The 288,358-nt window shown below is 37.0% G+C and overlaps 19 protein-coding genes, 3 long non-coding RNA genes and 1 other non-coding gene across 39 annotated transcripts; 8 read left to right on the top strand and 15 right to left on the bottom strand.

Annotated features, from left to right (window-relative positions):
- The first annotated feature begins 1,391 nt into the window (after positions 1-1,391).
- On the top strand, positions 1,392-89,244 carry LOC106165350 (testis-expressed protein 10 homolog). Of its 4 annotated transcripts, none has more exons than XM_087012843.1 (16): positions 1,392-1,462; positions 2,366-2,557; positions 2,903-3,555; positions 3,979-4,100; positions 4,327-4,436; positions 4,769-4,888; positions 5,080-5,311; positions 5,619-5,748; positions 6,085-6,260; positions 6,975-7,143; positions 7,853-7,932; positions 9,016-9,131; positions 9,672-9,752; positions 10,058-10,331; positions 10,560-10,690; positions 89,182-89,244. In XM_087012843.1, the coding sequence occupies exons 2-16, from the start codon at positions 2,381-2,383 to the stop codon at positions 89,227-89,229; spliced, it is 2,619 nt and encodes an 872-aa protein (XP_086868969.1). In that variant the 5' UTR covers positions 1,392-1,462; positions 2,366-2,380; the 3' UTR covers positions 89,230-89,244. The 4 variants fall into 4 exon arrangements, 3 of the variants coding, with proteins under 3 accessions (XP_086868969.1, XP_013398985.2, XP_013398988.2); XM_013543531.3 differs by lacking the exon at positions 89,182-89,244 and adding an exon at positions 11,656-12,555; XM_013543534.3 differs by lacking the exon at positions 89,182-89,244 and adding an exon at positions 11,656-12,555 and having other exon boundaries at positions 5,622-5,748.
- LOC106165381 (carbohydrate sulfotransferase 10) lies at positions 42,257-47,830 on the bottom strand. 3 transcript variants are annotated; one of them, XM_087013239.1, is made up of 4 exons: positions 47,612-47,829; positions 43,939-44,099; positions 42,910-43,239; positions 42,257-42,761 (listed from the first exon to the last, which is right to left on the bottom strand). In XM_087013239.1, the coding sequence occupies exons 1-4, from the start codon at positions 47,706-47,708 to the stop codon at positions 42,744-42,746; spliced, it is 606 nt and encodes a 201-aa protein (XP_086869365.1). In that variant the 5' UTR covers positions 47,709-47,829; the 3' UTR covers positions 42,257-42,743. The 3 variants fall into 3 exon arrangements, with proteins under 3 accessions (XP_086869365.1, XP_013399040.3, XP_086869364.1); XM_013543586.3 differs by having other exon boundaries at positions 42,257-43,239; positions 47,612-47,830; XM_087013238.1 differs by lacking the exon at positions 47,612-47,829 and adding an exon at positions 44,466-44,883 and having other exon boundaries at positions 42,257-43,239.
- LOC106165372 (corticotropin-releasing hormone receptor 1) lies at positions 59,676-131,273 on the bottom strand. Of its 9 annotated transcripts, none has more exons than XM_087012845.1 (11): positions 131,255-131,273; positions 100,026-100,161; positions 69,400-69,525; positions 68,632-68,726; positions 64,550-64,650; positions 64,019-64,145; positions 63,652-63,805; positions 62,739-62,799; positions 62,262-62,340; positions 61,517-61,780; positions 59,676-61,171 (listed from the first exon to the last, which is right to left on the bottom strand). In XM_087012845.1, exons 1-11 carry the CDS (start codon positions 131,255-131,257, stop codon positions 60,869-60,871), a joined length of 1,449 nt encoding a protein of 482 aa, XP_086868971.1. In that variant the 5' UTR covers positions 131,258-131,273; the 3' UTR covers positions 59,676-60,868. The 9 variants fall into 9 exon arrangements, with proteins under 9 accessions (XP_086868971.1, XP_086868976.1, XP_086868974.1 ...); XM_087012850.1 differs by lacking the exon at positions 131,255-131,273 and adding an exon at positions 121,566-121,703; XM_087012848.1 differs by lacking the exon at positions 131,255-131,273 and adding an exon at positions 111,574-111,632.
- A 2,416-nt stretch (positions 131,274-133,689) lies between these two features.
- Positions 133,690-138,530, bottom strand: LOC106165354 (uncharacterized). The gene is made up of 5 exons (XM_013543538.2): positions 138,464-138,530; positions 137,710-138,255; positions 136,211-136,372; positions 135,652-135,918; positions 133,690-135,305 (listed from the first exon to the last, which is right to left on the bottom strand). Exons 1-5 carry the CDS (start codon positions 138,528-138,530, stop codon positions 134,713-134,715), a joined length of 1,635 nt encoding a protein of 544 aa, XP_013398992.2. The 3' UTR covers positions 133,690-134,712.
- Positions 138,531-140,972: 2,442 nt separating this feature from the next.
- On the top strand, positions 140,973-152,232 carry LOC106165353 (chitin synthase chs-2). Its single transcript, XM_087013671.1, has 14 exons — positions 140,973-141,123; positions 141,458-141,659; positions 142,921-143,058; positions 143,243-144,558; positions 144,768-145,043; positions 145,262-145,341; positions 145,961-146,063; positions 146,384-146,537; positions 146,990-147,163; positions 147,435-147,570; positions 148,120-148,320; positions 148,780-149,703; positions 150,034-150,250; positions 150,526-152,232. The coding sequence occupies exons 1-14, from the start codon at positions 141,005-141,007 to the stop codon at positions 151,352-151,354; spliced, it is 4,869 nt and encodes a 1,622-aa protein (XP_086869797.1). The 5' UTR covers positions 140,973-141,004; the 3' UTR covers positions 151,355-152,232.
- Trnak-cuu (transfer RNA lysine (anticodon CUU)) lies at positions 145,434-145,506 on the bottom strand. Its single transcript has one exon. It is a non-coding gene; the product is annotated as a tRNA-Lys (tRNA).
- LOC106165352 (contactin-associated protein-like 2) lies at positions 152,103-158,861 on the bottom strand. The gene is made up of 5 exons (XM_087013672.1): positions 158,394-158,861; positions 154,690-154,885; positions 154,141-154,367; positions 153,379-153,552; positions 152,103-153,209 (listed from the first exon to the last, which is right to left on the bottom strand). Exons 1-5 carry the CDS (start codon positions 158,731-158,733, stop codon positions 153,094-153,096), a joined length of 1,053 nt encoding a protein of 350 aa, XP_086869798.1. The 5' UTR covers positions 158,734-158,861; the 3' UTR covers positions 152,103-153,093.
- A 1,891-nt stretch (positions 158,862-160,752) lies between these two features.
- On the top strand, positions 160,753-169,910 carry LOC106165370 (male-specific lethal 1 homolog). Of its 2 annotated transcripts, none has more exons than XM_013543566.3 (7): positions 160,753-161,366; positions 164,130-164,311; positions 165,801-166,314; positions 166,432-166,499; positions 166,701-166,849; positions 167,320-167,392; positions 167,883-169,910. In XM_013543566.3, exons 1-7 carry the CDS (start codon positions 160,821-160,823, stop codon positions 167,956-167,958), a joined length of 1,608 nt encoding a protein of 535 aa, XP_013399020.2. In that variant the 5' UTR covers positions 160,753-160,820; the 3' UTR covers positions 167,959-169,910. The 2 variants fall into 2 exon arrangements, with proteins under 2 accessions (XP_013399020.2, XP_013399021.1); XM_013543567.3 differs by lacking the exon at positions 160,753-161,366 and adding an exon at positions 162,095-162,571.
- On the bottom strand, positions 168,539-176,283 carry LOC106165371 (ribosome biogenesis protein WDR12). 2 transcript variants are annotated; one of them, XM_013543569.3, is made up of 11 exons: positions 176,130-176,283; positions 175,520-175,608; positions 175,071-175,171; positions 174,627-174,733; positions 174,170-174,285; positions 173,601-173,758; positions 172,977-173,111; positions 172,519-172,659; positions 172,124-172,229; positions 171,242-171,374; positions 168,539-170,824 (listed from the first exon to the last, which is right to left on the bottom strand). In XM_013543569.3, exons 1-11 carry the CDS (start codon positions 176,216-176,218, stop codon positions 170,686-170,688), a joined length of 1,314 nt encoding a protein of 437 aa, XP_013399023.2. In that variant the 5' UTR covers positions 176,219-176,283; the 3' UTR covers positions 168,539-170,685. The 2 variants fall into 2 exon arrangements, with proteins under 2 accessions (XP_013399023.2, XP_086869366.1); XM_087013240.1 differs by having other exon boundaries at positions 175,514-175,608.
- Positions 176,284-179,844: 3,561 nt separating this feature from the next.
- LOC147761660 (uncharacterized) lies at positions 179,845-181,465 on the bottom strand. The gene is made up of 3 exons (XR_015334846.1): positions 181,297-181,465; positions 180,384-180,462; positions 179,845-180,000 (listed from the first exon to the last, which is right to left on the bottom strand). It is a non-coding gene; the product is annotated as an uncharacterized LOC147761660 (long non-coding RNA).
- A 274-nt stretch (positions 181,466-181,739) lies between these two features.
- LOC106165351 (uncharacterized) lies at positions 181,740-187,954 on the top strand. 2 transcript variants are annotated; one of them, XM_013543535.2, is made up of 3 exons: positions 181,740-181,948; positions 186,445-186,547; positions 187,093-187,954. In XM_013543535.2, exons 2-3 carry the CDS (start codon positions 186,473-186,475, stop codon positions 187,627-187,629), a joined length of 612 nt encoding a protein of 203 aa, XP_013398989.1. In that variant the 5' UTR covers positions 181,740-181,948; positions 186,445-186,472; the 3' UTR covers positions 187,630-187,954. The 2 variants fall into 2 exon arrangements, with proteins under 2 accessions (XP_013398989.1, XP_086870365.1); XM_087014239.1 differs by lacking the exon at positions 181,740-181,948 and adding an exon at positions 185,660-186,114.
- Positions 187,955-195,864: 7,910 nt separating this feature from the next.
- Positions 195,865-198,697, bottom strand: LOC106175641 (uncharacterized). The gene is made up of 2 exons (XM_087013459.1): positions 196,084-198,697; positions 195,865-195,917 (listed from the first exon to the last, which is right to left on the bottom strand). Exon 1 carries the CDS (start codon positions 198,409-198,411, stop codon positions 196,429-196,431), a length of 1,983 nt encoding a protein of 660 aa, XP_086869585.1. The 5' UTR covers positions 198,412-198,697; the 3' UTR covers positions 195,865-195,917; positions 196,084-196,428.
- A 64-nt stretch (positions 198,698-198,761) lies between these two features.
- LOC106172792 (uncharacterized) lies at positions 198,762-202,691 on the bottom strand. The gene is made up of 3 exons (XM_087014022.1): positions 202,485-202,691; positions 200,409-202,318; positions 198,762-200,256 (listed from the first exon to the last, which is right to left on the bottom strand). Exons 2-3 carry the CDS (start codon positions 202,169-202,171, stop codon positions 198,762-198,764), a joined length of 3,258 nt encoding a protein of 1,085 aa, XP_086870148.1. The 5' UTR covers positions 202,172-202,318; positions 202,485-202,691.
- A 693-nt stretch (positions 202,692-203,384) lies between these two features.
- On the bottom strand, positions 203,385-204,932 carry LOC106172807 (uncharacterized). Its single transcript, XR_001239448.2, has 3 exons — positions 204,714-204,932; positions 204,242-204,491; positions 203,385-204,099 (listed from the first exon to the last, which is right to left on the bottom strand). It is a non-coding gene; the product is annotated as an uncharacterized LOC106172807 (long non-coding RNA).
- Positions 204,933-206,764: 1,832 nt separating this feature from the next.
- LOC106172793 (uncharacterized) lies at positions 206,765-208,203 on the top strand. Its single transcript, XM_013553694.2, has 2 exons — positions 206,765-206,888; positions 207,427-208,203. The coding sequence occupies exons 1-2, from the start codon at positions 206,814-206,816 to the stop codon at positions 207,961-207,963; spliced, it is 612 nt and encodes a 203-aa protein (XP_013409148.1). The 5' UTR covers positions 206,765-206,813; the 3' UTR covers positions 207,964-208,203.
- Positions 208,204-225,189: 16,986 nt separating this feature from the next.
- LOC106172794 (uncharacterized) lies at positions 225,190-226,167 on the bottom strand. Its single transcript, XM_013553695.1, has one exon. The coding sequence runs from the start codon at positions 226,165-226,167 to the stop codon at positions 225,190-225,192; it is 978 nt and encodes a 325-aa protein (XP_013409149.1).
- A 568-nt stretch (positions 226,168-226,735) lies between these two features.
- Positions 226,736-227,257, bottom strand: LOC106172795 (uncharacterized). Its single transcript, XM_013553697.1, has one exon. It carries the CDS (start codon positions 227,255-227,257, stop codon positions 226,736-226,738), a length of 522 nt encoding a protein of 173 aa, XP_013409151.1.
- A 9-nt stretch (positions 227,258-227,266) lies between these two features.
- Positions 227,267-227,749, bottom strand: LOC147761661 (uncharacterized). Its single transcript, XM_087014023.1, has one exon. It carries the CDS (start codon positions 227,747-227,749, stop codon positions 227,267-227,269), a length of 483 nt encoding a protein of 160 aa, XP_086870149.1.
- A 2,944-nt stretch (positions 227,750-230,693) lies between these two features.
- LOC106156284 (uncharacterized) lies at positions 230,694-232,616 on the top strand. The gene is made up of 3 exons (XR_001237689.2): positions 230,694-230,953; positions 231,268-231,326; positions 231,597-232,616. It is a non-coding gene; the product is annotated as an uncharacterized LOC106156284 (long non-coding RNA).
- A 12,793-nt stretch (positions 232,617-245,409) lies between these two features.
- LOC106156279 (uncharacterized) lies at positions 245,410-246,894 on the top strand. The gene is made up of 3 exons (XM_013531473.2): positions 245,410-245,465; positions 245,757-245,859; positions 246,409-246,894. Exons 1-3 carry the CDS (start codon positions 245,410-245,412, stop codon positions 246,892-246,894), a joined length of 645 nt encoding a protein of 214 aa, XP_013386927.2.
- Positions 246,895-250,866: 3,972 nt separating this feature from the next.
- On the top strand, positions 250,867-252,328 carry LOC147761662 (uncharacterized). Its single transcript, XM_087012386.1, has 2 exons — positions 250,867-250,964; positions 251,518-252,328. The coding sequence occupies exons 1-2, from the start codon at positions 250,887-250,889 to the stop codon at positions 252,052-252,054; spliced, it is 615 nt and encodes a 204-aa protein (XP_086868512.1). The 5' UTR covers positions 250,867-250,886; the 3' UTR covers positions 252,055-252,328.
- Positions 252,329-266,639: 14,311 nt separating this feature from the next.
- LOC106156276 (galactosylceramide sulfotransferase) lies at positions 266,640-270,568 on the bottom strand. Its single transcript, XM_013531468.2, has 2 exons — positions 270,274-270,568; positions 266,640-268,761 (listed from the first exon to the last, which is right to left on the bottom strand). The coding sequence occupies exons 1-2, from the start codon at positions 270,410-270,412 to the stop codon at positions 267,764-267,766; spliced, it is 1,137 nt and encodes a 378-aa protein (XP_013386922.1). The 5' UTR covers positions 270,413-270,568; the 3' UTR covers positions 266,640-267,763.
- Positions 270,569-280,785: 10,217 nt separating this feature from the next.
- LOC106156277 (galactosylceramide sulfotransferase) lies at positions 280,786-283,995 on the bottom strand. Its single transcript, XM_013531471.2, has 2 exons — positions 283,641-283,995; positions 280,786-282,136 (listed from the first exon to the last, which is right to left on the bottom strand). The coding sequence occupies exons 1-2, from the start codon at positions 283,777-283,779 to the stop codon at positions 281,136-281,138; spliced, it is 1,140 nt and encodes a 379-aa protein (XP_013386925.1). The 5' UTR covers positions 283,780-283,995; the 3' UTR covers positions 280,786-281,135.
- Between the last annotated feature and the right edge of the window lie 4,363 nt (positions 283,996-288,358).

Here is a 288,358-nt window from a genome sequence, read left to right on the forward strand (position 1 = left end):
GTCCAGATAATAAAAGATAACAAACATGCCTAGATCTATACACAAATGAAAATGAAAAGGCAGAAATCTGCTTTCATGCATGGTTATTAAAAAAAAATAATGTGACAATTTTTGTGAAAAAAAGTATGCATCCACCTGCCAAGGAGAGCACCACCCCAAGGATCATAGTGTCAGTCCTAGTGTTGTTGTTCCTTTTATTATAGATAAAATGTAAAGTAATATTTATAAAAATTCACTTACCTATAATATACTTCATATAAAATAATAATCAAAACAAAAGCAATTCTCCGTGCAACAATGGCCAGGGACCACAACTCCAAGGATACACAGGATGGATCTTGACTATTGATTACAAATATAAAACAAAAAATCTTCCTTGATGCGAGTCTAAACATATTGACGCCAAAAATTGGAATCATCAACTCGCAGGACCAGCCCACCTCCCAGTCACAGTAAAATTCCAAAGCAGGACACGTACATGCACATGTCCCTGTTGATGTGCCTGGTACTAACATTCAGATATTCAGTTTCAATTTCCTCAATCTAATGGTCTACAAGGGCAAACGCACCCCATGATGAACGAGCAGGATATCATGATCCCAGACTTTGTCACATACAATATTAAGTACATTACTTTAATAAACATTATTTTAAGTATAATAAATATACACCGTTAAGAACAAACTGCAAATTCAAACATAATCTTTAGAAATATTCATATCTTATAGTTGTTCATGTAAGATGTATAGCAAGTATTTATTGTTTACAATGTACTTCTACTGCAATTTCCTTCAGGTGGCTATATATCACACTATCCTAGTAAAAATCAACACATTAAAACATGTAGTAGGCCAACAACTGAATAACGACGGCCTGTCCACGGTAGGTTCATCCATGCAATGCGACGAATTAATTTTCTATCAAAATTATCAATTACAAACTCTGTATCAACACATGAATTTTACCTAGAAATACCCCCATTATAGTAAATATATAAATGAGGTAGGAAACGAACAGGCCAAATCAATGCACTAGCCAAGTATAACAGTGTAGGTGAATAACAACGGATCATTCACGGAACGGTTCATACACGCGACTGCTGCGTGTACAATCGGTCAGGACGGATGGTTCACGCAGAACGGACTGTACACGTGACACCGGACATACTCACTGGAAGCCGACATAGTGAAATTTACTAAAACCAAGATCGTCTTAAACAGTAAAAACATCAATTGCTTTTATTGTGTTTAAAAGAGTTTAATATAATTTGGATATGTTGACATTAATTAAATTTTCAAAATAAGTAAGTCTTATTAAAATATAAATAAAAGAGCTTGCCTTAAATAATGCGAACATATCCATATCATTCCGAATGCATCTTTCTTTGTGACAGTCCCCCATGTGCAACTTCCGGTTTTTGGTGGAACGTAAAACGCGTTGAGCTTTAAAATTGTTATTTGAGGTTTGTATAAAGTATTAAATGCGTTCTACAACCGTAAAAATATATCTTTTATCATTTTATGTGATCCTGGGTTTTTATGTAAACGAAGATAAAGAATGATGCACTACAAAGAAATATTGCAGTTTACAAAGCTGGGAGACGGTTAACCCGAGTACGGGGCTACCTGCTAATGTTACACCCCAGTACACACACATTTTGACTGATTTGTCTTCTAGAATAATAATTGAATTGGTTATGGGATTACTAGTTTATACGACATACCCCTTAAAACTTTTGTCCATGAAGCATTTTGCTGTGTACATTTGACTCTGTAGCGATTTGGGGTGAGTGCAGAAAAACCACCGACCAGACCAGGAATCGAACCCGGGACCCCTCGCTTACAGGGCGAGTGCTCTTACCTACTAAGCTACCCGACCGGTTCTACCTGCCCCTGGCACTACACTCCTCCCCCCCAAATGCCGAAAGACGCAAGCCCTATCTCGCAACACCATTGTAGCGATTTGGGGTGAGTGCAGAAAAATCACCAGCCAGACCAGGAATCGAACCCGGGACCCCTCGCTTACAGGGCGAGTGCTCTTACCTACTAAGCTACCCGACCGGTTCTACCTGCCCCTGGCACTACACTCCTCCCCCCCAAATGCCGAAAGACGCAAGCCCTATCTCGCAACACCATTGTAGCGATTTGGGGTGAGTGCAGAAAAATCACCAGCCAGACCAGGAATCGAACCCGGGACCCCTCGCTTACAGGGCGAGTGCTCTTACCTACTAAGCTACCCGGCCGGTTCTACCTGCCCCTGGCACTACAACTCTGTACAGTATGTCCATGTGTGCATTTAATGTGTGGATCACATTCCATTATTAATTTTGATGGATATTTATAGTTTTATACTATTAATTCCTAAGATTCGATCTGCAAACATGGCAAAGAAGAAGAAGAACCAAGATTTCCAGAAAGTGAAACTGAAAGTGGGCCGTAAGTTACCCCGGGAGAGTTCAACCAACACCAGCTTCAAGACCCACTCCATTCAGATCAAGGAGCAGTTGACTCAGGCCAGCTCTACTGAGCCTACAACTAAGAGGAAGCTGAAGATTGAGGTAGGTTGTATGCGTTGTCACAGATTAACATATATAGGCACTTTTTCACAACAATGTATACAGACACATATTGTCACAGATAAACACAGTTATGTACAAATTACATGTAGGCATGGTGCCAAAAGTAAAAGTATTTAGACATATTGCCAAAGCTTAACATATTCAGACATGTATTCACGACAAAACACATGATTATAGACACAGCTAAACATTTAGACACATTTTACTTCTGAGATAGCCCTACCTTACACCAGTAACACATGAATCACTCCTAATAATGCAATCAGTACATATTACAAAATATTTTCGGTAAGTTGCTGTAGGAGCTTGAATGATGCATTTCAGGACCTGTTGAGTCAGTTGCAGCACTACAATGCAGGTTCCAGACACGGTGCCGTTGCAGGCCTTCGGGAACTTGTCGCTACACACCCTGCTCTCATTTCACAGCACCTGGCAGCCATGTTGGAAAAAGTGACTCCGCTCTTTATGGATAAGGATTCTGTGGTGAGGCAAGCCGTGATTAAGTTACTGAAGGTGGTGCTCTCAAATACTGACACGGGAGAATTGGTGCCTTTCTTTGGCATTCTCAGCAGCCATCTTAGCTGTGCCATGACACACATAGTAGAGGACATCCGATTGGATGCCTTGTCTGTCCTTGACGTTTGTCTTGAATTCCACCCCAAGTTGATCATCACAGGGACATCTCAGTTACTGCCCAATTTCATTGATCAGATATCGCAGTGCCAGTCCCAAGGGAGTAAATCGGGAGCTTTCTCTTTGACTATAAACCCCAGTGGAAAGATGGGGGCGCTGAAATGGAGGGGGAAAGTCTTGGAGAGACTAAACAGGTTCCTGTCTGTTTATCTGGAAAGTTTCCCCAAGAGGACTGGAATGTTTGAAACAAGTGAGGTCTGTCATGTCGGGTGGAAGGATGATGGGATAACATGTTACCAGCCCTGCTCTTCTGTGGGATTGATAAACAGTGATTTTACATTCAGGTAACATATAAGGATGTGTTGAAGCAAAAGTATTTGCTAGTACTGTTAAAGAAAACCACTCAAAAACAGATGAATGAAGCAGTCTTAATTCTTACAAACTTACCCTAGCAACTTCAGTCTAACTTATACATTGTTGTCCATTTATTCGATAAATTTTCTTATAATGATACTGATATAATTTTTATATTTCGGCAAGAAGTTCCCGTTAGTTCTGACAGTTCAATTTTACTATGAGAACCAATCTCTTGCACAAGTTCCTTTTTTTAGTAAACAATTTTTAAATTCCTATTTGTGTACTGGTTGTCTGTTCATTTTTTTCTTGATTATGTTTTGAATATTATATGGTTATTCTGTCTAGTTGCAGTTCTTCTCCTGATTGTTCTTATTTTTTTAACTTTTAAATTTTTTATTTTTGAACCGCAGGTCGTCATTGTTGCCACAGCAGTCTCTTTCAACAGGTGCTGATTATTTGAAGAACTTCATTGGCACTGTTGTCCCCCTATTGTTTCAGTGTTGGGTAGAAGTCTTACCAGAGAATTCTGCAGGTAAATTTGCGAGACATGTTTCTTTGTTTAATATTCTGTCAGTCTTTTTCATTAGAAAATCTATTTTCAATATTACAGCACCTTAAATGTTAGATGTAAACGAAATGACACCATAATTATATTGTTCTCTTACATCATTTTTCATGGAATTTCCCCCCTCCCCCCCCCCCCCCCCCCCCAAGAACTCACCACTGTAACAGTCTTTCTACTTGTGTGGTTTTATAAGGTCACCCACTTCCAGTGGACAGTCATCCCACCATGTTTTGTGTGTTGCAAATCCTACAACATTTAGGGCTTTGTGTGGAAGCTCTTGGGGCAGAAGATCAAGCACTGTCTGTAAGTAGATAGTGTAGTTAGATTTTTTTAGGTGAACTCAAAATACATAGCAGTGCTTGGGCTTCTTAAATGGAAGATATTTTGGATAAATACATGGTTGTCATTTTTAACAATTTCATTTATTAGTGATAAAGATCCTGCTAAGTGTTAGAATTGGTTTAAATTGATGATATTTTTAGGAAAAACTGGACAATATGGAATTGCAGACTATAAAAATGATTGTGTGAATTTACTGAAAAAAGAAGAGCTTTTAACAGTTTACAAATCTTTCAGATGAATGCAATAATTGTAATTTTATATCATTATTTATATGATATTATTTTATTTTCTAGTTGGATTGGCTGTATGGGTTCTACCATAAAGACCTGAGACAACACATTCAGCCTCACTTTCCTTTTTCTTTCTGTGATACTGCCAAAAGAAACAGAAAAGCAAACAGGGTGAATGTTAAAGTAAGGGAAATTTACTCAGTACTCCCCTTTCTCTTGTTACTGTAAAGTAATGATTTACTTAATGCCAGTAATAATTACTATGTCACTTGCTGATGTTTATCGTTATTATTCTTTGCCCAGTTAGTACATTCAATTTATTTTCTTTCATTCAAAAAAGGAGGAATGATTTAGAACTTATTTTTTTCTTTTAGTCCCTCGCTCTGGATCTGAACCTGTGTTTCTGTGGGACTGTCTGCACATTTTATAAAACACATGACAAACCAGACAGCAGACCTTTACAGGGAATATCCACAGCAGAAGACAGTTTATTGAAGATGGCAGTTAGCTACATGACACAGGCATTTCCAACACCACATAACCCAGACCAGAGGAAAAAATCTGTTGCTATCATGAAGATGTTGGTGGAATGCTGTAGAACATCAAGTAAATATGCTTTATTTGAATTTTTTTTAGTGGTACAACAGTGTCAGTATGGTTTTGATGGGTTCTGTCGTGTAATTGGGCAACTTTACTCACCTTAACAAGTTTGCCAGAAGTTCACTTCCTGCTGTTTAGAGGATGTTAATTGGTTGTGTCATTCTTTAAATAACTATTTCCAAATGTTTAATCTATACGGACTTATATAAAGAAAATTAAGAAATTTCTATATGTTCATCTGAAAGTTCTTTACAGAATGTTTGGACCAGATATAATTGTAAGAATATATTAATAATATTTTTTTCTTGTACAGTAGATGCACAATATGGTCTCCTTACTGCTATCCAGGTGGCTTACAAGACAAGCCACCCACTTTCCAGTGAGCGGCGACAACTGATGGATTTTTTCAGTCATGTGATTTTTAAGTCAGATGTTAGCAACCAGTGAGTAACTTCTAACTTGTAAGAATCTGAATGTACATGTACATCGAAGAAATATGCTGAAGCAGAAATATATATAGTGTTTTTTATTTGAAATTACAGGGCTAAAATCATTTAATAGTTAAAAATTCAGAAAAGTCAAAAATCAGTAAGTGATCTGCCTTACTCAAAGTAATTTAAAATAAAGCTACAGACCACTAGATGTCAGCATGTGCCACAGGCACCCTCTTTTTTTAGCTACAAACATGTCATTCAAGAAATAACAGTCAAATAAAGTTTTCAATAAAATTAAATCCAAGTGGTCGTAACATATTAACTCAACATTTAGATCACTTTCAGTCAAGTGGTCAGTCAGTGGCTGCAAGGACTTCCTGAAGAGCTGAGGTCACTGTGGTCGCAGGGAGAAGTGGACAGTGCGATACCAGTGTTACATGTGCTGTCCAGTGCGGTCAAGACACAGCAGCATAACCAACAGTTTATGAGTTCTGTCCAGGTTGCTCTATTAGAACTACTGAGTAGGTAGCTTTAAGATTAACACAGACTTTAGCAGTGACTGTAAAGTCACACTCAGACCTGTGATTAGGTAATAATACTAATAATAAAGTTAATTGCCAATGTAAATACTATAAAATGCACATAAAATTGTTTTACTATCTCAGGTTTAAGTTGGATCAAATAAGTACATAAAAATAAAATAGTAATGCCAGAAATAAAAACAGATTATTATTTTTTACTATTAAAAAGAGATGTAATAGTTGGATAAAAGCTTTTTAAAGTCCATTTGCTTCCTCTAATAGTCGACACAGGTGACTTTGAAAATACAAGTTTGAGAGTAGGTGTAAAGTTACACCCATACCAGTCTTAAATTTGACTTTCTTAAATCCTGTTAAACAAGAGAGACACCTCTGAGCATTGCTTACTCTTCTGTTTTGTTTGTTTGTTTGTTTGTTTTTTCAAGTACATTGCATTTTGACACTTGGTAAATTAAATTAAAAAGCTGCACAAAATTTGAAATTTGTACATCAAGCCCTTAAATTGAGTTTTATCTTTTAAAGTCTTGTTCTGCATCTCTGTAATTTGGTCTTCTGTATTTTAGACGTAACTGTTACAGTATCAATTTTATCTTTAAGCTCAGAACAGGGCATCTTAATGCCAGTTCATTAGCGCAATCCACAATTTTGTCATATTTCACCGTAAAATATTTTGCTGACTTCAACCTTTATTTTCAGGCCATGACACTTTCTTGACACTTTCTTCCCAGCAGAAGGAGGTTGCAGAGATGTGTTACTACTTTCCTGACATATCACGGGAGCTGTATATAGGGCTGGCTGGCTGGTGCAGAAGTGTAGGTGGCAGCACTGAGGATAAAGACTACCTGGTCCAAGTCCTAATGTGCAGGTGCCTGCTTTTAATAGGATGATTCAGGGGTTGCCAGTTTTAAAGCTCTCCCTGAAAATATTTTAAATTCTTACTCTATATGATATGATATTTAAAAAAAATGGGTAACTAAAAGTAAAAAAGTGCCTAGAAAATTAATTGTTTGTATGCATAGATGCCAGCCTTGTCACCCACGTCTTGATCCCATAGCAAATTTTAATTTTTGTGATTGGATAAAAAAAGTCATTTACAGTGTTATATGGTGAGAGAGATGTTGATAAAAAATATGATTTGTTGACAATTTAACTAATCTCACGTTTAAGGCAGCAGATAATTGTGTTGAGACTTATTCTTTAATTTATTTTGAATAAAGTAATATTGTTTGTCATTTCCTTTTCTCTGTAATTGAATATTACCACATGGTTTTGTTGGCTAAATTACACCTCTTCTTTCACATCTGTTTTAAGAATTTCATATGAGATTATGTTATATCAGAGTATGCTGTCTGACTTTTTAATGCCTTTTTGTATGCTTTTTTATATAGATTGTAGGTTTTGATTCTTTTGTCCTATTTACTCCATGTAAGATTTTGCTTATAATTTAGATGGTTTTGTTTACTCACAACTAGCCCCCATTCACTGTCATTCAACCTAATAGAATACAGAATACGTCTGAGTGTAGGGGTCACAAAATGCTCTTCTTAGACCATATGTTTTTCTTTTCATGTTAGGTATTTGAAAGTCCGCCATGAAAATTGCAGCGTGATGGAGACATCCAACTTTATCAGTTTTTTATTGTCTGTTTTAATGGGTAAGATCACAGTCAGCTGTCTTGTTGATCAGTTGGTGAATCTAACAACCACACAAATATTAAAAATAATCCTTGTCAAGAAATAGTAGTAATGCACAGAGAACATGTTCAGAAAGATAAACGTATTTGTTAATGTTTTTTTTTTTTAGATTTACCACGTTAATTCTAGGGCAAACTATGTAAGATAACAGATTGGAAAAGAATATGCCAATCTCTATTCTCGTCACCCCTGCACAGTTCACAGTAAAATAGACACAACCTTCAAATGACCTTCAAACAAATTACGGTAATGTCTCAATCTTTTCAATGGGCAAAAATAATATTTCTTTATGGCATTTGTGGTACTTTTACTGCATAGAACAGAACTATAGAGTAGCTTGCTTTTTGATTTTGTTGCTACCACTCAATAAGAATGTTCTAATTTTAAGAAATTATTAAAAATACAATATCTGCAAAATTCACAATTTTACCCTATGGAAAAGATCGAGTAATTACCATACTCAAACTGTGCAGGTCCCATATCATTCTGTTCAATTATTGTTTATTATTTATTTGTTTTTAAACTGAGGCAGTTTTCACAAAATCAGCTTTCACATTCAGAGTTCAACTTACAAAAGCTTCTCATGTACATTAACTGGGGAATCTATGACAACCAATTTGGCAAAGCTAACTGGGCTTATCAGAAGATTAGACACACCCAAGAAAGAAAGAAGATTCAAGAAAGCCTTGTAGGCCATCACAAAATATCAGTCCTGTAAAAACACCGCTCCTTTTTTTTTCTTTTAAAAAGCTTAACATGCAATGTCAGGTTTTCTGCTGGTTATTATAGATTCATCAGCTGATCTTGGTGACAGGTGCGTTATGTAATGTTATTTTCATGAAAATCATTGCTACTTAAGCTATAAAGTTATAGTTTTTTGAATTATTGATAATATTATATTATATTGAGTAAGTAAAGTTGATATCATTCAGTGTTTTCAACAAGGAAACTTTGATGATTACCCTATAATGATACATTCTTAACTGAAACTGTTTGTAACACAAAATGATTATCAGAAAGTTTTTTTTTCTTTCCAATGCCAGGGACAAGTGTATCCAGTTTGGCTGAAGCTGGTTCTGGTCAGAAAATGCCCATTGATCAGTTATTTAAAAAGTATAGTTTTACAGACAGATCACCTGTTGGGCTTGCCATCGCACAGGTATGCATTTTCACTGGTATATGCATAATTTGAAGAGAGTGACTGGGTGAATGGGTGAATTTTATAACTGTGATAATACAATAATAACAATTCATGTAAAATTATAACTAAAAAGTAAAAACTGTGCATGTAAGTGGAAGTACAACTGTAACAGCATATTGAAATACATACCGACGTGAGAATTGATTTAATGTGGTATATGTAATAAAACTGAATATTTCCTAATTAAATGTAAATTAAATTAAATATGCATTTTGAAAATCAACTATTGGATAGTTGATAACATAAAAATAATTATGGGAAAAGGTTGAGCTGAAGTCTTTTTTTTTTTTTTGGGGGGGGGGAGGGATTGACTTCATATTGCCACAATTGTTTTTCTTATATATTATATACATAGATATTTTAAAAGTCCCAATCATGTGACATTAAATAGGAAAAATAAATGGAATGCAATCAAAACCATAATTCATGTTCTGATCAGAAAAGAAAGATAACTCTTGGCCTTATTTCTAAATGACAAATAAATCATTTCAATTTTAGAACGTTTGCAGAGTTTTCAGACAGTTTCCAGAGGAAGACCAAGTGGGAAAATTGATGTCAACTTCTTTGTTTACCATTTTGGTAAGTGCCTTTTACAGGCATGATTTAGATTAATTCTATTAATTTATTTTCTGGAAATTTGATTAGAGTTGTGTAAGTCAAGATATAAGAACTGTTACCCCTGAGGCTCTGCAGAACTGCATGTATGTTATGAAAACTTAATAATCTAAAGTTTATCAGGTTCAGCAGTTTTCAAATTTGGGAACAAAAAATTAATTAATTAACCAGTAATAATATGATAGTAAGAATGGTTGTTTTATTATATTATCTTTGCTCCATGTTAGGGGAAACTTTCATGAGTTTGGAGTATTTTTAATTGATTCCAGAACAAATACCATCGATTCCCTATTAACACGGCAGTTGGTCTTCTTCATTGCTTTTCCACTGTCTCAACATTACCACACACTATTAAGTCCAGTTGGTCAGTACCTAAACCTTTGTTGTCCAGTATTGTCCAGCTGATGGGCAGTTTGCTAGAGTGGGCAGTGGGCGATAAAGAAAAGGATACTACTGACGCCTTGAAAGTGGTCAAGGAAACTTTGACCTCATCAAAAGATATAAGGAAGCTTTTCCTAGGGGAAATTCTGAGTATTTTAACAGGTATGACTTTTCTGATGTATTGTTAGTATTATAGAAAAATAATTTTTCATGTGAATGAACATTTGATGAATTATTTAGAATGGTTACCATAATTTTATTAACACTTTGACAGCAGCTGAAAAGAAGCTACCACACAACTCTCTCTCTCTCTCTCTCTCTTACACACAAATGCACACACTTTACTGATAGTTTGACAATTATGATGATAATTATATATTCTTCGACCAGATGATGATGTTGAAGACCATTATCCTGCTTCTGCATCACTATTGTTAGTCATATTGCTTCGCGATGATGAAATGGTCAAACATTTTGGAGACTGCAGGGATGTCATGAGTCAAGTGAAAAAGGCAGTGGAGGTGAGTCAACCAGTCTAGAAAGATCTAGTTTTGGACTTCATGATTTTTTTAATATGTACACATATGTGTCTTTGCATATAGCAATCAACTGCACATGTCATAGTCGCCATGGATGTGTACTTTCAGTGTTATAATGATAAGTGGAAAACCATTTGACCTTTTGTTTTCAAACTTACAGAACTGATGAACATTCATAAAATATGGGTCAAGTTTGAAAATCAGCTTTATCGGACCAATTTTTTTCGAAAGTTCTGCTATTTTTTTGTTGGCTTTTTTGCATCACATTTTATCCATTGCTATACAAATGAAATGAAATTATCTTACTTTTTGTCCCAAAACTTTCTGAACTGATGTATATTCAGGACCTGATTGGAACTTTTAAATAACAGTGATGCTTTTTTTTTCTTTTTTAACATATTTTTCTCCACAGTTATACAAATAAACTGAAAACTGTTTTACCTTTTGTCTTTAAACTTATAGAACTGATGAATATTTATGAAATACAGATTGAGTTTGAAAATAACCTGACCATTTTTCCATAAATTACGCTGTTTTTATATTCTTACTTTTTTTAATGCATACATTCGCCCTTCAAAAAATTGGACTAATAAGATTTGTAAAAGTGATTTTTTAACATTATCTGCATCTTAGCAATTATGTTAGTTGATTTCATATAATAAAATGTTAAATCTGTTAAAATTTTCTAATTAAGTGTAAATAAAAGATATAAAATGGAAGTAAATAAAAAGTGCAGTATGTCAAATTCAATCCATCAGCATGTTTAGAATCTCAGGATGAGCAAATTGGACTTTTTTCTTTCCTGTTGGAAGCCTTGCTGCCTTAATTTAACATTCTCACTCTTATTCTATTACCCTTCCAATCTTAAATTATATTTTAATTTGCCTAGGGCACTTCATTACAAAAACGAAGTGTTTGTTTTTATCATTTTTTTTCCACCCATTCAGAGTGCTGAATCCAGAGGTAGCCACAGAAGCCAGCACGTGTTGGACTGTTTATATGTTGTCTCTACTTTGTGAAACCACCAGAGTTGAGTGTGCGCAATTGTCTTGGGGACCACATTCCAAAGTAAAAAAAAAAAAAAAACTGATGGAACAATTACTGTGCCTACACAGAGAAAAAAAAACAAACCTTTTACTTCACTAACTGATCTGTCTTCACAATTTGTATGGCTAATCTTCAAAAGCGAAATGGGTGTTAGCGACAATAACTGGTCATGTATCAGGTCACTGTCTCAGCTATGAATACAATACATGGTCAGATGTGGAAGCCAGTTGGGCATGGTCATCCCGCTCTTCCAAATCAAAACAGTGAACTCTGCTTTTGTCCAGTCCCATAAAAGGAAACAAAAACTGGGTTCGGGTACCTAGATTGATCTAAAAGGAACAGTCCATCTCCGAAGGGTTTCTCACAAAGTTGCTTTAAGCTGAAGTGGCTTAGATGTCTGGCACAGCTACTGAAGCTGCTTAAGGATATGTAAGTACCCCCTAGCAGCTTTAGTAGGCATGGCAGACTTCTAAGCCACTTAAGTTGATTGCAATTTAGCGAGAATCCCCTCGAAGATAGATCAATCCACAGTTAGTACGATAGGGTCTGGGTGTGGTCCCAAAGTCTTCTTGGGTTCACAAGTCCTATGGAGTATAAAAGTGTCCGAAATTGCTTTTTAAAAAGTGCTACAGTAGGTTGGGGTGTGTATGATGGGAAGCACTTTAATACTTCCATTGTATAGCTACATTCATTGTGTTTGAGAATTCTTTTCTAAGATCAACTTTTGCATATTAAGATGTTTTGCATGTTGTTTAATGATCACCTAAGGCATGGAATAATAATGTGCAGTACTAGAAGAATTTATTGTGTTTGTATTTGGTTGAATTTTTCTGAAAAAATATCAGATTCAAGAAGGAGCACCCTTGTGGGCTTTTATGTAAAGATAAATGGAATTTGTTTTCGAGTATCACCCAAGTGTGTGGGATTGGTAGCTGAAGCCAGCTGCACCTATTCCATTTCTAGTTTCCCGTGCAGCAGTGACTGGGAAGCAATGTTGCAGTTTTCCTTAAAACTCTTTGTGATTGATCATCACCTTTAAATGCAGGTAAAATTAAAAAATGTTCCTCTTTTTGATTATCACATTTTTTGATACTAACATAAATATGGTGGAAACAGTTATTCTGCCATAAGAACAATGTGAAAGTTCTCATATGGCTCTAGTATATATTGATTATTTTGTTGAGAAAGTGCGGGCAGAAGCCACAAAAAGACAGTGGAGTACTGGTCTTATATGTTTGTAAAATTCAGAGAGGAAAATTAACTTTAAAGTAACAACAAAATTTCCAGAGATTTTGTAGTGTCGGTGTTTATAGAAGAGAAGTACAAAATGCAAAATGAAGCAAGTGACAAATAAAAAAGTATCAACAGAACGCATTTTGAATGAAAAGTGTTCATCCCTCCTAAACTAACCCAATCCCCCCCCCCCCCAAAAAAAAAAATAAATAAAATAAATAAATAAAAAATAACAAATATGAAAAAGCCAAATTAATTAAGTTAGAACATTTCACAATGAACTGTGTTGTAAAGTATATCTGGATTATTTAAGGCTTAACTGGACATGACAACTGTCTGTGCAGTATGGCACTGGATATTTAAAGATCTAGTTTATAGCCATGATAGATTGCCTCTTGTAAATAGCCCGTTTTCCTTACCAATCTTTGGTCAATCCCACTGTTGTACTTGGTCTATTAGAAATGAGATAAGTTAGGACAATAACCTAGGCTGTTTTTAGGTTTATATCAAACTGGCAGCTGTGCACTATGCACTATATGCACTATGCACTATATTTAAAGATCTAGTTTATATCCAAAATAACTTGCATCTTCCTTGTAAATATCCCAGACTTGCCTGGCCAATCTTTGGTCAATCCTGCTGTAGTACTTGTGTATTAGCTTCTGTCTAAAAGGAATATCCGCCCGATGGGATTGCGGGAATTGGCTTATCAAGTTTTCAGCATCAATCAGATGAAACAGGTTTGCTGCATCAGTTTGCAGAGTTTCGTGATGAACAATGATGTCATACTCAATATAACAGGGTCTACAAAAGTCATAAACTAAATTCCAGTGAATATTGTCTGGTCCATTATCCACTATATACCAAAGTAAATCCTGAAATGTTATGTCTTTGTTTTTTGAAATGTTCCTGTTGTACTGCTGGTTGATATAAGCTTTCACTAGAGGACCTAGCTGGCGTGGCACTTGCTCCTTGAAAACTGACACAATTCGTTCTATTGGGTGACGCACAACTAAAACCTTAAGATAGTTTTTAATGCGCATTCTTCTTTCGCTATTGTTGAATGTGACTAACGGGGTAAAGGTTTGCTTCTTGTTCTTGTTGGATGTTAGATTTGATGAAGAAAAATGCCCAGTTAGCATGTTATATACTATTTTCCAGTTACGACTTGCGGCTTTATACATGAAACACAAAATGAGTTTGTGTTTGTCATCGACAAGAATCCATTTTGCACTAAACTTATGGGAGTATGAAACATTTCTCCTGTTGTGGCATCTGTCTTGTAACAAACTTTTTCTTCTTTTGATGACTGACACCCAATCTTCTGGCACTTTGTTCCAACTGAATGACTGAAAGAATATTTTAAAAAGTCACATCAACTGAGAAATGTGGTGAATGTATAAGAGGTGGCCAACAAAGATCACACACAAGCGTGGAAGCAGAGTATCTAATGGCACAGCTCAAATCTGTGTAGTTTGATGGGGTTTAAATAGATATGGGATAATGAAATTTGGTATGGAATTGTAGTTTTGAGATAATATTTACTTTTGCTTTAAATCTGTAGCTATCTGTGTGTAATTTCTGTAGCACTGAGATGCAAGTCGAATAGTTTGCCTTTAAAACTATTTATCATCAAATCACATGCAAAGCAAAAAAATAAAATGGAAGCAACTCTGATATTTTTTATATACTGATACACAGTGAATAGGAATGTTTGATCAAACTGGTGTTGATAAAAATATTGAGAGATGTACAGAGAAATACCTGCCAGATTGTATCATCTATGACATCATTCTCTTGATTGTATTTATCTCCGAGAATGCAGTATGAAAAAAAAAAACACTAACCTTTACATTTACTTCATATTGATTCTTTTTGAAGTGTATACATTTACACATGGAGAAACTGGTGAAATTTTTGATAAAATATTGAGAGATGTACAGAGAAATACCTGCCAGATTGTATTATCTATGACATCATTCTCTTGATTGTATTTCTGTGTTCCATTAGAGATGTTGATATATTTGTCTTTAAATTCATCTTGATTTGCTTCTTTGCTTAGGTGAATTTCAGCAGGTTGAAAAGGGTGAATCTGGGCTAGGCGTTGGCTGCCTAAAAACATTGCACAATTATGTGATGAAAGCTGAGTCAATTTGATTTTATATGAATGTCAATTGAATACATAAATCCTTATGATTACCATCCACTTATTTGGAATAAGTTGGCAAGATAGTAACCCAAAACACACCTATGTAATTCAGTTTAAATGAAGCTTTCAGTTGGATTTTGTTTCATACATATTCCAATTTTCTTAAAATAATATTTTTTACCAAAAATTCCCTGCACTTTCTATTTACCTTAGATCGTTTAAAACAGGTCTTATAATACTTCTTCCAATTCCAATAATACTTGTTTTAAACTAGATATAATCAATATTTGTGTTATTGTAAGCAACAAGTTACAAAAATTTCAAACAATATACTTACCCATCCAATACAAAAAGAACAATATTGCAGAGCACTGAGTTATTACCAGTAAAACAACAAGGACCTTTGTCCATGCCATCATAATTAGTATCTAATATCACCAGGGATGATCTGTCACAGTGCTTATTCTTAAGTGGCTGCTTCTCAAGTTAAGGGTTACATTTTATCTCCGAGAATGCAGTATGAAAAAAAAAAAAACACTAACCTTTACATTTACTTCATATTGATTCTTTTTGAAGTGTATACATTTACAAATGGAGGTGAAATACCAGTACATCATGTATACTTCATTCTTATATTACATCAGGCAAGCTGTACCATTAGATCAAATCTATCAGATTCAGCAGTTTTCAGTTTTTGGCCCAAAAGATAAGTTAATAATTAACCAGTTACTGTAATGATATCCCTGTTAACATGGGGGTGCTATTATATTATCTGTGTAGCATCTTAAAGGGATAATAACTCTTCGTACGATATCTATATTTCACAATAAAAACATTGTGAACAACTCATAGAAATATAATATATTCTGTTTTACCACAAAAACGGCAGTTATAGCTATTATTCTGATATCTGAGCTTTTCTTCAGATCACGTGACCTCCATTGATGGCTGTACTCTGTTATAATCTCTTAAGATATTTTAACAAAAAACCAAACTCTTTAGAAAAAAAACCAGGGACTAACTTCGAATGTAAAAATGAATTCATTAACCACTGGTAAGTATGGGAAATTTGTTGTTTTCTCCGGGAAAATTCATTTTTTGGCCAAAACGAAGAGTTATTATCCCTTTAAGGGAAACTAGTATGAGTTTGTAATCGATTCCAGAACAAAAACCCTTGATTCCCTATTTACATGGGGTCGGTCAACTCCATTGCTTCTCCACTGACTCAACATTTCCACATACTAAATAAATCCAGTTGGTCAGTGCCCCAACCTTTGTTGTCCAGTATTGTCCAGCAGTTTCCTAGAGATTGCAGTGGGCGATAATGAAAAGAATACTACTGATGCCTTGGAAGTAGTCAAAGAAATTTTGACCTCATCAAAATATATAAGGCAGCTTTTCTTAAGTACTTTATCAGGTATGACTGCTCAGGTGTATTGTTATTAGACTTAAAAAATACTTTCCATGTGAATGAACATTTTTCATTATTTGAAATGGACAAGGGAGATGTATAATATAATGCACAATTATAGAAATGAATGATTATCAAATTATTGTAAAAAGGCCAGAGGCACTATATACAGTGAAATAAACTTTACCATTCTCACTTTAATATTATACTGTTTCCCTTCCAATCACATTCCTATATTATATTTTAATTTGCCTAGGGAACTTCATAACAAAAACCTAAAATGTTTATTTTTCTCAGTTTTTTTCCCACCCACCCAGAGTGCAGAATCCAGATGTGGCAACAGAAGTCAGCATGTGTTGGACTTTTTATACGTTGTCTCTACTTAGTGAAACCACCAGAGTTGAGTCAGGACAATCATCTTGGGGACCCCCCCGCCCCCCCCCCCCAAAAAAAAAAAAATAATAATAATAATAATAAAAGATGGAACAATTACTGTGCCTTCACAGAGGAAAAGCAGGTCTTTTAATTCACTAACTGAATAATAATGCAATAATCCGGCTTTGCAATTGGTATGGCCAATCTTCAACAGTGAAACAATGGACTGGTCACGTGACAGGTCACATGAATGCAAGCATTCACTATGTCAACTTTGAATACAATACGTGGTCAGATGTGGAAGCCAGTCGGGCATGGTCATCCCACTCTTCAAAACCAAAATAGCCAACTTTGCTTTTGTCTAGTCCCCAAAAAAGGGAACAAAAAGTCTGGGGTTCGCAATGCACTATGGAATATACAGTGTTTAAAATATTTTTAAAAAGTACAACGGTAGGAGAAGGTGTATGATGGGAAGGACTTTAATACCTTCATTATGTAACTACACTTATTGTATTTGAGAATTCTTTTTTAAAATCGGTATTTGCATAAGATAATTTATATGCTGATAAATGGGCCACTAGTAGTAAAACGACCAAAGGCATAGAAATAATGCCCTGGGCTTATAACTTTTCACAAAAAATTAAAACATACTTCCCAAAAGGCCAATTAAAGACAGAGATTAAGTGCAGTGTCCAACGGATGACGCTATAGTGCCAATTTGAGAAGAAAATGCCGTTATTGGCATTGGGATTTTCTCTATAACCAAGACAGCTATTCAAGTGATTCAAACGACCTCATAAAGCTGGTTGAAAGCACTTCAGTGGGGTACCAGGGAATCGTCTTAAACTATTTACTTTTGATTTTATCATCTTTTACGTTAAATTACCCCATATTTTGATGGGTTATTCACTTCAAAAGACAATAACTTTCAAACAAACAATTTCCACCAACACCCCTGGTATCAGACAGTAATCCACATTTTCAACAACAATTACTGGGATTTTCGTAACGATCTGTTGCTTAGATAGGGAGATATACCTGAAACCGATTCACTTATCTCGTCAATCTGGTAAGCTGTTAAAACAGCCAAAAACGTTCACAGGTTGGTTAACAGAGCTTATTAGTCAAATGCTTTGCTGAGAAATTAACCTGTTATTGGTTATACGATCAGATGGAACTATTGCTCCTTGTTACTAAAAAATATTTTGTTTGGGTGCTTTGAAATGCCAGAAAATCGTGCTTTTGATACATTTTCCAATCAAGCGTTAGACTTGTAAGCGTGCCGCCATCTTCATTGACAGCTCTGGAGAGGGCCCTATCCTAGTGATGCCCAGTAGGGTGTCAAGGATATGTAAAAAGAAGCGCTTACAAAGGCGATTACGTTTAACCGCAGTTAAGAGGGGTGAAGATGCATTTGAACGTTTAAGTGGGTCTTCCTTGGCAATTGAGTAATTTTACCTCGGAGATTCCTTCTTTGTTATCGGCCAAGTGATCAGATGAAACTGTCTGTTGAGAGCAAGTGGCCGTCACTTGTGTTAATACGAGTTTTTTACAGGTAACGCTGCAGGATTACTGTGGATTGCCTCTAATACCAGATCATTCACCGTACTTTAGGCCAATATGAAGTTATTAATTATTTTATGAATAGGTTTGATTTTCTTTCTTTCCTCTGGAAATGCATTTTTAACACGAATTTTTCTCTTCCCCATAACGTACTTGACTTCTTCACTGCTTAGCTGATGTAAGACTTATGACCTATTACCGCCCACGTAATCAGCTTATAACTTATTAACTATGCTCCGACCCTTCATGGCAACGGCCCTTAGCAACAGAGGCGTGGCTTAGTCGTCAGCCTGACTGGGGCGTGTTGTCGGTTGAAAAACTCATCAAAAGACACATTTTGCGGTGCAAATTCAAAAAGAAAAAAAAAAATATATATATATATATATTAAATCCAACGTCAGATAATTTTTATAATTAATATAAACACACAAAAAACTCAAAAACATGATTTTAAGCGTAGTTTACCCTACTACTGGCCTTAAGGCATGGAATGATAATGTGCAGTACTAGAAGAATATATTTGCATTTGGTTGAATTTTTCTGAAAAATGAAATCCAAGCAGAGGCATCCGTATGGGCTTTTTTGTTAAGATATATATATATATAGCCAGATACGCTTATGCCATTTCTCATTTCCTGTACAGAAATAACTGGTAAGCAATGTTGGTGTTTTCCTCAAAACTCTTGAAGAGTAATCATTACTTTTAGATGCAGGTAAAATTCAAAAATGGCCAAGGTCCCCTTTTTGTTATCATGCGTTTTTGATAGTAACAAAGGAATCTGCCATAAGAACAATGTGAAAGTTTTGATATGGCTGAAGTATATATTGATGATTCTACTGAGTGTACTGACAAATTACTCCAGTATACTTACAAAATTCAAAGAGGAAAATAAACTTTTAAGTAAAAATAAAATTTCCATAGATTTTGCAGAGTGCGGGTCTTTATAGAGGAACTAACTCAATGGCTAAAAAAGAAAACAAATATGAAAAAGGCAAATTAATTAAGTTCCAACATTTGACAATGATCTGTGTTGTAAAGTATATCTGGATTATTTTTGGCTTAAATGGACATGACAACTGTCTGTGTAGTATAGCACTTGATATTTAAAGATCTAGTTTATATCCAAAATAACTTGCGTCTTCCTTGTAAATATCCCAGACTTGCCTTGCCAATCTTCGGTCAATCCCTCTGAAGTATTTTTGTATTAGCGTCTGGTTGCTAGGAATTTCAACCTTGCGATGGGATTGCGGGAATTGACTTATCAAGTTTTCAGCATCAAGAAGTTGAAACAGGTTTTCTGCATCAGTTAGTAGAGTTTCGTGATGAACAATGATGTCGTATTCAACATAGCAGGGTTTACAGGTGTCTGTTAAACTCCAGTGGTTGTTGATTGGCCCTTTATCGACTATATACTGAAGAAAATCTGAAAATAAAATATTTCTGCTTTTTGTAATGTTCCCATTGTAATTGCGGTTTATATAAGCTTTCACTCTAGGACCTATTTGACGTTCCCGCACTTGTTCTTTGTAAGCTGATACAATTCGCTCTAATGGATGACGTACAACCATTACCTTAAGGTAATTTCTTAAGCGTGCCCTTATGCCATTGTTGTTGAAAGAGAGTAACTGCGTGTAATTGCCAGATTTTTTCTTGGTTATTGAATCTGATGAGGGATCAACCTGTCCAGAGAGAATCCAATACACCATTCCCCAGCTACGACTTGCAGCTTTATGCAGGGTGCAGAGAATGAGTTTGTGTTGGTCTTCCACAAGAATACGCTGTCCTATACCCACATGGGAGGTTGAAACATTTTTACTGTTGTGGCATCTGTCTTGTAACATACGCTTTCTTCTATTGATGACTGACACCCATTCTTCTGGCACCTTGTTCCAACTGAATGACTGAAAGAAAATCTTAAAAAATTACCTCAACAAAGAAACATGTTTATGGGTAAAAAAGAGGTCAACAAAGATCACCGCACGCCAGTGTGGTGGCAGAGGTTCCAGTGGTGCAGTACAAATCTGTGCAATTTGATAGGGTTTTACATGTTATAGTTAAAATGCATATAGGATAATGTAATTGGATATGGCATTTTAGTTTTGAGATAATATTTACTTTTGCTTCAAAATCTTTAGTTGTCTGTGTGCATAATTACTGTGGCACGTGCAAAGCAAAATAATAGAATGGCGGCAACCCTCATATTTTTTATGTACTGATACACAGTGAATAGGAATGTTTGATCTAACTAGTGAAAATATTGAGAAATAAGTAGAGAAATGTACGGAGAAATACCTGCCAGATTGTATCATCTATGGCACCATTCTCTCGATTGTATTTCTGTGTTCCATTAGCAATGTTGATATTTTTGCCTTTGAATTCATCTTGATTTGCTTCTTCTCTGTGGTGAACTTGAACAGGTTGAAAAGGGAGAACCTGGGCTAGGTGTTGGCTGCCTAAAAAATTGCACAATTATGTGATAAAAGTTGAGTCAATTTGATTTTATATGAATGTCTATTTAATACATAAATCCTTTTGATTACCATCCGCTTAAATAAGTCAGCTGTCTTTTGGATTGCTATCTCGCCAACATATTCTATTCAAAGTAGAACATGTTGGCGAGATAGTAGTCCAAAACACATCTACGTAATTCAGTATTCTTGAAGATTTAAGTTTGAATTTTTCAGACATATTCTAACTTTCTTAAGATAATATTTTTTTCATCTCAAATTCCATGCACTTTCCATTAACCATCGATTGTTTGAAACATATCTTATAATACTTCTCCCAATTTCATCAATAGTTGTTTTAAACTAGACATAATCAATGCTTGTATTATTTTAACCAAAGAGTTACAAAGGGTTAAAGAAATATACTTACCCCTCCAATACAACAAGAACAATATTGCAGAGCACGGAGTTATTACCAGTAAAATGACAAGGACCTTTTTCCATGCCATCATAATAAGTATCTTATCACCAGGGATGATCTGTCACAGTGCTTATTCTTAAGTGACTGCTTCTCTAACCGATGGATGCTCTCACTGAACAATCGCTCACTTATGCTCAAGTAAACCTTTCACTCACACGATCAATCCCACATCAATTGATCTAAAACTTCACGTAAGTGTTTGCGACAGAAACCAAGTCGACCACAAGACTAAGTTAACGTAACGCTGCTTTGTTCAACAATATGAAAAAATACTAGCCTTTGCTTTTACTATATATTTATGCCTTTTTGTAACGTATGCATAAACACATGGAGGTGATATACCAGTACATTATGCATACTTCATTCTCATATGCGGCAAGACTGATTCATTTTCATATATTCATTCTCTTCAATGCGGCACAACTGATGAGTCTACACAAAGGATATATATATATATATATATATATATATATATATATATATATATATATATATACAATTAAAAATAAATAAATAAACAAAAGACATGCAATAACCCCGACTCCGATTTTCACGGGCATACCCAGAAGGTATGCCCGATCGTCAGGAGGTTTATTAATTATAATAAAGTACAAATGCTCCGTACTGTTGAGCACTTTGTTCCACACTTACGCTTGTTATATATATATATGTTATATATTCTATTCGGTATATAATTCAAAATTAATAGTGTTTAAAACTGCAATTAAGATAATTAATTGTATTTATGTAGCAAATGGTTTGTTTTAGTGGTGGTATTAACTTTTTGGTAATACATCAACGTTTTGTTTGGGTCTTGTGTCTGCACATTTTGACCTTAAGAAGTTGACCAAGGCAAGGTGATAACAGGGTTAAGGAATGTCTTAGCTGCTGTGTATCTAGGCATACACATTTATATTTTATGAAAGATGTTTTGGGGACTAATTCTAGCGAGCTGCATTCAGTGAGAAGTCATTCAGCTTTGTAGCTGCGGAGATATTTACCCGCAGTTTTATCAGCTACACTGTATTATCACTTACGTTTCTTTATTGTTATTTGTACACTGGTTATATTACCAGTCATCACTTTTTGTGGTTTCAAGCTTTGGGGATGGCTATTTGTTACTTTGTTACTTTGTTACGATCAATCCCACATCAATTGATCTAAAACTTCACGTAAGTGTTTGCGACAGAAACCAAGTCAACCACAAGACTAAGTTAACGTAACGCTGCTTTGTTCAACAATATGAAAAAATACTAGCCTTTGCTTTTACTATATATTTATGCCTTTTTGTAGCGTATGCATAAACACATGGAGGTGATATACCAGTACATTATGCATACTTCATTCTCATATGCGGCAAGACTGATTCATTTTCATATATTCATTCTCTTCAATGCGGCACAACTGATGAGTCTACACAAAGGATATATATATATATATATATATATATATATATATATATATATATATATATATATATATATATATACAATTAAAAATAAATAAATAAACAAAAGACATGCAATAACCCCGACTCCGATTTTCACGGGCATACCCAGAAGGTATGCCCGATCGTCAGGAGGTTTATTAATTATAATAAAGTACAAATGCTCCGTACTGTTGAGCACTTTGTTCCACACTTACGCTTGTTATATATATATATGTTATATATTCTATTCGGTATATAATTCAAAATTAATAGTGTTTAAAACTGCAATTAAGATAATTAATTGTATTTATGTAGCAAATGGTTTGTTTTAGTGGTGGTATTAACTTTTTGGTAATACATCAACGTTTTGTTTGGGTCTTGTGTCTGCACATTTTGACCTTAAGAAGTTGACCAAGGCAAGGTGATAACAGGGTAAAGGAATGTCTTAGCTGCTGTGTATCTAGGCACACACATTTATATTTTATGAAAGATGTTTTGGGGACTAATTCTAGCGAGCTGCATTCAGTGAGAAGTCATTCAGCTTTGTAGCTGCGGAGATATTTACCCGCAGTTTTATCAGCTACACTGTATTATCACTTACGTTTCTTTATTGTTATTTGTACACTGGTTATATTACCAGTCATCACTTTTTGTGGTTTCAAGATTTGGGGATGGCTATTTGTTACTTGGTGACATTATTTTCTTTGGATAATATTCAGTTTTCCCCCAGCCACCAGTTTTTGTTATTCAAGTTTCGGCGCTGGCTGTTTCCCTTTATTGGGTGACTTCAAGTCTTGGATCACACACAGGCCAGTATTTATTTATTGTCTTCATTTTCCCCCCTTATTCATGTGTTCTTATCAATAGATTTATAATTTGTTGTGTGATGCAACAACAGTTGTTAGCTATTTTGTTTAGGTGTCACTTCATCATGTTATTCTTGATTTTTTTCTTTTGTGTGCATCTATTTTATTTATGTTTATATTCCTATCGGGCCAGGAGTTTTGCAGTTTTCATATTTCCTATTTCCTGGCTGTCACTGACATGCCATAATCTATTCATATCCCCATTTTCCGATTGTCTCCGTGTCCGCATTACCAGGTGAAGTATTATTAGGGGTTTCTGGTCGACTAGGTAATATGTATTTTTGGAGTTGTTATGATCTTTGTTCTGGGTGTACTTCCCAGGTTTTTAACTGTTTGCCTAGTAGTGAGACCCCTGTGGTGGTATCTGGTATACTAGGTTCTGGGTGTATTTCCCAGGTTTTTAACTGTTTGCCTAGTAGTGAGAACCCTGTGGTGGTATCTGGTATACTAGGTTCTGGGTGTATTTCCCAGGTGTTTAACTGTTTGCCTAGTAGTGAGAACCCTGAGGTGGTATCTGGTATACTAGGTTCTGGGTGTATTTCCCAGGTGTTTAACTGTTTGTCTAGTAGTGAGAACCCTGAGGTGGTATCTGGTATACTAGGTTTATATTTTGTGGGAGCTGTTATGCCCCTATTCACCTAGCTGTATGTTCGTTTGCCTAGTCGGTTTTACCAGATATCCCTGTTTTTACGTGCACGGCTAAGCTGAGGCTGTTGCCTGCATGGATTTTCTCTGGCGGCAGACTAGGAGATGTTTTCTGCACTTTTAATATCAATATGGCTCGTGCCATATCTACCCAAGCTATTCGTTGGGTTTATGCCGGGTATATATGTTCTCTGTACAAGTGTATATTTTATTCATATTACTTATTCCGTTTACTTGAATTACCTGGCCTGGGAAATTTTATTACTGAATTGTCTTATATATAAATGCAACTGCCTTTGCGCGGACTTCTTAGTTTCCTTTGTCTTTATGTTACCATGCCTTCCAAGACCCCTCCCGGGAGGAGTACCGTAGGCGATCCAGGATGTCGGTTGTCTCCAATGCGCGCTCATTATCCAGCAAATGACGATTGGCTCTTACATCCACTGCTCCTGGTGGAAAGAAGCCGAGTCACACCGCCACACACTTCTTCTGAGACGGAATCAACCTCTACTTCACTTGTTATCGACTGCGATTTGTTGGCACAGCGTATTATTGCTCATCAAAACTGCTCAGAGGCACAGAAATGCCGAGCGCTTCTCCTTCTCCCGACTCCTCCCTGCAAGAGACTAACGTTCAGCAGCAGATACCCTGTACCCAGTATCAGCAGTCTGTTCGACACTGTAAACACACGGTGTGAGCTTCTCTCACATCATATGGCCTTTTATTTTCATTTGCGCCAACTTTTTGCTCCTATAGCTGTTGTGATTTCTCATATTTTTCTTGATTAATCCTGGTTACACTCATTAACATACTTTATTATTTTTATATTATGGCACTTATATAGTTTGGGGGATGTTTGATTATCTCCCCAGTTTTGTAACTTTGTATCTTATTAGTTTTCGTCATTTATAAATGACAATTTATTTTATAAACCATAGACGTGTAGGAAATATATAAATATTTATTTATAAATTTTTACTGCCTGTTCCCAAGAGCGTTAAATGCCCCTACACTCGCCTTAGTGTCATCATTCAAAAAGTTTCTGTTGAATTGTGATTTAATTATAAATATTAGCCTTGCAATAAATTGTAACTGTCAAGCATCAGGGCCCGGTAGAACCGGTGGCACTGGTAGCTGAGGCGTGGCAGTTTCGCCATAGTAACTGCAGCGCAAAACGATACGTCCGAGAAAAACAGTTGCACCACCAGGTCCATCTAACAGAGCTTATTAGTCAAATGCTTTGCTGAGAAATTAACCTGTTATCGGTTATACGATCAGATGGAACTATTGCTCCTTGTCATCTAAAAAATATTTTGTTTGGGTGCTTTGAAATGCCAGAAAATCGTGCTTTTGATACATTTTCCGATCACACGTTAGACTTGTAAGCGTGCCGTCATTTTCATTGACAGCTCTGGAGAGGGCCCTATCCTAGTGATGCCCAGTCGGGTGTCAAGGATATGTAGAAAGAAGCGCTTACAAAGGCGATTACGTTTAACCGCAGTTAACCGGTGAAGCTGCATTTGAACGTTTCAGTGGGTCTTCCTCGGCAATCGAGTAATTTTACCTCGGAGATTCCTTCTTTGTTATCGGCCAAGTGATCAGATGATCTGTCGAGAGCAAGTGGCCGTCACTTGTGTTAATACGAGATTTTTACAGGTAACGCTACAGGATTACTGTGGATTGCCTCAAATACCAGATCATTCACCGTACTTTAGGCCAATATGAAGTTATTAATTATTTTATGAATAGGTTTGATTTTCTTTCTTTCCTCTGGAAATGCATTTTTAACACGAACTTTTCTCTTCCCCATAACGTACTTGACTTCTTCACTGCTTAGCTGATGTAAGACTTATGACCTATTACCGCCCACGTAATCGGCTTATAACTTATTAACTATGATCCGACCCTTCATGGCAACGGCCCTTAGCAACAGAGGCGTGGCTTAGTCGTCAGCCTGACTGGGGCGCGTTGTCGGTTGAAAACTCATCAAAAGACACATTTTGCAGTGCAAATTCAAAAAAAAAAAATATATATATATATATATATATATATATTAAATCCAACGTCAGATAATTTTTATAATTAATATAAACACACAAAAAACTCAAAAACATGATTTTAAGCGTAGTTTACCCTACTACTGGCCTTAAGGCATGGAATGATAATGTGCAGTACTAGAAGAATATATTTGCATTTGGTTGAATTTTTCTGAAAAATGAAATCCAAGCAGAGGCATCCGTATGGGCTTTTTTGTTAAGATATATATATATATAGCCAGATACGCTTATGCCATTTCTCATTTCCTGTACAGAAATAACTGGTAAGCAATGTTGGTGTTTTCCTCAAAACTCTTGAAGAGTAATCATTACTTTTAGATGCAGGTAAAATTCAAAAATGGCCAAGGTCCCCTTTTTGTTATCATGCGTTTTTGATAGTAACAAAGGAATCTGCCATAAGAACAATGTGAAAGTTTTGATATGGCTGAAGTATATATTGATGATTCTACTGAGTGTACTGACAAATTACTCCAGTATACTTACAAAATTCAAAGAGGAAAATAAACTTTTAAGTGAAAATAAAATTTCCATAGATTTTGCAGAGTGCGGGTCTTTATAGAGGAACTAACTCAATGGCTAAAAAAGAAAACAAATATGAAAAAGGCAAATTAATTAAGTTCCAACATTTGACAATGATCTGTGTTGTAAAGTATATCTGGATTATTTTAGGCTTAAATGGACATGACAACTGTCTGTGTAGTATAGCACTTGATATTTAAAGATCTAGTTTATATCCAAAATAACTTGCATCTTCCTTGTAAATATCCCAGACTTTCCTTGTCAATCTTCGGTCAATCCCTCTGAAGTATTTTTGTATTAGCGTCTGGTTGCTAGGAATTTCAACCTTGCGATGGGATTGCGGGAATTGACTTATCAAGTTTTCAGCATCAAGAAGTTGAAACAGGTTTTCTGCATCAGTTAGTAGAGTTTCGTGATGAACAATGATGTCGTATTCAACATAGCAGGGTTTACAGGTGTCTGTTAAACTCCAGTGGTTGTTGATTGGCCCTTTATCGACTATATACTGAAGAAAATCTGAAAATAAAATTTTTCTGTTTTTTGTAATGTTCCCATTGTAATTGCGGTTTATATAAGCTTTCACTCTAGGACCTATTTGACGTTCCCGCACTTGTTCTTTGTAAGCTGATACAATTCGCTCTAATGGATGACGTACAACCATTACCTTAAGGTAATTTCTTAAGCGTGCCCTTATGCCATTGTTGTTGAAAGAGAGTAACTGCGTGTAATTGCCAGATTTTTTCTTGGTTATTGAATCTGATGAGGGATCAACCTGTCCAGAGAGAATCCAATACACCATTCCCCAGCTACGACTTGCAGCTTTATGCAGGGTGCAGAGAATGAGTTTGTGTTGGTCTTCCACAAGAATACGCTGTCCTATACCCACATGGGAGGTTGAAACATTTTTACTGTTGTGGCATCTGTCTTGTAACATACGCTTTCTTCTATTGATGACTGACACCCATTCTTCTGGCACCTTGTTCCAACTGAATGACTGAAAGAAAATCTTAAAAAATTACCTCAACAAAGAAACATGTTTATGGGTAAAAAAGAGGTCAACAAAGATCACCGCACGCCAGTGTGGTGGCAGACGTTCCAGTGGTGCAGTACAAATCTGTGCAATTTGATAGGGTTTTACATGTTATAGTTAAAATGCATATAGGATAATGTAATTGGATATGGCATTTTAGTTTTGAGATAATATTTACTTTTGCTTCAAAATCTTTAGTTGTCTATGTGCATAATTACTGTGGCACGTGCAAAGCAAAATAATAGAATGGCGGCAACCCTGATATTTGTACCACCAGCGTTAGCGCTGGCGGTACACATGGTTTCGGTCCCGTCCGGATCGTTCTGCCGGCTCCGCCGGCTCCATTGGCTCTGCCGGCTCCGCCGGACGGCTACCGTTACCGCTTCTCCTCCTAGACGGTAAGGGCCCCCGTACCCATCTCATGGATTTAGGTCACCTATAATCTCAACTCGTTCCACGTAAAATTTGGGCTTTGTCGGTATTGGGGTCTGGGTGTGGCACTCATTGCAATGCACCCTTGTCTAAAAATGGCAAAATTAAATGCTAATTATCTACCCTACGGAAGGAGTTATGGGAAAAATTTCTATAGACGGCTTTCCAAAAGTCATATGTGTAGATTTCAAATATACCCTTGGATTTGACCTTTGACCTTTACTTCAAGGTCAAATGGGCCAAAATTTTCAAAAAAATGAAATTTTTTACGAAAAATATTTTTTTTGCCCTGCTATTCAGACACCACACAGATTTAACCAGTAATATTATTGGAAGGTGTTACCCTTCAGGTCATCTTTCATCTCCATGAATTTGGGGTCAATCGGTGCATTTTCACGGGAGTAGCGGCCATAAGATACCGAAACTGAAAACTGTCTCTAATTCGGGAACCGTTAATGCTAGAGACCCATTCTTTTTTGCAATTTGTAGAGCATGTAAAGCCCAACACTGGAGGTTATCTCGGTTTTTTTGTATTCCATACGGTTTTTGAGTTACGCTGTATCAAAAAGTACATATTGGTGGTAAAAGCAAAATGTGCAGAATGGTAATGGATAATAAATTTTGAACTCTGGAAAAATAAAACATAAGGCTTGGCAAAGCAGACAACTTGTGTTCAAAAATGACATTATTTCATCAAATTTGAACTTCTGAAACTTCAGAGCACCTCCTATTTCAAGAATTTTGACCAAAATGACATTTTCTTTATTTTAATTAATTTTTTTCTGTACGAAATTTAAGGCACATTATGGTAACTCCAAAATTATAACATTTAGTCCCTTATATCTCCAAAACTGGCAGAGATAGGTCCATAGTTACTATTGAACTTGAATAGGAAGTCATATACTGGCAATCTTACTATGACCTTGAAAGTGACCTTTGACCTACTTTTCACCATGAACTGAACTTTGCAAATTTTTCTTCCCTTTTATCTCCAAAACTGGCAGAGATAGGTCCATAGTTACTATTGAACTTGAATAGGAAGTCATATACTGGCAATCTAAATGTGACCTTAAAATTGACCTTTGACCTACTTTTCACCATAAACTGAACTTTGCAAAATTTGCTTCCCTTTTATCTCCAAAACTGGCAGAGATAGGTCCATAGTTACTATTGAACTTGAATAGGAAGTCATATACTGGCAATCTAAATGTGACCTTAAAATTGACCTTTGACCTACTTTACACCATGAACTGAATTTTGCAAATTTTGCTTTCCTTTTATCTCCAAAACTGGCTGAGATAGGTCCATAGTTACTATTGATCTTGAATAGGAAGTCATATACTGGCAATCTTACTATGACCTTGAAAGTGACCTTTGACCTACTTTTCACCATGAACTGAACTTTGCAAATTTTTCTTCCCTTTTATCTCCAAAACTGGCAGAGATAGGTCCATAGTTACTATTGAACTTGAATAGGAAGTCATATACTGGCAATCTAAATGTGACCTTAAAATTGACCTTTGACGTACTTTTCACCATAAACTGAACTTTGCAAAATTTGCTTCCCTTTTATCTCCAAAACTGGCAGAGATAGGTCCATAGTTACTATTGAACTTGAATAGGAAGTCATATACTGGCAATCTAAATGTGACCTTAAAATTGACCTTTGACCTACTTTACACCATGAACTGAATTTTGCAAATTTTGCTTTCCTTTTATCTCCAAAACTGGCTGAGATAGGTCCGTAGTTACTATTGAACTTGAATAGGAAGTCATATACTGGCAATCTAAATGTGACCTTAAAATTGACCTTTGACCTACTTTACACCATGAACTGAATTTTGCAAATTTTGCTTTCCTTTTATCTCCAAAACTGGCTGAGATAGGTCCGTAGTTACTTTTGAACTTGAATAGGAAGTCATATACTGGCATTATAAATGTGACCTCAAAATTGACCTTTGACCTACTTTTCACCATGAACTGAACTTTGCAAATTTTGCTTCCCTTTTATCTCCAAAACTGGCAGAGATAGGTCCATAGTTACTATTGAACTTGAATAGGAAGTCATATACTGGCAATCTAAATGTGACCTTGAAATTGACCTTTGACCTACTTTTCACCATAAACTGAATTTTGCAAATTTTGCTTCCCTTTTATCTCCAAAACTGGCTGAGATAGGTCCATAGTTACTATTGAACTTGAATAGGAAGTCATATACTGGCAATCTAAATGTGACCTTGAAATTGACCTTTGACCTACTTTTCACCATGAACTGAACTTTGCAAATTTTGCTTTCCTTTTATCTCCAAAACTGGCAGAGATAGGTCCATAGTTACTATTGAACTTGAAAAGGAAGTCATATACTGGCAATCTAAATGTGACCTTAAAATTGACCTTTGACCTACTTTACACCATAAACTGAATTTTGCAAATTTTGCTTTCCTTTTATCTCCAAAACTGGCTGAGATAGGTCCGTAGTTACTATTGAACTTGAATAGGAAGTCATATACTGGCATTATAAATGTGACATTAAAATTGACCTTTGTCCTACTTTTCACCATAAACTGAACTTTGCAAATTTTGCTTCCCTTTTATCTCCAAAACTGGCAGAGATAGGTCCATAGTTACTATTGAACTTGAATAGAAAGTCATATACTGGCAATCTAAATGTGACCTTGAAATTGACCTTTGACCTACTTTTTATCATGAACTGAACTCTGCTAATTTCTTTCTCTTTTAACTTCAAACATGACAGAGATAGGTCCATAGTTACTCTTGAACTTGAATAGGAAGTCATATACTGGCAATTTACTGTGACCTTGAAATTGACCCTTGACCTACCTTACGAAGAACTTAAATTTGATTGTACCATATATATTTTTTGCAATAGTTTAAAAATTCTTGTTGATTGCATTTTTACAGCTTGTCAAGCACAAAACTGGTGGCTGTGTCCCTTATTTTGTGTATGTGGGGGTCTATACGAATGCGCTTGCTCCAGCTGGTGGTACAATATTCGGAGGCGGTATCGCCTCTCTGATCCTCTAGTTTTTTATGTACTGATACACAGTGAATAGGAATGTTTGATCTAACTAGTGAAAATATTGAGAAATAAGTAGAGAAATGTACGGAGAAATACCTGCCAGATTGTATCATCTATGGCACCATTCTCTCGATTGTATTTCTGTGTTCCATTAGCAATGTTGATATTTTTGCCTTTGAATTCATCTTGATTTGCTTCTTCTCTGTGGTGAACTTGAACAGGTTGAAAAGGGAGAACCTGGGCTAGGCGTTGGCTGCCTGAAAACATTGCACAATTATGTGATAAAAGTTGAGTCAATTTGATTTTATATGAATGTCTATTGAATACATAAATCCTTTTGATTACCATCGGTTTAAATAAGTCAGATGTGTTTTGGATTGCTAATTGGCGAGATAGTAACCCAAAACACATGAAGCTTTCAGTGGTCATCAAAAACTGGGAATTTTTCAAAGACATAATCTAACATTATAATTAAGATGTTGTGTCATATAATACTTCTTTCAATAACATCAATAGTTGTTTTATCAATCGATACTTATGTAATTGAAAGAGTTACAAAAATTTAAAACAATATACTTACCCATCCAATACAAAAAGAACAATATTGCAGAGCACTGAGTTATTACCAGTAAAACGACAAGGACCTTTTTCCATGCCATCATAATAAGTATCTTATCACCAGGGATGATCTGTCACAGTGCTTATTCTTAAGTCACTGCTTCTGAAGTTAAGGGTTACATTTTATCTTGTGAGAATGCAGTTTGAAAAAAAGACTAACATTTACATTTACTTCATATTTATTCTCTTTGAAGTGTATACATTTACAGGTGCAGGAAATACCTGTACATCATGTATACTTCATTCTTATGTTACATCAGACAAGCTTTACCATTAAATCAAATCTATCAGATTCAGCAGTTTTCAGTTTCATTTAATGTAATAATATGCCTGTTAGAATGGATGTGCTGTTATATTATCTGTGTAGCATCTTAGGGGAAACTTGTATGAGTTTGGAGTATTTGTAATTGATTCCAGAACAAACACCATTACATTGATTCCCTATCCACATGGCAGTTGGTCTTCTCCAATGCTTTTCCACTGTCTCAACATTACCAAACACTAATAAATCCAGTTGGTCAGTACCTAAACCTTTGTTGTCCAGTATTGTCTAGCTGATGGGCAGTTTGCTAGAGTGGGCAGTGGGCAGTAAGGAAAAGGATACTACTGACGCCTTGGAAGTAGTCAAAGAAATTTTGACCTCATCAAAAGATATAAGGCAGCTTTTCTTAAGTATTTTATCAGGTATGACTGCTCAGGTGTATTGTTATTAGACTTAAAAATACTTTCCATGTGAATGAACATTTTTCATTATTTGAAATATACAGATATATAATTTAACATTCTCACTTTAATATTATACTGTTTCCCTTCCAGTCACATTCCTAAATTATATTTTAATTTGCCTAGGGAACTTCATTACAAAAACCTGAAATGTTTATTTTTCTCAGTTTTTTCCCACCCACCCAGAGTGCAGAATCCAGATGTGGCAACAGAAGTCAGCATGTGTTGGACTTTTTCTTTGTTGTCTCTACTTTGTGAAACCACCAGAGATGAGTCAGGATAATCATCTTGGGGACCACCCCCCCCCCCCCCCAAAAAAAAAAAAAAACAGGTGGAACAATTATTGTGCCTATACAGAGGAAAAAGTAGGCCTTTTACTTCACTAACTGAATAATAATGCAATAATCCGGCTTTGCAATTGGTATGGCCAATCTTCAACAGTGAAACAATGGGCTGGTCACGTGACAGGTCACATGCAAGCATTCACTGTCAGCTATGAATACAATACGCGGTCGGATGTGGAAGCCAATTGGGCATGGTCATCCCACTCTTCCAAATCAAAATAGTGAATTCTGCTTTTGTCCAGTCCCAAAAAAGGGAATAAAAAGTCTGGGGTCCGCAATGTACTATGGAATATACAGTGTTTAAAATATTTTTAAAAAGTACAACGGTAGGAGAAGGTGTATGATGGGAAGGACTTTAATACTTTCATTATGTAACTACACTTATTGTATTTGAGAATTCTTTTTTAAAATCAACTTTTGCATAAGATAATTTATATGCTGATAAATGGGCACTATAGTAGTAAAACGACCAAAGGCATAGAAATAATGCCCTGGGCTTATAAGTTTTTATAAAAAATTAAATTATACTTCCCAAAAGGCCAATTAAAGACAGATTAAGTGCAGTGTCCAACAGATGACGCTATAGTGCCAATTTGGGGGAAAATGCTGTTATCGGAATTGGCATTTTCTCCATAACCAAGACAGCTATTCAAGTGATTCAAACGACCTCAAAAAACTGGTTGAAAGCACTTCATTGGGGTACCAGGGAATTGTCTTAAACTATTTACTTTTGATTTTATCATCTTTTACGTTAAATTAATATTAAGATTAAGGTTATTCACTTCAAAAGACGATAACTTTCAAACAAACAATTCCCACCAACACCCCTGGTATCAGACAGTAATCCACATTTTCAACAACAATTAGTGGGATTTTCGTAACGATCAGTTGCTGAGATATACCTGAAACCAATTCACTTATCTCGTCAATCTGGAAAGCTGTTAAAACAGCCAAAAACGTTCACAGGTTGGGTTAACAGAGCTTATTAGTCAAATGCTTAGCTGAGAAATTTTTCTGTTATCGGTTATACGATCAGGTGGAACTATTGCTCATTGTCATCTAAAAATATTTTGTTTGGGTGCTTTGAAATGCCAGAAAATTGTGCTTTTGATACATTTTCCGATCAAGCGTGAGACTTGTAAGGGTGCCGCCATTTTGATTGACAGCTGGAGAGGGCCTAAGGAGTCAAGGATATGTAGAAGGAAGTGCTAACAAAGGTGATTACGTGTAACCGCAATTAAAAGGTGTGAAGTTGCATTTGAATGTTTCAATGGGTCTTTCTCCGAAACCGAGTAATTTTACCTGGAAATCCTTCTCTGTTATCGGCCAAGTGATCAGATGAAATTAAGTGTCTGTCGAGAGCAAGTGGCCGTCACTTGTGTTAATACGAGTTTTAAACAGGTAATGCTGCAGGATGGTATTCACGACACTTGGTGATTGTCAGGTCAATGGAAAAATCCAGATATTGCTTCAGAGCGGTATCTCTCGAAATGCCATCTCTGCTGCATAAAAATCAGCAGTAAAAGTGGCTGAGGCAAGGTTTTTTGAATAAAATGACAGAGTGTGGGTGATTTTTGGAACCACGAGCGTGTTGATTGTAAAAAAATATCTATTCATATCTTTTGAAGCATGTTAAAATTGCGTCGGCATTTTACTGTGGATTGCCTCTAATACCATATCATTTACCGTACTTTAGGCCAACATGAAGTTATTAATTATTTTATGAATAAGTTTGATTTTCTTTCTTTCCTCTGGAAATGCATTTTTAACACGAACTTTTCTCTTCCCCATAACGTACTTGACTTCTTCACTGCTTAGATGATGTAAGACTTATGACCTATTACCGCACATATAATCGGCTTATAACTTATTAACTATGCTTCGCCCCCTCATGGCAATGGCCCTTAGCAACAGAGGCGTGGCTTAGTCGTCAGCCTGACTGGGGCGCGTTGTCGGTTGAAAAACTCATCAAAAGACACATTTTGAGGTGCAAATTAAAAAAAAAAAATATATATATATATATATATATATATATATATATATATATATATATATATATATATATATATATATATATATATTAAATCCAACGTCAGATAATTTTTTAATTAATATAAACACACAAAAAACTCAAAAACATGATTTTAAGTGTAGTTTACCCTACTACTGGCCTTAAGGCATGGAATGATAATGTGCAGTACTAGAAGAATATATTTGCATTTGGTTGAATTTTTCTGAAAAATGAAATCCAAGCAGAGGCATCCGTATGGGCTTTTTTGTTAAGATATATATATATATAGAGAGAGAGAGAGAGAGAGAGAGAGACAGATACACTTATGCCATTTCCCATTTCCTGTACAGAAATAACTGGTAAGCAATGTTGATGTTTTCCTCAAAACTCTTGAAGAGTAATCATTACTTTTAGATGCAGGTAAAATTCAAAAATGGCCAAGGTCCCCTTTTTGTTATCATGCGTTTTTGATAGTAACAAAGGAATCTGCCATAAGAACAATGTGAAAGTTTTGATATGGCTGAAGTATATATTGATGATTCTACTGAGTGTACTGACAAATTACTCCAGTATACTTACAAAATTCAAAGAGGAAAATAAACTTTTAAGTGAAAATAAAATTTCCATAGATTTTGCAGAGTGCGGGTCTTTATAGAGGAACTAACTCAATGGCTAAAAAAGAAAACAAATATGAAAAAGGCAAATTAATTAAGTTCCAACATTTGACAATGATCTGTGTTGTAAAGTATATCTGGATTATTTTTGGCTTAAATGGACATGACAACTGTCTGTGTAGTATAGCACTTGATATTTGAAGATCTAGTTTATATCCAAAATAACTTGCGTCTTCCTTGTAAATATCCCAGACTTGCCTTGCCAATCTTCGGTCAATCCCTCTGAAGTATTTTTGTATTAGCGTCTGGTTGCTAGGAATTTCAACCTTGCGATGGGATTGCGGGAATTGACTTATCAAGTTTTCAGCATCAAGAAGTTGAAACAGGTTTTCTGCATCAGTTAGTAGAGTTTCGTGATGAACAATGATGTCGTATTCAACATAGCAGGGTTTACAGGTGTCTGTTAAACTCCAGTGGTTGTTGATTGGCCCTTTATCGACTATATACTGAAGAAAATCTGAAAATAAAATATTTCTGCTTTTTGTAATGTTCCCATTGTAATTGCGGTTTATATAAGCTTTCACTCTAGGACCTATTTGACGTTCCCGCACTTGTTCTTTGTAAGCTGATACAATTCGCTCTAATGGATGACGTACAACCATTACCTTAAGGTAATTTCTTAAGCGTGCCCTTATGCCATTGTTGTTGAAAGAGAGTAACTGCGTGTAATTGCCAGATTTTTTCTTGGTTATTGAATCTGATGAGGGATCAACCTGTCCAGAGAGAATCCAATACACCATTCCCCAGCTACGACTTGCAGCTTTATGCAGGGTGCAGAGAATGAGTTTGTGTTGGTCTTCCACAAGAATACGCTGTCCTATACCCACATGGGAGGTTGAAACATTTTTACTGTTGTGGCATCTGTCTTGTAACATACGCTTTCTTCTATTGATGACTGACACCCATTCTTCTGGCACCTTGTTCCAACTGAATGACTGAAAGAAAATCTTAAAAAATTACCTCAACAAAGAAACATGTTTATGGGTAAAAAAGAGGTCAACAAAGATCACCGCACGCCAGTGTGGTGGCAGAGGTTCCAGTGGTGCAGTACAAATCTGTGCAATTTGATAGGGTTTTACATGTTATAGTTAAAATGCATATAGGATAATGTAATTGGATATGGCATTTTAGTTTTGAGATAATATTTACTTTTGCTTCAAAATCTTTAGTTGTCTATGTGCATAATTACTGTGGCACGTGCAAAGCAAAATAATAGAATGGCGGCAACCCTCATATTTTTTATGTACTGATACACAGTGAATAGGAATGTTTGATCTAACTAGTGAAAATATTGAGAAATAAGTAGAGAAATGTACGGAGAAATACCTGCCAGATTGTATCATCTATGGCACCATTCTCTCGATTGTATTTCTGTGTTCCATTAGCAATGTTGATATTTTTGCCTTTGAATTCATCTTGATTTGCTTCTTCTCTGTGGTGAACTTGAACAGGTTGAAAAGGGAGAACCTGGGCTAGGTGTTGGCTGCCTAAAAAATTGCACAATTATGTGATAAAAGTTGAGTCAATTTGATTTTATATGAATGTCTATTTAATACATAAATCCTTTTGATTACCATCCGCTTAAATAAGTCAGCTGTCTTTTGGATTGCTATCTCGCCAACATATTCTATTCAAAGTAGAACATGTTGGCGAGATAGTAGTCCAAAACACATCTACGTAATTCAGTATTCTTGAAGATTTAAGTTTGAATTTTTCAGACATATTCTAACTTTCTTAAGATAATATTTTTTTCATCTCAAATTCCATGCACTTTCCATTAACCATCGATTGTTTGAAACATATCTTATAATACTTCTCCCAATTTCATCAATAGTTGTTTTAAACTAGACATAATCAATGCTTGTATTATTTTAACCAAAGAGTTACAAAGGGTTAAAGAAATATACTTACCCCTCCAATACAACAAGAACAATATTGCAGAGCACGGAGTTATTACCAGTAAAATGACAAGGACCTTTTTCCATGCCATCATAATAAGTATCTTATCACCAGGGATGATCTGTCACAGTGCTTATTCTTAAGTGACTGCTTCTCTAACCGATGGATGCTCTCACTGAACAATCGCTCACTTATGCTCAAGTAAACCTTTCACTCACACGATCAATCCCACATCAATTGATCTAAAACTTCACGTAAGTGTTTGCGACAGAAACCAAGTCAACCACAAGACTAAGTTAACGTAACGCTGCTTTGTTCAACAATATGAAAAAATACTAGCCTTTGCTTTTACTATATATTTATGCCTTTTTGTAGCGTATGCATAAACACATGGAGGTGATATACCAGTACATTATGCATACTTCATTCTCATATGCGGCACGACCGATTCATTTTCATATATTCATTCTCTTCAATGCGGCACAACTGATGAGTCTACACAAAGGATATATATATATATATATATATATATATATATATATATATATATATATATATATAATTAAAAATAAATAAATAAACAAAAGACATGCAATAACCCCGACTCCGATTTTCACGGGCATATCCAGAAGGTATGCCCGATCGTCAGGAGGTTTATTAATTATAAGAAAGTACAAATGCTCCGTACTGTTGAGCACTCTGTTCCACACTTACGCTTGTTATATATATATATATATATATTCTATTCGGTATATAATTATAATTCGGTATAAAATTAATAGTGTTTAAAACTGCAATTAAGATAATTAATTGTATTTATGTAGCAAATGGTTTGTTTTAGTGGTGGTATTAACTTTTTGGTAATACATCAACGTTTTGTTTGGGTCTTGTGTCTGCACATTTTGACCTTAAGAAGTTGACCAAGGCAAGGTGATAACAGGGTTAAGGAATGTCTTAGCTGCTGTGTATCTAGGCACACACATTTATATTTTATGAAAGATGTTTTGGGGACTAATTCTAGCGAGCTGCATTCAGTGAGAAGTCATTCAGCTTTGTAGCTGCGGAGATATTTACCCGCAGTTTTATCAGCTACACTGTATTATCACTTACGTTTCTTTATTGTTATTTGTACACTGGTTATATTACCAGTCATCACTTTTTGTGGTTTCAAGCTTTGGGGATGGCTATTTGTTACTTGGTGACTTTATTTTCTTCGGATAATATTCAGTTTTCCCGCAGCCACCAGTTTTACACCCCATTTCCATAGATTAGATCGACCTACTTTAGATTGACCTAACTCCCTGGGGGTTCACGCTAAATAACTGTCAGCCGGGCGGACACGAAAGTTAATTACCTCCTTACAGCTTGTAGTAGGCGGGACGGACATTTAAGTCGGATTATCTGAAAGTAATCTAGTGAGACTCCCCGCGGGGATAGATCGATCTAAAATCTATGGGAATAGAGCCTTGGTATTCAAGATTCAGCGACGGCTGTTGACGGCTATTTGTTACTTGGTGACTTTATTTTCTTCGGACAATATTCAGTTTTCCCCAGTCACCAGTTTTTGTTATTCAAGTTTCGGCGCCGGCTGTTTCCTTTTATTGGGTGACTTCAAGTCTTGGATCACACACTGGCCAGTATTTATTTATTGTCTTCATTTTCCCCCCTTATTCATGTGTTCTTATCAGTAGATTTATAATTTGTTGTGTGATGCAACAACAGTTGTTAGCTATTTTGTTTAGGTGTCACTTCATCATGTTATTCTTGATTTTATTTCTTTTGTGTGCATCTATTTTATTTATGTTTATATTCCTATCGGGCCAGGAGTTTTGCAGTTTTCATATTTCCTATTTCCTGGCTGTCACTGACATGCCATAATCTATTCATATCCCCATTTTCCGATTGTCTCCGTGTCCGCATTACCAGGTGAAGTATTATTAGGGGTTTCTGGTCGACTAGGTAATATGTATTTTTGGAGTTGTTATGCTCTTTGTTCTGGGTGTACTTCCCAGGTTTTTAACTGTTTGCCTAGTAGTGAGAACCCTGTGGTGGTATCTGGTATACTAGGTTCTGGGTGTATTTCCCAGGTGTTTAACTGTTTGCCTAGTAGTAAGAACCATGAGGTGTTATCTGGTATACTAGGTTCTGGGTGTATTTCCCAGGTGTTTAACTGTTTGCCTAGTAGTGAGAACCCTGTGGTGGTATCTGGTATACTAGGTTCTGGGTGTAGTTCCCAGGTGTTTAACTGTTTGCCTAGTAGTGAGAACCCTGAGGTGGTATCTGGTATACTAGGTTTATATTTTGTGGGAGCTGTTATGCCCCTATTCTGGGTAGTCACCTAGCTGTATGTTCGTTTGCCTAGTCGGTTTTACCAGATATCCCTGTTTTTACGTGCACGGCTAAGCTGAGGCTGTTGCCTGCATGGATTTTCTCTGGCGGCAGACTAGGAGATGTTTTTTGCACTTTTAATATCAATATGGCTCGTGCCATATCTACCCAAGCTATTCGTTGGGTTTATGCCGGGTATATATGTTCTCTGTACAAGTGTATATTTTATTCATATTACTTATTCCGTTTACTTGAATTACCTGGCCTGGGAAATTTTATTACTGAATTGTCTTATATATAAATGCAACTGCCTTTGCGCGGACTTCTCAGTGTCCTTTGTCTTTATGGTACCATGCCTTCCAAGACCCCTCCCGGGAGGAGTACCGTAGGCGATCCAGGATGTCGGTTGTCTCCAGTGCGCGCTCATTATCCAGCAAATGACGATTGGCTCTTACATCCACTGCTCCTGGTGGAAAGAAGCCGAGTCACACCGCCACACACTTCTTCTGAGACGGAATCAACCTCTACTTCACTTGTTATCGACTGCGATTTGTTGGCACAGCGTATTATTGCTCATCAAAACTGCTCAGAGGCACAGAAATGCCGAGCGCTTCTCCTTCTCCCGACTCCTCCTTGCAAGAGATTAACGTTCAGCAGCAGATACCCTGTACCCAGTATCAGCAGTCTGTTCGACACTGTAAACACACGGTGTGAGCTTCTCTCACATCATATGGCCTTTTATTTTCATTTGCGCCAACTTTTTGCTCCTATAGCTGTTGTGATTTCTCATATTTTTCTTAATTAATCCTGGTTACACTCATTAACATACTTTATTATTTTTATATTATGGCACTTATATAGTTTGGGGATGTTTGATTATCTCCCCGGTTTTGTAACTTTGTATCTTATTAGTTTTCGTCATTTTCCTATCACACGTTAGACTTGTAAGCGTGCCGTCATTTTCATTGACAGCTCTGGAGAGGGCCCTATCCTAGTGATGCCCAGTCGGGTGTCAAGGATATGTAGAAAGAAGCGCTTACAAAGGCGATTACGTTTAACCGCAGTTAAGAGGGGTGAAGATGCATTTGAACGTTTCAGTGGGTCTTCCTCGGCAATCGAGTAATTTTACCTCGGAGATTCCTTCTTTGTTATCGGCCAAGTGATCAGATGAAACTGTCTGTCGAGAGCAAGTGGCCGTCACTTGTGTTAATACGAGTTTTTTACAGGTAACGCTGCAGGATTACTGTGGATTGCCTCTAATACCAGATCATTCACCGTACTTTAGGCCAATATGAAGTTATTAATTATTTTATGAATAGGTTTGATTTTCTTTCTTTCCTCTGGAAATGCATTTTTAACACGAACTTTTCTCTTCCCCATAACGTACTTGACTTCTTCACTGCTTAACTGATGTAAGACTTATGACCTATTACCGCACATATAATCGGCTTATAACTTATTAACTATGCTCCGCCCCCTCATGGCAATGGCCCTTAGCAACAGAGGCGTGGTTTAGTCGTCAGCCTGACTGGGGCGCGTTGTCGGTTGAAAAACTCATCAAAAGACACATTTTGCGGTGCAAATTCAAATATATATATATATATATATATATATATATATATATATATATATATATATATATATATATTAAATCCAACGTCAGATAATTTTTTAATTAATATAAACACACAAAAAACTCAAAAACATGATTTTAAGCGTAGTTTACCCTTCTACTGGCCTTAAGGCATGGAATGATAATGTGCAGTACTAGAAGAATATATTTGCATTTGGTTGAATTTTTCTGAAAAATGAAATCCAAGCAGAGGCATCCGTATGGGCTTTTTTGTTAAGATATATATATATATATATATAGAGAGAGAGAGAGAGAGAGAGAGAGAGAGAGAGAGAGAGAGCCAGATACACTTATGCCATTTCCCATTTCCTGTACAGAAATAACTGGTAAGCAATGTTGATGTTTTCCTCAAAACTCTTGAAGAGTAATCATTACTTTTAGATGCAGGTAAAATTCAAAAATGGCCAAGGTCCCCTTTTTGTTATCATGCGTTTTTGATAGTAACAAAGGAATCTGCCATAAGAACAACGTGAAAGTTTTGATATGGCTGAAGTATATATTGATGATTCTACTGAGTGTACTGACAAATTACTCCAGTATACTTACAAAATTCAAAGAGGAAAATAAACTTTTAAGTGAAAATAAAATTACCATAGATTTTGCAGAGTGCGGGTCTTTATAGAGGAACTAACTCAATGGCTAAAAAAGAAAACAAATATGAAAAAGGCAAATTAATTAAGTTCCAACATTTGACAATGATCTGTGTTGTAAAGTATATCTGGATTATTTTTGGCTTAAATGGACATGACAACTGTCTGTGTAGTATAGCACTTGATATTTAAAGATCTAGTTTATATCCAAAATAACTTGCATCTTCCTTGTAAATATCCCAGACTTGCCTTGCCAATCTTCGGTCAATCCCTCTGAAGTATTTTTGTATTAGCGTCTGGTTGCTAGGAATTTCAACCTTGCGATGGGATTGCGGGAATTGACTTATCAAGTTTTCAGCATCAAGAAGTTGAAACAGGTTTTTTGCATCAGTTAGTAGAGTTTCGTGATGAACAATGATGTCGTATTCAACATAGCAGGGTTTACAGGTGTCTGTTAAACTCCAGTGGTTGTTGATTGGCCCTTTATCGACTATATACTGAAGAAAATCTGAAAATAAAATATTTCTGCTTTTTTTAATGTTCCCATTGTAATTGCGGTTTATATAAGCTTTCACTCTAGGACCTATTTGACGTTCCCGCACTTGTTCTTTGTAAGCTGATACAATTCGCTCTAATGGATGACGTACAACCATTACCTTAAGGTAATTTCTTAAGCGCGCCCTGATGCCATTGTTGTCGAAAGAGAGTAACTGCGTGTAATTGCCAGATTTTTTCTTGGTTATCGAATCTGATGAGGGATCAACCTGTCCAGAGAGAGTCAAATACACCATTCCCCAGCTACGACTTGCAGCTTTATTCAGGGTGCAGAGAATGAGTTTGTGTTGGTCTTCCACAATAATACGCTGTCCTGTATTCACATGGGAGGTTGAAACAGTTTTACGGTTGCGGCATCTGTCTTGTAACATACGTTTTCTCCAGTTGATAACTGACACCCAATCGTCTGGCACCTTGTTCCAACTGAATGACTGAAAGAAAATTTAAAAAAATTACCTCAACAGAGAAACATGGTTATGGGTAAAAAGGAGGTCAACAAAGATCGCACTCCAGTGTGGCGGCAGAGGATCCAGTGGCGCAGCACAAATTGCTACAATTTGATGGGATTTTAATAATTGAAATACATATGGGATAATGTGATTTGATATGCAATTGTTGTTTTGAGATAGTGTTGAGGTTTTTAAAAAAGACTTGAAAACATTCTTATTTTCACAGTACTTCAATTAAAATTTAATACTTGAAATTAAATATTTTCTCAGAAAATAGTTTTATTGTTTAGACTATTACTATTATCACCAACATTATTCATTTTAATTGTTTTATTAATCTCTGCTTTTATTATCTATATAATCACTTGTAATTCTGATAATTATATTTGTAAACAGCACTGAGACAGTAGTGTAGTGCGGTTTTTAAGAAATAAATATTATTATCATTATTTACTTTTGCTTCAAAATCTGTAGTTGTCTATGTGCATAATTACTGTGGCACAGAGATGCAAGAAAAGTACGCCTTTAATGTCATTTATCATCAAAACACGTGCATAGAAAAATAATAGAATGGCGGCGACCCTGATATTTTTTTTATGTACAGATACACAGTGAATAGGAATGTTTGATTGAACTAGTGAAATTATTGATAAGTAGGTTGAGAAATATACGTAGAAATACCTGCCAGATTGTATCATCTATGACATCACTATGTCGGTGGTATTTCTGTGTTCCATAAGAGATGTTGATATATTTGCCTTTGAATGCATCTTGATTTGCTTCTTCTTTGTGGTGAACTTGAACAGGTTGAAAAGGGAGAACCTGGGCTTGGCGTTGGCTGCCTGAAACCATTGCACATGTATGTGATAAAAGCCCAGTCAGTTTGATTTTATATGAATGCCAACTGGATACATAAATCCTTTTGATTACCATCCGCTTAAATAAGTCAGCTGTCTTTTGGATTGCTATCTCGCCAACATATTCTATTCAAAGTAGAACATGTTGGCGAGATAGTAGTCCAAAACACATCTACGTAATTCAGTATTCTTGAAGATTTAAGTTTGAATTTTTCAGACATATTCTAACTTTCTTAAGATAATATTTTTTCATCTCAAATTTCATGTGCTTTCCATTAATCATCGATTGTTTAAAACATGCTTGTGTTATTGTAACCAAAGAGTTACAAAGGTTTAAAGCAATATACTTACCCTTCCAATACAACAAAAACAATATTGCAGAGCACTGAGCTATTACCAGTAGCACGACAAGGACCTTTTTCCATACCATTGTAATATTAAGTATCTAATATCACCATGTATGATCCGTCTCAGTGCTTCTTTGATCAATCCCAGATTCAGTGTGTGCGACAGAAACCATGTCAACCACAAGGCTAAGTTAATGTAATGCTGGTTTATTCAACAACTGACACGGATTCATTACAAGAAGTGGCTTTTATACGCCCTTTAACAGGGCGACAGATTGATTTTTCACAAGATGTTTTCAAGGTATGTCTTTAGATAAATAGATAGTTATTTGATTCTCTGGCTTTTTGAAAATTTTTGTCTATATCTGCCACCTAGGTAGAGGGTAGCTTTTATACACATTTTATTAGTCATTACCATCTTACACGGATTCAGTGCTGCAAGTTTGCCTGCCCAGACTAAATTAAAATTACGTCCTAAACTCGTCGTCTTTTGAACACCGGTCGATCCCGATTAAGGGTAAGTTTCATCTTGCGAAGAATTTATGAATGCAGTACGAAAAAATATTAACCTTCGCATTTACTATATATTTATGCTTTTTTGTAGCGTATGCATATACACACGAAGGTGAAATACCAGTACATAATGCATACTTCATTCTCTTGTGCGACACGCCTGATTCATTCTCATATATTCATTCTCTTCAATGCGGCACGACTGATGCAAAATTAATAGCGTTTAAATTAATTTTAAAAAAGTTTAGGTACTTTATAAACCGTAGACATGTTGGGAATTTATAAGTATTTAATTGCCTGTTCCCAAGAGCGTCAAATGCCCGTAAACTAACATGTCCTCATTCAAAAAGTTTCTGTTGCATTGTGATTTAATTATAAATATTAGCTATTAAGTTAGCACCGGTAGCTGAAGCGTGGCAGTTGCGCCCGAGTAACTTCAGCGCAAAGCGTTCTATACTACAATTAGTTACTACTTGAGTAGAAACTCGTATATTGAAAGTCTTCCTGTGACCTTGAATTTGACCTTTAACCTACTATTCACCATGAACCGGCCACACTGCAAATTTCCAAGCTCTCGTAGTTTCTATAGACCCTTTTCATCTTTTGCGGAAATAAGAAGTGCGCGTGACAGAAACCGCGCGCCACATGGGTCATTGTAGTCCTTCTGCTGTTTCCAGCATGGCACCGCTATGTGTCGATGATGTACATGGTGCGTATAGGCCTATAAAAGGCCGTTTGCAGCGTGCACTGCTATGTCAAACTAAAAAGGTGGCTGAAGCACAGAAATGCGTCAACTGTAGGCAAGAAAACACAGCTATTTGGACGGAGAATCGAGCAATTATATGTAATATTTCTCAGTTTAAATACGATGCGCTGTACAACAAGACTTCACCTAAGCGTCCGACCCTTGGCTGCACTTTTTTTAATGATGACGAACTATAGCTTCAGCTAATGTTCTTTAAATGCTCGTACACAACTTTCTAGTGTATGGACAGGTACGTACGTCTTCACAATATTACATGTATATATGCAAGCTGTGGCGCTATCACTTCATTTTAAATTTTACTATCATGCGTACATGTAGTATCAGTTCATTACGGTTTTTATGTCTTGTTTGAAGGATGTCTTAACAGATTTTTAAAATAATAAAATGAAAAGATTTCCTGAATTGATTTACTCGTACCTAAGATCTAATAAACGGATATATTAGATCTTAGCTTCAGGTAAAACTGACGCGCAGATTGTTCGTCGGTTTACTGATTAAATCATTTGGCACCTGATAAGGCATCGGGTATTACTTGCTCAATAGTTCGGGTAGAGGGGCGGCCACAATTATGTAATTAATTGTGTGTGTTAAATAGGTGAGGCAGGTTTTTTTCGACTCCTTCCTAGACGATATTATCGTCTAGGAAGGAGTCGAAAAAACCTGCCTCACCTATTATCATAATTACACTGTTTACCGTGTTTTACACTAGCATATGTACAAAATTTACGACAGGTAAAAATGTCCGACTTTCGGTCTGAAAAGTGTGAAAATTCTGTCAAACTGAAACAAAACCGTCAGACCAAAACAAAATTATAGCAATAGGGCAAATTATTTGATTTTTTATGTTTTCATGCGTATTTTCATCGTTTTCAATGATAGACAATAAAATAAAGTATTTTCCATACATTTAACACTTTTCAACGTATTTAAGACAGTCAAAAAAATCCGTACTTAAATACTTAGCACATTTGTATTACTTTACAAATACATTGTTAGATAATTTTTTATTATCCATTTTATGTCTTTACTATATATGTACTATGCAGGAGAAGCTTACAGAAAGGCTTTTCTAAATAACAATATATGACCCATAAATTTTCCAATTCACTTGTCGTTGAGTTCAGAAATACATTACTTTTTATTTTGCCGATAACGCGTTCAACAAGAGTTCTGAGCTGATGTACTTTGTTCTTCGTATGTCTCTACAATACGTGACTGGATACAAGAAGTCGTGAAAGTTATTGAATTCTTTATATAGTAGTAAACCCCGAGTAAAACTTAATAGCTTTTAGTTTCTTTTTCCATAACTTCATGCTTAGTCTTTTCTTTCTTTTTAATCTTTTTTTTATTCAGATATTTATTTATTTTTATTTATTTATTATAATTATTTTATTATTATTATTATTATTATTATTATTATTATTATTTTTTTTTTTTTTTTTTTTTTTTTTTTTTTTTTTTTTTGCGCATTGTTTTCCCCTGAGTTCTATTTGCCGATACTTCGTTAGATCCGTTGATTAACTTTTCTCGTTTTTATTTAAACATTAATTGTAATTTTCTAAAAAAAATTGAGAACTTTTGTTTACTGCACCCTGTAGAGCTTGTCAAGCACAATACTGGAAGTGGTGTCCGCTTTTTTTGTTCTCCACACGAATGCGCTTACTCCAGCTGGTGGTACAATACGCGAAGACCGTATCGTCTCTCTGATCCTCTAGTTTTAAACGCGATTTAATGAAAAAATTTGTAATAGCTTACATTTGTATCTCACATGTTATGCACTGATTCTTTGACAATTGTTTGCTTGACATTTTTAATCGAGCAGAAACCAAGTTTTATGTCATGATTTTTACAAGCAGTCATAATATTATTACCTGGAGCGGTGCTCATCCAATACAAACAGCACAACAGTATTGCAGAGGACATAGTTACCAGTACAACCGGTACCTTGGAGATCCTTTCCAGTGTCATTATAAGAACAACCCAGTCAGCAGGCGGGAGTCGTCAAAGTAATCTGTCTGTATATTGAGTTGTTGTTTTCAATCACTTGCAATAGGCATTTAGAATTAACGTAGTATGATGAAACTCATTTTGTATGTTTCATGTACGCTCATACCAGCACGGCATACATATTTCAATATGATCATGCACATGTGGCCTGGTTGTGCACACGAAACAACAAGGTTTGGCATAAAATGTCGAAAACCACTATCCTATTCATTGTGTGACCTAAAGCTAAAATTACGTTTTCTTTTGCCTGAATCAATTTACCATTTGTTATTGTTTTGGTAATGTCTTTTTTCTTATGCTGTATTAAAATAATGCTTTGAGGTATGTTACCTAATGGTCTGAGTACGGTAAACAGGCCTAGCAATAACGCCACTTTCCTACAACATTAGTCGACGCAGTAGCAGAGGATCGAGCCCGAATCACGAAGGTCTTCTGGGTTTTCAAAAAGTGAATGTACACTTTGAACTGTCGCCTAGGATTTCTATTTTTAGTGCTCCATTGATTATAGGGCTGAGGGTGTGCGTATTTGGTCGGTTGTGGCAAATGTATCAAAATGACATTATTTGTTGACTTGGACTTATTGAAAGGTCTTAAATAACTTCCATTATCAACCTCAAATGGTGAAGACCATACACCGGAAACCAAATAGAGATATCTTCCAAAATTTGAATTGTAAGAATTCAGCCATGCATTTAAGCTTCGACGCAGAACGTTTCTGCTAATTACTGTGCTCCCCCCATTTATGCAGCATTTATTTACGTATCTCTTATGACAATTTACGAGGTCACTTAATCTTTTGGCATGTTATTTTTTTTAAATAGGATAAAATACAACTGCACGCGTACGTCAATATATATTGCTCCAACAGCCCTTATTAAATCCCGCAATAAAATCAAATATTTTTTCTTCCCATTGAAACAAGTACAGTATTTCAAACGAGATGGGGACGATATATTTAGATATAGAATAATTATACAAAAGAGGAGAAAAATATAAAAAAAAACATGATTGCAGCGAGAGCAAGGTATTATCCCGTAATCAAAGTGGATTTCAAACGAGCGTTAAACATTTAATTACTTTCTTTTCACAATACATTGATGTAAATATCACACATGTTTTAACAGAATTATCTAGTTGTTGATAAAATATTCCAACACCGTCGTGCATTATAAGTCATGTTGAATACGAATATCTAGAAATATAATAGTCAGGATGCTTTGAAGTGTGGTGTGTTAAAAACCATTATCCGAATGGATTTTATTTTCCTACAAGATCATTCAACAATACACCGTTTATACATTCGTTTTATACCCTCCCGTACAAATAGTGGTGTGGTCACTCCCTTGCCTCCAATACATCTATAAGTTTTTTTCTCCTTTGAAGTGCTTTTTCTTGATCCCTGCCCCCATGGGGTCCTGAAGCAAATTTGGCTTGGTTGCTACCTCGGCAACCTTAGCCAATTATAAATATCCAAGATGGCCACCAATTCCCATAGAAATAAACACACTTGCTTACAATTTATATCCCTATATATATATATAACACCTTGCTTATCACGTATATCCCTATATAAATGTGTGTGTGTTGATTGGTATTTTATTCCCAATAATCAACTTAGCAAGATGGAAAGTGGGAGACTTCGAAATGCTAACCTTGCTATTTAAAGCCATAAACTGCCTAAAGATCTAGTTTATATCCAAAATAACTCGCGTCTTCCTTGTAAATATCCCAGACTTGCCTAGCCAATCTTTGGTCAATCCCGCTGTAGTATTTGTGTATTAGCGTCTGGTTGCTAGGGATCTCGACCTTGCGGTGGGATTGCGGGAATTGACTTATCAAGTTTTCAGCATCAAGCAGATGAAAAAGGTTTGCTGCATCAGTTTGTAGAGTTTCGTGATGAACAATGATGTCGTATCCGATATAACAGGGTCTGCAAAAGTCGTCAACTAAATTCCAGTGAATATTGTCTGCTCCATTATCCGCTATGTATCGAAGTAAATCCCAAAATGTCATGTCTTTGCTTTTTGAAATATTCCTGTTGTACTGTTGGTTGATATAAGCTCTCACTCCTGGACCTAGCTGGTGTTGCACTTGCTCCTTGAAAACTGACACAATTCGTTCTAATGGGTGACGCACAACTAAAACCTTCAGATAATTTTTCATGCGCATTATTCTTTCACTGTTGTTGAATTTGACTAACCGGGTAAAGGTTTGTTTCTTGTTCTTGTTGGATGTTAGATTTGATGAAGAAAAATGTCCAGTTAGCATGTTATATACTATTTTCCAGTTACGACTTGCGGCTTTATACATAAAACACAAAATGAGTTTGTGTTTGTCATCCACAAGAATCCATTTTGCACTTAAATTTTGGGAGTATGAAACATTTCTTATGTTGCGGCATCTGTCTTGTAACATACTTTTTCTCCTATTGATAACTGACACCCATTCATCTGGCACCTTGTTCCAACTGAATGACTGAAAGAATATTGTAAAAAGTTACCTCAACAGAGAAACATGGTTATGGGTAAAAAGGAGGTCAACAAAGATCAGCGTGGAGGCAGAGGATCCAGTGGCGCAGCTCAAATCTCTGCAGTTTGACGGGGTTTAAATAGTTGAAATGCATATGTGATAATGTAATTTGATACAGAATTGTAGTTTTGAGATTATATTTACTTTTGTCTCAAATCTATAGTTGCCAATGTGCGTAATTACTGTAGCACTGAGATGTAAGAATGGTGCGTTTTCAACGCTATTAACCATCAAAATACATGCAAAGCAAAATAAAAGAATGGCGGCGACCCTGATGTTTTTATGTGCAAACACGAAGTGAATAGAAATGTTTCATCAAACGGGTGAAGTCATTGAAAAATAAGTTGAGAAATGTATACAGAAATGCCTGCCAGATTGTACCAGTACGTATCAACTTTCATTCTCCCCGGATTTGTTACAAATTATGGAGGTACACCTGTATTAACTGTCATCACTTTAAGTAATCAGAAACTGCATGTGTACTAAGCCTCGCATCTCGATCAAGGCACTAATGTTGTTAGAATTTTGAGAGTGAAGTTGTGAAATCTGAACAATGTCTTTCAGTTTTTAAAAGAACATCGTTTATGCAACGTAGAAAGATTATCAAATATACGAATGTTATGAAGTGGTGAATGTATTCGGCCAGGTCACTTTTAAGCGTGTCAATTTTCTTTCTAAGTAATGGCTAGGTCATCAACGAATGTCTTACGGAGTTTACAGTTTGGCCAACCAGTGCAAGAGCAAGAGGTCAGGTCACAGATTACAAATAACGTCTGTGACGTGCATCATTGTAAAATAGGTCAAGACGTAATTATCACACTTTGTGTCTCACTGGTTAGTCATATAAGCCCCCAAATCTAAGCATTCTACCTATCCTCAAAATTTCATCAAAATCCGCCCATGACTTTTTTCATAATGCCGCGGACAGACAAACTAACTAACAGTAAGGAAAATATTACCTCCTTGGCGGAGGTAATTGGTTGCGAAATGTACGGAGAAATACCTGCCAGATTTTAGCATCTATAGCATCATGTTCTAGATGGTATTTATGTGTAACGTTGGAGAAGTTGATAAGTGTGACGTCCCCATGACTTGCAGCTTCCTTTCGGAGAAAAGGGCGGATCTCAGGTTGGCGGTGGCTAACTGGAAAATCTTGTACATACATTCATATTGATATTTCATGAACTTCAATTGAAGAGCTTTAATCCCTTTTTCAATTATCATACAGTAATTTTGATTACGTCCATGGAGTTAAGTGGGCTGAGATTTTGAAAAGGTCATCAAAAAACTTGAAATCTTTTAATTTTTTATTCTCTCAAGTTGATATTTTCTATCTCAGAATCATTTTTCATTTCATTTTCCATTAAGGATATTGTTATATCCTTAAATCAACGATATAATTTTCATATAATTTTTATTCCATCGATAGTTGTTTTGAACGAGATTCAATCAAAAACTTAATAGCAAGCAATTCTGTTTCACATGTTATGCACTGTCCCTTTGACAATTGTTTGCTCGACATTTTTAATCGAACAGAAACTAAATTTTATGTCATTTTTACAAGAAGTCAAAGTATAATTACCTGGAGCGGTACCCATCCAATGCAAATACAACAGTATTGCAGAGCACATAGTGACCAGTAAAACCAGTACCTTGAAGATCCTTTTCAGTGCCATTATAAGAACAACCCTTTATCCAGACAAGAGTCGTTAAAGTTAAAATTATGTAATTTGTCTGTATTTTAAGTTGTTGTTTGCAATCACTTGCAATAAGCATTAAAATTAACGTAGTATGATGAAACTCGTTTAAATACGCTCATACCAGTACGGCATACATATTTCAGTATGATCATGCAATTGTGGCTTGGTTGTGCATCACGAAACAACAAGGTTTGACCCGAAATATTACACAGTAATTCCACACTCAGGAACGAGTTTACGTTATCAGATCTAAAGCTGAAGCTCCTGTGCGGTGTGGATATAATTTTACGCAATAGGGGGTTTCTGCAAGTAATTATAGGCCTACATTATTTACTATCATCTAGGAGTTATGATTTATGTTCTAGATTGAATTCAAATGTCAAATGACACTACTAAGTACTTCGTGGCATATTGATTTATTGATTAGTCTCAAATTACTCTCAGTTTCAACCTCAAACGGTGGAGTGAATACACCAGAAAACAAAAACAACTTCCCAAATGCAAATTGTGAGAAATCATGATCAGCCATGTAACGTTCGGTGCAGAAGCAAGACTGGCTATTATTCTGCTTCTTTAAACACTATTCCCATTTGTACAGTAACTACAGATCTCTTCTTCTGATTTACTAAATCTAAACAACTTTCCGTCATGTCATTTAAAGAGATAAACAAAACACAACCGATATAAAATACCGCGATATAATCATTTATTCCTTTAACTTTATGAAAAATAGCAATATTTCAAACGAGATGGAGAAGATATTTCTATTGCAGATATAAGATAAGTATGTGAATGAAAACGACGAGAAAAAAATCCAAAAAACATGATTTTGCTGAGAGCAAGGTTTTGTCCCACCTTAAACGCGGACTTTAAATGGATGTTAATTAATTACTTTTAAGCTTTTGATTTACCAATATACTCAAAATATACTGATGTATATACTTTGCGTTGCGTTCTGTGTATTTTCATCTCAAATTCCATCCACCTTTCATTAATCAACGATTGTTTAAAACATGCCTTATAATATTTCTCCAAATTTTATCAATAGTTGTTTTGAACTAGACATAATCAATACTTGTGTTATTGTTATCAAGCAGGTACAAAGATTTAAACAATATGCTTACCCTTCCAATACAGCAAGAACAATATTGCAGAGCAGTATGTTATTACCAGTAGCACGACAGACCTTTTTCCATGCCATTGTAATATTAAGTATCTAATATCACCATGGATGACTGCTTCTCTAACCGATGGATTCTCACTTACACAAGTAAACCTTTCACTCCCACGATCAACCCCAGATACGTTGATCTAAAACTTCACGTAAGTGTGTGCGACAGAATCCAAGTCAACCACAAGGCTAAATTAACGTATCTCTGCTTTATTAAAGCAATAATAACTCTTCCTTTGAGATTCAAAATTCCGCATGAAATACATTGTAAACAACGCATGGAAATATATTCTATTGTATTTTACCACTAAAACGGCCGTTATTGTAGTAAAACTAAAATATGTGCTTGTCAATAGGGCTTACGATGCTTTCATCAAGGCATTCGTTGCTAATGACGTAATGGTGTCACGCGGATTCTCGCGTTCATTCGAGACCAAAATAACATATGGCGCCAAACGCATTAATGCGGACGCAGACGTAAGTTGCGAGTTTTTGTACAGTGCGTCGGATAACGAAAAGCCCAGAATGGCACACATTGTGGATATTAATGTATTTTTAACAAAAAGACGAATATATCTCATGAATCTTATATAGTGTTGTTGTTGTCTGCTTTTCCCGCGGTTTTAAGTAGGTCAACAGTGACTATGCGATGTCAGAGAGAGCTCCGTCAGTTAAAATCTCTTAAGAGATTTTAACAAAAAACCGTACGTTTAGGAAAAAAACCCTGGATTATCTTTGAATGCAGGAATGGGGTCGCTGACCATTGGTAAGTACGGGAAAATTGCCGTTTACTCCAGGAAAATCCAATTTTTGGCCAAAATGAAGAGTTATTATGACTTTAAGCAAGTGACGCGGAGTCATTACAAGAAGTGGCTTTTATATACCCTCAAATAGGGCGATCGACAGATTGATTTTTCACAAGATATTCACAGATATGTCTTTAGATAAATAGTCAGTCATTTGATTCTCTGGCTATTTGAAAATTTGCCTATAATATCTGCTTTCCAGGTAGAGGGTAGCTTTTATACATATTTTATCTGTCATTACAATCTCTTAAACGGATTCAGTGCTGCAAGTTTGCCCGCCAAGACTAAATTACTTATAATTACGTCCTTTACTCGTCAGGATTGCCTTTTGAATTCGGGTCGATCCCGACAAAGGGTTACATTTTATTTTGCGAGGAATTTATGAATGCAGTATGAAAAATACTAACCTTCGCATTTATTATATATTTATGCATTTTTGTGGCGTAAACATCCACAGATGGAGGTGAAATACCAGTACATCATGCATACTTCAATCTCATGTGCGGTACGACTGATTCATTCTCATATATTCGGTCTCTTTAAGGCGACACGATTGATGAGTCTACCGAAAAATGTTTTATTTTATTTTTAGCAAACTTAATAGTGTTTGAATTAATTTTAAAACGTTTAGGTATTTTATAAACCATAGACGTGTTGGGAATATATAAGTATTTTATTGCCTGTTCCCAAGAGCGTTAAATGCCCCTACACTCAAATTCCCCCCTGTCTCATTTAACGCTCACTTACGGTTCTCAATCTGTCCGAGAACATAATGTTTTTTTCACTTTTTAATGAAAAATGTTCTTAATCTGTTCTAGGACATTCTGAAGGACTTCGCAAAAACAGTTCTAGGACTGTTACATTCATTACAGAACAACATAATAGCTGTAAAAAAATACACCAAATGTTCTAAATTAGATTGGGAACTGTAAGTGAACGTCAAATGGAACAGATTTTCGCAGGAGTAGTGTCTTCATTCAAAAAGTCTCCGTTGCAATATTAGCCTTGAGATAACTTTTAACTGTCGAGCTTGAGGGCCCCGTGGCACCGGTAGCACCGGTAACTGAGGCATAGCAGTTGCGCCCGAGTAACTTCAGCGCAAAACGATACGTCCGAGAAAAACCAGTTGCACCAAACTGGAGTAGTATTTTCACCAGTTTTAACTTGGTCGTAAATTCACGCCTGCCTTTTAGGTGGTGTATGTCGGCCGTAGCTTGTTTGCCACTATTGTACTTATAATGTGAAAATGTGTGTTATTATTTGTTCGTTTCTTTTACAAGTCTGTATAACTGTGCAGCGCGGCTTCGTTTTCAAAACGCATTCCCAGCGGGCACTCAACGTTGATTCAACATTGAGGATAGGTTGAGATGATGTTGATCCATCAATATTGATAGATCAACAAGATCTCAACATTGAATCAACCTTTTCTTGTCAACCAATATTCAATGTTGATAGATCAACAGGGTCTCAACATTGATTTAACCTTTCTTTGTCAATCAATTTTCAATGTTGATAGATCAACAGGATTTCAACATTGAATCAACCTGTGTTTGTAAACCCTTTGTCAATGTTGACATATCAACTGGATCTCAACATTGGGTCAACCTTAACCTTATAACCTTAATCATAACCTTGATAATAGTTTTAAATGATTATCTCACTAGAGAGGTATGCATAGGGTAATTACCCCTCATAAAACGCTTGTTTTACCCCTTTTTCATTAAAATTAATTTTGTGAAAAAAGCGGTCGTCAGTTTTTTTTTAAACTTTCCAGATTTGATGTTCAGGTTATCTTAAAAAAAAAAAGAAAAAAACATAGGGTCACCAGCCTTACTTTATGGCAAATGGACAAAATTTTACTCAAGGTTGAAGAAAAAGCTTGAAAAAGCCAAAAATGCCTGTTTTTCTGGAAATTTAAGTTAGCTGTGAGAAAAAATTAGACGGGTGACCCTTTGTTTTTGTTTTCTTAAAATTATCTTAACTACCTGATGTGACGTTATTGTGTTAATTATTTTAGTAAAGCTAATTTGTTGTTTAATTTTTATGAGTAATTGCCGTACGTATGTGCCTGAATACTTCTATAATGTAAATGAAGTGCGGGACTGTTATTAAGGGCGAGACTCCGGATAACATGAACTGATGCAACACGTGAGTGTGGACAGTGTGTAACAATTTTACAGTACAAAAACTGTACTTTTTTAACTGTACTTTGTGAGGCCACACTATCAGGAGGATCGTTCAACAGATAAGGACATGGAAAACGGTGACATTGCGTCTTCAAAACCCCACACTATCAGGAGGATCGTTCAACAGATAAGGACATGGAAAACGGTGACATTGCGTCTTCAAATCCCCACACTATCAGGAGGATCGTTCAACAGATAAGGACATGGAAAACGGTGACATTGCGTCTTCAAAACCCCACACTATCAGGCGGATCGTTCAACAGATAAGGACATGGAAAACGGTGACATTGCGTCTTCAAAACCCCACACTATCAGGCGGATCGTTCAACAGATAAGGACATGGAAAACGGTGACATTGCGTCTTCAAAACCCCACACTATCAGGAGGAACGTTCAACAGATAAGGACTCAGAAAACTGTGACATTGCGTCTTCAAAACTTAACTGTCTACGAATCTGTTAGAATTTAACTGTATTTGACAAATGTTAAAGTTTATGCAACATGATAGTATTAGTTAGTGTATGTAGTGTATGTTCATTGTTTGTAATATATTATATTCATATTTAAATTAGTTGTTGTTTGTCTTTTTTTATGTTCGGGCTGTTTTGGTCCGTACATCATGCATACTTCATTCTCATGAGCAACAAACTGGAAAGTTTTAAAAGAATCTGACGACCCATAGGTGGATACAGGGGCCTGTCCCGGTGTCTGGACCTCCCCCCTTTTCTTCCGAAATTACCTTTTTTTGTAGGTAATTTTCCTAATTTTCCCCCCTTTTCAGATCTGAGTCTTTTTTTTTCAAGAAATGCTTGATATCTTGGAGAACACCTTCAGCCATCAGGCAAATTTCAATCAAATATCCTGATAGCCTAATTGATATATCAACGTTAATTCAATTTTCAAATTCAACTTAATTTCAACATTGATTCAACATTGAGGTATCAATGTTGATTCAACATTGATACCTCAAGGTTGATTCAACCTTAATGGTTCAACGTTGATTCAACTTTCATAGTCAAAGTCATATCAACATAGTTTCAAAGTTGACCGTCAAAGTTGATTCAACATTGATACCTCAAGGTTGATTTGCCCGCTGGGTTACAATATATATACAATATATTATATTACTCGTACAGGAAAAACGTTTTAACTTTTAATATATATATATATATATATATATATATATATATATATATATATATATATATTGTGTGGGTGTGTTCGTGTGTGTGAAACGTCGGCATAGTTACTGCTGACTAGGCTGTGAGTGGTGTTTCATACGTTTTGCATGGGCTTCCTCCTGTTTCTTCCCTTCAACGGCACTGACACCAGATCGCACAGTGCTTCTCCATCCAACTCAGTCATGGGTCAGTGACTCCCAGACTGAAGAAGGATTTCAGCCTGCTTCAAATGTGCGTGTGGGGCACGTTTATACCCGAGCTTTGACAAATACTCTGCGTTGAACTCAAATTTATACCGTGCCAAAATTGAGAACCATTTAATCTTCAGAAACAATCAAACCGTACCACTAAATTATGTCCTGTTATAGTTCTTTGTGTGTTTTCAAATGAATTATTTTTTTAATATCCTCAGAGGACCGAATATTTTATTTCACCTCAAGACCTTTAAATAAGTTTTATTAACTTTATCCTCATTTAGTGAGTTTGACAATTTATATTACTGTACAATCCAACTGTTTTAGTTGCAAATAAACATTATTATTATTATTTTTATTATTATATTCGTTTTCCATGCGGTTTACGAGCTGCGCTATATCACAAATTGCAACATCGCAATATTCACTGGTGAAAATAAAATGTGAAATACTCCAAAATTAGCAGGGATACGCCCATACTAATGCACTTGAAAAGGAAATCAAATACTGGCAATCTCACTGTGACCTTGAAATCGACCTTTGACCTACTTTTCACCATGAACCACACTTTGCAAATTTCCAAGGTCTCATAGTTACTAATGAATTCGGGAAGTCCTATATTCACAATCTTACCGCAATCTTGGATTTGATCTTTTACTTTTCCCCACGATTTTCTTATGAATGGTAATTTTCTAAAAAAAATTGAGAACTTTTGTTTACTGCATTTTGTATAGCTTGTCAAGCACAGCACTGGAGGTCGTGTCCCTTTTTTTTTTTTTTTTTTTTCCAAGACGAATGAGCTTACTTCAACTGGTGGTACAATACCCGAAGGCCGTGCCGTCTCTCTGATCCTTTGGTTTTAAACGAAATTTAATCAAATATTTTGTAATAGCATGTTATGCAGTGTCCCTTTAACAATTGTTTGCTTGACATTTTTAGTCGAGCAGAAATCAAGTTTTATGTTATCATTTTTAAAGAAGTCAAAGTATAATTACCTGGAGCATCCAATGCAAATACAACAGTATTGCAGAACACATAGTGACCAGTAAAACCAGTACCTTGAAGATCCTTTTCAGTGCCATTATAAGAACAACCCTGTCAGCATGCAGCAATCGTCAAAGTTAAAGTTATATATTAATATTGATGTGCTTTAAATTGCTTTTGGCAGTCGCTTGCAGTAGGCATTACAAATTAATACGGTATTAATTAAGGAACACCTTTAGCCTGTTTTAAATACGCTCTTACCAGTATGGCATATATATTTCAATATGGTCATGTAAGTATGGCTTGGTTGTGCAAAACAAGGTTTGGCCTGAAATATAAGCCAGTAAGACCTTCCTCAGGAACGAATTTATGTTAACAAACCTAAAGATGCAGCTCCAAAATGTGTGCGATTTGGATGTAAATTTACATATTAGACTAACAAGTAACTACTAACTGATCACCTAGGATTTATGATTTATGTTCTAGATTGATTTCAAATGGCAAATGACACTGCTAAGTACTTCGTGGCTTATAGATTTATTGATAAGTTTCAAGTGACTTCCGGTTTCACCCTCCAACGGTGGAGTGAAAACAAATAAAGATATTTCACCAAATTCAAACTGTGAGAAATCGGCCGTTTAATGTTCAGTGCAGAACCAATACTGCCAGTTATTCTGATTCTTTTAACACCATTCCCATTTGTACAGTAATTACAGATCTCTTCTTCTGATTTACTAAATCTAAACGCCTTCCCTTCATTTCATTTAAAGAGATAAACAAAACACAACCGATATAAAATACCGCGATATTACCATTTATCCCTTTATGAAAAAATAGCAATATTTCAAACCAGATGGAGAAGATACTTTTATTGCAGATATAAGATAAATATGTGAATTAAAACGACGAGAAAAAAATCCGAAAATCATGATTTTGCTCAGAGCAAGGCTTTGTCCCACCTTAAACGCGGACTTTAAATGGATGTTAATTAATTTCTTTTAAGCTTTTGATTTACCAATATACTCAAAATATACTGATGTAAATATTGTGCGTTGCAATGGTCTGTTTTAAAAACAGAATCATGTGGCATTATGATTTAATAACAAAGAAGGCATTCCAATAGCTTTGCAGTACTAGGTGAGTCAAATACGAAACATAATGGTTGGCATGCTTTGAAGTGTAGTGTGTTATAAATAACGAACAGATTTTATTTTACTACAAGAACATTTAACATTACATCTCGGCTACATTCGGCCACTATCCCCCGGTATTTACAAACTGACGCTCTCCTTAATAACACGTATGACACTGGACTATTATTTGTCCTATTCCAAAATCTTTAATTTCTTACAGTTCTTTGGGAACAGGTCCACTTGTTGAATCAAATTTGTTCTAGGAAACGGATTTGATTGTGAACCTAGACAATACCTCAAATGTTTAAATAAACATCTCTGTTGAACATAGTGGGAAAAAATATTAAAAATTATGTAAAGCAATATGGCTTCTATACGTGCCTTGTGGCCATCACGGTCGTCCATGTTCTATATATTTTTTTCAACTAAGAGAGAGTTGTAAGCTTGTTGCAGACTTAATAACTTTGCTAATGATGTTGACTTTTCTGTCTGTAATCAAATCTCTCCGGTCAACGGCAACGTTGGTGGATAAAACAAAAAGGCAAAGTTTCACTTTTCTTTTCTTGTCTATCAATAGAATATCATAACCATTTAAAGCAAAACTCACAACACTAACTCCGGTACTATATGGTCCAGTCTGCACATTTTCGAATTCCAGCGTATAACAAAACGTACTTTTCACATCAAGAAAAACTGATTTTCAAAAACATTAAGTAGCCTTGAAATGTACTATATGTACCTTAAATTCGTAAAAACAACAGGTTGTCAAAGCTTAGCGTTTTTGCGTAGCCTAATATACGCTATTTTTGCCTTTAGTCCCGTCGTTGTATCTGTTCATAACATGTTAAACAACAGAACCATGCACTCCGAGTATTGAAATAGTGGCAACCATGTAAACATCCTGAGACTTGTGTAATAGGCGTGTTTTTGTACTGAACCGCGCATTTCGATTATGTGCAGCTGCACACACCCGAAGACTAAACCACAGTCAGTAGCGTTTCTTATTGTACATCATTTTGAATAATGTAGCAAAATTTCTGGCGGCGAATCAAATATTTGTAGCAGTTACTTCTTGATGACCATTTTCCCGCCAACTCACAGGCTTGTCCTCTACCATTTGGTGCAGAATCAGTAATTTGTACTTGGCGGTAGATCTAATGTCTGTTACCGTCTGTACCTAGTGAACCGATCAACGTTTTGTTCTGCAGAACCAGCGTTACACAATATCAGGTAGTAGCTCAAAGATTAGCGACAGTCTCAGAACCACCAATCAAAGGTTTGGAGCTTTCGATATCCATTTCCACGGTAACGGTCACGTGACCATTCGCTTTGTTTCCATTGCGGTCTCGATCTGGGGCTGTGCTGTGTCTCAGCTCAGTTTGCTTTCGTTTTTCATTTAGAGGCAGCAGCTGGTCGTTGTTCACACAGAGACTCGTCCTTGCTTCGCCTTTGTCCATTGATGTTCGTGTCCACCGCGTAGAGTTGATTATATTTCTGTCGTCTTGCCATCTTGAGAACTTTCGTTTCAAAGCATTCTGAACCTAATATGAAACAAAAGGGACCAGCTGTAGACTACATAAGTTACAGAAAGACGAAAAAGTGGATTGGTCCTGATGTATTTCGAGTTGGACATGACCACGGTGCATATGTAATAATTAGATCACCATTCTTAACATTGCATATAATGTTTATGAATTATGAAATTTGTTTTCCCCCTTTTTTGTTAATACTGAACAGAGAAAGAGAGAAATATTAAAACAGCAATAGCTCTAAAGCGTATTATGCCTGATAGTGGTAACGCGTGATGCCTAACTGTGGCTATAATAACAGCAATACATAATTAATATAAGGCATCCATTAACTTATGAAACTGAAAATGCCCCTACCTCCCCGTTAAAGAAACAGTAAAACAAAGCGACGAAGAATCCCTGTGTGGACTGCAAGAAGGCATTGGTATACCTAAACACTTTGGTTGTGATAGGATCATTGCTCGGTGGGTACAGGAACAGCATATACGTGGCGCCGACTAGCGGCATTAAAATCAGAGTGGCCTTGACGGCCTTCCTGGAATGCCTGGTTTCTAAGCTATTTGACGCCCGTAGCTTGGTTATCAGCACCCACACTATTGTTCCCAGGAATATGAGATTGACCTATTTGTAAGAATAAGGAAGAATTTGACGGGTACCATTTTATTGGTATGGGCTGTGTTTAATGGCATAGAAATGCCTCCAAACACATGTACTATACAATGACAAACATTTGGGAAAATGGCGGAATTATACTACAGCAAACCGCTTAATAAATCTAGATTTCCATTAAAACTGATGCAAGGTTTTACATTTAGTCTTTATCTGCACACAAAAAATCACTAATCATTTCTTTTTCATGAATTGGAACGGAATGTACATTACAGATTTTCTCATAATATCTTGGTTTAGTTTGGCCATTCAGAAACTCTTATGATTATATGACCGACCATCAGTATATGTATCATTGTATCTTCACGTTTTCCGTATGTCATTTTCTTAACCAATTGCAATCATTCATAAAATTCTTGTAATATCATATTACAGAGAATATAGAGTGAAAACAATGATCTGGATTGTAGTGCCAATGGTACTCTTTACTTACCCCTAAGACGAATAATATGGGTCCCGTCACAATATAATCTTCGGGTTGACTGTTATAATTCTCTGCACCCCAGCAGTTCCTGTCAACGAAAAAAAATCCATCGTTTACTCAATTTAACTCACATGAAGTCAAAGGAGTCTCTGAGACACGTTTGCTGTAATAATTTGGTTCTTAAAAAGACAGTAGAGATAATTTTAAGTTGAAAATTTCATTTTATAAGCATTTGTACTATTATTATTACTCCAAGTACGAATTATAAATACTGACGACTGAGTGTGTGTGTATATATATATATATATATATATATATATATATATATATATATATATATATATATATATATATATATATATATATATATATACTGTACATGTAAATATAAGTTATGTCAGAATTTTTTTTGGGGGGGGGTATATTTATGATTTTAGCAAAGATGGAGGGAAACTATTACTGATACTAAATATTAAATATACTCACTCGTCACTTTGTAAATGGTGTTTTGTTAAAGCCCATGCGATGGACGTAGGTGCAGGGGCTCCTGCAAAATAAAACTTATCCTGTAGAAAATCAGAGTTTCTCTGTAATAAAAAGTTAAAATAAGTGCCAAGTACAGTCTCTTTTAATACATGCATGTATATTTAAACATACACTATAACGCAGACCTGCTGTATACTGATTATTGTAATGATGTTTGATATTATATGTTCATTTCTGTTCTATTCATCACGTTCTTCCACCTTAACCATCGACGAAAATGTTAAAATATGAAAGCACCGGTTTAGTTTAATAGCACCTCCTATTTCATTATGGAATTGCAAACAAAAAATGGTTTTGCATTTATTCTAAATTCCATAACTTCACATTATTCAGGTTGATATATAATGTCCCAAAAAACCACACACTTTGTATATTTGTAGATTCCATGCATTGTTTCCAACAGGTGAATACCAGCATGTTCCAATTCCAACATTAAAAACGACAAATATCATGTAAGGATAACATGACAGCATAAATTTATCATGATTCATAAAGAACGTACTTTACAAATAAAACAAACGTCCAGTGATGGAGCAATGGTTTGAGAGAAGAAAATAACATGCCGCGCAGGCGTTTTTTTTTCTGTGTTCATGAAAGCAGTACAGTGCCCTATTTTGTTAAAAAAAAAAACAATGGCTAAAATTATATCAAAACACTCCTTTATCACTTCAACTGTGGAAAATACAATCACAAGCTTCCAACGTGATTGGAGTTTGCCACGTGTCATATACATGTACCCTGTAAAATCTAGTCTATTGTCTGTTTCAAACAAGCTCAGAGCCTCTCTTTGTGCCCACGCAAAGATATTTGCCACTCGTGGTTTTGAAAGCACATTAAAGAACAGGTTGCTTACCCCAACCAATAAGCAGGTAAACCCACAGCTTGACCTTGTCGGCAGAGAAGGCCCACACCACCATAAGATGTAGGTACAAACCCTCTACAAACATCCAGAAGTAATTCGTGGAATGCACATAATGCCAGACCACCAGTATGGCCTTGCACAGCCACTGGAAGAGAAAAGAGACGATGTCACTTTGAAATGTGTTTGGTGTGCCTTGCTGCAGCACATCCAGCAGAATTGAACTTATTGTCACACATAACACAATCTCGCTTTCTTAATACCACCATGGTGGAACACAGTTGGTAGTGCAATTACAGTTTTAATATATTTTAATGATTAAATGCAGAGAGAGAGAGAGGGGGGAGGGGGGGGGGGTTACCTGTGTCTCCTCTTCCAGGTGGATCTTAGGCAACAAAAGGTTCATGACCAGCATCCAGCTTATATTCCGCACCAGGAAGGACACCATGAGATGACAGTGGATTGTATTTCGTAAGCATCTTAAACTCCTAAAAGTACGGTTACAGAGAACTGAAACTCCATCATAGAGCAGTTTCTTTTCTATATTTTAGTGAAATAAACAAGCTTTTTGGTGTAGTGCCCCATTGCACATGAAAATGACAGTTAAAATTCGCGGCTTTTAGATATTTGAACTAAGAACAATGCTTTTTAGCACCCTTATTTTAGTCGATAGCTAAAGTCTGCCAGGGAAATGCACACTTAGCGGGAATATAGCCCCCTTATGCATCTTAACCGTTTACGATTTACCTTTACGAAAACCGCTGGTGCTCATGTCTCAAGCCATTGTACCTTTCTAATGTTTTTTTTTTTTTTTAAGATTTTAATCTTTATAATATCATTTAATATACACACTTAAGGTAACGGCAGCGTAAGACCTGCAGTACAGCATTACCTGAAGTAGACAAATATGGTGAGGGCTACCAGGAGTGCCAGGCTGGACAGACCATACCCAGAGTAGTAGACAAGCCGGACAGGGAAGTTGTGTTCTATGTCCTAAAATAAGAAAATTTTGATCAACAAATGAAAAACACCAACGCCGTTTCTTTTTTTATTTTCTTCTTTTGTATAGCTATTTTAGTGTTAAAATTCCGAGGGGAGAGAATAATGTCGTGCGTAAAGCACATGCCATTAGCTGCATACGAACATGTATAGCTGTGGATCACTAGAAGTGATATTGTTTATATGTAAAATTGTTTGAGAAATATCTCAAAGTAATGGTGTGTCTGATCATCAATTTACAATGATTTTTCTATCGATTCTTGGAATGCGTGGATTATATGAGTGTTTTCTCTCCGATTTCCTCACGCAAAACTTGTTTTCGGCTCACGTTTGAGTGACAGTTTCGCTCTTACATCACGCCATTGACAGACTGTAGGATTCATTTTTTGGATGAGTCATTTTATTTACTAAAATGCTTAATGACATAACATTGTGACATATATAACTTCAATTCATAATCTTTTTGTATCATCGAGGTAAAATTAATCAACCGCTAGTATTAGAGACCTACAAACAAGCGTCACCAAAACACTATATGGAATCTTGAAGGGAACAAAATTCAATACAAGACCGTTTATTTGTAAACTGATACCTCGGCAGAAACTATATATAACATGGCCTTAAACCAATGCTGTGTCATTTCATTGACAATCTGTCCTCGATCTGCTCCTTTCCTCATGTGACCCATGCAATACAGGTAATTATATTCTCCACACTATGGGGTCGGCAATAACATTTAGCAGTTAGCATTAGACATTTAGTTAAATCTGGACCAAAAGTATTAAAATGTAAATTCTACTGATTTTGGAGTCTTACTGGCACCGAGAAGGTGGTGGTCAATATGGTTGTCACTCGGGTTAAAATACAACTTTAACAAATGTTGAAATGAGAAATGTCAAAGGATTCGTCCCTCCCCTCTGTGCTGTTTGAAAATGCATTCCACCAAACGGCATAATATTATGATACATTGCGCATAGTGATTACGAGTATCCTATTACAGAAAATGTTTGTGTTTACTTGTGCTTTATTTGACCATACAAAAAGATTTTGAAAAGATATTTTGACCATAAAAATTTCTGACCTATGAAATAATAGAACTCGTTCAAATAAATCGATAGACAGCTGATACAAATCTCGTGGTGTACATGTAAAATTGTAAAGATAAGCTATTAGAACGTCATTAAGATGATGTCCAATCTATCTGGCTTACGGTAGTGAGGTTTTATATATTGGCGCAAAATTAACGACTTAAATGATATACGCGAGCAGATAATCCGTCCGTCTTTCATAAAATTTCCAAGTAATTCTAGCACACCCGCAAAGTCTGCCTTCGACATTAATGTCGCCTGCAGCGGCCACAACGTTCGTTTTATCATTTCAATAAGTGTTTTATAATTTGATACATGAGTCGTCTGTCAAAACCATTAGATTCTTGAGAAACTGTCTGAATGAAAAACAAACGCCGTTCCTTGGACGCCTCCCGCCCTTAGTCAGACAAGAGGCAGGCGATCTTTCCAACAAAGCGCGCCAATATAGGGGGTGCTGTGACGGCCTAGGTCTACAACTACCACACGCGGCAGGTGGATGGCGTTCACATTCTGAAACGCACGGAACATCTCAATTTCGTCCTTTGCATTTAATTTTGCTGCACGGAAAATTTCATTCGCACTATGAGCTGTCAGATTTCTATTAGAGCTGTCACCCTTGACCGGAAAGGCTACATTTTTATTTTCAAGTTAACTTAATCTTAAAGCTGTAAAGTGTAGAGAGCCACCCGAGGCCATTGCCTCATTATATTACAGAATAAATGTTGGCAAAAATAGTGAGTCTATAATTGAATAGATTTATAACCCGGAAATAGATACTTCAAGAAAATCTGTTTAAAACGAGTACTGAAATGATTCGGGATTATCAGAAATAAATGGCATTGATCTATAAATGAAAATATTGTTACGTGGAAAATATAAGCAAGAATGCCGTTGCTAGTCTGTTTTAAAAATAAGACGAGAAGTTTTTGTTGAACGAGCCAACCTCTGCAGTGTAGGAGACTTAGACTGTTTATATTGGTCGATACATTTTGCTTTTTTAGATTAAAGGTAAAACATTAGAATTCATTTATTGATTATATGTTCTGAACATTTCTTACGTGTGTTTTTTCTCAGTTCAGAAAGCGTCAATGGTCTGTAGTTTCTATATATCATAAAAATAAAACTGCACAATGCTTTGGGGTGCAATATCCCATACACTATATTTTTTGCAAGCGAGCTTTTTACTTGATAACACTTCGTTATCGCAACGGACTTTGAGATAGCTAAAAATCAGAACCAAGTGTTGGTTCCGCCCTAAGTTATTTACACCGTAAATCTGTTCACTATTTATCTCGACTTCCCTCCTACTTATCTCAAAGGTTAAAGTAACAAATGTCGTCTCGACAAAATTCATAGGTTCAGGTCGTTCACCTGCGCACACTTCCGTTGGTCGCGCGTTGAACTGATTTTGAGAGAGAGAGAGAGAGAGAGAGAGAAATAGAGAGTTTTGGTTCGTAAATTTCATTTCAGGTTACGTCCCGAGGACATTTCTAGAGCCGCATTTTGCAACCGGCGTTCTATTGAAAAACTTTGTCATAGGCAATGTTCCGCATCATTACCTACAAACACCCCGATCACATTACAAAAATCTTCAGTTTTCAGCTCTTTCGTGTAAAGTCTCATTTTTAGAATAATGACACCATATTTAACATGAGAACATGTGCATTAAAACTCATACCAAATTCAAGTGTGGATGATATTTTGGTTAACATTTATTTAATGTTTAAGAGAGTAGAAAAGAGGCGATTCATGAACGAATTTCCCCCAGATTAATAACCTAAATTCTAATGACGTCATCGATACATTGACCGGTTTAATACGGCATTTGAACAAAGGAAAATCTAGCCTTGTTCGAAACCTATAAATCCCTTTAGCACTGATTTAATGGCTTGTCACCTTCAAGGTTACACCTGATGGATCTTAACCACACGCTCTTTTAATCTATAGAGCTTATCACAGCAACTGCTCATCTGAAAAGGTTCTCTCGAGATATTTCTGTTAAGGTAAACGATACTCTATTTTCTGTTTCAATTAGTCTCGGGTCAGAACTTCAATGCGCAAATTAAATAGTTCGTATGTGTAGGAGAGAGAGAGAGAGAGAGAGAGAGAGAGAGAGTTCAGTTATGGGTCACAAAAGGATATCGCTGGGTCTTTTTTTTATTTATCACAGAGCAACATTATTTAATATTGGGTTTTTATTTTTGTACTATAATTAAATCTACATTCGATGGCAGACGTACGAAGCTGATGTTATAAAAACACTAGCAGTTGAGGGGAAATCTTATAAACGCTAAATAATCCATGGCACAGAAGCCATTTCTTTGGCGCCAATCCTCACTGACCACAAGTCACTTTTAGTTCAAGTTCTTTCTCAGAGTTACAAACATATTTATATAGGTTCAGTGGGTTAATGAACATGACTGTTTAACCCACGTATGTTAGGTACCCTCTACCACGGTAGCAGATATTATAGGCACATTTTTTACATTTCCATCCTGTAACTTTTCGCCAGATGGAAGCAGAATCTGCAACTGCGCAGATGGCATTGTACTCGCTCTGTAAGGAGTTTCTACAGGAGATTCCTCAGTTAACTTTAAATTTTAGTAAAAAGCTATTCAGAAGGGGCTTTTTTATCTGTCACAAAAAGAGCAAGTTTTTTTTATAAAAAAAAATATTGTATTGATGGCTGTCAAGGGGACTTGGCTTGGGCCTGTGAAATGGCAGTGCCTGAGCAGTTATGCAAACAATTACCAGCCATGTAATCATCCTTGAGATTTCATTGCAGGGTGACAGAGAGCCAAATGAGCGTCTGTTTATCTAAGGACATCTGTGAATATCTTGTGAAAAATATGATAGGTGGTGAATAACGCTTTAAGGTTTGTCTTACCTCCGGGTCCGGCGTGGGAAGCTCTGGTACGCAGGCAGCGTACTCTGCCTTCTCCGCCCACGTACCGTTCACGTGACAGTACCGCGTGGCGTTCTCTGAAACGACAATTGGTATGAATCTAATATCTTCCAGATAAACACGTTTTGTGTGTGTGTGTGTGTATGTCCGGACAAGAATCTTTGTCAGTTAGATTATGTTGATCATGATTAGAACATTCTTATCAATGCGGCCATCAAAGCCCACTTATCCCACCCTGCCTGAAAATACTGATACCATTTTCAAAACAAGACTGAACTATTTGCTCTCTTATTCATTTCGTTTTGTTAACGAAGAAACAGTAAACTTCAGTGTTTAAATTATTCATCTCGCCTTTTTCAAACAACCCTTCCATAGCAATAATTGAATTATTTTATGCTCGAATTGCATGCCACATCAATCGAATTGCAATGTATGCCACAGAAAAAATATTTCAATTGTCTGTATTTTTCAAACACTTGTAAAATATGGCATTAATTTGATATATATTATGTTTCACTAGTTAAAACGTCTATAGTAATTGTGTAATCCAAATCTTGTTCTAAATTGGTTTTTCGCGAAAATCATTATACCGATAGTTGAGTAATCAAACAATTTACCAAATAAGACATTGAAATAAATAGGGTTAAAAATTAAAGTGGCAACTTTAATAGAATAAAAGATATTAAAAGTGAAGAATATTTTTTATAAAAAACTTTTATATGACATTATTTTAAATCACCAAAGCCTTACTCGTGGCGTCCAGCGGATAGTCGCCTAGTTTAGGTGGGCATTGTATCACGGCTAGCGTTCCTGCCAGCGTAGTGGGCCAGCAACTCAAAGTGTTCCAGGTACTGTTACAATATATCTGTCCGTCATCTGAAAAAGAAAAGGGATTCATAGTTCAAGGGATATACAGAGTACGCGAATAAGACTGGCTGTAAAAAAAAAAAAAAAAAAAAAAAAAGAATAAATGTCAAATATTTCCCTAACTTTATGACCGATTCCCTTTTTTTGTTGTTGAAATAATAATGATAATAGGAAGAAAAAGAGGAAGAAGAGCAACAACAACAACAACTAATGGTCTATTTCCAAATGAAAAAATTAATTGCTGAAAATCGAATGGGAGTAAAAAGATCACGATTGAAATGCACAGCAACCGTTGCAATGTATACTGGCTTGAAGTTGCACCCTTTTCCTGATAAGCATGCTTAAGGAATATCTCTTTTAAAAGCATGTTCGTAAAAATTAATCTGAATCATTGGGCGTGTGAAAACATCCAAAAATGTTTTATTGTATTTCACTTTGATATCGCCGTCTCCATTTAACTGAACAGCACTCATCTCTCGTACAAATGGCCGAGAAACTGCAGTCCTTTCGTTATTCTAGACTGCTCTTCAAGCTTGTACAACATGTACATCAAGGTCACAGCTGCGATAAATCTGAATCATCCCGTTCAAATATACACGTGTCTGTCTAAAACATGGCAGGTCCAACATCCTCATTAACGTGAACACCCATGATTCATAAAGTTCACTTCAAAACCCTATCTCAATATTAAGTCTAACTTTTGGCTGAATGAGAATTATTTTTTTGAGATAAGTCACCTTATTTCTGTGTCACCGAACACCAGAGAGCGGAACGCTACGCCTGCAGTTAGTCCTTCAGCTGTCGCGTTTGGTGATAAATCTCAATCAAACAGTTCTCCGTACATTAAATCATAAGATCAACAATAAATCGTCTCCACTGAGACTCGAGGTTATCTCCATGGGGTTATAGCACCCACAGAAGTGTGTCCAAATACATGCCTAGGGACTTAATGTGACAGTGGCGTTATATGTTATTCGGTTTTAGAGGTGCTTTCCGGTAAAATGCGAGTATTTTTTTAGCTCGGTGTGTATGTCAAATAATTAACTGCCACCATTTCGCGATATATGCCTTGAACACATCTCGCTGACAACCAAGGTGTTCTGGGATGATACTTGCTCAGCTTCAAAGTGGATAATCTCACACGTAAACCTTAAAAAACAAACGAAATACAATAAAAAAGAAGGGGTATCTAGTACACTTGATATAGCGTAATGTACGTAAACTCACCGTCTTATCTGTTCTAAGCGATTAGGATATCTTGCGGACATCTATAGATTAGCTTATTACTATGTGGGACGATAAAATAAACGCTTTTTGCATAAGGTGCAGCTATTACTACTCTGAAGTTCCATTTTGTCACCATACGTGGATTAATGACTTAATGGCATCGTTTAATGTGATGTAATGGTTCACAAAAATGTACGTGTACAGTTATTGGTCTATTACCTTCAACAAGGATATTATGTATTTGCATTTGTTGTTATGTTACTTAATGACAACCTTACTGAAAAGGTGATGGACATATTTTGATAGAACTTCAGAATAGGTCGGAAATGAGCTATCTAAGAATTGATTTGATTTTGTTGGTGATCCATCAATTAATTAGCTAATTAATAATATAATGAATTACGCTTCCTTGGTTGAGGTCTGCGTGAGTGCTTTTATGATTTTTATGGGATTTATGTGCTTAATGCAATGTAATGTAATGATTTTGTAGCTCAAATTTGTATTGTACAATAATACATTCTTCCCTTGACGCAATTAACTTTGTGAACGTCTTTTTTGATTTTCTACATATAGGCCTGCATGCACCGCACATGTTTATATCTTCTAGGTTGAAATGAATATGTTTATATCACTACAGCGACACCTTGTGAACCTTCTTTGTACCCAAAACCTACCTGTTCTTGCGATTGTTTGGAAATTACACACTGGTTCCATATCAAAATCGTCCAAGTCCCTATACAGCGCCGCACATGTACAAAGGTACAGTATAATCCTAAATGGTCAACAACAATTGTTTATAACTATAATTAGCACTGATATTACTAGAGCGGTAGTGGACAAATATACTCCGGTTATGGTGCTTAGGATGACACGAGCACATTCATCATGGTTTTGATCCAAGGTATCAGGTTACGTCGTGTCAGCTGCCAATATCAGATATTTTTTACTTGTCTAGTAAAGAAGATAAATGACACTTTGCTTGGTACGGGTATTTCTGTAAGTTAACTGGAGCGAGTGACACCAATGCAGTGTCATGCCCCCCCCCTTCGCAGAGCACACAAAAATACACCAATCCTATTCACCGTTGACTTTGATGCGTTAATAAGAGAACTACGATCCAAGAACCTAGCTTGTTTGTAAACAAAAATACCCGGATGAACGCACCTCAACGCTACGGCCCTCCTGTCAGTGAACTTTTCGCACCTCCTGGTTGGCGGTTAAATTTAGAGCTTCCATCGCGTCTTCAGTCATTCCACGCGCACTTGCCGCGGCACGCGTTCCTTCATTAATATTTTTAGTCGCTTTCCTTACAAGAAAAACGATACGTTTGTTTTCCTATGTGGAGAGGAGGTATAGGTCAAACAAAGGTTATGTCAGAGCAAATTCGAATGTGATGTAAAAGCTTTGGGGTTCCCATTAAGGAACATGATACGTGCCCGTGCTTGTACTTCTAATTTACATTCTGCGCGTGATTAAATGACGTTTCGGAAAAGCGTTGGTAGCGTGGGGTGGTTGTGGAGGGAATAAAAAGCAAGAAGGAGTACACAGTGCCGTAATTTTCACATTGAAACAAGGAAATTAGAGAACTTTAAAAGTGACCTTTATTTTGACCAAATTTTAAACTAGTAACTTTGCTTAACAATTTCATTGAGATTGTATGTACAGTATTACTCAAATATTCGACAATGATGACATATAAATTCACGCCAAAAAAGAGTTAAATGTTATCGACATTCCTTCTTATACCTCAAGTTGTTTACGGATTCTTCCCTTCACATGAATGATGAACACTTAGGGTCGCCATGCTTCACGTCCGGAAAAATCTGGGTATCTATCCGAATAATGTTTGTTTTAGAAATAGCAGCAAATTCTCTCTCTCTCTCTCTCTCTCTCTCTCTCTCTCTCTCTCTCTCTCTCTCTCTCTCTCTCTCTCTCTCCCCAGGTAGGCCTACATATACATTTCATGTACTGCAAACCCATCTATTAAGAGCATGCATCCGTTGTTTCGTTTAGTGATTTGTTCAAACTTGGATACATTTGATTTTGATTTTCCAATAAGCTTTAAAAATCTCATCAGAATGATTCTTGCCTTAATCCGCTAACAATTCTGTTGATCGGAAGACGGCGGTTCGGAAGAGAAGTGTATGTGGGAGGAGTTTAATAACGATAAGAAAATTTCAACTGTGCCAAGAACTAACGTAATCTCTTTGCCTACATACACTATATATAAATTACAATATCTTTAAGTTTTATTTTTGAGAGCAGAATTAGCATCGTAGTTTCACAAAATCAATTCAATCTGATTTTTTATCAGAATTTTTCTATTTTCAGAAATGATTCTAGCGTTATTATTATAGTAAGCAATTGTGCTTCACATTTATAATGTTACAGACGAACCTATATTTTATACACCCCCCTTAGGTAAGCTTATTTCAGGTCAGAGTTAGCAGTCTAGCATGTACACAATATCTAGAGAGCATTTCACATTGTGTATATATTTACGTGCATTTTTATTGGGGTTTATATTCGTTAAAACGCCACTAAAACAACTCCGAGTGACCTGAATTTTTTTCTTTTCCTTTTTAAAATTTATTTTGGAGATTGGGGATTGGGGTTGTGGGGGTCAGGACCCAAATATGGATGCCTAAGATTAGAGGCATTGGGGACACGAACCTTATGAATCCTGTAGAATCTTCGTTTTAGGTAGGCTGTTGACGGACATGGCGTTTTAATATAGAAAAGAATTCATGCAATGTCGGATTCTCGCTAGAAGAGAATCCATACTTGAACCCGATTAAGACAAACTGATTACTGGACTTTGAACACAAGTGAATAAAATTCTTTATGCAATGATTACACGTATATCCAAAGTCCGACTCCCCCCCCCCCCCCCCCCTCTCTCTCATTTTTTTATTATTATTCAAACAGCTGGACATTTCTCCTAGCTATGTGTCAAAACCTCATAAAAGGCGCACTTGCTTCAACCGGTATTTTATTCAATATTACTCAATCCTTCTCTGCGACTAACAGCACTAGAGTAGCACTACGGGTATTGCATCAGAGTAGTATTGTCCTCAAATCATCACGATGAAAACTCAGAAACACTTTGCTGATAGAAAGTAAGCATGATTTGCATAAGTGAAATCTTAAAAACTTTCCAGAATATTCATAACTATTGTTAGGTCTTGTTAAAAATCCCCGTCTTTAAGAAAACAGCTGATACTGGGACTGTGGCGTTGAACTTTGCCTTGATTGTGTCTTTCCGCCGGTCAATGATCCCCAGGGTAGAATAGGCGGTCTCGCAACACAAGTACTAGGTAACTTATCGTAACGACGAATGATTTTTTCAACGGTTGATTACCCACGGCCTCCCAATCAGAGACCCACGGAATGATGTTATGGGTACGTTGATTTCTCGCAGTTGAATTGAAAGCATTCTTGATTTTGAGCTCCAGGTATTGGCTTGGCTTCTGTTGCTTGAAGAACAGCAAAAATTATAGTGTCTTTACATGCCGAATTTGAAAATCTCTCTCTCTCTCAATCTCTCTCTCTCTCTCTCTCAGCTTATATCCCTCTCTTTACGTGATAAGGATAAACTATATAATTTTTCAGACCCCCAATAATTAATAAATAAATGATAAAACAGGTGCGCTCTATTAGCGAAAAAGTAGCTGAACACGCCGTCACAGTCACGTGACTGCAATGTCGTCTGCCCCGCACTTGACTCTGCCGCTCCAATGATCATGTGTCCACTACAAGGCTTCCTAAAAGCTCTTTTGTGTACTTCCTGAAGAGACCACCGCTGCGTTTGATCACCTATCAGTTTTCAGGGTAACTAATGCAACAAATAATCACCAGTTGAGACCGCGTGGCTTCCTCGATCCTGATTGTAATACCCCAAACGCGTATTGATAGTCAGTGTTGCATCACAACGAGAACGGAATTAATGAGTTGGAATATAAGATGAATACCAGATCCCTCGAAACGTTATTGAAAACGACAGGAAGGGACACTTCAAAGAGGTATACGAGTAGCGTAAACGAAATTGAAGATAACTGTGTCTCCTGAGGAATTCAATTCGCAACCTGACATCCTTTTTCGCTCTCATGTTTGGTACGAGCCGCCAATCAAAGGGACAATGACGGAATTTGTGTCTTTGGAGAGCAAAGAGGACTCCATTTCGCTGGCACCTTTTGGAGATGCCTTTTGACAGCGGGGATTTTCAGGCCTGATCACACGCATCTAGCCCAACAAAACTTAGTCAAAAATCGCCCTCATATAAAATCATTTCAATATATTACACCACATTTTCAATTCCAAGACACATATTCACGATGAAACAAATCGATATTGATTCAGATTTTATGAAAATAAAATGGACACTAGATACACGCATTGAACCAAATGAACATCTTTCCTCTTACACCCGAAATGTCAAATCTAAATGTGGTCTTTGTAACTTTAAAATGTTTATATTAACTTAGTTAATAGATTTAAAATATCTCATGGAAATATTTTCGCTGAAAAATCTCCCGTGAAATTGCCACTTTTCACAGCATGCATACAGCGGTGACAACCATGTATCTATTCAACCTTTTAGTAGGGAATATGGGCGTCGTTTTATGAATGGGTCTTTGTACAGCAGGAACCTGTCTCAGAAAAAAAAACTTTGCCCAAAATTTGTGTTTACCAATTTGGACTCTTTGGACTGAAAACAATTCAGAAACAGTCCACATAAATGGAATATTGCACCTGCTGTTGAAAAAGGATTATGTGTCTGACTAATACTCTAGTTCCGTGGACTATTATGGGGTAACCTTGAACTAAATAAATACATTTATTGGTCTAAAAATAAAAAAACTTTCTTTCTTTCTTTTTTTTTTTTTTTTTTGGGGGGGGGGAGTGCCAAATGTCTTTTGTGGAAGCAGGCCTGGAACGTGCAACATGCGTCACAAAGGTGCTTTTTTCCAGATCATAGCAGAAACATGTTTATTCAGCTTTCGTTATTTCATTGTTCAGTACGGCATGGTGAAGAAGCACAATTCTCTGGAAACCTAACCGTATTGGTGCTACGGGTCAATTTTATATGACAAATATATGTGCTTGTGCAACAAAACCCTTAAGACAACCTCTTTTTTAATTTTGGTTCCAAATATTGTGCTTAACTTTAAGCATCCATCCAAAATTGGAACTTTTTCCATCAGAAAATGTTACCAACGATGTTCATCAAAAAGACGAGGGCATCTTAAAAGATGCCAAATGTTGTTAAGTATCGCCCAAGAAAGACTTAAGTATATTCGAAGTTATATTAGTGCCTCCTTGAAGGTATTATTTGTCGCAACATCAAGGTATCTCCTTCCCAAAGGATGAAGCAGATTATTTCGTATCAGACTGAAAAATGCACCACTTAACTGTAATTTGCATATTCCCAACGATCGCACTTCATAAGACTAGAGCTGTGACATAATCATATCTCAAAGTAGGGTTTATTTTACAAAAAAGAGACGGACAAAACAGATTCCACAGGCCCTACATAAAATACACACTATGTAAGGCCCGTTGGTTTCTTTACTGTCAGCAGTTACAGAATGATATATTTATATTGCTTATAGTGAATTTTCATGGAATTGTTATTTATTGTACTAACACTTTTAAAAACCTTACTGCTCTGGATGTTAGCCACATGGGAAGAAACAGAGATGGTTCGCTGCTAATCTCAGGCACGTGGGTTCAAAACCTTACAATATATCCAATCCATTAATGGATACAGTGTCATGCATGTATTGCCAAGTGTCAAAATGGTTATACTCGCTGCGAATTGAATCCCACTTAATGCTTGTATAAGGGGCAATGTTTCTTCCTTAACGATGTACTTAGTGTGCAATTACGTGAAAAACACAGGTAAATGGGCGTCTCAATCACCAGTTCCCTGTCAGGTGAAAATTGCATCAGCCAATACACGTGCCAGAACGGAGGTAATCGCCCTTGTATCCAATTTGTTTCGTAGTTCGAACCTGTTTGTTAACGGTAAGAAACTTGGGGTTTTTATACCTAAACGACATGCAGAGTAAACATATGTGTTCTTACACTCAGCTAATTGGTGTCGATTTGCCTGCCTAGTTGCTCTGTGCGTTGATAGGCGGAATGACAAATTTAATACCGGCACCTACGCCTCGCGACTGGACGCCTTGTTGCAGAGTGCGCATTGGGACTCCCAGTCCTATAGGGCAATGGGGAGATAATTAAAAGCTTTCTGCTTCCCTAAGTGATCATCATGATTGGATGGGGAAGTATGTGACTTGCGAGGTGATGCGTTATGCAATATGTTTGACAATGTTTTTTCCCACTTTTAGCCCCCAACTGGCGGAAATGGCTTTAGATATTGGTTTGTTTGTGATTTGAAGAGATATATGATAGGTTCACTTCGAGTGAATGCAGTGCTCGTTGCACACAATTTCTTTTGTGAGTATACTCAAATAAGACTTCAAATATAATGGGATTCATGGACGCAGCTGTAAACCAATGTCACCTGCAATTTTCACGTGTAAACTATCCTTTGTCACACATGTGTTATGGCATATATCGGTTAACGTGTAGGTGTGAGATTACGCTGTTTGTAAAAATGGTGTATAAATTGCGATTCATGAACTCCAAAAGAGTGACAACCTTTTCTGACAATGATATCGTAAATTTACGATAACTTACTTCGTATATATATATATATATATTCCTGACTTTTGTAATCTGAAATATTATTTTTCACATGTTTATTGATGATATAAATGAAGTATCTCTGGATTGAAATGATGACAGGATTGAAAATCCCAGCAAATATGAGTAGATTGCATTTATGAATTAATGCCCCTCTAAACATCCATCTATCCCTCCCTTCATCCATCCATTTATTATTAGTAAACTCGGTTAAGTCAAAACCGTATGAGTTAAAATACATGTCTAGTTTTGTTATTCTTTGACCAAAATATAACCCTCTCACCGTCGTTTCTAACCAAGGAGGCTCGCGCCACATCTATTATTGGAACTGTGGCCTGAACTATTGGCAGCCACATGAACGGCAAACCTATCAAAACAGTCGGTCAGTCAATATGTCATAGTGATTTGCCGTTACCAACGGGAGCACATCTTGATGAAAAGCCAATACAATCAGTGTGTGCTCTGTAATGCCCTTTGCGTTGGTTGGAATGCAAGTCCCAAAGCGCAAGTCTTTTTCAATTGGAAGCCATGTTAACAAGATGTCTTAACACTCAGGCATTTATACATATTTAACTGCACACATAAAACATGAATGCTAAGTACTATGTGAATTCAATAATGCATGCGTGTTCTATTTAATCATCTATACGAACAACCTGCTCATCGTAAACCACTTCTGCTTCACTGTAATATTAGTATTTCTGTTTACATGTAGGTGTAAATTAAGTTGAAAATTCACAGGCAAAAACACACCTGATATCTAACAATACGCACACGCACACCGCTGCTGTGTCGATACTCCTTACATCTCACACAAAATTGAACGTTGTCTATGTAAAAGTAAAGTAAGATATCGCACCACTGATAACGTTGAACCGAGGCGTAGCAACTGACAGTTTTACAAATAAGCTATCACCATTTCATTTATTATTCTCTGTTGGTGTTATTGTTATAGCCTCCCTCCCCCCAAAAATTGCTTTTAAGAATACATTATTAAGTGCAAATTTCATATACGAATGTGTGCTTGTAAACGTATTTAGTATAGCTCTGTTTTCATGCCTGATTAGAGAATTGCCATATGTGCATGTGTGCACATGTCATTGTGAATGACAAATGTCGAAGCACACACGCGCCTCTGTTCGCGTTTGCGTACATGTGTGCGTATGCTGTTCGTTTGCACGTAGAAGTGTGCTTCCTTGTGCTGATTTGAAAAACATCGGAGAAGACATACGGCAATTTCTGTACCAAGCATATAGTTTCTTACTGTACGCTTATGTGCTTTCTGCGAAGATGACGTACGTAATGTAGCAGCAAGCAAGAAGAATCTGTCCGGAATTTCGATTAAATCGTAAACAAGCAATTATGGCTTTTCTGGCAACAAACAGAAGAGCTTTAATAGGGGTTCTCAATTCCACCCGGACTTCATCATTGTTATTTACACTGGTTGCACAAATACTTTTTAAATCCTATGTTTATCTTTAGGTTCATAAATGAAAATATAAAATAATATTTACGTGAATATACATATGAATATATAAAAATAAATACATGATTGAATAAAATAGATAGAAAATTGTCTTTACTAGTCTTCGGAGAAATTATTTAAATAGAACATCTACAAATAAATAAATAAATACATCGTAAAAGAGCATCAGTAACTCAAATGTCAGACTCACTTTATGTCCGATCACACAAAAATTATGGTTAACGTCGAAGTGATTCCTTAGGTTTCTTGTCTCACAAAGTCCCTGGTTTGCTTAATTGTAAAAAGTCAAGGTTTCCATTCAAAACAACTGAAGAAACCTTTTAATGTGGTATTCGTATTTCTTAGAAAACTTGCCTCCGGTCATGTCAATGTTTTTCAAAATAAACAACATTTTTGTCAATTTGAATGGCAGTTTTGCTCACTTTTTTAACACAAATTTTAAGCTCAAGTCAAAGTCACCTCGCTTATTTTCATAAATAGACATTTCTATGACGGATTCCATTTCCAGTTTTTGAAGAAGAAAATATCACTAGGCCGGCAATTAAAACAACTACCAGCCTCCTGTGTCAATTTGGATTCGATCTTTGACGCTAATTGAAAAAAAAGTTCATATTTGGAAATAGAGGCTTATCTGTTGCGCCGGAAATGAAAATATCGCCATAATGAACATCTACCAAAAGCAATGTAAACTCCATTATCCGGCTCTGCGACAAACATCCTATGAAACGACTACAGCTCCTTAAGTCCATGATTGGAATTCCCAACGCGGAGATAAAGTAGCCGCTATTTGGATCAAAACATGAGGTGCATTCAGACAAGGTATTAATGGTACGACCAAAGGACCAACTAACGTCAGCACTGTTTTAGCTGTCTGAGACGCATATTGACGTACCTTTCATCAAGCCAAGTTGTTTTCTGTTCGAATTTATTTTGTTACATTAGTTGTTAGATGCTAGATTGATCTAATACTGACGCTAAAACGGATGGATTACTCGTTATATAATTTGGGAATTGGAAGTCGGTCTTACCCTGCATGCTACAATACGGCTTGGATGAAACTACTTGGATGACGTCATTACACAGATAAATAGTGCTCTGTGCATTGCAAACATATTACCGTTACCGTTGACGTTAATGTACCGTCTTAATTGGACTCTTTATATTATACGCACATTACTTTGAGAATTAGTCTCCAGATGATGGGCAACGGCTCATAAACGCAACACTTAAATTTACTAACCTTTGGTTAAACGCATCGACTTGTCTCAGATTAGATGAATTTGAAATAAATATTATCCAAGCTTTCTGTTCAAAAACACAAGTTGCCTTTTACTTTATTTCCCCTTTCCTTAGTTGATTTCAGTTTTGGTTCTTTCTCTTATTTATCGTTCATCGATCCTTCAATTCATACTCACCCACCTATGCATGCATGCATTCAATTCTTCATTGCGAATGTCAGTCATTCTTTCACTCACACAATCCTTCATTCATTTTTTTCTTTTTTGTTCATTCTTCGGAGGATACTCATCCTTGTACCGGTATAGTCAGCAATATCACAGTCTCTGGTAAAATGGACCATTTTACCCTCTTAGTTGGCCCAACTTCAGAAATGCCATACATCTGGTTCCGAATTTGATTCTAAGCGGATCTTTCCGGTCAAAAGTTTTCAAACACCCTGATTCTATCTCCCTCCCCGCGCGCCTACGGACCTGGTACTACATAGGAAAAGAAGAGAGGTTCATGTGAAGTCATTCTAAATTCCATGGTGTGCACTGTTGTCTTAATATTTGTTATCACCTGAGCTTCGAGGTGTTCAGACAATGAGTCGTTCCTCAGCACTGCCAAATATTAGTGGGAGCAAGGTAGTGTTCAGCAGAGCCCAGCAGGGTGGTGAGGTTTTTTTTTTTTTTTTTTTTTTTTTTTTTTGCAAATAAATTCACGCCGGATAGAAATGTGCAGAGAACAGTCAGGGAAATTTCTTTGAGTTATAGTGTGAAAAATACCTTTGATCCTTGTAAAGGGTGGGAGCACTTGTACATAGGAACACGTACATGTAGTAGTGCTATCCCAGTAAAATCTGTTATACAGGATTCTCTCTATCAACTTAACCACCGATCGTTACCTATGTCAATCGTTATGCCCACAGAAAGCACACTCTGCAGTTAACTCAATGCTGTCTTTACATCGGATTGTGTAACAACACGTAACGCCAAATATCCAATTATGGATTGAACGCAAATCTTGCTCGTTACCACCTGGTCGATAGAGCTGGAAGTTAAGTGAATGAAGTACCAAATTGCTCATGTGGGGTAATCACTATACGTTACTTCAGCTCTTTATTGTACCTCTCTCTCTCTCTCTCTCTTTCTCTTGTGTTTCCCTTTTGTGACTTGCAAATTGCTAGAGAATAAATCATGTTGTAGGTGTAACGTGTGTAATTCCAGAATTCGTCTACAAGTTCATTTGCACGAACGTTCTACACACCTTTCGCCACTTTTATCATGAAGTCCAGTTTTAAAAATGAAAAGAAAAATAATGATAATAATTGGATAAAACATGAGAGTTGTTAGTCACACAGTAGATCAAGGTGAGTCAATTACGGCCTGTAATATATATAAATAATCAGTTGGACATAAAACTGAAGTTGCTCTCTTGGACTAAATCCCGGTTTTCCTGAAACAATTAGGACTCTCTTCAAAGCTGCCAACTAATGCACTATCTTGGGAAAACGTAAAGTGCTTGGTCTAAATTCTACGTTTTCTTGTGAAAGGGACTCCAGACTTATTTATTTTCTAGCAATCTACTCCTTGGATTCTAGCGCCATCTTAGAGATATATAACTATCATCCAAGCTACGGCACTGGCTAATTAACTGTCGTTGCGGGAGTGGCATTCTTTTTAGTCTGTAAGACGGATTACTCTACATTGGCACTTCTAAAAATAGAGATACATTATGTATCACATATTAACTCTTCCAAAAAGCCTTCAGTGGGAGACTATGTGCGACCGTAGGAGAGTAAGCCTCTATTAATGCCCCACAATACAACAGCCGTCAGTAACGAGACTAAGTATACCGTTCTTTGATTGGATAATTGGGCGACCTTTAAAGTGTTCGTCCATTAAATCGCTTTCGAAGGCCAGATCGCTTTTGCGGATTTTACCTGGTCCGATGATACAGTAGCATTCTACCCTGCCACCCGTGGTGCGAGTTCGGTAGTGATGCACATAATTTTAAAGACGCTTAATGCTCATTCATGTATATGCCGCTAACATATACAATGTGCAGTATAGTTACTTATCTTCGTGCCACGGTAAGACATTGATTTCTTCTTCAGAAGCACTTACTAAGTCAATCGAAATGATTAACATATAAATAATAAATGACATTCATGGAGACAACAACACCGTCTTCATCATAATGAATAAATAAATAAATAAATAAATAAATAAATAAATAAATAAATAAATAAATAAATAAAATGGTAATAATAACAACCCGACTACACCTGGGAAGGCCACGTGTATCGTAGTTTACGGCATAGTTTATCTAATTTAGTAGCCAGCGTCACCGTGGTGCTGAATTATATTAGGTTACTGAGCAGACGCGTGTTTTGTACACATGCTTTTAGAAAATGTAGAGCATTTTTTTCATCACATTACTGCCTTAGTCTTTTCTGGTAAAAAAGTTGATTTTGGGGCAAGTTATGTGCTCTAATGCTTCAAGGTCCCTCCAAGCATTATTTCATACTGCAATGCAACATTTCTTTTTATATTACATAATACTTTGAAGTAACAATCACAGTTTGTCACAGCGTTTCAGCCACGCATTGTTTATAGCTCTGAAAAACAAGGGGTGTAAAACATCAAAGGACACGGATACTGAGGTACATGTTCCTTGACGGTGAATTCTTTCATCCTTGAGTTCCAACATGTAGTAAAAGGAAATTCGACAAGAGGTACAATGCATTGTCTCAGACCATGCAAGCACCTGTTTATAGATTTCGTTACGTGCTAGGCGCAGCTGGTTACGTATTGTTAATGTAAAGTGACACAAAGGAAATTCACGCTCAAAGGAAAAATGTACAGGTTGACCGGATTCTTGCCTAATAATAACATCATGGGTTGAGAGGTTACCACCCAGAACTTGGCAAAAGAGTATCTTTTGATTTACCGGGCTGCCATCGTTTTTACTTCGTACCGTGTTTCTTATAAAGCGTAGACGCAATTTTTCGACATTTATTTATACATTTAATACATTTTATATAGAGTTATAAAAACAGCGAAAACCGAACTACCTTACCATAGATTTTTTCAAACGACAGCTAAAATCAGAGCTACGTGCACTACCGGCGTTAATAATCATAATTTTTTTGGTCGTTGTTGAAGAATCGGTTATCAAAATTTCCAATGCATAACATAGCCGATGGAATTCTTCGTTCGACTCCCTGAAAAGTAATGGGTGTACGCAGTGCGATCAAAACATCAATACACGTGCTGCCCACCCGTACTCTGCCTTATTCACTAAAGAATATTCAATGAACGCCCTTAAGAGTTCCTTGCCATTTCTTATGGGTTAAATTCAGACTTAGAATTTTAATATCCAGGGTAGTATCAGAGTGATACTTAATTAAACGGACTTATTTTAGTTACGTCATTTAAAACTCAGCTCGTTTGCGAATGGATTTAAACGTTTAAGTGGTGCGAGCGGTAAGAAATGCAATCTTTTGTAGACTGATAACCTTACTAATAGCAGTGATTTGCGGATTGCGACGGATACTATTCCTATCAAAATTGTTGCGTAATTCTTGCCTGATTTCCAAACGTCGAAGACAGAGAGGTCAACGGACTTATAGACTGATGATACGAGATATTACATTGCATAATTCCATATTTTGCGTCAGAGAACATGCATTTAGGTACGATCATCGGCCCGCAAGACCAATTAAGCTGAAAATGCACATCGCATACAGTAGAGCAAGCGCAAGTTTCTGTCTTCGCAAGCCAAGGGCTTAAATCCAAGGCAAAATATAATCTACAGTGTATATCGTCAGACTTTAAGTATACATTAGAACAATAAACGTGTACATATTGAAATAGATATAATTCATACCAGAAATCCCCTAGAAGTAGATGGAAGTCAGACTCGCAAGATAAAGGCAGATTGATCAGGCCCGTAGCCAGCAGTTTCAAATGGGGGGTCTTTTTCTAAAAAAGTGGACCTTTTACCATGAAACCTTCATGTACCTAAATAAAATTTAACTCAGAGTGGACCTTTTCCCGGCAAAAAGGAGTTCTTGGAAACCCCGCTCCCCCCCCCCCCCCCCCCTCCCGACTACGGGCCTGTAGATGGGAGAGTTAGGAACAAAAGGCCTGGGATGTGGCTGAGGGTGGTGGGTTTCTCCATCACCAGGTTAAAGCTTTGTTTTTTTTTCATTCAATAGTGATATCTGTCCACACTCGGAGAGCCCAGGTAATATGTTGGATGTGTCCAGTATTTGTAATAAGGCACCATGGCCAGTGCAGTCCGCTAAATTAGATTTGAATTTGACACTTGAACCACGCTTATGAAAGGTCTCTCTCTCTCTCTCTCTCTCTCTCTCTCTCTCTCTCTCTCTCTCTGAAATGATTTCCAATTGAACTACCTATGTGGATATTTTTACCCTTGAGAATTGACATAAAAATCTAGATCAAATTTTGATTCAGCGCAGGCCTCTACCACCCAAAAGGCGGTTCCTTTTACCAAGGAGTTATAACTTTTATAACTCCTTCCTTTTACCCCCTCCAAACCTGCAGGAGGTACTCTAGCACTGTAATATATTTAGGATTGTAAACCACAAAAATAAACGCACATAACACTAAAATAGACCAGATCTACGGTATGATAACACAGGTGTCCTTTGTTCGTAGAATGATACATTTAGAACCAGTACATTGCTGGTTAACAAAAGCATTGTACTGGCATTTCCTGACTACGGTGGGTATGTGTTAGTGCACATAATAGCTACGACAACAGTTTCAAATTGGAAAAGAAATTAATACTAGTGAAACTGGTGTGGGATTACGATGTTTTGGCTACTGCGTGGACCACCGCTGTCAAACTGATGATAACACAGTTTTGCTGTCGTTTACGAGCCGCCGCGTGAAAAAGTCAATTAAGCTGTATCCAACGGTGTTTTTTGCTAATACATGCTGCATTACGGCAATGCCTGGGGAGGCGTGTTTGCACACAGAATGATTTTAACAAAAATCGCTGATGAATTCTGACACCTTTGCTCAAATTTTTCTGAGGAACACTAAAATCATTATTCTGTTCATAAGAAAAGTTTTTTTTACGTTTGTTTCACGCTATTCCGTTTTAAGTATCGCGTTTCCTTTTGTTATTATTGTTTTGACATTAAACGAATGGATCTCAAGTAACTGCTTAATAGTAAAAGAGAAAACAAAAAAAAAAAAAAAAATTAAGATTTGAAATCAAACTTATGATACATAAAAAACAATATTACCGTATTCAGGTAATGTCCCTTGAAGTCGGAAATGTAATTGGCAGAGCTCAGAGAATGTCACATTGGAAGGAAGGAAAGCTGAATCTTGACTTGTGGACGAATTCCCGCCACTCTCCTCAGCCACTGACAGCGACCGATGTCGTCGCACTGTTTGGAATCTGGCGCTGGCTTCCGATGAAATAAATACAAGCACAAGGCAAAAATGACCGAGAAGATCCATGCCTCCAAACATACCACCAGTAGTCAAAGAAAAGTTCCCAGATGAAGCAACCGTTGCTGTTTGCTCGTTATTTTCTTTTTTATATGTATATATAAACTAACAGTCTTTTCTACTATTGTGCTGTCTACATATTCTTAAAACTCCCCAACGCCTTGAGTATCTACCGTCTATAGATCACGGTGACAAATGCCACTCGTATTGTTCTGAAGTCTAGCGTGTAACCTGGATCACGCTGAGATAACGATGCACTTCGATCAGTTTTTTTTTTCCTTCTATTATTTGTCTCTCTCGTTTTTGTCCACAATGGTCACTATAAGTCAGCGTGTCCAATCTTGTCTCATTCAGTTGTAAGCGTTTACCAGCTTGACCACTTGGGCAAGTAGAATTGTTACGTGCCACGTTTTTTTCCCGACGGTACCAGATTTTGTTATATAAACGGGGAGTTTTCTTGAGCAGTATTTGGTGTCAAACTGAGCCAAGAGAGTCCTCCTCACACCGTTATCATACAGGGAAATGATAACCTATAACTAATTGAAAAGAAAGTAGCATACAGCAGGTTATCCCATCCACTTCAAAGTCAATTTCGATGTCAGAAAAATCGTTCCTCCGGCGCGTTCTCTCGTCTTGCTCTCTTCAGAATTAATCAGAGGGAAGCTAGCGTCTTATAGAAGCAAAGTACTTCAGACGCCGACCTGGTGGCTCTTAAGCACATTTAAGCCTTCAACGATTAACCATCAGTTTTGCGGCGAAACAACTTGCTGCTTGAAGATCGCATGATCACCGTCTCTGCAACAGTTCATTAAAAATACAAGACTGACAGCGCTGTCGAGCTTTAAATAGCCCATAGCATGGCCAGGCAACTTGGAGTAATCGGCGTTTATCGTAGGAAACACCAGATCCAGAAATCAACAAACGAGCCACTAAATAGGAAATCCCTCGTTGAAAGAGGCACAGCGATGTTTATATGTGCAGCTGATCACTAAACCTGGTCGATGTCCAATGTCTCAGTCAATGTCAAGTGCGTTTGTTTCCAAGAGAATCTTGATGTGCTGTTTGCTAGTGTGCAGAAGTCATGAACTCTCGGGAATGCTGGTATATTATGCTCGCTCTTTGTCCTGTCGTTTATCTGGTCTAAATGCGTCCAGCTTACCTGACGAACACGCCAGTTACCTGTCGCGTTATGCGAAACGCGCTCCCGTATGCCCTCAGCATTGGACGTTTATGCCTCAGCGTGCACCGAGCCGCGGCGGTAATTATTGACGCTCGACGTGCACAATGGCGTTACGTAACGTATAACGGGTTCGTCGAACCATGAAATGATGTATAGGGCCAGAGCGCGACTACCAGAAAGGCCTAGGAAGAGCTTACGGAATATATATGCGTGGTGGAGATTCTCGATATTGACTACGACAATAACAAATAGACATTTAATTTGATAATACGTTCGTGATATGTCGAGTCAATCCCTGCGTCCTTCGGGGAGAGGATTAGAATTAAAGCCGTGATTGTGTTAGATCGATTTTCTTACGTTAGACTATATGTGTGGGAATATGTCGTTCTATAAAGTTTCTTTTTGTTAAAAGCTCGTGGTTTTACCTGGAGACATATACCTTTACTGCACTTGACAACAGATTTTTTCTTATTACCTCGGCTTTTTCATAACCACCTTCCACCTTTTAAGATTGCTTGATTTTTTTGACAAGCCTTAACACCAGTCAGAGAAGATTTCATCAGCTGTGTTAAGTTATAAGAATGATGTGATTTTTCTTCAGTCAACAGCTAATATTGAGATAGGTTTTACCTCCAATATTTCGATGTCTATCAGGACATCTTCTTCGGGGAATGAGGGAAACATTGGAGGGAAACCCTATCTCAATATTAGGTGTTGACTGACATCATTCAACATCAGTCAGTTTTGGTTGTGCAGAAAACTGCTTTTAAGATATCTTGGAATGTATTGGATTCAGTCGAAACGTCAGATCTGACAACATCATATCATTGCACTGAACCATACAAAAGGTAAAGGTGCAGTAGAAAGTGCCTATAGGCGTGTCATAGCTACAAGCTGGTGTTATGGTGGGTTAAAGTTACGCCCCCCTCACCCCTTTGTCCGTGTTTAAACCCATTCAACGTAAGCAAATGTTGATACCTCGATCGTGCGCTTCTATTACCCTTTGATATTAGGGGTCCCTAAAATACTACACAATATCACACTACTTTTCAACATTTTTGTAACAGACTGCCACTAGCGCACCCTGTGGTCAGAGAGTATCTATTTACCCAGGTCTATAAACGTGAACAAGTCGTATTCTGCGTGTAAAATAATACTTGTTTAGGCAGGACAACATGTATTATACGCGCGCTTGGTCGGTTAACAGGCATTCGTGATCACGACCTCGTGAAGAGAGTTCGTTCACCTGTGGTTAAGTGTTCAAGTGATTTACTCTAGACTGGACACTGACGGCTTTATTTTATTTTATTTTTTTCGATATAACAGTGATGTGAAACCTTCGTTAAAATTGGTGACAATCGGTTATCAATAAAAAAACTCGGCTCTGTTTTTTATAAATAGTTACGTGGGGCAAAAGAGAGTTGGAAAGATATCGAAATATGTGATCATAGGCATGATAACGTAGTGACTGTTTGTCTAATAGATTACAAAGCGCAGAACGATTAGGAAAAATAAACGTCCCAATGAATTATTGAATAACTACACATCCATGTTTGGTAGTCTGTAGTGACTGTCACGTATACATAGGAACAGGTAGGCGAACACGTCTCTTCTTAGTTATCCACTTAAAGCAGGTAGTAATCCTCTTACTCCGTAAGAACCTGACATAACCACAATCTACTTACGTGCGTAACATTAATTAAATCACTAACAAATAGGCCGAAGGAGTTCACGTAATGCAGTGAACGTATTGCGATCAGTTACGCACGGGCGCACCAGTCCCAACCAATACCGATTTACGCAGTTGAGGACCAAAGAACGTCAGTGCAGGGTAGTTTAACGCACCGAGTGTGGCTGCATTGTTAGAGAATTCATGAATATTTCAGGGAAACGGGGAAAAAACAATGAACGCCCTTGTCATTACATAAAGGATGTCCTATGTAAATAGTCAATAAATTCCGGGCGCGGACCGCTCGAGGGGCTGCCAGGGGTATTACTACCCTGGACAGTGAAGAGCAAATAAGAGCACTTAAAGTCATACCTGTCCTGACAACCACACACACACACACGCACGCACAAACACACACGTGCACACGCACAAGCACACGCAATCACACACACAGGCAAATACTTACAAAATATTTCCCTCTCTCACTCTCACTCTCTCTCTTTTTCTTTTACCTTTCACTGTTCGTGTGTGATAGAGAATGAGAGAGAGAGAGAGAGAGACAGAATGAGAGAGAGAGAGAGAGAGAGAGAGAATGCTCATACTCCTCAAATCGATACTCAAATCAAAGCCCAGGCTGCTGTGCATGCTGACAGAAAATATATCCCTCTTTATCTTTTAGCAGGCAAGAGAAGAAAAATCACATCCATTACTGCTGGAGACTAACTAAAGTAACGCCAGAAGCACCAACGTTGTCTTCTAATCATTGCCTTAATGGCAGGGAGGATGCCTCTAATACAGGTTTTACTCTCCGTACTGATGATCACGGAAATGATTGACAGCCGTCTATGAGCTAACGGTGATGCTGAAAACCAATGATGTGCGTATAGCCTGACTCTCCTTTTGCACTGCCAGAAGAGCGTGGAGAGAGAATAAAACTGTGACTTGAAAAAAGAAACGACTCTTGTGCCCATGTTATCATAACCAAAAAGTTCCAAAAATAAAGGATTTTCCGTATGATAACGCATCAGTTAGTTTATTTACATAAAATTTGCAGTCCTGTTGCTGCATTATTTTGGGGGTTGTTTCCGTCTATAACTACCATTCGATGTCTATTTAACCATTTCAAAACTCGAATTGTGTAAAAGCAAAGAAACTACAATCTAGTTATGTAACAGCGCCGAATTCTACGTTGTTGTGACGTCAATGCCATTCGAGGACTGTAATCGATGTTACCCGCCCCCCCCCCCCCCTGAAGCCACGCTACCCTGCATCCAACGCAATTAACTTGCCCTCCGAGTTACTCCATAAATCTGGACCTTGTTCGAGATTACAGGCAAATTACGATAATGTCCGACAATGACTTTTTCGATCCCTAATGCTGCGATTTGAGTACCTTTAATTGGCTCGCCGTTATTTCCGATAATGATAGATTGGAGCGGTCAAACCTGCAGGCAGACTGGCCGTACTTCATCCGCGGCTGAAATGTTTGCTTTAATAATGACTTTTTCTGGACATTAAGAGGCTGAAATGTACAGAGGTTAAAGCCAGACACGCCTGGTAGAAAGCTCTTTACACGTGAATGGGCATTCATAAAAACTTCAGTTATTCCAAGACAGCTGTATTTAGTGGGATACCCTCGAAAGAGTTAATGATGATTCCCTATAATGTACATGTTTAATGGCAACAATATCAGAGAGAGAGAGAGAGAGAGAGAGAGAGAGAGAGAGAGAGAGAGATCGTTGCTTTCTATCACTTTTAAATTAAATAGAAGCACAGAGTTCAGTCATTAGAAATTGAAACAAATCACACTATTACCGGAATAACGGAGCAAAAACATTGCATTTTATAAATGACAAAATTCCAAACGTATTATAAATGTCCCTGTTGGTAACGTTTCCATAGCGACTCGGGACAAAAACTGGTTTTCAATGCACAATTCTCCCCGCTGTAAGCCATCGTCCTGGAGCTTAGACTAACGGTCAGTTTCTCAACTTGTATTTCCTGGTCTTTTCAATCAAAAAAAACAAAAACAAAAAAAAAAAAAACTGATTCCACCAAGGCAGCTTAATTCTCGTCATTGATAAATAAATAAACTAATCAATGTGATCACCACCAAAACCTAACGATTTTAAATCAGCACGTTTCTGACCTAACCTGTAAACTTTATTCAAATCCGTCCACAATTCTTTGAATTAAAATGTTAACTAACAGACCAACGAAGGCAAAAACATAACCGCCTTGACGAAGGTAATGGCACAATTAAAATTATATAATGTAATAGACTAACAGATCTTGAAAATGTCATGAACATTCTTAACAATGGCTGTGCGTGTTCTAGGGGAATCTTGTTCACACATATGAGATGTATCGATTTTCCCCTTATGACAAATGCGGCATAGAATTCGCAAGATAGGTGGGAAATACTAGCTTTTTAACCGACTCATCGCATTGATTTCCGCTCCAAGAAACTAGAAATATGCCGATTTGAAGCCAAGCACGGTAAGGCACGCATGCTCCAGGGAAAGTTCAGTTAGGGCCATAGGCAACCAAGCAGAAAGATTTACGAGTTTTTATTCCTTGAGAAACGTAGAAACGTTGAAGATGAGATATTCATATTGGATCACACAAAAGGTAGTCAAGCGCAACAATTTTGGCCATTAAAACGTGCATAGATACTAATTATTTTCGTGGTTATTTCTCAAACGTTTCCAACGGCAAACACTGAAGATTATCTGGTTTTATGATACTTGCGTTTTATACTTCCTTTTTATTGAGGCATGGCCGGGAAAACAAGTTTTTATTAATTTTCTTGAGGAGTTCAAATGTTTGCTGATGCTTACCTCTTTTGACCTGCCATTTTAGAAATAATATTGATTTGAGAACATTCGTTTTTACGAGTAGCAAATGTGGCAGTTTATCTCACCAGCATGTACTGCATGAAATAATTAGCAGTACTAAGAACGATATTACTTAGAAGGGGATTCAAAGACGATGAATTACTGCACAAGGTGCAATTTTTCGTTTAGGTCAAAGCATACGTGAAGCTGGGCTAAAGGTTTAGATCAAAATCATCTAAAATAGCCTAAAGTCTCGCGACGTACCGTTGATTCGAGCGATATTTCGGATTCGTACATTGAGTAGTATTGTAGGTGAGTGGGGTCAGAAATAATGGCAGACTAGTGAGTGTGGTGTGCAATCAAATTCAAGCTAATTAACATAATTTATCAACGGGTATTCAGGTTATTGTCTCGTACTTTGAAGTCTTGTCGAATTGCCTGTATATTGTTTTTTAAGATGACATTCCCGGTGCAGAGAGATTTACCTTAACGCTGAAAACCTAACTCAGCTTCACGCGGATTCTCGCAAGTTCGCGAGTCTTTTAACATGTCATGCCGAGGCGACAGCCTCGTTTTAGAAGTTCGTATGAGTTCCATTCGTAGGCTAAACTTATTTTCTGACACGAGATCCTGGCTACGTACATGTACATTACTTGCAATGGGTGTGGTAATAGAAACACAGTTTTGTTGTTTTTGTTCAGCTAATCGCAAAGTTATGGATTGTACAGAGCTAAGTCCCACTTATATAGTGTTACAAGTAGCACAGGGATAGCCTACGTTGCTCCAAATTGACTGGAAATCAGACCATACATACAATAGATGTTTCGACGTTTCGTTAAAGAAAAAGGAATTGTCATTCTACTATGGAAACGAAAACGAGAAGTCAAAGGAGGGCAATGAAGCACGTAATTTATTACCGTGTTACTACGAGTATTCCCTTTCTCCGAAATGTGCCTCATTTCCTTTTCCATCAGAGCGACCCTAATAGACCGGGCCTCATGATTATTTTCAAGTATGGCTTACGCGCTGTCCATAAATGTCGGATAATAAGGAAATGAAACGTCGAAAGTATTTTCTCAATTTCCAAAGAAATCCAAAAGACGGCAAGGTTACAAATAGGATATCTGGTGGTGTGAAACGTTGCAAAAGAAACTCAGGTCGATTTTACTTGCATACCGGGCTAGCACACACACAGACACACCCACATGGAGAGAGAGAGACCGGAACGTTATTTGAAAACCTCATATTCCTGACTTAAATTTTACCATCCGCATAAATTGTTTACGAATTTTCAAAAGCTTATTTGGGTCTATTTTTATTTTTTCTTTTCCAATGCAGACTGCTCCTGCTCAGGTTTTAAAGGGGGGGGGCATAAGATTGTGCACTGCTAAGACGTTAAAGAAACGTAGGTCTACTAAGCTTGTTTTAAATAACTAAGACCTCATTCCCATAGATTTTAGATCGATCTATCCCTGTGGGGAGTCTCACTAGATTACTGTAAGCTTAGCCGGCTTAAGCGTCTGTCCCGCCTACTAATAGCTATAAGGGGGTAATTAACTACGGTGCGCGCTCGTCTGACTGCAATTTAGCGTGAACCCCCAGGGAGTTAGGTCGATCTAAATCTAAATCTCTGGATCGATCTAAATTTCTGGGAATGCGCCCTAAGATTACAACATTTCCTTTTCGACTGACTTTATCCACCACAGCGTATAGACCAGAGAATAATGCTATTAGGGGTGCAGTTCATGGAGGCAGACAGTACACGGAAGCAGGTAGTTTGTGCGCATGAGGCACACACCTAAACCTTGAATAGGAAAAAAATATGAAGCTTCCGATGGACTGGGAGAAAAGAAAGGCATTTTTTTTCAATCACCCACCCCCCTCCGCAACCTACGGGAGTTTAGACTAAGTTTACTTATTTTATGTTTTATTCAAAGGGCAGAATAGTTGTAACTTGGAAAACATTCTTTTAAGATGGCTAATATTTAAGGAAGAAACAAATGGAAAACGGTCAGAAAGCCTGACGTGTATCTACGCGTTTCGTATCGATCCTCTTGGCTTTCGTTTGTCATATGTCCAGTTGTGAACAAAGCCGTGGAAATTGAACTACGCATTTTGACAACAATAACCTCGTCAATCATGAAATTAGATGGTTATCATCACCTTATGTTACTTTAACGATGCTCTCCCTCTTGGTACAAGTATAATAAAGCGTTGTGCAGAACGGACGGCAAATAATGTTACTCGCCCAATTGTGTTATACGAAGTTGTGGTGCAAGCGGCAGCAATGGCGTAGCGCACCTAACACACGCAATGGTTGGAAACCATGTTTGATTAAATGTTTGATTTCTATAAAATGTCATTGTAGTCTAGTGTCATGATTTTCTATGGAATCAGACAAACTGTTCGCCTTTGTCAATACATGCTGATTTCAAAAATGTTATAAGACATATGTACATATGACATTTTCTACTAGTAGTAGGCTACTTTCATAAAGAGAACAGGACGTGGGTTTAAACATGTGAATACCAATGGGTTTTTTTCTTGCTTTTAAGCGGCAACAGTACTTGGATATATAGATGACCACGTAGTTTTCTCTTAAATCATACATTAAAACGCGTAACTGGCAGGTGACCTTTTTGGTATTTCAGAAAGTCGAGGAAGCTAGCAATGGTGTGCCTTAAATCTTGTCTTATTTCAACACAATAATCCCTCTTCGCGTGCTTGAAGAATTATCAAAGGATATCAAAGTATTTGCAGGATTTCCAAGATAGCAGACGTAAAGCAAAATCTCTATACAGATCAAAACATTTTTATATGTAGAGAAGTAGGATAAAACCGGTGTTACAAGTCAGGTCATTGACCTTTAAGACCCCATTCTCACACTTAGATCGATCTAACAGGATCAGTCCATCTTCGAGGGGTTTCTCGCTAAATCGCTTTCAGCTTTAGCAGCTCTGATGTTTGGCACGCTTACTGAAGCTGTTAAGGAGTAATTTTAATTGAAACTCGTTTAGCAGCTTCAGTAGGCGTGCCAGACATTTAAGCCGCTTAAGCTGAAAGTAATTTAGCGAGAAGCCCTCGGATATGGACCGATCCTGTGAGATCGATCTACACACACTGGACAATAGAAGTGTCACCCCCTAAATCAGAGTAATAAAAGTAGGCAGATCTTGGGTAGTTATAATGCCTGGTCTACTTATAATGTGACTAATGAGTATAAAACCGCTATACCATGGACTTGTATTGTTGTCTTGTACATGTACAGCAAATGTTATTCCTGTCTTCCTCCAATATGGCAAGATACAGGCAATTATCTAACGGTTATAGACGTCAAGTTATTAACCTGAAGAGGCGAAATATATGCGATGTCAGAATATCGATACCGTTGAATTGTTCAGTCAGAACCGTGCAGAGGGTCTGGTCTCGGTATAGAAACAGTCAAGAGACAAATTGCCTCTGACGGGTCGTCCAAGAAAAACTACTGACCTTGAAGGCCGACGACTGATTTTGATGTCCAGGTTGTCAAGGTTCGAAACAGCTTGTCAGTTGACAACACAGTGGAACAATTTCACACATAAGAATGTGTCTGTGAAAACTTCTAGGCGTCGGTTACATGCACAGAGAGTGTACAGCAGGGTAGCAGGACTGAAACCTCTTATATCGTTACAAAACAGGGAACGTAGAGTGAACTAGGGCCAACAGGATCTGGAACTGGACAGTCCATGACAATTGGTCCTATATAGTTTTTTCTGATGAGTGTCGCTTTGGTCTGACCTCTGATGACAGACGGGTACGATGCTGGCGAACTGCTGGTAAAGCATTTGAAACACATGCACTGAATTTTCGAAACCGGTGTAACATGAAAATCTGACTCCCCAAGTCAAAATTTAATAATGAAAATCTGACTACCCCCATGAAATTTTGACTCCCCCTCACAAAACCTTATAAATCTTATTTTATTTGAGTATAAAACCTTTATCTTGTTAGTATGCATAATGGAGGATACATCGGCACTTCTTGAAAATTTTCATGAAAAAATAAGAAAATTAAAAATGTGCATTTTTCCACCCAATGACTCTAATGGAAAGGTTATGGGAGTCCAAAGACTGTAAGATGAATACTTGTTTCAAAAATTATTAATTTTCAAAAAAAATTTCAACACCAAACTGAAATACTAACAAAATAAACGTCACAATGCAAAACATTTGGAAAACAATGGTATGGTGACTAAATATGAAATAGGGCCTTTCTTCATGGGAGTCCAAATATATGAAGATTTTTCATGATTTTTTTTCATTTTTTGCACCCAATATTTTACCACCGACTTTCAAATATTTCCAATATATTTTTCATAAAGTATACTTAAGGGATAGATGTTGAAATGATCACCAAATATCAAATAAATAGCTTTTTCATAGGGGAGTCATTGGATGGTAAAATAAACATATTTAATTTTATTATTTTCTCATTAAATTTTCACCTGCAAACTAGCAAAAAATGCCAATCTATCCTCCATTATGCATACTACAATATAAAAGTCATATAATCAAATAAAATAAGATTTATTTAGTTTTGTGGGGGAAGTCAAAATTTCATGGGGGGAGTCACATTTTCATTATGAAAATTTGACTGGGGAGTCACATTTTCATAATGAAAATCTGACTGGGGAGTCACATTTTGGGGGAGTCAGATTTTCATCATGGTGTGGGGCTGCATCAGCATCCATGGCGTGGGCGAAATGGTAGTGGTTGATGGAAACATGAATCACCAGAAATATATCGATATTTTGGAGTCAGGCTTGCTACCATCTATTACTAACATGTTTGGTGACAGGAATTATCCATTTGTTCACCAGGATGACAATGCTCCTTGTCACAGTCCCAGAACAGTTGATGATTGATTTGACTAACAGAACATTCGCAGGGTGATGTGGCCTGCGCAGAGTCCGGATGCAAACATAATAGAAAATGTGTGAAATGATATGTCAAAACTTTTGACAAATGCCCGTCCAACCAGCAGACGAACTCTGTTAGATTCAGTGTTTCATGCTTGGGCCAGCATAAGCCCTGAACGCATCAGACAATTATATGAATCCTTGCCTCGTAGACTGGCAGCTATTATTATGTCACGTGGCTATGCCACTAAGTACTAATTTTGGACTTCAAACTACATATCTTGGTAGAATGTATATTTTTTCTCATTTAGTGTTTTTTGTGAAATTTGATGTTAATAAAATGATACCATAGGTGCATATCATTCCACAGTCATTTATCTCCCCCAAAGTATTGGTTCAAGTAGGGGTGACACTTCTATTGTCCAGTGTGTATAGGCGTGGGAATGGGGTCTAAGACTATTAAAAAATCTTCAGCTTTGTCTTTAGGCATCTGTCCAATTCTGTGGTACATGTAACGCTACCAGGCTACACAACTAAAGGACATGTTTGTCAGGCTTGTCAATAACTTCCTGTATGTAAATAATAACCCTGATCTACACTGTGCACCATATCATGTTACTGTGCGCAGTATGATGTTATATACATGTATGCTGATATGAAAAACACAACAGAGAGCGATCTACTTTATAGGAATAGAAAGGAGAGGTGGGGTGGGAAAAATGTGGCTAAGCAATCTTGCGCCACCTTTGCTTGATAACCTGGCTTTGACAGCCTGACCAACATAACACTTTTCAAAGTCAACTCACTTTGCACATGTAGGCAATTCTAACTTAGTATATATATATTTTTTTTGAAACTGAAGAGTGGAATTCAAACAAAAAACTAGCAGAGAAAGAACCTTTTGAAAGCCGACTTTCGGTCTGTTGCTTTATCGTTTTAAGCCTGACTTGAGGGATTTTCACACGTTAGGGTTTTCTGCTTAGATAATCCGGAAATAAACGTTGTCATGATATGAGATAATGCTGTCTAATAAAAAATACATCAGGGCGAATTTGCCAAATTGGCTCTTAATACGTAACAGCGGTGTTTTCTGGGTGAAAACTGTAAAATCGATTTCAAACAATACTCTCTCACCTGAACAGCTGTCGTCACTGTGCAGGCCCGTAGCCAGCAATTTCAAAAGGGGGGGGGGGGGGTTCTTTTTCTGAAAAAGTGGACCTTTTACCATGAAACCTTCATGTGCCTTGATAAATTTTTACCCAGAGGGGACCTTTTCCCAGCAAAAGGGGGGGGGTCTTTCGAACCTCCTGAACCCTCCAGGCTACGGGCCTGCTGTGGGAACGTTTATTTAATCATAACAATAAGTAAATGTACTACATGTAGGTGCATGAAAATTTTCGTAAAACCCCTACTTCTGATTTTATCAGAAGAGAGGTAAAATAATGCCTTTGTTAATGGAACATCGTAATAGGGGCTCATCCCTCAATCAATCAAACAAAAAAAAAAAATCAAACGATCGTAGTGCACACAATAGTCGTCAACCGTGTCCATAATCTTGATTAAACCTTACTTAATTACAGAGTTACGTCGACAACAAAAAATATCTCACATTAACAAATAAAGCACATGTAACTAAACTGGCAACCCTGTGCTTCAATGTGAGTGGAATGGTGAGCAAAATTTGAAGTAGTCATCACTATAAAGGTTTTAATTTATATTACACTAATACCAAGATAAGGATTCACATATAAATAATAAGGAAAACTATTTTCCCAGTGCGGGTATAAACAACGTTTCGAACCCCCTTCATCAGTGTCGCACTAATGTCAGCTAAGTTAAACGATACCGGTTTATCTTAATGTGTATATTCATCATTGATTCCTGGTCGGCAGTTCTAATGAATGAAAAACGCCGTGAACCGACTGAAGTGATAACGAAAATATCTGATAGTTGTAAAAAACGCGAAATAGAATACTGAAAGAGGAAATTGTAAAAAAGATAATTTGAAGAGATACATCTTGCGTTAGATGATTTGTGTGTGTGTGTGTGTGGGGGGGGGGGGGGGTATTCGACAAGGGTATTCTAAACAGTGACCCCTAACCAACAAAATAAACGTGATTCTTGTGGTATCCAGCCGTTGATTGAGTGTCATACACCGTCCGTCCAGTGACTTAAGCCTGCTTAAGTACGGTATGAGTGCATAAATGTGTTCATCCAGCGGCCATACTTAAACCCGCGGCATTATCAGTGGAACATAACAGGAAATGACTTTGATTCCTCCTTTACGTCCACCAAAACGCCTCTCTGTTCTACCCAAAGACGAGGTTTGAATACTCATGTCATCCACACATCCTTCTAACGAGGTCTAGCTCTTTGCTGGAAGGGCCGAGGGCAAAGTGTTAGCACGCGAATCCAAGGTGTATGGGGCGTGGAGTTTTCCCCGGGACAAATTGAAACAGTGTCGTGTGTCAACTGGTCAAGGATGTCTATGAAATGAGTGACACACGATTGCAGAGTGCTTCACGGTGACTGCTCTCTTATTAATAAGAAGTAGATAAGCGGCCGAGGCAAATGGGTGTAGATGGTTCGATACATATCGTATCATCATGGCGAGAGAAAGCGTCTCTGCGATTAAAAGTGAATTAGCCATTGCAAATCAGAAACAGTTTTCAAGCACAGTGGCCATATTATCAAATCTGACAAATTGACAATAAATCATGGCGTATATCAAAAATGAATAATAAGAAGAAGACAGAATCTAGATATGATACGTGTTTTTTTTTCTTATACCATGTTAAATTGGTTTAGTTTGATGATCACGAATTGATATCTCCCCGGACATGTTCATGTATTGGACATTAATCAAGACGTACGGTTGCAGATACATGTATATCAAACCAATTACTATTTACTGTAAATTGAAAAAAATTCCTAAAAGCAAGGGCCTTTCCGGCAAACTGTTAATCATAGCGTCGATTACAAAGCAGAGGAATTCGCACTACATATTCTTAATGATTCGCAGCTTGTAAAAAAAACGAAGATTCATTCCATATCTCACAATTTTATGCCAGTTTTAATTAGACTGCAATAATTCATAACGGTGCTATAGCGAAATTTATATTGACTGATGTCCAAATGTTTTTACAAAAATATATATACACAAGACTGATAAAGATGGCCAATGGGAAATCAAAATATTTAACGTCAGTGGTAAGTTTTTGCCTTGTTTGTGGCAAAAGTGCTCTTGATACCTATACATGTACCAACTTGAACACAGATGTAGTACATCTAATTGTCTGACAACTTGTACGCGCCCCTTGCATAATTGAATACCACCTTCAAGAACATAGCCCATATAATTTGCCATATCACCATTTGTAAAGTTTTTATCAGAATCTCTCAATCGCAGACAACACATTCACCAAATAGGCCGAATAAGCAGAAACGGCTCATTTACAAAGCAAACTGTCTCAGAAACCATTCCCAGACCCTATCGTACTAACATTGGATCAAACTATCTCCGGAGGGATTCATAGATGTAGTACCACCTTTTGTTGCAATTAACCTGTTGCGGCTGATAGGGGGTAATTAACTATTGTTTAGCAGCTCTAGTGGGCGTCCCAGACGTCTAAGCCGCTTGGGCTGAAAGCAATTTTGGTAGGGACCCCGTTGAGATGGACCGAACCTGTTAGATCGATCTAGGGATGTAAACGCAGTCTTATAGACCTGATTGGGCGTGCCACAAGTAAGGAAAAAAGACAAGTAAATAGATGAATCACGCCGACTTACCTGTTGGTGGATATGGACCTTCTTGGAATTTTCGATAACACAGGATTCCCTCGTACGTTGTTTCCATATCTTTATTGCTGACATTGAATGCCGCCTCACGCTGATATATGTCTGCGCGAATCGGTGTCGTCTGCGTCTGAAATTGCACATTTCAAACTCTTAAGCGACATCTTTAGGGTTTTATTGAATATTGTTTTGCTTATATCAATGTCTACTAAACAATGACGAAAATGACAAACGTTTTCATTTATTCCTGGAATTGTTTGGCCAATAGCACACTTTTCTAAAAGATATTTTTGTAAATTAAAATCTATTCATATCTGTCTGTTGGGCATTGTATTACACACTGGACTCTTAACCAATTTGAAAGGCATCCCGCATTTCAAATGCAACACAATATCAAGTTACAAAGACAATATTTTTTTATCTCCATTCTCGAAATTTCAATAGGTTACGCCCTCCGTTCAAACGGCCGTATGTTGTAATCTGAGCAAATAAGTTATTATACCGATGCATTAATGAAGATCCACTATGAAGATATAATAAGTAATCTAAGCTTTCGGCCCCTCGGCGTTCTTCGGGGATTTTGTAATCTGAGTAATACCGCTGAAGGTCCAGTGCGGAGTGCTCAAGGCATCCTGTAGGGCGCCATCTTGGATACCTCGTCTCGGTAGCCTTATCACATTCCAAATACATGTACATCAGCATTTAAGTAATTCGTTATGGTACACTTTATGTACACTTAATCTAGTACATCTCAGCAGTGCTTTCCCAGTGGTAAGAAAAGTAAGTTAAAAGACCGGTGCACTGTGGTGCAATGACTGAAGAAAAAAAATTAAGAAATTTGCGTTGTGCTCATCAATTTTCATTTACTCCATTTCACGATTTTAACTCGGAGAACCATAAAGATAGATGCTGATGATATCGATTATGATGGATTGTTGCACAGTCTCAAACGTGAGTAGATACTGACTGAAAATGGACCAGAGATCATGATTATTATCTATTATATCCAAATATGCATCATCGTCACCCGAAATAAATTGATAACTGAAACCTTGAAAAAAGATACATGTATTAGAAAAAAGAGAGGAAGAAAGAAACGGAGATATGGACTAAAAGAAAACCCATTTTTGGTATTTTTCCAGCCAAAATGAAGAGTAATTATCTCTTAAACTTGAACATCTATTGCCTTTGGCCTTTGATGAAAATCTCGACCGACCAACTTTTATCATTATGGCAGACAGTAAAGGTGTAACCTACTGGTAGTTAAATCTCTGTTAGTTGATAGGGAAGTTAATGACCCGCTATATATCACTTCGTTATATCCACGTCCCGTTTATTAGGTTCTAGATGCAAGGCAATCATAAAATGACCTATCCGTAGGCAAGTCTTTAATGAGTCGCTACCGGATATATGAAGGTCATCGCTGGTCAGGTGTTCAGGCGCGGTTACACTGAAGATGAGACCACCTTTTCCACTACACGATCGCTCTCCGATTAAGTCAAGTTTACCATAAGCAACCAATGTTTTTTTAAGGGTCAGTTCTCATGCTACGCATTACAGGCTATTAGCTGTCTCTACATCATTGAATTGAATCTTCCCTCCTACTTTTAAGAGCGATTCTTTGATTTTATGGGTATCATGATCCTGTACTATAGGGGCACGCGGCAGAGAAGTATTGCCTAATCTATCACGGTTTCACGTCATATTGGTTACTAAACTGTCAATATAAATTTACCAGGAAATCAGAATTTTGCTTCTTGTTGACGCCAATTGTGGTTTTGTTAGTCACAGCTGTTGAGCAACAGTGTATAATTAGCAGATCATTAACGGTATCAAGTTCTAATCTTCCCCCGGACAGCAAAGTTCGTGAGTCATTGATGGTTAATATTTTGGCAAAAACAATCCTCCATACTTGTGTTTTTATGTTTCGGGATAAAGTCATTTTCGGTGTACGGTTCATCCCACTTTGAGCTGATTATTTTGCTGGGGGCAACCATGCATCCTCTGCTAGTTAACAGCCAGATGTGTACTAGGAGCAGTTAATAGATATATTACACCATCTGCTGAAACACCATACAGAAAAATCGATGAAAAACATTGACCTTTTAGTTGGGAAATCTTTAAATTTTAAATCAAAATGGAAACTATGCTTTAAATAGTGTTGCCCCAACCAGTGCATCACTGATAATGGCAACGCAGTCAATGCCGCTCACTGCAGTAATTGTTTGGTTAGGTGTTAATCGGCCCATTTACACGAACCCTTCTTCAATTAGGTGACTGGCGGGTGTCCCGAATGCACGTGCTGGTAGTAAGATAAGGGTCCCTGGAGGGGGGCATTTTCGTAGAAATCAGGGAAGTTAATGTATCAATAGCCTTGATTCACATTTCACATTTGTAGACGGGAGAAGCGAAAAATAGCAGGCAGCGAGCAGTCTTCGGCCCAATTCAGAATAGGGGGACTAACTAGTCCGAGGGTCAAATATGGCTGGCCCACTTGAATACTTCCCCACGGAATATCTATTCAGTAACTATTAGCGGAATAGACGGTGAGCTTTGTAGTAGGTCGCCATATTTGACCCTCGGACTAGTTAGTCTTCTATTCTGAATGGGGCCTTTGTCATTCTGGATCCTAACTGGCAATGGCTGAATGATCAGGTGTTATTCCATCGTTTACTCTATGTCATGGACCACAAGGGGCCATTCCAAAGCAATGTAGGCACATCAGGCTTGTTGGCAAAACCAGACCGGTTCGGCTCAATTGCAAAACCATGTGGGACCCATACATATATGTAATAATATTTTCAATGAATTTATGTGGAACTCATTACCCAACCTGACTGGAACATAGCGAACAAACATTAAAAGAAATTTCATCATTTCTTATCTTTCAGCTCTCAATCATTATCTTTTAATGTATTGCATTTTCCATATTGATTTATCTGTGAAACGTACATGTATCTAAAATTTATCAGAACCAAATAAAAGTGAACGGTTTGTCATGTAGCATTTCATTAAAAATGTTTCTCACACGAAACTGCATGTTGCATTAACCTTACAATTAACCCAATGTAGGGATCATTACATCTTCAGAGGGAAAACAGACTGGGAAAATGATTGGTTTACACGTGTTATCGCGCCCGTAGATCATTTTCATCATTATTGCACAAATCCTTAGAATGTTCTCCGGCGGATAGGAGGCATAACACAGAGAAACAGGTAGTAAAAAAACGAGTTTGGGCGTTTCCATACACCTGGTTTTGTTTAACGCGTCTAGGAAAACATGTGTTTCGGCATAAATGTTGTACAAGCTAACATAATCTCTGCTTGTGTTGCCCATATTTTGTGTACCGAACATGTGATCCTTTCACCTTGAGTTTTACCTCATACAGGTTTCATTATTACTGTTGGCACATCATGTCCTATTCAACGTGTCCTTTGTAAAGTGTGTGTACAATGTAACACATGTGGGTTCATCCACAATATGTAGGTACATTGAAAATAATTTATTATCATCAAAGAGGAAAGGAGTGTTCCCAAACATCCTATAAGCCTTAGCATTCTATTATTTAAAGGAGACCACCTCTTCATGATGGTACTTCCCGACAGTCGAATCTGTGCAAAAGTGAAGCCAAAATTATACCAAACACTATGGGCAAATATATTTAAATGTGGCTAATATGATGAGGATAAATCCGTTTTCTAGAATATTAAGGGTGCGTGTCATTAATCTTTTTACTGAAGGCATGTTTATGTTTGGCCCACTCCCCAAGTGTAACGCATCTGGATTTCGTATCTAAAAACATTGAAATAGTATTAAGCTCGATAGTCAACATATTTGATGTTCTATGATACTGAAAGGAGTCATAATTTAATTGTTTTTATGGCTGATTGTACTGCTGAAATGGTCTCTTCCTTGTTATATCTCCCAAGTTTTATCTCAATCAAACTTTGGCCGAGGCTAAAATGTTTTCAAAATGATACCCGACCGAGCATTAAGTCATCATCTATCAACGTAACGATATATACGAGGTATGCAAATCACCTACCAAGGCAAGCTTTAGCGAAAAGGTCGTAACACTTGGCAAAACACATCTGGGAGATAAATAGTCTCCTTCAGGACACCTTAGTTGTTATTCCTTTTTTCAGTTCAGCTTGCTCTGCCATGATATAATGATGCATCTGTCTTGCACTTAATTTCCATATGTACTTCCCGGTAGACGACTCGGCTATCTTAATACAGTAACACCAACATTGGTCGATGTTATATAATAACGTCTGTAATTAAAATGTCATTGTTCATTTGTTTGTATATTACAGGAACGATAAAAACAGTGTATTCAGTGTATTTCGATTAACTCTGTAGCTTAAGTAGTCCCGTAACGTTAATTTTGTATATCCAGTAAATGCAACTTAAAACGGGTATTACGAAATGTGCGGCAATAAAAAATCTTTAACGTATTGTAATGCATTGATAACATGATCTAAAGCAGAACTGATCTTTGTGGGGAACAGAGATAAAAACTACAAAAAACGGTTTTTCATTACTAATTTTTTCTTCCCGAAAATCGGTAAAACCCGCTTAAAAAGCTGTACAGGTGGTTTATGGTCTAAAACTTTTGTCGAGTTTTGACTGATGTTTTTACTTTATTTAAACAATGCGCCTGTGTGTATGGGGCGTGGGGGGGTCTAGCCGCACCTGCCTGTTATGTTATATTGTGGCTATTTGCAGTTTAAAGGCAATTAAAAACCCTTCTTTGTACGATTTGATTTAGTGCACTGTGGTACATGTAACTGTGCCTTACAGTTGTGACCAGAAATGCGTTAGCTGTGAAAATGAATGTGTTAGTTGCGACCAGCAGTGTGTTAGCTGTGAAAACTAATGTGTTAGATGCGACCAGCAGTGGTTTAGCTGTGTAGTAGTGTGTATATCCCGCGATTGCATGGTAAAATACCTTTGTAAATAACAGTCTTCGGTGCGTTTATATGTCACTGGAAATATTGCACTTATTAAATATCAAGTAGCGGCCTCAAATAATGACATATAAAACAAAGATGGGACAGTATCTTATACCATATAATGGTTATATAGGAATATGTCACCTATTCCGTAAAGAACCTAGCATGTATTTACAAGATGTATTTTTGAACTCACAACATATTACAAATAGCTCTGCCCTGCATGGAAAAACTGTAGGGTGGCTGAAAATATCACTGAAGAGTGACAAATAGCTATAATTCAGAGGTCTGTGGAGTTAAACTCATAGCTGAGGTTAAGACGTGTACCAGAATCCATGATAGATGAAACGTAATGCCACAAGTGTGTAGAAAAAGGCCAAGTCAGCAATCAATCAACTTTTCTCATAGATAAATGGAAGAGCGCTCCAAAGCGATGCTGGGCAGTGATATTCAATTTATCTCCACAGAAATGTAACAGAAACTACACCTCATAGAAAAAAACGCGTTTTTGTCGTAAAAGAGGCAATAAACTAGTGTTGAGAGAAATTCCTTAGAACTTTCAAGAGTATAGATGGATTATCAAAAGTCAAAAGCTCGGGAAGTATATTTTTCCACCCGATATAATTTTTTTAAACTTTAAACGCCATTTTCTGTCATATTGACAAGATCCAGGCTGTCCTTATTATTATTATAATACCTTTACTGTCAAACAGACCCATGCATATCTGACATTTGATGACACACGCGGATAGGATCTGGTTCTATGATTGAATGTTTTTATCTTAAGTTATAACTTACTGTGCAGTTCACAAGTCACTATTTTTTTAAACAATTTCTATGACTTTTAGACTAATTCTTTGTACACCAACACAGATACAAACACAAAGTACCTAGACAAAAGGATTAATAAGTTATTTATTTTTTCAGAGCAATATATGCCAATGTTTTTCAGGGTGAGTTTAGATAAAGGTACTGAATAAATCGAATGCTTAATTAACCTGAAATTCAAATTCACTAGCTTGGCTGTATTTCAATCTTGAATTGCCCTGTTGCATGTACAGTTTTATTCTACGGGTACCTCAATTTATTTTCGAACGATTATTTTTTAAGAAAAGATCGCCGAGAATTCAGTAGGCTCTCTGTCTTCTGGCCATAGGCACAATATAATTTGACCGGTTGGAGTCTTCCTCATCATGTTAACAGAATGCATAACAATACACTGGGCAAAAATATCATTGCACTCACCTTTAATATAAGTTATCCTTATTCACTCGCGTCGCAGGGTAACTTTGCCTTTGAATCAAAACTACAAGCACAGAGTCCACGGCTTTGAATAATGCAATAAAACTGATCAAGCAGCATCTTAGCTACGCCCACCTTGCTGCCAATGTCATGATGACAAATTACACAATGAATGAATTTCTCCGAACAATACAGCGTACATCATCTCCGCCGAGTGGCCAGCATAAAAGTTATCACCACCGCTGGCCACTATTTGCCTCATACCCATTACTCCCTCGTTCATCAAGCATAAGTTATTAACTGTAAAAATTCCTGAGTGCCCTTTAACGGCGTATTGCCTTCGTGCCTGTTAGGTTCCGCGCCAGAAACGTAGGCTGGCTAACTTAACTTAATCAGATTGAAGCTCTGGAATGATTTCCTCTTCACTACTTTACGATTAAGTGTCCTGATTACCGAATACAATTGATCTTTAAGAAACCTTTACCACCTTACAGATGACGAAATAGGACTTAAAATAACATTTTCATTGCACGGGAGTGTTAAATGAGCGCCTGACATAGGGGGTACAGTAGAGTAGGCCTAGAATAATCGGTATAGTTTTATCAGTTATGTGACCCTGTCTGCACTGTGCTTTTTCATCTTCGTAATTGTATTTGTCACTGTATCACGGGGTTTAGGACTATTCTAATTTGAGCCGGGTGCTTCTCGAACCCCCTCCTTTCTTATAATAAACTACTGTATGTATGAGCAATCGAAACAGGTTACCTCTTACCGCTAACATATTGGACATCACGTTTACACATCTATAAAAACATTACCTGTCCATAAACTCCTAAGTCATAAGATGTCTATAAACAATGAATGTGTGATGGAGGTTATTCATATGAAAATAACTTTACGTCTTTAAGCATTCACAAATATGCAAAAATATCAATCCACAATGCTCGTTTGTAGTGTGGTTTGGGTACTGTAGGTTTTAATATTTCAGTAAAATCCGATGTATTTCATTCTTCACTTCCTTGAATGACATTATACACCCTTGGTACTTACTTACACAGAGTTCTGACGCAATGCTTTCAACTTTTGGAACTGACAAATAAATGAATGTGATTATAACGTGTATAAAGAAAATGCAGAAAGTATACAAAAACAAACCTTTAAGATAAAAAGGACCCCGCGTAGTTCGAACGGCTTTCTATATAATCTCCTTGCGTTGCACGCACACAATTCTGTGGCAGGTGAGAGCGAATTTGGAAAGGAGTCAAGAAACCGTTTCTGTTTTCAACAACAGAACTCCCTCACTCAGCTGTACTGTTATAAAACAGCATGATTTAAACATGAGAAATTTCCCCCACGTTGACAATGTTTCTGCTGGCAGAATATTAATAAACAATACTTCCCGTTGAGCCGGGAGTAGTCGACTCTGTATACTTCAGCTGCATGTCTACGTTATTTCGGCTGATATTTGGAATGAATGCAAATCTAAATGAATATAAATTAGATTTCTAGGACATACATCTTTGTGTGCTTGTTCGATTTTAGAGGCCGATATGTCATATGCTGAAATTCAGAGGGAGAAAGAGAGAGAGCCACGCTGGTATGTTATGACTATTAAGGCTGGCTTGCCCTCACCGGGGCATTAACGGGCAGCTGGCAATAAATACCTCTCGCATTGCTATGGAGGGTGATTACAATTTAATAATAACTGCCTTGCTGTAAGATACGCACGCGAACGCCGCGTCTTATCCTGGCTGCTGAGACTTCTGCGGGTGACATCTCAGTTATAATTCAGGTTAACTGTCGTATAACGAGTGGGATTTGAAACCGTTTAATGGTTAAATAAATCAACGTATTGTGTAGGCTATACTGACACGTTCGAAAGTGCAAAAAATGCGGATTTTTCATTCTAATAAATCCTTAATATTGAACACTTTATATCCACACAGGAGTGAATGAAGAATGAGTAGATGAATTAATGAGGAAAGGAGAGAATAAAGAAATAAACGTACACCCACATAAATAAATGGACAACTTCGCTTGCTGCGTTGGCCTTGTTAGACCCACAAGCTCGAGGATATGCTGCTGTTTCTATTCCTGCCATCATTTTCATCGGTCCCCCATGTACAGTTCTGTGTGTACAATAAACCAATGATCACAAGGCAGTATTTTGCTATGCATACATACATGCCCCTTGGCTAAGATATGGTGATCTGTGGCAATTTTTATACTAGGTTAAAATAGGAAAATATATCCTAAAACCCTAAGTTACCCCAGATATATATGAGAGGATATTTTTTTTCAATAGGACACGCAACTCTCTCATAAAACTGCGGGCGATTGACCCTAATCTCGGTCCAATGAGCTCTCATCAAAGCAAAAAAAAATGAAGAGAGAGAGAGAGAGTGAATACATGCCCGGTCCCCATTACCCCTACAATTAAAACAGACCAAACTACAAACTTAAACCGGTATAGGTCAAAGTGACGTCATCATGCGACCAAATAAACGTTTGCTATCGAAAACCTTTCCAGGTGCCCATTGTCTACAAGGATCATATTTTCCAGCAAATACCAACGTTCTCCATACCCCATTCGCAGTACTCAGTGAAATCCTCATGTCACCGATATCCTGTTTATTAATCTGTTCAACGAGACTGACGCCATGCGAGCCAGCTGTCACCTACTTTTCATTTTAACCCAGCCAACTCGAAATGTCTTCCTTAACCCCATGATGAGTAAGTTTGGAGAAGCATATACGATATAACGTCAGGCTCATACTTAATGCTAACGCTTAAAATTTAACATACCTTCCTCAATCCTATCTCAGTCTTGTAGCTGGGAGATCACAAATGGTTTCGACAACTGTCATTTCTTTTACACTGCATAGGTAAAAGCCGGCTTGAGGGTGATTACTCTCTACTTATCCCGTCACCTCGATGACTTCGACAGATCATTTCTATACAAAGCGCTATCGGCTATTAGTCACTTTTTTTCTTTTGTAAAAAAATATATTGGCACCTTTACTCATATTATGCGATTATTACAACAAGCACGTTTTCCATCAAAATAAACGCCTGTTGTTGCGGTATTTGTGAACTTGTTCATCAAGATTTATAGCCCATAACTGTTCATTTTCATTATTTAATGCTATGTTCAGGAATGAACATGTCGCTACGCTGTTGACTCCAGCTGGCTTTTCCTATTCGCAAACTTCGCCCCCTTGTTCCATTATACCACCAGGCCTTAATAGCACATACAAGTAACATTGTGCTCTATAGAAAGCCTTGTCTACATTGCACATGTGGGACGTGATCAAAACACCCAATACAAAGTTGCCGCTGGTTTAGTATCTAATCTATGGCTATTAGTAATGCAATTCTTCCTTCCATTATTTTATATCGCCTATCTATTGTATTGACGTCATTCCGAAAGTTTTTTGACCTTGAGAGTTAAACCAACAGATAAAATGGTTAGTAACAAGCATCCGGCCTTAGTACTGTGCAGTAAGTGGCATGCGATTTAATTGGCTACATATTTGCGCAAATCACCACTTAACTAACTGACAAAGGGAGATTCTGCAAACAGCTTTGCCAGCGCCACCGCCAGCGCCATCTACGTGTACCAGTGGGTATATAGAAGATCAGTTAATTACACGCGCAGTGGGGTGTCCGATGAGTTTTGAGAAAATTGTTAGTACGGTTCAATCGGTGCGCATCCAATCGAACATGGCATCTTATCGTTAAGATCTTAGGCGTGTTTTCCCGCTGCTGTAAATCATATTACCTATGATAAAAATGCGGAGGACTCAAGATCAACCCAGAAAATTCAGTTTTCTCAGTTACAATTTCCTCACTATGTATGGAAATAACGGTCACTAATATAAAACGACTAAATGTAATTATCATATGAATGAAAAAAATTGAAATTTATGTATCGAAAAAAAATAAGAAGAATGTAAATGATATTATGTTAACCCTCAAGATAAAAAAGGAAATAGAAATAACGAAAGGAGAAGAGAAGAAACTGATAAAAAGTCAAAAAGAAAACGTCTATTAAATACAGAATATATGACTCTGAATAATCAAGAACACGTCCAACATAGAAAAGAAATTTAAGTAATAGGAAAACAAAGTCCCACACTAAGCAGAAAGATAACACGTTCAAGTAACACTATGTATTTACCTTTCCGTGGTGGCAAATTCTTTGTAAATCAAGCGGTGAGATTGCACCTCAACATGGAAGCTATCACTGTTGGTGTTCCGATACTTAACTACAGCCCGACAGGACGCGAGCGATCGATAGACTAAGTATTATAGGGAGAACAAGCCGCGAGGCACCGAAAACCCGACGAGGTCACACAGGCGCCGCGTGCCTCCCTAAGGCTCAACTTACACGTCAATTTCTTTTTTTTCTTTTCTTTTTGGTCTTAAAATATGCTGCCACATGGGCGTGCGTCTGGCGCTTCATACATAGACCCGCTTTTGTCACTCCACCGATTAAAAAAAATCGTCGCTTTAAGTCCTTGTAAGCGGCTTCATTTAAAGAAGGAAAACAAATGTTAAAGAAGCCCATTTTGTTTGCCTTTTGACATAAAAAACGGTGGGTTAGTTTTTCTCTACGTGTGGTAAATCTACAGGATATCATTAGTTGCCTAACAAGACATGTGGTTATAGTTTTTCCGAGTAGAAATTTCGAAGAAGAGAAAAACGATGCTATAGTATAAACGCATTTGATATACAAAAAGGCTCATCTGACTTGATAATAAGACGTACAGTGTACGGAATATATTTGAAATATATTGGATACCCTGTAGTGCGGAATTAAATGATCTAAACGGTCTTTCTCTGAGTGTCCACTGAGTACTGATCCCAGGCAATTTTTTTTACTACACTCATTTTATTGGATTTGACCGCGAGTGTGCACTGGTATAGGATGGTGTGTCAAAGTGCTTTCATTTCTAATACCAAACCTGTTCAGGGCAACCAAATTGATCAAACAAAACCACCATGATCAACACTCCATCACGAGAACGGTCGACACTTGTACTTAACATCTAGATCTGCTACTGAAAGTGCGTTTTGCCTCTCTAGCTCTCCAGGAAACTCTCGTAATCTTCTAGAACTTCACCTGGTATCTGGGTATGCATAAGGTCAAAAACTACACCAGTGATATCTCAGTAATTTTCTTCGTCATCGCTCTCTTATCATTACAGATGGAGAGCACTTTAAACTGAAGACTCCAAAATGTGGGGCCTAGTCTGAAACCTTATGCCCAATCAAAAACTACAGATTGCCGTGAATGTTTTTTATACTAAAAATAAACATTACCTTAATTACAAGTACTCACTCTGGAGCTGTTTATCCTCCTCAGAGCAGATTAGTATAGGTTTCCAAATACAACCGTTGCGTTGGTATTAAATATCAACATTAAGTGTAACAAAGTAAATAAAACGCGCACTTTGTACTTGCTCTGAGCAGGTGGAAGAAGGCGTGTTCAGTTGCCCTGTTAGGTTCACTGTGGAGCTATGAAAACTTGACAGCCATTACAATTGTTTAATCAACACTTATAAGGACTGTCGATAAAAACGCCAAGCAATGTGCTTATTGTTGGAAATATTATGCTTCACATCCAAAGTTCTATATGCATTGTTTCAGCGCATGTTGATAAATATTGTAATACAGATCCAGAGTAAATGAATATTTAGATGATTGTCGCCTTCAAGTGCCATTTATAATGCTCAAAATGATAATCATATCCAGTATTGTGTTTGTGAAGCTTCAAAACGTCTTCAAAATAGAATGATGTTTGGTGCTTTATTGTGAAGAATGGATACAAAAGGACAAGAAACTGATAACAATTGCTAATAAATGGATAACACAAAATGTCAATCAAAGTAGGCCATATTATAACATATACCACCAATAATATTTGACCGTGTCTCTGGCGCCATCTTGTGGTAGATTTGTTCACAATCAGAAAAAATCTGTTGTCTTGTGCGTGCAAGGAAAGAAACGCTTATGAAGGTATGAATAATGGCATAGAATAAAATAATTTTATCTATAATAACGCAAAAAGTATGGTATCCATAAAGCATGTATATTATCAACACTTTAATCATCTTTGAAATAATTAAAGGTTTACATGAGGAAACACAGTTAATACTGCTTTACAGGCCTTTCAGCATACCTGGCTTCTCGGTAGAATAATAACGATTCTTCAAGCAACCCAACCTGACTTAAGCACTAACAACTACCAATTTTATACCGGTGTGACAGGAATGGTAGTCCGCTACTAGGCTAGGGTATTGTGGTCCGCTTCCCATTACTTTGTGCAGGTGACATTCGTCCCATATACTAACCCCAATACTCCGACTAAACCTAACCTGTACTAATCTTAAGAGATCCCGGACTTCCATTTCTAGGACTACCATTCCTGTCACACCGGTAATACAGACGGATATAGGTGGTGATATATTTAGTTGCCTTCATTTTTTCAGTTCCTGAGGGGCATGGTAGATTCTTGTTTACCTTTCCTTGATAGCAATCCCCCAGTCAACAAGCTACATGCCCTGCCAAAAACCGAAGCTCAGGAAGAAGCAGGGTGCGCCTGTATACGTTGCAAGTGTATTAAGTAGGTAAAAAATTAAAGGGAAATTAATACGGCAGATTAAAGATGCCAGAAAAAGTCTTTGCGTGGCCATATCAGGTGCTGATGGCCTATGGCGTTAATGTTGAGCTTATAGCTCGGAAAAAATGTACGAAACGGAGCTGCAAAAGCGACGGATAAAACATAAAGGGCCTAAATAATAGCAAAGATAGAAGGACTGTTTTTCGCCTTTGTAAAATTAATGCATATTGAATGAAACACTGCTGGGCGAAATATCATAATATAATATACAATATATTCCCGGAGATCATCCAAAAACGTCGATGTTGTGAAAAATTGAGTATTGATTAAACAATGATCTGCTATGGAAATCAGTGATAACACCAAGGACAAGTAATTATACGATATTAGCCGATTCCCGTCGTGGCAACAAGCCTATATTGCTTTCAAAAGATAGAGATATGTCATTTTGCGAAGATCCATACCGAACATGCCCAGCTGTTCTCATAAAGAAGAAACGGCATATCTTACGAGGATTTCCTAAAGATGCAGAATCCATTGCATTCTTAATACCTTTAAAGTAGCTTGCTAATGCATGCGATGAGAACACGCCTGCGGGGACATATGCGTCTTCAAAGAAACTGAAGTTCCTTCAAAGGATAAAAGCACTGTGCTCACGAGCCCCGATAGAGACTTGTGATTTGAACACCTGAGGTTGTCCTTTTTCGATATCATCCCGATAAAATGAATCAAATTCTTTCAATAGAAAAACCTCAGTTGTACTGTAACGTATGAGAAGAAATAGGGATAAAGACCTGTCTTCTTTGTGACATATGCCGGCTGTCAATGTGCCTACATGTCAACGATCTTTTCGGAGAGAAGACGCGTTTGACAAATCGGATATTGGTTAACGGCATTGAAAATAACAAATACTGTTCAGGCTGGCTTAATTTTCTTTTAACTTGTCAGAGAATAATTTCATCAGCTGTGTTATGGTATAAGAATGAAGTGATTTTTCTTCAGTCAACAGCTTAATATTGAAATAGTTTTACCTCCAATATATCCTGATGAAGATGTTCTGTTAGACATCGAAGTATTGGGGGTAAAACTTCAAAAATTCAAAATTTCAATATTAAGCTTTTGACTGAAGAAAAATTACTTCATTCTAACACACGTTACGTGTTTTGGGACTGGTACTATGAAACCACATTATGGTGACATGTTTTTACTTCGACTCTCGACGCTCTAACTTGCATTTATCTTATTTTGTTAGATGAACCTTGCTTGATTACTACTTACTTTAGTTCTTAAAACTTTGAATTGATAATACTGTAAACCCGTGACATCCACCAAAACTGTACATTAAGGCTGCAATGTAATAACTTAAACAACTAACAATTGTCCAAATACAAGTTTTTGTACAGTACACCTAACGTAATCATCAATGATGAATCATTGACTTGTTTTCATCCATCTTCATTCAAGAACAAAAATAAAACTCAGGGGGCGTCGTTTCTTATGTTTTCAAAGTAATTTAATTGCTAGATTATTTTGCAACATGTCCGATGAAGTATTGATTCTTGCCATTCGATTAGAAAAGTTCCTTTAGCCTTTTTGTCGATGCAACGTGATATAACTCACAGCCAAGAGTAGGCCATACGAGTAAAAATAAGATCCTTTGGCTTTTCTTTTAAGGAACATCTAAGATTTGCCTTCATTCCTTAATATTTTTTCAAAGCCGCTGTTAGGGTACCCATCGGGTGCTTAACGATGTTTCACAGAAGCAGCCGCCAGATATCTGGCAAAAGTCAGCAAGTTTTGAGAAAGCATATAAAGATATCTGTAACTGGCGTTTGCGTTCAGGCTTATGTCTTATGGCAATAGGTGGCTTTGTTTTGTGATCTGTTGGCTGGTTTTCACTAGTGTGTGTGTGTGTGTGTGTGTGTGTGTGTGTGTGAAGGAGAGAGAGAGAGAGAGAGAGAGAGGAAGGTAGGAGAGAAAAATACCAGCTGAAGGATACCCGGCGGTCACCTTCACTTTGTATCCAATCAGCCTTCAAAAGTAACGCAACTGTTTTTATTTCCGTTAGGGTTCTGAACAAAAAAATGTTTTTAAGCTAATATCAAATATCAGAAAAAGATACAGTGATTTTAAAAACCAAGAAAGCGAACTCACACGGTCAAGATGAGCAAATTGTTCTGTAAGATGCGCTATTACAACAGGAGGCATACTATAATCACGGTCTCATTTTATGAACCATTGTCATTGCTGCAATTGCTTTCTTGATACTTTTTCCCTTTCTCTCCATCCATCATAACGATGCGGAAATGAAATTCATTGGGCGGCCTGAATTTACAAATCACCCTATAGGTTTATCATTTCGTTTACCTGCCAGCTGCAGCAATGATAACAGATTTTAAAATGACATCAACAGGACTAAAAAGTACTTTGTTTTTTTTTGTATAGGGTATTATACTACTGCTATGATTTCTTGGGCGATATAGCTTCCATGGAAAATTTTGGGAGTACAGCTGTGTTAGTTCGTGGACAAAATAAGCCAGGAAATATACTTCTGGTAAGGAATATAATCTAGGAGTATTAAGTGGATCGGTACGACAACCAGTTTTGGAAAATCGGACAAAACATTTCTAACTACCTTTATGTACAGGGCAGACTTAGCCCAATCTTCTTATTAACAAGTCCTATACGGGACAGAATGTGATGCTAAGTACGAATCTGAAATATTTATTCCCCGACAATTATTTAGGTTGGCAAATGTATAATTTTTTTTTCAAATTTCGGACAAAATGGCCTAACAGAATTTTTATCAACGGCAATAAAAGTAACCCTAAACTCTATTGTGTCTTTTTCATATTTTAAGGATTTTTAATAGGGTTCGAGTGTTAGTAAAAGTTTGTTACATACTAGAGTGGATTCAGTCATAATGTGTGCTGACATTTACTGATAATATAAGTTACATCATAAACACATCTATGTTTTTAGTTTGAAATCCTTTGTGACAAAATCAAATTTAAACTATATATTCAGTATGGTACCTTTAAATGCTTAGGGTGAACATTTAGGTAGGGCTTTTTGGCCTCACTGTTAAACGCAAAAGTTATCCTTATTCATGGTGCATGGAACCTTATCCTTTCATTTTACCGAGAATCTTCTCAGCTAGTTAACATTTGTCAAAGCGCTAGTATCGATTAACAGTGCTTTTTTGTTTGGTTCAACAAAGAGCTGAGTGTCACGCCTGAGGTGAGGATCCTGTTTGTATTTGCGTGTTTTATTATCTCGCCAAATTGTTGTCAGTCAAGAAATTGCTTCGGTTTCAAAGCTATTGATCACATTTCCTAGAAGAGCTGTGCTCTTGTGAAGGTAACTCTTTAACGGCTTCCGTGACGAACGTGTAAGTGTAAGCGGAGAGGGAATTTATTGGGGGGGAAGGGGGGGGGGAGAAAACCAAATATCAGAGCCCTAAACATTGTTGGGAAGAGCTGTAACTCAGATGAATACACATTGCATTTTGCTAATACACTCTTTTTCGAAACTATACCTGTCATGTTTTATCTCAGGCTATGTTTATTCATACATTAACCTGTTGAATTTTATTGTATTATTATATTTCATTCTTACTCATTCAATACTACAATTTTGCTTTTGAGCAAAATGGTTTATTAGCTTGGTAGTGGGATCATATTTGATAATTATAAAACAAAAGAGGCAATATTAGCCGCTGTAGCACTTAGCAGTCAGTGAGTAACAACATCTACTCACATCAGTCTGATGAAGGCTTAGGTCTAGGGCCCGTATAGGAACTCGAAAGCATCACGAATAGCGACATCAAATAGAGGCTGTACAGTGTTTTATATGGGGCGAGTATGGGCGAGTTTTGGAATCCAGATGCTTGCGTTCGGTCGCAATGCGCGATGCTTTCGAGTTACGGGGCCAGGTTAATCGTATCGAAACATCCCAGCTTTGTGTTTTATAATTATCACCTTTGCTGTTGTAACGTGAGCTATTCGACTCAACAAAGGTAAAATTTGAAATACCTTCAGTCAGATATGTGTTGTCCTCGATAAGCCTTACTTCAACGGGGACTCATCCCCAAAAATCATTACATGTCAGACAAAGCTTCCATCTGTCTAGAAATTCGAAAACATTGTAATTGGCAAACCAAAAAGAACTCTCCGGGGAGTGGATTTACATAAGGAAAGCAACTCTCAGCATGTTCTGTCAATTACACGTACAAACGGTATCATTTTATCCAGTGTCAGTCTCAACATTTATGATTGATCTCATATCATAAAGTCGAGCTTCACATAGGAATTCAGGACAAGTCATCGTCTGGAGTCCTCGCCCTGACAGGAAGAAGGATGTTTACAACTCTAGTACACGTAGATAATCATAATATTGGCTGCCAATTTACTCTGTTTTTCTCAAATGGGTGAGCCAATTGTCAATCATGTTATTGTACCAATGAATCATCCGTAAACGAAGCGGGTTCATTGTCAAAATCAGCAGATTGGTCATCAATAAAGAACTTTAATAATATTCCAAGAATTGTATTACATTCGTGTTCCATGCTACATTTATACAAAATCTAAGATGTGCGTCACTTTAATTTATTACATGTGCATTGAGAAAATTGGATAACTGGAATCGTTTTACGAACAGTATTATGGAAGTTGGCATTTTAGATTTTGCGTGGGAAGCCTTCGCTTCCTCTTAAATGACAAAAGGCGCAATAAAAACATGTTTTCTAACCGTAATAGTATATGTATATAATTGATGAAAAGACGCCTAGTGTAACGTACATGATTAAAGCTTATGTCACGTATCCTAATACATGGTTAATGAAATGTTATACCTATGTTTAGTTGAATTACACATTGTAGAATATACAATAGCGTGTGATGATGGCATTCGGTAAAACTATTCATTTGAATGAGCCAATTAGTAGAAAAAGAAATGTACCAGAAATTTTATCGGACTCAAAGTAAATCACGTGAAGTGAAGTGCATTAAAACCAAGTGACAGCAATGAGCACAGGAGTGAACGTAAAAGATAGTAAGGCTTCCTTTTGGCGTCATAAATGTCAGACAAAACCCTTTGCAAGCAAATGGTGTGGGTTATTCTTTGACTGTATCAAAAACTGAAAATCTGATCGAAGGCTTTTGAAGTTAAAAGCAAAGTGAAGGTTTTAAAGACATTAAAGAAGTACTTTTTCATGTGCAATATTTATGCATGATTGTCTCAAAGAAAAATAATACCTTGTCTGAGGAAATATCATTCGTGTGACACATCACTATCATACTCACAGAAACAAGAAAAATGGTCCAGATCTTATAAAATATGTGGTGCAGAAATTGCTCATTTAAAAAAGTCAGAAAAGGAAGATGAATTAACATACGTATTCTACTCAACGCTAGGGGAGCCGTGTTTATCTGTTATTATCTGACAGATAGTCCCTTTATTGCGTTGATATACAATTTTGTGTATGCCAACATTCTATACAACTGGCATACATTATTAGCGTTTAAGGACCCATTTCCAATAAAAGTAAGTGTATCGTGCTATGTAGATCGATCCAACTCCGCGGGACTCTCGCTGAATGCAATCAGATTACCTAATTAACACGCTTCCTCTTGTTTCCAACTTACTCGCATGACTGCCAGCTTTCCTGTATTCTACTCAACGCCAGGTGGTGGCGTGTTTATCTGATATATAATTTCATTGGGAACGAGTCGTAAGTTTCAGATACAGGCCAGATTAATTACATAATGTACTTTTAAGTAATTAAAATTACTGCACTCACTAGCTTGAATTTCCGAAAGTTGTTCCTATACCATCTTTCGAAGCATGCATGTAACGTTCTATATTTCTTGATGTTATCACTTATTCTGTACGTTTATTACCGTGAAACGTTCATGGAGGCCAAATACCTTGATGCAAGCTGTTTGTAATTCACGTAAATGCCGAGGAGATAAAGCAACACACAAAAGTGCTTTATCTGTACCAGCAATTTTTCCGGTGAACTTATTGACTGTATAATATGCATATCTTTTAATTATACAACTGCCGTTTTCACAATTATATATCTCATAATAAAATCTCATTCCAATAGAAATTACGATATGAAACAAATATATGGTGCATTAATCCCCCATCCACAGGATACCAAAAGCCTGTTAATTTCAGCTCCATTTGCTACAATTGGATTTTATAACTTTGTTATCCTGTTTAGTAACTCGGTAATGCTTCACACGTACTTTAATTGCCATCATAAACGAATGGGTAGGTATTTGCTGTACACTTAATAGGTCATTCAGTACACATACAAATATGTCAACACAACATGTTTATAAAAGAGAACGAAATAGGAAAAAAATAATTACGACAATGTATGATTACAGACATGAAGCATGTGTTGTGCTGGTTCTTACTTTCGTCGTACACGGCAAGGGAAGGAAGAAAACCCAATATTTTCATTCTCACATACTGACACCAGAAGCACGACTGTGTCTTGAACGTGAGAATCTATACTTTTCTTGGAATTTGGGGTTTATTCAGACAGACACTTAAGTCCCTAGTAAACTTGTGTATCTTCGATTAGATGTGATTTGTGTGCGAAATTATACAATTTAGCCAGAAAATCAAAATGAAACATTTTTGAGCCCACGACCGTCATAATTACCAAATAGCCGATATATTAGATGTTTAATAGAATACCGCACAGGGCGTAGTGACCCAATAAAGTTACATGTACGTAACTAAAACTGAAAACAACACTATTTGTGGCCATCAGAGGGCACTTCAAATGAACCATACGATTAAGAGATGGTATATTGAAAATACGCCGTATATTTTGGAATGAAGTAATATTTATATAGTGGTCTTCCTAAGACAAATACATGATGGTCCAAAAAGATATATCCATTTTATTATCCTATCATTCAAAAAAAAAAAAAAAAAAAATTAAGAGGTGGACATGTATACTGTTATTCATCAGTAGGAGCAACACCACAAGGGCTTAGATTGAACACATGATTAACTATAGGTAAGTGATCACAAAATGGAGGAAAAAATATACCACATAAAATTTACATGTCTGTAAGACATATCAATGAAAAAATCGTTAAGTTTTCCTTTAAACAGAAAATGCTACTTTATCAAAAAAAAATGGAAACAAATTTTGGACCACCTTGTACCATAAAATCGTAAGTGTCATAGGGTAAGAATTCCGATGTACTTGTAATTTTACAGGGTTTACAATTGGACAAGATTTTGATAGCACATAAACAGTCTGAAACTTAACAATCTTGAGTAAGTAACTTTTTCTCAATTAATAGAACCAATACACAATTTGTCTTGGGAAATGTTGTTAAATACATAAATTGGATTACAAACACACTGCTGTTAATTACACGGCAGTTTTTGGCAAAGTTATGTACAGGGTAAGCCTATACCATCGCTATACCAAAATATTGACTACATTGTTATAATGATTAAGTACATCACTGTGGCAACGAAGAATTGTCGCATTTACAAATTAAAAGAGCAATACCCCTCTTTTATTGACGGCAATATGCATCGAAGCACAACATTCCGTGAGACTCGCAATGCGAATAGCATGAAAGACATAATGTATGAAAAAAGCAATGGCAATTTAAGAACATTGTAAATTGGAAAACATCATAAAAACAAAGGGGTCACGTCCTATGAATCCGGGTTTTCTTGTATAAGACATGCTCAGACACGACAAAATGTGATTTTAGTTCGAGTGCACCCGAGCACGACGGACTGAGATAGCATCGTTAATATTGGAATTGGATTTGCTTTAATTACGCCAAACAGAGACCCTTATCTAGCATAGTACCTGCCAAGCAAGGATGGAAAACACATTATAAGAATACAATACGATTATAGATTCACTAGAGCCAAAGAGCTACGTGTTTGCTGATTATAAGAGATTACATAAGCATCGTTATAAGAAATTAAACCTCAATGTTCTTTGAATATTTATACCAATTTGAACTAACATTCATTTTGTATTCCCAACCCAGTATGGCCTTTACCTGAGTCCAGTTCTATCAAAGTATTGTCATACCTGAAAACTCACATGTGACGGAGAATGAAAATGGAGAGAATCGACATTTTACTTTCACCAATTTCTTTTTAACAGAGACTATTCAGGGACATTATTAATTAAGTTTGACAATATCCGGCTCTTTAATACTGATCAAATTGATTTATTTTCCTTGCAGGAAAAAATGTTACCTATTTCAGACAACAGAGAGTAGGGGCATCTTTGACGCCACTAGAGTTTTAATTTATACGAATGAGTTGCTTGTTGATGTGCCACAAGGTACCAACCAATAGTTCTAAGAGGATTACCATAGCGACGAAAAAAACCAATTCCTGTTAAGAGGTCATTTTAACCCTGCCCCTCCCACCGTTACCAGAATTATAGTTTAGCGAATTTGGAAAAAGTTGATTAGAAGATCTGACCTTGAGCTATAACTACAACAATTAAGTAACTTAACTGTTACTGCCATGTCGAATTTTGGTCTAGTACTTGCCTGCTTTTTCAAGTCATATTCTTAATAGTTTAACTAGCTATATTACATAGAGCAAACAAATGTGTTTCTTTTTAACATTATAGATATAGACACGTGTCATTTGTAAAACACTTTTGATAAAATGTTATCAAAAAACACAAAACTTACCGTTTCGAGGTTTTAAATAACTTTCATGCCTGTTGGTGCTGTCGGTATAATTCGGCAGTCCAACGTACTCTTTCGGTCTGTTGTCTTGCTAATGCTTTTCAAAATGTGCAAGGCACGGATACTTTAGAACTTGAATCATGTCCTTAATTCTAATTCCGTTTATACTTATGGGGTCAATTGATCTTTTCTAGGGTCAAGCTGTTTGACACGTATCTGCTACATTCGCGAACACAGTGACTGAGTATCTCAACAGAAAGAACCATATGTTTAAACGTCTCTTGATTCAAATGTGTCTATACATTTGTCTGAGAACCCATCCCAATTGCTTCTGAATTAGTCTGTAGGTGTGCCAAATAAGGTCAGGAATCGTGCGCTCCACTTTATATATATTGATGTACTTTTCTATTGTCATGGAAACCCGCGAGATACCATACAGCAGAACCAGTCAGAAACCGATCTAATAAAAACAATGCATTTGAATCCGAGCATTATTGGTCTTTTCTTTCGCGGTTCTGACATTTATACTTTCAAAATGAAATAACTTACCTGATGATCCATTGTGCAGATTGCTTTCCAAAGCTTTTAAAGCAGTCAACTATACCTCGAAGCGTCCTTTTTGCCTCTTCAGTCGTTGCTCCATCAAATACGTCACTCTCACTTTAATCGCAATAAAACTCTACAAGTGTTCTGGATTAGAAATTAATCATTCTGCCATCAGGTTCTCGTTCAAGGTTTTTTGGTGTGTCATGCTTGGACATCGTTTACCATTATTGGGGAAGTTTCTGTCTGAGCAGTAATGGAATAAGAGACACTTTTAAGTGGCTATAAAGTAATAAAGTGGTTATTATTGTGAAACATGATTGTTTCGAAAGCAAGTTTGACTGCTTCTATAACCCGTACATTTTATTAGGGCACGCACTTAAGTAAACCGTAATAATAAACAAGAATGTCGAACGTCAGTCCTCCGAAGTTTGTAAACAACCATTATGAGACATTCGAAATCAAATTACACCTAAATGCGTTTTTCATTTGATATAACATTAGCGTGCTGTGTATCTGAAAAAGGCGTAAATCCCGGAAGCTAAATGATCCGTTTTCCTAAACCCCAAAAGGTGGTTTAGTGCGTCATCAATCATGCACTGGGCTGTGGACTGTGTTTTGTGGGTTAACATATATCGCAAAAGTCGTAACAAGTTAGTTAAGGTGACTAAAACAATTACAAAGGCATGCAGACGTAGTTTTTTTCTTAATTGTGTTGATTTCAAAGTTATATACATTATGTTAGACAAACACAGGCTAAACCAGTCATTTTTATCTTCCATCTGTTATATTCGTGGACATAATTTGTCCATTGTGGTCACTTTGCTGATAAAGCCACGACAGTGCTTTAAGGTAAAGGTGCTTTTCAGTTTTTTTAATGTTCTCAACTACGAGGTCTCGTCTCAGGAATATTCAACAACAAATAGAAACTGCATAAGTGCTAAAAGGTGGTGCGGCGACCTTTTAAAACAATTCTTTTAGACACATGTACTCCATTTTTAAAGGTCTTTTGTAAACATGGCCGCCTTGCATCAGTTTAAAAGATATGATATCTGAAGTCCGTGAAACAGGATTGTCCTTCACACCTTTGCCAATGAAACTGCACCAATTTTGGATATTTTATTTGCAGCAGAACCGAACCGTCTGCTACCCACACCCAATTACGATTATTGGGGTGTGGTCGAAAAACAAACGCTTCTTTGTAATTGAATAAGTCAGAACGTCACCATTGTGCAATATAACTGTTAAAGATACTGAATATTGATCAGCGTGGTCACTAAAACCGATACTCGAATGAGAAAATGGAATCGAGAACTCAAATTAAGCCACGTTATGATATATTTCAGGTTACAGTTTAATTAGATTTAGTTGCGTGTTGCATTTGACCAGTTCCCGAGGCTAATTGACCTTAAGATAATTACGCATTAACTTCTTTTAAATGTCATGCAATGAAAATAGTATTTTAAGTACATCGTCGCTTACATGTATGCCGTACTTAGGATTAATTTTCTTTGGCTTCGTAAGCTGAACATTTTATATAACGTGCTTTACATATTCAGAAACATCCAACCCTCTGCATGTGGTGTAAGTAAACTTCTTTTTAAAAAGGCCATACCCGACCTTAGCTACTGGTTTTATTTAATTAAAGAACATCTACGTGCATAACATGTATGGATGTTATGTTGTGTGCGACAACTCATGCTTCTTTATTGGCACGAACTCCTTAGATCAACCACATGTCGTAGCCCTTAGCATATCCCAAGACAACAAGTAGCTCAGCTAAGAGATCATTTGAGTGCATCGGCTTTACGCAGCACGACCCGATTAAAGCGCTGAAGCTCAGTACGGTATCGCACTGAAACCTTTGCGGGCTCAATGTCTTCTGCGCTTTTCCGCTTCTGTTGGTGAAGTGCCATTCTTTAAAGATCCAGCGTTAACTAAGTCAGTACCAAGTCAGCACAAAAGTGCACTGTGAAATGAACTGCAAAAGGCGAACTCAGCGACTTTTCAAGGTTGACCTAGTCCTGTCCGGCGATCTACGATTGTTCCAGGTGGCTGCATTTTCCGTTCGCTTATTCCCGGTTGTTACGGTGAACTAGCAGCCGTAGATATTTGTAAGAAGTTAAGGACACGAAAACAAGATACTTTGTGATTTTTAAATGATTAAAAGTGCGGCAAAATGGTATATTTTATGGGTTAAAGTAAACAAGTTACGTCAGTGATACAACATTTTGTGTCATATTGGCATTGCTGTTTTGTATCGCTTTTCAATTCCTACTTTTTACATTGGAGGGTACGTAATAGTATAAAACAGCAAAAATATTAAACAAGTCAGGATTATCTTAATACACAAAATGTGACGTCACTGACTTGATTCTGAGAGTCACTATTCTGTGCAGTAGTCCTATCAAAACATTAAAGATAGATGGTACTGTACTTACAGCAACACCATGTTGAAAAGTTGAGCGCTCAGAGAGCAGTTAGCGGCTGTACTCAAACTCGTTTTTATCACTCTTGACAGCGTAATCTGATAATTTAAGCGAACGGAGACAGATGTCTACGGTTGTATCGTCTAGTCATCTGACGCAGGCAATGTACAACTTATAGAGCTCATCGATTCAAATCAGACCGGTCCGTTTCAGATGCTTCTCCGGAGAGTTATCTTATCATTTCGTCGTCATGTAAAGAGACTCACGTTGACATAGCAGTGGCCAACATTCTCTTATGCGTTTTATACTTAAAAGACTGCCTTATCAATTAGAATCTTAAGACATAATGCAAAAATAAGTAAATAAATAAATCTAAAAGAGTATAAAAATACATGGGCTTTTGTGTTTGAGGTAACAATATCGACCTAACAGTATAATGCTGGATTCAGAATTTATATAGAAAGACTGAAGGTAAAACAACATACGACCGCCAATCGAGCAACGTGATGCTATTTTAAAAGTAGCCAACACTCGAAAAATACATAGAAGGAGAATCTGATATGTTGTCACAAATAGAAGAAATTCAATTATGAAAAAATTGACTGCCTAACGCAAAGCGCCCACGTCCGTAAGAATGTTTCACAAGAGAAGAATGTTTCAAAAGATTCAGATTGTAAAATGTGCTGTTGCCATGCTGAGAAAAATCCTTCTCTAATTTATCATTTATTGGAAAACTTATCATTCTTTGTCTTTTGGTCGATCTATTCCTTTATTCACTTTACGTGCTATTCCACATAGAAGTATAATTAATGTGATCTTTTTACACGCGCTCATTTATTCAACTTTTAATTTGTACATTTATTCACCATATTCATCTATTTGATTGAAATGTGTGAAATGAGTGCCATTCCCGTTTGACGAGAAAATCGTTTCATCTTGATTTTTCGCTACTATCAGTAATACAAACGCCAGTATTAATTAGTACCAAGTCATTTTAATAACGAGGCCATGTTTTGATTACTTTTAACCACAATGGACACTCGATCAATCTCGTTCCCACTCTCAGTGTCATGTTTTTATCCTTACGGATTGATCTTGAGGTCGAAATTAATGTTTTAAATCCTTCCCGAAGGGATGATGTCTAAGACGCATAGTCGCCTTATAATGTGACCATCCAAGAAGACGCCGTTCGTTATTTTCTGCTAGTAATTCCAAAACAACAGAAGACCGATACAACAAGTTGAGATCAGATCAGATGCTTAACAATGTGAAGAGTGACTTTTTTATAGGAAGGTCGATTGGATTAACGGATGGATGTGAAGTAGCTCTACGTTTCTAAACAGGATAAATGAAGTCAAGAAAATTCCCCAAAATAATTACCGAATATACCAAGCATCTAAGTTTCCCCCCTTTAGTATTAAATATAAGGTTGGTAATGAAATTAGATTTAAAATATTCATAAATTTGCATGTCTCCCTACCTCACACACAAAATTATCGCACTCGGTATAGTCACATCTTCGTAATTAATGCGGGAAAGACAGCCTCAACTAAATTTTCTGCAAAAAAGGCGTCGCTAAACAATAAGTTGTGAAAAGATGTAAATACATGTTATTTATCTAGGTAAATATCACGGCTGACTTTAGCTTTGCATACTCTGATTATATATATATTCGAGCGCCAGCTTATGGATAATTCCGAAACAAAGTACAACTGAGGCTATTCCATAACACTAATATCTTTGAAAAGAAAGAGATAAAAGTATTCCTCCTGCAGGTGACAGGAATAGTGTTATTGGTTGCTACCTCCATGTAGGATTCAGGACAGGATAACATACTTCGTAAAGGGAGTTCACTGTCTCGATTGAGTCTCGAACTTAACCAAATGGTTTGTTTTTGGCGTTTCACTTAGCACGATAAGAAATATGATAACTTTAGGCAAATGCTTCACTCATTTTCATCCGACACAGAATATATATGACAAAACAATGGGGTTGACCATACTAGGGAATGTGAAAAACACATGGGATTACTAGTAAGGAAAACATGCTACTACCATTGCGCCACTCATTTGACCAGTCGGCCATTGTCCTCACAAATAATTGATTGGCAGTCTATCTATTGGACATTTGGGCTTCCATCTTAATATACTATCGTTACATCAAACAAGATATCTAAAAGGATACAGAAACAAAATCAAGACGAATGGCTTCAAAGTAATTGAACAATGCACTCCACTTTTATGTGTTCGAACTTGCAAAATTTAATTGAATGGATAATTGACGTTCTCAAAGCAATCAAATTAAATCTATGATAAAATGCAGTGAATGCACTTGCAGGCATTTGAACTCTAACTAAAAAATAAGGTGAGTGCAACCTAGCGAAAAGTACACTAAATGAGACTAGCACCAGATGGAAAGCTTCTTTGCTATACATTGCACCGATGAGACATTGCACCATTGAAGTATTTAAAACCTCTAAACTGAAAAGGTGAAACAAGCACCACATTCGCAAAAAAGAGTGCATTTACAGGAAGCAATGTTCGTTTTAAAGATAACTTACAGATGATCAGCTTAATGTAACAGTTGTCCCTTAAATATGGTAAAGAACACAGGTAATGAAGAACCAATGGAGTTTGTTTCGAATTCAAATTGTCAATCTGTGTTCGTTTCCGCCTGGTAATGTGGTGCCTATAAATATAACTCATGTTTAGTTCCTACACTATTTTCCACGTTCAACAAGATATGTGTGTCACAGGGCATACAATCCATTAAAGTTCACGCATATGTTGTTTCCCTTTATTGGAATCAAAATCATAGATTTTGTTTGCTCCCACATCAGATATTTGGTTGTCAATTTTATGTCCAGGTGACGCATTCTCAACAACGACACACAGAAGGGTATGAGTATGGTAGCTAGCAAGCTTCGTCTGGTTACCGCAGCACATGGAATACTATCTTTCAAACATTGGTAATAAGCTTCGCGATTAATATTTCTAATACTATATCATTGACCATCTGGTCTTTGAATATCTTCTTTCTTCTTTGTGCGTTCTGAAATACGTTCAACGCCATTTGGCAGACAAACATTGAGGTTTAATGTTATGCTACGCACATAAGGCAAAGAAAGTAACAATTTGGTTTACCTGGCGAAGTGGACGAATCGAAATCATAACTAGTGGTTTAATTATTTTAATACTACAGGCCCATGCATTCACCAAGCTAATCTAAAAAAATATGCAAAACCAATATGGCCGCTGACCTAAGAACCTTGACAAACTTGGTAACAGCTGCAATGTATCAAAGTAACTGGCCATTCTTTTCAATTGTGCCTTTGAGATGTGCAGAATTCCAGACTATGTGGTACGTATAAGAGCCACGCGCTGGTTTTACTGTGGTTTTCAGTAGTTATACCAGGAACATTAAAGCTAAATGGGTGTCTCTCTGGCAGGAAGATCTGTCCTGTCTAGACTGCACAATCACTGATAGACTAATGTAGTCCTTCGATGACTGTTTTCACCTAAGCCAATCTGGGTCAATGTCTGTGTCTGAACGCACCCTTGACGACGTAATGAACATACCGGAGATTGTTTGCAAATCACTTCTCCTTGCCTTCCGTAATAACGTTAGGGGATGATTACCTTTGTCCGCACTAGATAACTATGCAAACATGGACATCTTGTATCGTCTACCTTTAGAATTGAACTTCGTTTTGGATCTTGGCAGTTCTTAGAAAGTAATAATGGTTAATAGATATGGTTGATAGAAAAAGATAGAAATTGATTTAACACTGGAGCCAGGGGCGGCCATTTGGTGGGAGCTGACCGGGCAAGCAAGTGTAACGTAGCTGTCAAAAGCACATGTAGATTTCCGAACTCTCTCGTTTATCAAAAGATTTTCGCCTTGTTTGGTAATTTGAAATGAATAAAGGCTCCTTGGATGTTTTTGACTTCACCTTCAGACCAGATTCATGTAGTTCCTTGGAGCGTATACCAGTAGAATACAAAATTCTCACCGGCTTCTTTTTTCTGTTGATCCCACATATAAAGCATAAATCATGTATGAAAAAAATTAAAATTTGTGCTACAAATCATATCCATTGTAAATAAGGTCAATAAATCTATCAAATATGTGATATGCTGCGTTTCTAATCCCAATAGTTTGCCATACAAAACGTAGTAAAGAGATCCCATAAATCAGGACTATCGTTTCAAGGTTTCTTTCCTGCTTTCATTGTTAGAAAGATGAAGATAGACAACCTTTAAGGAATAAATGGATAATCTTTGTGCAATCAATTTGACACTCCTGAAGTAAATAGCGATAGTAATTGTCTGGAATTATCATTACGTAAAACTGCGGATCACATATTTCTGGATGGTTATCCAATATATTTGATTCAATTCAGAGGAAATTGGTCGTCTTTTTGAAAGACGTAATATTGTTTTACTGTTAGGAGTTATAAAGAATGGGAGATAGCTACAAAATGACATAATCAAATAAGACGTCCATATTGAAAAAAATCAGTAAATGTGGATTAGTCACCGGTATTGCAATTGCATATCCTGGTCGCCAAAGGCAGAGAAAGGGCAAAACATCAAAACTTGGATAACAATTGCTGTAATATCATTCTGTGGTGTTTGCTCATCTATATATATATATAAAAACATACACTGTAAAAACGGTGTTTAGCATTTAAATACATGCAACACACGTTAGGCACCTATACGCATTTAGAAATCTGTGTAAATGCTAAACGCGTATAGCTTTTCAAACGTTTCACAGAAGAAAAAGCTAGACACGTTGGCATTGTTACACGATTAGCTATGTGTTTAGCTTCACCGGCATATGATTCTATAACAAGTCTATCACAAGCTAAGCACATTGGCTAAGCACTTCCCCTGCTAAGCGCGTGAGGCTGCTAAACATATGGAGCTGCTATAGGTGTGGAATTCCTTAACGCGTGGAGCTGCTAAACAACATGTTTAGCTTTTCAAGCTCGTCACAGAAAAAAATGCTTCACAATCCCATATATACGATCCCATAACAAGTTTATTACAAGACTCAACAATTTTGCTTAACACTTCCCCTTGTAAACATATGGGGCTGTTGGAGGCGAGAAGCAGCCTACTCGAACGCGTTGTGTCCTTCCTTGCAGTAACGTGTGATTATTTAAAATAGGCCCATTAAGTAATAATCCAAATAACAAATAACGTTTTCACGACGTTATCAGCTGGTTACATGATGGTGATGGTATAGAATAACGTCATGGTAACGTTATGGGTGTTTTTAACTCCATGCAAAATGATGCACTTGCAGTTTTATAAGCGTTTTATAACATTCTGGAAAAACATTATTTAATGTTTTGAAAACTTTTTTTATTAATCACCAAAGCACGTCTTATGCTGTATGTACTACAGTTAGCGGTTAATTCCAAAATGGGCTTGGGTTAGTCGGCGACTAGAGCGGTGCGATTTGAAAAATATTCGGACTATCGTTACCAAAAAAAAACAACATGTGACGTAAGCTTAAATAAACCATTATAATGAATACCCCACCATCATCCTGATGTTCTATTGTTCATTACTTCCGGAAAAAATAAATGGACATCAATACCTTAACGCATTTTATCAAAATATGAAAAAAATGTTTTATAGTAAAAGTGATAGTTGTTTCGTGTCTTTAGTAAACTAGTGAATTTTCCTAACTTGTTTTACAGAAATATATTCCAATTAACTTCCTCGCAAGGTCAGCTAACACAAGGATGAATAAGTCCCGCTGTAAAGATGATGGTGTGAATCAACTATGTTGACAGTTCACGGTACCCAGTTATAGATAGAGATATCTATAGCAGGTAAAGGTGACCGTGACTTCGCGCGCGCGCGCGCGTGCGTGTGTGTGTAGTGACTGAAACAGTTGAAAACGTTACAACCTTAAAGTTAAACAAATACACCCTACATTTATTAGGCGTGAGGCACGTCAAAGCGTGTAACATGTTAATAGGCTAAACGTGTTTAGGTGCTAAACGCGTGGAAAAAATGAGACAAAACAGGCGCTTAGAAATGTGTCTCGGAGCTAAACACTGTTTTTACAGTGTACATGTACTGCAGTTCGATTTATTGTCTTGGATTCCTTTAATGTCGGAAAATATCAACACTTAGGTTGGAAAGCCTTGATTATACAATTAACAGCCACAAATGTTTGCTTTCAAAGAAAATATTGAACTATTCAATATAATAAAATCTTTAAATTACCATACATTTCGGTAATTACAATTCTCTGTTTCAATCACTTCAATTGTTTTGCAGAATCTTTTTCGAAATACAAACGTTGCTATATTTGAAAGCACACTACTGGTACATGTATTGCAGGAGAAGAATTTGGAATGAAAACGCATTGCATGTATCTATAAAAATCGAATTGAATCAAAATTGAATTTCAAAAGTTTTCAGAAACAGTAAATGAAATCAAAATGAACTCACTTCTTGTGTTATGGCAAAGACATGTTTTAAAATGTGCTAGCCATCGGTATTTCTTCTAAGTTTAAATCAAGGTTTTTCGCGCATTTTACTAAAATACGCTGATTCGGTTATTAAAACAATTCTGAAACCGCCTACAATGCACTTTCAAGTAGCGCACATGTGTGTTTTAATTTTCATGATAGCATGCTTAACTCTCTGGTGGTGTCATACGGACATCTCGTAAATATAAATGAAAGTTTCTTACCATGGAATCGGTTTACATCGAGCTGCATAAACATCAGATTTGTGCCCAACTGTTTTCAAGAAAGGATCGTATTCACATCTCACATAACGGTAAGACGTGGGCAGAACGTAATACTTCTTTCAAACACAAGAAACAGATGAACTGCTAGAGCGGTTTCGAGAAACACAGATATAAGTTTATCGAACGCCAAGTACAAAATACAAAGCTTTAGATGACGGGAGTTCCTGTTCACTTCGGGAATAAATGAAACCTAGTTTCGGTACGAGTGGGTCTGATCACATTTGTAATGTGGAGTAAAGATTCTGAAAGCACATGTACCATGGCATACCTGTTTGTCCGAATATTTATAGTCACACATTGACGCTACATGCAATTCTACAGCGTGTTTAAGCTGTTTTTGATGTGAACTGGTCTCTAGGATTTCCAACGTATCGCCGTATGCAACCGCAAACACGGGCTTTTAGGCGCTAACAGCCTTATTGAAGTCCACCGCGATGTATAAGATATCTCTAATAATGCCAAGGACACTAAGAGGACACCATGTGACGTTGGGATATTGTAAAGACACCGTTTACAGTGACATTAGAGAAACCAGGACACTCAGAACCCCAGAGGCAAATTAAGCACGGATTGAGCGAGAGCCTTTAAGTCGATTATTTTACAACACGCTTTGGCGTTCCTGGCTTCTTGGAATGAACGTACAGTTATGTTAAATGTCATTAGAGACTTGGCTAAATGCGTGATTTTGGTACTAAGAGTGACAAGCAGGATGACCTCGAAGTGTATATCGTCCTCAATAAATCGGGCATTATTTGCCCTTTTCTGCTCGTAGTAGAAGAAGAGAAAAAAGCTTGATGTTAGAATACGTGAGCGATGTATACGTACCTGTACCTACGTCAGCATACTTCAAACAGAAAGATTGCATTTTTTGTTATTTACAATAAAAACGGAGTAATATATAGTTGATTTTATATAACATGGGCTTTTTGGGAGATTTTTCGAGCATTTCTCTTTTCTCTTTTATCTTTACGTTATCCTATAATCATTCTCTCAGACATTATTATACGTTCATCAGATAATAAAGCACACCGGCACTAATCCCTATTAACTTAATCTAAAAGAGATTGGGACAGAGCACAGTTTTTCCTCATTTGTGTCAAGTTTATTTCTTTTCTGCCCCCATTGATGGCCATTGAGGAAATAGGATTCTCGTGTTAAAACTAATGGCGACTGCCGCGTAAACCGCTAACTTCAATCATTGTGATTCTCTTTCTATTCTCCGTATTTAAGGCTTCATGACTTCTATTCTACTCAACCCTGGTAATCCTCCAGGGCCGCCCAGACCGAAAATGCTTCATTCATTTTGAGATATTGCTACGACTGTGTGAACATATTAGAACTTCTTTATCGTATTTATGCACAGCGACATTAAGATTTCGTTTTTTTATGAAACGAGTTATCTCACTGGTAGTCTCCAACCAATGTCAAGGTTTTAATTCACCTCGGCGCCAAAAAGTCCCCTTTAGCCAGTGGTAAGAGAAACATGGCTGAAGTGAGGAAGTTCATATTCCTTAAAGTCCGTACAAGGCATATGTCTCAAATTAAAACCCTTTTCTAACAAGTATACAACTGTACTTTGTACGTTAAAGCGTGTCACAACCAATAGTTTGAACTCTTTCCTTTACCCTGAGGACGCCACTCCTCAAGTGTAATCTTCATATTTATCTTGATATGCTCCTGGCGTGCACAGGCAATTTTTTAAAATTCTGTTTTTTTTCCCTAAAATTACCATCGATTTTTTTTTTTGCTTTGTGATTTGTCTTTATATGACCCAAAGGGTGAAAAGTATGTTGAAATTGAACTTGGTGGTTTTTTGTTTTGAGTATTTTTGCTATTTTGAATGTCAACTGTGGGGGTTGACCGCTTTTGGCACTTGCGTTTGTCGTTGCGAAATGTACAGGCGAAATGTATTGACTTACAGCAACAATAACTGATGTGTTTTGATAAAAAAACATTTTGAAAATAAATGTGCGGGGGAGAAGCATTTCCTCTAGCAGACGCGTTTCCAGGCAGCATGACGTAATGTTTTCCCGAGTGGGTGACTAACAGAACATGATGGATCAGAGTGGCCAATGATCCCTTCCTGCGTGGGGCCGATGTAACAAAAAATGGCATATTTCAGTATATCTCATTTTAATATCATGCTTTAGTGGTAACGCATTGACAAAAGGGATTTTGTCGCACCTAACGCATTTCAGAAAGAAAAAAAAAACGAAATTAGTTATATTAGTCCATGTTACGCTTATGAAAAATGAAATAGCGGCCAAGTCAAGTATAACATCGTTGATACAGACATTTCTTGCGTGTCCATTTACAACGTGTAACTGAGATACCGGTAGTGCATTAATGAAACACAAAGAAATGACATCTATCGGTAACATGTTTTATTTCACGCTTTTACTTCCACCGAAGCGTCCAATCTTGTGAGTTGCGATTACAACTTCGAAGCCCCACAACCAGACAAATAATACAAAATAGCACAATAAACGCGCTCGTGATTCAGAAGCAATCACAGTTAATTAGTCTGCTACGGCCCAATATGTGTTTCAACATTAAAACAGTATACATATACACATGTAGCATAGCATTTGAATCAAACCCATACACACTTGGAATTTTATTAATCCAAAATAAAGAAACAGGATCGTTTTGATTGCATTTATATATCCATATACCTTTATGTGCACCATGACGGCGAAGCCATGGAGAGAAGCCTATGAATATGCAAGTAAGTATATCGCCCAGGTTTGCAATAACCCTTGTATCCAAGGGAATGCTCTATAAAGAGGCATTTAAATGGCACATACACCTGATAATTGTGAGACAAGAACTCTAGACACATGTATACTGACGATATACCATCTACGGAATAAATACATTTTGTCTCCAAAAACAGATATACGGTAGTCGCCGTTACAACATGGCTAAATACATGCATACCAATTACTGACCAAAATACATACCTTATGTACATGTACATATGAATGAGACCGTGTGTCCTTTTAAACCTTAATGTTGTTTTTTTTTTTAATTTTGTTTCCCTTGAGTGTGTGTGATAAGGATAATTTCATTTTCTATACACTTTATGATGAATATCGTTACACTGTTTGCATCAAAGAGCATCGCCAAATATACATGTAGCTTACAGGAGATATATCCACTGAAGATCCTTTAAAACAATGCCAGAGAACAAAACCTTTTAAGAATATCCCTATTCCCTATGTACAGCTGTCGCTCTTGACTAACAGAAACGGTTAGCTCTACGAGGAGACCTATTAGGACTTGCTGAGTTCGCCCAGTTATTTTTTAAGTTCTACTACTGTGAACCCCTTCCCAAACTGGGCGACTTTTCCGTTGTCTTTGTCAGATGGAGCTGTAGTCATTTCGATGTGGGGTGACTATTCTAATTCCTTTTCATAAGGGGCGATAATTCTGTCGTCTTTTTTAAAAGGGTTCTCTATTTTATCTCTTCTAACTGATTTTTTCTCGTATGGTGCCACAATTCTTTTTCTGCTGTTTTGTTTATAAGGTAAATCTTTTTGATAAGGTAAGTCTTTTTCAAGCTGAACATCATTGTTTCCTTTTCTTTTATACACATTCTCTTCAGCTGTTACCTTTGGATAGGGGAAATCTTCCTCAGAGGAACGCGCTTTCTCTCTCGAAAGAGTAGATTGTTTTGCACGAGTCACGGGGGCGCTTTCTCGGTAACGTGGTTCCTGCGGGATGACTTCCGGTTTCACAACATCAATGCGCCTTTCTCTTTGCTCGATGGGTGGTAAAAATTCTTCGAACTCCTTGCGGCGGAGATGTGGGGCGCAGGTGGTCGAATGTCGGACACATTCTTTACGTCTGTTGTCCCATTCTAACCTTGCAGGGCAGTAGAAGGTGTGCATCACTGCGTGGCCGATATCCCGACCCTGATAACTGCAGCCGTAAAACTTTTGGCAGCTGTTAGGGTCCCCAGTAAATCCCGACTCCTGACACTGTATAGCTTGAATATAAAAGGTATATAGTATCATGGTTAACATCGTTATTACAATTCCAGGCCTTGTATCGTTTTATCTTTAAAGAACCATGCAACTCTTAAATTGTGCTCTAAATTGCGAAAAAAGATTGAAGCTGAATCCAACTTGTTCATTTTGGATTTCGTTGGAGTACATACGTACTTCTTGCGTTTTATATCTACAGTGGATATTGAATATCATCCATGTGGCCACCAATTAAAAAAAAAGAAAAAATCGATGTTCTCCAAAACGTTCCCCTTAACAATACAATATATTACATCTCTTAACCGGCCTCGATGTTGACAGAATAACTGTATTAACAGAAGGTTTTACCATTGAACTGAATCGCCCTGCTGGAACCTCCATCTTGTCTGGGTTCCGAGCGTCCAACAGAAGGTGCCAGTTCTGTTCGGGAAGAAGACCTCAAGCGTTTTGGATAGGGAAGCTGGTCGACTGTGTGGCCCTGAGCAGCACCCTGGCGAAATCTGTCTCCGTTGCCTGGTCGGACGTTGTGGTAAGGGTCATACTGACCGGAATGACTTTGTGCCCCAAGTCGTGGTCTTCCCAATGGCTCGGTTGGGTGAAAATACGGTTTGTAACCTAGTAGCAGATTCAAAATGCTTCCTTCTATATGTGTGAATATCTCAATGAATCGGCGTCAACTCGATCGCCTTTATGAGTGTCGACATTCCATTTACCCGGTCAACCAAGATCTACACTGTACTACAGACTAACATTCGCACTAACCTTTAAGCATATTAATCACAACCGCATACAAAATGAAGAACCTCCCCCCCCCCCCCCCCAAAAAAAAAAAAAAAAAAAAAAAAAAAAAAAAAAACAAAAAACATTTCACACAGGTCGACATTACGAGAGCAGAGGCGTCACTAACCTGGTCCACCCAGATCAGCCTCGGATTGGCCATTGCAGAAGTGTCCCGTGCAGAAGCACCAGTTCATGATCCTGCCGCCCCATTTCTGCGGCTTACAGCCGTTATAGTCTGCCGTTAGGGAGGGAATGCTGGACCAGCCGTCAAAACAGTCGCGAGATATAACTACAAATGGTGAATTAAATGGTCAAATAATTAAAAAATGCAAGCAAGAAATGCAGATTGATGAATTTTAGTGTATACAAATTACCAGTTTAGATATTAAGCAATTATGCAAAATATATGTGTGTGTTTCTATTTATCAAGTTCCTGTTAATTAAACCAATATAATTCCGGTCCCTTTTATGAAATATATGTTGGGAAAGAAAAAGAAGAGTCAAAGTTCAATCGACACGTTTTGTATTTATTTATGTTTGAAGATTAGTGGTCTCTGATTTGTCAATATCACAACTGAGGTGTCTTCATATCTAAATGTGTAAAAAATATTAACACTTTATTTTTAAAGTTGGCTTTCTTTAAAATATGAACAGCTTTCGTTGATCTGTCTCTATGTGCATTTTGCGGTGCTTGCAACATTTGTTTTCCCACGCGGCTTCATTCATTAAACACATCTGTTTTGAAGCATCTTGTTAATTTACAGATGGTGCCACGCTAATTTCATATGTGATATCACATAGGAATTTATGACATTTTATTACATGACATAAGAATACACCGCCCACAAGATGAATATCTACATTTTTCATCTGGTGAGGCGAACGTCAATCTGAACATAATTGAAAAATATATCCGCCCATTTGAAAATCACACAATTCCCCCCTTACCTAAGTCACTTTTGAAGTCAAGTTAATTAAGGTTTATCAAGTGTGGCCTAAAAGGATGGTATGCTATTATTGGTATCAAACGGATGTTAATATGTCGAAATAAAGTAAAATGTGCAGCTATGTTATCTACTGAATCAAGGATAAAATTGGAGATATCATATTGACTTTTGGAATCCTAAGACATAAAATAATGGTGACACATAAGAATGATTTTCATTTATACGTGTATAAACGTGTCTATACCTTTACATTTCTTTAGGCTGCACGTGATATAAGAATGTATTATGTAAACGCTTTGTGTGCGTTAAGTGTAATTTTGTATGGCATGAATATTATTTTCGGTATGTTCATGCGATATTCATATCACATGTTAGATCTCCAGTCAACGACTTAATCTTGACAAAGCGTTTAAACTTACACAACCAGAGTGGATCCGCGGAATACCAGTTCCGCGAATCAAATATGGCTAACCCACTTGAAAGCTTGTCGCGTAATTCCGGAGGGGAATCTATTCAGTATTTAATATGCGACAAACTTTCAAGTGTGAAGGCCTTATTTGATCTTCGGACCTGTTAATCCGTGGATGAACTTGTTCTGAATACATCCTTATAGATGAGGAATTACATCTCGCACGCATTTGTGACAACTGTTAGAGTGAATACTAAATAAAGCCATTACCTCCGTGTTCCTCGACCCTCAGAAAACACTTGGTGTGGCACTTGGTGATGTGCACCATGCCGTTGGCATTCTGCACCGTTTTGCCGCACATGGCGAACGAACTGGAACACGAGTAGCAATGTATATACGCACTGCGGCCTCGCCCTGGACCCTGGCCACGCAGATCTAGGCGGTTCTCGTAACTCGACTGAGGCTGTCCGTGTTGACCATGTTGTGGTCGTTGGTCGTTTAAACGATACGGGTTGGCATATTTTGTGGCAACGTTGCGTCTGTTGTTGGTATAGCGATCAGGTTCACGTTCAGCACCGGTGTTTTGTATTTGGTGGCCATCACGTTCCAATCCACGAAACTCGGTGTCGGTTTCTACGGGGATTCTTTCACCATCTTGTCGGTTGTATCGCTGTGAAGCGTCGTACCTTTCGCCACTGGGTGTGTAGAACTCAGTTTTTGAGGCAGACTTGGTGTCGGGAAGAGAAGGTTTCTTATTTTCTGTCGCATATATTTCCCCATCGTCGCTTTTGTCATAATTATCAAAGTTTCCGTGTCCTGGAAAGGCGAGAGAAATGGGAAACACATAAAAGCAGGCAATTGTTTTGTTTTCTTAAGATAAAATATATAAACGTTCCCCATCTAGCACTTGTTACCAACTGTGACTAAGTCTAATGTTTTCCCAACATCTGTTAAAGAAAATTCAATATTTCAGCAAAATTTATTAAATCTTAATAGCCCATAGGTATTATTATGTAAAACTTACCCACATCGCCTGACGCTACTACAGTGCAACAAATCCCAAGCCATAATACAAAGAAATGGAGTTCCATAATGAAACGCTCAGGCAAATTGTTACGCTGTAATACTCCAGTCTTGAAATAAGACTGAAGGACTGACTGTCTGGTCCAAGGATGTTATGTGGTGGTCGCTCTATATGTCATAGGACAAATGTGCATACGACACGGGCCTAGGTGACACGCCACTAAATGCAAATGAGATTAAATCAATGATTTTCGTCCCATATGTTGCTTGTCGTTGTAATTATAAAATACGTCAAAGCATCTTAATTAGAAAAACAGAAGTCACAGTGGATTGGGTATGTATTAAAATGAGTTCTATATATGATAAGCTATTAAATTAAAAAATCAATTTCGGATGTTTACCAAGTTAAAATCTATTTTCGGATAGGTGTTTATTATAGTATTGTCTTTTACGTTGTTTTTCAACGCGCTGTTTGCATATCAAAAACCGTGAGATATAAAGGGTCAAAGTGACAATTTACACGTCATGTGGTCGATTTTTTTTCACAATATGTTACAAATATCCTCATACCTGGTTTTAATAAGGATTTCCGTGGAAACCACATTTGAATGCTACTTGGAGATCTGACCAATGAAAAGTGCATTTGTTTTGCAGTTAAAAGACATTTAAGCACGGCTGAGAAGAGCCTTTCTAAGTTGTTAAACTGACAGGATAAAATTGGCGGTAGGTGTACCTTTCGAAATTTACACTTTCGTACTCGGGCCACATCAATTACATTTTTGTAACAGTTGAATTTTTGTAAGTTCCAGTCGTGTTACTTGGATTGATAATAATAATTACTTTGTAATCACTTTGAATTTACCATGACTTAAGCGAGTTAACGTGCATCAGCTGTTTCAAGGCGTGATAACATAACGATCACCATATTGACATAACGTTTAAAGCGATTAGGTTAATTATCGTAACAGTAAAGCGTCTGCAATTATCGGTACATCAAACCAATCTCACATACGGTACAGGTAATTTGAGGTTTTTTTCAATAACAAAATGAGTTGTGTTCTCATACATTATTATTTGGGCGTTTTCGTTTTGTGCAACGTGACGCACGTAGTTAACACCACGTGACCTGAGTCTAATGGAAGTATAACCATCCAAGGTATGTGACTTCGCTGTACAAACTTGGACGGCAGCTGGTCGTATTTTTAATAACGGAAAGGGTGGGGCTGAAACTTAATGAACTCTTCAGTGTATCGACACATCGCGGTGCAGTCTGCCAGCCACACGAGCCTCTGATAGCCTTAGCTGCCTTATAATTTTTCAGTTTTTGAGATATTGGAAGTGGCATTGGATATTTTGGTCTAATTTGGAAGGAGCATAATAAAGGTAGGGCTCTGACGTTTTTACTGAAAACAGTTGTGTATATAATTGTTATCCTTACCCGTGTATATTGGGAGTTAGGTATGTCGTGCCGAAAGGAAAACATTCAATGAATACTGGCTGCCGTAATAAAAAATAATCATTCGTAAAAGTTGGTGTCTCTTCTTCTCGGTTATCTTATCATATTGGATGTCTTACCTGCAGTTCCTTCTTGTATTTCTATTCCATTTATAACAGGATGCACGAGGGTTTTTATCTAATCACAAGCACCTGCGTTTTTGTTTTTGATATAGTTTTAGTCAAAGTGTAACCGCTCTTCTGATATACAGTGGCCTACCGTTTTATAAAGAACATGCTAAAACAACATAATTAGAGCAATTAACAGCCATTGGGTCACTTTGTGTTAGCACATAATGGTAATGTTCTTTTAGGGGTTTAAGATGTACACAATTTGAATTTTAAAAAATCCAGTGTGTGCACTCATCTTCATGCCTTTCACCATAATCATAGATTGTAGCAACTGGCACACAAATGCACATTAAAAATGAACAGTGGTTTAACTTTTTCTTTGAAAGTAGATTAATTAATATTAATATATTTTCATTACAATATATAATTCTATTGTTAATTTTTTATCATAAGTTATTATGTGAAAGATATGCCAAAGACTAGTTGTACAAGTATTTAGACCTTTTATATCTTCAGATGGTGTGAATACAACTTGACGTTTACTGCTTCTATTTATATCAATCGGGGGGCAATTAATAACAATTATGAATGCAAAGTATAAATACTCTGCCATCAAGAAAAATATTATAACGACGTATTATATTGATACTTTTGTGAGTTAGTGTTTTTCATTTCTTGATCAGTTGTTTCGGTAACTTGAATTTATAATTATTCTTCTTTCAAAATTCATTTTTTCATTTTGTATTAATATGTCGTTTTTTTTTCAATTTCCTGTTGATGCAGACTTTTTTCAATAACTGAATACCTATCCTGTATTTTTGAGGATGAAATATAGATCCGTTTCCGTTTTAAAAAGTATCACTTAAGGCACAGAAAAAGATATTTCCTTTTATTTATTTATTTATTTATTTATTTATTTATTTATTTTTTTCTTTTTCCAGCATGGTGAGGTAAAAGCCCGTCCTTCAACGCCGCCATGTCGTCGGTTATGGGCTCGATTCGTCACCGCGTTCAGCGGTTGGCAGACAGGTACGGAGCCCAGAGCGGCAACGAATCGGAACCGGAAGAACCTCATCTCAGCGATGGTCAGCAACTGTAAGTACTTCAGTAATGTCAGGTGAAGTGACATATATCGGTATTTTTTGGTTTTGTTAAAGAAATTATTTTTTAAATTTATTTTTCTGTTGATAAGAGTGACAGGAACTATTGCTCTACTCATTTTAATGCGACACCTTAAAACACACTGAAATTATTCCTTAGTGTATTTCTTCTGGTTGTGATTCATTGTCTTTCAAAATGATAAAAACTTGTCCAAAAGGATTGTTTATGTGTAATCTTATGTAGTCGCTGTTCAAAAAAGAGCACTAATCATTTCCAAGCGTTTTCATCATAAAACATTTCTTCATAGGTTCATTTTTCTTATTTCTAGGACGATGTCTAATGAAGCCTGGGACGTCTTCCAGACAGTATCACGTGACAGCGGCCATGTTGCCGGGGGTTGTTTCCAGACACCTCTGAAGATTATAAAGATTTGCGCGTACATGTTTTTCTTTACTGTAGCTGTGGCTTCTTTGTTCACCAGCAAAGTAACACTGCTAATGATGACAACCGGAGCAGGGGATACATTAAAGGTATATTTATAAACTGAGAAAAAATTGACACATCTAGTTCAGCAGTACATATCTTCACTTTATGACGCCACAAGGCGTTTGTAACTGCGCTAAATGATGTCATCAAACTAAATTAGATTACGATTTACATGGCACCGCCCTGTTCACAATGTAGATTCCGGCCTTTATCGGTTGAGGTGCAGCTGTTTAACATAAAGCGGTTTACAGCAAGATACAAGTCTATTCATCCATACAAAAAGCTTGGTGTGTCTGGAATGGATGAGACAAATTGTTCAAAGAGGAGAGGACCATAATGCATGCGGTTGTACTTCAGATACCTGAACAGTCGGTTTATTTCTATAGTAGTTTGAATTAGGCCTAATTAAGTAAGTCGGAGTTTAACTTCTTAAAGGGCGTTTTACATACTCACAAATCTGCACTATCCAAAAGAATGGAATACGTAAAACATTCCACGTCTCATGCAAAAGATAAAGCAGTCTCTTTAAATTAATTTGCTAATTGCCATCGTAACTACTGTCTAGTTTGCGTGATCACAGTGCTTGTTGTGTAGCCTTTATCAATCTCAAAGGAGCCTTCCTACCTAGCGATTTGAAATTCCAGGAATGCGTCTGCTAGTAAAATGTCACATATGGTGTCGAGGAGTGGTCTCACCTGACATGACCCAATGGCATAACTGCTGTCATAAACACGAGCAACAGATGCTTATGTGAATTTTACCCTTTACTTGCGAATCAATTTAGTGAATAAATCCCGGCAGCTAAAAGTGTTTTGTTTTAGCTAAGATGCACAGGAGTATATCATAGATAGTTAACTTTTCAGTATCCCAAGCATTTTCATTTAATTTTCACTTATCTATTTATTTATTTATATATTACCAATAATTACCTCCAACAGACAGTATTTCATTTAACCTAAGATGTATACATAACAAACGGACGGTTTTTTATATTTCAAACATTCTCACTTGATATTTATTTATCTATCTATTAATTTTTCCTCGGTTGTGAAGATACCTGAGGCAAACGGATTTTTTCAATGGTTGATCGAGGTGAGGGTACTGCTGACACGAGCCCTCTTCCCTCCCTTAAGCTACAATGATAACCCCTTCGTCCCTTACTTCTTCCCCACTCAACTACACACACACACGCAGAGAGAGAGAGAGAGAGAGAGAGAGAGAGAGAGAGAGAACACCCACTATTCACTCTGAATTGGACCATTTGCTCTACCGGTATACACTGTATGACTCTGTTTTCCATTTTAGAGTAAATACGAACGCGATCTGATTGTAGTTATGCTGGTGATCGCAGTCAGTATGCCAAACGTCTTCGTCTTTGTGGAGAGCCTTTTGAAATCCATGTTCGGTAATACCAGCTGGCCTTCTTTCGGGTCTATATTTGCAGTAAGTAACTCCTTTTCTAAGGATTGGAGGCTAACTGTATAAAGTTTGATCATACCGGACACCATTAATGTTATTTCAGAGTAAATTTACAAAAGTTATTCCATCTTGAAAGAATTTATTAAGGAAGTCGTAAACTTTAACTTGAATTCTTATTTAATTCACTTTGTATTGTTTTTCTTTTCAGATTATACTTACTGAAAGTTGCCACACATTCGGATTGTGTATATTTGTTTTCCGTGTGCTTCCAAAATTTGATATAATCCGGGCACTTTTACTTATGAATGCCTCGTGCTTCATCCCGGCACTCTTCAAACTTTTGTTTTCAAAAGTCGGGCGCGGACCAATTACGATAGTGTTTGACATTCTGGCCACTGTTATGCAAGCCTCCATGTTTTTCCTGGTCACGAGGTTCCTGACACGTGACAAGACAGCCCTGCAGGGGGTTTCAGAAGTCGCACAGGTTCCCGCTGCCCTCGTTCTGATATCAATCAGATATTGGGAAAACTATATCGACAGAGACATATTCAACATCCCTGTCCAGGCTTTTAAGCAATCGATTCGCCGTGGTCGATGTAAGTCATACATCATTGCGAGTCTGTGGAAGATCGGCCTGACGTTTGCATTTGCCTACATACTGATTCCGCATATGACGCCATTCGCTGACATTGTCCATAACATAAAGAACGAAACACTTTATCTTAATAAAACAATCGCTACTGAAGATGGCGGCGTGCTTTCCGCTGTTCCACCTGGTGACACGTATAATTACGATAACTATAATAACCTGCCAGCGACAGTTCCCGCTGCCCCCTCCAAAACCACCCCACGGACAAAAGCCTTGTCACCGGCACCAACGAGCTTTGTCACGAACCCAGTGGATACCGACATCTATGGAAATAATATTGTCTCAAACACGGGATCCCCAGACTTATACTCGGACTATGATTTCGCCCCATTTGGTGGAAGGAGAAAACGGCAAGCAAACGGGACAGGTGAACCTACGAAGGATGTTGGCGGAGGGCAAGCGGGAGGGGACACAGCCCCACCCGCCAGCAGTGACGACACAAACTTCAACAACTACGATTATTATAACTACGACGAATACTACAATACCAAAGCGTCAGCGGCACCAGCGGAAATTGATGAGACGTTTCTCCGCTTCTTGCCACTGATTGTCCACGCGTTTTCTGGAGGCATTTGTTGGTATTTTGCAAGGTTATCCTGTAAGCTTTGTATGCAGCAATTTGGTTTTACATTCCCGCTGTCGTTATCGACGCCAGCGACCATGGGGATCTTTCTGTATTTGTGCTATGCCCAAGGATGGGGGAGGGTCTTACTGCCTGACCTAGATATTGGCTACTGGAAATGTACTGAAAGTTGGCACTCATCAACGTTCCCGTGGCAAATTGCTTGTGGATTGGGTCTGTGGTGGCTTTCACAACTTTGGGTTGCTTCTCACACGTGGTTTCCACGAAGTGAGAGGTTGGCAAAAGTAGAAAGGTAGGAAAAACATGTATTCGAACGCGTTCTAGTGATCGTGTCGTCATTATTTTATCTACTTTGAAATATCTGAAAAAGAGGCGCTTAGATTCAAAAGTTACATTCACTTATATGCTATTTTCTGCTTAAAGTATTTCAGTTTAAACAAATTATCCATTCCGTCTTATTTTTTCCATAAAACATTACTACCTCACCCTTCAACTTTTCAGACTATTTGTCCTTCCTCAGTACTGCGGTATATTCTTAGAACAGTCTTTACTGCTAAACAGACGAAGGAACGACGAGGATGAGTTTGTGAAAGCAAATCGCCCGACAAAACTGAACATTGAACCCACGGCAGACGACAGTGCCTCCCAGGTGGACTCGGTGTCAGACGACCGCGGCTTCACGGCACGTGACCGCGTAAATTCCCGGATATACGTCTGCGCAACAATGTGGCACGAGACATCGAACGAAATGGTACAGATGTTGAAGTCTATCATGAGGTAAAAAGGTTTAAAGTGGACGTTTATAAAGACGATAGACAACCATAATTCTTTGGAAACTGTCATTAAAAACTAAACATCTTTCTTACTTGCCTTTCTTTTGTGTCCGACTGTCCTTACGGTTTAGAAGCAGGGTTTAGAAGCAGATCGTTTTGCAATGTTTTACAGAATGTGAAGTAACAAGTCAGTGTAATATACTACTGTCGCTGTCTTTTTAGAATGGACGTTGACCAGAGTGCGAGGAGTAATGCTCAGGAATACTTCGGCATTACGGATCCCGACTTTTATGAGTTTGAAGGTAGCTCTTTTTCAAATTTTGTCCATTATATCAGCGTTCGGAAATAAATGTAGCACTTATTTTGTGCAAAATATGAAAAGAAGGTGCTAAATCGCCCAATGTGGGGCTCGAACCCACGACCCTGGGATTAAGAGTCCCATGCTCTACCGACTGAGCTAACCGGGCACTTGCTCTACCTTCTCTCTCAAAATTGAGCCCGCCGCCATGCCATAGTTGTCAGCAAACTTGAATGGTTCAGGCATTTATTTTGCAAATTATTTTCAATATTACGATTGCTCGTTTAGGATAGTGCTTCTATTAGATTTGGCTAATTTATAATGAACGGATTCATACGGTACATATAAATAAGTTATAACAGTTGTATACTATCCCCAGCCATTGTCGGAATTTTCTATCAATTTGCTGCTTCTCTTCGAGTTAATTTGCAATCATTTTTTTCGTTGCGTTTTATGATACTTCTGATGCCTTTTTTATCTTGCCTTTAAGACAGTAAATTAATAAATGTATTTCATATATATTATGCACATCACCATTTTCCTCATTGTCATCATCATCGTCATTATTATTATTATTATTATTATTATTATTATTATTATTATTATTATTATGCTGTTTTCAGCTCATGTGTTCTTTGATGATGCAATGGAAGACACAGCAGAGGGTGAGAAAGCCTGTAACATCTTCGTTAAACAGATGGTGGATGTCATAGAGTTGGCTGCAACGTAAGTTCCATCAAGGCTTACGTTGTGTTTTGCTTCATTTTTCAGCTTAAGTTCTTCTCAACTGCAAAGAGATCGTAATTTTTGGCTAAGGATAATAGTTAAATAACAGTCTAAAAGACATTGATATATTCATGAAAGCACGAGTATTTAATAACACGTTTAATACGTTGCGCATATACATGTAACCCTGCAGTGCGGTTCCCTTTTGATAATAGTCCTATGCATTGTTCAGATTAAACCTAGATATAAGACTATGGACGACACATTTCAGCTGACCTTGTGATGTTATTTTAAAATTAAAATTCCTCTATCATCTCAAGGTCCATCCATCAGGCCGCCATGGTGATAGCGCCCCCTGTAAAGACACCCACGCCGTACGGCGGACGCTTGACCTGGACGCTCCCCGGGGGTAACCTGCTCTACGTGCACATCAAGGACAAGAACAAGATACGGCACAAGAAAAGGTGGTCGCAGGTAAATGACATGGTTGCAAGCTTATTTTAAACGTAATTATGTCAAAAATATCAGTTGTGTATTCGGTATGTTAATTGTACATGTACTAGGACCTGGTTTTTATACTCGTCTTGTATATGTATGGCTGTGAGTAGTTCGATCTTGCCAAGTTTTGACGGCAGTGCATTTATCGGCTATAGCTGAATGCCTCTCTTATTGACGCGGAATAGTATACTGTTTTTAATAATGATATTGTAAGGAATATTTATAAATAATGTTAGCCATCACGACTCAGGCTCGTAGCCGGTGGGGGTGTGGTGTACGAATAAACCGCCCTTTTTGCTGGAAAAGGGTCTGCTCTGGGTAAAATTGATCTAGGTAGGCCTACACGAAAGTTTCACGGTAAAAGATCCACTTCTTCATCACCATAACCCCTAGGCATTCCTGAACATTTATCTGGTTCTCTCCCATAGGTAATGTACATGTACTACCTTTTGGGTTACCGTCTAATGGGCAACACGGATGAAGGTATATACTACGGTACGTCGGACGTTGGAGGTAATAAGGCCACGCAGCCTGACATGGACAATCCCATCTACCAGAGAAGTAGGATATTCCGCCATATGAATCACGTTCAGCGACTACAGGTAAATTATGGTTTCCAGTCAATTTTTCTGTTCGTTTTCTGTTTATTATACATGTATGAAGGTACTGACAGCTCTAAACCCATTGAGATTGGATATTACGAAGTTGTAGCTCAAATGAAGTGAATATAGGCCTACTGTAACAATAAGTTCGTCAATAAACAACCGCTATGTTTTAAAAGCTTGAAAGTAATTCTAACTGCACATGGAAGTTTGCATTCTAGCCTTCATTAAATATCTAAACACAGTTTTTATAAGAATCCGCTTGTTTTAGGCTGAGAACACATACTTGCTTACCCTGGACGGAGATATCGACTTCAAGGCAGAATCCGTCACTTTGCTGGTGGACAGGATGAAGAAGAACAAGAAAGTGGGAGCGGCTTGTGGACGTATTCATCCCATCGGCACTGGTACGAATGTGTGTGTGTGTGTGTGTGTGTGTGTGCTTGTGTGTGTTCGTTCATGTAACTGCAAAAGGGTTTTATACCACACACTGGTTTAACCCCCCTTGGCAGGAGTAAGGCATATGCTTTTAATACATGCATTTTGTTTCATGTAATCAACAGTGCCATTCACGAACAGGGATACGTATGTGAACGTACTCTCCCCTTTTAAAATCGAAGGGATGGGTTTAATTCAACGCTTAGGGCTCATTTTCAATGAAAGTATCGTTCTACGTAGATCGATGCAACTCAGCGGGGACTAGCACTGAATGCGATCAATTCAACAGATTAACACGCCTCCTCTTGTCTCCAAAGTACTAGTATAATCACCAGCTTCTCTGTGTTCTACTCAACGCCATGAGGATGCGTGTTAACCTTTTAATCTTATTGCATTCAGCAAGAGTCCTCGCCGAATTGGATCGATCCACGTAGAACAATAGTTTCATTGAGTATTAACCCTTAGTTTTTTTCTAAAAAAATTGTTGAGATCGCATGTGCTAATATGCTTTTCTGTAGGCCCCATGGTGTGGTATCAGAAGTTCGAGTACGCCATTGGTCACTGGCTGCAGAAGGCTGCCGAGCACATGCTGGGATGTGTACTGTGTAGCCCGGGCTGTTTCTCTCTGTTCAGAGGATCCGCCATCATGGATGACAACGTTATGCGCACGTACGCCACCAAGTCCACTGAGGCACGCCACTACGTGCAGTACGATCAAGGTAATCACGTCTAATATTTTTATTTATTTATTTATTCATTTAATAGCAGTTTAACGCTTTTTTTGTACGTAAATTTTTCAAGTACTAATTTTTCAATTAGATTTGGATTTCCGGTGTTTGATGGCATCCCATCGGGCACTATCTAATTTAGTACAGGGCAAGATTTGTTTATTGGTACTGCTTGTACTGGTATGATGGAGGTTATTACAAATTAACTGTTGTGTTCTGTCCCTAGTACATTACTATAAAATGTTATGTCAATATTTAGCACCACCAAGGTATCCCGGTATCTAGGAGACAAGGCACTTTGTGTGTACAGTAGTACTGTATTAATAATATTTTAGCATAATAGGTACTGGTAGATCCATACGTATGTGCGTCAAAGTCGTACACATTATCCTTGAAAGAGTGTATTGCACATGGTAGGCCCTATTGTTTCAATTTGTGAACACGTTTTAGGTGAAGACCGCTGGCTGTGCACTCTTCTCCTGCAGCAAGGCTACAAAGTGGAATACTGCGCAGCCGCCGACGCCTCAACCTACGCCCCTGAAACGTTCCGGGAGTTCTACAACCAGCGCCGTCGTTGGATCCCGTCAACTCTGGCCAACATGATGGACCTGTTGTCCGACTACAACCACACCGTGGGGGTCAACGATAACATTTCGTACCTGTACATCTTCTACCAGGCTGTCGTCATGGGTGCCAGTCTGCTCGCGCCGGCCACCGTTATCCTCATGGTCGCGGGTGCCATCCATGTCGTCATTGGCGGGAACCTCTACTGGCTGTGGCTAGGCATATCCGTTGGTGCTGGAGTTTTCTTCATGATCGTCTGCTTTCGAAGTAAATCAGGGACGCAGATCACCGTGGCAGCCTACATGAGTACGTTTTACGCCATTCTCATGTTGGCCGTCACGGTCGGTATTGTGGTTCAGACGGCACAGGACACTTGGACCAGTCCAAACGCCATGTTCATCATTGTTCTGATAGGGATATTCCTCTTAGCCGGGCTGTTGCATCCTGAAGAATTCCTGTGTCTCGTTCCGGGAACGCTTTATTTTCTATGCATCCCGTCGGGTTTCTTGTTGCTGTTTATCTACTCGCTCGTGAACATGAACGTGGTCTCGTGGGGCACGAGGGAAATGCCGAAAGTGGACAGCAAGGATGAGCGGAAGGACCTGAAGGAACAGAAAGGAGGATGCGGCTCATCGAAGGATTTCCTCTGCAACTTCTGCTGCTGTATCAAAAGGAAGATCAGCAATATGTTCGGCGCGACAGAATCGAACGCTCAGCAGGCTGTGCCGCAGAAGGAAGAGATAGTCAGAACTGTAATGGAAGAGCTCGAAAAAATAGAAGCCGCCACCAACAGGAGTGACCGGTCTGGAGGTAAGAGTTTGTAGTGTTTTGGTACAAGAACGGATTTAGGTAGGCGAAACTAAACTGCATGAAATGGGATACAGGAACTACCATAAGATCAGACTTGCCACAATAAGACTCAAAGGGAAAAACTTTCAAAATGACCAAAAGTAACCTTTTCGTTGTACATTTCCAAATTTATATAAAAAAGAACACGCAGGGGGTTTTCAGATAGTGAGAAATGGAATGTGTTCCCTTTGATACCTTTTGGTCCACAATCAATTAAGCCTCTTAATAAAATGTCAACAATTATATTCTCGGTTGTCAGACGTCTCCAACTTTCCTTTCCGTATATTTTAGGTTATGCTACCCCCAATGCCAGGACCTATATGACGACCGAAGAGGCCCGAAACCCGCCGCCAATGTTCGGTAGCAGCACGGAGCGCACCCAGAGCATCATCAGACAGCTGAACAGCATACACCGAGACATGAACCGACTTCCAGAAGATGACAACATAGACAAGTACAAGGATTCCGAGTCCATTTACGCAGCCGGCAGACCAACCTCCGCCTACAGGTAAATTATTAACAAAAATGTCCACCTCCTGCTATATATTATTTTTGTTTTACACTGGTGCGTTTTGGTATTTCTGACAAATGCTGTTCAAGATAATGTGTAATAAAACGATCTGACAAATTATCAATGAAACCCAAATTTGACCTAGGCTGGAACAGAATCTGAATGTTTTAAAGATTTTCACAAGTACCACTAAGTGCTTCAAACTGGATGTGCAAGGTAATGTCTTCTTACACCGTTCTGCCTTTTAAATAGGACATCAAATTACATTTCAGAGATCCTTACTATCACCACACCTCCAGCGAGCCTCGTATCCAGAGAGACGACCTAGTCAATCCATTTTGGATTACTGAGAAAGAGCTAAAGCGAGGTCCGGTGAGATATCTCGACAACAGTGAAACGCAATTTTGGCAAAAACTCATCGAGAAATATCTCTACCCGCTTAACCACGACAAAACGCATGAGAAGAAGATCAGCGTTGACCTAAAGCGCCTTCGCAACAACGCATCCTTCCTGTTCTTCATGCTGAACTTTCTTTGGTTGTTCATCATCTTTCTCCTGCAGATCGTCCAGGATCAGTTGAAAGAAACACTCTACATCCGCGTTCCAAGGGCCAACGGGGAGGGCGAGCAGCGCCATTTTGAGCCTCTCAGCGTCGCCTTCCTTGTTTTCTTCGCTCTGATCATCCTGATCCAGTTCATCTCCATGTTGTTCCACAGGTACGGCACCTTCCTCCACATCCTTTCCTCCACCAGCCTCAGGTGCTGTAGCAAGAAGTACCAGCCCATAGGCGTGGAGGAGGTAGTCGACGCGGTCAAAGAGCTTCAGAAGATCCGCGGAACCGTCATGGACGAGGACATGGAGTCGCAGTACGATTTCCCAGACGTCGACATCGAAGATACCAACCCGGATATTGTCAGCTCCAGCGGGGTGGACAGCCAGAGACGCAAGCGCCCCAAACATTACTCAAACAAGACTCTAAAAGGGGCCTTTGTAAAGCGATACAACGCGCTGTCCAAGAGAAGCGTCAGTAACAAGGGGCAAAACCGACGTCCAGGCGTCGCTGAGGTCTTCGACAATATGGCGTTTGAGGACAATCTGTAGCTGTAGCACGCACAAATTTCTCTGCAATTTACTCACATTATCTGAGAGAATTCCCTTTGTTTAAAAAAGAAAACATATTTATATCTAGAATCTGCCTGCATAATTATTAAATTTATTATTCTTTTTACGCAAATGCTCAGGCATATGCCAACAGCCGAAGATGTACAGATACAATACGGATCTATAGAATTCCAGGGACACATCTTATATTATTCTCACATAAATAGTTGCTTTTGTTTTAACTACATTGTGCACAGGACTTCATAATATTTATATCATTTGTAGTGGAATGATCGCGTATCCTATTTATTCATTTTTTATCGATATTATAAACAACAAACTGCTTTTGGTTAAGTAATATATTGACAAAAACTACATAAGGCGAGTTGAAGATACTAATTAGAGACTGGTCCGTATTTACCTTATTTAAAGACCTAAGTAAAATCAATACGCGTAGACGTAGGTGAATTTCTTAAAGAAGGAGCTTTTATTTCAGTTATTTTCAATCGATATTATAAACAATAATTTAAGATGCCATAGCTGTTTAACGACATCGCAGTGATGTTTTGTAGAAGTAAAATATTGTTTTTGTCGGCATTTATGTTAGTACTGAGAGCAATTCAATTTTTTTAATGCGGACGTACGTCAAAGTTACCAGAGTAGCAAAAGCAACCAAGCCCATGTTGCCACCAAACAAAACGATAGTTTACAACTGTTTTGTTACCGAGAAGTTAACAGACTCTGATGGTGAGAAAGCTTGCATATTTTATTATGGAAAAAAACTGCATGAAAGTGACCAGCGGCATCAATTGGACCAAATAGTTTAATTAAAGAGCTTAGAGTAAGTCATTTACCCCAATAATCAATTTTGAACTCTCTGCCACAGGCCATTTTAGCTGTTACAAAATCGGACGTCCACCATCTAACTTTGTATGAGCTATGGCAGCCGTAAAAGGACCTATGGTACACAACATAATATTAGTAAAGCATTCTATCCAATGAAAAGTCAAAAAGTGTGCATGAAACACTTTCACGCGACCTGGACCATCTGGATAACACATCTTAATAAATCGTGCCTTCGACGCCATCTGGGCCCCGAAAGGTATATAATGGAAAACCCATTTAGGATGAGAACGATTGTGCAAATTCAGTTCGCTAGTACCCGCTGTTTTGTGAAACGTTTACACAAACGAAGAAAACTACAGTAGCAAAAAGGTGATGCCTAGTGCTTCTTAATGTGGTAAATTACACAAATACATATGTGATGCAAAACTTTGGAGTAAATAAAAATTTAAAAACAAAATACGTGGCGGTGTCCTTATTTGGCTAACCTCGGGTAATTCCGTATCTCACTGAACGAAAACACCTTTATCAAAGTGTGTTTAAAGTTCCAAGTTCCATTTTCACTGTTGCGGAATACTAATATTAATAAGTACCAACACCAATCGGTTGTGCAACTGCCGTGTGACTTTAATTATACCATCATGCTAACCAAATCTAATTAGCCAAACGCCTTACATTTTAAGAAAACGAAATAAGTGAAACAATCAGTATTATCCATGGACATTGGCAAAAATGCTTCATTATATTCCCAAACGTTTTGGGGAAGAAAATGTGTGACTAGAACCTATTCCTAAGAAGTCAAAGCTAAGACCTATCATCACAATATAGAGTTACTTATAAACAGCTGCCAGCTTACAAGACTTATCGGACGGCACCTTGATTGGCGGGATTTTCAATCAGGTCATGTTACTGCAAAGTCCTATCTCAGTCGTTCCCGTGGACGCGTTTCGTATTTCATACATAACGTTTTCAACATACCCCAGGCTTCTCCAGTCATCACAGCTACTTGGGTCTGAAAAGAATCATATTACTTCTCATTAATGTATTAATTTTATATTAATACGTCGGCCACACCAAGAGGCATGGTGGACCACGCCCCCTCCCCCTCCCACGCGATTACATATGTGGTGTTTAAAACAGAGAGGTACAGATAAGCAACGCAAAGCCTTGCGTACACTCACTTTCTATATTCAAGGTCGTGCAGCGAAGCTCTCCGACATAAACATGCACATACTCCTGTTGCAAGTCCCCGGCCAAGCTCCGCAAATATCTAATAGGTAGTAACGCGCGTGTAGAGACAAAGCCTTCGTCACGGTGCCAATCTCCGTCCAGAGTGTCCGTATTGCAGGCCAGACCTAAAAGGAGAGGGAAATTAGTATTTTCATGTAACTGGCCCATAGCCAAGGGGTTCGGGAGGTTTTGAATGAACAGCCCTTTTTTTGGTGGGAAAAGGTCCGCTCTGGGTAAAAAATTGATATTAGGATACGGATGTTTCATGGTATCGATTTATAACCGGATTAAACCATCTAAGACCCCATTCCCATAGACATCATCGGTCTAAGGGGATCTACCCAACTCTCTGGGTACTCTTGTAAAGTGCAAGCAGCTTAACTGAATAGCACGGCTCCTCTTGTTTCCAACATACTCGTATAAATACCAGCTTTTCTGTATTCTACTTAACGTCAGTAGGAAGAGTGTCACTCAGTTGAGCTGATTGGAGCCGCGAGAGCCCTTGCATAGTAAGGTCGGTCCATGTAGACCGGTGGAGTCTACGGAAATGGGGCATAAGCCTTTATGTCACTGACATCAAAAAGTGACATCAAAACTAGACCAGACGTGGGGTTCTACGGCGCGATGGGTAACACAAGAAGGTCGTCCCATGACGTCATCTTCTGGAACAACAAGTCCCCCAGTCCTGCCAACAAAAAGATAGAATTCCGTACCATTTTCACAAATATTGTAGTGTCCACAAAAGCAAGGGGCGGAGGAATCGCCCAGTGTCCAGTAGGATTGGAATTCGTTACTCCCCGGCGCCCACTGTTGTAAAGTACCCGCCCCTGTGGCGTTGCGAAGCCTTAATCTTAAGTACTGGTGACAGTGGCCGGACAACTTGACTACTGGGGCGATCTGGAAGGGCGGGGTCCGATAGAGTATTGTGTTTGTAACGTCTCTGAAAATAATAATAATAATAATAATAATAATAATCAGATAAGTAAATGTGAGTAAAAATACAAATTGAAAAAAAAAAATAAATAAATAAGTAAATAAAAACATGGTGATCCCCTGCAGTGTTGTATTCCAATAATCTATCTCATCACTGAATTTGACATTAAATAGATTTTTTCTACGCACACTTGTTGTCTTTTAAATTTGTTGTGTTAGGTTGTTAACAGCATTTACGGACAAAAAGTCTACTCACAATAATATAATAATAAAAGAATACCCCTAATCTACATTTAAAAAAAGAATCTCTGATTTCACAAAAATCTTACCCAGTTGATGCAGATTTCAGTGTCTTGCCCGGAGAAAATGTCAGCTCAAACACTGACAAGGGTGGTTCATAGTCCATCTCACACCGGACTGAGAACGGCGGGAGGTACCCGTACGGGCCGTCTGTGTCTATGAGATACACAAACGAGGTGTTTTTTCCCTGTTCTTTGTGGTCTTTGCAAGAAGTCTCCTGGATTTCTGAAATAATAATAATGATAATAATCTGAATATTCCTTCTGCCAGTTTAAATGCCAACCATGCTTTATCCCTCTTTTGTCTATCAGTCAGACGTGTACCCTGCTTTATTTAACAAGATTTCTTTCAGAACCATACAGTCTCTGAGGAGCAGTTTTAACAATTGTATCATACCACTCCAGATAACGGTCTTGTGCACCTCTAACGATGATCGAATTACGCTTTTCTGTAAATATTCGTTTCAATAAGGTGACTAAACAATAAAAGCTGTCAAATCTACTAATTCTAAGTATTTTAGTATCGATTTCCACTATTTTAGGTATTGTTCGTTTATTAATAGTTAGTTAAACAATGGATCAACGTGTTTCGAGTACAGTTGACTTAATGTTGTTAACCGTGACAACAATTATGCTTTCATGACAAATTACGCCATTGGAATCGAGTGTAGAAACGTAAATAAAAATAAATATCGATTGACATCTTTACAATCGTCTTCTTAGGATCCAATGTCGGAAACGGTATGCCTGCTTTGAAAGTCAAATAGCAATGTGTTAATGCGTTTCACAAGACATGAGGCGTGTTCATATATCCGAGTTGCGTCCACCCTTCTCTATGTGACCCAGCGTTGTGGTCCTTTCATATTAGAATTGACAATCAAAAGCAGCGAATGAAACCCCTTGGATTAATGTTAGACACTTAATCTGAAGCTATACGCTTGTCGTGGCCCATAAGAAAAGAGAGAGATGCCGTTTGCTGTCAGGGCAGAGCTAAACTAAGTCGGACCGTGCACCGTGTTGGGTCATACCGAGGAAAGTCGACCCAACTTGCATTGGTTGTGAACGCGTCTTGGGGTCGATTGAATGAAAGGCCCGTAGCCAGCAATTTTAAATCGAGGTGGGGTGGGTTCATTTTCTGAAAGAGTGGATCCTTTACCATGAAGCCGTCGTACACCTACACCTATCGTGCACCTACACACACTGGACAATAGAAGTGTCACCTCCTGAATCAGAGTAAACAAAGTTATAATGCCTGGTCTACTTATAATGTGACTAATGAGTATAAAACCGCTGTACCATGGAATTGTATTGTTGGTCTTTTTGTGAAATTTGATGTTAATAAAATGATACCAGGAGCATATCATTCCACAGTCATTTATCTCCCCAAAAGTATTGGTTCAAGTAGGGGTGACACTTCTATTGTCCAGTGTGTGTATATCAAATTTTGCACAGAGTGAACCTTTTACCGGCAAAAAGGGGGCTCCCCGACACCCCCCCCCCCCCTCTGAACGCACATAGTTTCTACAAATTATTTGTTTCCATCGCCTCAATTCTTCCGAGACCTTACTGTAATCAATGATATTATATCATCTGTTGACGTTACATTGACATGTGATGACGAGAAATATTTCCTTTTATCTTACAATGAACGCAATTAATACAAGAACTTCTCACTTGCTGACTTTCAATAACAAAATCTTCTACAGTACGTAATCAAGAGTTATTATCTTTTCTTAGTAATATAAGATATCCTTGACAACATATCACAATAAGTGCTGATCATTGATGAGTCCATAAATGATTCTGTGGCTCTTTCTAAAGCGTGAACCAGGTAATTGCAGATAAGCAATTCCACTCCGGTGTAACGAAATTGAGGGTCTGTGTAACAGAAAGTCCGCCCTCCTTTTCGTTGTAATGGTTAGGGTTAGCCTGACCTAAGTGGGGGCGAGGCTTACCTGTATAAATTAATGGGACTCTCTATCACGGGGACTCTCTGTCACGTTACGCCGGTATTGCAATTTTTAAACAACTTCTTAAGCCTCAGCAGGGCGCCAGAACAGTGAGTTTATATTTTGAAATTATACGTGGGTATCTAACGCATGTGTACTTAATAGTAGAAAGCAATAGACTGGTTTGAGATCTTATTTATTCATTCATTTATCTTTTAAGGTATTTAAATATTTATTTATTTCCATATGCTTCATGCTATACTGATATAAATTAAATTATGAAGCATTTCTCTTTCGTATTTCTATTTTTCTTACATTTCTTATTCAATTATTATTGTATTTTTTTCCTTTTAAAAATTCGGTGGCACTTTCCCTTTGTGCGGTCTATCGTTTGCTTGTTGGTTCGCATTTCTCAGCCATCCTAAATAATTCTAGTATTTTGTATAAAACTGAAAGGAAATTCCCTAAATTACGCCTACTGCCCTCTTGAAAAAAAAAATTACGTCTCGCTTAACATAAATAAAATCATAATAAATTAATAAAATACAATAGAATTAAATGAATACGCACACACACACACACAAAAACATTTGACAACCCCGTATAGTCTGCATGCATTTCAAAAATTGTACATTAATTACCGCGTCAACAGAAATCACACGAAACTGAGGAAGAATTCATATCATGCAAATATCTATGCATTTATCCGTATAATCAATACCCTCCCGCTCCCCAGCGGAGTCAGACAAAACGGTGCCCGGTCAGTGATCATTTTTCAATGGTGCGCGACAACAGGAACAGACAGAGACCCTCTTTTCTTTGCTGTTTTTGATATACGTTTGACTTACATTGTTATGATACCTGACCGCTAGTATCAACACTAGAACCGAGCGAGTGAATTAAAACGCAGATTGTCACAACGGAAGAATATAATGTCACGCAAAGCACAGCGGATTTGATCAATGAAATTTCACAATTTTGTTCGTTAGAATGCATAGAATTTGATATCAAGTATTCATTGAAAGCATAAATATTGAACCCATGTTTTACAAAGTGGAAGATTCAAGTAGTGCAAAGGCTTCAAACGACGTTAGACACATTTTTTCTTAAATTGTCGATCACGCTATTGCTAGCCTTTCTGCAGTAGATCTTTTGATTTCTTTCCATCTCTAAATAAAGGCGGTAGTCGAATTCTATACATCAAAGTTGAGTGAATCATGCGCTCTGTGATCGTTGTGTTTGCCATTTTATATGACATAAACTGCAATGTTCAAAATATTCAAACTTAATCGATTTGTTTTTAAAATTTAAAAGAGTTGGGTATGAATTTCCGAGGTAAAAAATACAGATAGTTGGTTCATTTGTCACATTTACCAGAGAATTAAAATCTGACGAGTGGATGAATACAGTATATCAATAAGGAGCCGAAGAATATTCCAAACCACATTTGAATCCGTTCCATGGTGAATTACTACGGGAGAGATTGGAGAAAACGCCCCCTTTCTTTTAAAGAGAAAAAAAGGGCAAGCAATTTTTCAGCGTTATCCATTTTTCGTATCAGCATTCACCCACAAAAAGTTCACAGTCATTATATTATATTTTTAAAAGGGAAATACGAAGAAAGAGAGAGATTCCGAAATATGGAATATTTCGATGACTTTACGTTTTGCTTTTTTAATATTCACCCAATAAAATTGCCAATGGCCAACATTAAAAAAGAAAGAAAGAACCAGAGAGAGAAGTAAGGGGAAAGACAGAGAAAGAGAGAGAGCATCGAAATCTCACCCATCTGCCAATAGTCCCATCCCACTTCCTCAGTCAACGTAATATTTTCAGTGAAACTGTCAACAACTGGTATCTCACACATTCCAGTTGCCAGGTTATAGTTCGTCGCCGCGCACGTTGCCCCGTACTCGAATCTCCTTTGCCAACACCGTAACTGACAGTCCCCCAGCGCTGTTCTATGCTGGATGACGTAACGTCCTTCAACCGTCAGTCGGCGCCCTTCCATTTTTGTGAATTTCTGCATCCGAAATGTTGACTGGGAAAAGAAGACGTTGTTGACCATGAAAAATATGACAACTGCAACCCTGCCTGTCCTGAGATTTTCATAAGTAGATGCCATGGCCAGGTGAATATCGGTCTGCTGACATTAACAGCACGGTGTCTGTATTAACATAAAAATGTGGGCGATGAATTGTCGCACCTTCTGCCCTGTGCACTGATGAAATGACTAACGCCTCTCGAGCTTCAACTGAGCGCTGAGCACCGGAAGATAATTCTACTGATCAACAAGTTATTGCGCACGAACGCGCGAGTAAGTGCTGTGTGCTTCACATAAAGGCTTTTATCCTACGTTTCGATTTTCCATTTTGTCTCACTGTTGCATATCTTAAATTAATCTTCAAAGATTGGCGGAGTTTAAGATAAAAGAGGCTATTTTGTTTTCTTTTAAATTTAAGCAAATTATATACAAAACTGCCCCTTGTTTTGACGACTACCCTACAACAAATCAGAACTCACAAAAAGAAAAAAAAGATGCTTAGGATTAAAATATGATCAATTCCTTCAATGCTTTAATAGAGTACACTGGGTAACTTGAAATGGTCGTGAAAGTTGGTTCTAGTTGATGATGTTATATTAAGTTAATGTTTCGCTTGCTTTATGTTGAAAAGTGTCATCAGTTAGGTAGTATCAATAGAAATTTAAAAAAGTTTGTCGTCAATATCTTGGGAAAATAAAGTGCTTTTATTGACAAAAGAACTCATGAAATAATTGCTGGCGTAGTATCAGTTCATTTTCCAAACAATTGAGATCTTCATTTTCTAAAAGCGCTCGCTTGTTTCAGCTTGAAATATTCAACCACACACACCAAATATGGTACCATTAACACAATTACCCGCGGAAAGTAAACACATTTATTTATTGATCTTTCTTTCCTTTTATTTTGATGCGCTTCTGTGCTGTTTAAGCGATCTTTAATACAAACGTGGTGGCAGATGCATCACAGTGGTCTCACTTCCAGGCAGAAGTTTATAATCAATACCTTACAGCCCGTCTCCATGGCAGCGCACTTTTTGATATTGTGGCGAGGAGCGTATTCTCATTACAACATTTTACCTGCTACAGTGTCGGACCCTGGGAATGTAAATATAATAAAGGCAAAATTAAAATGGTCGTATTCACCCGTGGTGCTAACTAGTGCTTAATCCAACAATTGATCAGATCAGTTTGGGGATTAGCGGCATGAAATGTATACTAGTAGGCCTATGCTATGTTATGATTTATTTTGCATCACACGAAAGGGCATTACTTTGACATAAAACATTTATAATTACAAATAATATCATATTAAAATAAATAAATAAATAGATAAATAAATAAATAAATAAATATGAATAAATTAAATAAAAAAGAATTAGTCAACAGGTCTCTAGGGGCCTATAATCAGCACGCTTCCGCCGTAACCAGATTCACCTGCTGTGGAAAGGTTAATTTTTAGTATCCTCCAGAACTCAGAAAAAAATGCAAAATTTAAGGATAATATTCTTCTCTAAGCCTATGTCTTATATAGCTTATGCTGGTCAGACCTAAGCAAAATCCTGAATTTACATTTATTAGGTCATTTATTGATTACATTTTCATTTGGTGAATTTATCAGTAAGAATAAACAAAGTTCTAGGACGTTTTAATCACCCTATCTTCAGTGAAAAATAGGTGGTGAACTTGCTGCCTGTTCAAAGAGAGGTATTTGAGGAAGCGATTGTGCCTTTGATTGCGTTTGTTGAGACTAATTTCTTGACTAGGTTCCTAGGTCTCATGGAAGAATAAACAAGTTATATATTTTATTAATTTTCAAAATAAAATAAAATAAATGTAAATATTATTAATACACATTTGAGCATCCATTTATTTATGTCCCTATACATGAATGAACTTTACGGAATGTGCGTACCTACATAAAAGCTACCGCAAAATTATTTGGGGGACTAGTCAAGTTTTGTTTAAAATACACAGACTTGCGCAAAAGACCTTTGTTTGTGAGCAATGTAAAGTGTGAAACAACCAAAGTTGCCCTTACATAGAGAGAAGAAAAATGTAATTAAACTATTATTTGCCATTGAATATATTGCAATGATCACTGGTTTGAAAAACCAATGCATAATTTATTTTAAAGTGCGTTTCACCCGTCGCGAGACACGGCAAACGCCGATGCGCGGCAGCTCTGGCGACGACTTGATTTCCGTAGAGAGACTCCCGCCATGTTGGTTTGCACGCATTGAGCCACCGACTCGGATATATTTTCTTTGTAATCGTCACTCAGAGAGTTCAATGACCGACCTCATGACTGGGGATACTATGAGGTCAGACGTTTTAGATCAGGACCAGCTTAAAATCGAGGGAAGGCCTCCCATTTCAAAGAGAAAAATGCCGCGCAACACGTCGGTGTACGAAAATGGCGACTTCGATGCCGATTTAAATTTTGCAATCCAAGAAAGTTTAAAGTATGCGAAAAGGGAATCAAGCACCCCGCATACAAGCTCGGAAGAGATAAATCAAAATGACCAGAGACCAAGTCAAAGCTCAGAGGAGCCTATGCAGTTATACGAAGAACCGAGAGTATCGGAAGCCGATCCCGATGAAACGAGGCACCTAAAAGAACTTCTCTTGCTCCATCTTGATTTAATACAACAGCAGCAAGAACTCCTGCTGGCTAAGGACAAACAAATCACAACGTTACAGAAAGATAAAGAAGCAGTAAGTACACACAATAAATGACAGACATAGTTGAACGAAATTGATAAAAATACATATATTTTCATTGTTGAAGTATGACGCCTTTTATAAAACTAAAAATGCAAATGGTGGACATCGGTTTTTCCACGTTTTACACTTAAAGGCTGGTGTCAATACATTTTAACATTCAGCTGACATTCAAGCTTATTATTCAACTGAAATAAGCCACATTATCACAAATTTCCCAATGGTTATCATCTCCTTGATGCTAACTAGTATATGTTGATTTTGTTTACATTATCATATTGATGGCATTATTTGTAGACGTGCCACAGTTATGTTGGGCCACATAAAATAGGAGACAAGTTTTAACAGAGGGCTGTCGCTCCCTTTTTGTTGTTACAGAATTCAAATACTTCATGACCACTGTTTTGATATGGTTGCCTTTCTGTCTTGCCTTACTATCATTTATATTTTATTAGAAGTAGCATGACAAGTGTCTATCAGCAGACTCTCGGTGATACATTATTAATTAGCTTTTAGCTCTTCATTGCCAACTGTGGCTGCTATGAAAATGTGATTAACTAAATATTTCACATTTATTCACAGTATGTTAGTGTATTTAAAGTACCAGTATTAGTTATGATCACGATTAGTTTAATCAGCAAAAAAACACCTTGAAGTGCATGATATTGGATGCTTTGATATATATATAAAAAGTCAATTCTGGAAACAAAATCTGCCATACAATTTATTCAGTGTTTATAATATTGTTTCCTTGTTAATAACATGGAAATCTCCTTTCTGCACCAACTCAATGGGAACCAGGTCACATGATACGTCATAGGTCAGACAGTTATTATGGATAAGTGATTGTTTACACAGGAACTAGGTCAATCTCTGGCCAATTCACATATGTAACATAAGTATGGATTGGCTGAGAGCTTTGAAAGCTTGGGTTTGATTGGTTAAAATGACCAAGGTGCCATAATGCACAGGTAAGCAGGTGCCTTATATAGCTGAAGTAGGTCATAGGGGGTTTTAATGGACAAAGAATAAGCATGAGGCAGATTCGTAGGAAGCCTGTGTTACGGGTGGCCCAAAAGGGGGGATTTATCCAAAAACTGATCAACTCGTCGTGTTTAAGGATGGGAAGGATGGCAGAAGTTTTCCTGCCTTGTGTGCTCAGGCTAGCTAGTTTGAGGAAGAGCCCATGGTGGAGCGAGGTAGGCAGCTTTGTGTGTGTCACTGTGTGTGGATGAATGAATGAAAACAAGTCGCATTGTGATTAAGCTTGGACAGGTATGTCTTTGTGATCAGTATGCCAAATAAGGGCTTGGTTTCGATAGACTTGTGGGGTGAATCGTAAATGTACATTTCAGTATGGGTTACCAAAGTACCCAAATATAATATAGAATGAAATGCAGCATATTATGTAAATAATAGATAATGTGACTTAATATCAGTTGACAGAGTTGATAAGACCAAGCTACATTAACAGGGTCTCCAGACAGGTGCTCACCTTATACTTCTACTGCGTCTGGAGACACTGATAATATATTGGCGCAAACAAAGGCTTTGTGAGTTCTGCTGCAGAGTGCAAATGTTGGTTGTTACTGAAAGCTGCAGGTGTTTCTTTAATTATTCGCTCACTTATTATTTTTTCTCTTGGTTAGTTACAAGTCAGTTACTTGTGGTAAAACTGGCTGTACTTTTTATAACTGTCACTGCTGGTGGCTTTGAAACAAAAATACGGTGGTTGTGTATTCATTAGTGTGAAGAATTACTTCTTGTTACTTAGTTACTAGTAATCAGATGTTTTGAGTTATAAGTGTGATTATAATTTGGTTATTAATTTAGGTTTTTTTAAAGAAAGTATTATCTTAGAAAATGGTATTTCCTTTTAACAGGGATGAGATTTTTCTGGCTATGTGTAAATTTCTGACTTTTTGGAAGCAAAAAAAAAAAAAAAAAAACATTAGCCTAGGTGTTCCCCTGGACCCCGTGTCATATTTTCTGACTTTTTCACTAAATGGCAGTTACATCCCTGTTTTAATAACTAATTAAGCTACAAATATTCAAACCAGAAGAAAATCTTTCTTATCTGTCATGACCAATGGTTCTGAGTCAATTTATAATAAATTTAAAAATGAACAAAAGATCAAAACTGAATTTCAAAAGGAATTCTTGCTTATAGTATGTGAGGAAATTCAGTTGAGATTGAATATCAAAGTAGAAATTTATATTTACGATCCTTTTAAGGTTAGTGAGCTATTTAATATTCCAGATTGTATCTTTGGCCCAGGTGACATACTACTATATAGAGGATAGGTTATTGACCATTTAGTCATAATAGACTGTTAAATAACTACTACTCAGTAAGATCTGATTGCTCTGATCAGCCGTACAAAAAGGGAACAAATAAAACTTTGTGCACCTCTAAGGATATTGTGGCGCTATATCTTATGAAATAGTGTTATATTATATACAGGTAGCAAGGTGTTTATAATAAAGATAACGGTTGTTAATAATTGCTGCACTGTCATGTTGAATCTATCATATTATACACTGGAACACAAACCAGAAAGTGTTTATCTGCTAAGGTAAAAGATTGTGTCAGCTTTGAGCAATTAATGTTCAAAATTGTAGTTAAATTATATTGTATAAAAGTGGTCATTTTGTCTGCAGTCAACTGAGAACTGTATATCACTGCTAAACAGTGCATAGATGTTGCTACATTGTAAAGGGTTTACATTAATTACTGTATCAAACTGTATATTGCAGCTACAATGTCGTCTGGAGCGTATGGAGAGGCGTATGTCCATGCTCAGCAAGAGTCAAGAGGTTGTCCAGCAGCAGCTAGAGGCCACTTTACAGCTCAAACAGTCACCAAATGACCACAGACTGACCCAGGGCAGTGACCAGAGACTGACCACCCCTGAGAAGGCACAAACTGGGGGAAGAAGGTAGGTTTAAAAAAATATTAATTAGGAAATTTTTCGATCAACAGAATTTTTACCATATCTGCCCAAACAAAAGGCTTGATATAAAATTTGATATTAAATTGAATTAGTACTGTATTATGTGCTGTGAAATTGAGATTTGATAATATAATATAGCATCTCGCAGATATTTTTGTACCTTTAAATAGATAATGGCATGAATTACTAGTAAAGAAAGAAAAAAAAAATCTTATTTCAAGTAATCACTTGAATCCCCTATCTAAAAGATGGGTTGAGTGAAATGTTGGCATACAAAAACAAACTGGAGGGTTATGCAATACTCCTGTACACATTTGTTGGGTCAAAAGTTGAAGTCAACAAAAGAGGAGACTTCTTTTAATACCACAGAGCAATGTATTGCCATGTGTCCCGGTGACCTTCAACATGGGTCTCTTTAAACCTGTGCCCTTGTTTGTAAACATCAATCAGCTTGTTGCAGAGGTCTGGTCCCCCAGTCTGGTAACTTGGCATCAACACTTAAGTTTAGATCTAGAAATGAGTTACAGTACAAGTAAAAAAATGATAAAGTCTTTGAAAGTTTCATCATTATCATATTCAGTAGCCTGGTTGCGCTTTAAAACAGTGGGTTTTTTAAATTAAGTTTTGTTTAAACCCCTGTGCCATATTATACCTGGTTGGAGTGGGATGTTTACTGGTTTGCCACCAGGAGAGTGTATTATGTAATGGATGTGAAGCTGGGGAAGAGTTTGTGGGTTAAGTCAACAAGGTGTAGTGACTGGGATGTCTGGGTCAGAGCTAGCACAAGTCACAACTGATTCCACATTCATGTATTGTATCTTGTGGTCTAGACTTAGCTGGGAACGTCTGTTGGGGTAAAATTGTGAGAGGGATGATATTTGGAGTCACACTATATCATATTCCATTCCATGCGTCTGTCATCGCTGGTACTTTTTTTTGTATTTTACTTTTTTTTAAACCGATATTTAATTCAGATCAGTCGACAACAGTACTGAATAAAGTTTTATTAATTTCTTTATTCAGTACTGTTAATGTTGATGACTTGTAAAAAAAAAAAAGTTGCATAATTATTTAAGTTTGCAGTACATTTCATCTCATTTACCCCTTTTTGATGGTTTTATCAGCATTTACATTTATCTCCAACATTTGTGGTAAGGGGAGTCATACTAGTATGTCAAGCAATGTTGTGTTTAAAGACAACACTTTTGCTATGCTGTTATTTTAAAGAGAGAAAATTGGCACAATTTCCTGAAATGTTGAGCAACTCAACATTCTGGCATTCTGGACCTCTTGTCCTCCTTATGAGTCTTGAATAACAGGCCTGGTTTTATTATGATATGAGAAAGAGACAGCAAAGGTTGAAAAGAGCAGTCATAAGTAAGATCAGACTGAAATAAACTTTACTCAGACTGATAAATTTTTTGAAAAGATGTCCTTATTTTGAAATGATCTTTTTAAATTTTCTATTTTGCAGAAGAAGATCCTTGGAACCGGAGGTGTTCAACTCCTTTGTCTCTTCCAAAGCAAATCAGGACGATTCCAGATTAAGAGAAGATCAACAACAACAAAATAACAATAACAACAACAAAAATGTATTCAGTAAACCCAGGAAATTTGCATACAGGAGAAGACGGCGAGAAATCCAGACTAGAACAGAAAGTGAAACTGATGAGATCCGGGGGAATGATAGTGAAAGTGAAAATACAGGCATCAAGTTTGATTTACGCCAAAGGATAGAAAGCAGAAAACGTGCCAAGTTAGAGGCAAGTAAAAACCGTGCAGGGACAAAGATTGTTGGTGTGACTTCAGAAACGCAGGAAAATAAGACGGAGGACGTTTTGAGAACAGACTGTTTGTATGTTACGACAGTGTGCGAGTTCCCCCTGCCTCCGGAGCCAGATATAAAGTTATCAAAACAAGCTCAAGTGGAAGTGCCGACGTGGAGGGTGAACCCTGTGACGAATTGTTACCAGCTGGAAGGAACAGAGGTAGGCAGTCCAAGATGCATGATGCGATCATCTAGAAATGATAATTAAAATTTAAACTGAAACCTTCTTGACATGAGAAAAAAATAGTAACGTTGTTTTTTCAATTTTTAATTGTAGAATTTAACAGATGAATCATACAGCAAGAAGCACCTAAAACCTGAAATGGAAGAAAGGAGGAGGAAAAGGTAGGTTCGAAGACCTTCTTGATATGGATTATGTTACTTATATATATTTATTTTATTTATGTTAAAAGAAATGTAAATTAATGCCAATGTTTTTTTCACTCTGGAAAGATACTTTACCTTTTTAAGTATGAGTAACAACTCAAAAGATATCACAGACCTAGACATTAGATAACAGGAAAGATGTGTATGTTTGTTTTACAGGTGGGATCTTCAGAGGTTACGAGAACAGAAAATGTTGGAGAAGTTAGAGAAAGGACGCTACAAGTGCCATTTTGCAGACAAGAGCAAAGGTGGCACTGAGAACCACAGTCAGGAATCCACCTCTTCTCTGCTACCCTCATTAGATGACAGTAAGGACCAGACACAACAAAATTTATGCAGTTATTGACTTTGGATAAGGTTTATGTGTTGTTTTACAGACCTCAGAAAAGTGACTTTGGCTGAGATCTGAAAACATATTGATAGAAAGCAAAAGTCAATAATTGTTTTATTATATTATATCAGTATCTTAGAAAATAATGCAAAAGCTGTTATGTTTTACTATATATATATATATATATATATATATATATAACATAAATAATTGCCCTCTGGTTACAAGAAATTTAGTCTGGAAACAATTTTTATATTGAAGATCTGCAATATTCTTTTGTTTCATACCAGTAACTCTGCCTGTCACTACTGACATGTTTTCTTTTGCAGCTTTCAAAGTGGTATTTCTAAATGACCTTTTGTCAACCATTGTTTGATTTCATTCAACCTTTTTTCAGCAAAGGTGACCCAGTTCATATTAAGTTGACTATCGCTTTTTTTTTTTCAGTTCAGTACATAGAGGTGTGTGACAAAATAGCAGTGTCAGCATTTGGATACGCCATTCCTCATTTAGAACCGAGGTAAGTGCCCATCACAGTAACACAGAATCTGATAATACAGTTTTGTTGAATGGCAATCTTATTTTTCAGACTTTGCTGCTTAGTTATATTTAAGTAATGAGTTTTCTTTTTTTGACTGATTTTGTATTATTGCTATCTTTACATATCATTACAGTTAATTTAAATGGTGCAGATTTGTGCAGAAATTAATCAGAAACATTTTTGCCAGTTCAGATTACACAGGCCCTTAGCAGGGGGTGAGGGTTTTGAAAGAACAGCCTTTTTGGTAGGAAAAGGTACACTCTAAATCAAAATTTGAACTAAATTTTGTGCCATGTCTAAAGTTGGGTCATCTAATGGTCCACTTTTTAATTTCAGAAATAATACCCCCTCTTTTCAAATTGCCCACTGGAAATCTGTTCAGTTCCAGATATTTTGCTGACAGTGAGTCAGCAATCTTGTGCCTAACCTGTGTTGAAATGACCGTAATATTTTCCCCCTCTCTTTTAAGCGAGTTTGCACTGCCATGGGGTGAAGCCAGTCACCGGGAGACAACCAGGATGAGAACACCACAGAAGAGAAGATGATCCCGCCCTGAAACAAAAATTGGTGAAAATAAATAAGGAATAAGGAAAAAAATTATGATAAAAAGAAACAACATCCATCTCAGTGAACTTTGGTCTTCAGTTGGCAGGACACCGATCCACCAAGATACCACGTGTCAAGTGATGAGCGAATTAAAAGTCGCCTGTATTTGAAGTACTTTCGAATGCGGCATTCATTGCAACAGTTGACAGCAGCAAACTTCCGAAGTTTTGTAGCTGATCTGAAATTTGACTGTTGCAAAATGGGTTACAGGAAATGTTATAGTTTTAAAAAAAGTTAGCCTTTTTTGGATAATTTTCAGTTGTACACATGCCATAGGAGAAAATCCAAAGGACGAGGGTTCATTCCCCTTGGGTCTGTCTTAGTTACATCCTCATCAGTAAGGTAATGAAAAGAAGACAGAAAGGCTCTGGATTATCTCATGTTAGCTTCTATATGTATTGACTGCACTAATTCTCCATGTCAGAGATAGAGGGAAGCATGGGTGGTCCCAGCCAAGATGGCCCAGTTTCCATCCTTTTTTTTTTATATTAATGATTATTGCTATAATAGTAAATTCACAATAGTAAATTCACTTTTGAAAGGTCAGTATTGTTTAAATCTTATAGGATCTACATGGTAATTTAAGTTTTGCAGGAAGTTTGGGAGATGTATAGACCAGGGTCAGTGTATGGTTATAAATTCAGGGAATAGTTTTTCTTTGTGTTCTTCATATATTTTACTAGATGCTTGATTATGGCAAGTATTCAGGCAGTTTACTTACTTATAATACTTGAAGTTTTTTTTTTTCTAAAAAAATGTGAAAGTTTCAGTTCAGTTGCTGAGGAAGTGCAACAACACTGAAAATATAATGTGTTGGTTTAAAAAAATTGATTTCAGTATTGTTCTGCATGATTTAAGTACACTGCTTTGACATTTTTGTCTGTGATTTTAAGTTTTTGGTATTTGCAGTGATGTCTGCAAACTTAATGCTCCACAATTAACACTGAAACTACAAGTCACTTTGAGCTTGTTGGGTTTGTACGAGAAATAATGTGAACAGTAACTAGAATTCTTCTTGACTAAACATCAGCTCAGACAGTTTCACCTGTGAGAAACCTATGACAAAACGTTAGTGACACCTTGAACCTTGAAGAAGAAAGTGGAGTTTTGTGACAGAAATGTTGGGGATATTTGCTTGTGTTCTGGTTTTCTTTGCATTAGAATGCAAGTAGGCTTGGTTTCTGCAGATGATCCACTAGTTGATGTAACATCTAATGGCTTCAGATTTTTTTGTTGGGTTGCCAATTGTATGACTGCGAAAGAGCTTTAAAAATTTTTAATGTAATTCTTAGCTCAAATTACACGAGGGGAGATTCCGCCCCTAGAGACTTTTTTCCTGGGTAAATAAGTAATGTAATAAGTAAATGTTTTTTTGTTCGAATGGGCAAATGCACTAGTATATATGACTTTGTAAGTTAATACTGAAAAAAAGTTTGCAGGCCAGAGATGCCAGTAAGGGATGTTAAGGTCCAGCTACATGCCAAACATTACATTTAAGCATATCTTGGTTAGTGCTGCCTCATTCTGCCCTGGCGATCAGTTTTGAAACAATATGACAGAGGCTTGTTTTTTTTTTTTTTCTTCATTGTAAATTTACTTGTTCATTCTCCAGATGAGATTTACTTCAGAAAAATTGTTTCTAAATTGTCAAGTTAGGTTCTGGGGATGAAGAGTTCATATCAAGATAGTGTTTATCTATTAATGCTTATGGTAGTTATGTGGTAATTGACAAAGAAAATGACAAACATTACATTAGTACTAGTAGTTTAAAAAACAAATTTTTGTCACAAACGTTTTGAATGTAGCCTAGTAATTTATCTCAAATTTGTACACCTTGTGTAAAATTGTAAACATTATTTTGTGTAATAAACTATTTTATTATCAAGAGGGATATTTCTAATTATAGTAATTTATCTTTCTTATCTCTTTAAGTGGGCATTAAAAAAATATACAGTACCCAGTGCAAAAATTTGAACAAAATTGACTAATCATATTTCTCAAAACAAAAGTATTTTTTGTACCATCTGATATGTGAATCTAAATTTAAGAGTGGTTTTTCCAAGGAAGATGGTTCAGATGTAATAAAAAGTAATAATTATTGGACTTCATCCTCATGTCAAATGCCCTTCATTAGTTACTGATGCCCACTGAAATCCTGTGTGTTTCTCTCCCCACATGCACAAAGTAAATACCATGAAGGACTAGGCCTAGTGTCATTTCAAAGAATGGGAGGGGGATCTATAAATGTGATAAAAACAAACTAGAATAATATTTTGATTGTTATTTTGATGATTATTATATATTTTCTATTCTTACTCTGAGAAATTCCAAGATGTAGCTGTGCTACTGTACATGTTCATGCACATGAAAAAATATGGAGTGAAGGGATGTTTTTGTCATCTCATATGCAATTTGTGCTACTGGCTGATGGTGAGATTTTAATGCACTCCCTCTTTTTGATTTATTTCAGGTTTACCCAGGCACTAAAATTTCCACCACCTGAGTTAATCTGTAAATGCCACTTTCCCAGCAGCTTAAAAAAAAAAATAAATAAATGAACAGGTCTGAAACCCGTCAAAATGTTTGCTGCTCAAGAATACAAACATTGTAGTAATTTTCTTTAGTGACATGACACAAAAGTTAGTTATTTCATCCTTCTATTAATATCATGAGTCAGCTTTTGTGTGTCGAAATACTTTGAGATGGTTGTCTGCACCGCCACTCAGCAGGTAGTCTGGAACTGTCCAATCAACAGAGAGGACTTTGTCTTCATGGCCACTCATGTCAAACAGCGGGGCTTTCGGACTGAAAAAATGAAGTGTGGTCAGTTTATCTTCGTTCACCACTACATAATTTTATGAATATGCTGAAATTTGTATAACTGCAATGATCAATGATGTGATTAACAATCCATACTATGCAGTTTGACATTTTGATAGGTGCAATTGTTGTAAAAAAGATACAATAAAATAAGTATAAAGGTTTAATGCTTCAGGGTTTGTAGAACGCTTGAACATCAACAATAACCTTTCTTTCCACACTGCTCAATCATTATATTAGTTTATATTTATTAGGTTAAAAATGAACGTCTTTTTCTCCTTGTTACCATTTTGTATCCCATAATTTCAACAAAAAACTCTCCTCTACAACTGAAAACTTTATCACTGCTAGACTATAATATTAATTTTTTCTAAAAATGAACATTTTTTTTCTTCTTGTTACCTTCTAGTATCCCATAATTTCACCAGGTGGTCATATGACCCCGATAAAAACTGATGCTGATTGGTTGTTGACCAGCAGACAGATGGCACCCAACCATTATGGGATGTAAACGTGCTCTTCACAACAGTACCCTCTAAAAAAAAAAAAAAAAAAAAAAAAAAAAGAAAAAAATAATAATATAAGCGAGACCATCATGTGAGAAGCATATAATATCAAAGGGGATATCAGCTTGTCCCTCATGAAATTTGAATCTCTCACTAAAAAATTTTTACTCATGCCTGCTTCTTGAAAAAAAAAAAAAGTAAAAAGCTAAAAAAAATTTAAGATAATTTAAAGGGATAATAATTCTTTGTTTCGGCCAAAAAAAGAATTTTCCTGGAGTAAACAACAATTTTCCCATACTAACCAATGGTTAATGAATCCATTTTTACATTCAAAGTTAGTCCCTGGTTTTTTCCTAAAAAGATTTTTTTGTTGAAATCTCTTAAGAGATTTTAACAGAGTATAGCCATCAATGGAGGTCACATGGTCTAAAGACAAGCTCAGATGTCAGAATAATAGCTATAACTGCCGTTTTTGTGGTAAAGCAGAATATATTATATTTCTACGAGTAATTCACAATGTTTTCATTGTGAGATATAGATCTCTTACGAAGAGTTATTATCCCATTAAAATTCCTAGACTCCATTTCTTATCTATAGCAGTCATTATGTTTTTTTTAAAGATAATGTCATTTAGCTTGTATAAACAAACAACAAGAATGCTGAGGGCCTAAAATTGCATTTTATAAAATCCCAGGATAAAGATTCTCGTCTCTTGGCAACATTGTACAGGCAATGTAGGGACTAAGTTGGCAAGGAAATACAGTAGTGAGAACCCTACCTGTGCTACGAGGGTCATAAAGTCGTATGTGTCTGTCTGAAGATCCTGCTATAAGGAGGCCATTGACTGAGGAATAGGAAATATCTAGAAATACCTTGGTCCCTGTCTGAAATAGTAAATCTCAGTTGTCAATGAATTATATTCAAAATATAAATCCGTCTTCTTCTTGTCAATTACAGTTAATAACTGTGAAAAGGGAACATTTATAAATCAACATTATGTCTTTCTGGCATGAAAGCTGTAATTAAATCTTTTTCATGAAATGTTAATTATACTGTGATAATTAAACCAAAGCCAAAGTTAAATTTACATGTATCTACAATTAATAGTTATCTATATGGGAAACCTCTACAATCAATTTTGCCCAAAACTTATCGAAACAAAATATTTCATACTATTGAGGATTTTTGAGCAGCTTGTTCAAGATCCCAAAACTTTATTGTGTGGTCCCATGATGCCGTGCAAATCTCACTGTCACCTGACCATGTTACCGCGGAAACACCCTCATTGTGACCTGAAAAGGTCATTAGAGGAGTCTGAAATAATGACAATCAAACTTGGATAATCTATTTATACATAAGAGACAATAAATATTCAAAAGAGTTTAAGACCTATAAAGAAGAGCAAGAAAAATGTCTAAATTGTAATAGTATTTTGAAAAAAAAAAACAAACTTATCTCATCAATTTAACCACAAAATATCATTAAATGTTTTATGTATATTTAGTAATTAAATAAAAGGTATTGCTTGCTAAATAAATGTAAATATTCACGTGGATAAACAACCACTGAGCTCATTATTGCTAAATTCAAAATTCAAAAATATTTTATTGTTGAGCAGCTAGTCAACCCACCCTATTAGGAATTTTTGAATCTGTTTTCTTCTTTTTTGGCAATCTCTCTCCGTCACTTTGTGATGTACTTTCATCCTCTGAACTAGGAATTGCTGACCAAATTTTCAACATTTTGTCCCATGAACCACTGCAAAACTGAAAGGAGGAATTTTCCCACATTTTGTCCTATAAACCATTGCAAAACTTTTTTTCTTAATTTGTAACATATCTTCTTTTTTACATCTAAAAATTCTTAAACTGAAAAAAAAACAAACAAACAAACAAAAAAAAATAAAGTGAATAAATAAAAACAGAATCAGGAAACACGTTGTTTGTCTGGAAGGTACTGCCTTTAAATATCTCTGGCATGGATTTTGCACAATATGTCTGAAGAATATCTCTCTCTACATCTAAATATTAATATTATGGCACAATTTAACAACAATCTAGGATTTAATTTAAATCTGGCATTCTACATTTTCTCACAATTAATGTCAACTGAACAAGTGTGTCTATTTTAATTAGTAAGAACAGCCAAAATGAATACAGAGCCTTATGCTAAATTTGCCATGCACTGGAGATTGAGGTGAAATAAGCTGTAACCTGCCAATGACATACAGACTGAACAGGGAGTTGGTAATTTACCTTGGTTTTACTACTGTCCACAGCTAGGCAATCCACACTTTCAGTGTGCCCCCTACACATCTGGACACAGTCCACAGAATTCTTGTTTTTGTTCCATTCCCATATAAGGACTGTCTGGTCATGTGATGCACTCAAAAAGAGGCTGACTGGATCATCATCTGAGAAAACATTTAAGAACATTATGTCTAATTATGTCTGAAAAAGTTTTCATAATAACTGGGAGTACCATCAAATGGTGAGGTTTGTAAAATTTATTGATTATCATTTAATTCACAAGCAAGCCTTATTCTAAAACAAGAACCCCTTATAAATTTTGGATCAGTAAATCAAATCATTTTTTCCTTTTAGTCATTTCATATAATAATATTCATTTAAAATTATTTTTTGTGAATGCATTTGTTTGTGTGAGCACATGTTTTGAATAGATCTCCCCATCTTGCCTTATTAAAAGAATGGAGGTTGTGATCTTCATACAGAAAATAGTCACAACACATCCAGTATGTATGTATGTATGTATGTATGTATGCATGTATGTATGTATGCATGTATGTGTCTGTATTGTAACTTACCCTGTTTGACCCAAGCTACCGCCTTGACCGGTCCAGAGTGACCAGGGATTGTGATGAGACTTTCTCCTTTAAAATTCCACATCCTCAATGTGTTGTCATAGCTTCCACTTAGAATACTGAATATGTAAACACAGTGCCTATTGTGGAATATTGAATTTCATATGAAAACTTTTTGTTAATTTAATAATGGCAACTAACTAGAATGAATATAAATATCCCCAATTGATATGCTTACTAGTAAAAGTGCCTGCAAACTGTTGATTTCCTTAAGATTTTGACAACCGATTCAAAAAGGTACTTTCAAATTCAAAAATGACAACAGAATTCATGGTTAAACAACATGTTTTACTAGCTAGAAACAAGCATGGGTGTGTGCACATACAATTATACATGAGAATGTAAAAATGTAACTGTATGTGGAACTTTCAGAGAGAGCATGTGTTCTGTTCCTACTCACTAATTTCCAGAGCCTCTCACACAGCTGACCCAGTCGTCATGTAGAAGAGAGTCCTGTGGTTCTGGTGCTGGGTGTCGTTCCAAGTATTCTATCTCCACAACAGTTTCCTGAAATTTGTTTACAATTCTAAAGATGCAACTACGAGCATGTAATTGTTTCAATAAATAAAAGCTACAAAAGTGTCAGCAGTAAAAAACAAAAACAAAAAATTTAAATAAAATAAAAAATACACTTATAAGCAATTTTGATAGCCATCAAAGCAAAACCGTTTCCAATGTATTGCTGGCATGAATCCCAGCATTTGTGAAAGTATTTTTAAAAATTATGATAATTTTGTTTAATAATCAATATCATCTCAATCAAATGAATAAAATGTCACATTAATGATTATAAAGAATGATTTAGATGATAAAATTATCAAATTTTCAGCAAATTTAAACTTACTGTAGAGATCTCTTTTTGTTCCATGTGTTTATCCAGTGGAACACGCAGATATTCACCATTGATGAGAAAATCAAACTGGGTGCTACTGACATCTTGGCTTTCTAGACAAATATATAATTTACTGTATGTACATGGGAATATTTCCTGCATGATAACAGGTAAGTCAACACAGATCAAAAGCAGACTGGAAGATATTTCTATTGGCAAAAAATTAAAAGATACACATACAAGTGTTGTTAAAAAAACAGGTAATATAAATATTAAATACAATGCAAATTTAAAGTGTTAATAAAAAACTGGAGGTGCAGGTGAGTTAGTTTAATCTTTGTTGATCTGTCAGTATTAATTCTTGCTCATGGGCATCTATGTTCACAGTAATCTAGAGCTCAATGTCAGCCTCTCTGTGTGTGTGTGTGTGTGTGTGTGTGTGTGTTACAATATACCTGTACCTGTTTGAAGAATTCCATTTATGAGATCCGTCAGTTCATCTTGACCTACTGAAGCCGGGATGGAAAATGGGGTGTCTGGTACTGCAAATCTGGAAAATAAAATTATAGTACAAATTATGTTAATGAAAAGCGTGAGAACTACCTGTAGCATGACTGTCAAAATGACAACATTAACTTTTTTCACATGTGACTGTTTAACGTTGGAAAATCTGAAAAAAAAGGAAGACAAATAATACTTACTGGAGCAAGCCTTAATATATAAATAGTGCATAAATTTAATTAATTTAATCAATTAACAATAAAATTGTCAAAAATGATCGATGCATCATGTGCATTAACTTTAAACAAAATGAACACGATTTATACTAAAACACTTAAAAAGTTTAATGGCACACCAACTGACAAAAAGTCTTAGAATCGTGAAGCTTTTACGAACTTTTACACCTACAAGTGTCACCGTTATTTACAACAGTTGATCATGACGGCAGTGTTATTTTGGGAAGGAAATGATGAAATTCTTCAAGTATATCTTAATAAGTGCTAATACTATACCCTGACAATATCTAAAAAACAATAAAGAAACAACTAATTGAACAGAGTTATTACTTACTGTGGCTGTTTTGTGAAGAACTTCGCCTGCACATGCGGCACGTTGTTGCTGCTGGGAGCCGCCATCTTTGCTGGCCTATTTCTGTACATTGCGGTAGGTGAGAAATGATGGTGGTATAAAACACAATCTCAAGCTGTGCCGTGTACAGGTCTGTACTCGGCTCAATTATAATTCTTTATTCTTACCTTAAAATGTCCCTACATCAAAATTTCAAAATCAAGAAAAAAAAATAAATAAAAAATAAATAAAAATAAATAAAAGACATTTAAGCCGGGTAAGTTGATAGCAATTAAATCAGACTCCCCGTGTAGATATATCGATCCAAATATCTGTGGGAATGGTCCCTTTCTCTGGGACCATTCCCAGAAATATCGTACTAACTTTAGATCGATCTATCTCCAAGGGGATTCTCACTAAATTGCTATCAACTTAAATGCGACTTAAATTAAGCCGCTTAAATGTCGGTCACGCCCACTAAAGCTGTCTGGGGATAATTAACTATCGGAGGTCGAGAGTGCACGAAACTTAATTCCCCCTTAACTGATTCGATAGGCGTGACAGGCATTAAAGCCGCGTAAGTTAACTGATAGCAACGTAGCGTAATTCCCTGTAGAGTTAGATCCTGTTGGATCGATCTAGCCATGAAAACCCAGTCTCACCCCCCTCTTTTTATGCTTTCGCTAATTATTTTCGTCTTATTTAATGTTAGTTAATGGCTTCCCGTATCTATGGCTTCTTCCAACACAATATTTAATGTAAAGAATTATAAACGTCACTGCCGTCAATTCTTGTTCCAAACAGCTAGAGTGCTGAACACTTGACACCAGGAAACCTGTCATTTTACATCCAAACTGCTCCTTCAGAAGATATTTATTTACAGGTAACCTTTGCCGATTCTTTTAACATTAAAATCTGTGTCTTAATATTTAAAAAAAATGATAAAAATCTTTCTCAAATTAATGTTTATTCAACAATAACCCTTTTCATTTCAGAATAAAACGACCAATATGATCTGCGGTGCGGTGGTAATAGTATTGTTGGTACAGGCAACACTATTTATGAGCGGCCAGACAACACCACCAGCAAGAAAGGACGAAGCATGCTCATATTATGCGAATGGCTTCACTCCTTCTGCACGCTGGTATAATATGATTGTGCATTGGTTCATGAAAATGGACGAAAACGGGAATTTGCTCATAGATGAGGTGGTCAATGTAACGCTTAGGTCAAGTAGATGGTATCTTTTACGAGATCACTCCGACTTACTGGATAATTTTATGAGGGAAACATGGAAAGAATTGGGGTTTGACGACGATGCGATAAATTTTGAAAAAATTAGTTCAATATTTAAAATGTACGTTAGCTCCCCTTTACCTAAGCAACCTCCGACTGGAATGGTGCTCTTTCATACCAGAGATTTTGTTTGAACCCTTCAGCACTTTAGATAACATTCAATATGCCGAGTTCTTAACCGCATTCAGTTTCTATGATCGTAATATACGGTTAAATATTAGTAAAATTGATGCCAGTGGTGACTTGTACATCCAAAGGAAAGAGGTAATTCATTCATGCAGCGATATTCTACTCGACCTCGAATGGGAGTATTTCTATGAGGTTGATCAGACACGTACTGGACACATAGCCAAGTGACAGGGTGCACATTATTTGATATACCAACCGTAAGAGATGACGAAGCAGCTAATGCCATATAAATATTCAGTAAAGATGAAAGGGACGTGCACACCCAGACTCTGACACGTATTTAAATGCACTGCGATGCTTTTCTATTTCAATGGTGATCTTTTCTACAGTATTTCAACGGGGAACAGGACAATAATAATCACCCAATATTCAGGTAAGGGTATGGTTTTTTAATGCTGATGCCTAGACAGCTTACCTTATTTTGTTCTACTGGGTTATTTGTGTTGATTGTGGTTAAAATAAAATGATAATGCAAGTCTCATGACGCTGGTTGTCATATGTTATAATATTGCAGGTCGTTCATTTACAAAATCAACGTGTTAATAGTCTCATCAACCCCTATACCAGATACAAAAAAGTATTGGCACTTCCAATATATTAATGGAACGAATAAATTAATTAATACAGCAATTTCAGTATAAAACCAAAGTAAAATTTAGAGCTTTAGACATCGGAGAAAAGGCTATAAAACTACATCACGGGTCCGACAGGTCAATCGGTAATTAAGATATATCAAACACTCTAGATATGCCACCTTGCCTGTCAATTTGACTGATGTACCATGGCAAAGGTTATGCTTTTTCATGAAGTCCCCCGTTTATTCTGCAACTCGAAATCTTGCTCAACACCATTAACTGCTACCTGCATCAGATTCTCTCTCCTCTCCATCGAATCCAGCACTGACTTTCGGCTTGCGCGAACTTCGATTAACTTTTGTCAAGAATGGTGATCTGGTTTGTCAGGAGTGGAATTTATATATGAGATAACTTTCTGTGGAATTAAATTATGAATTTTCTACTGTATGTTGAATGATAAAAAAGGTGTTTCTTCTCCATAGCTACCTGAACGTTTAATAAGAAGTGGTTTATGAGTTTTCAATTAAATTAAACATCTCACGTTTGGTCACTGTTTATGATATTTTTTAGGATTATAGTTTCTAACTCGTCATTTCTTTCTGCTTATATAAGAAAGGTTTTAGCAATCTTTTCTGGCAATTAGAAGTGCAACAACGGAAATCTTAGTCCCAGTCTTCTTTATTAGGATTCCCCATAGGGGAATACTATTGTTTTTGGTATTATTATTATTATTATTCTTTCGACGCGTTTTTTTTCGCAAAAAATCTGAAATAATTATCATACGTAGCCCATGGCGAGAATATGCCACAGACCCAGTTTCAGTGACCTTGACCTACTTTTAAAGGTCACAGGGGCTTTTAAAGGCAAAATTTGTAAAATTTGAAATTGCCATTAGGCCTAAAGTATAAGCCTATGGCTAAGGGCCTTATGGCATATGATACTGAGCCAAATCCACAGATAATGACATACTTTTATACAAGTAGGTCAAGGTCAGGGTCGCTCTTGGCCAAACATGCTCAAAAAAGGTTGGTTTCCGAGATCTCCAAAACCGGAAGGCCCAGAGCCCAAATCTTAGTGGCAAATGATGCCCTATATATTTATCTAAGGTTAGCCGTACTTTGGTAGCGACTGCCTAATTATTTTTTTTAATATAAATTTTAAAATATTTATGACATTGCAGAAATCTTAAGTTTGGCAATTTCTCCATGAAACACTGTTTTTTGGTCATAGCATGCTATAGTAAACTACCCCAAACATATACCCAAAGCCCCCAAATCAAATGTAAAATTTGACCTTGACCCTCATTTTCAAGGTCATTCGGCTATTTCATGGAGAAATATTGAAGTGGGCTAAAAGTGATGTTTTGTTGAACCCCCCCCCCCCCCAATTCGCACATGCTCTTTCTGAATGTGGGGTCAAATTTAACCCATGACCTTCACATGACCTTGTAAGAGCCTTTCCACACCTATTTTGCAGGGGAATCCTCCGCCACTGGCTTAAGCCAGTTGCAGTCTAGTTATTATTATTATTATTATTATTATTATTATCATTATTATTATTATTATTATAAAGCTAATTTTTCATTTATTAATTTTAATTAAATTACTCAACAACTTGGATTTTTTTATGGAACACAAAGGAAAAGAAAACCAATAAAATTTAGTTGCTATTGACTTTATGTGTATGCTCCCTGTAAGTATTACAAAATGACAGTGATAATGCCAACGAGAGACTTCCTGGAACTCCTTCAACAGCTAGCTCTGGCACATTTCATGTTTTGAAGCTCGCATATGGGACTGCACGAGCAGTCAAGTCTGAAAAAAAAAACTTTTCAATAGAAATTCGCACACGAGAGAGTGGGAGTAGGCCTACATAATACAATTCAAAATATGGCAGTAAGAATTGCTTGACTTCATATTCCAAAATAAATGATATTCAGAAAGGTAATGTTCAATTCTGGCAGGATTCCAGTGATTTCTATCCAGTCATCTCTTGCTATAAGGCAACTACTTCTGCTAAGGCGACTTCGGCAATATCTTTCACTTTGTCTTGAAATGTGCGTTACATTCGTCAGTAAATCTCCGAATCGTTGTCCATCGGACAGGACTTTATTCTATTTATTTATTTTATCATATTATTATTTTAAGTGGGGTCTAAAGATTATATTGGGGCCCCATTCACAAGAAATGCATCTTACACGCAGGAGCCAGCTCCACATTTGCAGGTGTCACATAGCCCCTTGGTTGATCTTGCGCACATTGGTATAGGATTGCAGGCTGAAATAAGTACACCAAATCGGTAATTCATCGCTTTCATCAGGTGGTGGTTATTGTCAGAGTTTCAGATGTCATTAGACTGCTCTGTTGTTAAGCATACGAAAACCACCCCCAATTGACACTAATTGCTTATGCTTATCGCGCTCAGGATAACCAGTCACGAATTTACCCACATTACAAATATGCAATTTTATTATTATGATTATTATCATTATTATTATTATAATTAATGACATTTCCAACGACACCTGAGAAAATCGAAGGCTTAGGGCCTATAACAGAAGGATATCTGACAAAATGACACTGTGTGCGACATCTGACACTGGTCTGACTCCTGTGGCCATTAAAATTTCGTGCGACCGGAAGATCTTTCAAAATGTGTAAATGTAGTGGTCCGACACGCCCAGTTGATTTTTTTTGTGCTTAAAAACAAACTTTTTTCAACAATTTTCCATAAACATTTTTGAATGCGTCTACATGGGTGAAAGTGTTCCAGAAAGATTCGATAAAATCGACGTTTAATGATTACAAGTATTAATTTGAAATGGGTGTACAATGTCCTGCAAATGTCCTGCTTGGTCGCAATTTTAAATTTGATTTGTACCAGCGATTTTTAAATCGTATCAGGCGACTTTTAGGAAACTGGAAGTCAGAATGGCCAGTAAGCTGAAAGTTTATGGTACAGGCCGACGTGATGTATATTTCCGCCTTAAACAGTGTGTTAAAACTGCTACAACTGCAACTGCTTCAGTAGGAGACTTAAAAGCGCACAATCACCATATATAGGTGTTGTTTAAGTATTGTAAAAGTTTTATTCTGGTATATTTAACATACCTTTCAAGACTCCGTTCCTGCAGCCATAACTGGCATCTGTCACTTTGCCCACTGCTGCGCTGAAGCAAGCAAGAACCAATGCGGTTATCAGCAAACGCTGCATGTCAGGAATATCGTCTTCCAACCAAAAATACTCGAGCGTTGTCTATACTCAGTATGGTTGCACATTGAAGCGAAGCATTATTTAAAGGTGTCAGTCGGCGTGCTCAATTATTTGACAATTGCTGTGCCTTATTAAGACCATTATTGCAATTCCGGCTTGAAATAAAATACTTAATGGAAAATATACATTCATCATTACTTTCATTTCGTGTGCTGATTAGGAACTTGAAAACAAGCTTTTTTGTATTTGGATTGTTCAATAAGGCGCTTGGCGTGAAATTAGAAATAATTTCGACGTTATTGAAGTAAATTTATACTGATAATTCTTCCCACAAGTTGAAGTTATTTTCTGACAATGACTTTTCCAACATGATGCAAATTTGGCATTTATACTTTATTCCGATAGTCTTTCTGAATGTATGCTTTTTTGTGATATGTAAAATAATCAATGGTTTAAAATCAACATAGAAACTGCATATTATCACAGGAGTAAGGACACAGCATGAAGAACACATCCAGTGGCCTGCTGTTGTACTTAAAAAAATTACAGGTTAGTAAATATGTCCATCTTTTTGTCCCTGTCAATGCCAGCGACTACTGGACTATCATATACAACAAAGATGATGCGTTTGGAAACTGAATAATTGACATTTCAATTTTGAGAATTTGTGGGCTGTCCTGGAAATGGATCATTAAGGGATAACCCTGGAATCGAAAATATGCTATCTTTGCACCGTATGGGGATTGCCATCACCTTGTAAATGTTCCAGAAATTTTTACTCTGCGCACAGACGCGTCAGGTGTGTTTTCCAATCCAGAGGACACTGAATAAAAGACCAAAATGTGGCTCTGATTTTTAATACTATAATTACCTTATTCATTAGGTGTACAATCAGAGAAAACAATTGTGAAAAAATCATTCTACAACTTGAACCATAAAACCGGCAATTTGAGTTTTCGGCATGGTCCATAATAGGGCTAATCTGCCCGTGTCACTAATAAAAACCCTGCGAAATATTTTCATGAGGCATGATATTGACAAGAACGGCTTCTGTTCTACATATTCTTTGGCATTATGGCGAGAAATCATTGATTTTCAAATAATAATAATAGTAATAAATAAAATAAAATAAATATAAAAATTACAAAAGATTAATAAATGGTGTATCACGGAAAATCAATCTATACTTTTAATTATTCATTCTATATAATCCGTTTATCACTAGAATTCAAAACTGACTTATTGTGTCTTTAGAGCATGTTCATTTTTTTTTTGACAAAATGCTTATGATCAAAAACTGTTTGGTACAGTATATACATAATTATTTGAATATTTTAAGTATTAGCCCAACAGACGTGAAACATCAGCGATGAAATGTGCCCAGTAGCAAAGTGAAGCTCTTTGTCACTTGACAACCAGTATGAAAATGGAGCTCGGTGTTTACATTGAAATATGCATGTACAACATATAACTAGGTGATGATAGGAGATTTATAAAACGTTGAATATAGGACACTAGTTGTCGAACATATCACCAGGTGAAATAGCAATAGAATATGATTGTATTGAAGAGGGTTATACGCTTATGGAAATATTACTTAATACAATTTGTTAGAACACTGTTGGAGGACTAGGACTGTTTTCTGGTAAGTAACGTTCGCAATGAAACATATGGGTATACAGGTAGGCTGCAAAGAAAGTATCGGCAACTTCACCGATGTGCTTCAAACATCACTTCCAATTTGATAAGCAATTGGTCAACAAAATTTTGATCTTCAGCTGTGATTTTTAGCTGCCGATATTTGGTAAACATTAGTATCAGGTTTCCCCCAATATTTGGCTATTGTTTTAAATAATATGTCTAGGCACGAATGTTTAAAGGTCATCACTGTGAATCATGGGCATTCCCTTAAATGGATTATTGTGAACATGTAGGCTCCTTCTATTTTATACTGGATGATCGAGTGTTGTGTAATTCTATTAATGCCCTTTTTAGAAAACTTGACCTTGTAAGGATGTTCTCTACTAAGTCGATAACTTTGCTGCTGCTGGTGACTATTGAAATTATTGAGTCTTCAGATGGGGTGAAGGTAGGTCCAGAAACAAATGTGTCGTTTTTTGTTTTATTTTATTTATTAAATTTATTTAATTTTTTTTTTATAAAACCAACAACAGAAGTAAGGAACTTGGGTGTTATTTTTAATAACAAATGTGAAATGACATCACACATCAACAAAGTATGTAAAACAGCATATTTTAGTCTCCAACAAATATCCAAGATCTGTCACCTTATTAACACCAAGCAAACTGAATTACTCATCCATGCATTTGTAACTTCTAGACTGGATTATTGCAATAGCCTATTGTTTGGAATACCTAACTATCAAATGGAAAAGTTACAATCAATTCAGAACTCTGCTGCTCGTCTCCTCTGTAAAGCTCAGAAGTCCGAACACATCACACCAATTCTGCGAAACCTCCACTGGCTACCCGTGTCTCAACGAATAGTTTTTAAAATATTACTTTTGACTTTCAAGATTTTTAATGACGACTGTCCATTTTACTTAAACTCTACCATAGAACTTTTAACTCCTATCAGATCACTTCGATCTAGTGGACAACTTCAACTTACGCGAAAAGACACCAAAAAGACTCTTAAAACATATGGACACAGAAGTTTCGAGATTTGTGCACCGATTTTATGGTCTAATTTTATCACAAGATCTAATGTGTCTCTGGATGACTCATATTACTGTTTTAAGAAGAATTTAAAAACTTTTTTATTTAAAGAATACTTTAATTTATAGCATCTTCTTAGTTTTTAAATTTTTTAAGTTTTCTGTTTTAGTTTATACTGGCTTTAATTTATCTGTGGAGTTTTAATTTTTTATGTAAACAGCGCTGAGACGCATGTGTAGCGCGGTTTTAAAGAAGTGTTTTATTATTATTATTATTATTATTAATTTGTTAAAACATTTGCTTGACTAGGATAAGGCTGTGAGAAATGTATAGCACATAATACCAAATGAACACTAATAAGTAAATGGGTAAACATATGAGTTAAGGACAGGGGTGAGCTTTTACTTTTGCAGTAGAATCAATGTACATGTAAAACCAGAATAAATGTTTCAAGCGTAATTTTCAATAAGTAGGAAAATGTGCTGGCAAAAGGCATGAAAAGTCTTTTATTCATTTTTTAGGACCTCAACGGAATCTTTAGTTCGTATTTTATTTTAAAGTTAAAAAAATTTTCCGATATTATCGACGTTGATGAAGATGGTACGGTAACTAAAGAATAATTAATTGATCTAACAGTGAACAGAGCTCAACAAATCCTGCCACCTTGGAGAGTAATGGCAGTGTGTGGCATCTTGTCCAGCGGCTATAAAATCTGGTGGTCAAACAACTATAGCACCTATAAAACATCTATTACCTTTGAAGAAATACTTCGTGCTGTGAAGAAGGAAATTCCTACAACAAAAAAGGCAGAAGTCAAAATTGCTTGTGAGTGGTTTCACACAATCGATCTTGACTGTGATGGCAAATTAACATTAGAAGAGTGTTCCAACTTTCTTGCAATCTTCCGTAATACAGCTGAGGTTCAAGATATATTAGATGCCATAAACCGCAAAAAAGATGGCATCATTGATCGATTTGATTTCGTATATGGATACACGCATTTTTGGTATGACCAACAACCCAGTCCTGCCGCATACATGATTGACGAATTAGATAAAACAAAATGATGTGATTCCACCGTTTCTATTTGGAATGCAATTACTTATGACAAAAAGTTGGAAGAAATTATACGACTTACCAATTAACTTTTTAATTGATACAAATAATAATTAAGCAAAATATTTTCCTCCCGGTTTAAAAGTTACACTGCATTCCCATAGATTTAATATCGATCTATCCCCGTGGGGAGTCTCACTAGATTACTATCAATTTAGCCAGCTTAAATGTCTGTCCCGCCTACTTAAAGCTGTAAAGGGGTAATCAACTTCCGTGCGCGCTCGGCTGACAGCGATTTAGCGTGAACCCCCAGGGAGTTAGACCGATCCAGATGGATCGATCTAAATCTGTAGGAATGCAGTCTCAATTACATGTACTTTCCGTTAATTAAATAATAATCCGTCTTGGCGGATGTCTGCGTTCTCTTACTACTTTGAAAATATTTAAAGGCAGTGTAATCATTTGGGGGGGGGGGGATAAATGACGTGCCATTTAATTAAAAAACCTTTAAATACTTGATCTGCAAAATAGAAGATATGGTTCCAGATCAAGAGACGCTGGAAAGAAAACAGGTAACCACTCCATGAGCAAAGCAGCAAATGGATATATAAACCTCTGTATTGTAAGAAAAATAAAGACCTCTGAATGGATGCTTGAAATTTCAACCCACCATTCTAATGGTATACACACGATGTAACATAATAGCGAAAACATTTGCATGACAGCATAATGACCCTTTTTCTTGGAAGCCCGTATGAATATGTAGTATGTTGCTTACATTTAGTTAAACAAAGCTAGGCTTTGAAAGCATCTGGCGTAATGGGATTGATAATATGAGGAATAGGGGGCATGAGTACGTGACAAAGCAACTTTATCTGGAATACAATTCAATATTATTGCAAATAAAACACTACGCTTCCTTAAAACTCCACGTGTCAGTCAAGGTACAGACATCTCACAGAATTGTACGACAGAAAGCTGGTAAGGCACATACTGTTTAATAACATTTGGGGGTGATATTATGTCAGATTCAGGACTGAACAGTTCCATAATACCCAGGCATAAATTTTTAATACGAGCTACCAATTCTCAGAGTTTAATTGTACAACTAATGTGCTATGAGTTATAATAAGTGTATTCTTTTCCATAACAGTATTATTATTACCTTTAAACGTGTTTAATAGATGTGGTAGATACATCTAGGTGTAAATTGTAAAAAGGAACCAGATCATTTCTTTTAAAGGGGGACTTAAATAAATCATATTTCATACTGGTTGATATATTTTAGTTATGTTGATTCCCTTGTTTTAGAAATCCTGGTAGTTTAGACTTTGAAATAATGTCATCCATTAAGCTGATAAGTCTGCTCCTACTGGTTGCTGTTCAAACTGTCGATTCTTCAAGTTCTGTGAAGGTAGGTCCAGAAAATCGTTTGTTTTTATTGTTCTTTTATTGAAACAAGCTTAGACAGTTGATAGAAAGGCAACACGGTTCTTAAATTGCAGGTAGTTGTGTTGGGATTTTCTGCTAGTCTGAAATCTTTTAGTGTGTTTATTGGATAAGAGAAAATATTTTTCTTGGATGGTGACTTAACGTGTGTGTAAAAAAAACAACAACAAAAAACAAAACAAAACAATTTTGATATTTTCATAAAACCAATATTTTTTCGGCAAAATCAATGACTTTTTTTTAGAAAAATACACCTGATCCAAACAATTACAGCATCTCATATGTTCGTTAATTAAGCCGAAACCAAATCATTTCCCAAATATTTAAACAGGATATATGCAAGAAAATGTCATATTTAAATATATGATAAATAAAATATATCCAGGACTCATTTGAAAACCAATTTTTATATGTCCTTTTAAAAGAGTCTTTCAACTTTCAAAGAGATAAGTTCCTAATTGGAAAGATGGACAAGGATGGGTCATTAAAGATAATTTCTTCATATTTCAGAACACCAAAGGAAAATTTAGTTCCTACTATATCACCAAGTTAAAAGAATTCTTTAATATCTTCGACGTTGATGAAGATGGTGTTGTTACTGAAGAGGAATATGTTGGTTTAACAACGGAACGAGCTCAAAAAGTTCTGCCGTCTTGGAGAGCTATGGCGGTGAATGGTATATTTTCCAATGCCTTTCGGGTCTGGTGGTCAAACAAATACTCCAACTATGAAACAGTCTTCACTTTGCAAGATATGATTCGTGTTCACGAGATAGACATGCCTATTGAGACGAAGGAGGCCGCCGAAATCTCATCTGATTTGTTTGGCACATTTGACATTGACTGTGATGGCAAGTTGACAGTAGATGAGTATTCCAAATTCCTTTTTGTTTATCGCAACGCGGCTGAGATTCAACCAATTTTTGATGCAATTGATCAGAACGCAAATGGCGTCCTTGATGCAGATGAATTTAAAAGTGCACACGATCTCTCTTGGTATCGACAGGAGTTTAGCACCACTGATATAGTTTTCGGTAAGCGGTACTGATGCAGTCGGCAATGGTCTACGAAAAGTCTACGATTTCCCTTTGGCTTTTAGATTCCAGCTGAAGTCTTTTAGAAATCTACTGTCCCTTTGAAATGTTTGAGATGCACATTGATTACAACGAGATTTAAATATGTTATACAGGGATGTTTGCTGACATAGAAAAATTGACATGTTCGCATAGAAATCACGTTGTATTGTTTCTTTAATTTTCAATATTACTCTGAACTGTTTCAGTGAAGTAAATAAAAAATAATATTGTCTTTTCTTTTTGCTGGGTATATATTTGGAATAAAACATCAAATCCTCCTCTTTGATTCTTATCTATTTCAACATGACTAACCAATTAAACGGATGTTTTTAGAATATATTTAACAATGCATGTATCTTATCTATAATAACATTGATACCAGTGGATTAAAGCTGCACGTGAGCTGTATGTGAAAAACAACAGTATGGCAGCTGATTTTATTTAAGATAACCGTTACTGACGAAGTTGGTGATGACAAAGAAGTAATCTGTCCATTAAGTTTTAGCTTTCAGATAACATGTTACTGATTTCCGATGTTGATGTTTGCATCTTTTCGGTGCTTGTAGGCCGTAATCTAAAGCCTGAGAGATTCTTTTAACTCCCACAACAGGCGGCTAGAAGGTTTCTTCAGAACTAATATTATGGAGTATTTTGCCACCGGAATCCTTCCACGAAAGCTGCACAAGAAAACAGTGTTCAATTTCAAACAACCGCGCTAAGTAATGCAAGGATACAGCGCGTAGGGTAAAACTTGGTGGTGCTCAGGACGCATTGTCTAATCATAGGACGCAATTGGGCGTAAATCTGCATATGCATGAATCACACTGTGACCTAATTCAACCCAATGCACAATATTTAATTGCCTTAGTTGTACAATCAGAAAAAAAGTAATTGTGAAAAAATCAATTTTCAAGTTTAATAAAAAAAAAACCAAAAAAACATTGGTTCATGATATGATTTTCTATATCACTCTACGCATTACATTAAAGGTGCCACTTTGTTAGGTTCTCATATATATATATATATATATATATATATCAGATCAGCTGTGTGATATATATATATATATATATTGGTCAATTTGCCTCGAAACAGTGCCACAATAAGGATACAAGAAGTCAAAATTGCATTTGATAGCATTGTTTCACACAGCTGATCTTAAATGGGATGGAAAATTAACATTGTTACTGGGTATTTGTTAGAAAAGTAGGTAAATCTATAGCTGCTTGAAATTCTATTACTCAAATGGTATAAGAATGATGTAACATACTTCATGTAGCAAGGAAATGTGCCTCTTTTTAGGTAGCCCGTATTAACGTGTAGTATGGCGCTTACAGTTGATTACACAATGTTAAGCTTTGAAATCCGCGGGCGAAATGGAATTGATAACATGAGAAATAGGGGGCACGAGTACGTGACAAAGCAAATTTATCTGGAATACATTTCAGTTTTATGGTACTTAAATATACTGCCCTCCTTCAAACACCACGCATCAGTCAAGGTGCAGATTTCTTAGGGAATTGTAGGACAGGGAACTGGTACGGTATGTATACTGTTCAATAACATTATCAGATACTACTATGAAAATGGTACCCCTTGTCTTTTCACTTAGCACTCAGCTCATAGAGGATGAAGCTGAAGTTAAGGGTTGTCATCATAGTAGTGCTGGTTGTTGTAAATGGTAAGTCCGAGCGCCGTATGTGCAGCATCTTAGTTTTTATGTACAGACACAGCATATATGCAACCCTGTAAACACATTTTAAGGAAAACCGTTAGGCCTGTTGTCATGAAACTCACAGGAGTAATCAGCCTTACTAAAACGCAGGTCAAGTTCGGAAATCGGCATGATCAGGCCACTATTTTAGAAGTTATGCTGTTTTTTCATTTTTCAGCATATATGCAACACTGTAAACACATTTTAAGGAAAACCGTTAGGCCTGTTGTCATGAAACTCACAGGAGTAATCAATCTTACTAAAACGCAGGTTGAGTTCGAAAATCAGCATAATCGGGGCATTATTTTAGAAGTTATGCTGTTTTTTCAAATTTCCTCAGATTCAACTCTTAGGCATGTTAACAGTCTCATTATTGAATTAATAAGATACGTAAAAGTGTTTATTTGACATTTCCTGCATCTTTACAACATTGTTAGTTGATTATGTAAAAATGATGGTAAACTTGTTATTGTGTATTGTGTAATAAAGTGTCAAAAATGGAAATAAACTCATATCATTGCCTTTTGTCAAATTCAATCATTCAGTATGTTCAGAATCTCAGAATTGAGGAAATTGGACATTTAACACTGTTTTTTTTGATAATTTTCCCATCTCATCAATTTTCTTAGTTGATCATATAAAATTGCAGTAAACTGTTTATTGTGTTTTATGTTAAAAAAAGTGTTAAAAATGGAAATAAATCCATGTCAGAACAGTGCTGTCTTGTTTACATTTTGGCATTTTCAAGGTGTGACTTTGAATTTCCATTGGCCTGAAGACCTTTGCTGGTCATGTTTTCTGAATGTCCATGTTACTAATATTTTATTATTAAAAATTGATGGTCATTATGCTGTTAAACATTATGTAATGTTGCATCAAATTTTGAAGAAACCCCTATTTTGGGCACTGCTCCCATGATGACCATTTCAGAAAAACCATGTCACTTACTGTTCTCAAACTTACAGGAAAGAAACATGGGACTAAAATACAGCTTCAGTAGGCAATGCAGTCTGTTTGGTAATTCTTTCTGCCAGTTAAACATTTTTATGTCTCCTCCATCTCAGTGTACCACAAACTTTTATAGTCTCATTCATAGCAAGAAAGAAGGTAACAAGGAATATTGTTTGTTCGTGATTTGGCCAAACCAGGCCGCTTTTATTATATAACCCCTCTATCCTAATCGTTTTAACAATAATAACAATGTAGCAAATTGTTGCCTGTATTAAATGTTATGGCCTTAGGGATAAAAATTATATATCAAATATTCAATGAGACTCATCATCCTAAAAATTATGATGCGACGAGTCAGCAAAAGTTATTATTTACCAACAATTTTGCACAAATTTCATTTGTGGGGTTGCAAAGAGGCCATAACCTTGACTGGTGCCCAAATGCACTGGGCAAGGAAAACCCCACAAAGGAGAGAATGAAGTAGTCCAATGCAGTTTGGAGAACAATGAATTTCCACAAAAATAATGGCTATTAGTAAAAAGAAAATGAGTAAGTAAATGAATTATGAAAGCATGCATGCACATACACACACTTTTGATAGTGGGGAAAAAGATAAATAACCCTGTTAAGAAGGCATGCCTATTGACCCGTCACAGTAGGGAAGAAAGTATAAGTAAATAAACAAATATGTCATAAAAGCATGCCAATCAACCCGACGTAGTGGGGAGGATAATATAAATAAATAAATAAATAAATAAATAAATAAATAAATAAATAAATAAATAAATATGTCATAAAAGCATGCCACTCAACCCGACGTAGCGGGGAGGATAGTAAATAATTGTCATAAAAGCATGCCGCTCAACCCGACGTAGCGGGGAGGATAATATAAATAAATAAATATGTCATAAAAGCATGCCACACAACCCGACGTAGCAGGGAGTATAACATAATTAAATTAATAAAAAAAAGTAAATAAAAAAAATTATGTCATAAAAGCATGCCACACAACCCGACGTAGCGGGGAGGATAGTAAATAAATGTCATAAAAGCATGCCACTCAACCCGACGTAGCGGGGAGGATATTATAAATAAATAAATATGTCATAAAAGCATGCCACTCAACCCGACGTAGCGGGGAGGATAATATAAATAAATAAATAAACATGTCATAAAAGCATGCCACTCAACCCGATGTAGCGGGTGAGGAAAATATAAATAAATAAACAAGTATGTGCTAAAAGCATGCTGCTCTACCCAACATACTGATGAGGAACGCATAAATAAATAAATAAAGAACTATGTTGGAAAAGCATGCTGTTAGTCCCGATGCAGTGGGAAGTAAAATATAAATAAATAAACTGCCTGTGGCATAGAAAGATGCCAGAAAAAATAAGATGAAATGACATTAATGCTGTATGAGAAAAATAAATAAATAAATAAATAAATAAATGAAATGGAGAGGTCTGAAACTGTGCAGCATGCATGGTGTATAAGGGGCCTGAAGAGGCCTTAATCTTGGTAGGAAACAAATTGGCTCTAAAAGGGGAGAACTGGTAAAGGAAATGTAGCTTGACCTTGAGAAGGACATAATTTGGTAACGAAACGAATGTATGTAAGGCTCTGTAAAGGCCGAAATCTACTAAAGAAGCTGGTTTAGAAACGAATGTGCAAGATGCCCTGAAAAATTTGTAAACTGGTAAAAAAAAGGTGAACATTGGCCCTGCAAAGGACAGAATCTGGTTAAGAAACGAATGTGCCCTGAAAAGGACAGAATCTGGTGAAGAAACGAATGTGCCCTGAAAAGGGCAGAATCTGGTTAAGAAGGAAGTGTACCATAGCCTTGAAAAGGTCAGAGAATGGTAAAGAACACAACATACATAGACCCTGAAAAGATCAGAAACAGGTAAAGAAAGGTGAACCTTGGTCCTGAAAAGGACAGAATCTGGTTAAAAAACGAATTTTCCCTGAAAAGGACAAGATCTGATTAAGAAGGAAGAGTACCATAGCCTTGAAAAGGTGAGAAACTGGTAAAGAACACAACAATACATAGACCCTGAAAAGGTCAAAAACTAGTAACTAATGTGAACCTTGGTCCTGAAAAGGACAGAATCTGGTTAATAACGAATGTGCCCTGAAAAGGACAGAATCTGGTTAAGAAGCGAATGTGCCCTGCAAAGGACAAGATCCGATTAAGAAGGAAGTGTACCGTAGGATTGAAAAGGTCAGAAACTGGTAAAGAACACAACATACATAGACCCTGAAAAGATCAGGAACTGGTAAAGAAAGGTGAACATTGGTCCTGAAAAGGACAGAATCTGGTTAAAAAAACAAATGTGCCCTGAAAAGGAGAGAATCTGATTAGGAAGGAAATGTACCATAACCTTGAAAAGGTCAGAAATTGGTTAAGGACACAACAAACATAGACCCTGAAAAGGTCAGAAACTGGTAGAGAACACAACGTACATAAACCCTAAAAAGGTCAGAAACTGGTAAAGAAAGGTGTACCTTGGTCCTGAAAAGGACAGAATCTCGTTAAAAAACCAATGTGCACAAGGCTCTGAAAAGAAGTACGTGTACCTTGGCCTAGAAAAGGTCGGGATCCGGATAAGAGAGCAAATGTGTATGAGGCCCTGAAAAGGACAGAATTTGTTTAACAAACTAAAGTGCACAAGGCCCTGAAAAAGGCCGGATTCTGATTATGAAGGAAGTTTATCTTGATCCTGAAAAGGTCAGAAACTGGTTAAGAAAGCAACGTGGATGAGGCCCTAAAAAGGTCAGAAACTGACCTAGAAAGGAAGTGTACCTTGGCCCTGAAAAGGTCGTGATCCAGTTAAGTGACCAATTTACATGAGGCCCTGAAAAGGTCAGAGTCTGATTAAGAAAAGTGAAAGGGGGCGGGGTTTAGTTCAACTTACTGAGAGAAATTCTTTCTGATGGGTCCATGCTTATTAGGCTTAAGTTTGTATTGCCCCATGTCCGAAAGGTGTGCTCCAACCCGAGTGGCATTCAGCAAACAAAGTGAAAACTTATATTATTATTACTATTATTATTATTATTGTTATTATTATTATTATTATTATTATTATAAGAACCAAACCCTCGATGATTGAGGAAACTAGTGAATGGAATGTCCTCTTAAGATGCTTGCCTGGTTGCCAGGGTGTACATCTGGAATTATGTCAGACTCCTGTCTTTGTTCTTAAGACTGTATGTTATCATGGGGTACACTTTACATGAAGGTTTGAATCATGGTCTTATTTACTACCGAGGAGGCTAAATTTCCAAGATGAAGCCGTTTATTTTGTTTTTGGAAGATTTCTTTATTTACACTCAAATATATGGCTAGTTGTCATGTTAGCCTCTAAAATAACCGATGCCCAAGATAATTATTAAATTGACGTATATTATAAAATGCGTTCTTCTATTTCAACCACTGGTCCTAAAAACATTAGGATTTCAAAAGCATGTCTAAGCTAGTGTGCATTTTTGAAGCTCAGATATATATATATATTATATAAATTTTATGTTTTAGCTTGTTGTGAGTTCAGATGTATTACTTAATAGTCGCCACTGAATTTGAATGATTAAAGTAATTCAGTCTATTTCGCCAGTAACTCGTAATTCCAGTGTATTTGTTCATCTTTATAGCTCGTATTTATCTTTAGAGAACTACTACTGGGCAGCTGTCAGCCTTTATCACTATCATAACAGGTGGCCAGGATGTATTAGCTATGGTGAGGGCATAATTACCCGTCAGCAGTAGGGTCAGGGATTGTAAGCCTCTATCAACTGCTTAATTAAGGGACCAGCCTCAGTTAATAGGCCATAGAAGGGTCGTAAAGCTAGGTTGTAATTTTAATTTAAATCAGAGAACAGGAGACTTTTCATGGAGCCTTGTGACTTGAAAATGGGTCAGGAATACATGTTTTTACGATTAACTAGGGTGGGAAAGTTGTGCAATATCCCACTGAAAGCTGAAACAGAGAAGTCCTAAGAAAATGGACAGAGGTTATTGAATATGATAAAAATGAAGGCACTGTGCTTCAATAAGTAGTTAAATCTTCCATATCTGGGGGACTTGTAATACCCATGCAAAATTATCCTGCTTACTGAAAAGTGAAAAGCTAATAACTACTTACTTTTCTGACTTAATTAAGATGCTCTATCAGTGGTAATGCCCTAAGTAAGTGAACCCAAGTAGTAGATATGTGTGAAGGGGAGGGGGGGGGGGTGATATAAGACCACAAATTTTCTTCAGAAGACTTAAAGAAAGAGCTATAAATGTGAAACTCAATGATAAGTAAACAGTAGGTGTAAATGGTAACTTCAGTGCTAACAAAAAAGAATAGTTGATGAGGAAAGGAGGGTTGATTTTTGGATTGAGCTGGATTATAATGATGTGCACTTCAGTCTGAGCAAGATACCCTACCTTGCTAAGGTATCTACCCTGAACAGTGAAACGTCTGACGAGGAATATTATAGAAGTGGGAAACTAAAAGTAGGTAACTGAATCGGCATAACATGTGCCCATGCGATATCCATTAAATATCGGGACATTGCGTCCGCCTATGTCATCAGGTGCCTGGAGAATCTACACGCAAGGACCCTTAATTTCTTTGTGCAGTCCCAGTGACCGCTATCGGAGCAAACAAGCGACTCCTGGATAAAGAACATATTGTCAACTGCAACTGCTAAATAGCTAGAGAAACTAAAACTTACCGCATTCATGTAACAGTCAGCAATTTGTACTGTTGATCCTTGCTTGAAGTTGTGCAGAATCTGTCACTGTACGCTTCAACAGATCGAGTGAACTGCTGGAAAGTTCTCATAGAGGTAAAATGAAATTTTTTGAACTGAAGATTTCAGTTGCAGATTTGAGATAACTTGTAGCTTAATTGTATCATGCTCGTGAACAGAATGAATCAAGCAAAATGAGGCCAGGCAGTGATGCCCCATGGTATAAGTAGCAACATGTGCCTCTAAGGAGATTACCCCTCTAGGGCACAATGGGGGATACCAGCCCGCTTGGCACCAGGTGTCGCTAGTGTGAATTCAGTCCTTCCACAGTCGCCATTTTGGAAATAACATGTGTTGGACTGTGGCACTGGCCTGAATAAACTTGCCTCAGTATTGTTGTGTACCTGAATGTTAAAGTCGGCAAGGTGGGCATAATTTTCCTGAGGATTCAGGGCTTCGTTTGAAGTGAAGGGTTGCCCATGTCAACACACCTTGCATGTTAAAGGGACAGTTACAACATGACCCAGGCACAGTAATTAGGCCCCTAAAGATAGACGAGTTGCCTCAAAAAGAATACACGGAAAAAGGTTAATTGATCTTGGCAAAACTTATAAAGTTTTGGAAAGAGAGCTCCATAGCAAGAAAGTACCCCTAGGAAGTATGATTTATCAAAGTGCGTTTTCTTATGTCCGCAACTTCAGAAGAGTTGTCAGTAAATATACATAAGTGCCGGTAGCCTACTACCCGTATATATAGCACGCAAGGACTATATAGGTGTATTAAAAGTCAAAGAAAAGGCATGTGTTTTTCACTGGATCTTGGTTTATTCACATGGATTCACAAGACACGTAAAAACTAAAAAAGAAGAAAAGAAAAAGAAAATTACAACAATGTACTTACTAACGGTTATTTACGTGTTCAAATTTACTTACTCAAAAATTTATACATTTCAATAATCACCAATAATAAATAACTAATCATCAATAATCAATAATAATCAATAAACAGTATTAAAACTCACCATTTCTGCCATTCCTTTAAACTATAAATTTCAAGTAGAAATAACAGATTCAAAAGTAAGAGTACTATGTGTTCCTCCTACGGAGACACTGTGATGAATGAAATAAAGTGCAAAACTCATGGGGCACCACCCCGAATGAAAAGTTGTCATTTATGCAAATAAATGCATTAGATGAGCTGGACACCAGGCTCCTCAATCACAACAAAAGTAAACTAAACCTTACATACCGGCCACCGAAAGGCGATTTAATCAAGATTCAAAATAGCCTTTCTAATCAAATATAAACACTATTTAACTAACTCAAATATGTCCTATAAAGTCACTGTCACTTAAATGCATTGCACATTAAACAAAATTTCCTTCCAATAAACACAGTTTTCGCACATCACGGCGAAAGCGTCCCTTGGCCGTCTTAACAATCACCTGGCGCACATGTCCGTATTTATCAGGAAAAGTTTCCTCTATCAGTCCTTTAGGCCACTGGCCGCGAAAGGCATTTTCATCAATAAGTAAAACAAAGTCACCTTTTTCAAAGTTCTTTGCTGGTCGGAGCCATTTCTGACGCTCCTGAAGTACAGGCAAGTATTCTTTAATCCATCGCTGCCAGAATTGGTCTGCAATTAACTGCGCGTGTTTCCACTGTTCATTATATTGATCACGTTCTGTGAAATTGTCAGCGGGCAAACAGGGATTCGAACGCAGCAACAGTAGTTGATTTGGTGACAGGGTTTCTAGTTCGTAATAATGGTCTGCTTTGCGGATCAACGGACGATCATTCATGATTTTCTCAACTTCAGCAAGTACAGTAAGTAATGTCTCGTCATCTACCAATCTATTTCCCAAAATCGAACGCATGATTTTCCGCACTGATCTGATTAAACGCTCCCATACGCCACCTGCGTGGCTTGCATTTGGAGGATTGAAATACCACTGAATGTTGCGTCGTAACAGATAATCACTGATTTTTTCTTGATTCCACTGCTGTAAAATGCGTTTTAGATCTGTTTCAGCACCTCTGAAATTAGTCCCGTTGTCACTGAAAATTTCACACGGCGGTCCTCGCCGACTAATGAAACGCAAAACTGCTTGAATGAATGAGTCTGATGACAGATTATATGATATCTCCAAATGAACTGCTCTAGTCGCCATGCACGTAAAAATGCAACCATAACGCTTATTTGTTCGTCTTCCGCATTTCACTAACAGTGGTCCAAAGTAGTCGACACCTACTGAATGAAATGGTGGCTTCCCTGGTGTCACACGACTTCTTGGAAGTGGGGCCATAACTTGACTGCTGGGAACTGCATTCCATCTGCGGCACACCATGCACTTGCGAATGACTTTTTTCACTGTTGACAATCCACGCGTTATCCAAAATTCTTGACGTATCACAGATAACACGTGATATGCTCCCACATGTCCTTCCTTAATGTGATAGTGTCGCACAATGATTTCAGTAACGTGATGATCATGTGGAAGAATTTTCGGGTGTTTCTGTGAGGTAGATATCGCTGCATTCTGGAGACGTCCTCCTACACACAGAATCCCATCAATTTTGATCGGAGATAGCTTGCGCAATGGGCTCACGTATCCCTTGGAATCGGGTTTTTTGGTCATTGCAGATGATACAACGTTGTACTCTTTGTGAAATGATTTTGCTTGTACATACATCACAATGGCATCAGTAGCAAGCGCGATTTCCTGTACTGTTAATGGTCCATTGTTTCTATCTACTGTCAATTGTCTCACGCGGGACAGTAAGTAGCGTTTGAAACGCAAAATCCAGGCAACTGATTTCTGTAAAGTATACCACGATGAGAAATGATGCAACAATCGCTCTACACCGTCCAATACTTCCGACGACGTAGTGACATGTACATGAGCTGATTTACGTTTCACTTTTCTATCATTTTCTGGAATTTCATGTAGATGATCTGGTTGTTTCGGCCAGTGTATCTCGGGCTGGTACAAGAAAGCTGGGCCATGTAACCAACGCTGTATGTCATCACCGTTATCACTTCTGAGCTGTATTCCTCTGGAAGCGTAATCTGCCGGGTTCTGATCTGAATCAACATGATACCACTGCGACGGGGATGAAACATCATGTATCATTTGTAAACGATTGGCAACAAAAACTTGGAATCTGGTCGCGGAATTCCGAATGTACTGGAGCACAATCGTAGAATCTGTCCAGAAAACAACACGATGAATGGGCAGTTGTAGCTCCTCCATCATTTGTTTGTGAACTTTCGCAGACAATGTAGCAGCTGTCAGCTCCATTCGTGGAACAGTCACTGATTTCAGAGGCGCTACACGTGATTTTCCCATGACAATGTTGCAAGATACTTGCTGGTTAATATCAACAAATCGCAAGTAGGAAACAATGCCGTAGCCGGATAAAGAGGCATCTGAAAAATGGTGAAGTTCAATGGACTGAATATCTGCTAATTGAGGTGATTTGTAGCATCTTGGTACTTCAATTGTTTGTAAATTGTCCAATCCTTCTCTCCACTGTGTCCATGCATTAAGATGCTCTGCAGGTAAGTCACTGTCCCATGCAATGCCTTCCCGACACAATTCTTGGAGTATCTGTTTAGGTTTGAGAATAAGTGGCGCTGCAAAACCCAGTGGATCATATATCGATGCAATAAATGACAAAATACCTCTGCGAGTATTCTTTATATCTCTCTCACGGACGCAGTATCCTTTTCTATGTTCCACTGTACGCCTAACGCATGTTCTATCGGCTGTTTGTCAAAGTTTACATTTCTGACCGACGGTGCTTGCTCCGCTGTGGGCACACTGGATAGAACTTCCTCCTGGTTCGATATCCACTTGGTCAGATGAAATCCACCTTTCTGCAGTAATGAGGTGAGTTGAGTGATCATCCTCTTAGCTTCATCGACAGTCTCTACAGAATTTAAGCAATCGTCAACATAGAAGTTTCTGTAGACAGTTTCAACGGTCTGGAAATCAAAGTCCTTTCCATGATCTTCTGCATTTTTGAGGAGAGCGTAGACTGTACAACTTGCAGAGGAAGTAGCACCAAACACGTGGACTAACATTTGGTATTCTTCTGGTTGTTTGCTGAGATCTCCTGCCGGCCACCATAAGAATCGTAAGGCGTCACGATCATCAGGGTGCACTCTCACTTGATGATACATTTGCTCAATATCAGCAACAATAGCTATCTTCTCCTGGCGGAATCTAAGGAGAACTCCAATGAGTGAATTGGTTAAATCCGGACCCTGTAACAAGGAATCATTCAGCGAAACGCCTGCATATTTCGCTGCACAATCGAAGACAACTCTAATTTTGGACTTCTTTGAATTGATCACAGGGTGATGAGGTAAGTACCAAACAGAATTGCTGTTATTATGCATATTTCTGTGGTCAATCTTCTGAGCGTGTCCTTTATCAATATACTCCTGAACAGCTTGAGTATACTTCTCTCGTAGTTTTTCGTCACGCTGTAAACGTCTTTTGAGCAGATTCAAGCGCTTTTCAGCTGCTGGCTTGTTATTGGGTAAGAGCTCGTCTGACTTCCAAGGAAGTGAAACTTGGTAATGTCCGTCAATAAATACTACGGACTCATCCATGATCCTCTTCGCTTTCTTATCTTCTAACGACATACATTGGCTGCTGCTAACTGAAGACTCACTGAATTCACTGTTGTAAATCTTGCTTAGCTGGGTAGAAATGGAATCGCAGCCTCTCAGAGAATTGTCACATCCGAGTACCTGGTCTGCATGAATGAAATTAACCGTGACGTCACCATCATTTGGTCTTTTCATGGGACCTAATATAGTCCATCCTAAAATCGTTCGGATCGCGTACGGTTGTTTCTTATCGCCTCGTCTCTCTTCTATGCGCCAATGAGCTTCAGGGTGATCATTACCGATGAGAATGGTAACTGTTTTGTCATCTAGCTCTGGCAGTTGGACATCTTTCAAATGGCTCCACTCTGAAATGTCGGAGTTATTTGGAATGTTCTTTTCACAGATCGGTAGTCTGTCGGTCGTCCAAACTTGATCTAGAATCAATCCTTGTTGGCTATTGATAGCTTTCACTTCTAGCTGTACTTCTTGTCCTTGGTTTACGCAACTTTCATCGTTAACTGTACTGACACTGTACTGGATAGGTTTCCCACTGGCACCTAACTTTTCAGCTAAACTGTGTAAACATAAACTGTGATCAGATCCATTATCTAAAAATGCATAAGTTTCAATAATCGGTCCACCATTGCCGCCGCTCACGGTCACTGGGACAATCTGTAGACTGATTCTTCTTCCTGTCGCTACCGCAGCACTCTGGACTGCAACTACGGGGTCAGTAACAACAGACGTAGCGTTGGCACCAGGCTCACGTTGCAGTGCGGGGCTGTTGGCAGATACACAGGGTGGGTGTAGTAACGCGTGATGTCGCTTGCCACATCCAGGGACTTGACACAATTGTTTCCATTGACACGTTCTCGCCGTGTGTGGAGGGTTGGACTAAGACAATTGAAACACAGTTTGTTTTCCGACACAAAATTTCTCCTATTGCTGTAATTCATTCTAGCAAATTTGAAACATTGCTTTATAGTATGATTTCCAGAACAAAACACACACGGGTCTCTCTGGACTGACGATGGCTGGTACTTGTTGGAGTTACTGTTGCTTTTCTCGGCAGGGTGAACGTTAGTGGCTAGGGTAGTGGTCTTATAGGACGGGTTGTGACAACTGACCTTTGACTTAGGTTTCACATCCGGCTTGGATCCTACCAATTGTCCGAACCTTGTGTTGGCAATCTGTACCATTTCCTCCAGGTAATCTGCGAGATCCTTGAACTTGACCTCAATCCACTGATTCAACAATTTTCCGGAACGTTTGGCCCATCCAGCTTGGAGATATTGCGGTAATCGCCGGACCACTTTTTCCAGAGTATCCATAGAATTCAAATCTTCATAGTATCCCATCTTGGATGCTGTCATTTGGCACGTGGTCATGTCTCTTGAAAGCTTGGAGAGTCGTGTAACGTCTGACGCTTTAATGGGAGGACCTGTTACTATTTTCTCCAACATAGCTTTTATGATGATGTGTTTTTGTCCGAAATGGGTCTGTAATATGTTTCTAGCCTGGAAATAACCTTCCTCTGGTTCAAGTATGACACAGCTTTTTATGGCTTCTTTGGCTTCACCTGTGCAGTACTGTATGAGATATGACAGTTTACTTCTAAAGTCTGGTACTCTTTGTTCTATATTAGTCTCAAAGTTTCTTATGAAAGTCGGGTATGATACGGGATCACCATTGAAATACAAGTACTCACGTTTGGGCATTTCTTGGTTCAGCGTGATTTCTTGTAAAGTTCGTTGTTGTTGTTGAAGTAAGTGTGCTACTTGGTCATTCATGGTAAGCTGACGTTGTTGCTCTATGGTAGACGTACCTATTGACTGCGCTGTCATTGGTGTATATTCTGTTGCATGGGGGTTAAATGTCATCGCTGGATCTGTATGGGATGGCACAATGTACGGTTGCTGTAGCTGTGACGGTTGTGACGACTGGGCTGCCGTAGGGAACTGCTGTGGTTGATTTGTCCTTGACATCGGTTTCGGTTGAGTGGGCTCCGTCTCATATGACACTCCTAATTGCTGAAGCTGTTGCGTGGAATGCGGGTGATGTGCATTCATGCGTGACCGCTGTTGCTCACTCTGCTGTTGCTGTTGTGCACTGACATGTTGATGAGAAACATGATCGGAATTTGTCAGATTATGTGCATCAATAGTATCAACGTTACCTTCTTCCATGGAATTAAAGTAGCGATCAATCGTGAAGTTGTGTTCCGATAAAGATGCGTCTTCCTGAATTTCAGCCTCAATTTCCCGCCGTCTCACCTGGGCTCGTAGGGAAAGCATTCTCATTTCGTCTTTTAGCTCTTGCTCGCGATACCGACGCCTTAGTGCGGTTTCCGCTTCTTCGAATTCCAACTGAGCATTAGCCATAGCGAGTGCGGCTTTTGTCCTTTGGGATTCCGATGCCGAACGCAAACTGTTGGTTCTGAATCGTCTATGAGATAGTCCGAAATCTTGTAAGCTGCCGTGGTAGGCCATGATGGAAATTTCCGTGGGATGATTGAGAAATGTTTTTACTTTATATAGCACGCAAGGACTATATAGGTGTATTAAAAGTCAAAGAAAAGGCATGTGTTTTTCACTGGATCTTGGTTTATTCACATGGATTCACAAGACACGTAAAAACTAAAAAAGAAGAAAAGAAAAAGAAAATTACAACAATGTACTTACTAACGGTTATTTACGTGTTCAAATTTACTTACTCAAAAATTTATACATTTCAATAATCACCAATAATAAATAACTAATCATCAATAATCAATAATAATCAATAAACAGTATTAAAACTCACCATTTCTGCCATTCCTTTAAACTATAAATTTCAAGTAGAAATAACAGATTCAAAAGTAAGAGTACTATGTGTTCCTCCTACGGAGACACTGTGATGAATGAAATAAAGTGCAAAACTCATGGGGCACCACCCCGAATGAAAAGTTGTCATTTATGCAAATAAATGCATTAGATGAGCTGGACACCAGGCTCCTCAATCACAACAAAAGTAAACTAAACCTTACACCGTATAAGGCTGTGTTATTAAGTAATATCCTTTTTTATTGATGTATTGAGCATGACCGGTAATGTTAATTAAATAATTAGTTTTATTTAAAATAATAATTCAGTACATCGTAAGAATCATAAAACTAGGTATAGTTAGATAATTTATTTGTACATGTATAGATGCAATTTCTCAGCCAATGGAATAATGCAGGTTTGGAAATCTTTTTGTAACAGTTCAAGAAATAAAATTTAAAGAAAGAAAACATTTTATAAATGAACAGTTTTTTTTTTTTTTTTTTTTTTTTTTTTTACAAGTTTTACTTGTTTTACTTGAGTAGAAACACCATATTATTTCATCGCTCTGAAAATTCATTAAAAAGTAGCAAAACCAAATATTTTATTTAAACAAAATAATTATTCAGTCCATAGTAAAAACCATGAAACCATGTAATACTTAGATAATTTATTTGTGCTATTACTTTCCTGAATGTATAGCTGCAATTTCTCAGCCAATGGATTACTGTAGGTACGGAATACTTTTTGTAACAGTTTAAGAAACAAAAATTAAATAAAGCAAACATTTTACAAACGAACACAGTTTTTTGTTCCTTTTTACAAAATAGTACTTATGAATTATTTTACTTGAATAGAACCACCACATTATGTCATCACTTTGAAAATTCTTTAAAAAGCAAAAAAAAAAAAAAAAACAAATTATTTGCTGTAAATACAACTATCATATTATTTCATCCCACTAAAAATATTTTACAAAATAGCATAATAGGTTTTTTTCATTACAGTTAAATATTATTAAAAACAGCATCAACAGGCAAGTACTTTTTGTAAAGAATATAGCACCACCAAATTATTTCATTTTAGTTAAAACATTTTTTTAAAATTGCACTTCAAAATTGTGATTTCAGCTAAAACCATCTCATACAGGGGTACTTTCTATAAACTAGCTGACACATACTTCCTATAGTGTTTTTCATTAAAAAAAGTTATCCTGGGCAAAATACATGTAAAAAAATATCCAGTGTCAGAATGAATCAACCCCACAAACAGATCTTTGAATGTAAACACAACAAAATAGCAGAATGGGCGATTTGTAATGAACATCTGGCCTTCTAACTGAGTATAGTATTTGCGGGTTTTCTTTAGGCCCAAATTCGTGCACGAGATACACATTCCAAAAGGGGAAATCAGGTCCGGGTCCGACTGTCATGTGTCTGGAATGGTTTTGGACACAACAATGATTCATACATTTTGTTTATATACTTCTTCTCTGTAGCTGCAATTATCTCTCCAAATCTGGAAGCAGTGATCCGCCATTGTCTCTCCTTGTGTCAGATTGCGCTCTTTCCTTGTTATAACTTGCTATGCTCAGTGTTCGCTGTTTGTTCCTCAACCTGAAATATTCATATCCCATTAAAGCATGGTAGATGGTTACAGCATTAAATAGTTTAGATACAATATTATAATTCTATGATGTCACACATCACCTAGTTTGATATTTGGGCCCGATTCTCAAAGACCTCTGTTTTCACTTACATCATTCCCTCTATCCATGCTTTATTCTTTCATGGCACTTGGAAATAGTTGTTGTCCATCACAGCCGCCTGTAAGTCAGCTTTAGGGTAGGCATAACTGGTGGCTACATCAATCTTTACCGCTGTTGTGAAGTGATAGGTAAGATTCCTGAAGTAATCATTTTATCCTGCTCTTGAAGTTGACTGTCCTGGAGTCCTGAAATCGACAGCTTCAGGCTTTGCCCCCAATATATGGGCCTTCTTTGGGTAACCTTATAAAGAAAATAAATGAGTTCATTTATTAAGTATAAAAAATCTTTGTCTTTCGTGCTACTTAAACAAAATATGAGCGTAAGCCTACTCGTACCTACAGTAGTCTACATGTACATAACATGTCAGATTTGACACACACACCTCGACTAATTTTTCATTTCTTCAAGGAAAATAGTTAGCATTCGTGTTTTTCAAGCACTAAATGAAAAGAAAACACATACCTTTCAGTCAATTCACATTTTCATCCAGATGTTATGGCACCACATTCAAGTAAATTGCGTTTGAGTTGGTTCACTGTCAGCGACGCGTGCACACGTTCCATGTTAAACTCTGGTGTAAAGCATTGAGCGAGATTGTGCGAGACTTTAGAAGGACTGCTTTCACCCCCACGCCATCTAGCGGCATACCCTTAAAGCGGGTATTCCCCATTGAGCATGAGCAGAATGCACATGTGCTTAAATAAGCTCTCTGGAGATTGTTGTCGCCATAAAATGTCGTTTGACTACGCCAAACTTTCCTTTTTTTTGTGAAAATTTTTCACATATTTTTCAGCTTATATGCAACACTGATAACACAATATAAGAAAAATAGATAGGCCAATTGTCATTATACTCACAGGAGTGGTCAATCTTACTAAAACGCAGGTTGAGTTCGAAAATCAGCATAATCTAACCAGTGTACAAATAACAATAAAGAAACGTTAGTAATAATACAGTGTAGCTGCTAAAACTGCGGGTAAATATATCCGCAGCTACAAAGCTGAATGACTTCTCACTGAATGCAGCTCAATGGAATTAATCTCCAAAACATCTTTCATAGAATATACTTGTGAGTGCCTTGATACACAGCAGCTAAGACATTCCTTAACCCTGGACATCTGTTAACACCTTGTCTTGGTCAACTACTTAAGGTCAAAATGTGCAGACACAAGACCCAAACAAAACGTTGATGTATTACCAAAAAGTTAATAGCACCACTAAAACAAACCATTTGCTACATAAATACAATTAATTCTCTTAATTGTAGTTTTGTTTGACATTTCCTGCATCTTTACAATATTGTAAGTTGATTATATAAAAATTATGGTAAACTTGTTATCGTGTTTTGTGTAATAAAGTGTCAAAAATGGAAATAAACTCATATTATTGCAGTTTGTCAGATTCAATCATCCACTATGTTCAGAATCTCAGAATGGAGGAAATTGGACATTTAACACTGTTGTATTGATATTTTTCCCATCTCATCAATTTTCTTAGTTGATCATATAAAAATTGCAGTAAACTGTAAAAATAGAAGAAAACACAATTTTTGGTGCTGCTGCCATGATGACCATTATGGGAAAACCATGTTACTTATGACTGTCAAACTTTCAAAAAAGAAACAGAGGACTAAAATGCAGCCTGAGCTGGAAAAGCAGTCTAATTGGCGTCTTTTTCTGGAAGTTATACATTTTAGTGAAATATTCATTATTATCGTTTTGGCATATTCATTGTGGGACTTAGAGCTCCCATGGACATGAAGCTGAATGGTAATCAAGTTTTCTACATTTCAATGCTATTTATAGTCAATTATCGAAAATTGGTGATAATTATTCTGTTATTTATTATGTAATGTTACATCAAAATTGACAAAAAAATTTTTGCACTGCTACTAGAAACATTATGAAAGTTCAAATTGCAGTTCAAATTAGAAAGCCAGCTCAATTGGGTTATCATTTATTATTGAATTTATGCAGTTTTGTGTAAAATTTTCATTTTTCTCATTCTGGCATTTACAAAGTGTGAACTTTAACTCCCATCGGCCTTATGCTGAAGCCTTATGCTTGTTACACATTTTACTTACATCAGTATTTCCTGCTGAGCATAATTAAAATTTGATGTTGAATTTGCAGTTAAGCATAATGTACTTTTGCATCAGAATTGACAGTAGCCTATTTTGTGCATTGTTATTTTCTGCTTTTTGTCTGTACATTTGACAGCTTTGCTGCCTTGTTATTTTCCCCACTGAGCTAAGAACAATTCAGGACTGAACAGAATCATAAAGACCAGGCAAAGCGATTGTTAGCTTTTATTTGTACGACTCAAGTATTAAGAGTGACATACATTATAATACGTATATTCTTCTTCTATCACTATTATAATTATTATTTATAAACGTGTTTAATAGATGTGGAAGATATATCTAGGTGTAAATTGTAAAAATGGAACCCTGATTATATATTTAAACAAGTGATTTAATAAAATCATATTTCAGATCAGTTGTTTACTTTTTAGATCTGTTGACTCCCTTTTAGAAAACTTGGGAATTTAGAATTTAAGATAATGTCATCCATTCAGCTGATAAGTCTGCTCCTACTGGTTGCTGTTCAAGCTGTCAATTCTTCAAGTATTGTGAAGGTAAGTCCTGAAAAGCGTTTGTTATTAGCGTCTGGCTATTGAAACAAGCTTATACACTGAAAGGCAACACAGTTCTTAAATTGCAGGGAGTTGTGTTGGGATTTTCTGCTAGTCTGCAAGCGTTAAGTGTGTTTTATTGAATAACAGAAAGCATTTTTTCTTAAAGGTGACTTAACGTGTGTATTAACAAAATACAACATAAAAGAAGAAAACATTTTCATAAAACCAATACTTATTTGGCAAAATCAATGGCTTTTTAAGAAAAAATAATACACCTGATCAAAACAATTACAGCATCTCATGTCCGTTTTAAACCGAATCTAAATATTCCAAATGTGTAAACAGGATACTGCAAGAAAATATCATATCTAAAACAAATAATACACCCCAAATACATGCTATATAAATAATAGCCAGGGCCCATTTGGAAACCAATCTACGTCCTGTTATAGGAACAATTCAGCGTTCAGAGAGATCGACTCCTAATGTGAAAGACGGATAATGCTGGGTAATAAAATATAATTCCTTCATATTTTAGAATTACAAGGGAAAGTTTACTTCCTACCGGATAACCAAGTTCAAAGCATTCTTTGATATCATCGACGTCGATGAAGATGGCGTTGTAACTGAGAAGGAATTCGTTGATTTAACAACAAAACGAGCTCAAAACGTTCTGCCGTCCTGGAGAGCCATGGCTTGGAATGGTATGTTTTCCAACGCCTTTCGGGTCTGGTGGTCAAACGAATACTCTAACAATAAAACAGCCTTCACTTTTGAAGATATGATTCGGGTTCACGAGATAGACATTCCTATTACAACGGAGGAGGTCTCCCAAATCTCATGGAATATGTTTGGCACTTTTGATATTGACTGCGATGGCAAGTTAACGATAGATGAGTATTCCAAATTCCTGTTTGTTCACCGCAACACGGCTGAAATTCAACCAATTTTTGGTGCAATTGATCAGAACGCAAATGGCGTCCTTGATGCAGAAGAATTTGTAAGTGCATACGACCTCTATTGGTATCGACAAGAGTTCAGCACCACTGATGTAATTATAGGCAAGCGGTACTGATGCAGTCGGCAATTGCCAAGATATAGGTCGACCGCTTGCTTTTGGCTTTTTGTACCTTTGAAATCTTTGAGATGTTTTCTTTGATAGACGAATTTACGTTTCCACATAAAAATCACTCTGTATTTTCTCTTCAATGTTCAATATTACTCTGAACTGTTTCCATGCAGTTATTATAACAGACATTACTGAAAATGATTATTGTCCTTTCTTTTCCTGGGTATATATTTGGAATAAAACATAAAAGCCTCTTTTTTATTTTTGTCTCTTTCAACATTATTTACAATTTAGATGGATGTTTTCAGGAAATATTTAACAATATTTTGATGCTATCTATCACAACGAATATAATTACACTGATACCAATGAATTTGCGTGCATGTGAGCTGTTTTGGTATGTACAACAGTTTGGCAACTGATTTTATTTAACATAAACGTTACTGATGAAGATGGAAATGACAAAAAGGTTATCTGTCCATTAAGTTTTAACTTTTAAATTACATGTTACTGATTGTTGATGTTGCTTTTTGGCAGCTTTTTTTTTCGGTGCCTACCCGCAAGAAAACGCAGTAGATACTCCAGCGCATTAGACTACTGCAATCACACTGCAAACATGCTTCAAATCTGCTTCTATTTGGGAGCTAATTAGCATATTTGAAACATGCTTCTATCATGCTGCTAATCTACTGCATTAATGCTCCTCTCTGTACAAACCTATGTACTTTTTGGAGTAGAATTGCAGTAGGCTATGCTGCATTTCTATTGCAAATATGCTCCACACCACTACTGCATTAATGCTTTTTTGCTACTTCGATACTACTGCATTTTCTTGCGGGATACTACTGCATTTTCGTGCGGGTAAGCATACCATTGGTTAGGATGACATTTTACTGTTGCATACTAAGATGATTCCTTGCAAAATTCCTTACAAAACTGTTGCTTTGTATTTGTAAGAAACAAAGTAAATGTATAGCCTTTTGAAAATTCGATTCATCAAACGGTATAAGAACAGTGTAATATCAAGTAAGAATGATTGGTGTGTGTGTGTGTGTGGGGGGGGGGGGTGCATGTGTATCTCCTGAATAGAGGCTATTCACTTGGATAGCCTCATTCACTGATGAAGATGTCCTGCTAGACTGCTGACTGAAGAGAAAAATAACATCATTCTTATACCCTAACACAGCTAAAGAAACTCTCTCTGACATACTTAATGTAGCAAGGAAATATGCCTGACAGCATTATGACGCTCTTTTTTAGGTAGCCCGTATTAACATGTAGTTTGGTACTTACATTTGATTACACAAAGTTAAACACGATAGCTGCTGGCAAAATAGAGGAATAGGGGGGACGCGTACGTGACAACGCAACTCTATCTGGAATACATTTCATTGTAACTGTATTATAAATTAACCGCCCTCCTGCAAACACCAAACATCAATCAAGGTGCAGATCTCTTATGGAATTGTAGGACAGGAAACTGTTACGGTATGTACATGTATACTGTTCAATAACATTTGGGTTGATATCATATCAGGTACTATCATGAAAATGGCACCCTTTGCCTATTTACTTAGTACTCAGTATATATATATATATATGATGAAACTGAACATAAGGATTGTCATGTAGTAGTGCTGGTAATTGTAAATGATACATGTAAGTCCGAGCGCCGCACGTGCAGTATTGTATTTTTTCCACTGAGATAAGAACGAAACAAACCCATAAAGACCAGGCATAAATGATAAATTAATGCAAACTAGAAAGTCTCCGGTTTTAATACAGCTAAAGTGATATGAATTATAATACGTATATTCTTTTTCTTTATTTATTTTTATTTTACATTTTTGGCCTTTAAGTGTGTTTCAAAGATGTGGTAGAAATCGAGGTAGAAATTGTAAAAAGGAAACTCTGATTATTTCTTTAAAAAGGGAATTAATTAGTTGTTTACTTTTTAAATCTGTTGACTGTCTTGTTTTAGAAACCTTGACCATTTAGAGTTCAAAAAATGTTGTCCACTGAGCTGATAAATCTCCTCTTACTGGTTGCTGTTCTAGCTGTCGATTCTTCAAGTATCGAGAAGGTGGGTCCAGAAAAGCTTTATTATCATGGTTCTTTTATTGAAACAATTTAAGACGGTATTGATAGAGAAGCATGATTTAAAGGTGCAGGTGGTGGGATTTTCTGCTAGTCTGTAACCTTTTAATGTATTTCACTTCACTAAATAAGAGAATGTTTTCTGTTTTTCTTGGATGGTGACTTAACGTGTGTATAAACAAAACAAAACAAAACAAAAAATCATAAAACCAATATTTATTGGGAATAATCATTGTTATAACTCAGACAAATAATACACCTATTTAAACCAATTACAATGTCTCATATGTCCGTGTTAAACCCAATCCAAAACATTTTAAACAGGATACATCCGAGAAAATGTCATATCTATAACAAATTATACACCTGCAAAAATATGATATATAAAAAATAGTCAAGGCCCATTTGAAAACCAATTTCATCCTTTTAAAAGAGCGTTTCAGTGTTCAGAAAGATCAGATCTAATATGTAAGACAGACAAGGATGGGACATAGAAAATACTTTATTCACATTTTAGCACGCCAATGGAAAGTTTAGTCCCTACTTCATTACCAAGTTTAAAGCATACTTTGATATCATCGACGTTGATGAAGATGGCGTTGTTAATGAAGAGGAATTCGTTGGTTTAACTACGGAACGGGCTCAAGAGGTTCTGCCATCTTGGAGAGCTATGGCGGTGAATGGTATATTTTCCAATGCTTTTCGGGTCTGGTGGTCAAACCAATACACCAACTATAGAACAGCATTTACTTTTAAAGGTATGATGCGGGATGAGGAGATGAACATGGCTCTTTCAACGAAGGGGGACCTCCAAATCTCATCGGATATGTTTGACACTTTTGATATTGACTGCAATGGCAAGTTGACGATAGATGAGTATTCCAAATTCCTGTTTGTTCACCGCAACACGGCTGAGATTCAATCACTTTTTGAACGCAAATGGCGTCCTTGATGCAAATGAATTTGTAAGTGCATACGACCTCTATTGGTATCGACAAGAGTTCAGCACCACTGATATAGTTTTTGGTAAGCGGTACTGATGCAGTCGGCAATGGTCAATAATGAAGTCTATGATTTCTCTTTGGCTTTTAGATTCCAGCTGAAGTCTTTTACTGTCCCTTTGGAATGTTTGAGATGCACATTGATTACAACGACATTTAATTATGTTATATAGAGATGTTTGCTTACATAGACAAATTCACGTGTTCCCATAGAAATCACATTGTATTGTTTCTTTAATTTTCAATATTACTATAAAATTCATTAATTAAATCGAATATTGTCTTTTCTTATTGCTCAGTATAAAGTTGGAAAAAAACTTGAAGCCTCCTCTTTTTTTCTTGTCTCTTTCAACATGACTAACCAATTAAACGGATGTTTTTAGGAAATACTTAACAATACATGTATCTTAATTATCTATAATAACATTAATGCCAGTTAGTCCGGTGGCTTAAGGAAAAAATCGTGACACGGCGGATAAAAGCACTAAATTTTGCATGTGGGTACCTTTTGACATACTTAATCAAATTAGAGCCGTAGCCCACGGTAAAAAATTACCGTTTGGCCAAAAAGTCCAAAATGGCCGCCAATTTATGGAATTCTATAGAAATGTGTACGTATCTATGTTGATTTTTATCAAATTAATTATTTACTCAGAGTTTTCCACACCCTTATTACCCATTTTATTCATATATGTCAGATAGCAAACAAGTTCCCTTGGACTTTTTGAAAAAATCCAAGATGGCTGTCATATGCCATAGAAACAGCCATAGGAATACTAGTGCACAACTAATACCAGCTAGACAGATACGTTGTCCGCTATCAAATTAAGTTTGTTTCTCAGATTTTTGTTACCCACATAATATGTTTGTGGTGAGTAACTACGAAGTGTTCTTGGGCATTTCGGAAAATCCAAGATGGCTGCCATGTGCCACAGGAATTCTAGTATACGGGGGATTCAACTAATGGCAACTGGAAAGATTAATTTTCCACTATCAAATTAAGTTTGTTTCTGGATGTTTTCCACATCCTTTCCACCCACACAATATGTATGTGGTGAGTAACTAACATGTATTCCTGGGCATTTTGAGAAAATCCAAGATGGCCGCCATATGTCATAGGAATACTAGTACTTCTAGTGTTACAAAGGGTTGGAACTAATGCCAGCTAATTCACTATCAAATTCAGTTTATTTATTTTTAGTGTTTTACAGATAATTATTACATTGTGATACATATCTAGCAGGTAATAAATGTGCATATTTGATCATTTTGAGAAAATCCAAGATGGACGTCATTGGCCATAGGAATACTACTGGAATTACAACTGCACATCCATGGCTTTTCATCTACTACCAGGGTGAAATTGTGTTTGCTTATCATGTTTTGCCCATCTTTATTAGTCCTATGATATATATCTGGTGGGTAAATAGTGTACATCCTTGGATATTCTGAGAAAATCCAAGATAGCTACAATTTGACATAGGAATACAAATGGGCGGGTTTCAAATGGTGCTAGAGAGGCATATGGTTTATTATACAATTACATTACCATGGGTTTGTTTTAAAAATAATATATGTTTTTCATTCCATTTATTATTACTCCTATGATGTATACCTGGTCTGTAGCATGTGTGTATCTTTGGGTATTCTGGAAAAAATTCAAGATGTCTGCCTTTTGTCATTAGAATATTCGAACACATAATCAAATAATGCCAGAGATACAATGAATACAATTTAAATGCAGTTAACTTTAGATCATTTTTAAATGTTTTTCATATCCTATTTATCCTTATGAAAGACTCCGTGTATGTAGAAAGTGTATGTATCCTTGAGTATTATTCGGAGAAAACCGAAGATAGCTGCCAGTTGTTATAGGAATATATCATTCAAATGCAAATAGGTGTCAATTAATGGAACAGTTCAGGCATTGATTCCAACATGAAATAGTCGTTTGATGTTCAAACATGTTGACATCCTTATTAACCTTACTCTATATAAATCTGGTGTGTAGCAAGTGTGCATCTTGCGCATTTGAGAAAATTCAAGATTGCTGCAATTCACAATAGGAATAGTACATTCAACTACTGCCAGAGATATATTGGGTTCAATGTAAAATTAATTTTGTTTCTTGGTATTTCCCACATTCTTTTTGGACTTTGAGATATCTATCTGGTGGGTAACATGTGTATACCCTTAAGTATTTTGACAAAATATCATGATTACCCTCATTTGCCTTAGAAGTGCCTATAAAATCTAATGCACCACTTTTCCTATGGGGAAAAGAAGGCCATCTTGGATTTCCCCAAAATGATAAAATATGGACATTAATTACCTAACAGATATGTATCATGGGATAATAATACTAAAAAAAACAGAATAACAACTGAATTCAGCTTCATTTTATATGTAAGCCTATCTCCCACAGGTATTAACTGAACCCCACCTTCTATGGCTAATGGCAGCCATTTTGTTTTGTTTTCTTTTCAAAAAGGATACACATAACATTCTCATCATATATATATATATTACGTGAATTAAAAAGATGTGGAAAATACTCAGAAACAAACCTAATTTATCAATTAATATTATATCTCCATGGCAGAAGAAGCCCTATGTGTATACTAGTATTCCTTTGATATGGCGGCCATCTTGGATTTTCCTCGAAATGCCTAAGAATAAAGGTTAATTACTTACCACAAATATATTATTTGTGTAATAAGAAACAATTAGATAGTGGGCAATGCATCTTCCTAGTTGGCATTAGTTAGTTGAAAACCTGTGTACATGATCTAGTATTCATATGCCATATGGCGGCCATCTTGGATTTTTTGAAAAAGTCCAAGGACACTACTTTGTTACCTGACACATATGCATAATATGGGTAATAAGGATGTGGAAAACATTGAGAAAATACTTAATTTGATAAAAATCAACATAGGTATGTATGTATTTCTACAGAATTTCACAAATTGGCGGCCATTTTGGTTTTTTGGCCAAACGGTAAATTTTTTCCGTGGGCTACGGCTCTAATTTGATTTAGTATGTCAAAAGGTACCCACATGCAAAATTTGGTGCTTTTATCCGCCGTGTCACGATTTGGCCATTTTTTTGCCCTAAGCAACCGGACTAAGTGGATAAAAGCTGCATGTGAGCTGTATGTGAAAAAACAACAGTTTGGCAGCTGATTTTAAGATAACCGTTAATGATAAAGTTGGTGATGACAAAGAAATAATCTGTCCATTAAGTTTTAGCTTTCAGATAACATGTTACTGATTGCCGATGTTGATGTTTGCAACTTTTTCGGTGTTTGTAGGCCGTAATCTGAAGCTTGAGAGATGTTGTTTAACTCCCACATCACGCGGCTAGGTTTCTTAAGGATACAGCGCGTAGGGTAAAACATGGTGGTGCTTAGGACGCATTGTCTAATCTTAGGACGCAATTGGGCGTAAATCTGCATATGCATGAATCACACTGTGACCTAATTCAATCCAATGCATAATATGTAATTACCTTAGGCTGTATTCCCAGAGCTTTTAGATCGATCTATCCCCGCGGGGAGTGTCACTAGATTACTGTCAGATAATCAGGCTTAAATGTCCGTCCCGCCTACTACAAGCTGTAAGGGGGTAATTAACTTTCGTGTCCGCCCGGCTGACAGCTATTTAACGTGAACCCCCAGGGGGTTAGGTCGATCTAAAGTAGATCGATCTAATCTCTTAAAATGGGGTCTTAGTTGTACAATCAGAAAAAATAATTGATAAAAAAATCAATTTTCAAGTTTAATTAAAAAAAAAACATTGGTTCATGACATGATTTTCTCTATCACTCTACGCGTTACATTACACAGGGGTGCCACTTTGCTATATATATATATATATATAGTCAATTTGCCTCGAAACAGTGCCACAATAAGGATACAAAGGTATTCACTACCTTAGAGAAAGCAGAAGTCAAAATTGCATTTGCTTGCATTGTTTCACACAGCTGATCTTATATGCAATGGGAAATTAACATTGTCACTCGGTATTTGTTAGAAAAATAGGCAAATCTTTAGCTGCTTGAAATTCTATTACTCAATTGGTATAAGAATGATGTTACATACAGTAACATACTTCATGTAGCAAGGAAATGTGCCTCTTTTTAGGTAGCCCGTATTAACGTGGAGTATGGCGCTTACAGTTGATTACGCAATGTTAAGCTGGAATCCGCTGGCGAAATGGGATTGATAACATGAGGAAAAGGGGGCACGAGTACGTGACAAAGCAAATTTATCTGGAATACATTCCAGTATTATGGTATTTAGATATACCGCCCTCCTTCAAACACCACGCCTCATTCAAGGTGCAGATCACTTATGGGATTGGAGGACAGGAACCGGTGCCGTGTGTATACTGTTCAATAACATTTTGGGGATGATATTATGTATATCAGGTACTACTATGAAAATGGAACCCTTTTCATTTTGCTTAGCACTCAGCTCATAGAGGATGAAGTTAATGGCTGTCATCAAAGTAGTGCTGGTTATTGTAAATGATCAGCCCGAGCGCCGTATGTGCAGCATCTTAGTTTTTATTTTCCCCATTGAGATAATAGTCAACTCGACACTTCCATAGGCCTAATAGTCGAACCCTGCAGTGTTCTTTCCTGTAAACTTTTATTGCTGAAATACATTTTTCAGGCGGAGAGAAGCAAAATTAGCTTGGTTGCTATTTCCGAGACATTGAACATTTTTCAATATGGCCGTCAATTTATGAGGAAATATAGAAAAGCAACCAGAAGTCACCGCAGAAAGTGATAAAAGCTACAGAATCAGTTCGTTTTTTTGCATATTTAGTTTTATTAAAACCATTTCCGCTTTTTAATATTTATGTTAATTATGATTTTTTGTTATTCATGACGGTACACTCTCGGAATAAGCTTATCTGACAGTTCAATAAGCCCCCAAGGGTCTGTTGTTACTTCTCTGGGTCCCATAGTCGAATACTAAGAATGTCATTCCCTGTATTTCTTTTTTTAAGAATTGAATACTTTGGGGGTATAAAAGCCAATTAATTTGGCCTTTCTTGTAAGGTACATTTATACTAAGACTCTATAAAAGGGGATCATTGATAGGACTGACCGTTACGTAAGTTCTCTTTTTAATAAAGGCTCAGTCTAATGACAATTTTCTCAGGGGTCATCAGGGGTTTCTGCAGGATTTTAGGCACAGGGATTCCAAACTGTTAATCTGCCATTTGGACCCTTATAGTTACGTAGAGTCCAACCAAGTTCGTTGGTGGGGGCTGGGAAGGGGTAATTTAATTAAACTATTGTCAAAATATTGACCTTATTATTTTTTTGTTTTAATATTGATCATACTTACCGTAATTTTTGTGATTTTATATCTTGATCATAACTTTATTCAGTATATTTATATAAAATTTAGGTTTAAAAATTCCCATTCTTTTTATAGAGATTGGCACGTTTCTGAAAATTTCATCAGTATATAGCAGCACTTCTAAATTTTCTTATCACTGCACTTTTTTCACTTTACATTTTATAGAGTCAATAAACAAAACATCTTACAAATATTTTGGTTAAATACTGACAGCCATTAAAATCTTTGATGCCACATTTTAAAAAAATAATTGTCATTTTGTAGCTCTAAACTGGATTACTTTCATATGAATCATTTGTTAAGGACATTGGTAAACAGAAGCAAAAATCTTAAGCTTCATGAATAACTTCAAAACAAAAATGGCACCAGCCCAACACAAAGTCACAACAGTCAATAGCCGATACAACCTCCGCTTGGTTCGATGCAGGCGGCGATCCCTTGGCGTATGCTCAGTCAATAAATGGGATGGTGTCGTGCGGAATCCTATTCCAGTCTTGTCGTAGTGCCTGGATCAGCTGCTGCCTTGGCCAAAGATACATGTAGTACCACAAGTGTTCAATCTGATTCATATCCGAGAAAAGACAGGCCAGAGAAGGACATTCACCCTTGGGTCTCCAGATACGCTTGGATCATTTGTGCCGAATGTGAACGGGTCTTGTCCTGTTGGGAAACGGTGACAACAGTTTGCTGCTACATGAACGAGGTCATGTGAGGTTGCAGAATCTGATCTATGTAGTGACGAGCAGTTACTGGTATGTTACCATCAACGACCACCATCGGTTGACCACCAGCAAGCGTCGACGCACAATGGGGCTGCTGCTCCGGTTGTTGTTCCTGTCGGGTGCTTCTTGTGCTGTACGACTGGCATGGCGAAATTGGTCCTGCAGGTGATGCAACCTGATGTAGCTTTCCTGGTCTGGAGTTGACTCTCTCTCGCCCTGGCTGCGGTCTACCGATAACAGAGCCTGGCATGTTGTGGCATTCAACCAGGTTCCTGATTGTGGGGTGGGAGCAGCCCACACATTGTACCTCAAATCGGACTCCCCTCACACCCAGTGCCCAGAGATGTACGTTGTTCTCATGATAAACATGGCATGATTCCGTTCACTGGACTAGCAACAATGGTGGCCTTTTTAGGCCTTAATAGGCCACCAAAACCAATCCTCAAAATATGCAGATAATAATAATAATAATACACTTCTTTAAAACCGCGCTACACATGCGTCTCAGCGCTGTTTACATAAAAATAAAAACTCCACAGATAAATTTAAGCCAGTATAGACTAAAACAGAATACTTAAAAATTTTAAAAACTAAAAAGATGCTATAAATTAAAGTAAACATAAATATGCAATAATGAGCAATGGAGTGAAGCATTAAAATTTTTATTTGAATGTATGGCTCTTGCTATTCATATAACAAATGTACGGCCATCTTGGATTTTGAAATTTTCAATATCTTGTACGTATCAACTGGCAAATAAAGTCAAGCTAAATAAGCTTTTCTAAGTTTTGTAGCCCAGATGAAATGCTTTCTTTAAAAAAAGCTTGCAACTTATTTTGCATCTTTTTTACTTTGTGCCATATGTTTTGACGGCCATTTTGATTTTTTTTTTTTTTTTTGCTAAATATTACGCACTTAAGTGTATTCACTGGTACTGCTGTGCTCTCCTGATAGGATAAACATTCAAAGAAGCTCTTTATAAAGTATACCCGGCGACTTCTGGTCGTATTTCTATATTTCCTTATAAATTGACGGCCCTATTAAAAAAATCATCAATGTCTCGGAAATAGCAACCAAGCTAATTTTGCTTCTCTCGACCTGAAGAATGCATTTCAGCAAAAAAAGTATACAGGAAAAAACATTGCAGGGATAGCGTTCTGGCTACTTGACTATTAGAACAATTCAGGACTGAGCAGATCCAGATTTTTCCTAAAACCAATATTTATTCGGAATAATCATTGTCATTTCTAAGAAAAATAATACACCTGTTCAAAACAATTACATCGTCTCATATGTATTTAACCCAACCGAAAATACTTTTCAAATATTTAAACAAACAAAATACATTTAAGAAAGTGTCATATAACAAATAAAACATAAACGATATGTAGGATCCATTTGAAAACCAATTTTTATCCTTTCAGTGTTCAGAAAGATTAGTTCATAACTTGTAAGATAGACAAGGGTGGGTCATAGAAAATCGTTTATTCATATTTCAGAATTCCAAAGGCAAGATAACTTCCTACCAGATAACCAAGTTCAAAGCAGCCTTTGATATCTTTGACGTTGATGAAGATGGCGTTGTTACTGAAGAGGAATTCGTTGGTTTGTCAACAGAACGAGCCCAAAAAGTTCTGCCCTCTTGGAGATCTTTGGCGGTGAATGGTATATTTTCCATTGGCTTTCGGGTCTGGTGGTCAAACAAGTACTCCAACTATAAAACATCCTTCACTTTTCAAGAAATGATTCGGGTTCACGAGATAGACATGCCTACTTCAACGAAGGAAGGCATCGAAATCTCATCTGATTTGTTTGAGACTTTTGACATTGACTGCGATGGCAACTTGGCAGTAGATGAGTATTCCAAATTCCTTTCTGTTTATCGCAACACAGCTGAGATTCAACCAATTTTTGATGCAATTGATCAGAACGCAAATGGTTTTCTTGATAACGATGAATTTGTAAGTGCATACGACCTCTATTGGTATCGCCAAGAGTTCAGCACCACTGATGTAATTATCGGCAAGCGGTACTGATACAGTCGGCAACGGCAAAGAAAAGGGTCAACCATTTCCTTTTAGCTTTAAGCTTCTAGCTTTTGCCTTCAAGAAGTATACTGCCCCTTTGAAATGTTTAAGATGCACATTGATTACAACAAGATTAAGTTATATTATACAAGGATGTTTCCTTAAGAAGAAAAAATTACGTATTTCTTTTTGTCAATTTTCAATATATGTCTGAACAGTATCAGTGAGGTAATCGAAAGTGATTTTTCTTTGCTCATTGATGGGTATATGATATTTGGAATAATCCATGAGAGCCTCCTCTTTGATTCCTGTATTTTTCTACTTTTCTAACCATTTAGCATATTTTGAGTAAATATTTGAGGATATTTTTGATGCTTTCAATCAGAAGGAATATGACTACATTGATTCTAACGAATTTACATGTGCATGCGAGCTGTTTGGTTTATACAGCAGTTTGTCATCTGGTATTATTTTAGACAACGGTTACTGATGAGATTGGTAATGACAAAAAAGTAATGTGTCCAGTAAGTTTTAGCTTTAAGATTGCACGTTCTGATTGCTGCTTTGCTGTTGCTTTTGCGATGGCAAAATGACGATACTTGGGTATTCCAAATTTTTGTTTATTTATCGCAACACAGATGAGATTCAACCAATTTTTGATGCAATTCATCAGAACGCGAATGGTTTCCTTTATGCCGAAGAATTTATACGTGCATGCGACCTCTATTGTTATCAACATGAGTTTAGCAACACTAACGTAATAATCAGCAAACGTTACTAATGCAGAAGCCAACGACAAAGAGATAGTTGGACAATAGGGGAACCGGAGGAGACATGATTGTGCCAGTACTCAGTTGTAAATCGCTTCTAACAGTTAGATAAGATCCAACCTGGCCATTTTTTCAAAACTATTGATTGACGGACAGAGGGAATCTCCTTTGCTTGTGATTTTAGCTCATGTAGGAGGATGTCAGAATGTCATCTTTGTTATGGCATTTGTTACTGATTAGTGCCTACCCCCTGTAGTACGTGTCTTGGTGTGACTATATATGTGTAGTGTACCCTCTAAAAACTCGTCACAATATTTTAAAAAAGATAAATCGATGCACAGCAATCGTGGTTCGATACGAATCCGTTGTTAGTTGCGAACTACTTCGTTTTCACAAGGTCCCCAAAGGACTCAAAAACATCGTTATAATTGCAGAACATTGTAAAAAAAAAACACACAAAATGAATTATACATGTATATGGGCATATCAGCTAACATACATGCAAACATTAATTAATTATCAATTTACGGTCGCGCGGGTGTGCGGAAGTGCGTCGCCCCCACCACAGGAGTAAAAGGCGTGGTCACGATGCACGCTCATGTCTCGACATATTAAGTTGCTTGTGCCTCGTGAACAACATTTAAAAAAGTTCGAAATTTGCTTAATTCAGTTTCTAATATGCCTCCAAAAAGCAACGGACAGAAGCTAGGAGAACAGAAAAGAAGGAAGGAGGAAAAAGAAAAAAGGGGGAACAGGAGGCAAAAATGACGTACGCGGTCATTACGTCAAAACAGCGTGTGAGGCAAGTGTAAAGCAAAAGGAAATTCCTTTTGCCGTACGTAGCATTATCTTCATAAATAGTGAATGCGTGCCACGTACACAGGTAGCGAGACAAACTCAAGACATAAGTACATCGCACCTTGCAATTAGCGTCCCTGCTTCTCACGTGAACCCTGCAACTCGCAAGGCAGACTTGCGCATTTCCATTGCAAACTTTACTCTACCTTTACGAACTCCACCGCCTCCTCTGCATGCAAGGGGCCGTGCGATCCTAAAATTCGTGCGTCCGGTTGTGACAAAGGCTTTAATTACAGTGTACGAGAGCTTAACTAATTAAATCATGATATACAGGGATGTTTCCTTAGAAATGCGCATTTACGTTTTCACATAGATATCACTGCATTTTTCTTCAATTTCCAATAAGACTCTGAACTGTGTTAGTTAAGTAAACATAAAAGTCTTTTTTTAAAGAAAATTGTCTTTTCAATTTGCTGGGTATATAATATTTGACAAAAAAAAAAAAAAAAAAAAAAAATCAAAGCCTCTTTAATTCCTGTATCTTTCTACATTTTAACCAATTAGACGGATAATTTATGGACATATCTAATAATATTTTCGATCTTATTGATCAGAACGAATATTATTACCATGATGCTAATGAATTTACACGTGCATGCGAGCAGTATTGGCATATACAACAGTTCGGCAACTGATTTTATTTTAGATAACCTTAACTGATGAAGTTGGTAATAAAAAGGAGGTTATCCGTCCATTAAGTTTTAGCTTTAAAATTGCAAGTTACTAAGTGCCACTTTGCTGTTGTCTGTTTTTTTCAGCTTGGTGCACTTCCCCTAGTTACTCTGGATTACTAAGATGATTCATAGAAAGATAGATTTCACATTATAATCACTCCGTGTTTTTTTCTATTTTTCAATTAACCTCGAAACAGTGCCTAAGTAAAGATATAGGGTTATTCACTACCACAAAGAAAGTAGAAGTCAAAATTGATTGCTTAGTTTCACAGTTTATCTTAAATGCGATGGAAAACTAACTCTGTATTGGTATGAAAAATAGATAAATGTATAGACTTCGGAAATTCCATTTCTCAAGCAGTATAGGAACGGGGTAACATACTTCATGTAGCAAGGAAATATACCTGACAGCAGTATGACGATTTTTAGGTATCCCGTATGAACATGTAGTTTGGCGCTTACATTTGATTACACAATGTTAAGCTTTGAAAGCTGCTGGCGAAATGGGATTGATAACATAAAGAATAGGGGACACGCGTACGTGACAAAGCGACTTTATCTGGAATATATTTCAATTTAATTTTATTGAAATAAACCACCCTCCTTGAAACACCAGTCAATCCACAGACCTCCTATAGAAGTGTAGGCCAGAAAACTGGTAAGGCATATATTATTTGATAACATTTGGGGTCTGTTATTGTATCACATACTATTGTGAAAATGACAACTTTCTTCTCGCTTAGCACTCAGCATGGAAATTGCAGCTAAATTTAAGGTTTGTCATGTAGTAGTGCTGGTTATTGTAAATAATAATTCCGTGCTCCGCATGTGCAGCATCTTAGTTTGCATTTTTTTCTACTGAGATAACAATGTTTCAGGAGCGAAACAGATCCATAAAGACCAGGTATAAATGTTTAATACAAGCTAGGCATTCTTGTCTTTTATTTGTACTACTCAAGTATTATGAGTGACATATATTGATTCCCTTGTTTTAGAAATCTTGGCCATTTAAAGATTGAAATAATGACATCCATTCAGCTGATAAGTCTGCTCCTACTGGTTGCTGTTCAAGCTGTCGATTCTTCAAGTATTGTGAAGGTAGGTCCAGAAAAGCGTTTATTATTGTTCGTTTATTAAAACAAGCGAGGACAGTATTAATAGAAACGCAGCGCGGTTCTTAAAGTGCAGGGAGTTGTTGTAGAATATTTTTGCTAATCTGTAACATTTTAGTGTGTCAGTTCACTGGAGAAGAGACCGTTTTTGGTTTTTCTTGGATGGTGACTTAACGTATACATATTTCAAACAAGAAACACATTTTTATAAAACCAATATTTACCGGCATAATCACTTCTAATAAACATGGTATACCTGTTTAAAACAGCGTCAGCGTCTCATATGTTCATTTTAAACCCAATCCCAATTAAATCCAAATACAAAAATACACGCAAGAAATTGTCATATCTAAAACAAGTAATACCCCTGCAAAATATGATATTTAAATGATATATCGAAACCATTTGAAAATAAAATTTTCATTCTTTTAAAAGAGATTTTCGACGTTCAGAGCGATGGCTCTTAATGTGAAACACGACCAAGGCTGGGTCATAAAAAACAATTTCTTTATATTTTAGAATACCAACAGAAAGTTCAATTCCTACCAAATCAGCAAGTTCAAAGCATTCTTTGATATCTTCGACGTTGATGAAGATGGCGTTGTTACTGAAGAGGAATTCGTTGGTTTAACTACAGGACGAGCTCAAAAAGTTCTGCCGTCTTGGAGAGCTTCGGCTGTGAATGGCATATATTCCGATGCCTTTCGGGTCTGGTGGTCAAACAAGTACTCCAACTATAAAACAGCCTTCACTTTTAAAGATATGATTCGGTTTCACGAGATAGACATGCCTATTACAACGAAGGAGGTCGCCGAAGTCTCATCGGATTTGTTTGACACGTTTGACATTGACTGCAATGGCAAGTTGACAGTAGCTGAGTATTCCAAATTCCTTTATGTTTATCGCAACACAGCTGCAATTCAGCCAATTTTTGATGTTATTGATCAGAATGCAAATGGCGTCCTTGATGCAGATGAATTTGTAAGTGCACTCGACCTCTATTGGTATCGACAAGAGTTCAGCACCACTGATATAATTTTTGGCAAGCGGTACTGATGCAGTTGGCAATGTGCAATAGCAGGCCTACCCAACTACCAGACTCGCCACCGAATGATCCTGAATTCACCGGTAGATCAGACCACACTACCCGTTTTCAAAGTGTGTGTCAGATCGCATCACACAGTATCAGACGCGACACCGCTCTTGCCTAGTACGCGATGTGATAGTGACGATTCTCAGCGGGGTTGAAAAGCATTGCATCACCACTCAAAATTTGTTCAGGGTATGATACTGTGTAATGCGATCTGACACACACCTTGAAAACGGGTAGTGTGGTCTAAACTACCGGTGAATTCAGGATCATTCGGTGCCGAGTCTGGTAGTTGGGTAGGCCTGAATAGATAGGTCGAACATTTCCCCTTGGCTTTTAGATTATAGCAGACGTCTTTTAGAAATGTACTGTCCCTTTGAAAAGTTTGATTTGCACAATGCTTACAACAACATTTAATGATGTTATACAGGGTTGTTTGCTTAGAAAGACGAATTTACGTTTTCACATAGAAATCACGTTGTACTTTTTCGTCAGTTTTCAATATAACTCTAAGCCTCTTCTCCCACCGGGAAAATTATGTTGTTTAAACGTTGAAACAGCATTGAACCATAACAATGATAAGACGTTGGATAAACGTTGGATTTGAAAGTTGTATCAACGTCAGATAATAACATTGTATCAACCTCAGTTATTAGACAACATTCTTGCATGAAAAGACATTAAAATGACCTGAAATGTTTTTATTTTTGGTACAAAACACAGGTACACAATTAAATACGTACACTGTAAAATATCGAAGTGCCTGCTTTGTCTGATTTTTCAACGCATTTAGCTCCTAAGCATGTTTTGCGCCTAAGCATGGTACAGCCTTATAGGCTGGATGTGTTTAGCAGTAGGACATGTTTGATGGCTAAATATATGTAGGGTATATATGTTACGAATAAGCAAACTTCTTTAGTCTTTTTCACATCTATTTCATTTGCTTGTCATTGAAATTGTCACGTAGAAACTGAAATGAACAAAATACATCAAATTAAGATATTATCCTTAAATTATGTTACAATTACAACTTATAAAGTTCTTATTAACTGTTTAAATTACTAAATGATTCATAAAGTCTTACCTCATTGCGGGAATTAGTGACTTTTAATGATCAGAACATAACTATGATAAGCGCGTGCTCTAGTCAAAAAAGTAAAACGCTATCTTCGCCGATGTTGTATAACAGCTAAGACGGGCCAAACCTTAACATGGCTCCCCTAAATTGTGAAAGCAATTTACACAATATACACTGTTTACCTTATCATTACGTATAAAAAAAAAGATATTTGCTCGGAAATTATTAAGAATTACCGTAACTTAAATACCTTTAAGGAACATCAATACTTACTGTTAATTACCGTAATTAAACATAAAATACCTTGCAATCCCATAAACACAAATAGCCCAACATGTAACTGTCTTTAGAAAACAAAAGTGTTCATTAAATCTACACAAACTGTAACATAGAATCATAACAAACTGACATTGTCACAGTTAACAGTTATTTTGGCTCCTCGACGGGGTCTTCTCCGGTCAATAAAAGAATTAACTTGTGCACTGGTCTCTCATATGTAGAGTCCCTAACTTTCAACTTGACCTTACGCACATATCCATCTGCACTTTGAAAGCTTTCTGCTATGCGACCAAGTGGCCACTGATTTCTTGGTGCACTGTCATCTATCATGAGAACAATATCTCCAACTTGTACATCTCTATGTTGTCTGATCCACTTTTTTCTCTCTTGTAATGTAGGAAGAAATTCCTTTCTCCACCTGCTCCAAAATTCATTGGCTAGATATTGAACATGTCGCCATCTTCGATGAAGGTATGTGTCTTTCCTTATGAAATTCCCAGTGGGTGGCATCACGACCTTAGTTTTCAGGGTCAGGAGCTGATTTGGAGACAAAGGCATTGGAGAATCTGGTGACTGTGTATCAATGTTAGTCAAAGGTCTACTGTTAACTATGACTTCTGCCTCAGTTAACAATGTGGACAAGGAATCATCATCTAAACGGTCACTGTGAGCTGTGAGAAGTCCTGATAAAGCATTTCTGGCTGATCTGATCATCCTTTCCCACACGCCTCCCATATGTGAAGCATGAGGAACATTCATTTCAAACTGAATCCAGTCATAGTGGTCTTTCAGAAGTTCTCTCCTGATCTTGTCCTGATCCATATCCATAAAGACAGTTTCTTGCTCTCCCTTAACTCCAATGAAATTGGTTCCACGGTCTGCTCCGAGTAGACGTACTGGTCCACGCCTGCATACAAAGCGTCTGTAGCAGTTAATAAAGGAATCTGTGCTGAGTGAATATGCAACTTCTATATGAATAGCACGTGATGCTAAACATGTAAACATAGCACCATATCTCTTCATTTGCTTTCTTCCCTCCTTCACATAGATTGGTCCAAAGAAATCTACTGCACTGTAGGTGAATGGAGGTGCTGGTTCCAGTCTGTCAGCTGGAAGATCTGACATTTTCTGACTCTGTGAGTTTGCTCGTAGCTTACGACAGGTCGCACATTTCCATATATATGATCCAATCTTGGCACGGCCAGAAATTATCCAATAGCCACTAGCTCGGACTTCATTAAGAGTAATGCCACTTCCTGAATGTCCGCATCGTGTATGATAGTGGTCAATTATGAGATTTGTAACGTGATGATGCTTAGGCAGAATTACTGGGTGTGTAAGCTCTCTGGGTAGATTTGCTCTCTTTATACGACCACCTACTCTGAGTAGTCCATCTTCACATAAAAAAGGGTCTAGGCGGTATAGTGAACTGGTTTTCTTGATTTGTTCGTTGCGATATCTTGCCTGTTTTCTCTCTGTGTTCACTGTTATCTTCTCTGTTAATTGCTTTCAGTATTGCAATTTCCTTCTCAAATGTAGCAATCTGTGTTGACTTGAGAATGATCTTTTCTGCCACTTGTATTTCTTGAACAGTCAACGGTTCATTGCGGGTCTCAACTGTGTTCTGCTGTGTAGATTTCCTGTTCCTAGCTTGTTTCAGCTTCTGTATGAATCGTAAACACCACGTAACAACTCATGTTGATCTGTTCCAGGAAGAAAACCTTTTCAATACATCCGACAAGTGATCGTGGTTGGTTTCTACTTTAGTAGCAAATACATTGACTTCAGATTTGCGTACTTCTGGGTCATCTGGTGCTAGTCTGAATTGGGTATTAGTGGTAGATAGTGGTTTATCAATGAGCAGGAAGTCTGGCCCATTCCACCACTGTTCATTCTGTAGTAGCTCTGTCACACCTGTTCCCCTGGAGGCTATATCAGCTGGGTTGTCACTGGACTTAACATGCCTCCATTGTGATGGCTGACTGACTTCTCCAATGTGTTGTATTCTATTAGCTACAAAGACATGAAATCTCTTAGCATCATTATTGACATCCCCTAGAACAACCTTGCTGTCAGTCCAATACACATGGGTGATGTCCTCATACACTAACTCCTTGGCAAGAAAGGTCTCCACCTTTATAGACATCACTGCTGCTGACAACTCTAGGCGTGGGACTGTCACTGATTTAGAGGGAGCTACCTTGGACTTGCCCATAACTGGTGACTAAAAGTCATTCTTAAGAAAGTCAATGACGTTTGATGAATACTCATCTTGGTAGTCCTCTGCTAGTTTCCTCAGTCCATACAATGCGCATGCTGGTGAACTTATCGCTCCAAATATATGAGACGTCATTCTGTATGTGATGGGATTACTATTGATGTCACCGTCTTTCCACCATAGGAACTGTAAAAACTTTCTATCCTCTTCTTTCACTTTAAACCTGTGAAACATGTTCTCCATGTCACCCATGATTGCTACTGGCTGCTCTCTAAACCTCAATAAAACACCTATGAGCGAGTTATTCTGATCAGGTCCTTTCAACAGGCTGTCGTTTAGCGCAACATTTTCATGTTTTGCACTGGCATCAAACACCACTCGTAATTTCTCACGTTTCTTGGGGTGATATACAGCATGATGTGGTAAGTACCAACCTCCACCTTCATGAGGTGTTTCTTCTGCATAGCATTTATCTATGAGGTCCTGCATAAAACTGTTATAGTGCTCATAATACTTCGGGTTGTGGATTAGCCTTTTCCTTAGCTGCTCTAGTCTGATCTCAGCTGCTGGTTTGTTGTTTGGCAATGCTGGATGTCCATCTTTAAATGGTAGTGGCATCACGTAAAAAACCCTCGTTGAAATGTATGTCCTCCTCCATAATCTTCATGAACTTCTGGTCTTGAAGGCTTAACCTTTCATCTTTCTGTTGGTCGAAACCTTGGTCAAAGAGACTGCAAACCTCAGCGGGGCTGATCTCTGTCACTTGTGTTCTAAAGGCAAAGGCATGTGTTGCAAAGCTCTTGTTTTCATCTATGGGTCTTGATTTGTCCACTGGCCCTACTATACCCCAACCTAGGTTACATCTGTATGCATATGGCTCCTCTCCTCTACCATGTACGTATTCCAGACCTCTAATGGCTTTCATACAGTTTACTCCCAACAGCAGTCCTACCTCTATGTCTGGGTGATAAGGAGTAATCTTATCAGCAATTGAGTGCAAGTGTGGCCATTTCTTAGCAGTTTCTGGTCTGGGTATCTGTGATCGCTTAACTGGAATGGAGTCTCTGGAGTATGTATCTGGGAGCTCAATCAATGTCTCTTGGTTCAGACCTCTCACAGCATTTCACTTGCATTTCTGGGCATTGGTGAAGTTTATGTTGTTCCTTGCATAATATACACTTGTGAACGTGTCTTTCGTTGCTGGATGCAGAGGTACTAGACAGTTCTGTTTGTGCTGGAACTCTTCTCCTTGGTGCTGGTATAGGTCTCTCTGGTGGTGGTGGAACCTTTCCAAAAATGGGGTCAGCCAATTTTCGTGCTTCTTTCTGCACAAAATCTACGAATAGCTGAAAGGTTATCTTCTGTCCCCTTTCCTTCCTTTCATACACTATGCTTCTCCATTTATCGTGCAATTTGAGCGACAGCTTGTCATAAGCCTCTTAAGGTCATCAGGATACTCGAGGACTGGGAAGGCATCTATTTCTTTTACTGCATACTCACATTCCCTTAAAAATATGCCGTATTTGTCTAGTGTGACATAATCATCATGCTTTATCACTGGCCACTGTAAGGCACGGTTAATATACGATGTCGCAATCTGTTCTTGGTCCCCATACCTTCTCTCAAATTCCTTCCATGCGGCCTTGAAACCAATGGATGCATCTAAGTGAGCGAATCCTAGCGTAATTTCATGAGGCTCACCTCTGGTGTATTGCAGTAGATGGTTCAGTTTTTCATCGTCAGAGTCGCATGTTTCTATGATTCTACTTTTGAACTGTCTCTTAAACAGCACATATTTGATCGGGTCACCTTCAAATACTTGAATCTGAATTCTTGGTTTACTGAGTTCCTTTGCTATCGTAGTTTTCTCACACAAAGTGAGTGGGGCACAAGATGTTAGTGCGTTTTTGGGCGTAGATGTCTTTTTTATATTTGACTTTGTGAAGTTAAAATGCTTTTCCAACTCACACATCGTTTGGTCTATATCCGACTCTACCCTTTTCAGTTCTGCTTGCAGAAGTATCATTTCTGCTCGTGTTGCCATCTTTTCTAAATACTGTGCTGATCGTCTTTCACCATATCGTCGCTGAGTTTTTACTGTTACGAATAAGCAAACTTCTTTAGTCTTTTTCACATCTATTTTATTTGCTTGTCATTGAAATTGTCACGTAGAAACTGAAATGAACAAAATACATCAAATTAAGATAGTATCCTTAAATTATGTTACAATTACAACTTATAAAGTTCTTATTAACTGTTTAAATTGCTAAATGATTCATAAAGTCTTACCTCATTGCGGGAATTAGTGACTTTTAATAATCAGAACATAATTATGATAAGCGCGTGCTCTAGTCAAAAAAGTAAAACGCTATCTTCGCCGATGTTGCATAACAGCTAAGACGGGCCAAACCTTAACAATATATGTATGGCCTTTAAGTAAAGATTTCCAAGGTATAGATACAGCTTGCATATATATATATATATATATATATATATATATATATATATATATATATATATATATAACAAAGTCACAGTCACCTCAACCTGTCTTTCTATAACAGGGTACCGAGAACTGTCATCTTTGTTAACTTCACTCCATCACATTTACAGCGACTTATTCATCCTAGTTTTAGCTGACCTGGAATGTATTTCTGAATAACAAGTTAAGAGAATTCACTTGTTCACTAAAGATACAAAACAACTGTCACTTTTACTTTAAAACACCGTTTTTAATATTTTGATAAAGTTATTTACAGTATTGATAAACAAAGTATCACGTTTTCAATAATTAATATTTTAAATTACAATCCATGTCTTGCATCACGACGACCAAACAACAACGTTGAGTCAATGACCAAAATACAACGTTGAGTCAATGTCACATTATGACGTGTTTTGACGTGGCTGGATCAACGTTGATTTTACGTTGAATTTAGGTAGATCAACGGCTATTCAACGTCCCAACCTGTTTTCAACGTAGGTCCAACGTCACTATGCCTGCTGGGCTGGTTCTTGTCGCTTTCAACATTACTAACCATTTAGTGGGATGTTTTGAGAAAATATTTAACAATATTTTGATGTTATCTATCACAACAAATATAATTAGCTTGATGCCAATGTATTTACACGTCCTTGTGTTGTTTTGGTATATATAAGTCTTCTAGAAGTATACTGTCCCTATGAAATATTTAAGATGTGCGTTGATTACAATAGGTTTTAGTTATATTATGTAAGGCTATTTCCTTAGGAAGACGAATTTAAGTTTTTACTTAGAACAACAATATGAAATTTGGAATAAAGCACAAAAGCCTACTTTTTGATTCTTTTATATTTCTATATTTCTGACCATATAGACGGATATTTTGATTTCAATGATATCTTGATGCCATCGATCAGAAGGAATATGACTATCTTGATGCCAATTAATAAGGTCACGCGCGTTATACGTCACAGGTCTTGCGTTACTACCCACGTGCTACGATTTTTCCCTTGGGGGGCAGCAAGCGGACATTTTGTACAGGAGCAATGCAAAGATGGGTGAATACGATACATTGTTTTTAACCGAAGACGATGTTCCCGGGGCGAAACTGCCAACACCATAAGTAAAGGATCATGCCAACTTTGTTTTGGAACGATGTGGTTAGCCTGTCAGTGGCGAGTTGGGGAGAAAAGAGCAGCATTGATAGCAAGGTACTGTGTACACGTGAACCGGCAAAGTTAATGATAATTTCGTGTTGCAAAAGCATAATTAAATTTTTTAGTTATTTTCCAAACGATACTATTTCAATAGCAGATACATAGATCTTACTAACGACAATGTAACATTTTGATGACATTGAAAATCAAAAGCTGATGTGCACGATAGTTTGAGGAGGACACGGCGACAGCAAGTTATGCATGAAATTTTGCTATATAACACCATATCATATGCTTGTGTCGTTGATAACTCTGTGGTATTATTGCTATTATTGCTGCTCAAATTAATACCTGATATTATTTCTCAGGCTACCAAGTACATATCAACTCATTTTTGTGGCAGTTGACCATTACATCATGTGTGCAGGTTATTATTATTATCATTACTATTATTTGATCAAGCACACTTTGATAATGTGGCCATGTTTTAACAAGAGAGAGTCAAAATTCATGCTGAATTTTAAAAGATTAAATCATCACTAGTATGTGCAATTAAAGCTATTTGATTATACATATTTGATTTTCAATTATATTGATTATGATATGCGGTTTCTGCCTTTTTTCTCTCGCCCTGAAATATAAATATATAACAAGTAAATTGATAGTGCTTTATTACATTTTTGCTTTATACTTTCAGATGCAAAAACTGCGTAGAGGTTGGTAAAGCTGTAGAGATTGATGTGAGCATAGATCAGGGGAAATAGTATTAGAGAAACTAGGAGGACAAGACATAGATAATGTACTAGTAGATCCATCATCACTGCAAGGGTAGCTTGTGTGATCCTGTCCCTGAAACTGTGCCACAAGTTTTCAACTGGTTGAGTCCTTACTAAGATAAGCCGCTGCAGTGTGAATTGCAATATGTACATTCAGGTTATATGTGTCAGATTGATGACAAAAAAGACCTCAACAATATAATTAAAAGAAGTTATCCTTGCATCTATGCCTCATCAAAAGTACACAGTGACAGTGACTAGAACATTGTTTGCAAATAGTGAGGCAGTGAAGGCTGCAAGGTGCCATTGTTTTTCAGTATTAAGAATGACAGTATCTGTTTTTTATTACTTATTCATTTTTTAACTCACTTTGTTCTTTAAAATGCCCATTCAGTTTAAGGTTGGTGGCAATATATGATAAATCTGTCATGCCTGTACACATGTATGTAGAATTTCTCTTGCTCAAATTTCTACATTTATTGAGGGCATTATGAAGTTTCCTGACTGATTAATGAGGTTACTTGTAGAAATATCTTGCATACACACATTTTGTGAAAATTTTACTACTTTATACATATGATTATTTACATCTCATCATTTGTGTGTGAAAGGTAATTTGGTATTTGCATTTTAGAACTGTAGATCTGTGTACCACCAGATTTATAATAGAGTAATATATGTTGATGTTTCTGAAAATAATATTCATGTTTGATAATTAATTGGTTTGAAAAAAAATAACTCAAATAAAATTAATTCATTTTTTTATTTTACGTAATCTGTTTTTATTATTTCTTCTAAGCATTTAATCATAACAACTCCCATGATGTCAATATACTGTTATTGTGTAATAATACTGAAAGGTTCCAAGTTTTTATGAACAGGTTGATGCTAACGTATTACAAATAGATATAAGCATCACAGCATATTTCCTTACTGATATATATCGGTATATATATATATAGGTAAAGACGACAGCATTGATAACTGGGTTTACGGCGCTGTTAGTACAGCGTAGTTAGTGTCAGATTGTTATCTGATAAAGTTTGCTACTAGTAAATGGGAACAAAAGGTCTGGCACTGGACAATCAAGTTGATAAAATCATAAAAACGCCGGTAGAAAACAAAGCATCCCTGCCCAACGTTGATTTGTTCAGATTCTTGACTAAGGGGTGCGTTACAGGTGTCAAAGGCCAAGACTTAAACTTAGGGGTTTGGAATGTCACTGGACATTCCTCTCTATTTCTACCCAAATCTAATAAAGCCTCATTTGCTTAACTTTGGCCAAATTTCCAATATCTACAGGTTGTGTAGTTTAATGCTTCGGGATTCTCTGACAGCGGTTAATGTTGGGGACAGCTGTGCGGCCCGTCAACGCACCTAGACCCACTTTTGCCAGTGCCACATTTTCCATTGCCGTAAATATCAAATTTGTGAATAGAATGAGGAATAATGACAGTTATGAAAAATGTTCGGAAGTACTTGTCACCGTCATAGTAACCACATGGGCTGTGCTGCCCCCCTCCACAGGCGACACCTTGCGGAGCAAGCGTGCGTAATCCAGAGTGCTACTGAAAATAACCTTGTCGCTCGACCTTATTTACATGTGCATGCAAGCTGTATTGATATCTACAGCAGTTCGGCTCCTGATTTTATTTTAGTCAACGGCTACTGATGAAGTTGGTAATGACACATAGGTAATCTGTCCATTAAGTTTTAGCTTTAAAATTTTACGTTCTGATTGCTGCTTTGCTGGTTTCGTTTTGGCAGCTAGGTCCACTTTCCTCGTGCGGTGCTTGAGCATCACATTGGTAAGGACAACATTTTACTCTGGCATACTACGATAATTCCGTACGTAAACGGATTTCACTTTCAAACCACTCCGTGTTTGTTTTCTTTATTTTTCAATTTTACCCGAAATACTGACATCGTAAAGATACAGATGTATTCACTACTCACCGTAACGTCATAGAGACGGATTAACCCCGTGGTACCAACGATACGTGTTTGCTGGGAAGGCAACCATTTTACTCTGGCATACTAAGATGATTCCTTACATAAACGGATTTCACATCAAACCACTCCGTGTTTTGTAGAACAGTTTCTATGTTATTGTAATAGAGCTATGTTATTGTAATAGAATTGTGAAGATTCTTTTGTCTATAGCTACTTATATTTGTCTGATCTTACCATCCCCGATGAAGTCTGACTGCAAGCAGATGAAATACTGGATGGTTAAATCAGACAAATATAAGTAGCTATATAGACAAAGTAATCTTCACAAATCCACTCCGTGTTTGTTTTCTTTATTTTTCAATTTTACCCGAAACACTGCCATTGCAAGATACAGACGTACTCACTGCCACATGAAAGCAAAAGTTAAAATTGCTTGCGATTGATATTCAAAGTTGGTCTAAGATGGGATGAAATATTAACATTGTATCTTTGCATTTGTAAGAAAAACAGATAAATGTATAGCTGCTTGAAATTCTGTTACTCAAATGGTATAAGAACGGTGTAACATACTTCATGTAGCAAGGAAATATGCATAACAGCAGAATAACACTCTTTTTAGGTAGCCCGTATGAACACGTAGTTTGGTGCTTACATTTCATTACACAATGCTAAGCTTTGAAAGCTACTGGCGAAATGGAATTGATAACATTAGGAATAGGGGGCACGCGTACGTGACAAAGCAAGATTATCTGGAATACATTCTGTTATAACTGTATCACGCATCAGTCAGGGCACAAACATCTCACAGAACTGAAGGACAGAAAACTGGTAAGGCACATACTGTTCCATTACATGCAGGGTCGGATCCAGGATGCGAAGCCGACCCTCCCCCCCCCCCCCCCCAGCTTGGCGTGGATTGGAGGGCGAACAGTTCCATTTGTTACGGTTGAGAAGTATGAATCAGCTAGTCAAAATTCTGATTTCAAGAGTGGACAAGACATTGAAAGGGGGGGGGGGGCAGGACCCCCCTGAGCCCCCCTTTTAATCCACCACTGAACATTTGGGGGTGATATCATATCCGATACTATCATGAAAATGACACCCTTTGTCTCCTATCTTAGCACTCAGCACATACAGGATGAAGCTGAAGTTAAGGTTTGTCATATTAGTGCATGTTATTGTAAATGATTTATACTCCGAGTTCCACATGTACAGTAGCTTAATTTTTATTTTCCCCAGTGAGATAAGAAGGATTCAGGACTGAAAAGATCCATAAAGACCAGACATTAATGTTAAATACAAATTAGGACTTCTCTGGTTTTAATTATACAACTCCAGTAATATGAGTTTTAATACGTATATTCTTCTTCTCATCATTATTATTATTATCTATATGTTTAAAAATGTGGTAGAAATATCTAGGTGTAAATTGCATAAAGAAATCCTGAGTATTTATTTAAATTTAGGGAACGTAATCTGTTTATATTTTAGACTGGTTGTTTACTTTTCAACTCTGTTGATTCCCTCTTTTAGAAATCTTGCAATTTAGACTTTGAAATAATGGCAACTATTTTGCTGATAAGTCTGCCCCTACTGGTTGCTGTTCAAGCTGTCGATTCTTCAAGTATTGTGAAGGTAGGTTCAGAAAATTGTTTGTTTTATCGTTCGTTTATTGAAACAAGTTAAGACAGTATTGATAGAGAAGCAGCATGGTTCTTAAAGTGTAGGGAGTTGTGGTGGGATTTTCTGCTTTTTTAAAATGTGCTTTACGTCTTGAATAAGAAAACTATTATTCTTGGATGGTGACGTAATGTGTATTTAAACGAAACAAGAAAAATTTCTTAAACCAATGTTTATTCGGCAAAATGAATTACTTTTTCAGAAAAATAATACACCTGATCCAAACAATTACAACATCTCACATGTTTATTTTTAACCGAATCCAAAGCATTTTTCAAATTTTTATTGATACATGTAAGGAAATGTCATATCTAAAACAAATTATACACCTGCAAAGATATGATATATAAATAATAGCCAGAGGCCATTTGAAAACAAGTTTTTATCCTTTTAAAAGAGCGTTTTAACGTTCAGAGAGATTACTTCCTAATGTGCAGGACGGAGAAGGCTGAGTCATTGAAAGATCGTTTCTTCATATTTTAGGACACCAAAGGAAAGTTTAATTCCTATCGTATCAACAAGTTATAAGATTTTTTTAATGTTTTCGACGTTGATGAAGATGGTGTTGTTACAGAACATGAATATGTGGGTTTAACAACAGAACGAGCGCAAAAAGTCCTGCTGTCTTGGAGAGCTATGGCGGTGAATGGTATATTTTCCAATGCCTTTCGGGTCTGGTGGTCAAACGAATACTCCAATTATAAAACAACCTTTACTTTTAAAGATATGATTCGGGTTCACGAGAAAGACATTCCTATTTTAACGGATGAAGCTGCCCAAATCTCGTGGGATTTGTTTGGCACGTTTGATATTGACTGCGATGGCAAGTTGACGATAGATGAGTATTCCACATTCCTGTTTGTTCACCGCAACATTGCTGAGATTCAACCAATTTTTGATGCAATTGATCAGAACGCAAATGGCGTACTTGGTGCAGAAGAATTTGTAAGTGCATACGACCTCCATTGGTATCGGCAAGAGTTCAGCACCACTGATGTTATTGTGGGCAAGCGGTACTGATGCAGTTGGCAATGGCCAAGATATAGGTCTACCATTTCCTTTTAGATTCTAGCTTAAGTTTTCTAGACGTATACTGTCCCTTTGAAATGTTTAAGATGCGTATTGATTACAACAAGATTTACTTATGTTATACAAGAATGTTTCCTTAGATAGGCGAAATTGCCTGTTCACGTAGAAATCACGTTGTAGCTTGTCTATTTTCAATGTAAGTCTGAGCGTTGTGAATGAAGTAAATTCGAAAATGATTTTTCCATTCTCTTTGCTGGGCATATGGCATTTGGAATAAAACATCAAAGACTACTCTTTGATTCTTGTATCTGTCTACATTTCAAACCATTTAGGTGGATATTTTGAGGAAATATTTAATAATAATTGTGATACTTTGAAAAGTCTCCTAGAGCATCCCAAAGACAGCGCACTCGCTTGCTTACGAAAGTCTCAAGAAAAAATGTGAGTACATTTTCCCGTTTTATCAGAGTGTCATCGTATATTAAATTAAATATATTTCAAAAAACGTATGTTAAATGCTCATTGCTCGCTCACAAGAGCAATGGTTCCTATACTTAAGCCATGCGTCTCTGACATTTTTTTATTAATTTTAGCCTGGTAATAGCTGTAACTGTCATTTGTTTTGGGTAATAGGCCTGTCGCCATAAATTAATAATTTGATTTCCACTAAGTAAAAAAGAGTAAAGAAAAGTAAAAAAAAGAGTGCTGCTGCCATATTGACCATTTAAGGTAACCCATTGTACTGATGATTCTCAAACTCACTGAAAGATTCATAGGTCTGAAATATAGCCTGATTGGATTCAATTTCTGGCAGAAATACTGTTTTTGTGAAATGTTCATTTTTCACACGTTGGCATTTTCAGTGCGGGACTGTAGATGATTAAAATTTGGTGATGATTCTCAAGTTATGCACCACATGATATTGCATCAAGATTGACAAAGAACTATTTTGTACACTACCACCACGAATGCATGGAAAGGCAAACCTTTTTTTATTATTTTGTAATGTACCAGAATGATTATTAGAACTGACATTCATTTAGACAAATAAAACATTGAAAATGAATTGCTGTTTTTATCCTTTAAAAATTGCTTATTGTGTTAAAACAAGTTTTTACCATTATCTAAAGTAAGTTTGAAGATTAATGACCAAAAAGTCATTATTTTGACCCTCCGATCTCTGACAAAGATAAAAATTGTTTGAGAAAGAAGCAATTAAAAAAACCTGTCTAGCTGCTTGAAATTCTATTACTCAGATGGTATAATGGTCATGTAGCAAGAATATATGCTTGACAGCAGTATGAAGCTCTTTTTAGGTAGCCCGTATTAACTTGTAGTTTGGCGCTAAAATTTGATTACACAATTTTAAGCTTTGAAATCCGCGGGCGAAATGGGATTGATAACATGAGGAATAGGGGCACGAGTACGTGACAAAGCAACTTTATCTGGAATACATTTCAATATAATGGTATTTAAATAAACTGCCCTCCTTCAAACACCAACCATCAGTCAAGGTGCAGATCTCTTATGGAATTGTAGGACAGAAAACTAGTAAGATATGTATACAGTTCAATAATATTGTATATATAGATTAGTCTTTTCGCTTAGCACTCACCACATAGAGGATGAAGCTGAAGTTAATTTGGTCATATGGCAGTGCTGGTTATTGTATATGATAAATCCAACCGCCGTATGTGCATCATCTTAGTTTTTATTTTCCCCACTGAGCTAAGAACAATTCAGAAATGAACTGATCCCTAAAGATCAGGCAAAGGAATTCTTAGCTTTTATTTATACAACTCGAGTATTATGAGTGTCATGCATTATAATAAGCATATTATTATTCAATTATTATTATTATTATTATTATTATTATTATTATTATTATTATTATTTATAAACGTGTTTAATAGACGTGGTAGATATGTAAATTGTATAAACGGAACTCTGATTATTTGTTTAAATAAGTGACTTAATTAATTCGTATTTCAGACTAGTTGTTTACCTTTTAGTTCTGTTGATTCCCTTTTAGAAACCTTGAAAATTTAGACTTTGAAATGATGTCATCCATTATGCTGATAAGTCTGCTCCTACTGGTTGCTATTCAAGCTGTCGATTCTTCAAGTATTGTGAAGGTAGGTCCGGAAAAGCATTTGTCATTATCGTTCGTTTATTGACACAAGCTGATATACTGTTGATAGAAAGGCAACACGGTTCTTAAAATGCAGGGAGTTGTGTTGGATTTTCTGCTAGTCTGTAATCTTTTTGTGTTTTATTGAACATAAGGCATTTTCTTGGATGGTGAATTAGCGTGTGTATAAACAAAATAAAACATATTTAAAAAAAAAAATTCTCAAAACCAATATTTATATATACACAAAGCACACAATTTTCACAAAACCAATATTTATATACCAATATTTATTCGACATAATCAATGGCTTTTTAAGAAAAAATGATATACCTGATCAAAACAATTACAGCATCTCATGTCTGTTTGAAACCGAATCTAAATATTTTCCAAATATTTAAACAGGATACATGCAAGAAAATGTCATATCTAAAACAAATAATACATCCCAAAGATATGATATATAAATAATAGCTAGGGCCCATTTGGAAACCAATTTATTTCCTTTTAAAAGAACGTTTCAGCTTTCAGAGAGATCGACTTCTAATGTGAAAGACGCGTAATGCTGGGTAATAAAATATCTTTTCTTCATATTTTAGAATAACAAGGAAAAGTTTTCTTCCTACCGGATTACCAAGTTCAAAGCATTATTTGATATCATCGACGTTGATGAAGATGGCGTTGTTACTGAAAAGGAATTCGTTGGTTTAACAACAAAACGAGCTCAAAAAGTTCTGCCGTCTTGGAGAGCCATGGCTTGGAATGGTATGTTTTCCAACGCCTTTCGGGTCTGGTGGTCAAACAAATACTCTAACAATAAAAAATCATTCACTTTTAAAGAAATGATTCGGGTTCACGAGATAGACATTCCTATTACAACGGAGGAGGTCGCCAAAATCTCATGGGATATATTTGGCACGTTTGACATTGACTGCGATGGCAAGTTGACAGTAGATGAGTATTCCAAATTCCTGTTTGTTCACCGCAACACAGCTGAAATTCAACCAATTTTTGATGCAATTGATCAGAACGCAAATGGCGTCCTTGATGCAGAAGAATTTGTAAGTGCATTCGACCTCTATTGGTATCGACAAGAGTTCAGCACCACTGATGTTATTATGGGCAAGCGGTACTGATGTTGTCGGCAATGGCCAAGAAATAGGTCGAACATTACCTTTAATCTTTTAGAATCTAGCTGAAGACTTATAGAAATATACTGTCCCTTTGAAATGTTTAAGATGCGTATTGATTACAACATAATTTACTTATGTTATATAAGGATGTTTCCTTAAGAAGAACAATTTACGTTTTCGCGTAGAAATTACGTATTTATTTTGTCAATTTTCAATATATGTCTGAACGGTATCCGTGAAGTAATCAAAAATGATTTTTCTTTGCTCTTTGGTGGGTATATGATATTTGGAATAAACCATGAAAGCCTCCTCTTTGATTCTTGTATTTTTCTACGTTTCTAATCATTTAGACTGAAATTCTGAGGACATATTTGATATTATTTTTGATGCTATCGATCAGAACGAATATGACTATCTTGATTCTAACGAATTTACATTTGCATGCGAGCTGAATTGGTATCTACAGCAGCTTGGCATCTGATTTACTTTAGACAACGGTTACTGATGAAGTTGGTAATGACAAAAAAGTAATCTGTCTATTAAGTTTTAGCTTTAAGATTGCACCTTCTGATTGCTGCTTTGCTGTTGCTTCTTCACAGCTATAGGGTGCACCTGCCTCGTTTGGTGCTTGAGCATCACACTTGTAAGGACAACATTTTACACTGGCATACTAAGATGATTCGTTAAAGATAAACGGATTTTACATTTAAACCACGTACAGTCCGTGTTTATTTTCTTTATTTTTCAATTTTACTCAAAACACTGTTAAAATATAGATGTACTCACTACCACTTAGAAAGCAGAAGTTTACATTGCTTGTGCTTGGTTTCACACAGTTGATTTTAAATAAGATGAAATTTAACATTGTCACTCTGTAATTGTAAGAAAAATAGATAAATGAATGGGTGCTTGAAATTCCATTACTCAAACGGTATATTCACAGTGTAACGTGCTTCATGTAGCAAAGAAAGGTACCTGACAGCAGTGGCCTTCGGGTCTGGTGGTCAAACGAATACCCTAACTTTAAAACAGTCTTTACTTTTAAAAATATGATTCGGGTTCACAAGATAGACATACCTATTTTAACTGAGGAGGGAGCTGAATTCTCATCGGATATGTTTGGCACGTTTGATATTGACTGCGATGGCAAATTGACGAAACATGAGTATTCCAAATTTCTGTTTGTTTATCGCAACACAGATGAGATTCAACCAAATTTTGATGCAATTCATCACAACGTGAATGGTGTCCTTGATTCCGAAGAATTTATACGTGCATACGACCTCTGTTGGAATCGGCAAGAGTTCAGCAACACTAACGTAATAATCGGCAAATGTTACTAATGCAGAAACCAATAGCAAAAAGTTAGTAGGACAATAAGGGAAGCGGAGGAGACATGATTGTGTCAATACTCAGTTGTAAATTGCTTCTAACAGGTAGATCCAACCTGGCCAGTTTCTCAAGACTATTGGTTGACAGACAGAGGCAATTGATTTGCTTGTGAGTTTTAGCTCAGGTAGGTGGCTTCCAGAATGTCATCATTGTCATGGCATTTGTTACTGGTTAGTGCCTACCCCCTGTAATAGGTGTCTTGGTGTGATTATATATTAGCAGTGTACTCTAAAAACTCGTCACAATATTAAAAAAAAAGATAAATCCTTGCACAGCGATCGTGGTTCGGGACGATTCCGTTGTTAGTTGCAAACTACTTCCTCGTTTTCAAAAGGTCCCTTAAAACATCGTTATAATTGCAGCACATTGTATAAAACACACAAATTGATTATACATGTATATGGGCATATCAGATAACATAAATGCAAACATTACATATTCGACGGTTTACGGTCTCGCGGGAATTCTTTTCCCTTGACGCCCATTGTCGCGCTGTCTGTCGATGCGGCATACACAAGGGGGGATCCAGGATTATTTGAAGTGGAGGGATCCGAAACAACTGGCCTCGGATGCGACCATCGCCCCCTTGGTGTGGTTTTTGGGGCCTGCACATGGACTGCAAAAATTATTTAGTGTTTTGGAGAGCAAACGGTGCCCTTTGGTACTATTTAGAACTATGATTTAGCCATTCAAAATTCTAATCTCAGGAGGGGAATATTGGTGTGATATATTTTTCAGAAACCAAACGAAGGAGGGAGGGCATGACCCCCCTCCCGACTCCCCCTCCTAAATCCTCCAATGATATATTCCAAAACAGATTGACTGCAAATTAAGCACGATTTTGCACCTTCAGTTTTCGTAACACATTTTCTTATTAAGTACTTATTATTTCTACAAGTATTCTCTGCCCAAAATGCATCAAACTGTTATCTTAAGCCACGGTCACAACCGGTGTGAACGGAATGGTAGTCCTAGTAACGCAAGTCCGACCGGACACTAAGTCCTGGGAACGTAAGTCCTGTGTCAGCGTTGCTATGAATTGAGGTCCTAGGACATACGTTACTAGGATTTAACGTCCGTAGGACAACAGTTACCAAGGAATGCATGTCCCACCGCCAGGAATCTAAGTCCGGATGGGACCTGTTATCCTAATTTGCACTAGGAATATATGTCCGCTCCCATTTTTCTCTCGCACTTAAAGTGATAGATAGATAGATAGATAACTAATATAATATTACCATTAGTTTTAAAATATTTCACCTAAACAAATACAATGGAATAGAAAAGGTATATGAAGAATAACACTTGTTACATTTTAATATATTTATTTCAGTTCTTTTATTTATTCATCTGCAACATAAACTTTCAAATTTGCCCTGTTTACTGTTTGTTGCATTGGCCCAATAAGATCAATCCCAATCTACCAAAAATTAATAAAAAGTATTTTATTTCTGACTTTACATTAAATTCGTAGATGTTTAACTACATAAATAACTGAAAAATAAATTTCCACAAGTCTTAATGTTTTCTGTTAAAACAATATGACGATAACAACGAAAGACGATTTTCAATATCTATTTTTCCAATTGAACACCACGATTAAGAGAAAAATTGTCTTGATAACCATCCTCCACGCCTCAGGCTTGTTCACGGGAAAAAGGTTAAGCGGTGGAGAGTCGTTGTTGCTCTTTTTGTTGACACGCTGACATTTGTCACATTTTAAAATGAATTTTCTGATGTCGTCTACCATGTTTGGTCAATAATATCTCTGTTCAACCTTGGCCAGTGTCTTATCTCGTCCTAGATGACCACCTTAAATTTAAAAACAAGGAAATAAATACATCGCATTTTATAGACACTTCTCGTTTTTCAATGTCTGGAATTATGTCACACAATTTAATATAGCAACGTATACGAGGTATTGTGAATACGGAATTATTTTAATACATACTTACCAAGCGGTGATGTATGCAGTGTATCCAATTTCTTTTCACTTCTCCCCTGTTCCTTACAACATTTCGCCATACTCCACCAACATCATTATCATCATTATCATTCTGCCCTACACCTGCTACGCCCCTCACTTTCCTCTTGCTAACTCTGTAATAGAGCTTGCCATGTTCAATCTGAAATAAGCATTACAATATGCATATATGTGTACTCATGATGTTAAAGGAATTATTGACCTAAACTACTGTTATTTTGTTAGAGTTTAAAACTGAGAAAAGGAATCGTAAGCAGCTGTCCCCGGACCTAAAATCCTAAAAATGGACGTCCCCTGGACCTAAAATCCCAGATATGGTAGTCCCCCGGGCATAAATACCCATGAAATAGGAATTCCCCTGCAAGACATTTATTCAAGGTACATAGGTCCATGGACACACATCCCCGGAATTGTATATCTGCGTATAACGTAGTGTGACCTCTCTAATAATATTGCATATTTAACATCATGAAAATTGAAAGTTTACTTTATAATTGCTTGTTCTCCGAATAACTCTTTTCTGTGTTGGTGTTGTCTCGATAGGATACGTGCCCTCCTGAAGATATTGGAAAATAACTTCAACTTCGGGCCTGGTCCGGATGCTGCTTGTCCCTTCCATATCAAACGTCTAGTGAGGGTGTGGTATTCATATATGAGCGGTATTTATAGTAGAACAAGGTAGCGTGTGACATCTGGTTATGTCTGTAACCAATCCAAAAATTTGCTACGTGGCATATATGACGACCAGGATAAAACAAAAGAAAAAAATTCACACGAAAAAAAAAAAAAATATATATTTGTGTAAACGAAATTCGAACCACCATCCACTAACACAATTACTCTGTATAGCATCCATTATACTGCACAGCCTTACCACTACACTGGGGAGACGAACTGGCAAACCGTCGATTTTACGGAGTACTTATATGTGCTCACTAAAGCATAATATTACTGCCAATACTCATTATCCACTAGTTGCTATTTTAAATGGTCGGACATAGTTATAGGGCGGACCTCCATTCCGTTGACTAATGTAAACGTAATGCAGGTCCGCCAGGAATAGAAGTCCTACCCTTTATTATCTACCCTTTATTATATCAGGAATGCAGGTCCCATCAGGACTACTATTCCTCAGGACCATAGGTCCGTAGGACCACCGTTCCTAGGAAACGAGGTCCGTAGGACCTCGGTTCCGGGCGGACCTGCATTCCGTTTACACCGGACGCACCCATTTTAGGATTGTTCGTCCCCTGCGAATTTTGCGTGCAAGGTCCAAATGAGATGTCCTTTCAAGCAGGAAATTGTACTCATTTCTCGAGTTTGTCTTGCTAACTGCACATGTCCAACATCCTCCGTATGTGCATACGGACTGTCTTCGAGCCCTCTGTCTCTGTCTGAGCCCATGTGCACGCCTCTTCTCACGTTCACCTCCAGGTAAAAGTGACTACTCATCTTCACGTCTTAGACCGCTATGCACAATCCTGTCTCCGCCGGTTCCCTTTTTTACATTTTTACTTTTAGATTTAACTTTAAGTCGTCCGAAAGTGTACTGTTCTTTGTAATGTTGAAATCGCGCATTAATTACAGTGTACGAGAGCTTAACCAATTAAATCATGTTATACAGAGATGTTTCCTTAGGAATGCGCATTTACGTTTTCACATAGAAATCACTGTATTTTTCTTCAATATCCAATAAGACTCTGAACTGTGTCAGATAAGTAAATATAGAAGTCTTTTTTTTTGCAGCTTGATGCACTTCCCCTAGTTACTCTGGCATACTAAGATCATTCCTTACAAAGACATATTTCACATTAAAATCACCCTGTGCTTTTTTTCTATTTTTTAATTTGCCTCAAACAGATAGCCTTAGTAAAGATAAAGAGGCATTCACTACCACAAAGAAAGCAGAAGTCAAATTGCATGATTGATTGATTTCACAGTTTATCTTAAATGCAGTGGAAAACTAACATTGAAACTCTGTATTTATATAAAAAAAGATAAATGTATAGACTCTTGAAATTCCATTACTCAAACAGTATAGGAACGATGTATCATACTTCATGTAGCAAGGAAATATACCTGACAGCAGTATGAGGCGTTTTAGGTAGCCCGTATTAACATGTAGTTTGGTGCTTACATCTGATTACACAAGTTAAGCTTTGGAAGCTGCTGGCGAAATGGAATTCATAACATAAAGAGTAGGGGCGAGCGTACGTGACAAAGCAACTTTACCTGGAATACATTTCATATTAATTGTATATAAATAAATAACCCTCCTTCAAACACCACGCATCAGTCAAGGCACAAACATCTCACAGAATTGTAGGACAGAAAACTGGTAAGACATATACTGTTCAATAACATTACTTTTCTCTTCGCTTAGCACTCAGCATATAGAGCATAAAGCTCTGTCATATTAGTAGTCCTTGTAAATGAGAAGTCCGAATGCCACATGTGGAGCAGCTTGGTTTGTGTTTTCCCCACTCAGGTAAGAACGATTCAGGACTATACAGATCAAAAAAGACCAGGCATAAATGTTTAATACAAGTTAGGATTTCTCCGCTTTAAATTTTACTACTCAAGTGATATGAGTTAAAACAAATGTATACTTGTCCTTAACATTATTATCATCATTACTTAATAGATATGGTAGATATAATATGTATTTAGTTTTAAATTGTAAAAAAGGAAACTTGCTTATATCTTTAAAAAGGACTTAATCAGTATATAATTTAGATTGGCTGTTAACTTGTTAGTTCTGTTGATTTCCTTGTTTTAGAAATCTTGGGAATTTAGACTTTAAAATAATGTCATCCATTAAGCTGATAAGCCTGCTCCTACTGGTTGCTGTACATGGTGTCGATTCTGCAAATATTGTGAAGGTAGGTCCAGAAAATTGTTTGTTTTTATCGTTCGTTTATTGGAACAAGCTAAGACAGTATTAATACATGAGCAGTCTGGTTCTTAAAGTGCAGGTAGTTGTGATGAAATTTTCTGCTGGTCTGTAACCTTTCAGTGTGTTTCACTTCATTGAATAAGAGAACGTTTTCTTTCTTGGATGATGTCTTTTATGTTAAAACGTGTTTACAAACAAAATAAGAAACCAATTTTTCATAAAACCAATATTATTCGACATAATCAACGTCATTTCTTAGAAAAAAATATGCCTGTCCTAAGCAATAGCCCATATGTCCGTTTTAAACCCAATTTAAAATATTTTTCAAATATTTAAACAAACATAATACATGCAAGACGATGTCATATCTAAAAAATACACCTGCAAAAAATATTATATATAAATGATATATAGGGCCCACTTGAAAAGCAATTTTCATCTTTTCAAAGAATGTTTCGATGTTCAGAGAGGTCAGCCCCTAATGTGAAAGATGGACAAGGCTAGGTTGTAAAATCTCATTATTTTCATATCTTAGAATACCAACGGAAAGTTTAATTCCTACCGTAAAAGCAAGTACAAAGCATTCTTTGATATCATCGACGTTGATGAAGATGGTGTTGTTACTGAAGAGGAATATGTGGGTTTAACAACAGAACGAGCTCAAAAAGTTCTGCCCTCTTGGAGAGCTATGGCAGTGAATGGTATATTTTCCAATGCCTTTCGGGTTTTGTGGTCAAACGGGTACTCCAACAATAAAACATTCTTTACTTTTAAAGAAATGATTCGGGTTCACGAGATAGACATGCCTATTTCAACAGAGGAGGTCGCTGGAATCTCTTGGGATGTGTTTGACACGTTTGACATTGACTGCGATGGCAAGTTGACAGTAGATGAGTATTCCAAATTCCTGTTTGTTTATCGTAACACAGCCGAAATTCAACCAATTTTTGATGCAATTGATCAGAACGCAAATGGCGTCCTTGATGCAGAAGAATTTGTAAGTGCATTCGACCTCTATTAGTATCGACAAGAGTTCAGCACCACTGATGTAATTATCGGCAAGCGGTACTGATGCAGTCGGCAACGGCCAAGAAATAGGTTGACCAGATTCTATCTCAAGTCTTCTAGAAGTATACTGTCCCTTTGAAATGTTTTAGATACGTATTGATTACAACAATATTTAATTATGTTATACAAGGAAATTTCCTTATAAAGACGAATTTGTGTTTTCACGTAGAAATCACATTGTATTGTTTCGTCAATTTTCAATGTAAGTCTGAACATGTGAATGAAGTAAATTCAAAAATGATTTCTTCTTTTATCTTTGCTGGGTATATGGTATTTGGAATAAAACATCAAAGCCTATTCTTTGATTCTTGCATCTTTATACATTTCTAACCATTTAGGTGGATATTTCGAGGAAATATTTAATAATATTTTTGATAATTTCGATCAGAACTTATATAATTACCTTGATGCTAATGAAACTACATGTAACCTGTATTGGTATATCCAACAGTATGGCAATTGGTTTTATTTTAGACAACCGTTACTCATGAAGTTGGTGATGACTAAGAGGTATATTGTCCATTAAGTTTTAGCTTTCAGATTGCATGTTACTGATTGCCGATGTTGCTTTTTTGCAACGTTTTCGGTGCTTGCATGAGCATCCCATTGGTTAGGGCAATATTTTACTCTGGCATACTAAGATGATTCCTTTCAAAAACGGATTTCTCATTAAAATCACCCCATGTTTGTTTTCTTTATTCTTCAATTTGCCTCGAAACAGCGCCACAGTAAAGATACAGAAGTATTCACTACCATAAAGAAAACAGAAGTCAAAATTGTATTTGATTGAATAGTTTCATACAGCTGATCTTACAACATTGGTCATAAAGGCTGTCCCACCCCCATTTCCATGTAGGCCTACTTTTATTTACAAATGATCACCTTACAGGTGTATATTGTTTTAAACGGTGCTTTTTATTCTAGACACCATGTCTAACATGATTAATGGTTCAAAAACACAAAATAGTGGTGTGAATATGCACATCATAACAGCAAACTTGCTCACACTTCTCGCCTGGCAAGTGATTTGTTGTAGAAACACAATGTTCTAAGGATGCAACCACCATCTTTGAACCCTGATATTAACCTTACTTATCACATATGACATGAATTGGAGTGTGCAATGCAGAGGGGAACCAACCCAATAAAAACGTGGACCAACTCCCCCAAGCTGTTTAGGAAGAATGGGATAATATCCCACGAAACAGAATTTTTACCCTTGTTGAAGGCTTGGCACTCCGTCTACAGGAGATAATTGCAGTACGCGGTAGACGCACACGCTATTAGACACGTGACCTTTAACGAGCACATCCTAATGCTAATTGTGTGTAAATTTGTTGACGTTTGATGGCGTCTTTTTAATTGAATAGACATTTCTTTACATCTGTAGAAATCACAATGAAACATTGGATTTGAGGAGGTACCTGTTATAAATTAGACTAAATGGTGAAAAATGTGTATATTTTCACCACTATTTTGTATTTATTGAACTATTAATCATGTTAGACATTTTATCTGGAATAAAAAGCACTAGTTATAACAATTTACACTTATGAGCTGATCATTTGTAATTAAAAGTACATGGAAATGGAAGTGGGACAACCTTTTTGACCAATGCTGTATATGCGATGGAAAATTAACAAAGTTACTAGGAATTTGTAAGAAAAATAAGTAAATGTATCGGGCAGTTTTTTTAATAACTTGTTTCTTAAGCTCCGCCGACCTCAAAATGGCCAAATAGAAAAAAAAAAAAAAAAACTGTTAAATCGGAACACAATAAACACAAAAACTCATAAGTTTTATGGTACTCCCACATCACATAACTGCCTACCAGTTCAAAACGAAGGTTATTTAAGCCAAAGTAAATGACTAGTTCTTTTCCCCCAGCTTCCGTTTTTTAAGCCAATCAGTGATTCGCTGATATTTTACACTACATGTGTCAAAATAATGCAACATGATCGCGGGAGTAGCATACTCGAGTGGCTGTCTCTACTTAAGCAAGAAATTGACCACTGTCGTTTGGCTCAGTTTAATAGTGAAGGAGGGACCAAAAAATATTATGCACAAAGGCGATTTTATTTACTGCTTTCTGTCAGAAATGAAAATATCAACTGTCGACTTCTGTGTCACTCGGAGGGTTTTAACAGGGAGCCGGCAGCCTCGTCAGCACAAATAGGTACTGGACGGAATGTAATCATGCCGGTCTCTACGACGGCAGATTTTATCTTTATAGTACATTCAGATAACAGTTGCAAAGGAAACACCAAAAGAGGCAGGCTCTGCTAAAGTCTCCAAGAGCATCCCAAAGACAGCGCACTCGTTTGCTTCTGAAAGTCTCAAGAAAAAATGTGAGTACATTTTCCTGTTTTATTAGAGTGTCATCGTATATTAAATTGAATATATTTTAATTATTGACATAAAAAAACGTATGTTAAATGGTCATTGCTCGCTCACAAGAGCAGAGGTTTCTATACTAAAGCCATGCGTCTCTGACATTTTTTATTAATTTTAGCCTAGTAATAGTTGTAACTGTCATTTGTTTTGGGTAATATGCCTGTCACCATAAATTAATAATTTGATTTCCACTGAGTAAAAAAGAGAAAAGAAAAGTAAAAAAAGAGTGCTGCTGCCATATTGACCATTTAAGGTAACCCATTGTACTGATGATTCTCAAACTCACTGAAAGATTCATAGGTCTGAAATATAGCCTATTGGATTCAATTTCTGGCAGAAATACTGTTTTTGTGAAATGTTCATTTTTCTTACGTTGGCATTTTCAGTGCGGGACTGTAGATGATTAAAATTTGGTGATGATTCTCAAGTTATTCATCACATGATATTGCATCAAGATTGACAAAGAACTATTTTGTACACTACCACCACGAATGCATGGAAAGGCAAACCTTTTTTTATTATTTTGTAATGTACCAGAATGATTCTTAGAACTGACATTCATTTAGACAAATAAAACATTAAAATGAATTGCTGTTTTTATCCTTTCAAAATTGCTTATTTTGTTAAAACAAGTTTTTACCATTATCTAAAGTAGGTTTGAAGATTAATGACCAAAAGGTCATTATTTTGACCCTCCGATCTCTGACAAAGATAAAAATTGTTTGAGAAAGAAGCAATTAAAAAAACCTGTCTAGCTGCTTGAAATTCTATTACTCAGATGGTATAATGGTCATGTAGCAAGAATATATGCTTGACAGCAGTATGAAGCTCTTTTTAGGTAGCCCGTATTAACTTGTAGTTTGGCGCTAAAATTTGATTACACAATTTTAAGCTTTGAAATCCGCGGGCGAAATGGGATTGATAACATGAGGAATAGGGGCACGAGTACGTGACAAAGCAACTTTATCTGGAATACATTTCAATATAATGGTATTTAAATAAACTGCCCTCCTTCAAACACCAACCATCAGTCAAGGTGCAGATCTCTTATGGAATTGTAGGACAGAAAACTGGTAAGATATGTATACAGTTCAATAATATTGTATATATAGATTAGTCTTTTCGCTTAGCACTCACCACATAGAGGATGAAGCTGAAGTTAATTTGGTCATATGGCAGTGCTGGTTATTGTATATGATAAATCCAACCGCCGTATGTGCATCATCTTAGTTTTTATTTTCCCCACTGAGCTAAGAACAATTCAGAAATGAACTGATCCCTAAAGATCAGGCAAAGGAATTCTTAGCTTTTATTTATACAATTCGAGTATTATGAGTGTCATGCATTATAATAAGCATATTATTATTCAATTATTATTATTATTATTATTATTTATAAACGTGTTTAATAGACGTGGTAGATATGTTGTATAAACGGAACTCTGATTATTTGTTTAAATAAGTGACTTAATTAATTCATATTTCAGACTAGTTGTTTACTTTTTAGTTCTGTTGATTCCCTTTTAGAAACCTTGAAAATTTAGACTTTGAAATGATGTCATCCATTATGCTGATAAGTCTGCTCCTACTTGTTGCTATTCAAGCTGTCGATTCTTCAAGTATTGTGAAGGTAGGTCCGGAAAAGCATTTGTTATTATCGTTCGTTTATTGAAACAAGCTTATACACTGTTAATAGCAAGGCAACACATTTCGTAAAATGCAGGGAGTTGTGTCGGAAGTTTCTGCCAGTCTGTAATCTTTTAGTGTGTTTTATTGAACAACATAAAGCATTTTCTTGGATGGTGACTTAGCGTGTGTATAAACAAAATAAAATATAAAAGAAAAAACAACAACAAATTTTCATAAAACCAATAATTATATCGGCAAAATCAAATTTTTTAACGAAAAAAATAATATACCTGATCAAAACAATTACAGCATCTCATGGCCGTTTTAAACCGAATCTAAATAATTTCCAAATATTTAAACAGGACACATGCAAGGAAATGTCATATCTTAAACAAATAATACACCCTAAAGATATGATATATAAATAATAGCTAGGTCCCATTTGGAAACCAGTTTTTGTCCTTTTAAAAGAACGTTTCAGCATTCAGAGAGATCGACTCCTAATGTGAAAGACGGGTAATGGTGGGTAATAAAATATCATTTCTTCATTTTAGAATAACAAGGGAAAGTTTACTTCCTACCGGATTACCAAGTTCAAGGTATTATTTGATATCATCGACGTTGATGAAGATGGCGTTGTTACTGAAAAGGAATTCGTTGGTTTAACAACAAAACGAGCTCAAAAAGTTCTGCCGTCTTGGAGAGCCATGGCTTGGAATGGTATGTTTTCCAACGCCTTTCGGGTCTGGTGGTCAAACGAATACTCTAACAATAAAACATCTTTCACTTTTAAAGAAATGATTCGGGTTCACGAAATAGACATTCCTATTACAACGGAGGAGGTCGCCAAAATCTCATGGGATATATTTGGCACGTTTGACATTGACTGCGATGGCAAGTTGACAGTAGATGAGTATTCCAAATTCCTGTTTGTTCACCGCAACACAGCCGAAATTCAACCAATTTTTGATGCAATTGATCAGAACGCAAATGGCGTCCTTGATGCAGAAGAATTTGTAAGTGCATTCGACCTGTATTGGTATCGACAAGAGTTCAGCACCACTGATGTTATTATGGGCAAACGGTACTGAAATAGGTACTGAAATGGCCAAGAAATAGGTCGACCATTTCCTTTAATCTTTAAGAATCTAGCCTACGCCTTCTAAAAGTATACTACCCCTTTCAAATATTTAAGATGTGCATTGATTACAACAAGATTAAGTTATATTATACAAGGATGTTTCCTTAAGAAGAAAAATTTACGTTTTCACGTAAAAATTACGTATTTTTTGTCAGTGTTCAATATATGTCTGAACGGTATGCGTGAAGTAATCAAAAAATGATTTTTCTTTGCTCTTTGATGGGTATATGATATTTGGAATAAACCATGGAAGCCTCCTCTTTGATTTGTGTATTTTTCTACGTTTCTAATCATTAAGACTGAAATTTTGAGGACATATTTGATATTATTTTTGATGCTATCGATCAGAACGAATATGACTAACTTGATTCTAACGAATTTACTTTTGCATGCGAGCTGTATTGGTATCTACAGCAGTTTGGCATCTGATATTATTTTAGACAACGGTTACTGATGTGATTGGTTATGACAAGAAAGTAATCTGTCCATGAGGTTTTAGCTTTAGGATTGCACGTTCTGATTGCTGCTTTGCCCTTGCTTTTTCACAGCTATAGGGTCCACCTTCCTCGTGTTGTGCTTGAAGATCACACTGGTTAGGACAACATTTTTCTTCTAGCATACTAATATGATTTCTTAGATAAACGGATTTAACATTAAAACCACGTGCAGTCCGTGTTTGTTTTCTTTATTTTTCAATTTTACCCGAAATACTGTAAAAATACAGATGTACTCACTACCACTTAGAAAGCAGAAGTTTACATTGCTTGTGATTGGTTTCACACAGTTGGTTTTAAATGAGATGAAATTTAACATTTTCACTCTGTATTTGTAAGAAAAATAGATAAATGAATGGGTGCTTGAAATTCCATTACTCAAACGGTATATTCACAGTGTAACATGCTTCATGTAGCAAATAAAGAAACCTGACAGCAGTGGCTTTTGGTTCTGGTGGTCAAACGAATACCCTAACTATAAAACAGTCTTTACTTTTAAAAATATTTTTCGCGTTCACATTCCTATTTCAACGGAGGAGGGAGCTGAATTCTAATCGATATGTTTTGCACGTTTGATATTGATGCGATGGAGAATTGACGATACATGAGTATTCCAAATTTCTGTTTGTTTATCGCAACACAGATGAGATTCAACCAAATTTTGATGCAATTCATGAGAATGCGAATGGTGTCCTTGATTCCGAAGAATTTATACGTGCATACGACCTCTGTTGGTATCGGCAAGAGTTCAGCAACACAAACGTTATAATCGGCAAACGTTACTAATGCTGAAGCCATTGTCAAAGAGATAGTTGGACAATAAGAGAGCCGGAGGAGACATGATTGTGCTAATATTCAGTTGTAAATCGCTTCAAACAGGTAGATAAGATCCAACCTGACCAGTTTCTCAAGACTATTGATTGACAGACAGAGGCAATTGATTGCCAGTCTCCTTTGCTAGTGATTTTTAGCTCAGATAGGAGGCTTTCGGAATGAAAGTGCCTACACCGTGTAATAGGTGTCATATTTGGAGTGTACCCTCTAAAAACTCGTCACAATATTAAAAAAAAAGATGTCGTGGAGGTCGAAGAGGTAGACGAAAGTCTTCCTTTCGAGTTGCAAGGTCAAAATGAGATGTCCTTTCAAGCAGGAAATTGTACTCATTTCTCGAGTTTGTCTTGCTAACTGCACATGTCCAACATCCTCCGTGTGTGCATACGGGCTGTATTCGAGCCCTCTGTCTCTGTCTGAGCCCATGTGCACGCCTCTTCTCACGTTCACCTCCAGGTAAAAGTGACTACTCATCTTCACGTCTTAGACCGCTATGCACAATCCTGTCTCCGCCGGTTCCCTTTTTACATTTTTATACAGGGATGTATCCTTAGGTAGACAAATTAACGTTTTCACAGAGATATCACTCTGTACTTTTTCTTCAATTTTCAATGTTACTCTGAACTGTTTCAGTGAAGTTAATTTAAAAGGCATCACTAAAATTATTATTGCCTTTTTTGCTGGGTATACATTTGGAATAAAACGTCAAAGCCTCCTCTTTGATTCTTGTCTCTTTCAACATTACTGACCATTTAAACGGATGTTTTGAGGAAATATTCTACAATATTTTGATGCTAATAGTCACAGTAAATATAATTGCATCGATGCCAATGAATTGACGTGCATGTGAGCTGTTTTGGTATATACAACGTAACTTTTTATTATTTAAAATCACCGTTACTAATAAAGTTGGTAATAGGAAAGAGGTAATCTGCCCATTAAGTTTTAGATTTTAAATTACATGTTACTGATTGTCGATGTTGCTTTTTGGCAGTTTTTTTTGTGCCTCAGCATCCCATTGGTTAGGATAACATTTTACTGTGGCATACTAAGATGATTCCTTACAAAATTCCTTACAAAACTGTTGCTTTGTATTTGTAAGAAAAAAAGTAAATGGACAGCCGCTTGAAAATTCAATTACTCAAACGGAACAGTGTAACATCATGTAAGAATGATGTGTGTGTGTGTGTGTGTGTGTTTGTGGGGGGGGGGGGGGGGGGGCAAGTGTATTCCCTGAATAGAGGCTATTAAGTTAAACTGCATAGCCTCATTCACTGATGAAGATGTCCTGCTAGACAGCGAAATAATGAAGGTAAAAACTTAATCTTAATATTAGCTGCTGACTGAAGAAAAAATAACATCATTCTTATAACCTAACACATCTAAAGAAATTCTTCTCTGACATACTTAATGTAGCAAGGAAATATGCTTGACAGCAGTATGACGCTCCTTTTTAGGTAGCCCGTATTAACATGTAGTTTGTTACTTACATTTGATTACACAAAGTTAAACACAGTAGCTGCTGGCAAAATGGAGGAATAGGGGGGACGCGTACATGACAACGCAACTCTATCTGGAATACATTTCATTGTAACTGTATTATAAATAAACCGCCCTCCTACAAACACCAAACATCAGTCAAGGTGCAGATCTCTTATGGAATTGTAGGACAGGAAACTGTTACGGTATGTTTAATGCTCAATTACATTTGGGTTGATATCATATCAGGTACTATCATGAAAATGGCACCCTTTGCCTCTTCACTTAGTACTCAGCATATACACGATGAAACTGAACATAAGGATTGTCATGTAGTAGTGCTGGTTATTGTAAATGATACATGTAAGTCCGAGCGCTGATGTGCAGCATTGTATTTTTTCCACGGAGTGGTAAAGACCAGGCATAAATGGTTATGCAAACTAGAAATTCTCCGGTTTTAACACAACTAAAGTGATATGAATTACGATCCTAGTATTTAATTTGTGTATATTTTTCTCTGTGTAACGTTTGAAGATTAGACGCTGATTATAACGACAGAAAATACAATAAGGGGAGTGTGATAATGATAGGGTCGCTAAACGATTGTTGACGGAATATTGTGACTGACCTAATCCCCTGGTCGTCTGGGTAGGCACGTCCCCTTAGAGCACATATGTAAACAAACGATCTTCTTCTTCTTATTATTATTATTGCCTTTTAGTGTGTTTCATAGATGTGGTAGAAATAAAGTTGGGAATTGTAAAAAAAGGAAACTCTGAGTATTTCTTAAAAAAAGGGAATTAATTAGTTGTTTACTTTTTAAATCTGTTGATTGTCTTGTTTCAGAAACCTTGACCATTTAGAGTTTGAAATAATGTTATCCATTGAGCTGATAAGTCTCCTCCTACTGGTTGCTGTTCAAGCCGTCGATTCTTCAAATATTGTGAAGGTATGTCGAGAAAAGCATTTGCTGCTATCGTTCGTTTACTGAAACAAACTAAGACAGTATTGATAGAAAGGCAGCATGGTTTTTAAAGTGCATTGTGGTGGAATTTTGTGCTAGTCTGAATCCATTGAATTGTGTTCCACTCCAATGGATAAGAGAAAGTTTTATTTTTGTTTTGTTTTTCTTGGATGGTGCCTTAACATCTGATATACAAAAAAGAAGCTAAATGTTCCTAAAACCAATATTTATTCGGAATAATCATTGTCATTTCTAAGGAAAATAATACACCTGTTCAAAACAATTACAGCGTCTCATATGTATTAAACCCAACCAAAAATATTTTTCAAATATTTAAGCAAATAAAATACATTTAAGAAATTGTCATATAACAAATAAAACACCCGCAAATTATGATATATAAACGATATGTAGGATCCATTTGAAAGCCAATGTTTATCCTTTCAGTGCTCAGAAAGATCAGTTCATAATTTGTAAGATAGGCAAGGGTGGGTCATAAAAATATCGTTTATTCATATTTCAGAATTCCAAGGGGAAAATTACTTCCTACCAGATAACCAAGTTCAAAGCGGCCTTTGATATCTTTGACGTTGATGAAGATGGCGTTGTTACTGAAGAGGAATTCGTTGGTTTAACAACAGAACGAGCTCAAAAAGTTCTGCCCTCTTGGAGATCTTTGGCGGTGAATGGTATATTTTTCATTGGCTTTCGGGTCTGGTGGTCAAACAAATACTCCAACTATAAAACATCCTTCACTTTTAAAGAAATGATTCAGGTTCACGAGACAGACATGCCTATTACAACGAAGGAAGGCATCGAAATCTCATCTGATTTGTTTGAAACGTTTGACATTGACTGCGATGGCAACTTGACAGTATATGAGTATTCCAAGTTCCTTTCTGTTTATCGCAACACTGCTGAGATTCAACCAATTTTTGATGCAATTGATCAGAACGCAAATGGCTTTCTTGATTACGATGAATTTGTAAGTGCATACGACCTCTATTGGTATCGTGGAGAGTTCAGCACCACAGATGTAATTATCGGCAAGCGGTACTGATGCAGTCGGTAACGGCCAAGAAATAGGTCAACCATTTCCTTTAAGCTTTAAGATTATAGCTGAAGTCTTTTAGAAATGTACTGTCCTTTTGAAAGTTAAAGATGTACATTGATTTCAACAACATTTAATGATGTTATACAGGATGTCTCCTAAGGAAGACGAATTTGCGTTTTCACATAGAGATCACGTTTAATATTTTGGTCAATTTTCAATATAGGTCTGAATGGTGCAAGTGAAGTAAATTTGAAAATGATTTTTCTTTTCTCTGTGCTGGGTATATGATATTTGGAATAAAACACCAAAGCCTCCTCTTTGATTCTTGTATCTTTCTACATTTCTAACCATATAGACGGATATTTTGATTTTAAAAAATATATTGATGCTATCAATAAGAACGAAAATGACTACATTGATGCCAATGAATTTACATGTGCATGCTAGCTGTATTGCTACCTACAGCAGTTGGGCATCTGATTTTATTTTAGACAACGGTTACTGATGCAGTTGGTAATGACAAAGAGTTAATATTGTGCATTAAGTTTTAGCTTTAAGATTGCACGTTCTGATTGCTGCTTTGCTGGTCCTTTTTCGCAGCTAGGTCCACTTTCCTCGTGCGGTGCTTGAGCATCACATTGGTAACCCAGCAAACACGTCAAGTTCGGATCACGTGGCTAGCCCGTTGCTACCACATTATAACGTCATAGCGACGGATTAACCCCGTGGTACCAACGTGACGTGTTTGCTGGGAAGGCGATCATTTTACTCTGACATACTAAGATGATTCCTTACATAAACGGATTTCACATTAAACCACTCCGTGTTTTATAGAACAGTTTCATTCGCTATGTTATTGTAATAGACTTGTGAAGATTCTTTTGTCTATAGCTACTTACATTTGTCCGATCTTACCATCCCCGATGAAGTGTGACTGTAAAAGCAGATGAAATATTGGATGGTAAGATCAGACAAATATAAGTAGCTATAGACAAAATGATCTTCACAATTGCACTCCGTGTTTGTTTTCTTTATTTTTCAATTTTACCCGAAACACTGCCATTGCAAGATACAGACGTACTCACTGCCACCTGAAAGCAAAAGTTAAAATTGCTTGCGATTGATATCACACAGTTGGTCTAAGATGGGGTGAAATATTAACATTGTAACTGCATTTGAAAGAAAAACAGATAAATGTATAGCTGCTTGAAATTCTGTTACGCAAATGGTATAAGAACGGTGTAACATACTTCATGTAGCAAGGGAATATGCCTGACAGCCGTGTAACACTCTTTTTAAGTAGCCCGTATGAACACGTAGTTTGGTGCTTACATTTAATTACACAATGTTAAGCTTTGACAACTGCTTGTTAAATGGAATTGATAACATTAGGAATAGGGGGCACGCGTACGTGACAAAGCAAGTTTAGCTGGAATACATTTTATTATAACTGTATCTAAATAAACCGTCGTCCTTCAAACACCACGCATCAGTCAAGGCACACACATCTCACAGAACTGAAGGACAGAAAACTGGTAAGGATGCGAAGCCGACCCTCCCCCCCCCCCCCCCCCTGGCGTGGATTAGAGGGCAAACAGTGCCATTTGGTACGGTTTAGAAGTATGAATCAGCTAGTCAAAATTCTGATTTCAAGAGTGGACCAGAAACCCCCCTCCTTTAAATCCGCCACTGAACATTTGATATCATATCCGATACTATCATGAAAATTACACCCTTCGTCTCCGCGCTTAGCACTCAGCACATACAGGATGAAGCTGAAGTTAAGGTTTGTCATAGTAGTGCATGTTATTGTAAATGATTTATACTCCGAGTGCCACATGTACAACAGCTTACTTTTTATTTTCCCCAATGAGATAAGAAGGATTCAGGACTGAAAAGATCCATAAAGACCAGGCATTAATGTTAAATACAAATTAGGACTTCTCCGGTTTAAATTATACAACTCCAGTAATATGAGCTTTTTAAAGCTTATTAAAATACGTATATTCTTCTTCTCATCATTATTATTATAACCTATAAACGTGTTTAAAAATGTGGTAGAAATATCTAGGTGTAAATTGCATAAAGAAATCCTGATCATTTATTAAAAAAGGGAACGTAATCTGTTTATATGTTAGACTGGTTGTTTACTTTTTAACTCTGTTGATTTCCTCTTTTAGAAATCTTTGCAATTTAGACTTTGAAATAATGGCATCCATTATGCTGATAAGTCTGTTCCTACTGGTTGCTGTTCAAGTTGTTGATTCTTTAAGTATTATGAAGGTAGGTCCAGAAAATCGTTTCTTTTATCGTTCGTTTATTGAAACAAGTTAAGACAGTATTGATAGAGAAGCAGCATGGTTCTTAAAGTGTAGGGAGTTGTGGTGGGATTTTCTGCTTTTTCAAAATGTGATTCACTTCTTGAATAAGAGAAGTTTTATTCTTGGATGGTTACTTAACGTGTATTTAAACCAAACAAGAACATTTTCTTAAACAAATGTTTATTCGGCAAAATCACTTACTTTTTCAGAAAAGTAATACACCTGATCAAAACAATTACAGCATCTCATATGTTCATTTTAAACCGAATCCAAAGCATTTTTCAAATATTTCTTGATACATGCAAGAAAATGTCATATCTAAAACAAATTATACACCCACAAAGATATGATATATAAATAATAGCCAGGGTCTTTTTGAAAACAAATTTTTATCCTTTTAAAAGAGCGTTTCAACGTTCAGAGAAATTACTTCCTAATGTGCAGGACGGAGAAGGCTGAGTCATGAAAGATTATTTCTTTATATTTTAGGACACAAAAGGAAAGTTTAGTTCCTACCGTATCACCAAGTTAAAGGACTTTTTTGATGTTTTCGACGTTGATGAAGATGGTGTTCTTACAGAACATGAATATGTGGTTTTAACAACAGAACGAGCGCAAAATGTTCTGCTGTCTTGGAGAGCCATGGCAGTGAATGGTATATTTTCCAATGCCTTTCGGGTCTGGTGGTCAAACAAATACTCCAATTATAAAACAGCCTTTACATTTAAAGATATGATTCGGGTTCACGAGATAGACTTGCCTATTTCAACGGAGGAGCTCGCCGAAGGCTCATGGGATTTGTTTGGCACGTTTGATATTGACTGCGATGGCAAGTTGGCGATAGATGAGTATTCCAAATTCCTGTTTGTTTTTCGCAACACAGCTGAGATTCAACCAATTTTTGATGCAATTGATCAGAACGCAAATGGCGTCCTTGATGCAGAAGAATTTGTAAGCGCATACGACCTCCATTGGTATCGACAAGAGTTCAGCACCACTGATGTAATTATCGGCAAGCGGTACTGATGCAGTTAGGAATGGCCAAGATATAGGTCTACCATTTCCTTTGGGCTTTTATGATACTTGGAATAAAACGCCAAAGCCTCCTCTTTGATTCCTTTATCTTTCTACATTTTTAACCATTTAGACGGATATTTTGATTTTAATAATACATTGATACTATTGATCAGAACGAATATGACTATTTACATGTGCATGCGAGCTGTATTGGTATCTACAGCAGTTCGGCTTCTGATTCTATTTTAGCCAACGGTTACTAATGAAGTTGGTAATGACAAAGAGGTTATCTGTCCATTAAGTTTTAGGTTTATGATAGCTTCTTCGTTCAATAGCTTCTTTGATGTTGCTTTTTCGCAGCTAGGTCCACTTTCCGTGCTTGAGCATCACATTGGTAAGGACAACATTTTACCCCGGCATACTACGATGATTCCGTACATAAACGGATTTGACATGCAAACCACTCCGTGTTTGTTTTCTTTATTTTTCAATTTTACCCGAAACACTGACATTGTAAAGATACAGATGTACTCACTGACATAAAGAAAGCAGAAGTTAAAATTGCTTGTGATTGGTTTCACACAAAAAAGGGTAAGTGGATTTTTAAATCTAAAATTTAATACAAATGAATATTTTATATGAATATTAAATGAATAAATAGATTACGCAAAAGATGCTGGAAGGAAAAATGTAAACTGATTGATTAGTACAGAGAGAATTGACTAAAAGAGACCCATATATTTGGAAGAAAAGAATGGAACGGCAAATGAACGATCTCTAACTCGCCATCACTATGACAGTACATGATATTGAGACAAAACAGTTATTACCACAACCTGATTGTAAACCAAGTACAGATATTTATGGTACGATTATAAACTGTCTGGGAAGTTATTATCTTGAGGTAAGCAAACCCCCTTGACACTGGAAGGCGTCCTTTCAGCGTTCCGTAGAACGGTCCCGTTTGAGAGTAAGAAATTACTCTTCGTGCCGACAACTGACCGATCACCGAGCATTCATTCTGCAGCCAAAGCGATGCTTGTGCGTCCTTTCTACGACCCCAGCGATGCCAGTTTCATGGTCGCACAAAGGACGCAAAATGGACGTACGCCGTCCAATGTAAAGGAGCTTGAACACCACAGCGATGACGTGCTTGTCAGCAGTATCGTGTTCTTTTCTTACTCTCTACCAGGGCCACAGATTGATTTTTCACAAGATATTCACAGCCCTCTACCAACGTGGCAGATTAAATAGGGAAAAACGTGTGACTTTTGGCCAGATGGAAGCAATTAAATCTGCACGTGCTCAGATGGCATTGTACCCCCTCTGCAGGAGCTGAGTTTTACGCCGATGTGATAACTGCTCGTTATGCAACCTGTCAAAGACTCTGCTGTCTGCTGAAACTAGTCACGTGGTTGGAAGGGGTACCCCAAAATTGTGCACAAACCGTATCCCACAATTCCGTTCTGCAGTTTAGTCATATTTCATTTGATATCTACACTTTCAGATGACAAGCACTGATGACAAGTCTTAACCGAAATCAAGAGAAAAAATGCATTGAATATGGTGCATTTCACAGCTTTGGTCAGCGCTCATCACTGCAAGTCCACATACCGTGAAAGATAAAGTAATTCATGAAAATACATTTGCACATTATTCATCTGCACATTCATCTGCACATTTATCATCTATCAGTTGCTCTGAAATTGCTGAAGACTTAGCAATGTGAATATAAGCCCGATAATAGTTTTTTAAAATCATTTTTGCAACCTTCTAAACGTGAACGCTTACATTTGCCGAGTGCCGAGATTGCTTGACGGAAAAGCAACACCTCCCGATTGAAGTCCGACCCTTGCAACATAACAGTGTTTTGTAGCTTTAACAGGAAGTTGTTATATAACTGATAGTCAGCTTTGCTCCATAGCCTATGTTTCTTCACAGTAATTTCGTCTTTCACATTTTTGTATTCATATTCCCGTTTGTTAGTAACAACATAAAAGATGTCGTCCATTCCCCAGCACAGCAAGCGGCGTAGTAGCACCAAACTTTCATCAAACATTTCCAAGACGATTACAAAATCGAACTTCTTGTCCAAGAAATCAATGTACTCGGCAATGAATCTGTCGTTGTTCCTGAGATCATTTCTATCGTCTGGGAACCCAAACTCATACATCATGGCGTTTCTCAAGAAGCCTACATGGGTTGTGACATAGTCGTCGGTCCAATACTTGTATGGATTTTCCATAAATTCCAAGACCGGGTTCGTGGATTTTTTTAATTTGAATTTACTTGAAATACGATAATAATTGAACGCACTTTGAAACTGAGAAAATGGTTCGCGAACTATACCGATATAAAATGTATCATTTGGCATCATGGTTTCTATTACTTTTGAGTCAAAAAACATGTGATTGAAAATTATATCATAGGTTACATTCGGGTTATAGTTGGCGTCTTTTATGGTTATTTTCCTACGGTTCATATTGAACATAGATTTCCATGGGTAAAAAAATATGTTCTTCTTCGGAGAGAGACGTTTTAACTTATATTTAAGAGAAGCCTGTTCTAAAATTTTCTTCATTGTTCCTGAGCCGCCTTTGTGCACTTTTAGAAACATAATATGTCGGGTTGGCTGGCATTGGTCCTTTGGTAGGCATTTTATGGGAGGTACGTTGTAGGCAGACTGCAACAGTGAATCTTGAATGTTCCTATTTATCCCTGAAAGCAAAGAATAATAATAATAATAATAATAATAATAATAATTAAAATAAATAAATAAATAAATAAAATAAACAAATAGATAGTTGAAAAAATAAAAAAATGTATATCACTTATATATCACAGTTTTATTTATGCTTCGACTATACACACGAACGGATCCAGGATTATTGGAGGGGGGGGGGAGAGGAGGAGAGTCGGCTTTGCATCCGCGGGTGGGGGGGGGGGGGGGGGGGCAAAGCCGACTCTCCTCCTCCCCCCCCCCCCCCCCCATTGGAGTGGGGTTCGAGACCCACTGAAGGGTCCTGAATTTTTTTGGCATTTTAGAGGGCGAACGGTGCCGTTTGGTACGGTTTAGAACTATTATTCAGCTAGTTAAACTTCAAATTTCAAGAGGGACCAGATATATAAGGGAGAGAGGGTGTCAGGTCCCCCCTGAAACCCGCTCTAAATCCGCCGCTACAGTTTGAAAAGGACACAAGCTAGGTACAGGTGATCTTATATTGAAAACATAAAAATCAACATACAATTAATAAAATTTTGGCTCAAAATATTACGCACGGACCAAAACAACCTACTCAAACAAGCATACCTAGAGGAATTACATTATTACAATTTACACTCAACAAAAAGCCTGTCAAATCTGAATGATGATAACCCGTTATTGAGTGAAGGTATTATGAAACTCTTGTTTGAAAACGGATTTGGAGATGTACGGCTAAAACAGAATCCTGACATAAATTTTCTAAGTATATTCAGTGAAGGCATCATCAGTGGGTACATACAAAACTGGCACAGTGAGCTTAAGGACAAACCCAAATCCAGAGTATATTGCCAATTCAAAAACACATTTAAAAAAGAAAAATATCTAGACCTTCATGATACTGATAAAAGAAAAAACCTAAGCCGTTTTCGCACCAGTGGGCATAAACTCCAGATACAATAACACTCCTCGGACTGACAGAATACGCCATTACTGTTCTAAAGACAAAATTGAAGATGAAAAACACTTTCTCACAACATGCCCCCTATACAACGACCTGCGAACAATTTTATATAAGGTATTTACAAAACACTTTTGCTAGGAGGGATCTACAAGATAGTGCTGCACTCATCGGCAATTGAGTAATAGTAGTTATAGAAACTTTTTTAATAGCATATTCACAAAAATTGTATTCATATTGTCATTTTCATCCACACAAGTGGATGCATATGTTACAGTGAAATAAACTCTAAACTCTATATTCTCTAGCAAATCATCTGAGATATTTTTTGCTTCGTATCTTCATTTTCTGCTCCTTCATTCGTTTTTGGGTTGTTTATATTTCTGTTCGGGATTAAACGGTTTGTGTTGCCATATACCCAAAGGGTAACTAACTGAAGTTCGGACCCGTATTGCTTAAAAAAACAAAGTGTGACTATTTTTTTATTCAGTACACAGAAACATTCTTCTCTGTTAATGTAATATTAATTCACATTTCAAGCTGGCTGCAAACGACATATTCTCATCCAGAATGGAGTCTCGATTTGACATTCAACAGGCGTAAATTACGCCATCGGATTGGTGCAAAAAACGAGGTAGCCTATAAATATCACACGGCCCATGTCTTTCGCTTGAAACTGACAGGTAACTATGTATACTCCAAAGGTACACAACATGAATACCAGAATCCATTTAATCAATCAAACTACAGAATTTTTGCTCTTTGAATGATATTTTTGTCATCATTAAAGACAAAACATCAATGTTTTTTTACGCTTGTGACATATGATGCAGTCAGCGACTAAATAATACAGCGCACGACACATTGATAAACTGCACTGCTACATAAGTAAGATCACGTGGAGTTTTAACACAAAAAGGAAACGAAATTAACGATTTTCGAACGCTACAAAATATATTTGTCTTCAGACAGCTTTGACATTCACTTTGACATTCACTAGTGTTATCAATGGAATATCAAACGTGATTAGATTCAATCACGTTTGATATGATAACAGTCAAAATAAGACTGGCACTTTAATTTAAAAATAAATTATGCACGAGCCGACAAAATTGAATCGCCTTACCTTCAAAGTCACTTTGAAATGGAGGTGGTGACAATCGATTAGGAGGCAATGTATGAATTCCCATAAGACGTGGAAACAAATATACAGCAGAGCATAGGAAATAAAACATTACCACAGCGAGTAAAAATATCCGCACTGACATGGCCAAGATCAACTGATGCAGTACAAGTACATTACAACACACAATCAGCAGCCTTCACCTTCTGATCCAGCCTTTATAAACCTGTTAAAATTCTGTTTTTGTTTTATGTTAGTGCTCTCGTTTTATGATAGCTGCTTCATGTAGTCTTTACGAATGCCGTGCTGTGCTGTGCCACTTTTTCAACATGGGTATTCAATTATGCATCAATCTCAATGCGTTTTTTTTTTTTCTTTATTTCGCATGATAAATTGACAGCGCTCCCCATACGAAAAAGCAGTAGATATATACTGCAATCACTGCAACTATGCCTCAAATCTGCTCCGATTTAAGCTGCGGACGAGGGGTATACTCTCCAGTAGTAGCATTCTACTGTGACCATATCTCAAAAAAGAACAGCAGAAATGAGGCGCTAAGTCGCTGCACGGTTCAAATTCCCTGAGTATTGACAGCATAAAACCAAACATGTCGTCTCTGCCACTAGTCTTCTTTGGCCACTTCGTGGTGACTTATGGGCATCACCAGTAAGCCCTATCTTTTTAATAATCATCTTTCTAATAACGACTCTCTTCTTATTTCTGCTTTTTTCAAATAATTCGCAATTTTTCTTAAAACTGTAATATTTATTTTTATTTCACCAATATGATTAATATTTCCTGTGAACCCAATTCCCAATTACAAATATCCGAGAAGAAATTATCTCTTAGGTCGCTATATAGAGGACATTCTAACAAGAAGTGCCTTTCGCACTCGAGTACCTCCCAATTACATTACTGACACATTTTCTTATCCCGAAACTTACCCTTAACTGTGTCTACCTTTTTCTATTTCAAGTTGATGATTTGAACATCTAAATCGTGCTAAAACTGATATACAACTAGCTTTATCAAATACTGCAACGTATGACTCAATAATGAGGTCATGCTTATATAAGTTATACAACATTGGTCAAAAAGTTTGTCCCACCCCCATTTCCATGTACTTTACTTGTATTGCCGAGCAATCTTAATTGTTTTCTACCATATTATGCTGCCCCACGTAACACGCTTTAATAAACCTATTTTCAGGTGTTTTCTTAAGCTCGGTCCAGTACTTAATAAATTTCACCAAGTGCACAACCCTTACAGTGTTTCTTACAAGTTTATCCCTTGCCGCTACGTCAGACACATTTTTCGCAATTGCAATCAAAATTTGCGGAATTTAGTCTGTACAATTTTCCCATGTTGCCCAGGATGGAAGGCCGATGCTTCTGCCCCATAGTTAAAATAGGAACTATCCTTGTATGAAAAACTTTAAGCCAGCAATTTTTCCAAATTTACTCACATGAATTTTTCAGGACAAATAATGTCTTGAATACTTGTTCAGCTAATTTCTTTTGTTCCTCATTTCAACCTCCTATGGTTGTAGATGACATACCCAGACCTGTAATTGTAATTGATCTGTTTGCACCCCTGATGAGGCTGCTAGGGGGTAATTATCGTTTAGCAGCTTCAGTAGTGCCATGCATCTAAACCGCTTAAGCTAAAAGCAATTAAGCGAAAAACTCATCGGAGATGGATCGATCCTGTTATATCCATCTAGGTGTGAAAACCCAGCCTTAAGCATACTTCATTGTTTGGACTGCCAGTCAAATTTTTCATGGTCTGTTTGCTGCTCAGGTGGAATTGTGTGTGGATAGATTAATTTATGAATAGTTGGTTACGACAAATTCGCAGCGAATTTGCAGCAAATATTGCTGCAAACTTTACATTTTGCTGAGGGGATGCACAAGTATAATAAAAACCATGTTTTTGAATCGACAGCCTCGGAAAATAGATTAAATTTAGAATAAGGCTTATTGTGCACAGTTATCTATTGAATGAGGGAAATGAAAAGGAAATTCATCACAATCTGCAAGAGTAATCGTCTGCCACATTGAATCAAATATCTCCTTTTTTAAACAATTGTTCACTTGTGGTCGTATTTTTTGCAAATACAAGCATATTAATGAATGAGGGAAATATTGTTATTTTCGAATGAGAGAGAGAGAAGGCCCTCTTCTGATGTTGAAGAAATATTTCTTATATTCTGTTCATTGGTATTAATTTCGTATTCAGTCGTATTTCATCATACCTTTTGCAAGTACAAGCAATACCATGGATGAAAGAAATACTGTAATGTCTGAGAGAGAGAGAGAGAGAGAGAGAGAGAGAGAGAGAGAGAATTGTGTGGAAAGTCCCTGTTTTAATGTTGAAGAAATACAATGCATTTCATATATTCAACTATACCAGTCGTATTCCATTTGATACTTACATCGCCAGATGGCAAGCACTAATGACAAGCCTTAAATAATTAAAATAATGAGAAAAAAGGCACTGAACGGTGAATTTCACAGCTTTGGCCAGCGCCCATCACTGCAAGTCCACATACCGTGAGTGATAAAATAATTCATGAAATTAATTTGCACAGCTTTAATTATTCATCTGCTAGGCTAGTTGTACTCCTGTCTTTTAAACTAAGGTTGTCACCTCTTTTCCATTATTTAAAACTATGATTTCCACCATCACTCAGTTGCTCTGGAATTGCTGAAGACTTAGCAATGTGGATATATGCCTGCTAATAGATTTTTGAAATTATTTTTGCAAACTTCTAAACGTGAACGCTTACATTTGCCGAGTGCCGAGATTGCTTTACGGAAAAGCAACACCTCACGATTGAAATCCGACCCTTGCAACATAAGAGTGTTTTGTAACTTTGTCAGGAAGTGATTATATAACTGATAGTCAGCTTTGCTCCATTGCCTATGTTTCTTTACAGTAATTTCGTCTTTCACATTTTTATATTCATATTCCTGTTTGTTAGAAACAACATATAAGACGTCGTCCATACCCCAGCACAGCAAGCGGCGTAGTAGCACCAAACTTTCATCCAACATTTCCAAGACGATTACAAAATCGAACTTCTTGTCCAAGAAATCAATGTACTCGGCAATGAATCTGTCGTTGTTCCTAAGATCATTTCTATCGTCTGGGAACCCAAACGCATATATCATGGCGTTTCTCAAGAAGCCTACACGGGTTGTGACATAGGCGTCGGTCCAATACTTGTATGGATTTTCCATAAATTCCACGACCGGGTTCGTGGTGTTTGTTAAATTGAATTTACTTGAAATATGAAAAAAATTGAACCCGCTTTGAAACTGAGAAAATGGTTCGCGAACTATACCAATATAAAACGTATCATTCGGCATCATGGTTTCTATTACTCTTGAGTCAAAAATCATGTGATTGAAAATTATATCATAGGTTACATTCGGGTTATAGTTGGCGTCGTTAACGGTTATTTTCTTGCGGGTCGAATTGAACTTAGATTTTGGGTAAAATATGTTGTTATGCTTCGGAGAAAGACGTTTTAACTTATATTTAAGAGTAGCCTGTTCTAAAATTTTCCTCACTGTAGTTGAGCCGCATTTGTGCACTTTTAGAAACATGATGTGTCGGGTTGGCTGGCATTGTCCCTTTGGTAGGCATTTTATGGGAGGTACGTTGTAGGCAGACTGCAACAGTGAATCTTGAATGTTCCTATTTATCCCTGAAAGGAAAAAATAAATAAATAGATAAATAAATAAATAATTGTGCGTTACGTAATACTTCAAGTCACATATCAAAATTTTATTTATACTCCGACTTCACGGTTTGTATTAATTATGTTTAAATAAATAAATAATTGAAAAAATTAAATAAATAAATAGTTGAAAAATAAAGAAATGTATATCACTAAGTTGTATTTATACTTCGACTATACACACGAACTGATCAAGGATTGTTTAAAGGGGTGGGGCCGCGGATGCAAAGTCGACCCCCCCCCACCCCACTTGGTGTGGGGTTCGGGACCTGAAATTTTTTGGTATTTTAGAGGGCGAACGGTGCCATTAGGTAGGGTTTAGAACTATGATTTAGCTAGTTAAACTTCTAATTTTAAGATGGGACCAGATATACATGTAGAAGGGAGAGACGGTGTCAGGCTCCCCCTAAAACCCGCTCTAAATCCGCCAATGTATACAGTAGGCACAAGCTAGTTACGGGTTATCTTATATACTCTAGCAAATCATCTGAGATATTTTTTCTTAGTGTCTTCTTTTTTCTCCTTCTTACGTTTTTGGTTGTTTATATTTCTGTTCGGGATTGTATTACAAGCAATACGGTTTGTGTTACCATATACCCAAAGGGTAACTAACCGTATTGCTTAAACAAACATAGTGTGACAAAGTTTTCATTCAGTGAAGAGAAACATACTTCTCTGTTAATGTAATATTAATTCACATTTCAAGCTGGCTCCAAACGACATATTCTCATCCAGAATGGAGTCTCGATTTGACATTCAACAGACGTAAATTACGCCATCAGGTTGGTACAAAAACGAGGCATAAATATCATACGGCTTATATCTTTCGCTTGAAACTGACAGGTAACTATGTATACTCCAAAGGTACACAACATGAATACCAGAATCCATTTAATCAATCAAACTACAGAATTTTTGCTCTTTGGGCGATATTTTTGTAATCATTACAGACGAAACACCAATGTTTTTTTACACTTGTGACTTATGTACAACACAGCGCACGACACATTTATAAGGTGCACTGCTACATAAATAAGATCGGGTGGAGTTTTAACAAAAAAGTAAACGAAATTAACGATTTTCCAACGCTACAAAATACATTTGTTTTCTGAAGACTTCAGATTGGTTTGACATTCACTTGTGTTATCAATGGAATATCAAAAGGGTGAGATACTTTAATAATAAAACTGGGTTTAGCTTTGGATAAATACGACACATTTATACAACAGTGTAGCAGTAAAGTGTACTGCTACATAAGTAAAACTGGGTAGAGTTTTGACGAAAGTAAATGAATCAACGTTCTTTCATCGCTACAAAATACATACGTCTTCAGATAGGTTTGGCATTTACTAGTGTCATCAATGGAATATCAAATGTGATTAGATTCAATCACGTTTGATATGATAACAGTCAAAATAAGACTGACACTTTAATTTAAAAATGAATTATGCACGAGCCGACAAAATTGAATCGCCTTACCTTCAAAGTCACTTTGAAGTGGAGGTGGTGGCAATCGATGAGAAGGCAGTGTATGAATTCTCATAAGACGTGGAAACAGATATACTGCAGAGCATAAGAAGCAAGTCATAACAGCGAGTAAAAATATCCGCACTGACATGGCCAAGATCAACTGATGTAGTACAAGTACATTACAACACACAATCAGCAACCTTCACCTTCTGATCCAGCCTTTATCAACCTGTTTTTGTTTTATATTTAGTGCTCTCGTTATATGATAGCTGCTTCATGTAGTCTTTACGAATGCTGTGCTGTGCTGTGCCACTTTTTCAACATGGGTATTCAATTATGCATCAATCTCAATGCGGTTTTTTTTCTTTATTTCGCATGATAAATTGACAGCGCTCCACACGAAAAAGCAGTAGATATATACTGCAATCACTGCAACTATGCCTCAAATCTGCTCCAATTTAAGCTGCGGACGAGGGGTATACTCTCCAGTAGTAGCATTTTACTGTAACCATATCTCAAAAAAGAACAGCAGAAATGAGGCGCTAAGTCGCTGCACGGTTCAAATTCCATGAGTCTTGACAGCATAAAATCACGCATGTCATCTCTGGCACTAGTCTTCTCCTGCCACTACGTGGTGACTTATGGGCATCACCAGCGAGCCCCATCTTTCTGTAAACGCCGCATACAGTCTGATCAAACACGATATCTTGCGGCTATCTGGGGGATATCCACTCACTCCTTTCTCAGACAAACAACTTCTTTTCTTTGTTCATTTGTGAACTCCAGTATCTTCATGGTAGCAACTTGACAGCAAGGAGGGGGTTTCACTATTTATAATGCACATTGTTGAAAGTTCAATACGCCAGCATGCAATTAACCGTAAATCACTTTTTTACGAATGTCAGAAAGCCCCCTATGCACACAGGTGGTGTAACACTTTCGTCACCCGCGCGCGTCCCTCTATATTTACATTTGTTACTAAAAGTAACATCTGCGATCGCTTGTTTTTTATTATAAACCCTGCAAACAGCAAATAACTTTTACAGTGTCTGATCTGGCTGGCAAAGAATTAAAAGACTTAAAGACTTGTTGGTATGTATGTTGTGCGAAAATAGTTGTCAGAACAGAGATAATATGTGTCTCAGATACGCGCGGTATGTTACTGCTGTATCCAGATCTGCTCTTATAGAAAACAGACAATTTGATATGTTTACGTCCATGACTCATCTGAGCGCAAACGTTTTCCAATATATGTCTTATAAGTATATCTTTATATTCTCACTTCAATCAACTCGGAAAATATTTGACGAACCCTATATCTTTAGAAACGAGCCGTCTTCTTTCTGAAGGTAATCTAAAGATGGTTTTATTCAAAACACTATAGGTAACAGAGAGTTTTATTAGATCTAGTAGATTTAGGAAATAATTACTTATTTCAAACGTGACATCCATTCAAAATAACCTTTTTGTTCACCACATTGGGAACTTTAATTTCCATTAGAAGCAACGTCATCATGGTCGTTCATTATTTACATAAAACGCTTTATGTGGGGACAACATGCAAGAGAACAATTATCAAAACGACGCTTAATTCAAACAACAATGCGTGTAGGTAAAATGCCTTTACTGTACATGCTGTGTTAGATATCATCCATTAGTATAAAAAGCCCTCAAAACCACATTTTGCCTTTATTATATAGCTTTTTTATATTTGCATTTCAGACCTTTAGAACGACAGAAAGGCACATTTCAGTTTATCTACAATTCAATGTGTACCTGATATAGATATTTATCAATAACCAAATCTGGGCATTTTGCAGCCTCATGCTAGAATTGAAAGCAGCTGAAGTATATGCGAACTAGAAAAGCACTCCGAGTGCGCAGACCTCCGCCAATACAGCAAAGTCTCTTCCCAATGCCGTTTCACCCCTTAAGTTTCATTCTACTATAATGATTTAGTTTTATTATTTTTTTTATTATAACTTTGAGTAAACGTTGGATTTGAAAGTTGTGTCAACCTCAGATAACAACGTTGTATCAACGTCAGAAAACAATGTTATATCAACCCCAACCAGCGGGACATTAGCCTGGATGTGTTTAGCAGTAGGGCATGTTTGATGGCTAAATATATGTAGGGTATATATGTATAGCCTTTTAATGTTAGAATTCCCAAAATTTAGATTAATATATATAGTTCTTTTCTTATATATATATATATATATATATATATATATATATATATATATATATATATATATATATATATATATTTATATTTATATATATAAGAAGATAACACGTTTTGTGTCTTTATATTCTGCTCCGCCTCGTCGGAGTGAGCGGCATGTTTCGTGCCTGTTCTATTCTGCTCCGCTTCGTCGGTTTAAGTGGTAAGTATGTGTATACGGTAAGTGGTAAGTATGCATATATATATACTCCCGATCTCAACATCAGTTTGAGTGTTTATGTTCCAGCCCTGTGCGTCGATTTCCTCTGTGGGGTCTTCCTTGCCCAGTGCGCTTGGGCACCAGTCAAGGTTATGGCCTCTTTGCAACCCCACAAACGAAATTTGTGCAAAATTGCTTGAAAATGATAACTTTTGCTGACTCGTCTCATCATTATTTTTAGGATGATGAGTCTTAGTTAATATTTCATATTTAATTTTTATCCCTAAGGCCATAACATTTAATGCAGGCAACAATTTGCCACATTGTTATTATTGTTAAAATTATTAGGATAGTGAGTTTATTTAATAAAAGCGGCCTTGTTTGGCCAAATCACGAACACCCGATAGTCTTTGTTGCATTCTCTTTTGCTATGAACGGGAATATGCAAGTTTGTGATGCACTGGGATGGAGGAGACATAAAAATATATATAACAAAGTCACAGTCACCTTAACCTGTCTATCTATAACAGGTTACCAAGAACTGTTAACTCCATTACATTTACAGCAACTTGTTCATCCTAGTGTTAGCTCACCTTGCAAGCAATTCAGTTTATTGGAATGTTTTTCTGAATAACAAGTTAAGAAAATTCACTAGTTAACTAAAGACACAAAACAACTGTCAATTTTACTTTAAAACCATTTTGTTATTATTTTGATAAATTTAGTTACAGTACAGAGTATCACGTTTTCAATAATTAATATTTTAAATTAGAATTCATAACTGCAAGGTTGTGTCATTGACCAAAATACAACATGAGTCAACGTCACATTATGACGGTGTTTCGACGTGGCTGGATCAACGTTGATTTGACGTAGGTAGATCAACGGCAATTCAACGTATCAACCTGTTTTCAACGTTGATCCAATGCAACTATGCCTGCTAGGATCTTGCAGCCTCCGTCGCGGTCTCCCTCTCCTTCTAGTTCCATTGACCATGCCTGTCAGGATATCCTTTCCCAGCCCTGTGCTTCTGGCTACATGCCCCATAAAGGACAGTTTCCGCTTATTGATGCTGTTCAAAAGAGTCATTTTTCCAATCTTATCCAAGACCCATTCATTTGTTTTCCGTTCTTTCCAACTAATTCTCAGGATCCTTCTGTAGCACCATACTTCAAATGACTTTAGTCGGTTCTCATCCGATTGTTTCACCACCCAGCATTCACACCCGTATGTTGCAACAGGGAATACAAGAGTCTTCAAAATTCTAAGTTTCGTACACATCGTAATGGCTCTATCCTTCCAAATATTTGAGAGACTAATCACTGTTTTTCTGGCAATCGCAAGTCTCCTTTTTATCTCTTTGCTGTCATTGCAGTCGTTTGTGATTTCTGCACCAAGGTATATAAAATTGTCAACTGTTGCTATGATCTCTCCATTTACAATAAGATCTTGCAAATCAAAATTTTCCGGATCGCCAATCATTTTCATAACTTTTGTCTTTTGAGTATTAAGCACGAGTCCAGTTTGTTCACTTGTAAGTTTGACTTTCTTTACAAGCATTTCCAGTTCTTGCATGGATCCAGCAATGAGCACAATATCATCTGCATACCGAAGATTGGTAACAGTTTATCCACCTATTTTTACTGTCCCTTCAAAGTCTTCTAAGGCATCCCTCATGATTTGCTCGGAATAGATGTTAAAGAGATAGTATGCATCCTTGACGGACACCTTGACCAATGTTTAAAAAGTTCGCTAAATCATAATTAGTTCTTACAGTGGCTCTTTGATTGTCGTATATTCCTTTATGAGCTGGATTATATGTCCTGGGAATCCCTTTTTTGGCATTGTATTCCACAGCGTTTCATGATCAACCGTGTCAAACGCCTTACGATAATCAATGAAACACATGTATAAATTGTGATGCCACTCTCTATGCTTTTCCATCATCAGTTTTAGGTTGAGGATTTGATCTCTGGTGCCTTTACTGGCTCGGAAGCCACACTGCTCATCTGAAAATTTCATAATCTAACTTTGCTTTTATACGGCCAGCAATCACTTTTAGTAAAATTTTACTGCAGTGACTGATTAATGACACTGTTCGGTTGTTGCTGCATTCTAATACATCTCCTTTTTTGGTATGGGTATAAATATGGAAGTCACTCAGTCTTCGGGCCATTTCTTTTCCTTCCATATGTTGTTGCATAGTATGTGAAAGAAGTCAATAACATTTTCTTCACCTTTTTTCGCGAGTTCGGCCGCTACTTCATCAAATCCTGTGCTTTTATTGTTCCTCAGTTTTTTTATGGCTTTGTTGATTTCACTTTTTAGTGGAGGAGGTTCCTCCTCAGCCATATCCAAGTTGAGATTAGTTCTAATTACTTTGTCATTGATTTTGTACAAATTCTCGCAGTAAGATATTCCATCTTCTTTTGACATCGTTACCATTACATAATGTTTCACCGTTATCATCTTTAATTGCGTCAACGTTTGGTCTAAATTTCTTTGTTAGATCTCTAACTCCTTGGTTGAGGTCTCTCGTTGAGTTGATTATGGAATTTTCTTCTATTCTTTGGCAGACCTTTTCAATTTGCATATTCTTATCTCTCCTCTTGAGTCTTTGTACGACTGTATTCTGTGTTTTATATTGGTCAGTGGTGCCTGAATTGCCTTTTACCAATCTTCTTTTTTCGATTTCTTTCCTCGTTTTTTTCTGAAATCCAGCTATTCTGTGATTTTTGGCGCTTTTGAATAGTTTCTTTTGCAGCTTGCAGCAGGTTTTCTTTTCCCAGTTCCCATAGTTCGTCAGGGAACATTTTTTTCTGTACTGCATTCCATCAGGGCTTGAAATTTGTTAGAGATTGTTACTGCATAGCTTTCATCTAGTATATAGTGTTGAGTAATCAAAACGGAGAGGAGCTGGAGGTTGTGATACTTTTTTCAGTCTCATTTGAACCCAAGCTGTTAGCAGCTAGTAGTCACTGCTACAGTCGGCACCGGGTAATGTTCTGACGTCTTTCAAGCAGCTTTTCCATTTCTCATCCATCATTATATAGTCGATTTGGTTTCTGGTGGTTTTGTCTGGAGAGATCCAAGTGTAAAGTCGTCTTGGATGTTGGGTGAATAGCGTATTGCCAATAATGAGGTTGTTTTCTTCGCAAAATTCTATAAGGGCGTCACCTCTTTTATTTCTGTTGCTAATTCCACAGGTCCCGTAGATCTGTCTGCGATTCCCACTTTGGCGTTCATGTCACCCATAACAATTTTTATCTCCCGGCTTGCTATCTTGTCCAGTGTCTCTTGAAGTTGAGTGTAGAATCCCTCTAGTACTTCTTCGCTTGCAGTGCTTGTTGGTGCATAGCATTGTATGATATTGAGATTATAAGGTTGAGCTTTGATGCAAATTTTTAGGATTCTGTCTGACACTGGAGAGCATCCTATTAGCGCGTTTGTTTTTTCTTTCGCCAGGATCACAGCCACACCATGACTGTACCCAGTTTCTTTTCCTGAGTAGATGGCTTTGCAGGATTCCCCACTACAGAAACTGCCACAGTTATTCCAGTTTGTTTCAGCCACTCCAAGGATCTGGATATTATTTCGGTTCATTTCTTTGCATACCGTGTCCAGTTTTCCAAGTGCTTTAAGTTTTCTTACATTCCATGTGCCAATGCGAATTCTTTTTCGCATGTTATGACTCTGTTTTCCAGTAGCATACCTGTCGTGTCCAGCCTGGTCACCTACTGGATGACGCGTCCCTTGGTAACCCGCGCGACGGGCGGTGCGGTATGAGGTCCTGTTTTGTTGCCTATCCATTGCATATGTAGTCTGGAGCGTATGATAGAAGAGGTAGGGGCCCCAAATTCCTTTCCTCAGCCGCAGTGCTCGCTTACTGAGCTATTGACTTCTGCCATTTGTCCAGTTGAACCGAGTATCCCGCAAGAAAACGCAGTAGATACTCCAGCGCAGTAGACTACAGCAATCATACTGTAAACCGCAGTAGACTACTGCAATCATACTGCAAACATGCTTCATATCTGCTTCGATTTGGGAGCTAATTAGCATATTTGAAACATGCTTCTATCATGCTGCTAATCTACTGCATTAATGCTCCTCTCTGTACAAACCTACATGTATGTACTTTTTGGAGTAGAATTGCAGTAGGCTATGCTGCATTTCTACTGCAAATATGCTCCGCACCACTACTGCGTTAATGCTTTTTTGCTACTTCGATACTACTGCATTTTCGTGCGGGATATATCTGCCAAACGTCTTCGCTGTGCAGGCCGTTTTTCCCAGTTGCACCAGATTACGCCCTTCACAATGATCCACTTTCCTGCTTCCAAAAGCTTCACCACTACCCTGGCCCGGGGAGCTACTGAGGTGCTACTCCTTGCTCAAGGGAGCCCCAGGGTGCAGTTTAACGTCTTACCCAGGACGGACCCAAAGTGTGCAGTCATGATAAAGCCTGGAGTTAACCCCAAAGTCAGTTCTTGAAGATGGAATGAGAAATCAGCTGAGAATGCTACGTTCAGAGATCCCACAGGCACCTGAACCTGGAAGGAAGTCGGTTTTGTTAGATCAGTCCGTATTTGGAGAACATTCCAAGCCCATGGTATTAGTACCAATTCCCAAATAATTTTGTCCAATTCCGCCACGCTCTTTAGGATGAATGACAATATCCCACATAACAGAATTGTTACCCGTGTTGAAGGTTTGTCGCGCCGTCTACAGGAGATAATTGCAGTACGCGGTAGACGCACACACAGTTAGGCACGTGACTTTTAACGAGCACACCCTAATGCTAATTGTGTGTGAATTTGGTGACATTTGATGGCCTCTTTTTAATTTAATAGACATTTCTTTACATCTGTAGAAGTCACAGTGAAACTGGATTTGAGGGGCTACCTCTTATACAGTTTACTAAATGGTACAAAATATGTATATTTTCACCACTATTTTGTATTTTTAACCACTAATTATGTTAGACACGGTATGTGTAATAATAATAATAATAATAAAAACACTATTTCTAACAATTTATAGCTGTGAGGTGATCATTTGTAAATATTAGTAGATGGAAATGGGGGTGGGATAACCTTTTGACCAATGTTGTGTACATCTAGTCTCATACTATAAGGAATTTCGTTACACCACGATTGGAAGTCATATCTATTCTCTTTTGATGAAATTCCTCGACTCCTTGATTAATCCAGACTATTCCAAAACCATGCCAAAACCATATAACAGTTTCTTTACTTGTATTGCCGAGCAATCCTTATCGTTTTCTACCATATTATGCTGCCCCACGTAACACTCTTTAATAAACCTACAGACTTGACATTTAAAATGGAATATTTTTTTCCAAATCATTTTTCATCAATCTTTTCCTATTGTGCTTACTGATAAATAAAAATAAGAATTAAAATCGTGTTTTAATAACTTTTAATTATCTCTTTGGTGTAACTGTGACATCAGTTCATTCATTGAATTCGCCAGGGAAGCAAACAAAACTACATTGCATATTCTATCTCATAAGACAACCATTAAAAACGATATTTTGGATCTCCATATTTTTCTAATTATCGTTTGTAAAAGAGTTACAGGCCCCACAAAAGAGCCTCATGTCAGTGTCTAGTTACAGCAACGGTCGCTGTTACCTCCAACCTCTTCTAGCAGCTACCAGGGCTCCCAAGCGGCAAGACATTTATTGGGATAGGTCTTTTAGAGTTCAGTCTGGAATAACATACCAGGCGTCGGTCAAAACTTGTCCAATTTTGGTCCAGTTTTGTTGTAGGACATGTAAGCTGTTGATTCGGCGAATATACCGACATATTGTCTATGTGGTTCAAATATGGCGATTTTGATGACCAAGGTAGCTGCCCATTCCCTTGGTTCTGTAAGTTATCTGCTATTTATTGTGCTCTGTGTGAACCGGCGTTCTCACCATGCAACCTAAAATTGTTCCTAAGGTGCCCCCTATCAAATGATAGTCAAATGATTACCAGATTATTCCTTTATTTGATCTAGTTCAGGTTTTCATCAATGACTACCATTTTTGTTTTGGCACCAATGTGGTATCCACTCCAAATACTGACACGGTCAATGACCCTAGTCACTTAAGACGCGGCACACGCTTCGTCGTAGGCCTCTTCTGGATGTCTGTAAACACTGTTATGACTAGTTGAGCGGTACAGGTGAAATCTGCGCTCAATAAAGAAAACCACGCGGTTTCAGTGTTCTACCCAGAAACGTAAATGGTCCCCAAATCATTAGAGAAACAGACGACGATGTTTTGCTGTTCACTGTTGATTCCTCGGAGGTCGTCTGGTATTCTATCCTGCTAAAACCAGTTTGGTTTTTCGCTAAGGACCTTTAAAAATGTGTTTTGGTGGCATTTTACCCCTCCTTCTGAACGGACTGGGTTGTTTTTGTTTAGTTGCAGCGGCATGTCCCGAAAGACAGCGAGTCCTATACCCTGGTGGTAAGCTTTCGATACACTGGGTGAGACCTCTATAAAACTGTGCAGACCGTCCCGTTTGGCGCAATAATCTGTCTGGCAATGTCTGTCTTTTTCGCGCCATTCTGCCACAGATGAACAATTCTGTAAAACACTTTTTGGCTCATTTTACGCACTGCAAAACCGACCGCTTGTATGCAAATTTTTTTATTCCTCTGTGCAGTAGTTGCCGATATACCTGTATGGATACTTTTTTGACAGAACCATGCTTTGCCGAAGCCAAGCTTTGACCAGCCCTAAGGAGCACTACCCAATTAAATCACTGCACATTACAAAATACAGCAGTGCAACAGACATGGTAATCAGTTAATTAGTAGCAACATACCTGAGTTAACACTTCTCCAATCACATATTTTATATGAGGTCGGAGTTGTTTGAAAAAAGAATGCATTTTTACCTAGGCATACCTTCAAAACTGAAATATCCCATATTAAATGTCAAGTCTGTATTTTTAGGTGTTTTCTTAAGCTTGGTACAGTACTTAATACATTTCACCAAGTGCACAACCCTTACAGTGTTTCTTACAAATTTGCCGCTACGTCAGACACATTTTTCGCAATTGTAATCAAAATTTGCGGAATTTGGTCTGTACAATTTTCCCATGTTGCCGAGGATGGAAGGCCGATGCTTCTGCCCCATAGTTAAAAAGGGACTATCCTTGTATGAAAAACCTTTAGCCAGCAATTTCCCAAATTTATTCACATGTATTTTTCAGGACAAATAATGTCTTGAATACTTGTTCAGCTGATTTCTTTTGTTCCTCATTTCAACCTCCTATGGTTGTAGATGACATACCCAGACATGTAATTGTAATTGATCTGTTTGCACCCCTGATGAGGCTGCTAGGGGGTAATTATCATTTAGCAGCTTCAGTAGTGCCATACATCTAAACCGCTTAAGCTAAAAGCAATTAAGCGAGAAACTCATCAGAGATGGATCGATCCTGTTATATCCATCTAGGTGTGAAAACCCAGTCTTAAGCATATTTCATTGTTTGGACTGCCAGTCAAATTTTTCATGGTCTGTTTGCTGCTCAGGTGGAATTGTGTGTGGATAGATGAATTTATGAATAGTTGGTTACGACAAATTCGCAGCGAATTTGCAGCAAATATTGCTGCAAACTTTACATTTTGCTGAGGGGATGCACAAGTATAATAACAACCATGTTTTTGAATCGACAGCCTCGGAAAATAGATTCAATTTAGAATATTGCTTATTGTGCACAGTTATCAATTGAATGAGAGAAATGAAAAGTAAATTCATCACAATCTGCAAGAGTAATCGTCTGCCACATTGAATCAAATATCTCCTTTTTTAAACAATTGTACACTTGTGGTCTTATTTTTTTTGCAAATACAAGCATATTTATGAATGAGGGAAATATTGTTATTTTCGAATGAGAGAGAGAGAGAGAGAGAAAGCCCTCTTGTGTGTGTGGAAGGCCCTCTTTTGATGTTGAAGAAATATTTCTTATATTCTGTTCAGTGGTATTCATTTCGTATTCAGTCGTATTTCATCATACCTTTTGCAAGTACAAGCAATACCATGGATGAAAGAAATACTGTAATGTCTGAGAGAGAGAGAGAGAGAGAGAGAGAGAATTGTGTGGGAAGTCCCTGTTTTAATGTTGAAGAAATACAATGCATTTCATATATTCAACTATACCAGTCGTATTCCATTTGATACTTACATCACCAGATGGCAAGCACTAATGACAAGCCTTAAGTAATTAAAATAAAGAGAAAAAAGGCACTGAACGGTGAATTTTACAGCTTTGGCCAGCGCCCATCACTGCAAGTCCACACACCGTGAGTGATAAAATAATTCATGAAATTAATTTGCACAGCTTTAATTATTCATCTGCTAGGCTAGTTGTACTCCTATCTTTTAAACTAAGGTTGTCACTTCTTTTCCATTATTTAAAAGTATAATTTCCACCATCACTCAGTTGCTCTGGAATTGCTGAAGACTTAGCAATGTGGATATATGCCCGATAATAATTTTTTGAAATCATTTTTGCAAACTTCTAAACGTGAACGCTTACATTTGCCGAATGCCGAGATTGCTTTACGGAAAAGCAACACCTCACGATTGAAATCCGACCCTTGCAACATAAGAGTGTTTTGTAGCTTTAACAGGAAGTGATTATATAACTGATAGTCAGCTTTGCTCCATTGCCTATGTTTCTTTACAGTAATTTCGTCTTTCACATGTTTATATTCACATTCCTGTTTGTTAGAAACAACATATAAGACGTCGTCCATGCCCCAGCACAGCAAGCGGCGTAGTAGCACTAAACTTTCATCAAACATTTCCAAGACGATTACAAAATCGAACTTCTTGTCCAAGAAATCAATATACTCAGCAATGAATCTGTCGTTGTTCCTAAGATCATTTCTATCGTCTGGGAACCCAAACTCATACATCATGGCGTTTCTCAAGAAGCCTACATGGGTTGTGACATAGGCGTCGGTCCAATACTTGGATGGGTTTTCCATAAATTCCACGACCGGGTTCGTGGTGTTTGTTAAGTTGAATTTACTTGAAATACGAAAAAAATTGAACGCGCTTTGAAACTGAGAAAATGGTTCGCGAACTATACCAATATAAAACGTATCATTCGGCATCATGGTTTCTATTACTCTTGAGTCAAAAATCATGTGATTGAAAATTATATCATAGGTTACATTCTGGTTATAGTTGGCGTCGTTAACGGTTATTTTCCTACGGGTAATATTGAACATAGATTTCCTTGGGTAAAATATTTTGCTTTTCTTCGGATAAAGACGTTTTAACTTATATTTAAGAGTAGCCTGTTCTAAAATTTTCCTCATTGTAGTTGAGCCGCATTTGTGCACTTTTAGAAACATAATATGTCGGGTTGGCTGGCATTGTCCCTTTGGTAGGCATTTTATGGGAGGTACGTTGTAGGCAGACTGCAACAGTGAATCTTGAATGTTCCTATTTATCCCTGAAAGGAAAAAAAAAATAAATAAATAAATAGATAAAAAAAATAAGTAAATAAACTACTGTGCGTTACTTAATACTTCAAGTCACATATCAAAATTTTATTTATACTCCGACTTCACGGTTTGTATTAATTATTATTAAATAAATAAATAATTGAAAAATTTAAATAAATAAATAGTTGAAAAATAAAGAAATGTATATCACTAAGTTGTATTTATACTTCGACTATACACACGAACTGATCAAGGATTATTTAAAGGGGCGGGGCCGCGGATGCAAAGTCGCCCCCCCCCCCCACACACACACACACACTTGGCGTGGGGTTCGGGACCTGAATTTTTTTGGTATTTAAGAGGGCGAATGGTGCCATTAGGTAGGGTTTAGAACTATGATTTAGCTAGTTAAACTTCTAATTTTAAGATGGGACCAGAAATAGAAGGGAGAGTCGGTGTCAGGCTCCCCCTAAAACCCGCTCTAAATCCGCCAATGTATACAGTAGGCACAAGCTAGGTACGGGTGATCTTATATACTCTAGCAAATCATCTGATATATTTTTTCTTAGTGTCTTCTTTTTTCTCCTTCTTACGTTTTTGGTTGTTTATATTTCTGTTCGGGATTGTATTACAAGCAATACGGTTTGTGTTACCATATACCCAAAGGGTAACTAACCATATTGCTTAAACAAACATAATGTGACAAAGTTTTCATTCAGTGAACAGAAACATACTTCTCTGTTAATGTAATATTAATTCACATTTCAAGCTGGCTCCAAACGACATATTCTCATCCAGAATGGAGTCTCGATTTGACATTCAACAGACGTAAATTACGCCATCAGGTTGGTACAAAAAACGAGGCATAAATATCATACGTACGGCTTATATCTTTCGCTTGAAACTGACAGGTAACTATGTATACTCCAAAGGTACACAACATTAATACAAGAATAGATTAAATCAATCAAACTACATAATTTTCGCTCTTTGAATGATTTTTTCGTAATCATTACAGACAAAACTTCAATGTTTTTTTTACACTTGTGACATATGTACAACACAGCGCACGACACATTTATAAGGTGCACTGCTACATAAGTAAGATCGGGTGGAGTTTTAACGAAATTAACGATTTCCAACGCTACAAAATACATGTGTCTTCTGAAGACTTCAGATAAGTTTGACATTCAGTAGGGTTATCAATGAAATATCAAAACTGATTAGATTTTTAAATAATAAAACTGGGTACAGCTTTGGATTAATACCTTTTGTAAAGTGTATTGCTACATAATTAAAATTGGGTAGAGTTTTGACGAAAGTAAATGAAATAAACGTTTTTCCATCGCTACAAAATACATGTCTTCAGATATGTTTGACATTCACCGGTGTCATCAATGGAATATCAAAAGTGATAAGATTCAATCACGCTTGATATGATAACAGTCAAAATAAGACTGGCACTTTAATTTAAAAATGAATGCACGAGCCAAGAAAATTGAATCGCCTTACCCATAAAGTCACTTTGAAGTGGAGGTGGTGGCAATGGATTAGAAGGCAATGTATGGATTCTCAAAAGACGTGGAAACAAATATACAGCTGAACATAGGAAGCAAAACATCACAGTGAGTAAAAATATCCGCACTGACATGGCCAAGATCGACAGAAGTAGTACAAGTGCATTTGATCACACAAATTGCAGCCTTCAAGTTCAGAGCCAGCCTTTATAAACCCATTAGAATCCTGTTTTAACGTATCTGTACAGCAATGGCAAGACTAATAAATATAATATCTCCTTTATGTAGTCTTTATAATGTCGTGCTGTGCTGTGCTGTGCCACTTTTTCCAACACGGGTATTCAATTATACATCAATCTCAATGCGGGTGTTTTATATGGCATGATAAATTGACAGCGCTCTCCACAAGAAAAAGCAGTAGATATTTACTGCAATCACTGTAACCATGTCTCAAATCTGCTCCGATTTAAGGTGTGGATGAAATGTATGTTTACTCCCCAGAGGTAGCATTCTACTGTTACCATACAATTCAGCAGAATTGTTATCTGACATGTGGACGATGTTCTTCATGCCCTCACTTGTCATTTCACGTTGTAAACGGTGAATGTGGTCTCACCAGAATATATAAAATGGCACCATTGCTGAAGTAAGCTCCATGGCATGGCTCTTGCAGCCCATTTAACTTTTTTTTCGTATGTTTACCAAGGTGATGAGCGGTTTCTACCTGGAAACCGTGGTGTGAATTTCTGAAGCAAGGAACCTTCTTTGGACAGACCTTCAAACTGCAAATTGTTCAATTACAGCAAATCTAAGTCGCTCCACGGTTCAAATTCTCTAAGTCTTGACAGCATAAAAGCACACATGCCGTCTCTGGCAATAGTCGTTTTCGGCCAATTTGAAGTGACTAATGGGCATCGACGGTGACCCCATTTTTCTGCAACCAAACTCACAATAACTTGCTGCTATCTGGGGGACACCAACACCCTCCTCCCACATTGAAACTATTTCTTTTCTTTGTTCATTTGTGAGATCCCGTACCTTTGCCATGGAAGCACCTTGACAGTCAGGAGGGGGTTACACAATCTATATCGCACATGGTTGAAAATTCACCACGACAGCAATTATAACATTTTACCATTTTACCGCATAGGTCATAAGTTTTACTTCAGCTAAGCAGTGAAGAAGTCGAGTACGCTATGGGGAAGAGAAAAGTTCGTGTTTTAATTCCATTTCCAGAGGAAAAAAGGAACATTTTGAAAGAGAGTATGCGCGGCGGTTGGGGAAAACCGGCATTTGTTCAGTCGGATGGTACGTGGTACCTCAACACATCAGGCATATTCATAAAATAATAACTTCATGTTGACCTAAAGTACGATGAGTGATCTGGTATTAGACGCAATCCACAGTAAAATGCCGACGCAACTTTTACTTGCTTCAAAATATATAAATAGGTACTTTTTTACAATCAACACGTTCGTGGTTTCAAAACCTTCTCTCAGCCTCTTTTGCCGCTGGTTCTTGGGCCGCTGAACGTCTCCCCTTTATCTTAGCTGGCATTTCGAGAGATACCGCTGTACATAAAGTAATCGATGTATTTTCTGTTGATCTGACAATTACCAAGTGCCGTGCAAAATAATCCTGCAGCGTTACCTGTCAAAAACTCGTGTTAACACAAGTGACGGCCACTTGCTCTCGACAGAGTTTCATCTGATCACTCTCCCAGGTAAAATTACTCGATTGCGGAGAAAGACACATTGAAACGTTCAAATGCAACTTAACACCTCTTAATTGCGGTTAATTGCAATCGCCTTTGTTAGCGCTTCCTTCTACATATTATTGACACCCTACTGGGCATCACTAGACTAGGGCTCTCTCCAGAGCTGTCAGTTAAAATGGCGGCACGCTTACAAGTCTAACGCGTGATCGGAAAATGTAACAAAAGCACGATTTTCTGCCATTTCAAAGCACCCAAACAAAATATTTTTAGATGACAATGAGCAATGGTTCCATCTGATCATATAACCGATAGCAGGTAAATTTGCCAGCTAAGCATTTGACTAATAAGCTCTGTTAACCAACCTGTGAACGTTTTGGCTGTTTTAACAGTTTTCTAGATTGACGGGATAAGTGAATCGCTTTCATGTATATCTCACTATCCGAGCAACCGATCGTTACGAAAGTTGCACTAATTGTTGTTGAAAATGTGGACTACAGCCTGATGTCAGAGGTTTTAGAGGAAACTGTTTGTTTAAAAGTTATTGTCTTTTGAATTGAATAACCCATTGAAATATTGGGAAATTTAACGCAAAAGACGATAAAATCAAAAGTAAATAGTTTAAGACAATTCCCTGGAACCCGATTGAAATGCTTTTACCCGGCTTTATGAGGCCGTTTGAATCACTTGAATAGCTATCTTGGTTATAAAGAAAATCCCAAATCCAAAAACGGCATTTTTCGCCCCAAATTGGCGCTATAGATTCATCCGTTGGAGACTGCAGAAAATCTCCGTCTATAATTGGCCTTTTGGGAAGTATGTTTAAATTTTTTATAAAAACTTATCCGCCCAGGGCATTGTTCCTATGCCTTTGGTCGTTTTATTGTTAGTGGCCTTAAAGTGTCTTAAAGTGGCTGACAAAGAAACAAAAGACTTTAAGACATGTTGGTGTGTATGTTGTGCGAAGAACAGAGATAACATGTGCCTCAGATATTTTTCAACATTTTACTGATGTAGCCAGTTCTGTTCTTATAGAAAAAAGTTTCAGACCCATTCCCGAAAGTAGACAATCCGACAACTTAATGTCTATGGCTAGTCTGAGGGCTAATGTTTTCCAATTCGTGTCTTATAAACACATCTTAATTCTCACTTTAATCAACTTGGAAAATATCTGCCGTACCGGATATCTTTGGAAGGTAAAATTAAGACGGTTTTATTCAAAGCGGTATCGGTAGCAAATCTAGTAAACCATTGGGAAATATTTTTTTCATTTCAAATGTGATATCCATTCAAAATAACCTTTGTGTTCACCACATTGGGAATTTTAATTTCCATTAAAAGCAACGCCATCATGGTCGTTCATTATTTACATAAAACGTTTTATATGGGGACTACATGCAAGGGAACAGTAACCGAAACAACGTTTAATTAAAGGAACAGCACGAGTAAGTATAATACCTTTACTGTACATGCTGTATCAGATATCACGCTAATGTATAAAAAGCCCTCAAAACCACATTTTGCCTTTGCTATACACCTTTTTATAATTACATTTCAGACCTTTAGAACAACAAAAAGGCACATTTCAGTTTATCTACAATTCAATGTGTACCTGATATAAATATTTAACAATAACCAAATCTGGGCATTTTGCGACCTCGTGCGAGAAATAAAAGCACCTGAGGTATATACGAACAAGAAAAGCAGACTGAGAGCGCAGACCTCCGCAAGGCAGCAAAGTCTCTTCCCAATGCCGTTTCACCCCTAAATTTTCATTCTACTATAATGATTTAGTTTTTTTTATTATTTTTTATTATTTATTATTGATTGATTAGTGATCCGGATCACCACCAAAAACTAAACATCTGTTCCTTGGCCCACTTCTGACAGTTCCTGAAAATTTCATCAAAATCGGTCCATAACTTTTTGAGTTATATTGATGACAAACAGGGGTGAAAACATAACTTCCTTAGCGGAGGTAAAAAAAAAAAAAAAAAAAAAAAAAAAAAAAAACTACTATCGAAACTAATCTGTCATTTGTTTCCGATTCGCATAGGTCTACGTGGACAGCTAAGAGTTGACGGTCGAGGAATTGTTGAGGATTTGTTGCTTGGTTTGGCGTAATTGTCGAACTTGACATTGACTGCAGTGTACATATTTTGCCTAGGCTGTATATATTTCATTTGACTGGATTTTTTTCTTGCCTGAGGGAAAGGGGGCCTACATTTCTCCCGATGTGTGAGTTTTGAATGTGTCTTCAACTGATTATGAATATGTTGTGTTGATATTGATATGATGGTGTGAAATCATGACTGTGCATTGATGCTATTGATATGTACTTGACAATGAATAAATAAACATTTTTGAATATTGTGTTGTTATTATTCATGGTCCTATATATCCAGCAGATTCTCTCAGGTAAGTGATATCTAAAAACCTATCCCAAGGAATTCCTTGCCACTTGAAAGCTCTGGTAGCGGCCAGATGAGGTCAGGCGTAACAGCGACTGTAGATGTGACTAGACACTGACATGAGGGTCCATTTTGGGGCGTGTAACTCTTTTAAAGACGATAGTTTGGAAAATATGGAGATCTAAAATATCGTTTTCAATGGTTGTCGTATGACTTAGAAAAAGGCAATGTATTTTTGTTTGCTTCACTAGCGAATTCAATCAATGAACTGATGTCAAAATGACAATAAAGAGATTATTAAAAGTTATTAAAACACGACTGTAATCCTTACTTTCATTTATCAGTCACCAAAACAGAAAAAAACTGATGATTTATGATTTGGAAAAAATTATTCCATATTAAATGTCAAGTCTGTATATTGTACTCCTGTCTTTTGAACTAAGATTTTCATTTTTTTTCCCATTATTAACTATAATTTCCACCATCACTCAGTTGCTCTGGAATTGCTGACTTAGCAATGTGAATATAAGCCCGCTAATAAATTTTGGAAATCATTTTTGCAACCTTCTAAACGTGGGCGCTTACATT

This window comes from Lingula anatina, chromosome 5, assembly GCF_051362555.1.
Source record: "Lingula anatina isolate TDL-2025a chromosome 5, LinAna3.0, whole genome shotgun sequence".
NCBI classification, from domain to species: Eukaryota; Metazoa; Brachiopoda; class Lingulata; order Lingulida; family Lingulidae; genus Lingula; species Lingula anatina.

Excerpts from the sequence above, each read along its gene's own strand:
- LOC106165350 (XM_013543531.3), top strand. The coding sequence starts at position 2,381 with ATGGCAAAGAAGAAGAAGAACCAAGATTTCCAGAAAGTGAAACTGAAA. Across the intron at positions 3,556-3,978 it reads AACAGTGATTTTACATTCAG|GTCGTCATTGTTGCCACAGC; the intron begins GTAACATATAAG and ends TTTGAACCGCAG. Across the intron at positions 9,753-10,057 it reads CTTCTTTGTTTACCATTTTG|AACAAATACCATCGATTCCC; the intron begins GTAAGTGCCTTT and ends AATTGATTCCAG.
- LOC106165381 (XM_013543586.3), bottom strand. The coding sequence starts at position 47,708 with ATGACACTGGAAAGGATCTCCAAGGTACCGGTTGTACTGGTAACTATG. Across the intron at positions 44,100-47,611 it reads TTGGATGAGCACCGCTCCAG|GCAGCCAACGCCAAGCCCAG; the intron begins GTAATAATATTA and ends CAATGGTTTCAG. Across the intron at positions 43,240-43,938 it reads TAGATGATACAATCTGGCAG|TCATTCAGTTGGAACAAGGT; the intron begins GTATTTCTACGT and ends ATTTTCTTTCAG.
- LOC106165372 (XM_087012844.1), bottom strand. The coding sequence starts at position 85,674 with ATGTTTGGAGGCATGGATCTTCTCGGTCATTTTTGCCTTGTGCTTGTA. Across the intron at positions 64,651-68,631 it reads TTCCCACGCCGGACCCGGAG|GACATAGAACACAACTTCCC; the intron begins GTAAGACAAACC and ends TTCTTATTTTAG. Across the intron at positions 61,172-61,516 it reads ACTGTTTCTTTAACGGGGAG|GTTCAGAATGCTTTGAAACG; the intron begins GTAGGGGCATTT and ends GTTTCATATTAG.
- LOC106165354 (XM_013543538.2), bottom strand. The coding sequence starts at position 138,530 with ATGGAACTCCATTTCTTTGTATTATGGCTTGGGATTTGTTGCACTGTA. Across the intron at positions 138,256-138,463 it reads AGTAGCGTCAGGCGATGTGG|GACACGGAAACTTTGATAAT; the intron begins GTAAGTTTTACA and ends TCGCCTTTCCAG. Across the intron at positions 135,919-136,210 it reads GGCTGATCTGGGTGGACCAG|GTTACAAACCGTATTTTCAC; the intron begins GTTAGTGACGCC and ends ATCTGCTACTAG.
- LOC106165353 (XM_087013671.1), top strand. The coding sequence starts at position 141,005 with ATGTCGTCGGTTATGGGCTCGATTCGTCACCGCGTTCAGCGGTTGGCA. Across the intron at positions 143,059-143,242 it reads CTTTCGGGTCTATATTTGCA|ATTATACTTACTGAAAGTTG; the intron begins GTAAGTAACTCC and ends TTTTCTTTTCAG. Across the intron at positions 144,559-144,767 it reads AGGTTGGCAAAAGTAGAAAG|ACTATTTGTCCTTCCTCAGT; the intron begins GTAGGAAAAACA and ends TCAACTTTTCAG.
- LOC106165352 (XM_087013672.1), bottom strand. The coding sequence starts at position 158,733 with ATGGCATCTACTTATGAAAATCTCAGGACAGGCAGGGTTGCAGTTGTC. Across the intron at positions 153,553-154,140 it reads CTACAATATTTGTGAAAATG|GTCTGGCCTGCAATACGGAC; the intron begins GTACGGAATTCT and ends CTCTCCTTTTAG. Across the intron at positions 153,210-153,378 it reads CACGACCTTGAATATAGAAA|ACCCAAGTAGCTGTGATGAC; the intron begins GTGAGTGTACGC and ends GATTCTTTTCAG.
- LOC106165370 (XM_013543566.3), top strand. The coding sequence starts at position 160,821 with ATGCGCGGCAGCTCTGGCGACGACTTGATTTCCGTAGAGAGACTCCCG. Across the intron at positions 166,500-166,700 it reads GAAGAAAGGAGGAGGAAAAG|GTGGGATCTTCAGAGGTTAC; the intron begins GTAGGTTCGAAG and ends TTTGTTTTACAG. Across the intron at positions 167,393-167,882 it reads ATTCCTCATTTAGAACCGAG|CGAGTTTGCACTGCCATGGG; the intron begins GTAAGTGCCCAT and ends CTCTCTTTTAAG.
- LOC106165371 (XM_087013240.1), bottom strand. The coding sequence starts at position 176,218 with ATGTACAGAAATAGGCCAGCAAAGATGGCGGCTCCCAGCAGCAACAAC. Across the intron at positions 175,609-176,129 it reads TTCTTCACAAAACAGCCACA|ATTTGCAGTACCAGACACCC; the intron begins GTAAGTAATAAC and ends TTTATTTTCCAG. Across the intron at positions 173,112-173,600 it reads TGGACAGTAGTAAAACCAAG|TTTTGCAGTGGTTCATGGGA; the intron begins GTAAATTACCAA and ends TCCTCCTTTCAG.
- LOC106165351 (XM_013543535.2), top strand. The coding sequence starts at position 186,473 with ATGTCATCCATTAAGCTGATAAGTCTGCTCCTACTGGTTGCTGTTCAA. Across the intron at positions 186,548-187,092 it reads ATTCTTCAAGTTCTGTGAAG|AACACCAAAGGAAAATTTAG; the intron begins GTAGGTCCAGAA and ends TTCATATTTCAG.
- LOC106175641 (XM_087013459.1), bottom strand. The coding sequence starts at position 198,411 with ATGGGAAAATCACGTGTAGCGCCTCTGAAATCAGTGACTGTTCCACGA.
- LOC106172792 (XM_087014022.1), bottom strand. The coding sequence starts at position 202,171 with ATGGCCTACCACGGCAGCTTACAAGATTTCGGACTATCTCATAGACGA. Across the intron at positions 200,257-200,408 it reads CGTCTGTTGTTACTGACCCC|TTTAGCTGAAAAGTTAGGTG; the intron begins GTAGTTGCAGTC and ends ATGTTTACACAG.
- LOC106172793 (XM_013553694.2), top strand. The coding sequence starts at position 206,814 with ATGTCATCCATTCAGCTGATAAGTCTGCTCCTACTGGTTGCTGTTCAA. Across the intron at positions 206,889-207,426 it reads ATTCTTCAAGTATTGTGAAG|AATTACAAGGGAAAGTTTAC; the intron begins GTAAGTCCTGAA and ends TTCATATTTTAG.
- LOC106172794 (XM_013553695.1), bottom strand. The coding sequence starts at position 226,167 with ATGTCAGATCTTCCAGCTGACAGACTGGAACCAGCACCTCCATTCACC.
- LOC106172795 (XM_013553697.1), bottom strand. The coding sequence starts at position 227,257 with ATGGGCAAGTCCAAGGTAGCTCCCTCTAAATCAGTGACAGTCCCACGC.
- LOC147761661 (XM_087014023.1), bottom strand. The coding sequence starts at position 227,749 with ATGCAGGACCTCATAGATAAATGCTATGCAGAAGAAACACCTCATGAA.
- LOC106156279 (XM_013531473.2), top strand. The coding sequence starts at position 245,410 with ATGAGAAGTCCGAATGCCACATGTGGAGCAGCTTGGTTTGTGTTTTCC. Across the intron at positions 245,466-245,756 it reads TTTGTGTTTTCCCCACTCAG|AAATCTTGGGAATTTAGACT; the intron begins GTAAGAACGATT and ends TCCTTGTTTTAG. Across the intron at positions 245,860-246,408 it reads ATTCTGCAAATATTGTGAAG|AATACCAACGGAAAGTTTAA; the intron begins GTAGGTCCAGAA and ends TTCATATCTTAG.
- LOC147761662 (XM_087012386.1), top strand. The coding sequence starts at position 250,887 with ATGATGTCATCCATTATGCTGATAAGTCTGCTCCTACTTGTTGCTATT. Across the intron at positions 250,965-251,517 it reads ATTCTTCAAGTATTGTGAAG|AATAACAAGGGAAAGTTTAC; the intron begins GTAGGTCCGGAA and ends TCTTCATTTTAG.
- LOC106156276 (XM_013531468.2), bottom strand. The coding sequence starts at position 270,412 with ATGTCAGTGCGGATATTTTTACTCGCTGTTATGACTTGCTTCTTATGC. Across the intron at positions 268,762-270,273 it reads ACTTCAAAGTGACTTTGAAG|GGATAAATAGGAACATTCAA; the intron begins GTAAGGCGATTC and ends TTTTCCTTTCAG.
- LOC106156277 (XM_013531471.2), bottom strand. The coding sequence starts at position 283,779 with ATGTCAGTGCGGATATTTTTACTCACTGTGATGTTTTGCTTCCTATGT. Across the intron at positions 282,137-283,640 it reads ACTTCAAAGTGACTTTATGG|GGATAAATAGGAACATTCAA; the intron begins GTAAGGCGATTC and ends TTTTCCTTTCAG.